Source organism: Rutilus rutilus, assembly GCF_951802725.1.
Source record: "Rutilus rutilus genome assembly, chromosome: 6".
Taxonomy (NCBI): Eukaryota; Metazoa; Chordata; class Actinopteri; order Cypriniformes; family Leuciscidae; genus Rutilus; species Rutilus rutilus.
In genome coordinates, this window is record NC_140214.1 from 24,550,909 (window position 1) to 24,839,266 (window position 288,358).

Here is a 288,358-nt window from a genome sequence, read left to right on the forward strand (position 1 = left end):
TAATATACATTGGTATTTTTTTGAGTATTTTTTCATACATTCATAATATATTATGAATGTATGAAACATGAGTGTCACACCAGCAGGTGTCACTGTTGCCTGCTACATTGTACATATGTAATAATCATGTGAGGAAATTTAAATAGAATCACAAAAACTTACATCATGTTTAGAGCATCTACATGAATCTCTGCTAAGTATTAATAGTGTGTCATAGATACAGATGGAGGGAGGGAGGGAAGGAGGGAGGGATAGATAGATTTTCTTCAAAGATTTTGCATATATACAAGTGAATAAAACAAAAAAGTGGAATAAAACAGCAGTTTGAAAACACTTTTATTCTACATGGAGTGGGCAGCCATGTGATCTCAGTTGTAAGCAGTACAAATTGGACACCTCTGCTGGCAAGTTATAATAATAAAAATAATCACATTTGTATTGATTGCTTGACAAACAAAAATGTCTGAGTGAGAAGAATGTCATCCTGATTAGTTTTTTTTTTTTTTGCCTAAACAGCAGTACGACTCCTATATCACTTGAATATCATAAATAATTTCTGTACTTTGAATAACCTTTTGTTGATCTGTAATTGGACACAGGGAAAGATCCACACAGAAGGTCATTCCTTTGTTTAGACAATGCAGACTGCCTGCTCCTGATTTTCTTATTGATGGCCTGAGATTCCTCTGTTCTACTGTTACAAAGCGATCCAGCGAGTAACCTTCTGTTTCATATGCATTTATAAAGGGTAATCCTAGTGAACGTCCTGAAAGGTCACATCTTAAACTGACTAGATTACAGTTCTGTATGAAAAAGAGCACTAGAAAGGTCATCACAAGCCAGCCATAACTCTTAACACACTTTCAATAGATTTTCACTTTGATTAATTTAACCATTATCTGTTTGCTACCGACAGCCAGTATGCATAAATATGCATTAACCCTGATGAATGCGCGGACGCAAGCACGAATGAAAGCCGTGACATAAATAAATTCACGTTTCTGTCATGACCTCTCATCACATTGATCCAAAATGTTATCTCGACGTAAATTGTTGGTGCGGAGGAAAGAAGTCAAACCCTGAGGGGGCTTAATGCGTTTACAATGGATGGAAGTCGTCTTGCTGGACGATTCAGGGACAAGATGTTACAAATGCTCAGGAGAGAAAATATTAAGATGAATGTTTCCTGGGACGCCACCTAGCAGATGCCAATAGCGAGAAGGAGAACCATGCATCCTGATCCCAATTGAGCCTGGTGGCACTGTCCCGTCCCTGGAGTGAGTCAGGGCTCCGTACTCGGCCCTGCTTCATCACTGCCAGTCTCTAATCAGATCAACACTAACCTCCCCCTCAACAACAGCCTCCATACATCAGTTCCTTTCACATGGCATTTCCGTCCATTTGCTTCATTAGTGTGGCCAGTGCAGACAGTCTCTGTTCGGAGCATTTCTGGCTGAACCACACTGAGGTGAATGGGTGCATTATGCCCTATTAGGTCCTGTGGTCTAGAAATCACCAACAGGCTTTTGCTGACTTGATTTTTGATGGAGTGCTATTGCTCATGTGTAGGCCTTGGCTGTACAAAGATGCTATGAGCAAACACTTCGAGGCAGTTTCAATAAACAGTATTTCAGCACAAATAAAAAAAAGAAACCTAAATTGATTCACTAGTCACCCGCAATCCGGTTTAAGCAGCAGCTAAATGTGCAGAAACAGTGAGTATCTACTGAATAATGAGTGTTCACGAAAAAGAAGAGGAAAAATCATGTAAAAATCTAGTTTAAAACACATTTTAACCAGCACATTTTATAGTTTAAGGCAGGTGCACAGACCCAAAATAATAATAATAAAAAGTATTTTGTTTAGTCAGTTTCTTAACTACCCTCAAAGGTATTAACATTTATGCATTTGGCAGATGCTTTTATTCAAAGAAATGTACACTGCGAAAATGTTAACATTTTCATCGGTTCGTGCATTGAACTGATTTTTGCTGCGAATTGAACCCATGATCTTGGTATTGCTAGTGCATGGTCTAGAGTTTGAGCTTCAGGAAAGCACACGAACCAAACAATAAAAAAGTATTAATGAGAACCGAAGTATTAATATGCAGTTAATTTTTGTTAATGTTAATCTTTTTTATTGAATTATTTATTATTTAATTGTATTGAACCCAGTTATGTGTATTACCCAGAATTTTTACACATAATTTTAATACATATAATATTTAACATAAAAAGGTTTTCTTTAAAGAATGCAATCTTATCTTTTAATGGGTATTTTTATTATGGTATAAAAATGTATAATCTATAACTCAGAAATTAAAAACTTGCTCATGATAGAAAAGGCATATTCAAGTCATTGTATTAATGAACTGCATTTTTAAAACACAAATAGGCTACCTGACACGTAAATCCATGGATAAATCTGTTAATTTTAAGATGGCTGCTGGTGAAATCGACAGAGGCTACACATGTCATGAGCTCCAGAGATCAATGCTAAAGATAAGGCACAAAAGATGAAAAGATGATTGTCACTATGAATTGGTGGGGGTGGGGGGGGGAATTCTCTCCCAGAATCCTTTTCTTCTCATCTCCGTCCTCCCACCTCCCTCCGCCAGCCATCTCTGTCTCTTTTCTCTCTCGCACAGATCTCTCAGTTCATTTCCTGTGAACACATTCTCCTAATCCTCTGTGCGCGCGGCTCCTGCATGCTATCAGACAGTTCACGGGAGTCACATTCGCTCCAACACACACCGGCCAGGCCTCCTCTCCTCTGCCTGCCGTTACTATAGCAACCTGGCCAGAGCTGCGTTACAGTGGCTCCACTGCCGCTGCCAGTGCACTAAATGACTCCAATGTAGGCTACAATTTGAAATTGATCGAGTTCCCTGGCACTTTGATTTGCCAGGTCTAAATTACAGGCCGTCTTTGGCGGTAGAACCACACAGGTTAAAGAGCCCAGGCCTTAGATTGTGCACGGCCACTCGCCATTTATATCAGCCATGTGCACGCATGCTGGCGGATCCAATCTAGATCGACAGATAGGCTATGCAGTGAGCGCTTACATCTATCAAGGGCATTTTAAGTGGGAGAATAGCTGATTTTGAGTTTCTAATATTCATTTACAAGTCCCTCAGGATGTCGGCCCATAGTATCTAAAGCAGTCTTCCATTAATAGCTCACACAGAGATTTTTCTAAACCAACTAATGCCTCAAGTAATTACTGGATGTGTTTTTCCCTGAGTTGTTGGAAATTCTTTTCAGTGCTAATTATGCTCTTTTAGTTGGCCGGTTAATTAAGGGATACATTGAATAGTGGTCAATTCTCATATAGAGGTGTCATCGCAATAATGAGTTATTATCCCCGTATAGATTTACCTTGCAAATAAATTAGTTCCAGTTGAAGAGAGTGGGCGTTTTACATACCAATAATACTCGCATCAAATTGGCTCTGACAGCAGAACAAAAAAAAGTTCTGATATTCTCCTGGCAGAACAATGAAAACAGCTTAGCCTCTTTTGAAAGGTGCCCAGGATTAATTAATTGGTGTAACGAGAGCGTGTGGCATGATGTTTTCAGATGCTAAAAATGTCTTGATCAGGTCAGTTTTGTAATGTGATATGCTGTGAAATTAAACTGCATAAACACGTCTGTAATGTAAGTTTTACTAAGAAAGTTTAGGTTTATTGGTTATTCCAATAAACCACGAGCACAAGCAAAAGTAAAGCAAGAAATCCATCAAGCAATATGTTGCACACAGTGTCACCATACAATCCAACACTCTTAAAGTTGCTGCGAGCAATTTTTATTTTTTTTGGAAACAGCACGCAAAAAGTCCCTACTTCCTTACAGATATAACTGAAATAGGTGTCCTGATAAATCACACCTGTCTCTATGGCAGCCCTGGGCTCAAAGAGAGAAAAAATATTTTTTTTGTTTTGTCGGAAACATTGTCTGCCTGTCAATCCTTCTGTAAGTTTGTCTTTGCTGCCATGAGATTGGCTGACACTTTGTAGTTTTTTTTTTAGGGTATATGTGATTGAAGGGATAGCAGTGTCGTTCTTATTATGGGAAAATACCAAGCTCTGTGGCTGTACCATTGGAGAAAAAGCATAACGGTCAACTTGAATCACATGTGTCTACCAATCACATTATAGCCATGATATCATTGAATCCTACATTTCGCAAAATTATCTGTGACTTCTCCTATAAAACAGCTTTTTTTTTTATGTAAACTTTAAAAATAGATCAATCCAAAATGGATGTTTTCTGACAAAAGCAGTTTATTCAGTGCATTAAAAAGCCTTCCGCCTCATATCAGAAGATTCTTCACTTTTGCTGCCTTTAAGTGAACCAGGGAAATGCATTTACCTCTGAATTGGGCATTTGTTACCACATGGCATGCATTTAAGTCGGGAAACATGGAAGTAGCCTAAACAAAATAATTATATTGTAAACAGTAAACCCAAATATTCAAATTCAAAATGACTGAAATACAGCATGTAAAATAAAAGAACTTGCAAAATCACTGTTAATGCAAATGCAAATATAGAATGCAAAAAAGTGGTGTGTTTTTAATAAATTTGCCCATAAATGAAAATTCTGTCATCGTTTACTCGCCCTCATGTTGTTCCGAACCTGTATGAATCGAACCTTATTTTGAAGAATGTTTGTAAGCAAAAAACTAAACATTTGCACACAAAAAAAATCTATGGAAGTCAATTGGGCCCATCAACTGTTTGGTTACAAAATACCTTCTTTTGTGTTCAGCAGAAGAAAGAAATTCATACATGTTCGGAACAACTTGAGGGTGAGTAAATGATGACAGTATTTTCATTTTTGGGTGAACTATCGCTTTAAATCACTTTTGAATTTCACTTTTTACCAATTGTGTTCTGTTCCACCTTTTCCCCTGTCTGTCCTAAAAGAAAGTTAATTAGCACACCCTCTTCCTTTTACAGTTAATGCAAGGAACCGTGTGTGTGTGTGTGTGTGTGTGTGTGTGTGTGTGTGCGCGCAAAGGAAGGAAAGAGAGAGTATTTAAAAAATTGGAGTGTGGCAGTTCACCCTTACAAACTCTCCCATTATTTTCTGACCCCTCACCAGATCCAACACCCACTCCTTCCTTTTCATCCATCTCTTCTCTCATCTGCTCTCTCATGCACTTTGTTTCCAGGTTGCTTTTATTATCGGCAGGCAAGATAAATGTTTTCTGCCTTTGGAACATATGGGATCCCAGCTCAAGTCCAAATGTATGGATGACAGGAACTACATCGCTCTAAAAGCACACATGGCATGGGACCCGAAAACACAAATATCGGTGAGTGAGAAGGGATGGGAGGCTGGCGGGGGTGTTGAGTGGGAGGCATCATGGTAGCTCCACTCTTTAATGAGGCCTTTGTGAGCACACGGCAGTTTGGATGAATTTCATCACCTCCTTCCCTCAAAGGTATTGATTTAAACTCGGCCTGCAATTAGCATACACAAGGGAGCGATGCTAACAAAGACAGGCAGGATGTGAAAGCCAAAATAATGGTTGGCTACAAGCACACCAGTCATAATTTTTTACAGTCTATGCTTCTCTGCTTCGATCAGCTTGTTTGTACTGCTAAAAAGCTGATATATGTCTCTTTCTAGCACCACCTCTCAGTTTATGCTACATCATGTCGCGCTGTAATTTGCTGATAGTTACACATCATTACTTGCGATGGTAAATGTTCTGCTGCAAAACTTCCGAGCGATGGTAGGAAATGAATTTCTATAAAACATTTTAAGACATGTTTGTTGCATGTTCTGATAAAAATCCTTTTAAAAAAGTTTTTGGATGCATATTTGAAAAATAGATTACTGAAAGTCACTGTAAGTGTTTATATGTACAAATATATATAAAAAAATCAGTTCATTATAAGAAAAGGTCAACAAAAGATATCTGCTTACATGAAAAGTTTGGAAATGCTATAGGTTTCAAAGTGGGGTTTTGGATGACATCAGCTTAAATCCTTTCTTGACAAAAATGCATTAAAGTAACTTGCAATTATGACTGAAGATTAGCAATAATTATTTTCTTTTTGATTACATAACAATGGCAATACATGCGCGCCCCTTTGACAGCTTTTGGATAAAACTGATTTTTCAGGTTATTGGTGGTGGTTCAGCACATCTTTATAGCAGAAAATACGTTTTACATTTTTTTTTTTTTTTTTTTTAATATTTTCATACACTCCCAGAAAAAAAAGGTACAAAGCTGTCACTGGGTGGTTCCCTTTCAAAAGGTCCCAATATGTAGGCCTACCATTTAGGTACTAATATGTGCACTTTTGGTACCAATATGTACCTTTGGGTTACTAATATACCTTACAATTTGTATATATAATATACAAAGGTGCACCTTTTGAAAGGGTACCGCCATAGTGACAGCTTTTGTACCTTTTTTCTGAGAGTGTAGTTTGTGGTGTCCCTTTTCCATGCAAAGTAGTCGCAGGCTATCAAAAAAAAAATCTTATTTTACGAAATGCGTGATTGTATTTATATAGTGATTTGTATATTGCTTCATAGAGTTTTTGCTCATTTCTCATTTTGATACTACTGATACCACTGCAACCCCCCCCCCACACACACACACAAAAAAAACCTAATACTGGACTATCTATTGCAAACACGTAAACAGTCAGTAAAAATGAATAACAAAGAAGTGTATAATAAGCAACAGGACAAATAAATACAAAAACAGTTTGTTAACTTTGTCAGGTAGGGCTATGTATTCATGTGAGAAATACTACAACAGTTGAATAAGGGAATTCAAATGTAAAATAAAATACTGCATAAACTTTCACTTTAAAACCTAATACATGGATCTAACATACATATTGCCACAATATCCAGTGTATTGACATCATGCCCAGCCCTAATGCAAAGTCATTACAAAATGATAAGATTATAATGCAGATAGTATTTTGCTTAAACCATTTATAACCCTTTTCTGATAAAATAACAGAAAAGAAAGTCAAGTTAAGAATAATCGATGGTGTATGTACAGTGTACGCACTCAGTGAGTATTAGCTTCATGTCGGTTTCTAATTTCAATACATTATTTAGTAATTAATCAGACTTTGTGTGGCTTTTGTAGCAATAATAGCAATACTACAGGAATATGCGCACATAAATGAGTGCAGCTTTAAGATCACACAGCATTTTTTCGCTTACTTGTCAAACTTGTACTAGTTTACTCTGGTATAACCAGCCTATGTTTGGGCGCACAAACAAAATCAACCACAAAAACCTGCTTGCTGCTACAAGAACCCACATTAATCCTACAACACACACATTCCTTCGAAGAGCACTTGTATAATATTTTGTGTGCTGTTGCTAAACCAAAAAAAAAGAGATAAAAAACATCAAAAGTCTTTAAGTAAACAAAGTCTGGGACGCTAAAACAGTGCAAAGGGAATATGAACAGCTAATATGTCAGCTGGAGATGTGACAACGTTCAAAAATGTGCAGGGAAACACACTTTAGTCAGTCAGCAGCGGTGTGGATGAGTCACCTGAATGTAGTCAAGAGTTCTTATGCTCTCTCTTTATTTTGATGTGGAATTCCATTGTCTTCTCATGGGTACATGAGAACAAACAAATATTAATAAATAAATAAACCGCACACAATACAACAAACAACCCACAGCTATTTAGAAATGTGACAGAACAGCTGTGGCGCCTGCTTCGCCTGAGCGCCTCGGCCTGTTAATAAAATACGCCGGATAAATATTTAATCCCCAGTTGAAACGAAACAACCTGTGCTTTTTATTTGTCCTGCATCTGTGGATGAAATGCATGCCGGCGGAGTCAGAGGAGAACAGGTTTCACCGGGTGTTTGACAAAGAGTCTTCCCATGGGTAGGGAACAGCAAGGCTGATGTGCTTCCTTGAATTACACACTTCACAAGTCTCCGTCTCTCAATCAAGCACTGTTATCTCCGGCTGCTCCGACACTGATCATGCCCTTGTTTTTACACCCCATCTGCGGTGTTGGGACTCCGCGATCTTTTACCCGACAAGAACTCCTTATGTTGATGTTCCACCAGGAGGTGTCATTGATTTGTCTGAGCGAACGGGCAGGGATCAGCAACACGTGGTGCTCGGAAAGAGAGTTGTAAAGTTTTGACGCGTCTCGGGTCAGCAGGTTAAAAAGAGTGAGGGCAGTCTTAGGTTGGCATGTGGATCAGAGGCTGCTTGGAGTGTGGCGTCACTCATTAAAGCCGTTCCTCTAATGCAGTCCCCCATTCCAATTAACCACCGCCCCTGTTTAGAGCAATTAGCTAAGCTATTAGCACTCCACTCGTGACTGCAAGCATGGAAATGAGATGAGCGCCGCTGCATTATTTATGAGGCGAGAGCAGGAAAAGTGCCTCTAACGGGCCTTTGGCTCGCTCGCTCCTCTTGGCCCTCTCAGCAGTTCAGCTCTTCCACCCCATTGCCTCTGCTGGAATTTGAACCTCTTTAGCAATTCCACTTCATGGAAGACGGCTTCAGTCTTTCCAAACCCCTCTCATGTTTAATGTATCGCTCCATGCCACAGGCGCACACTAAACAATAAAACTGTGATCTTTAGAATCAAGAATGTAGCCAAATTCAGATTGGAGGATGAATGTAAAAGTTTAAGAATCTGCCACTGAAAAACCCATATTGAATAACCACTTAGCTGAATAATGTGTACCTCTCAATGTTACTCTTTCAGGTCAGAGACACTTTTCTACACAAATCACCTATATGAATGTCACATGATCCAAGGACATATAGGCAGGTACATCAAATTGGATTTTGGGGCCCATTTAGTTGTCACCCTCCTGGGAAAGCTGGAGTGCTATGTTAATAGTTATGATTAAAATATACCGGTATATAATATTAATAAATAACATTAATAAGTAAATTGCATACACATTTGTTTAAGTTGTCTTTCATAAGATAATGACATTAAAGCATTAAAGTAATGCTAAAATGAAATACAACAGATTAATTTATTTGGTGATTTGATTAATGAAATAAATGATTGTTATGTTTTATTGACTATTTAAGTATGTATTTAATTATTTATTTAACTATTTATTTCATGATTCAATTTTGAGTAATTTGGCCCTCCATGTTTAGTCACTTGTATCACAGCAAAGTGTGATGCATTTAAATTAAAAATACATCCCACGTTCAATGTGCTCTCGTACTTTTGAAATGAATGATTAAATGAATGAATGAATGAATGAATACATACATACATGCATACACATACATATTAAATGCATACATACATAAGAGATTTTCAATGCAAAGAGACTTTTGAACTAAACATTCTTACAAAATTGACTTAAACAGGTTATTAAGTGTTCAACTCAATCACTTTTGTTATATTAAAAATGGGTAGTTTAAGTTTAAGAATGTGTTTTTGAAAAACTGTATTTATTTACTAATTCTCACCTACATTCAAATAAATGCATGTAGGAATGAAGGAATGAAGGAAAAGGCCCAGATATTTTTCATTCTGCTTTTTATGTATCTATTTTTATTGTTGTGATTCAACCTCTTTTGGGGGCCCCCTATTGGTCAGGGGCCAATGTGTCTTGCATATACCCCAATATTTGCACCTCTGACTGTGATTGCACACTCAAAGTTGTGTTTTATTTATTTGTACTTTCACGGTAAGGCCATAGATCAGTGATTGTTGGACTTCAACTGCACGCTTGCTTACACTGCCAAGATATTTCAGAGCGATGCAAAGGAGCAGACTTTATATTCTCACACCCGCACACATGAAACTGCCCACTCATCACTGGCTCCCTGGCAGAAAACTATCAGCGGAGAGGTTTTCCAACAACTGCTCCTCATTGCACAAAGAAGTAATCTCCGCAAACATTCTCTGATTTTCATCGTGTGCGTTTGAAACACCCTTTGAGATCTTTTTCTCTTAAAAGCCATAACCTGCTGCACCACTGGTGGTTTGTACTGTAGAGTTTAGAGTTTGTGTTCTAAAGTCAAACGCAGAGCGCACCTGGTCAGGAAGCTCATCATTTCTTTCCCCTCATGTCAATCAGGCTAACGATCCCGTTATTCATGTGCCTTTCCAGCACCTCGCAACAGGGAGCGGTGGCGACTGTTTCTCGCCCTTGTGTTTGTTGAGTTTCCAAATATACCCATGCTGCCATGAAGGAGAGAAAGCGCAAAGAAAGAGAGAGAGAGAGAGAGCCTCCCCCGAAACATTTGGAGGTCCATCTGTGAGGAGAGTTAAAAAAAAAAAAAAAGAGAACAAAAGTGGTATGTACTCTCCGCTCGTCATTGGACCTATCAGAAATTTCCATTACAGAGAGCTGTATGACTTCCTTGACAGCTGGAGCCGTATCTAGCAAGCTCCACGTTTTTCCTCCCAACACACATTTTCCCATCTTCCTCTCTTTCTTTCTCTCTCCCGTACCCTCCCTTTTTTACAGCTTCATAAGGGAAAGCTGACTTTTTGATGCTGGACTTTGATTCTCTTTCAATCTCTCTCTCTCTCTCTCTCTCTCTCTCTCTGCTGGTTTTATCTTGCTCCCTGCAGGCGATGCGTTCCAGTCCACCATGCTCGGCAGGGGCTGCTGGAGCGCTGGGGTATTTGGAGAACATTAATGATTCTAAACAGCCAGAGGAGCTGCCAGGAGAGCCCGATGCTTTGCAGTCCATGGGTAGAAACCAATATATATGTGTGTGTATAAAAATACATAAAACCGTCTTGACAAGTCATCTGCTGCCCGGCCACAGAGCAGAGCGACCAGCTGTGTGGAGCCATGGGCTTTAAAAACAGGCTCACTCGCTTAACTGACTCCATTTGCTCTGATCAAAATGGTTTTACTTGGATGGCCACGTCTTTAAAACGAACCACAGGGCTTAGCCTGCGAAAGAAAGGCGCAAGTGCGTCGAAACCCTGTGGACACTGGGGATGACTGGATATTAATGAGAGTGCTATGTTCAGTGTTGTATGTGTTAATGATTCAAATGTGTTGGAATACAGGCATCAGTTATTCACACAGGATGCCACGTCTGTAACTGTAAGGGATCGTGTGGGTTTGTTTCTGTTTTTTTTTTGTTTTTTTTTGTCATTTAGTTCTGTGTTCTAGTTTTCAGTTTGTTGCGATGCTTTTTCATTGGTTATATTGCACACCTGCTGATCATTTCATTTATTAGTTTGGTCAGTGTATTTAAAGGGTTGAAAATTATCCCATAATTGACTCACCCTCAAGCCATTCTAGGTGTATACGACTTTCTTCTTTCAGCCAAACACAATCAGAGTTCCTGGCTCTTCCAAGCTTTATAATGGGAGTGAATGGTAACTTAGATTTTGAAGCCCAAAAAAACACATCCATCCATCATTAAAGTAATCCATATGGCTCCAGGGGATTAATAAAGGACTTCTGAAATGAAGCGATGGGTTTTTGTAAGAAAAATAGCCATATTTATAACTTTATAAACTATGACTTGCTTCCTGTAACGGCCGTACGTGAGTTGAGTTACGGTCGAAGAGTTAACTTTGACCTGACGCATGACCTTTTGACGAACGCGGAAGCGCAGAAGATAGAGCAAAACAAAATATTGGTCACAAATTAGAAGTCTTGAGTTTGAGTTTGTTGCCCAGCCCTATTTGTTTGAACCGCGAGACACGTCTACTTTCACCTAAGCTTATGCTACTCCTACATCCTACGTCATACGTCGGGTCAGAGGTCGCCCTTCGGCTGGAACTGGACTCTCATACACCTAGGATGGCTTGAGGGTGAGTAAATTATGGGATAATTTTCAATTTTGGGTGAACTAACCCTTTAAACTGTGTTTCTTTTAGTTCATTGTCTGTTATTGTCACATTTACGTTGTTAGTTTAGTTTGTTTTCTGTATCCTGAGTCTGCTTGCGATTAGATCTTGCATTCATCTTTATTTGCACCCAACTGTGACAACCTCTGGGCAAGGATACAACTATTTTTTTATATTATATATTTCATGAGCATGCAGGAAAAGAATGCAATGAGCAGCATGTGTCTAAACGGTTTTGTGAGGGAGATACTGAAGGGCATGCAGATCGCTGCAAAGTCTTGTCATGGAATACATTATCAGGCTTCAGACTACCCACACACAACTCTCACAAGAAACAAATTAGTCACCGAAAACTTTTCCCGAAATGAAAACTGATTCATGCGGTGAGATTTGCAGGCTAGATTGGACTTGGTAAACATTATGCAGTATGTTTGTTTTCTGGTCTTGCCTGATTACCCACGCTTGTCATAGTTTGCTTGTTAGCCTGTGATCGTTTTCTAAAAGTGACTAAATGCTTTGAGAAAATACTGCACAACTGATTTTTTTTCTGAGACCACGAGTGAAAATGCTATTAATGTAGTCCTTTTTTTAAATTACAAATTGTATTATTGGTGAAAAGTACAATTGATTTTCATAATGTTATATTTGGTTTGTCCATCTTTTGCCAGCATTATTTGAGAATGATTCACAGAGTATTTTGAGCTTCATTGGAAGAACATCTGACCTTTTGTACAAAGATTCTACTATGGGCATGAATACTGAAGAAATCTTATACATATTGTAGTATAAAAAAAGTTTTATTTTCTTTTTGTGCCCTGTACCCCAGTACTGATTAAAAAAGATGTTAGTAACCTAGAAATAGTGCAGAATCTGAAATATTGTTATAATATTACAAAATATTTATAATATAAATATATTAATCACTTATTTATTATCATATTTTACATCATAATGCTTCTTTGTTTAAAGTTCTTTCAAAATTCTAAACTTAATTTACATGTTTAAATAAGCTTTTAATATCATAAATGTTCAATTCCTTTTGGATGCCAGTATTTTTAAAAGTTTACCGGTTAAAATTTACCCTGCAAAGCCTTCGTTGGCTACCACTTTGTTTCTTTGTCTATAAATAGCTATTGGACTTCCCTGGGACAGTCAGACAGAGCCATTAAAACACAAATCAGTGAGCATGGAGACGGCTAATGATCGACCCAGCAGATCTATGAGCAGCAGGGGAAAATTCCTCATTATAAGCTATATGCTGTCTAACTGCTCCAACCTGAAGGCAACATTCTCCATATCCTTTACCATTTTGCCATGCTCACTGACCACTTGCAGTATATACAGATTTGGGTCTGATCAAAATGTTCTAAATTGTTCCCTCATTTAAAAGGATGGTTCACCCATAATAAATGTTCTGTCATTATTTATATGTCCTTACAACTCCTTATTCTGAAGCAATAGCTTTTTGTTTGACTAACAGTACAAAAATAAAGTTGTTCATTGATAATCTTCCCCTCCATTGAGCTGTTAACCGCTGCTAATGAGTCAATTGTGCATCAGTCCAAGGATTCATTCACGAAAAGGACATCACTACTTCTTTAATGGACGTGCCAAGGAAGGATATCACAACTTTCTGAAATTATCAATATTGAATGCTTCAAAGTATAACGCTTTCTTTTACACTGTCAGTGTTGCGGTAGCGTGCAAATAATCCAACAAGAGATGCGTAATGCAGATCAAACGAAGAAATACTATTTTTATTAAACACAGAGAACAATAGCATACACATAATAACAACATAACATTAACACACGACAATGACTTGATCATAGGGCTTAAAGTCCCTTTGTAGTCAAACATGTTATCCCTTAAAACTCATCTTTGATCACCAAAATTACATATTTAAACATTATTTCTTCATGCCTTAAAATAGCTTGAATGTAACTCTACACCATGGCCTCATTTAGTATACATGGTTCTATGAATATGCAAATTAGCCCCGCCTCCACTCACTCACACAAGCTCAGAGATCCACTGGTTGACGAGGTAGTTTGTGACGTCAGAAACACCAGTGATTTCAAACCGTGTTTTTGAGACTATCTTTGGTTCCCTGTAGATTTAAAGAGAAAATACTCAGCAGTGGTGCTGACTTATGTATTTGCACATGGTTTGTCTTAAAGAACAGCACTTAGACATATAAACAACATTAAAAGCTTGATTTTCACCACAGGGGGACTTTAACCTAGGATGATAATCAATGGAACAGGGAACAGATGAGGTTCCATCTCCATAGTAACAAATGAGAACTCGGGCAATGACAATGAAAACCATGAAAAAGAAGCTAAACAAGACAGTGAAAATAAACATGACCGTGACATCTACATGTTGTTCATTAATATTTGTCAGTACTTATTTGTGTAATTACAGTGTAAGGACACATTAAAATAAATTGTCAAAGAACTTGGAATATAGAGCAAAATTTTTACGATAACTGTCGTTTTTGTTGTTGTTTATGTATATTCTGTTTCTGATTAGTGTTCACTGTTTTTCCTGTGTTTTGCTTGAGTTCCCTTAGTTTCCCTGGTTGTTAATTAGTTCCTGCACCTGTTCTTTTTTACTTTGATTACTCTCCCTGTATATTTAAGCCCACAGTTCTTTCAGGTCAGTGTTAGGTCTCATCAGTGTTTAAGTGTAGTAGCTTAGTTTGGTCACACTTTAGATTAGGGTCCAATTCTCACTATTAACTATTAACCACAACTTTGTCTCAATAAACTCCTAAATTCTGCTTACTAATAGTTAATAAAGTAGTTGTTTAGTTTAAGTATTGCATTGGATTAAGGGATGTAGAATATGGTCATGAAGAATAAGGCATTAAAGGGATAGTTCACTTTGAAATAAAATTTTGGTATGTTTTAGCTTACCTCAAGGGCATCCAAGATGTAGGTGTCTTTTTTTCCGCAGAAGTTTCAATTTTGATATTTTTAGGTCAAACCGTTCTTGTCTGTCAGTCATTTCATGCAGGTCTATGGTCACTGTCTCAAAGAGCATGCACAAAGTCCAAATTAAAACAATTCCCCATCGTCCAAATTAAACAATTCCCCATCGTAAGTACACATTGATGGCCTAAGACACGAAACGAGCGGTTTGTGTGAGAAAACGAACAGTATTTATATCGTTGTTATCTCTTGAACACAGCTGCGTCCAAATGATCTGAGGGCGCGGGCGGGTATAGATATATACATAGATGTCGCCTTGGCTACTGCAGTTCATTGGAACGAAACCGTAGCCAAGCGACATCTAGTGTATACATCTATACCCGCCCGCGGGTGGTGTCGTAGATATGTCATATGTCGTAGATATGTCGTAGATATACACTAGATGTCGCCTTCGCTACTGCAGTTCATTGGAACGAAACCGTAGCCAAGGCGACATCTATGTATATATATATATACCCACCCGCGCCCTCAGATCATTTGGACGTGTGCTGTTTTCAAGAGGTAAAAACTATATAAATACTGGTCGTTTTCTCACACAAACCGCTCGTTTCGTGTCTTAGGCCATCAATGTGTACTTACGATGGGGAATTGTTTAATTTGGACGATGGGGAATTGTTTTAATTTGGACTTTGTGCATGCTCTTTGAGACAGTGACCATATACCTGCATGAAATGACTGACAGACAAGAACGGTTTGACCTAAAAATATCAAAATTGAAACTACTGCGGAAAAAAAGACACCTACATCTTGGATGCCCTTGAGGTAAGCTAAAACATACCAAAATTTATTTTCAAAGTGAACTATCCCTTTAATATGTGCTTTATAAGTACTAATAAACATCCAATATGAATGCTAATAAGCAACTAGTTAATAATGAGAATTTAACCCTAAACTAAAGTGTTACCCCGTAACGTGACAAATAGGCTACTATTCAGCAAGAATTCCTTCTGCTTTACTCTTTGAACACAGAAGAGAAACAGCATATCAGGGGCTTTGCGAAAAATGCCACACTACGTTTTTAATGCATGATATCTTGTTTGTGTTTTCTATTGCATAGATACAGGCTAAGAGTATATCAGCATGATAAATAATTAAGAATTCTAATTTGATGTGACAATAATTTGGTTTTGTTTACAATTTAGTTCTTTAAAATGCTTTGGTTTTACAAAGGGATCTCTCTCGGTGTGGATTCCCAAAACTGAGGGATAACATCTGAAATAAAGCTGTTTTTTTTATCATATAATACCTCTCACCAATGATTATCTAAAGAATGGCAGTAACATTCCTGGGTGTTTCAGTTCTTTACACAGTAATGAAAGCCACTTTGAGAAAGACACTTCCCCTCACACCTCCCTACAGGTTCGCCGGATAAGCTTCATGCTGATTATCTTGTCGGATCCTGTTCCTGTGCTAGGCGGCTTGATGCCAGCACAGTCAGACTAACCTGCTAACCTGCCCGACGACAGTACACACGACGAATGGCGTGCGGGGGAGCTGCTCGCTATTAATTAAGTCAAATGGTCGAATGTCAAAGCGGCAAAGGTCAGCACTAATGTCTGCGACCTGTCTCTGCTGCTCCATGCCAGAGACTGTCTCATGGCTGACCGTATCGACAGATACCTATTGCTTTATCTTTTGATTATGAGTCACCCTTTATTCTAACCCTACAGAATTGATTGTTTACAAGGCGTAATCTCCAGGGGAATAGGAAAGAGCAGAGAATAAAAATGAGCTTTGTAAAATATGGCTGTTCAGAACAGCTTGTGATGTAATCCAGGGTAATGTCTAACCACAAAGTGCCCTGACGTTTCCCTTTTTGCGACACAGTTTTGTCACATTTTCATCATCATCTTTTACCCTTTTATTTATTTTTTACTCTTTTAGAAAATTCCTAGCACATCATTCTTAAAGGGATAGTTCACCCAAAAGTTAAAAATCCTGCTATTATTTACAATCATCCTTACGGAGCCCCTAAAGGGACCTTTGCAAAAATAAAAATATACAGACTTTCAACATGCTCACGAGAAACGTATCTCGTGCTCACAAGAAACTATCGCATGCTTTTCTCGTGCACACGAAAATAGTTTCTCGTGAGCACGCGAAAGTTTCTCGTGAGCATGTGAAAGTCTGTATATATTTTTTTTTTTGCAAAGGTCCCTTTAGGGGCTCCGTACATCCTCATGTCCTTTCAAATGCGTTTGACTTTTATTTCTTCTAAGGGTAACAAAAGTAATTATGACTTCAATGGTGAAAAATGTCTCGGGTTACGACTGTAACCCTGGTTCCCTGAAGAGGGAACGAGACGCTGCGTCGAGACGCTGTGGGAACGCCTCTGCGTGATTGCGTTATAAAATACTTATGAAATCAGTCCACTGGTGTGACGGAATGTCATGTGACGTCATCGACCAAGAAACTATAAAGCATACCTGGAACAAACAGTCACTAGCTTCTGATAGGCTGAAGCAAGTCGCTCACAGGTATGCAGGGAGTATGGCAGGGCGATGCAGCGTCTTGTTCCCTCTTCAGGGAACCAGGGTTACAGTCGAAACCCGAGATTGGGGGAAATGCGTTCAGACGTGACCTCGGCCACGTCTGCACAACATTTTTTTCATAGGAGCTCCACCGCCTCGGGGATACACTGCCATAATTTCTAGCCGATTTATGTACCAAGAAAGTAGATGGTCCTGCCACAGACCTTGCGCCGAGCGACCACTCATGATCGCCCCCCAACCTGTGAAGGAAGCATCTGTCGTTAGCATTACACGACGACAAGAAGCTCCCAACACTGGGCCTTGGGTGAGGAACCAAGGTTTCTTCCACATGATTAAGGCACGTAGGCGTCACCGCATGACCTTGATCATGCGAAACAGATTTCCCCTCGGAGAAAACCCCTTGGTTCTGTGCCACCACTGCCGGGGCCTCATGTACAGGAGCCCAAAAGTTATTACGTTGGATGCAGCTGCCATGAAACATTCTCTGAAACTGTTTTCTCAGTGAGTGACTGGCCTAGCCAAACTTTCTCATGTGAGACAGAACGACATCTCGATGCCGAACTGCCACCTGCTCGGATTGAGCTATGATAAACCTAGGCTGAAGGGAAGAACCCGATATTGGTACACTTCGCCCCCGAAAGTGAACCTCCGGGACTTCCTGTGATGAGGATGGATGGCTACATGGAAGGACGCATCCTTCAAATCTTTTGTGACAAACCAGTCCTCAGACTGAATCTGTGACACAATCTGTTTGAATGTAAGCCTCCATCCTTCTTTGGAACAATGAAGTAACGGCTGTAAACCCCTGACTCCCTGCTGGGAGGAGGAACCCTTTCTATAGCCTCCTTTCGCAGAAGAGTCTGTACTTCTTGCTCCAAAACCAGAGCCTGCTCGGAGTCCACCACCGTAGGGTGGACCCCTAGAAATCTGGGTGGATGAGAACCACTGAATTCTGTACACTTTTCTATAGTGAGCAGGACCCAACGAGATATATGTGGCTTCCACGCTGCCAGAAAATCTACTAGGGGGACCAGTCCCTCGAGATAACGAGTGTCCTCAGATCTGTCTTATCCCAAGACGACTACGCCTGAGACTACTAAAGGAACCAGCCTCTCGAGACTGGCCTCTGGTATTGGTCGAACAGCCACTTTGGTGCCCTGTAACGGCGAAACGGCAGGGAACAACTGAACTGACTGTTCTACGACCCTCCTCGGAGGATCGCTGGGAAATGCAGGCACCTTGGCGCCCTGAAGCGGCGAACCGGCAGGGAACAACCAAACTGACTGCTTTACGACACTCCTCGGAGGATCATTCGGGAACGCTGACACCTTGGTGCCCTGAAGCAGCGAACCGGCAGGGAACAACCGAACTGGCAGCGCTGCGACCCTCCTTAGAGAGTCGCTTCCCAGAGGCGCTGAGGAGAAACGGGCACCGTATTTTGATGAGGTGGAAACTGTTTCTCCCCGGAGGAGACTGCCCTCAGAAGTCTGACGGCCTCAGCGTCAGGACTTCTTCTTAGTCGAAGCCTTCTTCGAGATAACAACTGTCCACAGATCTGTCTTATCCCAAGACGACTACAGTTGAGAGTACTAAAGGAACCAGCCTCTCGAGACTTGTCTCTAGTATAGCTACAGAAGCCAATCCAGCATCCTGAAACGGATGACCGGCAGGAAACAACCGAACTGACCCCTCTTAAGCCCTCCTTCTGCAAGTCAGACACTGAGGCTAGAACTCGCTGGAGGGCACTGAAGGGAGATGGGCACCATATAATGAGGTGTTAGATAAGATGAGTATATATTTAATTTTCTCAAAAATCAAATACAGCCAAATATCAACCAGAAAAGTAAACACGGTCTGGATGAAAAGCTGAATAGTATAATAATACAGACATCTAAGTCCTTAAAGATAAGATGAGTATTTAATTTTCTCAAAAATTAAATGCAGCCAAATATCAACCAGACAAGTAAGCACGGTCTGGATGAAAAAGCTGAATGGTATATTAATACAGACATTTACCTCCTCAAAGATAAAATTAGTACATATTTCATTTTCTCAAAAATTAAATGCAGCCAAATATCAACCAGACAAGTAGAAACGGTCTAGGTGAAAGGCTGAATATATACAGTAGGCTAGTATTAATATAGACTACAAATCAGAAGAGAATTTAACATTTAATTTTGTCAAAATTAAATACAGAAAATTTAATTCATGGTTTGAATGACAGGCTGAATATTCTGAATATTCATATTATAATCTCAAACAAAAAGAACCACAGCCTAAATAATAGTATGCAAACACTAGTTTGCACACAATCATAAGAGAAAGAGAGAAAGGGAATTCCCGTCTGCTCAGTTCCCTGCATACATTGCGGACCCATTATCTACACGTTGCCTCGGCAAACGCAATATGAGTCACTAGATTCTTATTGCAGAGATGCAGACCCAAAAGATATGTAGACCCATAATCTACGTGCCTCGGCAAACGCGAGATCTGAGCCACTAGATTCTTATTGCAAACCCGTAAGATACACGCTGCCTCGGCAGACGCGAGATCCGAGATCGAGTCACAGAGACTTTATTGCAGACCCGTAATCTACGCGCTGCCTCGGCAAACGCAAGATCCGAGCTAAAGAATCTTTATTGACTTCCTTCCCTCGAGAAGAAAGCCAACAGGAGCACATATGTTACACGTTGGGAAATTTATGAATGAACACTGTCAGCCCCCTTTTACTAGAGCTGACCATGCATGCTCCACTCCCAAACAAACAACACATTCGCGTGTGTCCCCACTCGTAATGAAGCGAGGGCAGGGAGGAACACAAAAAGATCCAAAAAGCTGTTTGCTCGCCATTATACTCCTGCCTAGATAGATATTTATGCTTGTGGACAAACAACAAAACACCGTGACGGGACGTCACATGACGTTCCGTCAAGCCATTGGACTGATTTCATAAGTGCTTCATGACGTAATCAAGCATAACAACTTGCATACACGTCCTGCTATAGATGGTAGGCTATTTCAGTGTCCTCAGTTGATTTTTAACAGTGGGCTATCAAAAATAAAGCATTAATTTCTGTGATTATTATTTTCTGTTTAATGCATTACAAATATTTTAAGCAATTAATGATTAAAGCCGCGGTCACATAGACTTTCGACACTGCATTTCTTCCGACACTGCAACGGTCGTGATATGTCGTCTGTGGATTATTTTTAAAATTATCCTGGAGAACATGATCATCAGATTTTGAACAAACTTGTGGAATCCATTCAGCTGTTGTTGCCATTCTGAAACTCTGAAATTTCTCAGGGTTTCAGAATGGTAAAACACTATAACTTTTTAAACAAATGATTATGCTGACTATATAATTATTATTGATCAAGAATCTGTGATTTGAATTCTGCTTAACCATTACATAACTGACAAAAGTACAAAGAAAATATTTCCAATGTTTTCACTGACCAACTTAATTGTATTTTGTAAATATAAACAAATTTAGATTGTAATGTTCTGTTTAGATAGTTCCTGTTCACATTGCCTTAAACTTTTATCACTGGCTCCAAGTGACCATACACAGCAGTAATTGCTCTTGCCAGAACCGGCAACAAATCAACAAGCAACCAGCAGCTGCTTCCAGGTCAATAATTTCCATTCAGGTCTAAATGAGCTTTTTCTTAACTTATCAGTATTCCTGTCCACCCAACCCCTCCCCACATCCTGGGGTCGATTGGCCAGTCAATCTCATGGGAAATCTGCATGTAATTGAGGGTTATGTAACATTTGCAGGACACCATAAAGCCTTATTTGATTCAGATCTTTTGGAGCTTTCTTTAAATGCCAGTGGGTGGCAGGGGCAGACATATGATGGCAGCAAGCTGGAGACGGGCAGAGCTGTTTGGTTCAGCTGCTTCATCACAGTCAAGTGCTATACAGCTTTGGCATATTGACAGTACTATTATGCATCAATGTGGTAAAAGATTACATTGTAAACTCAATTTACATTGCAATTACACTGATAAATAAAGTAATAAGCCACGAGAGGCTGTGCATTACAGTGATTTTACAAGACAAGATTGCAGCGAAAAGCAATGCAGAATAGGATTCTGATGTTTTCCAAAAGTCAAAAGAGTTCTACCAGAAAGACTCAGGAGAATAGATATAGTAACAAGCATGCATTTATTAGTGATCCAGCAAGCACAACGTGCAATAAGTATTTGGCGCAGGCCCCGTCCGTAACTCGCGATCCGAGGGTACGGATTCAGCATTTCCTGCCTGAAGATGAAGGCAGCGGCGCAGCCGACCCCCCGTGAGGTATTGGAAGGGACCATCCTGGTGGTGGTGGGGAGGTTGGAGGGGAAGGGACCATCCTGCGGTGATAGAGAAGATAGAGGGACCATCATGGTGGTGGTGGGGTGGATGGTGGTGAGTGGAAGCGTTCAGCATCTGCGAACTCAGACAAGTGTAAGTGCAGGTCCTTTATACTTCTAGTATTGAAACATGATTGGATAGATGAGAAGGTAATAAGTGACGCAACAATTAAGTCTTCCCGGCAGAACTTACGCTAAAGCTTACATTTCTTTCTTTTTTTTCATATACTTACATGCCTGAATCATTGTCAGTAATAAATAATTACCATTACAAATTTAATTGGTAACAATTTACAATAGGGTTCAGTAATGTATCTTTGGAAAATGCTGAAGTATTACATATTAGTGGTTTCCGCTGAGATTCCCAGTAACATACTAATGAGTGCTAATGATCACCTGTTAAACATTTACAATGCCTTATTCATTTGGTTCTGTAAAGCTTTACAAATGAAATCCCTGTCACAAGGTTTAATTCCAGCCTATACTGCACAGACCCCCACAGGGTCATTTTAAATTGCACTTGCATAAAACTAACTATTAATAGCATATTTGTTGTGAAAATCCCCAAACAAAGATCACCAACATAACAAAAAGTGGCTTTAGATGTCGATACATTGTTGGTTTTAGTTCCATATCATTGAACAAAGCCCGGTAACACTTTCTATGAAGCCCATGCTTATAATAAATTAGCTCCATTTATACTTATTTATAAATAAGTAAGTATTACTATTCCATAAATATATTTATAATGACTCATTAAGACCCACTGGCCACTGCATTATAGAACAGTTAGTTACATTAATATTATTTTTATAATTACTTAAAAGTCATGCATTTGCTTTTTCAATGTGCATGCTCATAATCCATTATACACTGATTTATAAGTATTAATTAGACAGTTGATTTCTATCTCACCTGGTGTAAATAAGGTTTATAGCAGGTGTTAACAGTGATTAACAACCATTAATAATGAAGGACGGGGTGAAGTGGGGATGCTATAAACCATTCATGCTTATTTGATTAGAGAGAATAATTACCCCGACCTGCTTTTGTCAATCACTGTGTCACACCCTCCACCACACAACACACCACAGCAGACCAATCATTTACGACTCTACATGCACCCCACAGGCACACCCACAGCCTAGCCCACCCCAGCCCAGAACGGGGGCAAGTACTACCGACTTCACCCCAGGGGGTGTGCACGTCAAAGCGGGAGCCAGCCCAGGCTGGTCAGCAGGTAAAGTGGTTGAATTTGATCAACAAAGGTCAGCAGCAAAGACATTGGTTAATAAAGTGAGATTAAATACATATTGGATATTTCTGTTATTCTGTTATAAAACTAGGCGGGGGTGGTAAAATCCTGATCATGTATTTTAATAATAAGATAATTTAACTTGTATATTTCGTATACCATCATATAGCCTAATGTGTTTCCCACAGTATTTTTCTAAAATAAATTCATTAATCTGGTGCACTTTGAGTCACCCGAATCTGCTGTTAAAAAATGTTTAAATAATCCACCCGCCAACCACCCGAACCTATGATATTCTTTGATTTAGATATCTGCATCTGATCATCACATTACAATTATTCAAATTATCAGTGTTAAGCATGATAATATGGTAAAATATCACTTTTTAAAGATGCCTCACCCGTGCACTTCTGGTTGCGGTCGCGTCAGATTCTGATGGGCACAGTCGCTGTCTTGCGTGTCTGGGCGTTGACCACGCTAAGTTTGTGGATGAATCATGTTCCCATTGCGGGAACATGACCATTGCGCTGTTGCGGTCTAGACTCAATGATCTCGTTAGAGGGAGAGTCCCTTCATCCACACCCCCCCCGATCTACGAGCTCCACAAGAGCTGGTACTTCGGCTGGTGGCCAGGGTGACCTGAGGGTGACGGTGTGGAACAAAGCGCCGACTCTTCCACACTCCACATCCCCCTCTCTCACAGCGCAACCCGAGAGCGTCCCAATTGAACGGCGCTCATCCCCATCTCTTTCGGCACTCCAGATGACGACACAATGTCGATCGCGACATCACAAGGTGGGCAGGAGTCATCGGGAGATGACGATTCGGCTGTGCTGCCGCCTTCGGGCGTGCCAGCATTGCCTGAGTCTGATCCCGAGCTGACGGCCATGCTTTCCCGGGCAGCCGCGGCCATTGGGCTCGAGTGGTCCCCGCCACCCAGCCCTGTGCGCTCGCGGCTGGACGATTGGTTTTTGGGTGCGGCCGCTGACCCCCGTCAGCGCCCAACCCCAATACCTTTCTTCCCGGATGTGCATGAGGAGGTCACAAGGTCCTGGAAGACTCCCCTGTCTCTGCGATCGCTCGTCGGCCTCCTCCGTCTTTCCTCCTCTTGATCAGGCAGCTGCCAAAGGGTACACTGGGGTTCCCCAGGTTGAACGCTCTGTTGCAACGCAACTGTGTCCGCAGAGTGCTTCTTCCCGCAGCGAACCAAAGCACCCCTCCAAGGCCTGTAGGTTCTCCTCCACTCTCGTGGCGAAGGCCTATAGAGCCGCGGGATAGGCGGCTGCCTCTCTGCATGCCATGGCCACTCTGCAGGTCTACCAGGCCCAGATGCTCAAGGACATGCACGAGGGGAGGACTGACCCAGGGCTCTTTGATGAGCTGCGTGCCGCCACCGACCTTGCTCTCCGAGTGACCGCACGCTCCCTGGGTCAGGTGATGTCCACATGTGTGGTCCAGGAGCGACACCTGTGGCTAAACCTGGCCGATATGCGGGAGACCGAGTGAACCCACAGAGTTTCCTCGACACCCCCATATCCCAGGCTGGCCTCTTTGGCGGAGCAGTAGAGGACTTTGCCCAGCAGTTCTCGACTGCCCAGAAGCAGACTGAGGCTCTAAAACATGTCCTGCCCCGACAGCCCGCTGCTGCCTCCACCCAGCCGTCGGCACAGGTGCCTCAGTCTGCTCGCCGCCGAGGGCACCCTCTCGCGGCTCCCGCCCCTCCCGCACGGCCCCAGCAGCAGCCTTCACCCGGGCCGCGTCGTGGAGGAAGCCGCAGGAAGGCGCTTGTCCCTTCAAAAAACAACAACAAAATAAACACACGTGTCCCGGACAAGCGTTAATGTCGACACATGCAGCATTTTCCAATATTGAGGGGGACACGTCCCCCCCGGTTCTTACTCCAATGATCCCAAAATATGAATTAGTACATGTTTACAATGATGTGCTAAACAAAGAGTAAAAAAATTACACTGTGTCAGTATTGTTTGTGCATGAATTATAACTTTTGGTTGTGATGTTACTGCACAACAGCTTTTGCCACCAATAGTTTTTGTTAAACATAATCGCTCTACCAAGGAGACAACAGTGTCAACAAAGAGCTTGAGATAAAAGACGAAACGTGAAACTGTAGCGTGACTTGAGACAGACAATCATACAACACAACCAATCAGAAAATTGCACTCCGACCGCAAGCATCTTCTGGACAAATTTTCATGACTTATTGAAAATTGCTTCACTAGATGGTATGTTTTTTACGGTTTCTTAGGGAATCTTGAGGTATTTTTCATATAATTTCAACTTTTAAACGTCCATAGTCAGTCTCTGCTCATCCTCGTTCGATGTGTAGCCTACTTGGTGCGACACCATAGAAATGGACATCAAAGAAACCGACACAATGTTGTTTTTTTATGTTTTTCCTTGGTGAAATTTGAGAGATTATGTCATGTAATATCCGTTTCCAAACTTCCTCAATCAGTCTCTCCTCATGTTTGATGATTATTGATTAATGCTACCTTCACCTGTTATCGGAAATTTCCTAGGCCTACTTCCCAGTCCTAAAGTCGTGAAACTCAGGTTTTAAAATTTTCTACGACTTGAGAGGGTGTTTATGTCAAATTCCTTACTCGTATTTATGATAATTCTGCACATAAAGGCAGCATTATTAGGCTAAGTTTCTTATTTACGAGTTGAGGAGTAATTTGATGTCAGGTGCGTTCAGATCACTTTCCTGGTGATGTACTTTTTCTACTAAAAATCTATCACAAAAAAAAAATCTATCACAAAATGTCGAGCAAACAATGTGCACCAGGTGTATTTTTGCTTTTTAATGTTTTTTATTCAATTTATAAAGGTGCTGTAAATGGAAAGTTTTATAGAGTGGTTCAGGTATGACACGTTGTAGGCCAACCGGCAGTTCCCATAGGCTTGTGTTAACCCCAGACCTTATTTTTGCAGTTTAAAAAAAAACATTGACTTCCCATTGACAATGGAACCGAAGTGCTAAAATGCTAACTCGTTTCCGCGTTTTGGCCTACAAAGTGATGTTATACCTGCACCACTCTGTTATGTCGTAATTATACATATTACGTACATGCAACTAGTTTTACTGTAAAAAAAAAATAAAAAAAATAACAGTTTCATTCCAACATTGCATCCGCCATGTTTTCTCACTGACCCAACTTCCTAAGAACATCCCAAGTTTCCCCATTTGTCATTCTGACTTTGTGGTGGCGTTCATGTGCATTTAACTATACGATCTTTCCGACATGACTTGATTGCACAGTACTTACATCACAAGCTGTACTTTGGTCCAATGAGATGTCAGTGTAGGCAGTTTTACCTAATGCAATGCCACGGAAATATGAACTACATGGCAGACAAAATTCTAGGGTTGCTCTGATCAGGATTTTTGCAGCTGATACCAATTAAAGATTTTTTTGTCATCATGATCGGCCGATACCGTTCCCCATCATGCAAGCTTTATACAAGTGATAATTAAGCTCTCTGTTTAATGTCAGTGTTTAATATCGTAATGTTGTTTTAATTGAGAATCAAATAAATAAGCACAACGAATATTCATTTTACAATGAACATTTTAATAGGCCTTTAAAAATAGAGCTTATGCAAAACACTATCCATATTAGGATACTCTGGCTTATTAAAAAGCCAACAAGACTTAATGTCAAACTGAACATAATTACAACCCATGAAGTGTAATTAAACATTGTCCTATATGTGACTGAGGACAAAAACAAATAGAAACACTGCAACTCCTAAATTAACAAAGTGAGTAGTATGATTCAAAAATGATCAGGAATATTATTCAGCAATTGCTGAGTATTTGTGCCCTTCCTGCGTCATACTTAAGTATGTAAGGTAGGATTCTCTTTATAAATTTGAGCTTTTCTGCATTTTGAGGAGATTTTGAGTCTATTCCTCTTTTCATTCAAAAAAAAATACAGCTGTATTGAATAGTCGCTCACCATCAACACTTGAGCGTTAAACTTTAAGCACTAGAAATAGAAATACAACATGAATAGCATAAAGTAATCAAATGTAAAAAAAAAAAAAAGAAGTGCATAATCTTTTCAAAAGTGATTTAGTTAAGAGCAATGAGAGACTGTTTGATTAACATGAATGCAAGAACGGCAGCAGTTTTATTTGCTTGCTTTCACTTTAAACTGAATGCAGTTTACGTTCACTTAAGACAGAAATAAGTGTGTGTAGTTGACCGTCCTATCCCAGTAAGTGAAGTACTCAATATGAGCAGCAGCTTTATGTGCGTGCGTTCCAGGTGTGTGGGACCCGTCTCTCAGACAGCGTGCACATATCCATTGAGCACTGTTTCGCTGCTTACTGTGTATGAGCGGTTTCAAATCACTTGTTCTTAAATCACAAGGCTTAAAAACGCATTATTTCTTGAGACCGTGTAATAACTCCACACTGGTGATGACATGACTGTGGCGCTTAAGTCTGACGTCATCAATTTGCAATCGGTTGGTGAGATCGACCTATTTTAGTGATTCCCCATGGAGTCATATAATGTGATTATCGGCCCATACCAATCTGCAGTTGATTGATCGGAGCATCCCTACACGTTTGTGGTTGGTGAGGAAAAGGATAAAGGGATAAAAATATCCCTATAAAAATATGAACAATATGGTATTCTTTTGTTTTATCGTTACAAAATCTCTCTAACTACTCGAGTTTCTCATTGCTTGTATATAACGGCTGCAGTGGCACTATGGTAAAATAAGAATGTTCAATAAAGTGTTATATTTATTATTACTAATTATAAAAAATTCCTGTAAATAAATGTAAACTATTTTTCAAAGTAATATAGTCCATTATCCTTTTGGTACTATCCATTATATAAATGCAAACAATACACCAGACTGGTTTAAATGATTATCATTTTCCAGAAAAGGTGTTTTGTATGTTTTTTAATGACATTGTCATAATCAAACACTCCATGAGTTGTTGATAATATAATATAGTGTCTGAGTATGTGTGAGGTAAAGGAACTGCAGCCAGCCACTCGGGGCCAAAAGCAACATGATCCCAATGTAATGAGAATGTGTCAACATCCCGTCAGCCTCGGTCCAACACACACATAGACACGCTTGCACATATACACGCGTAAAAAAATACACTCACTACCGTGTGTGTATCTCATGCTGGAGTGGACATCCAATCAAGAGCTCATATGTTTTGCATGATTTCATGCACAGTCCCCCTGTCAGGCAGGGATTCAACTGGAGTTGGCCTTCTCCGCTGCAAATCAAATGGCCTGTAAGACTGTTGACTGCTGAATGATGTGGAGATGTACTGCTGTGCTGTCATGCATGCTGAATGCCACTGTCTGATGCTGGCGGCGGCCTACCAGACACAATATCGAGATGAGAGATTTGCAAGATTACGGGGTCCTATTTGGTGAAAAGCCACTCAGTTCAGCATTACTGGATCAGATATAATTCAAACGTTTAGAATATGAGATCCGAATGTGTGAACTTCCATTTAATGGTGCGTTTTGCATGCAAAAATACTAATCACGGCTACATCAAAATGTCCTGATGAGTATTTTTATACAATAAAACTACATCTAGTTAACTACACGATATCAAGCCAGAACGACTTGCGCACATGCTTGAACCAGACCGGTCTTAGCAGATGCCACTCTGAGCACTCATAACTTGCAAACAATTTGCATAAGAGAGTAGCTAATTAGCATATTTGTGAGGGGGAGGGGTGGAGTGAAAGAGTTTCCTTCTGATTGCTTCTAATCTGACAGGATGGGCCAATCCCGTGATCCGCTGGTGCGTGGGTGTATGTTTTGCATCTCGGGCCACTGGCAGGTTCAGCCGTCTTGGCGAACCCTTATACTGTACTGCATATTATTAAACTGCTGACACCATTTACATTTTATCAGTTGTCTACTTTTAGTCCAGGATGCGCAAAACTGCACTATTGGAGAAGAATGCTGTAGCTGTGAATACAGGTATGATTTCCAGGCAATCCATTTCCCTTGCAGCACAATAAACGCTGAAGTTGGAAAACGTCGTTTTTAAAAATAGATACTGATACAATGTATATTCTCAGTTAAAGAAACCATGCCAAATCAACCCTCTGAAAGGAGCCAGGCGTTTAGGAACAGGGAGAATAAACATTCAGTATGTATCGCACTATTGATTCAAAAGATTTACGTTTCCTTAAACGAGAGCGAGTGAATTATAGGAAACGCTCGCCATGACCAAAACCACTCAGGAGAGGCTTGTTTGCAAAGCACATTCAGTTGAGATTCATGGCTGGATGCGTAATGTTGTAAGAGAGTAAAGGTTGTGAGTGAGCAGCTTTATGCTTCCTCGACAGATACTTATCCTTTAATTCAGCTTGCCACCGATTAGCCTACTTGAAAAAGAGCGATTATTGATAGTAGAGGTGTATTTGATTTACTAACTGATATCTTGACCCTCTGCAGTAAAGAACAGGGTCAATACAGAAGTGTGAAACACAGCAGCAGTATGTAATGCACATTTGCTGAGGAATTGTAAATCTGAGGTTCTGATGTTTTATAGCCTGAATGCAACTTTGCGAAAAGAAATGTTTATTCAGATTCATTTAATGTTTCTTAGGGATTTTCACAGGTGATATGATCATTTATGATTGTTGATTGCATCATTGGCTCAAGAATTTAAATACAAAATACAATCAATATAAGTAAAATTAATAAATAATATACAAATTTTATATATATACTGTATATATATATATATATATATATATATATTATATTTAAGTATTGTCAAAATTGTCAGTATATTGTTATATAGCGTATAGCATAACACAAAAGCAGCATATTTTAATATGATTTTCCTGTCAAGTAGCCAGAGAAACCACATATTCTGAGCATAATGGTAACGATGGCTACAGTAATAAAATCAACCCAAAGGAGTGGCTCTGAAATATGTGAACTACTGCTGGACAAACCAACAGAGGGCAGTATGTAGTTGCAAAATGGGGTCAATCACTTCTTTGCCTTTGTCTAAGCTAAAAGCAGGATGTGCTTCATTATCTGAAATGTTTTTTTTTTTTTTTTTTTTTATGAAGTGATGTATCTGGATTCTTTTTAAGAAATATGCTAACTTTGTACTCTGATGTTAGGATATAATTTTCCCATAAAATCTTTAGCATTTTTTAAATGTGTCTTGAATGTTAGAAAAACACAAATATTGCACAAGATTAAATAACATTTAAATATGTATAGTGGTGGTGGTGGTGGTGTGCCCTTTATAAAAATGATTTTGGTCACTATGCTCATTCTGCAATAATTGAATATGATAAATCTGATTCATGTTGTACATCTCTGGATTAAATAAGCAAATTACATATATCTTATGTTATATTATTTAGTTGATAAACAGTCATGACGAACTGACATATATGGAAAATGGAAAATGATATAGATCTTAAATTATAGAACATTTGCAAGGTTTTTCAGTGTCTAATATGTAGTAAGTTTCATTAAAATATGAACACAAAAACGTTTAATATGACATCTTTCTCATTTTTGCTTCACGTCTCTCTCTACAGCGAATGACTCTCACAGTGAACTGAAGGGTTTGTGAGAAGCGGTGAAGTCATGCATACAGATGGCAGTGCCGGTGTTGGTGGAAATGATGCTTCCTGAACTGTTGTAACGGCAGTCCCAGAGGACTGAGCCACAGTCCAATAAGATGTCATGACGACTAGACCGAGAGGAGTGCGCATCAGATCTCCCTCAATTAATCCACCATTAGATGCCTGAGATTCATGGCTCACTGCCTTTGCTTACTGCGTTGGAGCTCAAATCTAATTAGACCCTCTTTCTCTCTTTCTCTCTCGGCTTCTCTTTCTCCGTGTCCATCCCTCCTTAGATCGAAAGATAGACAGATATTTCCTCACTGAGCGCTGTGGTTGGGTATTTTAGGTGTTCCTCCCTCTCTCTCTCTCTCTCTCTCTCTCTCTCTCAGTATCTTATCCTTACAGCCACATACTCACTCTCAGTCTGTCCCTCTCTCTCTCTCCCACTCTTGCTTTCCCTCCCACTCTCTCTGTAACTCCTTCGCTCCTCTCATCCTCCTGTGACTTAGTTTGCTGTGCGCAACAACTGGCAGACCTCTCTCCTCTTCTCGGGCGAGGTGGCAAGCGTGTCCTCGGGCAGGCAGGGATTCGACTCCCTCAGGGGATCCTGCACGTTTGGGCACATGGTCTTACGGCGGCGACGGATCCACGGCACAACAACCTGAAAGAACGGAGGCACGGCAGCCTCAGCCTTCCCCGTCACTGCCGGCTCAAGGCAGCGGACGAATGGGCGGCTTTGTGCTCAGCGGGTGCCGCTCTGTAGAGATCTCTAGGGTAAGCCTGCTTCAGTGGAGTAAGGATTTGTGCCTGTTTTTTTTTTTTTTTCTGCCACTACTTTGCCTTTTGTTCCTTTTGTGACTCGTCACAATATCGTGGGGGAAAGAAAGATTTGTTGCCATGGGTATTGTGTGAGCTGATTGTCACTGTGCTGCAGATTTGTGTAATCGCGCTACTATCGGGGCGGTGGATATTTTTCTGCTGGATTTGTCAACTGTGTTTGCCGTATTAACATATTCATGGGATTCCTGCTCCTTCAATTAAATGGCAATCACTGGCAGGCAGCAGGAGCCCTGTGTCAGTGAGCCTCTGTAATGATGTGTGAGTGGAATGAAGAGGAGCTTCACGAGAGAAAAAAAAAAAAAGAAACGCTTTTTTGTCCCCTTCTGTCCACGTTTTGTCTTCTCTTTTCTTTCGTTTGTCCTCTTTGTCCACCTCACGTCATGTTTCGTTGTTTTGTTGTTCTCAAAATCTCCAAAATGGAGGGAAAAGTCACAAAAGGATTGGGACAGTCACTGTGACTTCTCGTTCGTGCACCTGCTGCAGGAAAACGCTTCTGGAGATGAGAGTGAAGACTATGTATTTTTGCTATTTAATTGTGCCTGGCCAGAGGAAGATGTTTTACCATGGGAACCTGGCTGTATGCATGCTTTGGGGGCACGGGAGGGTGGTCTTTTAGCTTTGACAGGGCTGTCCAAACAAGATAAGAAGAGAGTTTGTTTTTTGACAAGCCCGGTGTGCTGAACCAGTGGTTGTGCTGCTGTCACAATGTCTCCAATGTGTTGTTTCTCTACTACGTGTCTTGTTTTGTGTGAATTCTGAGCAAAATGTTGTAAGCATCAGTGGATGGGTGTGTCTGTGTGTTTCGAGCATGTTAAGATAGCCACGGTCCATGTTTACGCCATGTTTTTGAATGTATTATGTTGTATTGTTGGCTTTACACTCCAATTGTCATGGTGAATCACCATTGTTCAGTGCTCATTCTCTTAATATTTGCATTTAAATGCTTTTTTCCCCTAATGGCCTGTGATAAATGTTTCATGAAAGCTGTTGTAAACACATATACATCCTCAATGATACCTAGCACAGAGAATCTTTGGATTTTTTCTTTGTTTGTGTTAATTTGTGGTTCCACGTGAGTCAGAAGTGTGAATGAATGAATTCCACAAAGCTGGAAAAATACATGTTCTGATGTCCATCTTTTCCCACTTCCATTTGGGAGCTGCTGCACCCCTCAGAAAATGAAAGCCATAATAACAGTCATTGTTCCCCGTTTCTGACAGCCATCATTGCATTCCCTTTTTCCCCCCCAAACGATCTGTAATTTGCTTCCCGCTGCTAATGGATTTTCTGTATGACTCCTCTTTCTCTCTCTCTCTCTCTTGCTCCCTCCCTGAATGTGTGTGATGAGCATGTGAGACTTTGAAGGTGACAGTGTTTGACTGTTAATGTGGTGTGCAATAGCAATGTTAAACCTATGGTGGAGAATATATCAAGCCTGTGCATGTATCAACTTTTGTTTAATTCCTACCTTTTTAACATCATTCCCAGATTTGGCCTGGATGTTTGCGAGCGTTTCCGCCCCCAGTGGCCGGGCTGGACCGAGGACAGGACGTGAGGTCCGTGAGCACCCTCTCCCAGGTAAGATGATCCCCCTCACCATCTGTCTCTCCACATAACTAGTTAAACCCAGGAAGGGAAGCATTTTTTACATGCAATATCCTCCCTCTCCTGCTACAAATGCAAAGTGTGTTCATTTCTGTCTGCAGATGCAACCTTTGACGGGGGCCTTGGCTTGTGGTAAAGGGCATCTTCAATCAATTTCCCTAGAGAGAAAACTCTGCTTTGGCCTATGCCACTGTGGATGGCTGAAAGTCAGGCGAAGCCCCCTTTTTCTAAGGCTCTCTTCGGTGACGGGTATTCTTGGGTGGATAATACGGCTCTCGTTGTTATTGCTTAAGAATACGCGTAGTTGAGGAGAGTCATTGTCGACTGTCTTCGGGGAGATAACCTCCACTGGTCCGAAAAACCTTCTGGCTTTGCACTGTGGCCGTTTATGTAGCAACTAGACAGCTAATCATTTTCACTGTGGTTTGTTTGATTTCTGCAACAGGAGACAGACAGCTCCTGCTCTCAGTGTAGTGTCTCCACCTACATTGGCAAATCGCCGCTTTATGTGCTATCCAACGAGCGGCGTTTTGCATTTCACACAACTTGTTTATTTTTTATCCTCTGAGTGTGCGTGCGAGGGGAGGTTCATGGGGAACGGCGTTTATTTTTGCTCTCTTCGGGGAGTGTTTTAGTGTACACATGCCTGCTTGCCTGGCTGATAGGAATGCATTTACTGCTCTTTATTGTTAGTCCTGAGCACCAGCGGGAGCCCCGGACTGCATGGGGTGTTCACACAGATTGATTTTGAGATGGCATTAGTCGTACAGTTTTCGCCATTCAGCTGACAGCGATGAGAGGCAAAATGTCCACGGAATCGAAACAGGCTCTCCTATAAAAGGGGATGGGCTTCAAGTCTAATTACAAAACACAGCTAAGTAGAAGCAGCATAACAGATTACATGATCGTGTCTGCTGGGCTCATAGCATCAGCTGGTTCTGATTTTAGCACAGTTTCTCAGGACAAAAACAGATCAAATATCTTTTTTCTCCTTGATTAAAGACACACATACACAAAATGTTCTTTTCCAAACCACTAATTACTTTTTAATGATGCGCTTAAATGTCTGAGCTAGCTTGTGCTGGGGAAAGCCAATGAGGTCCATGGCATATAAAGATGGTCAGTGTTTGTTAAAGCAGTCATATCTATATCCCAGATCTTATCATAGGAATATGTTGTTTGTTTAATATTTAACCAAACAGCTTTAATTTAACTGAATGCATTTAAGATGAATGTGACATCTATTTTTAATGGCTTGTTTTTAAAAACATAGATTAAACTAAAGGACTGGCAATTTTAGATATTCTCTGCTCAGAAAAAAAACGTTTTTTATTTATGAGTAATATTGTGTGGGTTCATATTTAATTGATGTAAGGAACTGTTAAGAAACACTTGTTTTTAAATGCATAGCTTGCTTCTTTCATTCTCTGCTGTATAAAGGCCTGGAAGATATAGAGGCAAAATGTAAATTGGCTGCTACTTTAGTTATATTAGCCACAGAGTTTGTGAAAATAACTAGAGGCTTATTAGAAATGCTCATGGAAATTCCCCAGCCCCAGAAACAAAACATATTACTTATCTTATTATGTAATCTACTGATGTATTACTAATATTACATATCACAGGGTTGAAATGTGAATGAACTACTTGCATACTCAAGGTATATTATATTATTATTGTCATGATTGTAATGTCATTCTTTGTTACTGATGCACATTCAACATTGTTTTCAGTGTATTTGCATTTCACACAAAATTAAAATTTATTTAGTGATTTTACTCAACACTGAATGTGCATTTATCATTAAGTCATGGCAAATGTTGTATCCAATGACAATAAGAAGCCCTAAATAAACTCTCTATAAAACAGTCCGGAACATTGTTATGAATTTGTCATGGTTAGAGTGAGTTTACTCTTCCTTCCCCCTGTTTCCTCTCTCTGTGTTAATAGCTTTCATACACCTGTATCCGTGCAGGTGTTTTCCTCTTTATGATTACCTCTCCCACCCACAGAGCTAATTTCAGGCTTGAAAAAAAGAAAAGAAAAACACATGGAAATTTCACTAGTTTACTAAATAATGACTTTTTCTGGTGCTCTCTCTTTCTCTTGTGCAGACTGCCACATTAGTGGAGCTGTTTAAGTATTGTGTAGCAGGCAACCATTTCAAATCCATTTGAACTTTATTCAGCTTTGAGACGTTTATCATGATGCATTCCCCTCTTATGCTGCTATCAACAACAGCCAGGTACCCTCTGTCTCACTAAAATGACACTTTAAAAAACTAATCTATCTTTGGGTGTTTGTGACACACACCCTTAGTGAGAAAACTGGATCAAGTGCTCCATTTCACCAGCGTTTTGAGGAGAAAAGATTATGCTATGGGGACCAAAAAAACCCTGTTAAAATGCAACTCTTTGATGAAAATGCACTTTACAACCTATCCATATTTTTATGAGATGCATTGCCCACTTGATACTTGCGCTGGCAAATGCTGGTTTGCTTTAAAGCAATTGTTAGAAATAAGCTGACAGATATACTTGAATGCCAAATGCTACCCAGAATTCTGTGTAGACAAACGTGATCTAGACTAAACAGACATTAGCCCACACTCCAAAGACTCTGCATACTTGGCTGAGCTTGAAGCTGCGCTATCAGCTCACCCATATGATACGAGAATGCTGTTCATGTGTGCATGTCTCTGCTGAAAAATCGAGCATAAACCATCATGAATTCCATGTTGGTCCAGGCTGTTTTGAGTAAGAGCTGGTATAGTGGTTGTCTAGCTTGCTGGACCAGCATAGTCATGCTGTTCTCAAGCAAAACTGAGCTGGTGTAGCTGGTCCACCAGTACTCCTGCTTCCCATACTGGGGACCAGCAAACCAGCAACCCATGCTGGATCCAGCATGCAAAACATACTTTATACTGGTGACCAGCAATACTGGATTTTTCAGCAGGGGTGAGTGAGCGCTCTGTGTTTTTATCCCTTTTGAAGGCAGAAATGCTGAATTCCTTAAAAACTTGGGCGGTGCCGTCCCCAGACCTCTCTTCAGGAGACACTTGGCTTTTAGCTACATATCAGATGGGTTGACGGATCAGCTGTAGTTCTAGTTAAAGGGTCAAAAGAGGAGCAACTATCTGAAGTTGAAAGGGGGGTCTTACGATTGTTTGCTCAAGGCTATTAGTGCAACAAATGTGTTGTGGCTACTGAAAGCCCTCGATGAGGCCATTGCAGGCCTCATGGTCAAGTGGCTGCACTTAAAACATTTGAATACTCTGAAAGGGCCTCGAAATTGTGTTTCGACCATCTCTAGCTCTCTGTCTTCGCCTCGCTCGCTCTCCCTTCCCCCTCCCTCTTCACTCTCGTATAAGCTCTGACCTTTTGATACATAATCATCTCCTGGGGGCTGCACGCAGAGCCTTTGTTTACTCCATCATCAGGACCACCTTCAGACAAGACCCCCCTTCCTTTCGCAGCCCTCCTCTTCCCTCTCCATGCAGGTCATATCTTTAATTATTCTGTGATAATTAGTCCAGCAGGGCATTTTCATCTGCATTGATATATGTGCGGTTCAGGGTAGGACGCTCGCTTTGTGAGTTTAAGAGCGCACGGAGGTGATCGGTATGCATGCCATCTGCCCTCCAATTGCCTTCGACAATTTCGCTGAGGAATAAATGGAGGCCTATCGGCACAAAACAAAATAAGCAAATCAATTATCTGCACCGCTGCAGCTTTTTTACCGAGCACTACGCATTTCGCATATAGCGTGGGCTCTCCGTGAGAAACAATCTGTCGGTTCCTCGCAAGATCAACTCAAATGTTTTTTTATAATGCAGCACAACAATCGCTTTTAGGAAGTTCACACAGTTATTTGCTAATTAAATAGCCATGCGTCCAGTCGTGGCAACTGGTTTAACCATGTCGTGTCAAGGAAAATTGCAATTGAGACATCAGACAGAATCAACTGCTATTTCAGAGGTAGATTTTGAGTACTCTGTGCCTGATAAGTCAAAGTATGAAATAAAACCGTCTTGGAGAGGCAGTTCAGTCAGCCAGTTTTGTTTCATCCTCGGAAAGATTGACACCGACGGGAATTCCAGATCAACAGTTGCCAGTTTTGTGTGCTTAGAGCTGACACATTGACACACATAGCAGTGCATCTTTCTGTTAAACAAATGGCTCGTTGAGCCGCGGCTGACTCTGAGATCAAATAAAAGCTTGCCTAAATCCTCTCAAGGAGGACAAACTCTGTTTCTGTCAGCAAGACGAGCGACTGTTGTATTCGCTGCTAATCAACTTTCACACTTCAAGCTCACTTCAAGAGCTAAGCGTGCAGCATGCACCCGAGCCCATCCATCGCTCTGAAAACCACAAGAGCACGTGTGTTGCTATCACAACATTTTCGGGCTGGGGCCTGACCAGCTGTTGTGGGTCCAGATGTGCTCGTCTTGCTCTTTTCTCACCTGTGCTTTATCACTCTGACTGCCAGTGAAGAAAGTTTCACAGATTGGTGTCGAACAGAACGCTACGGCTTGGCTTGTGCGTAGATCAGTTTTCATGATACATCTAACTCTCACAGGATTGGCCAGAACCCTGCAGAGAGAGTCTGTGCTGCTACAGCCATCTGGCATGCGTTGGGTCAGCAATGCCTCCCTGCCCTCTGTTATGGCCTCTATCTCAATCCTGCCCAGAGTTGTTTAACAGATATTTACTGTCCGCTTGCCAATTGCTCATCTTCATCATTTCTTCCCCCTGTGCTATATAACAGGTTAGGACTGCTGGTTGCGCTTGGAAGACACTACGTTGTTTGAATTAGTTAGTTGATTTAGCTAATTTGTCATTTAGCTGACATTTCTTTCCACTGCGATGTACAGTGTGCTTAATACAGTCCCATTGGAGCAGCCAGGGGTTAAGTGTTTCACTCAAAGGTGCAATGGTGATTTTTATGACTGATATGATGCAGGATTTGAACAGTAGCGTTAGGATTAAAAGCTTCAAATGTACTGTAAAAGTACAAATAGTAAACCTTTTAGTTTAATTACTTTTCTCAGTAGTGAGATGGTAGCATTGCTAGTTTTAAAATCATGCATAGTTTGTCTGGCCAAATCATGTATTTCTTGTTGGATTCATCAGTGGTGAAAAGTACTACTAAGTACACAAAAGTCCTTGAGTTTAAGTACAGCTATCCTACTAAATTATTAGTCAAGTAAAAGTACTTATTTTACAGAAGTACAATGATAAATAAGCGCCTTTGTACTACTAAATTAACATATTTGAAGGAAAAATGTACGTATGTAAAAAAGAAACAACTAGCATTGTTCGTATATGAATCACATTGCCCATTTGCCAAACGGGTTGGCAAAATGAACTAAATCATTTCACAATTCAATCTGAATCATTCGCACAGTTCAGTAACGCACTGAATCTGCAGCTTTCTAAATGCGTAAATTTGCAGTGGTTTGGTTTACTTTTAAAGACTATCAAGAGTACCAGTACACACAAACTTTAAAACCACATTGTTTCCATGTGCAGGAATCCCTGTCAGTTTAGCTTGGAAAATATTTCTTTAAATTAGTTATTTTGCTAGGTTTTTTATTTATTTAACTATCCTGCCCAACACTGAGATTTGACCATACACTCTCAGAAAAAAAGGTGCAAAAGCTGTCACTGGGACAGTACCCTTCAAAAGGGTTCTAATATGTACCATTTAGGTACTAATATGTGCTCGTTTGGTACCAATATGTACCTTTGAGGGACTTATATGCACTCTTTAGGTACAAAGGTGTAGCTTTTGAAAAGGTACCGCCACAGTGACAGCTTTTGTGCCTTTTTTTCTGAGAGTGTATAACTCTTTCAATTAGACTTTTAATACTTTTTTAAGACAGATTTTCAACAAATAAGCAACACCATATGTTACACGTCACACCAGTTAATTAAGATTTCCATCGCAGCAGATATTTCATATCACTTCTAGACTTTATAGTGGAAAGTATCATGCTGCTCCTTGTCACATATACTTAAGCTGTTGCTCCAGCACTTGCTGATAGAAACCTGCAAGACCTCCAGTGAGTACGGGGATGAAGTGGAGAGGACTGCAAGGGCTGACGCTTTTCTTGTTAAAGTAACCCAAAGGTCATCCACAGCCCGATCCTTCCAATCCAGTTAGAGCTGCCGGCAAAGCTGTCCAACACCTTACTTTTTCTCAGTGCCCTGAAATCCTTGACTGGCAGTCAAAACAGCCCTGAGCAGAATCAGAGGTGTAGCTGACTGCCTCTCGCCTGCGCTTTGCAAACCATCCCTTCAAGTCGCCTTTAATCCTCTGCTAGCCCGGCTGGCCGTGGCACCTTTAATCCCGATGCGTTCTGACAGAACTGAGCCCAGGCCTGAAGTTTAGGCTTTGCTTGCTTAGGAGAAATAAGGTGATGGTGAGAAGCATTTCAGAGCTCAGCCAAAGTCTGGACGCATCCGATGACAAACAGACACGGCATGGATCTGCCTTATGGCTGACGGTTAGTGAGCCTGAACCCGCTCTGTTATCACTCAACACGCTTTTCTCTGCAGTCTTCCATCAGTGTCAGATGGAGGAAAGCAGAGATGACAACAAATAGTAGCTTCTAACCTCTGATGTTTAAAGAGATACAGCTGGTTAAAAATAGAACTTTGCCAAAAAATATCTAAACATTATTTAAAACAAGATCATTTTACTGGAGACTGTGTGAGATAATAAGATAGATAATATATCTTTTTATATCAATATATTATAGTTGTTATATTTATTCTTAAAAAAGAAAAAGATTGCCAATATGGAATGAAAAATAATCTTCATTCAAAATATATTATCTGAAAACTTCAATTTACTTGAAGCAAAATAATGAAATATTATGTTGTTTTTCTTATCAATTTTTTTCTATTATTGTTTTTGTATCACATTTTTTGTTTGTTTTTGTATTCACATTTTTTTGTATACATTTTTTGTATAAAAAATGTATCACGGTTTCTACAAAAAAATATTTATTTTTATTAAAAAAAAAAAAATATATATATATATATATAAAATATATAAAAGCAGCAATAACGGTTTTCTACATTGAGAAATGTTTCTTGAGTAGCAAATCAGTATATTAGAATGATTTCTAAAGGACCATGTGACACTGAAGACTGGAGTAATGATGCTGAAAATTCAGCTTTGATATCAGGAATAAATAGCTTTTTAAATTATATTAAAATAGTATATTTTAAATTATGTTCAGTCATGACAACTCTCAGAGTGGATAATTTCAACCAGCATTTTATTGGCATAACTTATGATTTTATTGGCACTAACTTATGGCATAAGCTTGATTTTGGCGGACGAGATCTGCTACGCTGCTGCAGAGCAAATACAAGAATTTGTTCAGCTTAGTTAAAATAACAAACAAAAAGGACAAGCTGCTGCAGAAAAATGGTAGAACCCTGTAGCAGGTGGCGCTGGGGAGGAAGAAGGATAATCGCGTAGCAGGGAGATCGCAGGCTAGGGCACGAGATATATGGTAATGTGGATTAGGAAGTACTGATTGGCTGATGCCACAGCGTCGGAAAAATAAACAATCAGAGCTCGGTTAGAGTTTCATGCCTGAACTATGTATATATAGAAATGTTCACAATATTATCATATTACAGGGGGGGTATCAAAAAATGCAGCTTTGGTGAGAATGATAGACTTCTTACAAAAACAGTTTTACCGAATTCAAACTTTTTAATGGTATTGTGGTTTTACTTAAAGGCAGGGTAGGTAGGATTTATTAAAAATTAAAGATCCAAATTTGTTAAAACTTTCTATATATATCAATACATAATTAAAATGTAAGAACTCTGAAAAAAAGAGTATAAAAATCAAGTGACTCTAGACCGTTTAATCTGTATTAAACACAGCTCATTATTTCGATTCGGGACGAATCAAAGGATTGGCTTAGGCGACTGTCACTCTCTCGCAACCATGGCAACCACCCTTTTGCCACACAGCACCTGCCCACTTGCGCGCGACCGTTTGATTTGAGGAGTGCGAGAGGCACGGAACCTGATCACACCTCCGTCCAGTAGATGGCGGTAATGCACTATGTTTGCAAGCTGCCAATAAAATCTATCGAAGAAGAAGAAGAAGGCACTGAACCTAGGAATACCAAAACAATGGCAGAGAAAGAGCAATCTAAATTTACAGTACCGGCATATAGTGAAGGCAAACCAGGCAAAAAAATGCCCCTTCCCCTCCGCTTGTCTCAGGTAAATAATGCGTCCTCTAGCTCAGCGGTCGGAGTCGCGCGTTCATGTGTTTTGGGGGCGTGGCTTTGGAAGAAGCACAGAAATGAGGGGGTGGAGTGAATGGAAATAATGAGATGTCTTTAAAACAGTCGTGAGAGGTCTACAGACACTCGATTTTGATACTTTCTTTTTCAGAGTACTTACATTTTAATTATGTATTGATATGTACATAAAGTTTAAACAATTTTGAAAAATAAAATTTTTAGACCATTTCTACCTACCCTGCCTTTAATTCAAATGTTTTTGCATAATCCACACATTTCAGATTTGAAATTGACCCGTTATATATAATCTTGGTTGTGATAGTTTGTGCATAGCCGTGAATTGTGAAGTGACTGGCTGTCTTCTCAGGCCTCGATGTTTTGAAATGATGTTCTTTTTCATGTCTCCACCAAAGATGAGCTGCTGGATTCAGGTCTCTGTGGAACACTGAAGGGAAAATGAAAGACTGTAAATGTTTAATGCTCCACCAAAAACAGAGAATAGGAAGTTAATACAAAATGTCATGCATTTCGAACCTCGACGTTTCATTCGATCTGAATTTTCACAGACCTGTCATTTATATGAATTACTGTATCAATTAATTGAAATGACTGGGAAGCTGTGTGGTTCCTCCTGGAACAATATTGCAGTATATTTCTCTGTTGTTTCATCATATCAGAAATAGTTATGGTTTTCAATATTCTTTTTGTTCTGGATGTCTGCCAAGTTCTACACAGGCAGTGTTGCCAGACGGCAGGCATTTTCAATCCAGAATGCTAAGACCTACTGTGGTTGGCAGAGAAGAAAAACATTCGAAGCTCGACATTTGTTAATGCTTTGTCCTAATCCAAGGAAGACATAAATGTAGAACAAAGAAATTCAACCGAAATGAATAGGAATTTTCTAATTCCGCCGTAAAGAATGCAGGAACTGTTGAGTGTGCAGGTGGAGTGAAGGAACAATCTCCTAAAATTACAGCAACAAAAGTCCAAGCTGCAAACTGATGAAAGAGCTGTAATTTTCCATGCATGCTGCAAATACGATATTTCCACGTTTTTCTCTTTTGAGAAACATCAAATGTTTTTTTGTGACAAACATTATTTACAGAGGTTTTCTGCAGAGCCCAACAAGAAAAAATGAAAGGAAAAGGGGGAAAAAAGAGAAAGTGAGAAAAAAGTCAGTTTTTTCTCTCCTCTGTCGCTGCCACTGTCACAGGAGGTAGCCTGTTAAACACAGGGAACTGTTTGGTGTGTTTCTCTGTCTCTGACTGCCACACAACGCTGTTTGTCGTTCCCTTTTGAACCGTTGCCTACCGGATCAAAGCATGCATGAAAGTGTGCAGGTTAGTTAAAACCAGAGATGTGTTGAACCACATTCCATATGCATGCACACACACACACACACACACACTCAGAGCTCAGTCACTAAGGATAGCTCCACTCTGATGATGAAGCAATGTGCTTGTGCTTGCAAATGAAAGGGACCTATTGATGCTGAAGAAATCGGCTATTTTTGAACCCCTGAAAAAATGGCTTAAATGTTATAATAACTGATAGATCTTATTATTGATAGACAAATTGATTGGCTTTTTTGAGATTATCTGTAAAATGCTTGGTTGTTATTTGTGTCATGTAACATTTCCGAAATCCACCGACAGTCTTGCCAATGGGAATAAACAGATATATGTTTTGTGTTCAAAATGTTCATTTGTTGTCATTGTATTTTACACTACAGTTCAAAAGTTTAGGGTCAGTGAGATTTATTTAATAGTTTTGATTATGCTCACCAAAGCTGCATTTATCTAATGAAAAATACAGTAAAAACTGTTAATTTAATATTGTGCAGTATTATTGCAATTTAAAATGCTGTTTTCTATTAATTTATTCCTGTGAAGGCAAAGCTGAATTTTTACAGCATCATTACGCCAGTCTTCAGTGTCACATGGTCCTTCACATATCACTCCAATATGATTTGCTGCTCAAGAAACATTTATTACTATTATCAATTTTGAAAATGTTGTGCTGATAAATATTTTTGACAGAATTTATCCGAAATAGAAATATTTTGTAATATTATAAATGTCTTTACTGAAACTTTTTGAATCGAGCTAGTTATGGCTGGTTATGTACTTGCTCAAACATTTATTTAGGACATTTTTTTACTCTAAAAAGTTATGGACTGCAGCTTTAAGTACTGAGTAATATTAAGCAACTACATTTACTTACTATAGGGTTAGGGTATGATTAGGATTTGGTTGAAGGTTAGTTGCATGTAATTATGCATAATTTGCTGTTACACTATGGTAAGTACATGTAACAACAAGGACACTGTAAAATAAAGTGTTACCCTTTGTTCTTTAATTGGTCACCCTAAACATTAGTAGGCAGGCCTGTATATCATCAAATAATTTATATCGGTCTACCCCTTATCCATAGTTTGATGATGTAACAGCAGAAGTCCTTTTTGTTCAGTACATAGAATGTATGATAACCTATACGTAACCTCTTCAAAACTGTTTAAAGGCTGTTAAATATACAGCCGGCTGTTTTGTTTTACAGCAGGGCAGTGAAATATCCCAGTGTACTGACAGCAGCTCCGTTCACAAACGACTAATCAAGCCGCCTTCCTTCGCTTTGAAAATGAAAAGACACTTATCTGATGTCAGGTTTGTTACTGCCCAAGGACGGAGATCATTTCTCTTTCAGCACACAAACGCTGGGTGACGAGAATCAATCAAACGCTGATTCACCGAATTGGCCAACACGGAGGAGAGGGAAAATTCACGGGAGCCAAGTGTGTCATCTGTTGCCAGAGTCTGTGTAAATGCGTGATGACAATGCTGTGGATTCTGGTCCCTGATAGCCTATATGCTAGAACACTGGTCTGCTGTACTACTACAGCTGCTTTATTATAATGATATTCTGACCCCTGCTGATTCTAGAGGATCCACAATCCCTCTGATCAGTAAGTTGCCCCAGGCTTATCAGCTCTCAGCATGAGGAGGCTGCTGTCCCAAACATAAATATTAGATTTGGAAAAAAATATATAGGGCGAATATGAATCTAAGCAAAAGCAAGTGCTGTTTGGGACCTTGTTTTGGTTTTTAAAGATTATTTCTGTGTTATTTGTGTTGTAACATTTAAATGAAAGATTTGTACTGAAAATTGCATTCAAAGAACACTAAACTCTGTATTTGTGTTCTGATGCTGTGATTATAATGAGTGGCAAAAAAAATAATCGACTTGAGAGAATGACTAACATTGTGTTGAAGGATTAATGAGTGATAAAAATAATTGTCTTGCCATAAAACAAAACATTTCGCTGAAGGCTACATAGACGCTGCAAAAAAACACTCGAGGTGCAAACACGCAGCACGCATGCACGCACACACACATACACCACTGAGAAGCTCAGCTCAGCTCCAGAGTTACATATTTGAAAAAGAAAGCTCCTCAGCAGTCGGCAGGTGTTTGAACATCAAGCCCTGCTCTGCTCACGTTTGGCCTGCTGCGCTGGGTTGGAGAGAAACCCGCTCTGAATGCAAAGACGAGAGTTGCAAGCAGGAAGGAGGAATACACACTAGTGAATGGAAGGTGAAGTGACCTATTTCTACGTGTGATGGCAGAGGTGTCTACATAAAAACACGAAAACAAAGCTTCTTGTCTTAAGGCTCAAGGGAATTTCAAGTCATTCTGTATGTTCATTCTGAATGTACTCGGCACAAATATGATGAAAAATACAATCTGCTGAAGTTGTACTTTTTATAATAAAGCAGAAATCTGTAAATGGCTTTGTGTGATGATTTACTGTGCTCTGACATTGTCACATTAAGCAAAAATTTGCACTGATTTAAAAAAAAAACAAAAAAAAACAGCATTTCCATTTTCGATTTTCTATGGCTGTTGAAGCTAAAATTTGTGTTAAAAAATGCCTCAACTATAACAAAATGAGAGTACAATACTTGAATATTGCATAATACCACAGCAGAGTAACTTGGAGTCATCAGACTTTGAACCTCATGGTTTACTGGGGAAAGAAAGGGGGAGGGGCCAGTGACGCAGATTGGATAAGCCACTCCCCTTACTGTGATACTGAGGCTCAAAATATTTAACCCCTCATTGCACTCTGAGACAGGCTGAATTAAATTTCCCAACGCCAAGTTATTTCTTTTTGAGTGTTCTGACCCCATAACGTATTTTCAAATTCATACCCAAGCCACACGAAGAAGTACATTTATATAAACTTGAAAATTACAACAAATTTCAGTTTAGATCAAAAAAAAAAAAAAAAAAAAAAAAAGCAATATAACAAAATAAAAGAGAGGAGTGTGCATCATGTCAGTATACTGGTCTGATGACTATATATTTAAATATGTATGTAAGCTTCATGGTTATTAATTACATGAATATACATAATTAAATTAACAATTAATATAAAATAATATAAAATGCATATGAATTCATAAAAAGTCATACAAATGTGAACATGAAAATATAAAACTATGCCAATATAAAATAGAGTTCAGATGCAAAAGCCTCTAAGTGCCATCTGAAATTGTGTATATTTTGTATATACAAGCTTGTATATTTAAGTTAATACAATTAATAGGTAATTTTCATTCCCATTTAAGTGAAATTACTGAACTTAAATATATGAGCTTGATAAAAATGATCATTTTAGAAGAAAATTTCAGATGGCACTTAGGCTTTTGCATCTGAACTCTTCATATATACATATAGCTATATATAATCGTCACCGTGTGCACGTGCAGCCGACCTTTGCCTTCAATGCAAACTTTGACCCTTTAAACTTCGTCTGTAGACGGAATAAACCATTTCGCCTAGAACTATTAACTGTTCGTGTCAATAAAAAAACAATAATCGGTTGAAAAGAGTTAATAGATGTTAGCACGGTTGGTTTGAGTATAGCACTTTATCATGTCTGCGTCAATACAAAAGGTTCACAGCTGCTGCTGATGTGCGATGTGTGCGGTGTCATAATGGACTAGTCGCGTGTTTTAAGCGCGCTCACTAAAGTTCTGAGCGCTTAGATAGATCTACTCGTGTCAAGCGCTGGAATTGGAGGTCGGATCATATAGGCTACTGTGCAGATCGGACATAATGGCTACAATGTTGAGCAAAGAATTACCGGATATCGAGGTAAAGCGACACGCAGAGTGTTACTGAGCTTTGTATTTTTCGGTAAGACGTTTTTACACACTTTGTTGCTAGCTGCATGGGCACGTGTCCATGTTTGAAAGTCAGGTAAGGTGATTTGTGTGGGAGACTGCGAGACAAAACTTTGAAAGTTGCACTGTTTGTGCAAAACACAGGCACATCGAGGATGAATTATAATAAATAAAAACATTGCTCACTTGATTTTAATAAAATAAAAATATGCACTTATATTATAGCCTACTTGTTCAGCATGGGTAATTTCAACCTAAAAATAAGGTGATTTCAAAGCAGCATATTGATGGTAATTGTGGTATTATTATTATAAATTATGATTTAGTTTATTGGTTTTCAGTTTCCTCACTTAAGTTACATGGAAAAAGCTACATATGAGGATTTTCGTCTCCAGTCTTTAATACTTAAAATTGAAGGACAGTTATCCCCCTAAATGTTTATTAAAAGGTGGAGATGAAAAAGGCTCAATGGATTTTTTTTTTTTTTTTTTTTTTATATGTCCTTGTGTGCTGCTAGGAAGAGGTTTCAGGACCTTGGACAGGGACCCACTCAGTAGCTGAGATCACAGTTAGCTGTTCAACACTGATGGAGCTTTAATTAGTAGCTTAATGAAAATGTACAGTTCCAATTTAAGGATCATTTCCTCCAGATAAACAAGTGTACAGCCACATATGTTACACATTTTCTTCTGATATGCAATGCACTTTAGAGACAACAAGCCCTTTGATTTGTGAGCGGTGCATGATGGCCTACATTGTATATGACTAGGATTATTTTTCCAAAGCGAGTTTACAGACATTGACATGTCAGGTGCTTTTAGTTCCTTTCTTTTTATATAAGAAACGACTATTGAAACATGTTTTGTTTCTATCAAGTGCACTTAAGCAAGCAGGTTGCTAATTTAGTGGTTAAATTAGTCTAGAAAAACAGAGGCATTAAATGTTCTTTTTTAAAAAGACTTCATGTCCCTGAATTAAAACCAATTAACTTAATCAAAACGTAATTGAATGTTTTAATTTTGTGCCTCTGAAATGGTGGAGTATTTTAATTTAGGCCCGACAGACCTTTACTCAACGTCAGTGCCTCTGGGTGCATCTCAATCAGCTCCTAGCTTCGAGCTCATGAATCAGTATATCATGGACACAAATCCTTGCACTGGTATAGACCCTGGCTCACTACACATTGGGACAGGTATTACTCAATTTCCGGCGACATGACTACGTACAACATCAACTTACAATGTTATAGAATATCACCGCTAGTATTAATCAAACACAGACAGGACCTATCTTTTACAAATATTTGTTTATGCTGTTTAAACACATTGTTCTGTTACATATCCTTAGAACATTTCAGCCAAATATCAATTATAAATGTTAACTAGATATGTTTTCTACCTGTCAAGTGATTTGTGTTTAGGCTGACATATAATACAAAAATGGTTTTGTATTGTGTGTCATTATATTTACTGAATTGACTCTTCGTGAATCAGAAATGTGACATAATTTACGTTTTTTGCGGTGCATTGTGGGATTTTTCAGGGAGCGAATATTCCAGTGCACTGAAAGCATGTTATGATTGGACCAGCCCTTAAAATGGCAGACTCTGATCAGTGCCCTGACTACTGAACTGGGGAGCTGATTGAGACGCACCCTCTGTATTTCCAATATTAGTTCCAGCTGTCCGTAGCATTTGCCATGTTTGATCTAGCATTAGCACATCTGATTTACATGAATCCTATCTGTTAGCGGTGAGCCTAAGAGAGCGTCTTGGTATGCACAGCACACGCCAGATGACATCTCTGCTCAGGTGAGATAAAGCTTTCTCTTTTAAGTTGAGCAGATATGGGCATTGACTTTCATAGAGAAAATAGAACTGTTACTGACGACTCTCATTAGCATTTCTATTCATGAGTGTTATGACTATGGCAACGTGACCTTGGCGTGCAGAGTGCACTTAAAACGTGCTCTAAACGACTCCTGTCTGCCACTGAAAATACCTCACTAAATGTCATAATAATGGCTGTCCATGGGGCAATTAAATTGGCCATTCATTTTGGCAGTGCTGTCAGACGTCTCATTTTAATATCCTGCTTTTCCGAGAGCGCTAAACGTGTGCCTTTGTGTGTGCTCACGGATTCATTAAAAAATCCTCCGGGATGGCCATCAGTGTTCGTTAAAAACCAGATTAATGTGGCCGCTTACACAAAGGGCTACGGCTTTTTATGGAAGGCCCCGAACCACGACAATGACCACTTCCTGATAACGAGTCAAGTACCATGATAGAAAATTGTCGACTTAAAAGCCAAAATTGCAATATGAATGTTATGAAAGCCCCATTAGCTGACAGACATCCATATCATGGATGTCAAAGTCAGATGCTGTACCTGCTGGAGCTTTTATTCACGCCTTAAAAGAGAAGTCTTGGGAAAATTGGGGAATATTTTATAATCCAGTAATAGTCTGCGATTACATGTGGTGCTTACCAAGATGCTGACCTCATGACATATGCTACTGATGTAAATGCTTATATAAATGGTTACAAAGTAGAGGGTTAAATCGTAGTTGATCCATACGGACCAGGGCCCATGATTCAGCGGATTAATTGCAAAGTTTAACTGTCATAGATTGAACGTTTATAATTTGCACGTGTTTTGTCTTGCCAATTCACACATTCACAAATTCAAGTTTAAAGGGATAGTTCACCCCAAAATGAACATTTTGTCATTACTTACTGACACTAAAGTTGTTCTAAACCTGTATGATTGAACACAAAATATATTTTAAAGAATGTTGGTAACCAGACCAGTTAACAGTAGCCATTGACTTCCATAGTAGGAAATAATATAATATGCCTTCCTAGTCAGTATGCAGGGGCAGAGGGTCAAAGTTGATCAATCAGCTTGGACATCTGCATTTTCCGGATCAGATTCAGGCTCAAATTAGGTATAAGGTAATAAGGTAGTACCCAACATTATCACCTGTCATTATTGCCTTGGGCGCTGATGTTCCAAATATGGTAAGGGATGTGACATTTCCATCACACGCTTAAAGGGATAGTTTACTTTGAAATAAAATGTTGGTATGTTTTAGCTTACCTCAAGGGCATCCAAGATGTAGGTGTCTTTTTTTCCACAGTAGTTTCAATTTTGATATTTTTAGGTCAAACCGTTCTTGTCTGTCAGTCATTTAATGCAGGTCTATGGTCACTGTCTCAAAGAGCATGCACAGAGTCCAAATTAAAACAATTCCCCGTCGTCCAAATTAAACAATTCCCCATCGTAAGTACACATTGATGGCCTAAGACACGAAACGAGCGGTTTGTGTGAGAAAACGAACAGTATTTATATCGTTTTTACCTCTTATACTCAGAAATCGGATGTGTATCATTATATTGGATCCTTGCATTCGGTCTTAAAGTGACAGCAGCCTATAAATACCTGCTTCTGTCTATGTCATAAATGTTAATCAAACAGTAAAACACAGTTTTAACAAAGATGAATCTATTTGATTTAGACAGTGAACACTTTAGTGTTACATTTAGGCCTAATTATTATATTTATGTACCTGAATACTACAGTTACTTACTTTATTTGTAACTTTGTTAGATTGTATTTATCCATGCTTGTAATTAGTGTATTTGTTCTTATTTTATTTTACTGACTGTACACTTGTCTCTAAAACAATGATTGAACTTTATTAATTAGGCTAATAGTTACACAGTAGTGGTGTGACAATGGTCCGATCCGTGACTCAAAAACATTAAAATCGTGAGTTTTGTGATCTGTTGAATAATACAAATGCAGTGTGATTGCACAAGGGAGATACACCACTCTTTCTCTATGAGCAAAACAAAATATTTTAAATAATTTTATGATATAATTTAAAAAATTTTAGCAGAATCCTTTTGTAGATCTGAAGATACCAGAATGCAACAAAATAAAAATATGCTGTTGCATAAAAAAATTAAGTGTTTGAAAGGACATTGATGAGCCAGCAACCCTTCAGCTTGGGTTATCATACTGTCATCCACTCAGCTGGTTCATGACCCTAAGTCAATGATTATCCTAGGCACAAGTGAGAGGTATTAAGAAATCTGTTCACAAACACCCTGTTCAGGCCCTTTGGACAGCATGACTGGCCTCTCCTCTGGAACGCAGGATTTTTAACTTGTTCCACCCTGTTACCTTTCCATTAGTTTGAAATAATAAACATTAATTCATAGATTTTCTCAGTTTGGTCCTAGTCTAGTCCAAGACCATCTCTTAAGAATTAGTCTAACTAGCACTTAGCCAACCAGTCTTATATTTCAGACCAATATTACTGACTGTAGTTATAATGACTAACTTGTAAGGCTAGTCTAATCAGTTTGTGCAACCGTTTAAGGGCTTTAAAGAGACAGTTCACCCAAAAATAAAAATTCTGTCGTTATTTTTCACCCTCATGTCGTTCCAAACCTGTATGACTTTTTTCCCCTCTGTGGAACACAAAATATTTTTTTTCTGTCCATATAATAATAGTCAATGGGGTCCAGTGTTGTCTTGGACCCCATTGATTTTCATTGTATGGACAAAAACATTCTTAAGTATGTCTTTAATGAATGTTTAATACCTTTTTAATCAAAATAATGTGAAGCATTTGTGAACATGGTTGGTCAAAAGAATATTAGCAGGCCTCTCATAGATGCCTAGCCGATGATCAGCCATGGTTTCTGCGTGAATAACCCCCCTTTTCAGTCTTTACATTGTCTGAAAATTGAATAGAAGCTTCAGGAGACCTTTAGCTGAGCTAGATGATGTTGATGCCAAATGATCCGTATTGCTCTCTATAATTATGTTACAGGACTAAATGATATTCTGGGCTTGTGCTGAACATTGCTGGGCTGCTGGAGCGCTGTGGCTTCATTGCAGCTATGGAGGATCAATTCCTGTATTGATTTCAGGCAAAAAGACTAGGCAAGAATCTCTGTAGATTGTGTTTAACTATTCCGCCTTAGGGAGGGAGGGGGTTGTGTTATGAAAGATGAAGTGTGCTTTGGAAAGGGGTCAAGTTGCCTACATTGAGATCATTGCATAAATGCTTTTAGTTATGAATTTGCATCCCTTTCTGCATCTGGATGATGTTTCATTAGTATTAATTGTAGTGGAGAACACACAAACTCATTTAGACAGAGACAAAAGCTTGCTTTTAGTGAACTCTATGTTCTGGGTTGCTGTGATTTTTTTTTTTTATTCAACATTTAAAAGTGCCATTTAAAAGTTCAACATTGAAACTCACATTAGGGATCAAAATCTAATTTAAAACTTTACATAAACAAGGTTTTAGGGCTTTAAAAAATGTTAAACAAAGAAATGTTATTAAATAAATAAGAATGAATAAAATAAGATATATTTAAGATTTCTAAGTCAAACAATAAAAAGCACATTTGTGACCATGCAAATCTTATATATGACAGATGTCAGTCATATATATATGACTGACATCAGATGACGTCATTCCCTGTCATTTGATCATATTCACTGTTCTTTTTCTGGATAGGGAGCAGATTTTGCTTACTTTGGCAGGAAAAAGCCAGTATTGATTTGTTGTCTCAGTGGATCTCTATGACCAGCAGAGAGTGATAAAGCCAGTCTCCAGAGCTCTCCCTGTGGAAATGAAAGCACATCACATGCAGCTCAAAATGCATTCTCTTTCTAGGCAAAGCCTGGCATGTTTTAATGAAATGTATGCACTTGCTCTTCAGTATGCGATTCTGCTGTGATTTCATTCTGTTGAATTTTTCAGCTTTTTTTTTTTTTTTTAACTCAATGCTGTGGTATTTTGAGAGGAGATGCCTACCTCACAGATGAAACTCGAACCTTGCTGACATTTTAAAACAGGCTTTATTTCAAGCGACAAAGCGATATAGCCTCTTGTGAACAGAGTTCAATCTCATGAAGGCTTACTGTATATATGGTAAAAGAAACCCATGAAATCTCACAATTACCTTACAACCTTTACAAGTGAATACACAAAAAGCAATAACTACGCATAGTAACCCTCTTTTTGGTCATAAACGTGGGCCCACACTTTCATTTCCATCTTTGTTCCACTAAAAGCCTATTTTGGCATGAAATAGACTGATTTCCATCTAGAGCTTGTTCAACTGTCACAGAGGGACTTTAGAAGAGATATTGATCTCTTCTTATATAGATCTTTTCTTCTTATAGATGTGTTTCCCCTTACACAATATTGATCTAATTGGCAAAGGTAAACAATGTTTTTCATTGCTTACAAGAAACAGCCTTCACTCCAAAAACATTGCCATCCTAAACATTCAAGGCATATTTCTGTACTGGCCTTTATTAAGTGTTCTTTATCATTAAAACGTGTTTGTTTATCCCTTTCGGCTCTGTATGGACTGTGTGCCACTTGCCGTCCGTTTTCAAATCTGTTCATCTGCAACTGGTCAAACAAGGCTTAACTCGCACATTATTACTTCTGCTTCTCAGACTGAGCCTATTATAGCAAATAAACAGTAGCTTGACTGACTCAGTTATCAGCAGTCCCAGCAAGGGAACAATACTGTGCAATCCTCATGTTTTTGTCATGTCTCTGAAATGAATGAAAACAAAGAATTTCCTTTAAACAATACTATTTAAGATTATAAATTCCATCTAGTTCAAGCTGTGCTAAAAATAGCCAAACTAATTGCTAACAAAGTCCCTTTCAAGGAGATTTTGTTCACTCGGCGGCCATATTTGCAACACCTCCAAGCAGCTATTTTGGGCATCCAAGACCAAGTCCTATCTATTTGAATAGGGTAATCCTGGAATCTCAAAAACTGCTTGCTGAGCTAACACTTAAATAACATATAATTTCAAATCAGCAACAACATCTGACATTATCTGACATCATAAATGTCATATTCATCATAGTGTTAAAAAAGCGTATTTTAGTCGAGCCAATGCGCATGTGCAGTCCTAAGCACGAATCTCAGGTTTCTATGGGAACTGGCGCTTCTAGAGGCAGCTGCGGTCGGATGTATCCCGCCATATGCGTTGCAGTTTCTCCCATTCATAAGTAATAGGAATGCACTGTCTGTGTATATCTATATTCCCAGCTAACAGGGAACATTTTCAGTACTTTGGCTAGCGTTTTGGCAAAGTTCTCTCATATTTAGTAGAAAACATTCATCCAGTAACATTAATAGATTGTTTTAAAGTTATATGATCTTTAATAATGTTCTCAAAACGTTAGCACAAAAGCATTCAAATCTGGATGTTTTGAACATTCAAAGAAAATTCAGAAATAACGTTTATGTTAGCTGGGTACAGACTATACTCTCCAAGCAAGTTTTTCTTTTGAAAGTGAAACTGATTTGTCAAACGTATTATTCAACGGTTCGGTATTTCCTAAGTATTCGCCGTTTTGCAAAAACAAGACTTCTGTATTAATATTATTGTAATATGGTTACAGTGTTAGTCTTGTCGCCAGGCCAGTTGTTTCGTACATTGTTACAGGTACGGTCACATACACTTCTCGTCTGGTGTGCAACTGGCTTAACAAAGTGCAGTAAACGCTAAACTATTTTGTGCTACAATGTGTTCATGATGACATAATATGATAACAAAGACTAGTTTGCAACATCAAGCAGCATAAATGAACTAAAACTACTGAAATGAACTAAAATAACGAGGCAATACCGGAAACAATACACATTCAAGTTCAAAATGGCCGCCCTACTCTTGCTTTAAAACAAAAATAGGAAAGAATACTACAAATTAAAAACTGAATAAATTCTGTGGGTGTAGTCTTTGCACTTCTTTGTTTTAGGAATTAGGTCTCCTCTGATGGAGTAGAATGGACTACACTGGATGCAAGCGACGCAACACGACTGAAGACAGTAGAAACCATCGTAATTAGTGATGCTGTCTACACTGGATGTGGCCTTTTATTACACCTTTATTAAAATGACTATCTTTTATTTGCAGAAGCTATTATTCAGGTAAAATTATAAAATAATGTTAACTTAAGTCAATATTAGATATTAGAGCCGTGTAATAAGCATTAGTCAGCCATTCATCATCCAGCATTGGTGTTTTGCCGTGGTTTATTTTGTGATAATGGCTGGCTCAATGTGTATATCCAATTGATGCTCCATGCTTGCTATAGTTGTTGCCCTATGTTTTGAGGTTTTAAAACAAAGTAGGAATACTTTCATGATCGATCATTGCTGTCATTTTCAAGTACTTGGGTGCCTTTGCTCATCCCTTCTTATAAAATTATATATAAGAATACAATTATTATTAAAAATAAAAATATGAAAGTTTCATGCAAGACCTACCTTTCCAGCTCAGTGCTCTATACCCCCAACAAAACCAAGAAGGATTTACACATTCTACATATTAATAGTGTTATCAATAATTTACCTCTCCATGCTTCTAAGAGTAAATGGAAACAGCCTTGAAGGACTGTTTCCTCCCTCTCACTACAGTATATTTGTTGTCAAACATGTTTCTTCACAAGTCATTCAGAAAGTTTTGTAGCGTAAAATGGCAAAAACAACATTGAAATTTGTTTAGGGAATGAATGGTGCATGACTGTAAACTGAATTAATTGGACAAATATTCACACAGATAACGCACAGTCACCACAGCGTCCAAGTGTCACGTCAGTGTCCTCTTTTTGGGTGAAGGTTTTTCTGACACCTGGCTTACGGGCTAGAATGCCAAAGTAGCTTATTTCAATTTGCTCCTGGCCTCCTGTTCTGGCCTTTGTCAGATAGTGTTTCAGCACAGTGAAATGACTGTGGACATGGTATTCTTTTACACTACGAAGAGCATGAAATTGGTATTAGTGTGATGGTAATGGTTGCTTTTCCCTCACTTGTTCTCCTCTCTCTCAGTAAACTGCCTGTTAATTGTGTTTGCCATTAAAAGATCCCACACTGGTGCCTGCCTTCAGCTCCTCGAGTGTGGTGGGGTGATTTGACTGGCAGGCGTGAAGGTGCCGTGCGGTGCGTATTTGAAATGAAGGTTGCTCCTGAATCAAATGATGATAGTCCCCATCATGGCTCTCATTTCACACTTTACTGTTTCAGTCGGACCCCTCTTTAAAGGCCCCGCTGCACTGGCGTTCTAATCAGTGTTGTCACAGATGGCTTTGAAGGACCTTGGCTTGAATGTGCTTTGTAGTTCATATCAATGATTTAAAATGCTGTCATGTTTGTGGAACACAACTGCATGATTATCTTTGCTTTTTCTTCATTCATGCTGTAAAACTAGTCATATTATTCAGTGTTGGAGAATGTTTCTTTAATATGTAATTTGTTGCAATATTGAGTTACTCTGGGGGAAAAGAAACACTTAACGTGTTTTGAAGAGTAACGTATTACAGTAAGTTACTTTTCCATTACATCTAACTAAATGAGAGTGGAGTTGCTTTGGAGATGTTCAGCTTGCAGGCATTTTTTATACTGGAAGTGCTTTTTTTGCAGTGTTTATCCCCCAAAATAATTTGCATACCATGATATATAGGGTATATCACACACACACACACACACACACACACACACACACACACACACACACACACACACACACACACACACACACACACACACACACACACACACACACATATATATATAAAAAAATGGGCATAACTATATTTACACAGAACTCACATGGAACAATGTACAATGTCGCTAAGGACAACTTTGATTCCAACATCAGGAGGGGGAAACATTTATGTGCACTTTCGTTTGTGAAAAATAACTTGGCTATTATGATGTAAATTATAAGTTACTTTACTAATAATATTCTGATAAAAAATCGGTAACACTTTGTTTTACAGTGTCCCTGATACACATTTTACATGTACAGTATAATAACAGTCAATTATGCATAGTTACATGCAACTAACCCTAAACCAAACCTTAACCCTAACCCTAATTAGATACTAAGTACATATAGTTAATTACTATTACTTAGTACTTAATTGTATAATTGCACTGCAACAAGGACACCTTAAAATAAAATGTAATCCAATAATCTAAGGAAAATAATGATCTGATTTTAACATGCATCAATTGTAATAGCATAATAACATAGAATGGTGCAATATTAATTGCATTCCAGAGACAGCAACTTAGAGTGTGTAGAACCATTACAGCAGTCACATGTTTACTTTAGCCTAAAGTTATTTTGTTCTGCATTCATTGAATTTCTTTTTACACATCATACCATAATGATCTTGCATTGATTGGTCCTTTGAATTTTTAACAAATTTCTTTATTTATAACTTTACTTCAGAGTATCCTCGCCTTGAACCCACGGGTGAAGACTTATGCAAATCTCCATTCCACTGCCTCTAAGAAGAATGAGAAGAAGCACTGGAAAAGAAACCCAGAGAGGAGCTGTGATGTGAGTATTGTTAAAATAAATAAATAAATTAAAAGACAATCTCTTCTAATGGGTTGTCTGAAATAACTCACTTTTCCAAAACCCACATATATTGACTGCCTTTGAGTTTTACATTAAATATAAACAGCCAATGGGAAGAAAAGCCCTTGTCATGGCATTTCAAACTTTCATTGTTTGTGAAATATTTACATGATGTTTGTCAGTACTTCTGAAAATTAGAGGTTAAAGAAAAATAACTATAAGCCATCGATATGTTAGGGCAGGTTTTCTGAATCTCCTGGAAGCTGTAGCCCTCATATCCTCTTCTGTGAGCAAACTTCGTCCCAGTTTACTGATGATAATGAGTACTCTGTGATGTAGTTTATGGTGTGGTGATTCAATGATTATGTCGGTGATGGCTGTGATGATATTACTCTGATGAGCAGTAATAGGGCCGAAGATTATAATTCTATAATTAGTTCCAGCAGCCTAGTTTGTCCAATTATTGTAGAGATTCAAATTTTGACTCTTTTTGCCCTTTTGCTTACAATTTGTCAGTGAGTAATTCTTTAGCACTCATCAGAAAACTGCAGCAAAAGCCTAAAGGAGACATTATGAAAATGCATCATAAGCAGATGCCCCCCTCCCCCCAAATCCCCCAAGTGGATTAAAAATTCCAAATTTCCTCTCAATTATTATCATATCCTGTGAGTCCTGTGAGTCGAGGCTCATAAGCATATTCAAATGTTCATTTTAAATGCTTTTTCACCATGTGGCAACTGTGTTGATGAAATACCAAATCTTGTTTCCAGAGCTTGCATATTAATTAGCTGTTAAATTATACTACCAATTCCCAGCACTAAGCATTTTGTCTAATTAATAATAATAAAGCCCCCAAGATGTTGGATTAGACTAATCCTTTGCAGGGGAAAATGCTACACATAATTTCAAGAGAAAATGTCAATGGTTATCCCAGTCCTAACAATGCCTCAGTGTAATTGGAAATGTAATTATGTTTCATTTTACCACACAGATGAGTTTTAATACCACACAGAAGCTTTGAGATTAGTCTCCTGTGACACAGGTTTGACCAAGGTCAAGTATTTTTGCATTTGAAATGACAACACCAAAAACACCTTTCTGACAACAGATACTTCTCATTCTTCATCATACTAACATGATGATATGGTTGTTTGATCTGTTGACTAGATTACACATCTAAGAGGAGACAGTTACATGTATCTTTACATATTATTTCCATATTTGAGAGGAACGATTTCTATTTTTCTCTACGCATCTTTTTTTTTTGTCTTCTATGTCCATCCTCTCTACTGTTATTTTTCATTGAACATTTTATATTTTAATCTTTCTAATGATGGTTTAAAAATTCCATGTTTCTTTGCTAATAGTCTGTTATTCTGTGAATTCTTGCTAACTATTGATGGGTGATAAATATCATCAACATTGTTATCGATAACAGTACTGATACCTCTATTAAATCGACAGTTTTGATACTTGATCTGAAAACCTGCAAAAAGTACTTGAAGATTGATCCACCCATCTCTATTGCTGACATGCAGTTGTATTATGGGCTTGTTAACATATGTTATGCTCGTGATGGAGCAGTGTCGGATCGATCGTGAAGGGAGTGAAAACATGCTTCTACTTTCAAAAACACGCGCCTCTCTCCAGGCAAAACCACACAACTATGCCTCTCCACACCGCTCAAATATTCTGATATCAAGTCAAAATTATATATAGTCAGATGTTTGAACGTGGTGAGGTTATTCTGTGAAATCTTTTGAGTGGTATCAATAATACCAGCAAATCCTTCTCGTGGCAATCAAGGCATCACATTGAGGCACCGTTTGAAAAATGTAAAATGTGCAATGTAAAACAGACTGTATTCTGGATTTATCTCTTCTGGATCTGTATCTTGGCAGTTGCCAGTGGAAGAAACAAATCCAGTGGAGGTTGAGGTTGAGGTTCATAAAAGAACTATATCAGAAACAGAATATCAGATGGCTCACTGGATTGGTTTCTTATTCACCACCCATCTGTGTTATAATAAAATGTAGTAACTCTCTCTCATGGCATAAATTAACTTAGTCTGTGAAATCGGGTTAGCCTCAATCTCAATCGTGTTGTGATTTTATTTTCTTGGCGCCTCAGCCGTATATATGTGCGGTGGAATTTTCTGGCTGCTCATCCCTTTGAATTTCATTAAATAGCTTAAGTCAGTTGTCACAATGGCTTCTGTGAAACTGTATTAGCTTATGGAATAAAGAAAACAGCTTAAGCAGCTTGAACTTTGCTTCCTAAAAAGGGAGGGGTGGGGGAATCCTCTTTAATGTTTCACTGATAATGTCAGCCATGTCATGTTATAGTGTTAAATGGCACCAATTAATCCTTCCGTTTTAAAGTAGAAACTCATAAATCTTTAAAAGCAGGATAATCTCTGAACAGTCTACTCAACGGCGTAATCCTACAGTGTGGTCATATTTAAATCTACAGCATACAGAATCTTTGTGATTTAAGGATAGTTATATTTCTCCCCTTATAACAGCAGTGGTCAATATAATCAGAATATTTGGCACGTTTCATAAATAAGTAATAATTCAGGGTGCAAATTACATGGAGATTTTGGTCTGGCCCTCTATTTAATGAAGTCAAAACAAAAGCTTGATCTTAAAACACTAGGCAGTTTTAATTCTTCATATTATTTTAGAGACACTTCAGAGCCAGAATGCTTATTTTAAACTGCCGCAAAACGGATAGAAGCTTGTGTGCTTTCCCAAAATATTATATATGTTATTATGGTCACACTTTATAGTTTCATTTGTTCAAATAAGTTAACTACATTATTTAACATGAACTGGCCACAAATACTTATTGCTGTTGTTGTAGATTATTGCTGCTGCAGATCAAGTACAGGAACTTGCGACTGCTAATACAAACACTGATATATGCTGCTGTGGCATTTAAGACATACTGCTGCTGCACAAATAGCATATATAAAATTACCCGTAGCAGGTTTATACAGGTGGAGCTGGGGAAGGGGGAGGGTTTCAGAGGAACTCTGAAAGTGCTCTGCAAACTGCTATAGCAAACTCTAACCAGCTATTTAAATGTTGAGCAGCAAGCTCATTGGCTGCAGATGCAGATCAGCTTTCACCATGTAGAAGATCTAGAGCCATCTAGAGTTTCATGACAGAACTATTTTACCCAAAAATGAAAATTCTGTCATCATTTGCTCACCCTCATATCGTTCCAAGTTCCAAACCGGTATGATTTTCTTTCTTCTGTGGAACATAGAAGATTTCTTCCAAAACTGTCTGGTTTCTTCAGCATTCTTCAAAATACCTTCTATTGTGTTCCACAGAAGAAAGTAAGTCTTACAGGTGTTGTAATGATGACAATTTTTAATTTATGATAACCTAAACAAAGGGCAAAACAATCATAAATCGTTTCGTATTTATTGTATGAAAAGTGTTTATTCGCAGATGTCCCTCATTCTTAAAATGAAATTAGCCTTAGCATTAAAAAGTACATATAGAGTTACTTTAATAATGTGAACCTCAATGTAATAAATCCACTGTATGATTGACACACTGACATAAATGTAGACGTTTTCATGTTCAAAACGCTTTGTCCCAACAATGTCTCTGTGTGTTTTTCACTCCCACAGTCTTGTGTGAATTTGGAGAACAACTTCGATGACATCAAGCACACGACTTTGAGCGAGCGTGGGGCACTTCGGGAAGCGCTGAGGTAAGCAGGTCTCCATGGCAACAGTCACAGTCAATGCAAAGAGAAGTTTCGGGTGGGCAGCCGAAGGAACGTGTGTGCATGTGTGTGCCGTTTCGCGGGGTGAGGACAAGTATAGCGTCGTAAGTCATTCTTCATTATTGAGAGAATAGAGGGGTGTACACGCAGCACTTGGCTCTGCTTTTCTCAGGGATTAATTTGTCGGAGGGAAGCCTCCCTCTGGGCTCTGCCTTGACTCTTCAACCCTGCAGTAGATGCTAAGGCTCAGTGCACAGTGAAAAATGTAAATGTAAATTTGTTAGTTGACCTCTGGTGTAGCTTTCAGATTGCAGTCTTAAAAACAATGCAAATGAAAAAGATTTAAGCCTTATAAATAATCTTGATCTAAAATATATTAAGTATGACATTAATTTTTGCACCCATGTTAACAGGTTGCAGCAAAAATAGCATGTAGCATGTTGTGTAGCAGAAGCTGCAAGTAGTGTTTAGGCACTGAGCCTATTTTTTGCTCTAGATATCTGTTTGTCAATATAAAGAATTAACTATTCATTTTTCATATAGACATATTTTGGGTTTGTTACGAATAAATTGCAATGATTAAGTTATATATAATCTACAATTTGGCCTTGGGTTTCATTCTGTGTAAATTAATTACTGTGTAATGTGATCTCCTGTAATTAGATTTCATGATGGTATAGTTTGTAATAATTCTTAAAAGCTCACTCCCAACAAACGTTTTATAAATTATGGTTGATATTAAAGGAAAAATATAAAGGAAGCACTGAATGTGACAACCCATATCACTTTATTTTCTGCATAGAGCCTATAGGTCTGAGTGATATAACGAATATTTACAATTCAGATTCAACTTTATTGTCACTGTGCAGAGTAAAAGTACAGAGCCAATGAAACACAGTTAGCATCTGACCAGAATATATATATATGTGTATATATAAAATAACATATTATAGGAGAGCAAAATATAGGATACAGGTGCAGAGATCAGCTCAATGCAGTTGTGCAAGTGCAATATATTACATAATGCAGTACAAGGTGCAAATATAAAGTATAAACACAGAGTGTGCGTTATTGAGAATGAGGTCTGTGTATATGTAAATGGCCAGTGACCACATCTGTGCAAAATGGCATCATGAGGTAGAAAAGTGCAAAAGTAAGAGGCATAATAGGAAACATTTGTAAGGTTGCAGTATGGAGGCATGTTAATGTACAATGCAGACTTTTTATATACTTTTTATATTATGAATATAATATATATGTCATGATTTTAAAGACAATATCAAATTTAGCAAGTGCTTTTTATTTGTCATTAGATTACTTATGCAACCCTTCATTGTCTTGCAACTCTCATTTAACTATATTTGTGTCATTAAAAAAGCTTCACAAAGCATTTAATGTTTTTATTATATTAACTAGTTTCTGAAAAAAAAAATTGCTCTTTAGTATGTTATTGCGTATAAATGAAAATGATTAAATATTGTCTGTTTTATTACTCATTTCATGGTTTTTACTGTGGTTTAGTAATGAATTTTCTTTGAATCTTTAATTGAAAAACACCTTTTTTAAAGCACTTCACAACAAATACAAAAATATTGGGATCTTCTGTTTATTTAATCTTTTAAATTTAGGATATACACTACAGTTCAAAAGTTTGGGGTCAGTAGCATTTTTGATAAGTCTCTTATACTCACCAAGGCTGCATTTATTTGTTTAAGATTATTGCAATGTAAAATAACTGGTTTCTATTTGAATATATTTTAAAATGTAAATTGTGATGGCAAAGGTGACTTTTCAGCAATCATTACTCCAGTTACAATATTACAACATTTCTTATTATTAAATAATGTTGAAAACATTATTAAAACTGCTTAATATTTTTTGTATAAACCATGATACATTTTCTTTCAAGGATTTTTGATAAATAGAAAGTTCAAAAGAAAAGCATTTAATTGAAGTTTTCTTTGTAATAATTTACTTTACTGTCACCTGTGATCAATTCAATGCATCCTTGCTGATTAAATGTATTAATTTCTTCATTTCATCTTACTGATCCTAAACTTTTGAACAGTTGAGTTAGTGTATTTTGATAGAGCCCCCAATAGAGCCACAGTTCGATTAGATGTGAAACACGAGTCTGCTGTTGCAGTTATGCTGATGTGACACTTATGTACTGGTTATGTGTGTGGTGTAAAACAGGACTTAGTTCAGAAACTTAGTTGTTTTTATCAAAATGATGGTGCTAAAAGCAGAATGTGTTGACTTTAGATGAGCCTTTCTCAGTCAACCAAAGGATACTAGCACTGACGACACAACCGGTAAAGACAGTCAGATCATTTACCTTGTATCAGTTCTGATCACATCTGTTTTTTGGACATATGTCTTCCCAGCACAATGACCTATTCAAAACTATACTGAAATAGCACCACATAATGACTTAATTTGAATAATATGTCTTAATTCTGCATGACATCGAATATGCATGAGCACAGCATTACATCTGCTGATCACGAATAAAAAACAAAACCCAAAACGACAGCGAAAACCCAGAGTTGGGAGAAGAAAGAGAGCTAGAGCGAAATTGGAGACATTAATACACACTTTTGTCCTGCAGAGGTTTGATTTTAATCCTTCTCTAAATGAGACACCCCTGCAGTGACTGTCTGCAGATTTGATGAAAGATTTAGGTTTTAGAACTGCTAATAATGCTGGACATGAAAGTCTGAGCGGCACGCACTGTTCTGGTGCTCATCACAGGAGGCGGCTGGCTTATTTGGCCTGTTTGTTGGGCGCGGAGGATGCCCCAGGTCTGGATCCCCAGTGTCACGAAACAGCCAGGAAGTTGACTCCTCATTAACGACCACAGATTGGTTCACAGAGTGAGGCGAAAGTTACTGAAATACTACTTTCATACCTCAACTCTTATCAAAGATGCTGCATTTTAGCTCAAATAACTGTATTTTGATGAGTTATCTTCATGCCAGTGAAATCGAGCACTCCAAGCACTCGCAGCATGAATTCACTTTGATTTCAGAATAAATCAGATAATGACTAAGGAAAATTGTGACGTTTCATCCAGAGGTATTTCTTGATGATTATGTGGTAAGACAGTTTAGCTGTCATGTTGAATTGTCTATAGGGCCTATTTTAATATGGTAAGACATTTCTATTAAAACTCTAGTTTTAAAAAGCTAGTTCTTGACACGTTCCTGACATATTCAGTTAATAATGATCAATTCTTATTTGACTCGCATGAGGCAGTTGTTTTTAGGGAATCAAACACATACAGCTTACAACTCTGAGACTTAACCAAGTACACTTTTGTTCATATGACTACATGTAGTTAAAGATACACATGATGTGTTTTGTCAGAGATATTTTATAAAAATGACTGAAATACACCACCATTTCAAAAGATGGTAAGATTTGGGGTTGGTAAGATTTCTTTAAGATTTTGAAGGAAGTCTCTACCAAGGCTGCATTTATTTGATTAAAAAATATAATAAAAACTAATATTGTGAAATATTATCGTAATTTAAAAATAACAGCGGCATTCTGGCGTTCCATGGCTCATGCGCGACAGTAACTGCTACTTCATGACTTTCTACTGTAACCGTCTACTACGGGAGGGCAGCTGATTTGCCGTAGTCGTTAATACATGACATATTAGATAAGTAATTATTTTCATGTACGTTTTGTGTATTTAGTTGGTTTGTTTTTATGTAAAATAAAATTTAGATTAGTAATTTTTTAAACAAGTAAATATTTTATGGTTGTGACATTTTAATTGTATCTGTATAAAATGTAATGCCAAAAGCAACACTTCTCTCGCTCAAAACCCTTCTCTCTTTTTAAATGATTTTAAATGATAAATGAAAATGATAAATGAAAATTTGTTAAATGATTCAATGATCCATTATGCCATCCTCTTTATTGTTGCTTTATGATTTTTGCGGTTTACTTCCAGTGGCCGTTGCCGTTCCATCAGCAGCTGTTGCTTAAAGTCACTATTATTAATGTTGAAAACGGTTACTTAATACGTTTTTCGAAACTATGACACTTTTTCAGGATTCTATGATGAATAGAATGTTCAAAAGAACAGCATTTATTTTAAACAACTTTTAAAACTTATTGTCAGTTTTGTTCAATTTAAAGGGTTAGTTCACCCAAAAATGAAAATTCTGTCAGTAATTACTCACCCTCATGTTGTTCCAACTAGGGCTGTAGTACTCGAGTCCGGTCTTGGACTCGAGTCCGGACTCGAGACCGTTTTTCTATGGTCTCGGACTTGTCTCGGACTCGCTGGTATTCGGACTCGGAGTTGTCTCGGTCTCGGCCACTGGTCTTGCCAAATATGGCTTTTGGTCTCGACCGTCCAGGAGTCTTTATTATGTTCCCAGTAATCACACATACGTCGCCGCGATATTAAAACAAAATATTATTGGAGGGAAAGTGAAACACTGGCCACTTAATAACTATGGGCATTTCGGGTCTTTTTCGTGAGCCGGCTCGTTTCACTCAGCTCACTGCGGCTCTTTTTCGTGAACGGGCTCGTTTGATCAGCTCACTGAAAAGAGCCGGCTCTTTTGACTCACAAACGGCTCTTTAAAAAATAAATGTTTAAATAAACTCGCTGAAAGTCCACCGCTAGTGCAACGTGAATATTCACATTTTTGATTGTCCATAACACCCCGAAAAATAGTCTGCTTGCCTTGCACATCTAATTAATGGGCAAAGGTTTCCGACTTTTTTTCTTACCTTTTTCTTTGCCTATTCCACGAGTAGTATGAAGCTGCAGACTCGGAGCCTGCTGCATCTACAGTCCCGCACCCAGAGTCCCGCATTCTCAGACCCCTCGTTTTTCGAGACAGCGCCTCCTATCAAATTAGATCGGATAAACATGTGAAGAACTTAAGCCGAAACGTGAGTATCGTCAATTTTATTTAGCGAATCATAGGCTACCTCATTCGGTTTCTTTTTTAATCAAACTACTTTATAGCTCATCGATACACCAACATATGAATAGTCCATTTAATATTTGTAAAGTAGTTTGTAACAAAATTTGAGCCATTAATGTATGTTTTTTCGCCTTTTTTCCCAGAAAATATTTTGATAGCTTACGTTAGCCTTTAACCTTGGACTTACAAGCCATTGTAAAAATTTGATTAAAATTAGTTGACATTAAAGTAGACCAATTAAATACATTAAGTGTGTTAATATCAAAGAATGTCATCATTAATTATTTAATCAGATTCACCATTTTACCTTTTTTTTTAATTACCGGACCTTTTTTCCTAAAACTATTAAGTTGAATTAATTAATGCCGGAGTAATTATTTTACTTTATATAATTTATGTAGACTACTTAAATTAGTTATTATAAAACGTAGTATTAAAATGAATCAATATTAATTTAACTGATATGAAGTTGTTGCCGGCCATTTCCTCCGTGGCCCTACTTATCACCCTAGGTATGCTTGTAATTTGCATTTGCAGAAAAAATATTATTTATTATTACACAATATTTTTGACAATGGCATTCATCTTTTATTTTAGTGAAGTCGAGGAATTTGACAGAGCTATTGCAAAAAGAAGGAACATTCGCCTACCAGAAATTATTTTACCTTATGCATTTACATTTTACATTTATTCATTTAGCAGACGCTTTTATCCAAAGCGACTTATAAATGAGGAGGTTTTTTTTAATGCAACTGAAGACGAAAAGTAAAGTCACTAACACAATTCTTTCCTTTTTTCTTTCCTTTGTCCTGTTTACAGCAAGATGATGCTTAGGTGATCGTTAAATAAAGTACAGAATTGTTTATTATTGGTGTTTTGTCTATTCTTATTTGAGTTTTGCTTTGCATTCAAAATATAAAAAAACAGGTTTTGTAATGTTAGAATGGTATAATGTTAATTAGACCATTATTGAACTGAAAGAAAAATTGGAATTTGAATTAAAAAAAACATTGTAGCAATACAGTATAATATCACATAATATTTTTCAGAAGATATTCAATATGCAATTGCGACTTTATTTCTCAGAATTGCGACTTTATATCTCGCAATTCTGAGAAAAAGTCACAACTCTGACTTGATATATTGCAATTGTGAGAAAAAAAATCAGAATTGTGAGATAAAAAGTCGCAATTATTATTATTTATTTATTATTCAGTGGCGGAGTCAAGCTTCCATATAATTGTATCCCTTCCATCAGTAATTTTCTTTCAATTACACCCACGCTCAAAAAATAACTACTGGGTAATTTGTTAGTCAGAGAACACAATGAGTTTTTTTTGGCACATGCATTAAGCAGGGAACACAAATATTTATTTGGATAACTTTAAATAAAACGAGACCGTATTGCATCCTATTGTTTTCAATGGCATTTGGATAAGGGTGTTATACGATTTTCCGAACAGCAGGAGGCGCTGTCTCGAAAAATGAGGGGTCTGAGAATGCGGGACTCTGGGTGCGGGACTGTAGATGCAGGCTCCGAGTCTGCAGCTTCATAATGTTGTATTCCACGAGTGGTAACGTTAGGCTCCAATGACTGGCTGTTTTAAAATATAGCTAATATCGAAACAAAATAACCCAGCTCATAACTTGCAGGTTTGCTTAGTGGAAAACTTTTTTCATTTGATTGCTTCAGCCGCCACCCGCCTGAATTTAATTAAAATATTATTTTTCGTCACGTCATCCGCCCGATCCGCGGTTTATCCGCATCTCTTGTGTGTGTGTGTGTGTCTGTGAGTTGGCTCGGCCTTCCCTCATGCAGTTTAATTGGTTGACATCGCGTGTATGATTGACAGGAACAGAATGTGAGGCTGATCAGACAGTCGAAACGAATGTGTGTGCTCCTTTAGGCCTATATAATTTTTTTTTTTTTTTTTTTTTTTTGTTCTTTGAATTTGTCAATTATTTTAAATAAAATTAAAATTATTCATTATTTCATTATTACATAGTGATTTAATTTCTATAGGCTATAGCCTATATTTTTTTAGCAGACTTTTTTTTTTCCTGTCCTGGACTCGGTCTTGACTCGGACTCGAACCTTTTTGGACTCGGTCTTGACTCGGACTCGAACCTCTTTGGACTCGGTCTTGACTTGGACTCGACTAGTCCTGGTCTTGGACTTGTCTTGGACTCGACAAAGGTGGTCTTGACTACAGCCCTAGTTCCAACCCCGCAAGACCTTCGTTCATCTTCGGAACACAAATTAAGATATTTTGATGAAATCTGAGAGCTGGCTCACTCCTCCATAGACTTCTAGGTGACTGAAACTTGCTGGCCCAGAAAAGTTATTAAAGAGATCGTTAATATAGTCCAAGTGACTACAGTGGCTCAATCTTAAGTATATCAAGCGACGAGAATACTTTTTGTGCGCAAAAAACAACAAAAATAACGACTTTATTCCACTATTCATTTCCTTCTATCTGGGCCTCGAGTCTTTTCACGTAGTGTTTTTGCGCAGCGCGTCTGTGTTGCACGTCACCACGTAGGCTCACTATTGGCCGACGCTGGTCATGTGTGTGATGCGTGTGACGTACAACACAGAAGCGCTACGCAGTTATACTACGTGAACCAACTCGAGGCCCAGATAGAAGGAAATGAATAGTGGAATAAAGTCGTTATTTTTGTTTGTTTTTGCGCACAAAAAGTATTCTCGTCGCTTGATATACTTAAGATTGAGCCACTGTAGTCACTTGGACTATATTAACGATCTCTTTAATACATTTTCTGGGCCAGCAAGTTTCGGTCACCTAGAAGTCTATGGAGGAGTGAGCCAGCTCTCAGATTTCATCAAAAATATCTTAATTTGTGTTCCGAAGATGAACGAAGGTCTTACGGGGTTGGAACAACATGAGGGTGAGTAATTACTGACAGAATTTTCATTTTTGGGTGAACTAACCCTTTAATACATACTTGCTAAATAAAAGTATAAGAGCCAGATTTACTAAACAGGGCAAATTAGCGTGAAGGCACAATCCCATAAAAGCCTCAATGGGAGTGGAAAGTTCTGCACGTGATCTACTGACAACGGGCAAATTAAAGAACACAGATGCAGCCAGATAATTTCCATAATCACCAACGCAATCTACCAAGAGCAGCGCAAATTAGGGTCTGGTTTAAGACTTTTTTTGGCCTGTAAAATAATGATGCAAATACCAGTAAATTGACGAGCGCATAACTTAGTAAATCACTTTTTTTTTTTTTTATGTTATGCTTTATTGTCAACAGCAGGTAGCATGTACAGTGCCATATCTCATATAACAAAAAAATATTTCACATGCCTCAACAAGAAGGAACAAGGGAGAAAAATAAATAAATAAATAAATAATAATAATAATAATAAGTTTAAAGTAAATCACTTTTGCTACGTCCCAATTCGCATACTAGCCACTAGAATTAGTGTGTCCGAAATCGTAGTATGTTTAAATATTGAAGTATTCCAAAGATACCCGGATGATATACTTTTTCCGGTGCAGATCCGTGCACACTCTAATATTGCCCACAACCCATTGCGCGTTGGACAAGGATTCAGTTAGAATTACGAACACAATTAAAACGTAAATGCAATAGCACGTCAAAAAATAAATAAATACAAACATGCCAGATGCGCGAGACCGATGGTTAAGTAGAGAGGTTTAGATAAAGGGGTTTGAATGAATCATAATCAGTATCTAACCTGGCAAAAATATATTTATGCAATGTTATCAACAACATTATATTTCATTTGCAATAGCATTGAGGACTAAAGATACATTTGGTCATTAACCTTTAAATGCATCATTATGCAAACACATGAGGAGAGTCTCCGCATGAAAGACCCACGACTGGCAGCTCAACGTGCTACTACATTTCTCTCTGATACAGTAGGAAATTAAATTAAATTGAATGTGGACGATTTTAACTGTGAGACGATGATTGACGGTAGTTTATACAGTGACAGGATGCACGTAACTAAGCGACCGAGCGCTCCGTTAAAGACGTAATTATGACGGAGTAGTATGTTCCAAAGCTTGCCTACTATTCTGCTACACACTCAAAAGTATGGACTTTTTCTTCACAAAACAGTACATACTTTTAGGGAATAGTATAAGTAGGCGAATTGGGACGCAGCACTTGCATGATTCATTTAAATATTCTCCACTCATACATTTTGTGTCCGAAAGGAAAACTTCTACAAATGCATATGCAATAAGGTCAGCTGCAAAAATAACTGTCCACACCTTTTCAGCACAGATTTTTTACTGCGTGTCTTTAGTAAATCCTGACAGTAGTTTCTTAACGCCAAAAGTGGGTTTGCGCTGGCACAAGCTGTTAGTAAATCTGGCCCTTAAAATCTTACTGACCCCATACTTTCAAACGCTACTGTAAGAATTGTTATTATTATTAAAAGTTATTATTAAAAGTATCTTTATTAATGAAATTACATTAGAAATGTATTTATTATTGAAATGATATCATCATTTGGCAAAAGAATTGCATTTCTTTTCATTAATATTTATTCCTTAAAAGAACTTTTAAGTTTTGTTAGGGAACTGGAACAGAATCACTAAATCCTCTCTTAATGTTTTCCATCCCTAGTTATAAGAGTTTTCACTAGACTAGTACTAATGGTCTGAAAGGTGAATTTGGCTTTATATGATACATTCCTGCACGAAAGCGAGGATCTCAAAGCCGACAGCTGCCTTTAGTGTCTGTTGTCAAACCGATTTCACAGATGTCAGATGAATGAAGTCAAGTAACATGTTGCGTTGTTAAAATGATGAGCTCTAATGAGGAATAACTCCTCTTATTATTCTCTGCTCCACCACACCCCTGACAGAAGCCCCTTTTTCTTTTCCTTTTCCTGTATATTCTTTGACACAGGAGCCACAGTATATAAAGGTGGATTGATCATTAAAACCGTTCTCTCATCCCTGCTGTCCCACCACCTAGTCTGAAAGGAGGCCCCTTTGATTCAGAGCCAGGCTTAATTGGTCGTATCTAAAATGGTTTAAGTAATTAAGATGACAGAGCCGGTCTGCGAGAGGACACTTTCCTCATGTCCTATTGGAGATGTCTGGCACCTCTCTAGGGTCCTCATTATGATTAGGTCCCCACAAGTTACATGTCCTCACGAGTGAGGATTTTGATGGGTATCTCTCCAAGTTGACCTCCTACACACACATGATAAATTCTTCATCTCTATAGGAGAGCGTTTGGGATTAAGTTGGTAGTAGTGGGAGGCAGGAGGTGATTTGACAGTGTTCGCTAATGCCCACGTTGGTTTTGAAATGAGCTAACATTGTATCATGTTTTGTTGCACTGAGTAATGCATGAGCAAGTGTGCTAGAAAGAGACCACAATGAAAACCTGGGTTTTAAAATATAATTGAATCCTCAATTTACAAAACCTCAAAACTAATGTTAATTGATTAAATCCAAATTAATAAGAACTATTTCAGATTCTGCGCTTTTAGGTCACTAATCAAGTAAATTTGTGGCATTGCTCATGTATAGATGGATGTTCTTCCAAGATGCTCTTTGGATCATTTTTAAATCATACTGGAGATTCAGGTCTTCATCAGGGTTTAAAGGGGTCATAACATTATTTTTAATATGTTCCTTGAGGATCATTTTAATAAAGTTCAGTCATGACAGCTCTGTGGATAGGTTGTAAAACATTGTATTAATGTAAATGGATTATGGAATGTAAATAGGTTTGGTTTTGGCGAACTAGACCTGCTGGTGCTGCTGCTACTTGAGCTTTGGTTGCTGCTGTAGACCAAGTACCTCTTGAATCTGCTAAACGCTCAGAACATGAAATTAAAAGAAAAAATGCTGCTGTTGCTGCTAGAGAGGGGGAGACCCTAACCCCCGAATCCTAACCTCCAACCTGCCCCAGTGTAGCAGGTGGTGCTGGGGGAGGTGGAGGGCTAGCAAACGAATTTGCATAGCGAACAGAGATAGTGTATTCGTGTGGATGTGTCACGGTTATATAGGGAAATGGCACTGAATATGAGAAATTAATTGACAAACATTACATTGAACAATCCAATCAGAACGTGAATATGAGTTCAGAATTACAATATGAGTTTAATGACTGAACTTTTCATTTTTTTGCACGCACACAAAAAAAGAAACATATATGCAGAAAAATTATTTTCATCCTTATTCTGAGAATGTCTGAAATGATCCATTTTTTAAGGGTCGGCTCAATGTCAATATGAAATCAAAATTTTATTTTATATGGAATAGTATTTATTGTAAATGATTTATGCATGACCATCATTTTTTATAATGAGGAGGAAGTTTTGAGTTATGAAACTTGCAGGATGTTTTAATGGTACAAGGACCTCTTATATGTCAAAGGATCAAGGAAACTGTAAATGAAACTGTCAGAATCATACTAATTTAGAAAATAGAAGTATTTTCATTAGTGGTCCCGTGGACTATATTTCATTTGTTAAAATGTTTAGGATCAGTGGTGCAACTGTACCACAAGAACTCACTTGTTGTTGTTGTTGTTGTTGTTGTTGTTATGAAATTTGTTGTGTTCTGTTGATTCACAGTTTATTCCACAATTTAAATGAGTGAGAAATACATGTGTGTGTGTGCTGCTGAATCTATAATGGATGTGTAAGCTGTTGGCACCGGAATGAATCAGTTGTCAGTGTATTTCGCTGAAAAGCTTCCCATATCCCCCCCCCCCATCCTTTCAAATAAAATGTTTTACAATAACCATGTTTTTTTAATGAATTCTATACATGCATATTTTCCTCAGTTGGTCAGGTTTTTTTAATCATCCCTCAGGCAAATCCTGAGGGCATCCCTGTGAAGGATGACTGTACAAGTAAAGAGAATGCAAACTGAAGTGTTACAGGAAGCCCTCTGTTTTTATAGTAAGAGGGAAGAGTAGAGTAGGTCAGGCTTATGGGGTTGAAAGATAGCCTTTGTTTGTATGCAGTTACAGGTATAGGCAGTAGTGACCAGATTTCTGAAATGAAAACTGGAGACATTTATACTTCATCCATTATTATAGTATTGAAAATTGTTATGTTAAAGTATTAATTATAAAGGAGGACAGTTCAGGTTTTGTGTATTTTGACCTTTATAAATGTAATACTGTGATGAACCATGGTCATCGTATTTACATTTAAATTCAACCCAAACTTGAACATGAAAGACTGTTCAGAATAACACAAACTAATGCTCATTGACTGCCCATAACATAAGTAACTACAATGAACTGGTATCAAATGGATCTAAATTAAATCAGTAATAATGTTCATCATCTAAATAAGTGGGTTTGTCCAGTGCCTTAAATAGAAATTGTAAATTGCTCAGTTTAATTGCCGGCTGTTCAGTGAGTTTATTATTTTTTAACCTTAAAAAAAAAAAAAAAAAATCACCACTGTATTTATTTATTAATTATTTTTTTCTCAAGCATATGCAATAACTAGCACTTAATTATGGTTTTATTTCAGGAGTTGTATCTAAAATTAAAAACAGACATTTCTGACAACTACACTGTCTTGGTCAGAGATATCTGAAATAAAAACATTGTCATTGTCATTTTATGTATTTTGTATATTCCTTCCAGCTGTGCAGACAACTCTACTTAATCAGGTTAATTAGGATTATTGATGGGATTCTCTGTTGAGGATAATTAACTGCAAGAGATTCCCAAGTGCACTTCACTCCACATGAGCGGATGCCTAGAACATATATTTCCTCAACATCAGTCACATATGACCTCTGTCAAATGAAATGAGTGTACAACGCCTTGACACTGTAGTGACATGAGGTATTACCGCTGACACAGTGCTGGAGCGGAGTGCGTATTCCAGAGGTCATGTTTAGTCTGACCTCCCATTGCGGCTCATTTACCGGCTGGTGCTAAGACCAGGCAACACACGCAAATAAATAATGGAACAAGTGCTGAATTTAAGAGTGCAGGGGTCAGAGCTTTGCGCTTCTACTGCGTTCACACAACAGAAAAATTTCTAATTTCCATTGAAAAAAATGTGAATGTGCCTCCAGCGCAGCGCTGTGTGCAATGCTAAGGATATATGTACTGTAAATAAGCCAAGAAAACGGAATTGTGGCATTACTAGACACAAGCAAATATTTTAAGGCATAAATGTTGTGAGATAATGTCATAACTGATATAATTGAGAATCCCAGCGGCCTCCATTCTTAAATAATGGAAAACTCCCAGTAGCAACAACGCACAGCATCTATCAGAGATCTCAGTCACAGCCCACAGGGAGAGCTGACTCCGTTAATGATCATACTGGAATTATTCTGCCCTTGAAAGCGAACTTCAAATGCATATTTATTTGACTGAATTACATTTAAGGCCTAAGCTTTTCATTTCTCAAGCAGTACAGCATTGACTCTATGTTTGCCCTTGAAGTCCCATGCTACAGAATATGATAAAATGTATTGCTTTAAGTTTATTCCATGCTTTCGTTATGTCAATTAAGTATGATTTTGTGAGACATGAGACTTTGGAAATGTGCTTTTCTGTCTGCTAAATATAGTTGGAAAAGCAACAACATCTGAATGACGTTTGGTTCCAGGGCAGCAACACCACTGAACAGATTATTTTTAGAGAATCCAAAATACAGTGCAACCAGTGTTATTCCTAAAAAAAAAAAACTCTAACGCCCGTTTCACACATACTCCGTTTGCCGTGCGTATGCGGTGCATATTTTTATCCGTACCCATGTTAATAGGTTAGAGCTTTCACACTGCACGCGGATGCGGTCCGGCGATCCGTTCCAGGAGCGGTGCGAGTTTTTTTTTGCTGTGCTGCACACGCTGAATTAAAGTGACAGCGCATGGTTCGTGGTCAAAATGAACACAGATTGACATGAAAATATAATAATCTCACCATAAATGCATTTAATTAAATAAAATGTAGTAATCTCACCATAAATGTAATTTAATACTACTATTTTTCACAGTCATCTTTTTTACTTTAAGACCGGGGTAAAGCAAAGAAAACTACAATTTACCTCAACAAGGCGACATAATGAACAACACTCGTCTCATTCATGGAGGTGGAAAAACTATATAGAAGTAGCATTGAATAATACGTTGTTTAAATTGTGTTTAAACGTCTATTGAAGAGTGTATGTGTACAAAGAGAATCGCAATGCTGACAAAACTTTTTTTAAATAAAAATTGCTGATAACTTTTGGATTTGAAATACAAATAATGAGTAAATGTGTTTGTGGTACAGCCGCGGATCAGTTACGCACTGCAAACGCAGCATATGTGAAAGCACTATAGCGCGTGCTGCTCCTGCACCGCATACGCACTTCAAAAAGAGTATGTGTGAAACGGGCGTAAGAACAGATTATTTTAAATTAGTCAAAAGCAGCCAGTTTAGTTAATTTCCTAAGTTAATGAATCTAATGAGTCAACCGTTTTTAGTAAATTAAAAATGAATAGTTTAGCCATGAATTAGTGTTCTGATTGGTTGTTTCAATGTAACGTCCACAGCCAATAAATTTCACATATCCATTACTATTTTCCTTCATAACCACGATGCATCCAAACAAATACACTAACTCTGTGCCCTCCACCTCCCCAGCACCACCTGCCTAGATTTGTTATGGGGGGGTCTCCCTCTCTCTAGCAGCAGCAGCATGTTTCAATTGATTTTATGTTCTGAGTATTTATCAGAAGCAAGTCGTACTTGCTCTGCAGCAGCCATATCTTATGTAGCAGAAGCATAGCAGATCTAGTCCGCCAAGACCAAACCTATGTACATATCATTTTCATAAAATATTTTAGAAACTATCCCAAGAGTTGTCATGACTGAAATATAGAAAACGGATGAGACTTAAATCAGTGTAGTTACTACTGACTGGTTGTTCATATGACAAAATTGAGTGTTGTCAGTAGTACAGAATTTTATGAAAAAAATATATATTTTATTTTATTTTATATTGTTATTTATTGGCCAATTATTAGATCGGATTTATGCCACTTTTAAAAATACTGCATTTCTTTTAGTTCTTGCAAGGAATACATATTTGGAAAAAGAATGGTAAATGGAAGCATGAGCTGGAATCAGTAAAAGGAATCTTTTCAAAATGATTACCAATTCCCATCCCTTCGCTTAATCCACATTGATTGTCCGCAGATTTTAGCCAGAATTTTGATGTGATCCTTTTATTATGGATGTATGCAGCCCCTCTATTTCCCACTGACATTTGCCCGAATGTGTTTGCTCTCAATCAATCAGAAATGCTAAAAGAAAAGTGGCAGGTTACCATGAGCCAAAACATTTTAAAAGATGTATGTGAAACTGACCAAAAATCAGGTAACTGAACTATGATTATTGCACCCTTGTTGTATGTCTTGTCTAAACCATGATATTTTAGCTTTAGGTTTCAACTGGAATTTCACGCTCACAGGGACCTAGTCAAGCCTTACCTATATCCAGAGCCGTTCCACTCGTTCTCTCCGATGGAATGTGCTGCATGCATTTTGTTCCTCCTTGAATATTTAATTGGCTAGAGCCAAATTATCCCATGTATAATTTAAAGCAGGCATGTTGTTGTCTACCAAAATGGAGTTCCCTGGTCATTATGAAGTCAGCAGTATTTATAAGAGGTATCAGTCTTCACCACAGTCGGTGCAGAGACATGTCTAAGATAAAACAAGCATCAGCCATTTGTTCTCAGCTCTCCTTTTTCGAACCACACAAAGGGCAAACCATTATCTACTGCTGCACACCATCAGCAGTGCCAGTAGCTTATTTGACTTAAGGTTTTCTTGCTTTACCTATTAGAGTGTGTGTGTATAAATGTGTTTTTTTGTTTTTTTTATAACTGAAGATTTCAAAATATAAATGTATTGTTTTTCATAGATGCCTGAAATGTGCAGATGCTCCTTGTCAGAAAAGCTGCCCCACCAATTTGGATATCAAGTCTTTCATCACCAGCATTTCCAACAAGGTAACACCTATTACAACGCTTGAACTTGCTCGCTCAGCTGCTACGCCAAACAGAGTTTATTGATGGTGGCTTAAGTGATAATCTTATAATCCTTTGCGTATTATATTTCTCAGTTAGTTAAGCATAAGCACTTACATGGCTTTATTCGGCCAGGTAAAATCTCCAAAGCTCTGCTTGAGTCCATGTTTATCGTTGGCTCTATTGTGTGTCTTCTAGAACTACTATGGTGCTGCCAAGGCAATACTGTCCGATAACCCTCTGGGTTTGACCTGTGGCATGGTGTGTCCCACCTCTGATCTCTGTGTGGGGGGCTGTAACCTCTATGCCTCTGAGGAAGGCCCCATCAATATTGGTGGGCTGCAGCAGTTTGCAACTGAGGTAAGGAGCTCTTCTAGTGCAACAGCTAAAACTGCAGATTTTTTGCTGTTAGGTCAAAGGTCTGTTGTGGACTATAGGGGTGCAAATCATTTTCAGATAATCGTTCAACTGAACTCAAAGCTAAAAAAGTAATGCAGAAAAAATATTGTCTGGAAGTCCAAATCTTATTGTTTAGACTTTAATGGTGATTTAATGTAATTATTCCTTCAGTGCTCTCCTCTTTTCTTTCTGCTGTCATGTACTAAGTCTTGTACTTTCACTTCCTCACTCACATCCCTATAACAGTCGCCTGGCTCTTTTTAGTTCCTCTGAAAAAAGTCAGTGGAAAAGTATTTTTCTCTGTTGGAATGGACTTTTTTTTCAAAGGTATAAATCAAGAACAAGCTCCGGGAGAAAGAGAAAGTTAGCCTTTGCTCTCTTGTTTTTTCTTTAGTTCTTAATCTTTTTGAGGAAAAGTAGAACACAAGGACTTTTTTTTATGTAGCCTGCCTAGTATCCCACTACTTTGCACTGTCCTGTTTATTTAGCTTGTATGGGCTTATTTGTTGGTAATTACTTTTTGTATTTATTGTCTCTGCTATGATTGACTTAGCTGGGTCGTTATAAACACTGATTTTAAACATATACATAGTGTATTAAAGTACATATTTCAATGCATGTTATTGAATATGCCGATGTTAATGTATTTGGTCTTGGTGGACTAGATCTGCTATGCTGCTGTTGATTATTGCTGCTCTTGCTGGTGCAGTGCAAGTATGGGGGGGTTCAGAGGAATTTTGTTAGCGGACTGCAGGACTAGCTTATATCAAACAATGAACTGGACTATTTAAATGTTGAGCAGGCAATCTCATTGGCTGTAGGATCTGCAGAGGCTTGTGCATTTACATTTACATTTATTCATTTAGCTGACGCTTTTTTTTATCCAAAGCGACTTACAATTGCTATATATGTCAGAGGTCGCACGCCTCTGGAGCAACTAGGGGTTAAGTGTCTTGCTCAGGGACACATTGGTGTCTCACAGTGGATTCGAACCCGGGTCTCTCACACCAAAGGCATGTGTCTTATCCATTGCGCCACACCACCCCACGTTGTGCCATGCGGTAACGATGTGATTGCTTGTAGATTGTATGTAAAGTACCTATCATCCTGCGCCCTCTAGAGTTTCATGATATCATTCAAAATTTGGGGGTCTGTTCAAATTTTTTTTCATGTTTTTGAAAGAAGTCACTTATGCTCACCAAAGCTGCATTTTATATGATCAAAAATACTTGAAAAACAGTAATATTGTTAAATATTATTAACATTTAAAAACAGTTTTATATGTTAATATATTTTAAAGTGTAATTTATTAATGGGGATTAATTTCAATAGCCATTACTCCAGTCTTTTTTTGCTGCTCACCTAACATTTCTTATTAATTATTATAAATGTTAAAAGCATTTGTGCTGCTTTATATTTTTGTGGAAACCATGACACTTTTTTCAGAATTTTGTGATAAATAGAAAGTTCAAAAGAACAGCATGGAATTTATAGCATAAAGGTATTTACTGTGACTTTGTATCAATTAAATGCATCCTTGCTGAATTTTTATTATTATTCATTTCTTAAAATCTTGCTGACCTCAAACTTTTAACGGTTGCTTTGTCATGATCTATAGGGGCTGCTGTTAGCGTTGGTTGCAGAAGAGATGAAACAGGATCTAAGTGCAGTGTCTTTATTTAGAAATAAACTCAAATCACAGGAACAAAATCAGGAACAGAGCAACCAATGTAGTAATGACATAGAACTGATAATGAACTGAAAGAAACACAGGGCTTAAATAGACAGCAAACAAGAGAGGCTAATTAACTAAACACACCTGAACAAGACTGAACTAATTAACAACCTAGAGAAACAGACATGAACAGAACAGAACAGATCAAAAACAAACAAATAAACTTAAAGCGTGACAGCTGCATCCGAAACTGCATATTTCCCTACTATATAGTAGGCGATAAACAGTTTGTGACAAAAGAAGTATGTCCAAATTCACATACTCATAAAAGAGTAGGCAAAAAGTACCCGGATGACCTACTCAGGGCTCAATGCTAAGAATTTTTTCTACAGGCCAGGGGTGCGTTTCCCGTACAACTATATAGCTCGCTGCTTAACTACCATAGTACGATGCATCGATGGAGAAATCAACTAGCTAGTCACGACTGTTTCCCGAAACCGTATGTCACAAAGTATCGTTCAACCACGTTGGTTTATGACGTCTCGCACGTGGTGGACTAATAACTTATTTTAATTCATCTGTTTGAGATCGAATTAACGCTAGATTTTGTCATATAAGCTACAGACATGGCATCTGAACACCATTTCTAATTTTTCTCAGTTATTTTGCTTTATTACCAGACTCAATATTTGGCTCGTTGTTACATAGTAGAGCACGTTCGCACATGCGCAGTCTTCAAAAACGGTGCTTTAAATCTCTTGACAAACTAAAAGACGTAAATTACATTTGTATGTATTCTAAATAAATAACACGGGTTGTACTGAATGTCAGCTTGCTTATTTTGCTAAAGATAAGGATTTATTCAGTCTACATCTCATTTAATCTAGAAACTATGCTTCTAACCACAGCTCGAGAGCTGTCGTTCCAACCACACAAGTTTGCGATGCTGTTTGCGAACGTTCGTTGGAACGATGGTTTCGGGAAACACCAAATCGTTGAACTATGCTGATAACGACGGAACTTGCGACCATAGTTGGCTAACGATGCTTTCGGGAAACGCACCCCTGGTCAGGCCAGTGGTTCAAATTTTGACTTGCCCTGCCAAAATTTTCTCTGACCCCACCACAAAAAAAGTAATACATAAATAAAATAAAATAGGCCTAGTTATTGTTTAAGTTGTTTTTGATCCATGTAACCTTAATAAACAAGGTTATGACACCAAAAACTACTAGCCTAACTCATTTAAATGTTAAATATTGTTAAAATCAGTAATAAAATAAGACCAAATAATCAAATTACAAGCAATGCCACAAATAAATACAACAAATTCAACAAACATGAAATAAACAGTTCTTTTCAGGTTTTTCATGTAGGTCTAAACTAGATATTCAGGTTTTCTGTAATGTATCCGTTATTGCGTGTGTGAGATATTCAGGTACAGAAATCAACTGTAAAATATCACTGCATAGTCTTCACTGTATAAATATAGATGAACCCTTATTAAAGTTATTCAGTCAAGAGCAGTGAGCAATTTTTTCTGTCTTTAATTTGATTAACGTATAGAAACAGACAGTGGCAGGACTGCTGTCACTATTGAAAATAAGTACCTACTCAAGAGAGTGCGCGATTTCGGACGCAGCCTGTGTTTGTCTTTGGACTTTTGTGTCACTTCCTGTCTCATGTGCCATAGTTGACGTGTTGTAGTTTTTTCACCTTGATTTGTTCCTTGATTGTTTCCACAGGTGTTTCGTGTGTCCCTTGTTAGCCTCCTGTGTATTTATAGTGTATATATTTTGTCAGTCATTGTTTTGGCCTGTTGCTGTATGGTTAGGATTTCTTAGTTCTCTGGTTTCTTGGAATAGTTTATTATTTTAGTAGGGAAAATATGACGATAACAGGGTTAAAGCATAAACTTGTGAGACAAAAGTTGTTGTTTTTTTAAACTACATTACAAAAAAAAAAAAAAAAAAGGATTATACTGCATATTGTGTTTTCATCAAAATGTGGATATATTTGCTAATACAGCAAGAAAAAAAATAATGCAGACAGGCCAATTAAGCATATTTTTTGTAAGATAAATATAAATAATTTGAATACAACTTAACATTCTATTTGTATAATAAAATAATATTTTTAACAATGACAAAAAAAAAATCCCCATATGGTTAATGCTGGCATTCTTGCCCACAAAAGTTATGTCCACATATGGACGCTTTTCTGTAGAACGACCCAGTCTTATCTTCTCTTCAACTGACCTCAGCAAATCCCTCCATTTTCACATCCCCCCTCTTTGAAAAAAAATCATCCATAAGAGGTCCAGAGAGTCCTGCAGGAGAACGCCAACTGAACCATCCCGTCAGCTGCTCCTCTGTCACCTCTTACCGTAGAGATGACAGCTTCTCTCTTCTCAAATGTGAAAGGCCAGGGTTTTTTTTATCAGCCTGTTGATTAGATAAGCCCAAGACAGGGCCATCAGCGACCGTTCGCCTTCCCTCCTCTCCTCAGTAAGAGCTCGCCGACATACACAGACCAGTGCCTGCATTAGCGTAAAGCAGGAACTGTACAGTACATCACATACAGTAAATCACATTATACTGTATGCCCAGGGCGGCTTCTGGTAAACAGTCAGTTGAGATGAGATGATGCAAACTGGGCCTGAAAGGCTTTCTGGAGCTAAATAAGAGAGGAAAGGGAATAAGGTAATCACGGCGTAATGTTGTTTCATTGGGCTAGAGCGGATCCGTGCTTTTACTGTAAAAAGCTCTTGGCTAGGGAGATCAACTTTGAACTGTAATTTGCAGACTGATTAGAGTTTACAGTGCCTGGGAAATAGGATTTATGTGTAAATGTGTATTTTGCTCCAGTAGGAGAAAGAGCCAGAATAAAGGCGAGGTTTGTTTTAGGAGTTTCCTGTGCTCTCCTCAGGTGTTCAGCAATATGGGCATCCCTCAGATCAGGAATCCAGAGCTTCCCCCGGCGAAGGAAATGCCAGAGAGCTACCACACAAGGATCGCTCTCATTGGCTGCGGCCCTGCCAGCATCAGCTGCGCCTCCTTCCTTGCTCGGCTAGGCTACGACAACATCACCATCTTCGAGAAACAGAAATACATCGGTGGCCTCAGGTAAAGTGAATGCTTCTGATTTTCCATCTGCTAAACTAAAGGTTATGACGCACTACTACAAATATGAAGTTATGGATCCTCTTATCTACATTCTGAAAAGATCATGCTGGTCTTAGCTGGTGGAGAACTGCAGTCTTGCAGAATAAAACATAATCAATGTCCTGTCATAGTTATCTTGGATGTAGAAACAGCTGTCTAGGTTTTTGTTTACAAAAATACAGTAGGTCATTTAATTGTCAATCAAATAAACAAGCACAAAAATAAACAAGTAGATTCAGATCAACTGATCAACTTATTTGTATAACTAGTATGTTACTAGTATTAGGATATTATTTATATTATTAATAGTATATTAAGGATAGGCAAACCGGTTGTAAATACTACACATATGTAATTAAATGTAATAGTTTTTTTGTTTGTTATTATTACTCAGGCTTATTCATAGGCAATTTGTTTCTCAATATGAGATATTTGCACTAGCATTCAAAAGTTTGGGGTCAGAAAGATTCAAAAGAAATTAAAACATTTATTCAGTAAGAATTCAATTAATCAAAAGTGACAGTAAAACTTTTTTCATTTCAAATAAATGCTGTTCTTTTGAATGTTCTATTCATCATAGAATCCTGAAAAATATCATATTTTCTACAAACATATTTAAGCGGCAGAATTGTTTTCAACATTGATAGTTCCTTGAGCAGCAAATCAGCATATTAGAATGATTTCTGAAGGATCATGTGACACTGAAGACTGGAGTAATGATGCTGAAAATTCACCTTTGCCATCACAGGAATATATTACATTTTAAAATATATTAAAATAAATTAAATTGTTTTAAATCACAAAATTGCTGTTTTACTGTCTTTTTGATCAAATAAATGCAGCCTTGGTGAGCTTAAGAGACCGACACCATCATTTTTGAACAGTAGTGTATATCAACAAACAATACCGGACATTATTATTATTATTATTATATTTATAAATAACCTGTCTTTTCTTTTTGCGTGTGTGTGTGTGTGTTTTGGTAATATTACGTTCCTCCTGGAGCTTTAATGAGGGGAATACACACTTGAGTGCAGAGAGATCACATGTGCGGTTTGAACAGGTGCCTTTTTCTCCTAAAGGTTATTTACTGAAGAAGTCTGAATTATACACCACCTTGTAATCCCCGTTATTAATATTTTACTCACGCCCGATAGAGACTGAAATGCTGCCGAGCTTGTCATATTCGCCATACCTCTCACATGCATCATGGGGTGTTCATGCGGACATCGATTTGCACAGTGCCAAAGCAACTGGACATTATTCATTTTCAATGAGAGTTGGCACAAACATGATATAGAAAGACTGCTGTCAATTCGACAAAGTAAAACAGAGCTTAGTAGACTGATTGATCAGAGCATCCTTAGTGCCTAAATAAATATAATGCCACAAAGAAACAATTGTAAATATTAAAAGATGTTTTGTGTGTCTCTCTGTTTTTGTTCACAGCACTGCTGAAATTCCTCAGTTCCGTTTGCCCTACGAGGTGGTGCAGTTTGAGATTGATCTGATGAAGGATCTTGGCGTAAAGGTACCAGTGAGAGAGACATGGCAGGATGTCAAATCCTTCCAACCCATCAACAGCCAAATGTCACTGACATTAATAACCGTGCAGGGACAAAAGCAAGCTAACAAAACACAATTAAAAGCCACATTAGTGAGGCAAGTAGCAAAGACATCCATCTGTCCATTGCCTGAGAGCTGTGATGGTGAGAAATGGCAATCGATAGTCCTCATCCAGATCACCTGACCATGATTAATTTGATTTTAGTCTTGAGAGAGAGCTGGAGAGAGAGGGAGGGTGAGGGAAAGGGTTTCTCAAACTCAATGAAGGTTGGTTAAGGCTAGGTAAGGAGTACACTGACTCCCATGAGCTGACGTTTACATCAACACTTTATTCATTTTCAGCAAAGAAATTCTATCTTCATTGCCTCAATCATTTTAGAGCCTCTGATGAGGATTCCGACATATTCCACTATATACAAAACTTTAAATTCTTCAGTTCCCTTGACACTGAACAGACTTATAATCACATACTACCCAAGAAAGTTCACAACCCACAAGTCATCTTTACAATCGAGCACTGAAATGTACTAATATTACTATTAACTGCATAGGCTTAACAATATGCTACAATTATTGTGTATTTGATTTAGGGATGCATGACAAGTCACTACCATATCAGTTGATATTGGATATACCAACCCGATCTCACAGCAATTCGTACGTATTTTACGAGGTGGCTAATTCGTACGAATTCATACGACCTCAGTCGTATTTTACGAGTTGCCCAATTCGTATGAATTACCTACCCCTGACCCCGCCCCTAAACCTAGCCGTCTCTGGGGTTTAGACAAATCGTACGAATTGACGGATTTGTATGAATTAGCCACCTCGTACTTACTTGTACAAAATGAGATAGTGTTGGATATACACTACTGTTCAAAAGTTTGGGGTCAGTAAGAATTTGTTTTTCTTTCAAAGAAATTAATACTTTTATTTAGCAAGGATGCATTCAGTTGATCAAAAGTGACAGTAAAGACAATGCTTTATGTTATTTCTGTTTCAGATAAATGTTGTTCTTGTGAACTTTTTATTCATTAATTAAAGAATCATGGTAAAAAAAATAAAAAATAATGTATCACAGTTTTACGCCAAAATATTAAGTTTTTTAACAATGATAATTAATAAGAAATGTTTATTGAGCAGTAATTCAACATATTATAATTTCTGAAGGATCATGTGACACTGAAGACTGGAGAAATGATGCTGAAAATCAGCTCTGCCATCACAGGAATAAATTACATTTTAAAATATGTTAAAATAAAAACAGTTATTTTAAACTAATAATATTTCACAATATTACTGTTTTTACTGTATTTTTTTATCAAATAAATGCAGCCTTTGTGAGAATGAGACTTCTTTCAAAAACATTACAAAAATCTTACCGACCTCAAACTTTTTTGTGTGTATTTCTGCCAATATTGGAAATTTAATTGTGCTGCTCATTTTTAGCTTTTACATGTAAATTACCTTTACCTACCTAATGCTCAAAATGAATATCCATTTAATTATTTTTTTATATTTGCACATGAAACTATTGACTGTTGGCTTATTAGAATGGAAAATTATGTATTGCTACAGTATATTCCTTGTCCTTTACCTTGCATAGTTTATATGACTAGCTTCTACCAAGTTACAGATGAATATGCTGTACAATACTGTACAATCTGATTGGACTGTGCCTTTGATGTCAACAACAAAATATAGGGAAGTGTTATATCCGGTTCGACAAACCCAAGTGGATAAACCTGTATATTTTGCTTTCCTAACTATACATGATTATATTGTTAGCTACGTTTTAGTTTTTGCATTCAGCATTATTTTCCTCTGTAGTCTGTGACCCTTTAAGAATAGACCTGAGACCCACAGCTTGTGAATCATGGGTCTATTTGTCATTTGTACCCCAACACATAGCGGCACATGTGACCATAGAATCACTCTGTTTGCACTAATGTATCATAACTATACTGGTCTGTATACTGCTGTCACAAAGGTTGTGGGATGATTGATGTAATTATGTCCTGGAATTCACAGCAGCGTAGAATAATTGACGCTAACATCCTCTTTATGTGAATAATACAGACAGATGGAGACAGCTGAGACAGATGCAGTTTTTTTTTTTTTTTTCTGACAGGTTGTTCTTGATAAGGGGCTGGGGCAGAACGGGATGACTCTGACCTCGCTGAAGGAGGAGGGCTTCCAAGTGATCTTCGTTGGTATTGGTCAGTTCATCTCTAGAGTTACTTTTGCCTTCTTTGTGTGTGCTTTTTACTTTATTTTAACAAAACTATGCATCCATTTGTCATGTGCTTGCTGACACCCTGTGTTGATTAACTAATTAGTCTCTGCATAAAAAAATAGTGATCTCCTTCAGTGAAGGCCATTGAGGGAAGTTAAACTCATTTTCCCCCCTCAAGGGACACCCATAACCCCTGTCCTCATTTCCCTTGATATCTAACTGGCTTGTCTGTGTAATGCTCCCTGTTTCATTGTCTCTTTTTTCTGTCTGTCTTCTGTGTGTTGTGTTCTGTCTTTCTCTCCGTCTCCCCATCTGTTCTGTGTCCTTCACTCTGTCTTTCCCTCTGAACACACACACATCTGCCCTCCTTGTTAAATGCCACATTCATTTTTCCATCCAGACTTGATGTCCGTATTGAACCTTAAAGAGATCATTAAAAAATGAAAGAAGTGGTTCATAGTTTACCAAAAATATAACAATTCCGTTATTTACTTACCTTCACGTTGTCAAAACAGTGTAAGTTTGAGTTTCTTTCAACAGTTGAACGTGCATTAAATGGAAATTCATCTATTTTCTTAGTTTTTTTTATAGATCTTATTGTGAACGTTTCATGAATAAAACCTCATTTTGACAACTTGATCTTCCTGTGACGCATCAAACTCCTCTTTGGTGACACAGTATGCAGGACATAATTTCATCAATTGAAACCCTGCCCCTTTCTTGCAATCTACTGTAATCTTGCATTTAGATCTGCCCACATCCAATCAACAGCCAGTTGATTGAACCAAGTCCCCGCTTTAATTTTTTTCTTTTCGATTATTCGTTTCACTTAAATGTACATCACAATACGTAAGAAAAGATCTGTCGCTACTTCGATTACATTGCCACATTAAGAATGTCCAAGCCACCAACACACACACACACACACAAATCATAAAAATGCTTCATAATATGTCTAGATATGAAGCTGTTAGGATTGGAACAGATGTAAGTTTTGTACGTTTTTGTAACTTTTGACATTCACCCTAGAGCTCTTTGGAGTTCATGTGAGAAGTAACAAAATTGATTCATAAGGAATCGTTCTTTTCAGTCAGATCCACTTCACAAATCAAGTCGCACTGAAGGGAAGGTCATCCACAAATAACTACTTCACGAGTTCACACTTACAAATAAGTCAGATAGAATAAAAGCGTATTTGGCGTGCTGTCCGAGGAGAGGGCTCCGGGCTCGGTATTCGGCCCGAACCCAGAGTACTCCCCCCATATTCCTGGCTGTAAAAGAATGAGCCGAGAGTGAGGAGTCGGGGTGGTGGAGGGATGCTGAAAAACTGTCAAGGAATGTTAGGTGAGTTGACAGAGTGAATATATATATGCTTCTTCTCATGCTGGTATGGTAGACATAGTAATTGTTTGATGACAAGTAGATTGGATTGATTATTTGAACGTGCTCCTCCCGAACTTTGTTTATAAAACATCATTTAAATTTCAGTCTTTTCATCTCATAAATCTTTTGTATGACAGAAGGCATGGAATATATAGCTGGTGAATGATGCAATCAGCTTTTCGCTTCGGAGTTGAGCTTCTGACAAAGAAGGTCTACAGAAGAAACAAGTTTTTCCCTTCTCTTTTGGAGTGTTGGCGACACGGCACCGCAGCGACTTTCCTCAACCAGTCCAGCACATTCTAAAACAATAGCTGTTCTAACAGCTGGTATCGGTAGCGCACCGCGGGATTCCCCTTACCCGTTTGGTGACACGAGTGGGCGTTTTCCCTGCGTGCTTCAGCACAAACGAGAGAGCAGTTCTCTAAAAGAGCTTCACGGTGTGTGCGCGTTTGTACAAAAATGGCAAACACACCGTGTGTTTCTGGATGCGGTCGTTTCCTGACGACAGGTGATGGTCACGGACGCTGCATTGTATGCTTTGGCATTCGGCATGCAATGTCAGCGTTCGTGGATGAGTCATGTTCTCACTGCGGGAACATGACCATCTCGGAGCTCCGATTGCGGCTCTCACTCCTCAAAGGTATGGGAGCCCCCTCGCCTCTGCCTCGATCTAACCCTTCTTGGGGGACTACTTCGGCCTGTAGCTTGGGAGATCTAAGGGTGACAGTAAGGACCGGTTCCACCACCCCCGGGACCCCCTCACTCCCCTGTTCCGCAACCAGCTGGGCCGTCGGGAGAAACGGACTGGGCCACCTTTGAGGTCTGCACCAGTCGTATCCTTCGGCGCCCCGCCTGACGATCAGATATCGATCGCAGCATCGGAGGGCGAGCCCTCTCTCTCCGGGGATGATGACTCGGCTGTGCTGCCCCCTTCGGGTGTGGCAGTGTTGCCCAAGTCGGACCCAGAGATGATGGCTATGCTATCTCGGGCTGCCGAGAGTGTCGGGCTCGTGTGGAATCCTCCACCGTGTCCCGAACCCTCTCGGTTGGATGATTGGTTTCTCAGGGCAGCTCGCGCTGGTTCTCAGCGTCCTGCCCCAGTGCCATTCTTCCCTGAGGTGCATGAAGAGATCACTAGGTCATGGACGGCACCTTTTACTGCCAGAAGTGGTCCTAGGGTCCCCTCCCCCCTCACTACCCTCGATGGCGGGGCAGCCAAGGGTTATGTGCGTATCCCCCCCGTGGAGTGGGCAGTTGCCATGCAACTTTCCCGTAACTCCACACTAAGGGGGGGGGGACCGTGTCTCCCATCGGAGCCAGCGACCTCGTCCGCTTCTCACCGAGGGCGCCCTCCCGCATCCGCCTCCGCCTCCGCTCCTCCGCAGCAACCACCAGCAAAGCAGCGCAGAGGAGCCGGATGCGGCCGTCCAGGCCCCCGCCAAACCAGGAGGGAAGCGTAAGGGTAAGAGGCCCTGAGACGGGCGACCCAGAGGTGGAGAGGACTGCTCCTTGGGAGATGGCAACAGGACTACTCCCTACCCTGGAGGAGAACCAGCGGGAGAATCTTTTGTTCCAGTTTTCTTTTGTTCTGCCGCTGGACCAACAGCCAGCGGTACCGAAATTTTCAATAAAAGAGCAGTTTCTCTCCTCTCTGGGTCCCAAGAGGACTCAGGGAGCGGTTCATGGTACACTACCCAGACACACTCCCCTTCCTCTATCGCCAGAGGGCAGCATCGGACGGGTTCAGGACACATTAAAGCATCCTCACGTCCCATCTGCCCTACCACAGAACCAGGTAAGCGACTTACAGCACGCTCAGGCCCTGCCTTTGGCCGCCTCGACAGAAAGAGAGCCCCACGGGCCGGGTCCCTGTGTTCCACTTCGCTGCCCCACCCCAGGTATGCCTGTGGTTCCTTTGGTCCCGCTTGTACGGTCTCTGCGAGCCTGGCTAGTGCTCTCCAGGCCGTCTCGCTGGCTCATTCGGACCATCAGGCTCGGCTATGCGATTCAATTCGCCCAGTGTCCCCCCAGGTTCAGAGAGCGGAAATCGCGGTCCTACTGGCGAAGGATGCGATAGAGCCGGTTCCTCCAGCCGATATGAAGACAGGGTTCTACAGCCCTTACTTCATTGTACCCAAGAAAGGCGGTGGGTTACGGCCGATCTTAGACCTGCGAGTTTTGAATCGGGCCTTACACAAGCTACCGTTCAAAATGCTGACGCAGAAACGCATTTTCGAATGCATCCGTCCCCAAGATTGGTTTGCAGCGATCGACCTGAAGGACGCGTACTTCCATGTCTCCATCCTCCCACAACACAGAATATTTCTGCGTTTCGCGTTCGAGGATCGTGCATACCAGTACAAGGTCCTACCCTTTGGGCTGTCCCTGTCGCCTCGTGTCTTCACCAAGGTCACGAAGTCGGCCCTTGTTCCTCTGAGAGAGCAGGGCGTTTGCATCCTCAATTACCTCGACGACTGGCTCATACTAGCACAGTCCCGAGCTCAGTTGTGTGAACACAGGGACCTGGTGCTCAGTCATCTCAGCCAGCTGGGTCTTCAGGTCAACCGGGAAAAGAGCAAACTCTTGCCAGTGCAGAGGATCTCTTTTCTTGGTATGGAGTTGAACTCGGTCGAACAGACAGCGTGTCTCACAGACGAGCGTGTCCAGTCGGTGCTGAACTGCCTGAACACTTTCAAGGGCAGAACCGCGGTTCCACTGAAACATTTTCAGAGGCTCCTGGGGCATATGGCGGCCACAGCGGCAGTAGTACTGCTCGGTCTTCTCCATATGAGACCACTTCAGCACTGGCTCCATGGCTCAGTTCGGAGGTGGGCGTGGCAACGCGGCACCTACCGGGTCCAAGTTACTCCGGAGTGTCGCAAACACTTCAGCCTGTGGTCATTGTTTCTGCGGGCAGGAGTCGCTCTGAAACAAGTGTCCCGACATGCAGTGGTGTTCACAGATGCCTCTGCCACCGGCTGGGGTGCCACGTACAACAGGCATGCAGTCTCAGGGGTCTGGACGGGACCCCATCTGCATTGGCATGTCAACTGCCTAGAGTTGCTAGCAGTACGTCTTGCTCTGAGCCGCCTCAAATGGTGCCTACAGGGGAAAGACGTGCTGGTCCGCACGGACAACACTGCGACTGTTGCGTACATCAACCATCAAGGTGGTCTGCACTCTCGCCGCATGTCGCAACTCGCCCACCACCTCCTCCTCTGGAGTCAGAAGCATCTGTGGTCACTTCGTGCCATTCACATTCCTGGTGCACTCAACACCATAGCCGACGAGCTATCACATGCAGCACTTCCAGGAGAATGGAGACTCCATCCCCAGGCGGTTCAGCTGATTTGCCGTTGTTTCGGAGAGGCACAGGTAGACCTGTTTGCCTCCCCAGAGACCACCCACTGCCAGTGGTTCTATTCCCTGACCGAGGCAACTCTCGGCACGGACGCTCTGGCACACAGCTGGCCCCGGGGCCTGCGCAAATATGCGTTTCCCCCAGTGAGCCTTCTCGCACAGACATTGTGCAAGGTCAGGGAGGACGAGGAGCAGGTCCTGCTAGTAGCTCCATACTGGCCCAGCAGGACCTAGTTCCCAGAACTAATGCTCCTCGCGACAGCCCCTCCTTGGCCGATTCCTCTGAGGAAGGACCTGCTTTCTCAGAGAAGGGGCACCCTCTGGCACCCGCACCCAGACCTCTGGAAACTCTGGTTCTAGGTGACTTACCCCAAGAGGTACTTAACACCATAACTTCGGCCCGAGCCCCGTCTACGAGACGAGCTTATGCGCTGAAGTGGAACCTGTTTGTCGAGTGGTGTTCTTCTCACCAAGAAGACCCCCGGAAATGTTTGATCAGAGCCGTGCTTTCCTTCCTGCAGCAAGGGTTAGAGCAGAGGCTGTCCCCCTTCACCCTCAAAGTTTATGTTGCTGCAATATCTGCATACCATGACCTAGGGGTGTGCGATATGACAATTTTGATCGTGGACGATTAAAATGTCTCCACGATCTGCTTTTGAAGAAATATCATAGTATCGTGCATTCTATCAGTTGCTGTTCTGGCTCCTCTGTCCCAACATACTGAACAACGCAACGTATATTCACACGCAGCGGAACGGGACACTGCAGGTCACAAAAGTTCATAATTTGCATGTGCTTTAATGCCTTGTCGGTTAAAAAATTTATTCGCGTGCTGATGCGCTGTTCTAACGTGTGCGTTTCTCAGCGCGTACATGTGAAGCTCACATGCACTAAAAGCCTGTCTACCAGCGCCTGGATACTGGACTAAGTTATCTTTCGAGTCTTATTGTGCTAATACTGTCAAATACACACAAGGTTTACATAAACAAAGTCGGTTATGTCTAAAGTGAAAGCAAACTTGAGAAAATTGAGAGAAAATCTGCTTGTCAAATGCGTGTATATTAGACGCGTCACGCGCAGCTCTTAAAGAGACAGTAGTAATAGTAAACACACTGCCGCTTGTCCTTAAAGGGATAGTTCAATAAACTAATATAGTTTAATTATCTAATTATTTACGCAGTCTAATGTTGTTCCACACCTGTATTAATTTCCTTCTAATATTTTCTAATATTTTTCTAATATTAATATTTTGAAGAATGTGGCTGTTTGGTTACCCACATTCTTCCAAATAACTTTTATTTTCAACAGAAGAAAGAAACTTATTCGAGTTTAAACTTGAGAGAGTAAATTATGACAATTTGAATTTTTAGGAGAACTATCCCTTTAATGTTAATAAAACAACAAAATGCAAAGAGAAAATCACTCACTGCTCTTGACTGATAACTTTAATAGTAGCTTTAATAAGTATCAATGTATAATTTATACAGTGAAGTCTGTTTTGTTTTATTTTCATATTTGTTCATTTAATTACTTTATTCAATGCTACTGTTAAATACACCTACTGTAGCTGAAAACATAAAGCACTGTTTATTTAATTTGTATATTAAGTTGTGTATGTGTAATGTGTATCTTTGATCTTAATATTTAATAACAAAGAAAATAATGACAAATATTTTTATCTTCGCCCCTGTCTGCCATTCTTTTTTATTTTATATTTTGTCACCTAAGGCTTTGTTTTTAAAATATGGAAATTAGTTGTAATGCTCAGTCACAAAATAGTAAAACCAACATTAAAAAGAATCGTGATAAAATCGTGAATCGTGATTTTCCTGAAAAAAATCGTGATATGATATTTTTGCCATATCGCCCACCCCTACCATGACCCCATACTGGGTAAATCGGTTGGGAAGCATGACCTGGTCGTCAGGTTCCTTAGGGGGGCGAGAAGTTTAAATCCTCCTCAACCTCCCTCCATACCCTCTTGGGACCTTACGCTGGTACTAAGAGCACTTCAGCTCGTCCCATTTGAGCCTTTGCAGTCAGTTGACTTAAAGCTTCTAACTATGAAGACTCACGAATCGTGCCTGGAATTCGGGCCGGGTGACACCAACGTGGTATTGAGAGCCCGGCCTGGATATGTGCCCAAGGTTCCCACCACTCCTTTCAGGGACCAGGTGGGGAACCTGCAAGCGCTGCCCCCGGAGGAGGCAGACCCAGCCCAAGCTTTGCTTTGTCCTGTCTGAGCACTCAGAGTGTACATAGACCGGACACAAAGCTTCAGGACCTCAGACCAGCTCTTTGTCTGTTTCGGAGGCCAGCAGAAGGGGAAGGCTGTCTCCAAGCAGAGGATGGCCCACTGGATAGTGGATGCCATCACCTTGGCTTACCAAGCACAAGGTGTGCCCTGTCCTCTCAGGTTGCGAGCTCACTCTAGCAGAAGTGTTGCATCCTCCTGGGATCTGGCACAGGGCGCCTCGCTGACAGACATCTGTAGAGCTGCGGGCTGGGCGACACCCAACACGTTCACTAGGTTTTATAGCCTTCGTGTGGAGCCGGTCGCCTCCCGTGTTCTCGCCTCAAACGGTCAGAGACACGAGGGGGCCCCGGGTTAGTGTCGGCTTGCTGCGCCCACAAGTGCGCTAGAATTCTCCAGAGAGTCCTCTTAGCAGACCCTGTGAGTCCTCCAATCATCCCTATGGTGTCCGGACGTTGCGGAGCGTCCGGTGCCAGGCCTACGACTGATGTATCCTCAAGAGCCAGCTCTAGGCCTGGATGCCCATATGTGCGACCTTCAGCAGGTTTCCATATGCGTGTTCCACTGCAAGCTCTTAATGAAGCCAGTGTCTCCCCTGGCAGAGTCCGCCCTGCCGTCCCTGCCAGTGTTGTTATCTTCCGGATGGTGAGAGCCACTCAGGGACTCCATATTGCACAGCCCTAACAACGTTAGTCCATACGGTATCTTCCACTAGACCTCTAGTAGGATGTGGATTCCGCAGCGTTCCCTCCTTTGTAAAAGAAGGGGGGTACGCTTTCCCAGCATTATCCAATATTTGTCACTATAAAGGGGTTATTCGGAACAGTAGTGATGGACACTCTCTGGGTAAGCCCTGTCTCATCGCCAAGAAGGGTAAGAGGGTTTAGGAGGCTTGCCCGTGGCGCTTTGGTAGGGATCCAAAATCGTTGCTCACGACGAGACGTCAAGAGTGACCGAATGATAGGGAACGTCTCAGTTAAATATGTAACCCTTGTTCGCTGAGAGAGGGAACGGAGGCGTCTCGTCCTGTCGCCACGGGCGCTGTACCGTCGCTGGGGCCTGGGTCACCAACTCGGCTCAACTCCTCAGCGAAAAACTGATTGCATCATGCACCAGCTGCTCATTTATACCCGCGCTGACGAGGCAGAGCAGCTGAATGCAATGATTGCATGCCAATGTGAAATTGGCTCGTTTAGTTACACTCGAAGTAGATCGGTCCTCTGAGCGAGATCCCAAAATCGTCGGTCACGACGAGACGTCTCCGTTCCCTCTCTCAGGGAACGAGGGTTACATATGTAACCGAGACGTTTCTTTATGCAGAAAGAAATGTGTCCGTTGATTCATTTTGCCTTCTATTTTTATTAAAGTAAGGAAATATTGTGTGTGTTGATTTGATTTGAGAATTCAAACATTCCTCAAGGGTGACTGTGTACTTTGTGCTTCTTTCTTCTCCTTATAATTAAAAGGAATACATATAATTTTTTATGTTTGAATAAGGGCTACTTTTTGGTAGCTAAGCTTCATTGTTATTGAGACGGGCAAGTCTCAGAACTGCTCTGGGATTTCTTTTTCTCATAAAGCAACAGCAATAAGCTGGGAATCATAAAGGAAATGATTACATTTGCGCCTCTGTGATATTTTTTCACCACTTCTCTCATGTTGTCTCTAAAGTCAGCCTCTACAGTGATTGACATGCAAATGTGTACCTTTGGCTTTGAGAGAGAGAAATGGTTGAAAAACACAGATAAGGATGTTTCTTTTTGGCCTGTAAAAATAACCGACATGTTCCACACACACTGTTTTTTTGTTGTTGTCATTTTATCATGTGATTGCTATGTCGTACGCTTTCCGTCTCAGTAATGGCTATCATCAAAATATACATTTTTGGACCGTCGCCTTGAAAATATTGTTTTCTGTGTACACCCATCACAAAATCATTCACAATGGAGGAAATTAAGCCCGGAATGCTTTAAGGTTAGTAGCAGTCATGTGGGTTGATCTGAAGCAGTGAAAAAGATGAATGCAGCATCTAAACTAGACCATATGGGTAGGCAGATTGGTCTAGATGTTCGGTTCTAATGAATATGACTCTGAGGAGGTCTTACTAAGGTCAGTGTGTATATCATATTGTCACATTAGTTGAGTTTCTTAAAAAAGCTTCTGAAATGCAAGAGTTGCCTAATAAATGTAATATTTCTTAGATTATAAAAAATGTTGCAGAGGGGTTTTAATCTTTAAAGACTCAGGAACCACCTCATCCAGACTGTCAGCCAACCCTCAAAATAAAAAGACAGATTTTCTCATTAACACTTTACAATTACTTAATTGTAACTAACAATACTACCTGACGTAATGCTTAAAAGATAATTATTTTGACAGCTAGAAATAAGTTCATAGTTAGAAATGCTATGTACATGTACAAATGCTATATTTTTTAGGTACATATATTCTCTGTGGACTTCCTGGAGTGCCTTCGGGGACTCCTGGGGGAAAACTTTGGATTTAAAGCAATCACTGTCTGTGAAGGATAAAACTGTCTTTTTAACTGCTTTGCATCGTTTTACTGCATGTGTTATTTAAGCTGTTGAAGAAAGTGGTCCAAGAACTACTTTTCAACTAAAGTTGAACTGCAGATAGTATATTGGAGATCAATATGTTGTGTTTTACATTTATAGCAGTACTCCAAAAATTGAGCAGGTTACTTTTTATTGTAGTATATTACTTCTCAGTGTTGCTGTTAGTCACTGCCAGATCAAACTACAACATACACTTCGATTTATGTGCTTGCACTGATCCAAGAACAGTACAATCCAAAAAACATCGCAAATCATTACTTAAAAACTCAAAGCTTTTTTTCATTGGTCATTCTGTTAGTAGAGTTAGAAGAAGATCCCCCAAAAAAACACTGAACAGAACAGTGCTAACTTTACCTTATTTACAGGTTTAAATTAGTTTAATACCAATCAGCGCGCTTAGACAGCCTGCACTGTGCTTGCTGTGCAGCTGCACTGCGTTTTAAAATAAAGGCTTCAATATTCTCGAGAAAAGGAGTTTTCCCATAGAGTATAGCTACGCAATACTCGTTCCCTTATCTCTCAGGGAACCAAGGTTACGTTAGTAACCGAGTACATTTTGATTCCCAGATAAATCCAATTTAAACCTTTTTATTTCCTAAATAAACATTTTAATTGTTTATTTCCAGGTTTAAATTGGATTTATCTGGGAATCAAAACGTACTTGGGGAGTTGGGGATTGGGGAGTTTGAAAAAATACTAACAAAGGAACATTATGACTTCAAATGAAGCAGAAATATTTCAAATATTTCAGTTTTATGGTCATTATTCAAATAACCAAATTTATTTGTGAACTTTATAAACTTTGTACTGACGTTTTGTTTTTCCAATGAAGATGCTCATTAGATCATTCTCAAATAATGCATTTGAAGATTAATGTAGGTGTTATCAGATTTGAATAGAGATCAATGAGATTTAGATAAAACACCTTCAGGGTATGATTTCATTTATAGAACCATGTCTACTTCTGTACTAACCTTTGCTATAAAACCATTACCAGTCTGTTTATCACAATTTTTCTCTTCAGCTACTGCTTGCAGTTGCCTAATGCATTACAGTCATACAGGAGCAGACTATTTAATTTCTACATTGATTTGATCTAAAATATGTCAAATGCTGCTACGAAACAACTGCTCTTAGCAAAAATAAATTTTTAGACATCTTTTAGCTGCACAACTTTGTGTATTTAACCGTTATCCTTATGTTACCTTGTATGAAGCACTGATGTTGTTCAGAACAGACTTTAAATAGCCTATAATGATTGCAGAGAAGTACAGGCAACAGTATGTTTGTACCTGGAGCATCTGTTAACTTACAGTTACCTCCTGCAGTTTGTACATGTTAATCTGTTCTTTGATGCTTCGCTGTACAAACTTTTCGTCTGATGCTTGAAGGCACAAAATGGCTTTTCCTTCCCATCACACACGAGGCCTTGGTGTTCATCGCTCAAACCGTGATGATGGGCATAATGAGATAGAGATTGATAGCCTCCATCATGCAGTACATCCTTGGGGTGAGTGCCAGCTTAATAGACAGATTTGAAATGACAGGGGGTTAAGTATCCCTTAGAACCATTTCTGTTTGCCCTTTGTCTTATCAACATGTTTCTTAAGGAAGCTGTCTGCCATTCCTCTAGTTCATTATTTAACCCTACATGTCTGAGAAGGACATAATTCCAAACAAACTCTATTAGATCATTGATTTATATGCAGTTCCTGAAGTGTGATTATGCTCAATAGGTACAGTCACTCGTTATTGTTTGTAGTCACAATGTTGATATAAACTGAACAAATCATGACTTTGCTGAATTTGTAACATGGGTCGTTTGCCCTACTACAATATGCCAGATGCTCTATGAATATTAGTGGTTTCTCAGGTTTTTTTTTTATTTATTTATTTATTTATAGCATGTAAGAGTACTAATATAATATAATATAATATAATATATAATGTATTACTATAATGGACTGGTATGAGAATCTGGGATAGGCTCAAGCATCCCTGCAACCCTACAGTGGACAAATGGTTTGGAGAATAGATGGATGGAATTAATTACTGTAATATAACGGTAATATGTGGAAGAGTGTTGCTATTGTGTGACAATATTGTATTACAATAGGTAGCACTCCAAAGTTACTACCGAATCAAAACTAGTTAACATATCATTTATAATTGAAAGGGTTTAATACCAGTATTTGGTTATAGTTACACTTGAAATAGTTACAAAACAGATGAATGAGATGATAAAAACATATACTATTACTATTACTATTACTATTAATCAGAAGATTACAACTTCCCCCACCATACTAAAGGTGTGACAATTAATAGAACCCTGATGTATCTTGGCCTATAGGCCTTGATCACTATCAGCACCTTTTTGCCTTTAGGAATTCCAAATGGCCCTTGGAGGGGGTTGAAACAGTAAAGCAATGGTCTGTTGATTTTTATCCTTACACAGGGGAAAATGTAAACACATACCGGATAAATTAACAAAATGAACTTAGGGCTTAAATACAAAAGGAGCAGTTATCAAGGTAAAACAGAACAGGTGAGGGATAATTGGCGACGTCTGACAAAGCGGAGCCGGAGGGACAAGGGAGCTGGGTGGAGCCATAAGGACAATGGTCCCAGGTGGAGACGAGGGAGGGAGGAGCCAAGGTGGAGAGATGGGCTCTGCAGCTGGAGGCGAAGCCAGGGGATCCACTTGACTAGGCGGAGCTGGAGACCAGAAGACCAAAGGCAATTCCACATAGCATAGTGGAGTAAAACTAGAGAGGAGCTGACGGGAACCAGCGAAGGTGGGGTGGCTTTGGGTGGGATCTCTGGAGACAGAGGAAACTTAGAGCTGGGCGGAACCAGTGGAGACACCGGAGACTTGAAGCTGGGCGGGACCAGTGGGGATGGGAGAACCCAGGAAACATCCTCTTCCAATTCCTCAAAATAATATGCAAAGGCCAGCTGCAGCTCACTCTCAGCGAGTGGAGTGTGGGTGGGGCTTTCCTCCATGCCCTCAAACTCCACGAGCAGTCCAACAGCAATGCACAGTGTTGCTGTCTCACGCACCTAGTCAGACTTTCTGTGGGGCTCAGGCTCCGGGGCGATGGTTGGCTCAGTCCTCTTGTCTGGCTTGTTCATCACGGCAGGCTCAGGCTCTCCGTCTGCGGTGGGCTCTGGCGTTTGCTCCGTGTGTGGCGTGGGAGGTGGCTGGTTTGGCTCTGGGTCCAGAGTTGGGTTGATGATGTCCTCCACTAAGAAAATGGTGTAAGCCGATCTGTTGTTCAGCAGAACCCACTTCACAATCTCGAGGACCAACACCGGATAGGCGTGCCTTACACTGTTCATTTAGGCTTGTTTGAAAAAATACACTCAGGTGTGGTCAGGGAAGGTAGTAAGGCATGCCAGGTCTAGAATGTCACTGGTGCGATCCTCTATATTATTACCTTGCTCTAAACAGAACAGCTGAAACGACCTGTAAACCATTTGTATAATACTCAATTTGAGGGTCCAGTATTCTGTCACAAAGTGGCTGTAGAAGTGCGCACGAAGACTAGGGATCAAACAAAAACAGTCTTTATTAAATCCACAACAGAAAAAACTTGCAGGGGAAAACATAAACACATACAAATTAACAAAATTAACCAAGGGCTTAAGTACAAGGGGTAGTAATCAGAACAGGTGAGGGATTAATTAGCAACCAAGGAAACTAATTATGAACACAGGCAACCGGGAATGGAGCAAACAGTGAAAACCAAACCAAACCATAACATAAAAGAATATACATTACAAAGAGCAGGTAATAACCATGCATTTTTAATTCGGATAATCATTTTGTCAAGTTAAAAGTGACGTGAGGGTAGGTAGATTATGATAAATTCGATTGAAAGCAAATAATCTGCAGAAATGAAATTTAGACATGTTTAGAATAGACAAATAAGGCCACCGAATTTTATATATATATATATATATATATATATAAGGTTGCATTCAGAATCCACTTGGCTTAAACATTTTTAATTCACAATACATCCGATGTTATATGTATCTTTAATGAAGCATTAAAGCAAATGCAAACCTAATAGTGGTGCAAGTTAGGGGAAAATACTTTGTAAGGATGAATATAACTGCAGACTTACTTACAAGTTTACTTTTAGCAGTGCTTCAGCAACAAGTCTTTGTCACACATTGCCTCCAAATGTATTCATCTTGACACACAATTTATTAATTTGTCTCTTTTTTCATGATGCACAGGTCTTCCACAAGCAAACAGGGACAAGATCTTTGAAGACTTGACCATAGAACAGGGATTCTACACATCAAAGGATTTCCTTCCTTTGGTTGCAAAGGCCAGTAAAATAGGTACCAAAAGAGAAAATAATTTTTTAACATGAAAATTATGTGAAATTACTGTATATTGGCTACCTGTTGCCATCCTTTCACAGTAATTTGACTTATTTCCTGTGTTCTCTTTTAACAATATTACACTTACTGGGAGAAAATAAATGTGTTTATTACATGACTCTCCTGAATAATTTTCATTTGTGGGATTCAGTGGTCAAACTGTTAGTGTCATCTGGTATTTGATATTGGTTAAGTCTCTGTGCACTGAATTTGACTTTTTTGTCTTTTTCTTTGGCACGTGTTTTTTGCAGGCATGTGTAATTGCCGTTCGCAGCTGCCAAGGCTACATGGGAATGTGATAGTCCTAGGCGCAGGAGACACAGCGTTTGACTGTGCCACCTCTGCTCTCCGATGTGGAGCTCGACGAGTCTTTGTGGTCTTTAGAAAGGGCTTTACCAACATTCGCGCTGTTCCAGAAGAGGTAAAAAATTCAGTTCAGCAGCACCTGCAGCCAGTGATAAATTCCTATTGAAGGCACATCTGTATACCCCACGTCCTTAAGAACACATTTTCTCTTTTTGTCTTCGTAAATTACATTTTGTGTGGATTTTGACATGTTCTGACATGGGGGGGTTCACTAGAATTTTGGCAAACTCTCTCCATCTCTACTGCTGACTGAGATGAAAAGTAAATAGATAGACTGACAATTTACTGTGCACCTCTACAGAAAGAGATATTCTGTCTTTGTTTGAAATTATTATTTGCTTGTATTTTTATTACTTGTATTAATATTTTTCTTATTCTTTTTCTCAATTTATTTTGGTGCTGCTCGTGGGCACAAATAACCTTCACCTTCAAAATTATCTTGTGCTGCGCCTGACAGACTGTTGCATAAAACCCTACAAAAAATATTCCCAAATGGATGTGATGTATTCAATGGATTTTCACTTAAAAAATGAGTGAATTTATATTCATTATCCACATTTCTCCTAGAACTCAATTGAGAACATAGCCCAGTTTCGAAAGCCATTGTCTCATTATTACTGATATTTTGCAAAATTCTATCTGTAATGTGGAATAGTTACATTAAATATCAATCATTTCAAATGGAACCATATCAAAGTTAACACCGCTAGCCGTAGATTACACAACAGACAGTCAGAATAAAAGCGATAAAAGTCAGCAGAGAAAAATTGAATGGCCTTACTTAATGGAATAAGCTGACAGTAAAAAGATTCAAAATTAAATATCTTTGAGAACTGAACTGAAATCTAGTGCAGTGGTTCTCAACTCCAGTCCTCGGGACCCACTGCTCTGCACATTTTGTATGTTTCCCTTATTTAAACACACCTGAATCAGATCATCAGCTCATTAGGAGAGACTCCATGAACTGAACTGAGTGTGTCAGATAAGAGAGACATACAAAATGTGCAGAGCAGCGGGTCTTGAGGACTGGAGTTGAGAACCACTGATCTAGTGTAAAATCTGGAATGGTCTATGCTGGAGTTAAACGTGGATCTTTGTCTGTGAATGAGAGGTCTGAGATAAAAATAAACACGTGAAACCATGGTTGGATAGCACACAGGTCTATGTTAACGACACCTCCCAGCAAACACATTTACATTGTGGCAACGTCTGTGGCACGTTGCATTTCTGCTATGGCAACGTCGCTGTCTACGTGCTCGCAACATTGTAACAACGTAGAATTGTAAGACGTGACAGGGCTATAGCAACGTTGTTGCGCGACATTCAGCAACTGAGAGACGACGTTCTGACTATTTTTTGTTCGGTTTTATGCTAGAAAGGCCTATAGATATCCCCCATTTAGCATTTTATGTTTTGAGGTTAATTTTTAATTAGTCAGATGTTAGATAATTCTATACTTTTTAAATATTGTTTATCCTTATTATTAGTTAATGGGGCTATCAGTAAATTATCCTAATTATAATCAACACCTGCAAGTGTACACTTTGAAGAGTAAAAATGACAGAAGGTTACGTTAATTCAACTTTATTAAAACTGCATATGGTAACCAAATTGCTCTTCCAAAAGGCATACATTTATGAAAAAAGAAAAAAAAAACGAAATAAACAAATATACAAATTTATTTTAAGTATAATCAATAAAACATAAAAAGCAAAGGCAGATCAGATCATTTAATGAACAAAACGTCTCGGTTACTAACGTAACCTCGGTTCCCTGAGATGAGGGAACGAGTATTGCGTAAGGCCAAATCTTTAAAACGCAGTGCAGCTGCACAGCATACACAGATGAGCGGGGCACCCTTCAATGCAAACGGGGCACCCTTCAATGCTTCCAGGACCGTGGAGAGGTCCCAGATAGGCACAGAAGGGGGGTCGTGGAGCGTTTAGCCTCCTTGCCCCTTTAAGGAAGCGCACGATGAGGTCGTTCCTTCCTAGTGATTGTCCGGCCACAAGAGTGTGAGATGCTGTTATGGCCGCCACATATACTTTGAGCGTGGAGGGGGTGCGACCCACGTTCAAGAGCTCTTGCAAAAAAGCGAGTACACTTGGTACTCCGCATGAGTAGGGGTCCAGGCTCCGTACTGCGCACCAGCCAGAGAACACCACCTAGTTGAGGGCGCTCTCGCTTCAGTGATGGTTTTTAGCACCCTATCCGGGAGACACCCGGGTACCCGTTGAGGGGCCATACATGAAGGGCCCACAAGTCGGGACAGGGATGCTAGATTTTTCCGTTCGCCTGCGTGAGGAGATCTCTCCTCAGCAGAATTGGCGGGGCTGTTTCCAGCAGTTGTGTCAACTCAGAGAACCATAACTGGGTCTTCCAGAGAGGGGCTATTAGTAGCACTGCACACTTACTTTCCCTGATCCGTTTGATGACCTGTGGTAGCATCGTGACCGAAGGAAATGCATATAGCGGACGGCTCGGCCAGTCGTGGGCAAGCGCGTCCTTACTCTTTGAGAAAAATGTTCGGCAACGAGCGCGGTCTTCTGAGGCGAAGAGGTCGACCTCTGCCTCGCCGAAGATGCTCCATATCAGCTGAACCGTCTGAGGGTGAGGAGACCATTCCCCTGGGGGAACATTGTCTCTGGATAGCATATCCGCACACTGGTTCAGAATGCCTGGCACATGCCGCCCTCAGCAAGCGCAGGTTGTGCTGAGCCCATTGAATGAGACTCTTGACCATGGCGTGCAGGTTGTTTGACCTGAGACCACCCTGGCGATTTATGCAAGACACCACTGCCATGTTGTCCGTTCGGACCAGGACATGGTGGCCTTTTAGATATGGGAGAAAAGCTTTTAGTGATAGAGCGACCCCTCTCATCTCTAGACAGTTTATATGTAGGCACTTCTCCGGGCTTGACCATAGACCAGAGATGGGCCTGCCCTCGTAAAGGGCCCCCCAACTTAGGTTGGAGGCATCTGTCGAGATCATTTTTCTCTTTGAAACCACACCCATACTCACGGCAGACTGATACCAGTCAGCCGCTTTCCTGGGAATCAGGGCTTTGATGCAGCCATGGCTCGCTAGTAAGTGGCCAGATCACCACGCGTGAACTGGTACACAGGGTTTTAGCCAGCGCTGAAGAGGACGCATGTGCAGTAGTCTGAAATCTTTTGAGAGGCGTGCGGGCGCCCGCTTTAAAAGATGCCGCTAGGCGTTGAATGGTGAGCGCGTCTTCTGGTGTAAGGTGCGCTTTCATGTGATGTGGAAACTGTTTTTATGTGTAGGGGTGCGTACTTTACAGTGGGCACACAATCTACATTTATTATTTCTCCCGCGCTGGCTGGGGGGAGAGTTAATACCGTGTTGGCAGTGTTTATGTGTAGGGGTGCACACTTGAGAACACCTCCAGCGTGGGCTGAATGAAATCTGGGACCGGACCGCTTCATGATAGGGACCTGGCCGCCCAGCTGCTTTCATGCTCGTGTGCTATTGGCACTGTGGTTGTGTGCAGGGGTGCATACTTTATAGTGGGCACACAGCCTACATTTAGAACACCTCCAGCGTGAGCCAGAGGGGGAAAATGGTAGAAAGCGCTCTTTCTTCATTAGAGTTGCTGTTGGAACAGCGTATGTTTGCAGGGGAGCGTACATTACAAGTGGACTCTCTGGCGCAAAAGCCTTCTGGCGGGCTCTGACGTGCCAGGGCGATTCGTGCAGTTGCCGCAGCGCAGCCAATGACCGGGCTCGCCGCTCATCTGTGTATGCTGTGCAGCTGCACTGCGTTTTAAAGATTTGGCTTCAATATTCTCGAGAAAAGGAGTTATACGCAATACAAGAGACATCTCGAAAGGGAACCGGGTTCTGTACATGGCAGACAGGGGAGCATAGTCGAAAGCCGGGCGATAAAGGTCGGAAGCCGGAATCAGTCCAGGAAACATCCGCAAATCCAGAGGAGCAAAGAAACAAATGAGACTAAATGGCAGAGAAATCAAATGAAAACCTAAACAGTGCGAGCGAGGCTACGTTAGTCACATTAGAAAATTATTCTCATTCCACGAGAGGCATTTTAAAAGCACAACCTATGGCCCTGAACGGTGGTTTAATGTCAACATTGTGACAACACTGTAACAACCTTCACCACACAATGTAGTTATAGCAACCTTTTGGCCATGTTGTTAAAACGTTGTTAGAAGGTCGGGTACGTTGTGCCAACGTTCTGTGTTTGCTGGGCTTGTCTTTATTAGCATATAGAGGGCTAAAGTTTTTTTTAAACAGTTACCACATAAAAAATAAATAAAAATAAAAATCAGGTACAAACAACTAAAATTATATACAATAAACATATGTTCAGAATGGTTATACCTTAAAACATAAAACTGAATATACATCATGGTGTATTATAAGACATATAAATGCACTGTAATGCATTCAATGTACTTTTATGCATTTGGATATGTATAAAGTATTATGTAAATGTAAAGAACTACTATTGTAGTTAAATGGTGGTAGAAAAATGTGTGTGCAACGAAAAATTCTCAATACGTGTGTGCACTGTCATGACTTGAACAGAAGTAATTCTGTGGGTTCAAATGCAATATTGTCTTTCACTTTATTCTAAATAGATTATGAATAGTATTTTAATTAAAGTCTCACCTTTCTCCAGTTTATATTGTATACAATGTATATGTATATACTGTACCTGTTGTCTAGGTTAGGTAGTGTCAAACACAATAGGCTAGAGGATGAGGTATTTTTTATTGGTATTACCATTGGAAAGACTTTCCGATCTTAGGTAAAAAGCAGAGTTGAAAAAGAAAAAGTAAAAGAGAAAAAGTGAGAGTTTCTGTAAAGGTGACCATGTTGAGTTGTTATAATGGGCAGCAGTTTATATAATAAGATTTATTTTTCTGTGGAGCTTTTTAACAAAGTAATTAAGACATATTCTTTTCTCAATGACAACTGTTGCAATGCTGCCATGGCAACAGTGTCAAGAAAGTTAAACTTAGAAATGTGTAACTACAGAAACTATTAACTCTGCCTTAGCTGTGCGAACGCTCAAATAGGGGTGTGCTAAAGCACCGTGGCCGTAAATTATAATGGAGGAATTTTTATCAAAGGGGATAGTTTTACTTCTCCTCTCAGTTCTTGTACATTTAAGGAATTTAGCAGATGCTTTTATCTAGACTTATAAAAAGTGTTTTAGCTTGACGTATGGTACCATTGTAGGCATGCAGTTTAGAACATTATCTGCTAGGGAAAAAATTATTTGTATACACATACAAATGCTTACTGGTACAAATAAAGCTAATATAGATGCAATAAAACCTAGTGCAAATAAACAAGCCAATGCAAGGTTTCTTTTCAAAATAATACTAATCAGTTTGCAATGGAGTGAATTGCAGAATGGGGTTGACGGGGGGTTGACTTGCATGCAATGTACAAATGACAAGGTCTTGGCAAGGGTAGTTTTTAGATGGGATACACAGAAGCTTGTTTTTGATAAATATAACTTCAGAAGACAGCTGTTCATCTAGGTAGAAATGTTTGCCAGACATGAGTTGTTTTGTGAGGTACTTGGTTATCAGAGGATGGCAAAGTGAGAAATAATTGAATATCAGCTCAATAAGAATGACAGATAAAGACAGGAGAGGTGATGTTAACTACAAAACCATTTGGTGTACAGGGAGAACAGAATTGGTCTGAGTACAAAACCCTGTGGAACTCCAATGGGTGTGGAGATGAAGTTGATCCTTTCCATTATATCTTGTAGGTTCTTTTCTGAAGGTATGATGAAAACAATGTGAGGGCAGACCCTGTAATTCAATCACTGTGATTAGGGCTGTTTTTGTTGAGTGTGCCATCTTAAAACTAATTTTCATCAATGAAGTTGTTCTTGCAGGTGTAGCCTGAGATACACTTTAACAGAGCATGTGGTTTTTTATGTGGTTCTACAGTGGTTTCGCTACAGTGCTTTATTTTATTCATTTTATTTTTTCCCACTGCTGTTATCCTGCATTATCCTATCATAACAGACTTGTTACAAATTTTTGGGTCACTACCCATCAGTTGAGAACCACTGCTATTCACTGCTTAGGAAGGGCAGTAAAGATCCCCATAACCTGCCAGATGTCCATGGCTACAAGCCAATGTGAAGATGACCTGAAGTTGGGGGAGGTCAGGTCAAGGTGGAGGTGGAGGTGATGAATAGGAGTGTTAAGATGAAGAAAGGGTTCGAAGAGGGGGTCGAAAGTGCATGTGGAAGGGTTGTTATACTCTAACGCTTGTAAACCTTTATACTGAGTGTTTTATTGGAGTAGATTCTTAAGGCTAAATAAATGATGCACTGGTACAGATACCAGGAGATAGACTGGAAGGAGTAGGAGAAGCTAGTGGGTGATGTAGTAAGTGGAAGATACAGAAATGCTTTGTAGACACTTTTAGACTATTTTCCCTAGGAGGTTTGGGTCTCCAAAAAGTAAATGGCACAGTACAGTAAAATGGGTAATGCTGTCTGTAAGCAGGCTTAGGAAGATGTTCAGGTCTTCTGTGAAGTTTTCTAGGAGTCCTGGTTATAGCCAATACTTCAACTTCACTGTCATGACCACATTCTAAAGATGAATGTGTAAAGTTCTCTTCACTCTGTTTTAAAGCATTTCCATGTTAGCAATTAGGATTACATGCTTCTCATTCGATTTCTGTTTTTTTAAGATGGAGGTGGCCAAAGAGGAAAAGTGTGAGTTCCTGCCATTCCTGTCCCCTTGTGAGGTAATCAAGAAAGATGGGCACGTCGTAGGCCTGCGGTTCTGCCGCACAGAGCAGCAGGATGATGGCACCTGGATTGTGGATGAGGAGCAAATTGTCCACCTGAAAGCAGACTTCATCATCAGCGCCTTTGGCTCCATACTGAACGATCCAGCAGGTGAGCTATAGAAAGGACAATTGCTGTAGTTGGTTTTAATGAGCTTACAGTTATTTGGGTTTATTATTGTTTTCAACTCCTTTTTGAAGCTAAATATGTTGTATGTAGTAAGAAATAATAGTTTTATTTGTTTTCCAGACAAAGGCATTATTTAAAGGCATAACTGATTTGTTTACCAGAAAAAAATCATATTATTTTGTGCTGCACACTGGGCCAGTTAGAAACAGTTTATCATGTTCAAAAGAGCACATGTTGGTGTACCTGTGTTCCATGTATAAGATTTCCCCAGCGAGCCATCACAAAATCCAGACTGTTCTCTCGTCAATAAGCATTTAGCACCGCCCCACTTATCTTTCCTTAGCAGATTTTAGTAGTCACAGTGTGATAACCATCACTCTGAGGGAGAGGCAGGAGATAAGACCCTCAAAACGAGAGCCTTGTTTCATTATGGGAATCCTTTATCAATCCACCATTGCAAATACAACCTTATTTTAGTAGATTAGCCAAAAATTCACATTCACATATTATGTCTGGATCACAAATGTTGTGCTTTTTGACTATATATTTCATTTTATATATTTTTTCATAAGGTCTTATCTTTATCATTATCTATTTTATTTTATTTGTATTTTATTTATTTTATATTTATTATATAATAACAAATAAAAAAAAACTATTATAACATACATATCGGTTTTTTTTACAGTTGTTTCTTTTTTACAGTTGTTGTTTCTATAGTTTCTTTATAAATTATATAACATATACAGTATATAACATAATTTGAGCGAAAAGTTTAATTGAAAATTGACCATAAATTTCAGAATGTCTTAGTATCTGGTTTATCCCCCTTTTGCTTTACTGATCCAGAGACACATTATCAGTGTCACATATTTTCTTATTTGATGAGTGATCTATAAATAGTGCAAAATCTTAAGCATTTAATGTTAATTTGCTTTATATTTTTTAAGATCCTAAACCTGTTTATTTCCAGGTTTAAATTGGTTTTTAATCCCACATGTGGCCTCAGACTTTTGTACCCCGCTGTATATCATTGTGTTTATTTTTCGGCACACATTAATCCTGCTATTTTTCACCTCCTCATATTTTTTTTTCTTTACTTAGCGTTTTGTTGTCCCAATGTTGTTGCTCTCTGGCGAACCTGTCATCCATCCTAAACACTGTAATGTCTCTGAGCGGAGAGTCGTTTCATCACCGACTCGAAGCTCAGAGATAGCGAGCTTATAAATGCCACTCACTCCCTGCACCTTGCCCAAGATATGAATTACTTATCCACTTCAATGGCCGGTGGAGCCGACAGAAGAGGTTTGCATTGCAGCGTTAGAGAAAAGCTGAGATAGCAAGAAATTCACCCCCTGCAATCTTGGGTGGGCAAGCTGGTCTGTGATTAGGTCACCACTGGCCAGCGGGATGAGCAGCTGACTGGCTACTTTTACCACTGTGGACATGATGAAGCATGATGTTGTTTGTATTCAGGCCTCTAGATCTCAGAGCAAAGCAGTTTTGAGACATACAATTATGTAGTTCACCAAAAAACTAGATCCTGTCATATTTTTTTTCCCCTTATTCGTTACAAACCTTTATGATGTTGTGGAACTCAAAAGGTGAATTTTTGAAGAACCAAGACCAGTGTTGTTATCGGTAATTAAAGCTAATATTATTAAATGTGTTTTTTTTTGTTGTTGTTTTTTCGTTAATTGAAATAAAATAAAATACAAATATTTTATGAAAAAATGTAACTTAAACAAGCGAAAATTGGAAATGTTGCCTTTGCAACTAACATAAATAAAACAAGTTTAAGGCGAGACACTACAGGTGAATAGGGTAAAATTTTAAAATAATAGATATCACCATGAAACTTCCTCAGTTCATTACTTACACAAGTTCATAAAAAAAATGTTTTACAAGTTTTTGAAATTTGTATGTTTAATTATGCAAATTAGGTATTATCTCATTAAATATGTGCAATTTTGCATATTTTTTCAGTAGATATATCTGAAAATATGATAAAGCCAGAAGCAAAATTATTTTTTCATTTTGATTACACACAAGATGGAAAAAGATGTTCAGAGGGATTTCAGGATATATGCTTTCATTAACTAGGAAATCAAAATATACTGTCCATAGCCTTAAAATATCGATTTTCACAATTTTTTTTAAATTAAAATGTCACATAAATCAGGCCAGGAATGATTTATTAACAAATCCCTCTGAACAGATCTTCAGAATACTGCTAAGTGTATAACTGGAAAGTTTGGTGTACACAGGTGCTACATAGGCTGAGATGTTTCTACTGGAGAATGACAAAAAACGCAAAAAAATAATTTTGCGAAAATGGCAGTTAAAGATTTAATAGTTCTAAATGAGATTTCGTCGTTAGCTTTAAATCCCCCTTTGGACATTCACGATTGGTTACTGATAGAAAGGAAATGCCCATATTTGGTTTACATAGCGTTGTGCAGGAGACTCAGAGCTTTACAACGATCCCGGACATGACAGACTTCAGTGAACAGACGGAGCTCGGCATGTCGCGTTGGAATACTAACTTCCTGGTAAATTCGGGAGAAACTTACTGCCGCAAGTAAACAAAATGTAATAAAATAAACATCGTAATGTATATTTTCAGCGTTTTCTTTACAGCAGCTTGAAAGAATACACATTGAAGGAGTAAACTCGGCCAAAATCTCAAAACTGACCACTGCATGAAAAATCGATGTTTTTGCCTGCCGTGTCTCGCCTTAAGTTCAAGTACTAAAATGACTAAAACTGAAATAAATTAAAGCTAAATAGAAATATAAAAAGCATATTTTAAACTTACTAAAACTTAAAATAAAATATTAAAATAAAGCTCATTCAAAATATTAACAAATGGTATAGAAATATTACTAAAACAAAGTCATTATTCATTTATTATTTTTCCCCTCCAGTGAACTGTTAACTCAACTCAGGTTGTTGCATATGAGACCGCTTCAGTATTGGCTACAGACTCGAGTCCCGAGATGGGCATGGTGTAGTGGCACACATCGCATGATCATCAAGCTGATTTGTCATCGCTTATTGAGCCCTTGGACAGACCTTGCATTTCTACAGGCAGGGGCTCCCTTAGAAAAAGTGTCCACGCGTGTTGTTGTCCAAGACTGGCTGGGGTGCCTTGAGCAATGGTCACGCAGCATTGGGCTCCAGGATAGGACCTCAACTGCAGTGGAACATCAACTGCCTCGAGTTGCTGGCGATATTGCTGGCCCTGTGGAGGTTTTGACTATTGATCCAGGACAAGCATATGTTAGTCTGGACGAACTACACTGACAGCGGCAGTCTGAAGTCGCTGCGGGCCACTCATATCCTAGGCGAACTCAATAGCGCAGCAGACGAGCTCTCACAACAAGTGATAAGCGGTCCAGCTGATTTGGAGTAAATTCAGCGAAGCTCAGGTAGACCTGTTCGCTTTCCAGGAACTATTGCCTGCTGTGGTATTCCCTGACCAAGGCCCCCTCTGCATGGACGTGCTGGCACACAGCTGGCCCTGGGGCCTACGCAAATATGCGGTTCCCCCAGTGAGCCTGATTGCACAGACATTGTGCAAAGTCAGGGAGGACAGAGAATCTTGTTGGTTGCACCTTACTGGCCCTCGCAGACTTGGTTCTCGGAGCTCATGCTCCTTACGATAGTCGCTCCTTGGTGAAATCCCCTGAGGAAGGACCTCCTTTTTCAGGGATGGGGCACAATTTGACAACTACACCCACCCTCTTGAACCTCCACGTCTGGGCCTTGGACGGGACGTGGTAGACCTGGCAAATCACCAGCGGTGATAGATACTATCACTCAAGCCAGAGCCAGGAGTGCCGGGCTACGAGACGGCTATATGCTTTTAAGTGTAGTCTGTTCACAAACTGACAGAGAACCCACAGAGATTCGCACTTTGGTCAGTGCTTTCCTTCCTACCCTTCTACCTTGCAAGTGTATGTGGCTGCCGTACTGGCACATCATGAATCAGATTTTCTCAGATGCTGAAATCCTTCTAACCCATGCCTTATTCCTTCATTGGATCTCTTTCTGGTCTTACTGGTCTTACTTCCCCTAGGCAGAGTGCCTTCTCTTGCCGCCAGTTAATGTGCTTGTAGAAGTTCCTCCCTCTTCAGGGAGGACCTACCGCAGAGACTTCTTTCCATGTGTTGTACTTCCCGGTGGATAAGTCCATGTAATGAATTTTCCACATGTTAATGGTGCTGCCCCTTCCAGCGCTCTGCGTAAGCCACCTGAATATGGGACAGGGCTTTATGCAGAGAAGGTCGATCACTGCTGTTCCTTCTGACCCACTAAGTGAGACTATTGTATAACACTGGGAAAGCATGCCTTTTCCAAGCAGAAAGGAGCGCTACGGAGACCACATCCTACCCGTAGGGAGGTTTCATGTGAAAGTCACACATATGGACCGGCCATTAGGGCAGTGCTACATATGGAAGGTCTCTGGGGTAGCTCCGGCCTAGTTGGGGGGAGTCAATGCTGGCAAAGGGGGCTCTGCCAAGGGAAAGACAGGGGCTCGCCGACAGGGAAGACTGAAGTACTGTGGAAGAATACTAATATGGGATCGCTGTAGGGATCACAGCATATGGGCTCCTAGCCTAGCACAGGGATCAACCACTGGTGTTCTTACGAGTGTTAGGCCTGGTGTCAGATGTCTCCGCCACGTCTGTCTACCGCAGGGTATAGGAAGAACCCCAGCAGAGTTCGCTAGCTAGGGGACTCACCTAAGGAGCGAGATAGGTGCTCGTATCCAGTCTTACAATCTACACGAAGATTGTAAAATCTGGCAAACATGTTGGGTGTCGCCTAGCCCGCAGCTCTACATATACAAGCCAGCGAGGCGCCGTGTGCCAGCGCCCAGGAGGAAGCAACACTCCTTGTAGAGTGACCTCTCACCCCCAGGGGGCACGACTCACCCTGGGTTTGGTACGCCAAGATGATGGCATCCACTATCCAGTGGGCCAACCTCTGCTTAGAGACAGCCTTTCCCTTCTGCTGGCCTCCATAACAGACAAAGAGCTGGTCTGAGGTCCTGAAGCTCTGCGTTCGGTTCACATATAGGCGCAAAGTGCGAACGGGACAGAGCAAAGCAAGGGCTGAGTTTGCCTCCTCCGAGGGCAGCACTTGCAGGTTCACCACCTGGTCCCTGAAAGGAGTGGTGGGAACCTTGGGCACGTATCCGGGCCTGGGTCTCAGAGTTGGCCGGTCTGAATTCCAGGCACGATTTGTAGACAGAGAATGCCTGTAATAAATAATATAATAAATAATATAATACATAAATAAGTATATATATATATATATATATATATATATATATAAAGAACACCATGTCTGTTGTGCATTGTAGGCATATACTTGTAGGGCTGCATAAAATAATAATAACATTAATAATAATTTTTACTTTAGAGAAAACGTTAATTTTTTGGGTGGGGAGAAAGGCAGACGACCTATAACTATAAATCATTAAAAAAAGGAACACTTCAGTACACTACACTAGAGAAAAATATATGGATTATCATATGTTAACTTCAAAGAACTGAAACTTGCTACTGCCAATACATTCACATTGCTGTGAGCATGCAACTGCTGCTGCACATGTAACATATATGAAATTAACCCCCCAACAATGCAGGAGTCAAGACATGATAAAAGTGCAGAACTCTCCCCCACACAAACATCTTTTTGCCAATGTTTCACATTATTTTTTAGCAACAACAATAAATGAAAGTGGGCATAACGTAAGTTACAATTGTATTTTCTTCCCTATTGTGACATATATGCGAGTGAAACGGCTTCTCGAACAAGAAAAAATGTGGGGTGGGACTTGTCCATCAGGAATTGATTGGATGGTTTACTATTGCTCTGATGTCATGTGAGTAACAGGTTGTCCCTCGTGTCAGAAAACACATCATCAGAGAAGAGAAGAGATGTTGCTTTAAGAGGGAGGGAACGTTATTTTGATGAAAGATTACCAGGGCACATGAATTAAAAAAAATATATATATAATGATGTGCACAGATAAATCATTTATAATAAGCACTAATATTACATACAAAAATAAGAATGACTTTAATTCATATGTGTGCATTTTCAGTAATGCATCCTGTTCCCCCCCTTTCGTCCATCCAAAGTGGCTTTGTGTCCTCTAAGCTGTTGCATTTCTTTCTGTCAGCATCTCTCCTGCCTATGTTCTAATGGAGCTTAGCAATGAGCAGTTGTATGAGAAGTTTCTCTGGAGAGTACTACTGGATTCTGAGAGGAGGCCATTTCATTTAAAGGGAAGATCTCAGGAGTCTCTTAGATTTGTCACACTCCACAGCCCGCGCGTGTGTGCATGAGACAGAGGGGGATGGGGGAGGAGGGAAACAAACAGGAGGGTGTGAGGATGTTTTTTTTTTTTTTTTTGAAAGTGATGAGGCCGGCAGTCTTCATGATCACTGGAGCGTCAGGCGAGGAGAGCTGACGGAGGGACTAGGGGATTGGTCTTGAAAAAAATAAAAGGGAAAATATACTCAACAATAACAGCCACAGCAAAGCATCAACAGGGCCGTCAGGGTTACAAATTCCTCTGCTTGTCTCATGCAGGAATCCAGAGGGACTGTCATTTCTTCCTCCATCAAAGACATGTCTTCATTTTTCAGCTTAAACAATATCCAGCACTCACTAAGTGAACAGTTATGTGTCCTCAGTGGCACCAAAAAGTATTTGGACACTTATAGAGCCCAAACAATCAAAATCAAAGTTTTGTGGCTTTGAATCGACGTCTACTAGCTTTGAAAACATGGATATGCTTGTATGCAGAGTTATTTTCTTGGAAATAGACCAACATATTGATGACTCATCCTGCACAGATTTTTGTCCAATCAAATTATTTTTAGAATGAGAATGTCCCTCTCCCTAATATAGTGCAACAGTGACAGTCACCTTTTTTTAGTGACCTTGGTTCCGGAAGTATTTTTCCCATTAATTTTGCCCGTCGGGATTTTAAAATAAGTCTTTAATAAAGCATTGAACCAAAACCAACCAGCTACAAGGTGAATCGCAACATGACAAAGTTTGATTTAAAGAAATTAAGTAATTTAAAATCAAACAAAAACACAAAGGTACAACACAGCCCTGCCAACATTTCCATGTGGTACCCATTTGGGTCTTTGATGGACTGTCACTTGGGCCCTCCATGGGCAACCCAAATGGGGCCTAAAAACATGTCCATCGGCTCCACATAGGCCCCAAATATGTTAGCCCATAGGGGCCATGTTGGGTCCATAGTGGGCTCTAAGTGGGGCCCAGTGATACCCCTTTTCCACCAAGGCAGAGCTGGTGCTGGTTCGGAGCCAGAGCCTAGTTTCAAATCGGTTCTTTGTTTTTCCACCGCCAAAGCACCAGCTCCGAACCAGTAAAACTGGTTCTTAAGTAGCACCAAATCATTGCAGGGTCTAGAACGGAGCCAAGAAAGAACCGCTTGCGTCAGAGGCTGGGGGCGGGGTTACCGTGGCCAACAAGACTGAAGAGAAACTTGTGACCGCCATTTTCAAATAGCAGCTAATCGAGCTAACAGCAGCTAAACACGATGGACGCGATCTAAAATATAAATCTAAGGCTAAAGTCGGCATCTTATTGTTAAAAATAAATGTTATGTACATGCCGTTACTCTCGCTTGTAATCTCCGTCTGTACAAATAATGGCGAGCCGATCCGCCGTGTTTGGATGCCGATGTAGGTCCGCAAAGCCATGAACATCAATAGCAAAGCAACGTGCGCCATTGTTGATGATGTGTTTGTGTTTGGCGCCGCCGCGCTAACGTTGCTGAGAAAGATGAGACGTAGCTGTGACGTAAGACCTGGCTCTGCGTTGACTCTTTAGCCTGTGGAAAAGCAAACCGGTTCTTTGGAGGCTCGTCAGTCGAACCAACTCCGAACCGGCACTAGCTCTAGCTCCGAACCAGCACCTGGTTCTTGTTGGTGGAAAAGGGGTATTAGATGTTCATTATATGGGCCCACTTGGGTCCCAAATGGGTGATAATAGGGGCTTTCACACTGGGTAGTTCTAGGAACTCAGTTCTAGGAACTAGACACTAGGATAGTTCCCCGAGAACTAACTCCACTGCCCCCCGGGCCATTTTCTTGGTTGCATTCACACAGGAAGTAAAGCGGCCGACAGCGTCTTTAAGCGCGGCATTTACAAATGTCGTAAACCAGTGGATGGAGGATGCCGTGATTGGAGCTGCATTTTTGTGTGTTGTGGGTTTTGTGACGGAGATGGAATGTAAACGCATAATTTATGTGATTGAAAGAGCAAAAAGTGAGGCTAAGAGACGAAGGGGCAGATTTACTAAACAGGGCGAATTAGCATGAGAGCGCAATTTCAAAACAGCACCAATGGGAGAGGTACGTTCTGTGTGTGATCTACTGACGACGCGCAAATTAAAGAACACAGATGCAGTCAGTTTATTTCCATAATGACCAACGCAATCTACTAGGTAGCATCTGGTTTAAGACGTGCTAACCACTAAGGTGCAGTATATGTTGTCGTTTTTCATACTTGGAATGCTAAGGGAAAAAAAAAACATGAGGAAAAGAATGCAGCAACTGAAAAGAGCTCTTTGCCATAGATATTCTTGTTATAACATGTCACGTTAAAATACCAAGTGTTACGTTATTCTCATGATGTCTGAAAATAAAAACTGACAGCTCATTGAGTCAAACTGATGGATCAGCTTTATTTGTAGGGCAACCTTATGATTTGAAATGATTCGTCTTTTTGAACGGAAGTTCCCCAAACTGGAAGTACCACCCATAATTCAACACGCAGTAAGCTTGTCAGGAATAAGGTGGATAGTGATGTTTTAGACCCTAATCTGAAGCAGGAGCAAATTTAGTTCCCCTAAAAGGAGTTGCTAGAACTAAAATCGTTCCTAGTTCCTGCAGTGCGAAAGCCCCTAATAATGGGGCAAAGAAGGGCTCCACACAAAAAACCTTGTTGGCCCCACATGGACATGTTGGCTGGCAGTGTACTTAACTGCTTTAATGAGGGAAAGAACTACAATCCCACGAAGCATTGCAAAGCATTGACATAATCGACTTAAAATTAAAAGAAATATAAAACTGTTGATTTAAAACTGCAGTCCATAACTTTTTTGGGTTAAAAATTATCCAAAATAAATGTTTGAGCAAGTACATAACAAGCCAGTGTTCAAAACTATCTGCTTGCCTTAGCTCGATTCAAAACGGTAAGCCTGTAATAATGTTTTTAACTCCAGTGGTACTGGTGGATTTCTGTGGGAAAGTCAAGCATGTCTTTTTGCGTCATTACGTCACATCTGTACACATAAAGAAGGTGTCTTGGCTAGTAGGCTATATTGCGAGTGAGGATGTTGGAGATGGAGATTTACTGTATAGCCTTTTCTCACAGCACTTGATATAATTAAACTTATCAATTTGATGGCGAATCCAGAAAAGTTCAAACGACAATCACCAGTGACAACTGGAGATTCACCCGTTGTAAAATGCAAAATACAAAAGACTTCTGTGGCTATAGAAAAAAAGAGACTGCAAACTGGGCCCATGCGAAAAACAAGGATATATATCGGAAGGGCATTAAATGTAGTCACGCAATGCTGATGTTGTTAACATTAACAATTTGAGAACAAAGTATAATTTGCATGGTTTGATAATGATAAGCGATCGTTAGATTTAATCAGCGCGATTTACTGCAATGCTTTTTTTTCCCTTAGTTGGTCAGAACAAAAGTAGATGTTACTAACTTGATTCCGAATGACAGTATCCAACCCCGTGCGGTGACTGACATTCCGCACATTCTGTCCGCGCAGTGCCGAGGCACAACCTACGTAAAGTTGATAATTCCGCGAATAAATGCAATTGCAGATTTCGAACAGAGGTGGCGACAAAGAGGTAAAACTGCGGACTGCAGCTTTAAAGTTGTTGATTGTGTATATAAACAATAAGTTTATTGTAAAAATATGCATATATGTACACTAATATTTAAGTAGTTTTAGAGCGTAGGTGTTACTGTACATCATTCACAGTGCTTCATGGGAGTGGGTGGGCACTAAAGTGTTCTTTTGACGCAATTTGTTACAATTCTCCGATTAGTGGAACTTTCTCTGCAGAGTCATGGATAATGTTTTTTCACCAAGGTTTCTGCTGTCAAAAATATAAAAAAAAAACTCACAGCTTACATTAGGTTTGTCTTTAAAGGTTTATAAATTACCATTCAAATCCCCCTGTGGAGAAAATAAATTGGATTTTTTACTTCCGAAACTCCACTGTTGCACTCTGCTTCCTACAGCTGACTAGTGAATAGCAAATCATGGTTCATGCATGCATGCAACTAACCTATTGACTATTTAAAAAAAAAAAAAAAGGAATTATCAATATGAAACATGTCAACAAATAAATAAAATGCATTTGATATAAAATATTAGAACAAATTGGATTTATTTGAAAGACAACAGTTCCAATTTTTTGAGCAAAACATTTAAAGAAGTTTGCTATGTTTTTATTTTAATGATTCAATTAAACAAAGTATTATGACAGTTTATGGTTGTTAAACATAACTTAGTGGAACTATAGTATATGTTTACTCTGCAAGGTCACCTGTGTGACTGTGAAGAAAAATAACTACATACATCCATTAAAAAGACCTTTGATGTATCTGAAAGCTGAAATACATCGAACATAGGTTGGAAAGCAACAGCGCATCGTTTGAATGCTGTGTTTGTGTAACATTCAGTCTACCAAAGTGCCATCATCTGCTTCTTTTGTGAATACATGTCTATAAATGTTCTTGCTGAATGAAAGTAATGATTACTTTCAAAAATAATACAATCCTATTGACTAAACTTTTGAACTGTTGATCATTTATTTATTTATTTGAAATACCTTTCCTTGACATTGTATATGAAAACTCAATGAAAATGTATAGTTTACAACTCTCTAACCACTCTGATCTTTGCAACATTGTGTGCTGGAACAGTGAAGAAGGCCCTGGAACCAGTTAAGCTGAACGGATGGGGGACACCTAAGGTGAACTGCGAAACCATGCAGACCAGTGAACCCTGGGTGTTTGCCGGCGGAGACATCGCCGGCTTGGCCAACACCACCGTGGAGTCTGTCAACGATGGCAAACAAGCTTCCTGGCACATCCACAAGTACATCCAGGTGGGCTCTCCACTCAATAAGCCAATCCATCTCATTCTGCATTTGGACGTCTTACACAACATACTTAGTGTTTGGCCACAGTTGTGTAGCTCTGAGAGCCTGCTTCACATTATGTGTCAGTGCCAGCAATTTTCAGTATTAGCGTAGCACTCAAAGTTTTACGCTCACTGTTTTTATAGCGAGGGCATTATTCCATGGGGACTTTTTTTTTTCTCAGAGTGCTTTTTGGCTTCAACACTCAAACAGTAGAAGTTTCTTCATTCGTTTTCCTAGAAGACTATTTTCTGCGATTTTGCACACAGACCTAAGTAGCAGCATAAAGAGAAGGTTCATGCAGAGGTTAATCACTAATGTAACTGTGGCCAGAGGAAGTCACACTGAAGTGTTTGTTCGGCAAATCCCCTCCCCCTCTCCAAAACCATTCTGTAATTTTGGACTACAGAGAAAGAGCTGTTCAAATATTTGCTAATGGGTTCAGCGGTTCAAGATCACGTAAATCATTGGAAGATGAGATCACATTTTGTTGTGGGTGTTTTTGGTTTTAGGGCTTTGTATATGGATCTTCACTGGAATGAGATGTTTTCTGGCGTAGTGTACTTGTTTGTCTGGGTTTGTAGCTTTTTTGCTAGTAGGTAATACCGGAGGCAGTTGTAACACAATAAATTTCCTGTCACAAACAAACTAGAGTGATGACACTCAGTACAGGCTCAGCAAGTCTCTCTGCCTTAGTGACAACTTGTGAGAAATTGTCAACAACAACAAAAAATGTGGTGTGAAAGCTGAAATTGTTATTAATAATTAAAAACAATTTTATATTATTATATGTTACTATTATTATTAATAATAATAATAAATGTATGTTATTGAATGCAGTAACTGGCTGAAGGCTGTTTTTGACTCATTGCTGTATATATAAACAGAAGCATGCATTTCAACTCAAATATAATTTTAATTTAGAACATTCCTTTAAACACATAAATTCTAAAATAACCATATTAATGGGAAAACTGTTCAGTAGTATTACTAATTATTAAAGATGTGCTATTATTCCCTTAGGATGTCGATTTGTATTTATTTGTATTTTTTTTGTGTAATGCATGTGTTTATTTTTTGTGTGTGACAAGCACAAAAAGTAATGGTTTAAATGTGTGTGTTTTCTCTGCAGTCCCTTCATGGTAACACAGTAAGCACCACTCCTAAACTGCCCCTGTTCCACTGCGAGATCGATACAGTGGACATCAGCGTGGAGATGTGCGGGATTACGTTTCCTAACCCGTTTGGGCTGGCCAGCGCTCCACCCACAACCAGTGCAGCCATGATCCGCAGGGCCTTCGAGCAGGGCTGGGGCTTTGCCCTCACCAAGACCTTTGGCCTGGACAAGGTATATTTACAGAAAACAGAAAATCAACATGGAGAATGCCATAGGCTCCACATTCACTCGTGATAGGATTTGGGTGGTATGTTTGTGTGGGAAGCGCACACTGCATTGCAAAGTATCAGCAGAGCAGAGTCTTTTGTACAACATCATAGAAACTGAAACCTTGGCAAAAATCCCTGAAAGGTCATAAGCATATGAAAGCACCAGCACTGGGCACTGCTAACAATAATGCAAGTCTTTCCAGCTTGTGAAACAGCTCACTGACACACACTCATACACATATGCACACACTAACACCAGCCATAATGAGCCACATTCTGGTGGCTTAAAAAAAAACAAAAAACACTGGAAAACCAACAACCATGCATTAGGCAGCCATGCATCTGCCTTGTTAGCAGTGTAACATTTGTTCTTGACAGGAGGTGAAAAGAAAAAAAATGAATCAGGCATGAGTTGTTTATTGAACTCCGGCAGAAAATCTTTTTGTTTTAATTTACTTTCTAATTCAAGTGATGGGAAAATTAATCGGTAACATCTGTTTGTTCTGGGCTTACTGGCAGTCCTTGATTAGTGGAGCTAGAAATGGAAATAGAATTAATAAAGAAAAAAGAAAGAAGAAGAGAGGCAGAGAGGCAGAGTACAGGGTTTGAGTCCTATCAGACGTCACCATGGCAACGGCGAGGCGTCTGCGCAGCTTTTCGAACAGAGCGTCAATTTCATAAAGAATTTCTGAAAGCAAATGATAAAAATACTTTGTTACTTTTATATAGCGCTTTTTTTTTGGTACTGACTCAAAGCATTTTACATATGGGAGGGGAGAATCTCCTCAACCACCACTAATGTGCTGCATCTACCTGGATGATGTGACGACCAGAATGCCTACCACACACTAGCTTATTGGTGGACAGGAGACTGAAGGTGCGTCCCAATTCACGTACTTATGCACTATTCTGTGCTTTTTAGTATAAATAGTGCAAGTAGTGTGTTCACACAGACAATTCCTAATAGAAAAAGTAAACTTTAAATGAACGATGATGCACTTAATTAACCTGAAAAAAACGAAGTGTGGAATGTTGGGTACTTCATGTACTCAACTGTCACAGCTTTAATTACGCAACGGAAGGGGAGGGGCTATCAGACTCCGACGGTGAATGACAAAATAGCCATATAAAATTCATACATTACACGGATATACATAGTGCATAAGTACATAGTGTATAGTGTGTCATTTGGGACGCAACTAGAGTGATGAAGCCAATCAGTATACATGGGGATGATTAGGAGGCCATGATGATGGACAGAGGCCAATGGACAAATCCAGGAGTTACACCCCTTCTCTTTTTCAAAGGACATGGAATGTTTAATGACAACAGAGAGTCAGGAACTAAGTTTAACGTCTCATCCGAAGGACATACTTTTTTTGACAGTGTGGTGTCCCAATCACTACTGGGGTGTTAGGACCCACACAGACCACAGGGTGAGCACCCCCTGCTGGCTTCACTAGCACCTCTTCCAGCAGTTTTCCCAGGAGGTCTCCCATGATTTGCCATTTATGATTTTAAAGTCTCTGAACAAAGCAAATAAAATGGAATGATTTTTAAAAAAGTATTATGTTGGGTTGAATACCGTAAAGTTAATAAAGATTTAATATTTCATTCTATTGTATCTAGCCTTCGCGTTATTACAATCTGTGAACTTTTTTCTTAGAGAATCAATAAACAAATAGACATAAAAGCATAGGTGGATTGTCATGAACAAAAACTACTAAACAATTCTATATTGTTCAAAATTCACCCACTATTGGCTGGTATATCAAATGTACTGATCACCTAAACCCGCATTTTTGCCATGCTACTCTAAATTAAAACTCTTCCCAGTCTATTATAAAATCAGTACTTATGCTCTTCCTGGAATATGATCATTCTAGTTCAGCTGTTTTTCTGCAGAAGACTGAGAGTCATGTTACATCTAACACACCTCACTGGATACTGCGCCCATGTCAACAGCGAACCCTAGCTAATAATTCCTGGAATCTTACACTACTGCGGCGAGATGAGGCCATATTTCAGTAAATAGAACTCATATTGCTCTCCACGTGTTGGAATGACTGCACAGAAACACTCTCTCTCTTTCATTCTCTCTCACAGTCAGGATAAAGAAAACCCCTCAGTGTCAACATGTTCTCCGTGTCTCCGCGCAGTGCTGTCATTAGAACATAGGGGACTTTTTTTTAATATCCTGTTCTCCTGAGCCACTCTAAGATGCGACGTCCGTCGAGGCCGCGCTGCATCAATAGCATCCGGACAACCCAGCCATTGTCACGATAGATATGAAAATAGCCGCCTGTGTATATGTGCGCCGAATAACTAATTTACCTAGTGCTAACAGGAGCACCGAGCAAGCAGGCAGCACTTTCATTTAATTATAATTAATGAGATGCATTGCATATGTAAATGTTTTATTTTTCCCTTCTGTCTCAAGATGCGACTCCCTTGGGAATTGTCACCACAGTGACTTGGAATGAGCCTCGGGAATGGCTTTGCATGACAGTTAGTGGCACTTCTCTCTTATTCCTCGTCTCTGATGATCTAAGAGTCCAGTGGTCCTCAGATCCATACAAGAAGGTCGCGTGGTCAGATCGTAGCCATCAAATGGCAAACGAGACTTGTAGAGCTGATGGGTGTTGGGATCTCTGATTTATCAGAACCTCCAGGCCCAATTAGCCTTTTAAGTAATTTCTGTGTGAGAAACTTCGCACAGTGTCACGCTCTTCCTCCATGGTGCCATTGCAGGCAGGCAGCCAGGAAGTGGCATGTCAGAGTGCCGGAGGGCTAAGGGGCCATCACTCAGTCAGCGCTATGCTAATTGTACATGAGAATGAATGATGGCTGCTATTGTTCTTTTATGCGAGGTTGATTGCCTATTACTCGTGTTCTTGAGCTCACATGAGTGGTATCCTGAGCCGTCGGATCAGCTGGTTGGAGATGATGTTAATGCCGGCTGATTTTTTGATGGAGTTCATTATGCCCCTGCAGAGTCATGATGAATTTTAAAGTTAGCGAGAAAGGAGGTGAGCCAGATTTCCGTGTGCGGAAAAATACATCTCCCTCTCGCTGACACATTCATCATAACACTGTCTGGGCTGCTCCTGACAAAGCTCCGCAGCTATACCCACTTTCCCCACTACTGATTTAGCCGGTTGGTTATGGATCGGAGTGAAGTGCAGAGACAGAACTTGCTCGCTTCCTGCATGAGAAATAAGCCCATCCCCTGCTGTTTGAAGCACATTCAATCATTGTCGTAGCTCAGACAGGAGCTTATCATACCTAAGCTTTAAAATACACCACTCCAGGCTACGAGACTTAATATCTGCAGCATAAAACTGGGATGCTAGAGCAGATGAGATCCACATCTCCTAATTAGCCTCTAATTACATAGTGCTTTGTCCAATTAAGTTAGCGTTTATAACGGTGGATGTGAACACATTGTGTTCTTTATAGTCTGGTCTGATCCTCTTGGCAGATATTCTCATGTAAGGTTTCATAAAACTCAGTGGAATAAACTGTGTGAATACAGCATATTCACACAATCAGTGTTTGATATTGACAACTGTATTTATCAACTGGTATTTATTCATGTATTTTATTTATTCTATTTATTCACCGATGATGAATACTGATAAGAGTAATTACTAACAGGTTTGACTCAAAAGCTGTGTTCATACATTCAGTGTTTGGAATTGACAACCATATTTACTTACCGGTTTCACTCTCAAAAGCTACATTCTCACAATGTTGGGGATTGACAATCATATTTACTAACAGGTTTTACTCCCAAAATCTACTTTCATGCAGTGTTGGGGATTGGCAACCGTATTTATCAACCGGTTTTAGTCCCCCACCCCCAGCCAAAATCTACCTTTATGCAGAGTTTGGGATTGACAAACGTATTTACTAACAGTTTTGACTCTTTAATAGTCCTTTTCATACAACAGTTTACAAGAGTGTATTGAATACTGCCTGTATGATCAAATAACCAAAATGAAGCTACTCTTCTATTCTAACAATAGCCATAGATGGCAACTTTGATCAAATCAGAAGGTCTGATCACAGTTGACACAATGTTGTTTAATATACTTAATTTAATATACTTAATATACTAAGTGGGTATAGCAATTTTATTTAGACTGTCAGTATGCTTATAGAATGCAGTTATCAGTCTCTTTCATAACCAAACCTTATGTGAACCTAACAATACATAGCACTCCAACCAGGACTGACAACCATGTTCTGTTGATGTGTGAACATAGATATTATGACATAGACTACTTTGACATATGGCTATTATTGATGTCAGGTACTGAGTCTGACATTGGATGATGGGTTGATGGTGTCTGGCTCACTGTTCCAATTTCTCTCAAAGGTGTTTAGTAGGGTTCAACTGTCGGCTTTGAGCAGGTTTGTCCATGTTTTTTTTTTCACGCCAGAGCCAATAAAATATTTCTTTATGGCATGGCTGTGACCAAACAGAAAACTCACATTTCTCTAGAATTGTATGGTGCGCTCTTTAAGAGTTATAGGGCCGGGTATATCTTACACCCGGCGCAATGCAGCACCAAGCGCGATGCAAGTGTTTTTAGTTTCAGTCCGACGCAGTTATCATTTTCACGTCCTGCGCTACATTGTTTAAATAGCAAATGCATGGGCGTGCTGGTCTGAAAATGAGGTGTGTTCTGGCGCATTGTTGGCACGTTGCTATTTTGAGGCAACAGATATAGACTGCGCCATTGACCAAACCTGGTCTAAAGTCAATGGCGCAATATTTTTTTTGGTTATTTAAAGGAACACTGTGTAGCTTTTCAACCTTCATAATATATTTCCAAGACCCTTCTGATGGTACATCGACTTACAATAGGTTGAATGACACGTCTGCCATAGCCTGACGGGGTCTGTATCGCTTTTACTGGCACTATGTAACTTCGGGGTTCGGGTAGTAACCCGAGCACAAAAAGAAGTACAAAATTCGACTGCTTTACGGCATACGTCACTTCCCCCACCACTTCCTCAAATTTGGACATGAGCGTTTATATACTGTCTATGGATGTGAGAGGCCAACCAGCGTTTGTTTTCGGCTTTCGTGCGTATGTTTTTGTCATGGGGGCTGTTTACACCTGGCCACTTCATGCGTTTTCTCAGATCGGATAGCTATCCAATCGTGAAAACCCTCCGAAACGCATTCGAGACGGATTTGAATCCGATCGCTCAAACCACTTCAGGAGGAGGTCTGAGACGCATTCCAGACGAAACTGGACAAGTGTAAATGCATCTGGTTGTTGAAACCACATATGTAAATTGTACTCCTCCCAAAAATGCTAAAAATAAATAAATAAAAAAACGTGTGAGAGCGTGTTATAGGCTATATGTTATTGCCAGATATGACGACGCTACTGGAACACGCATCACCGCAGCTGAGCATCGATTCATCAAGCCAACGTGCAAACTATCGCAAATAGTAAAAAGTAAGTCGCAGACGCTTAACACACAATCGTCATCATTAAAAGTAAAGAAACGAAATGATCTTACCAGGGCTGTTGCTGCTCTCTCTTATTGCGGTCTTTGATTTCGAAATTTTAGCTGATGATCAATAAAATGCAGCTCATATCTGTTGCTTTCGGTGATGTGCACTCCATTAAATCTGCATATAGCGCGAGAATTGAAGATCGGATTTAAATCCGTTTCGCAAAAACACATTTATGTGACCAGGTGTAAATCGTTTTGATAAATCAGATAGCTATCCGATCTGAGAAAACGCATGAAGTGGCCAGTAAATAAATCTCTTATTTGTAAACTTGTTTGCATTCTATGTTGTAGCGCTTGCTTGTAGTATGTCTTTTTTTTTTTTTCATGCTGTTCATTCATCCATTGCTGATAATTAGACCAGTCCAATAATTTCCACATATGTCTAGCTAGCTTTCGATTATCAGAGCTGTTAACAGACTTGCTAACAAACACTCGTTTCCCTTACGTGTTTTTTGCATTATGTTTTATTGCCTAGCTTGCCTCACTAGTTTGCCAGCTGAACTCAGGTGTTGTGAGGTGTATTTATCACGTAGTCCTGAGGGATATCAGACGACGCTGTTGACGTTGATTCTTGCGATTATCATGAGAAAAGTTTTCAATATCTCACATAAATATCAGGACATAAATAAGCCTAACGTAGAGGTTGTAAATAAACGAGCACAATTTGCAAACTATTATGATAAATTGCAATAATCATGTCTTCGGAGTCTATGTGTGCCTGTTCCATGCCCGACGCAGGTACCGGTGTACAGGGTGGGAGGTAGGGGGGTGGAGGGGTATTTACGACAGTGGGTATTATTCCACAGTGACTCTAGGGGATGTTTGACAAAAACACAATTTCTCCACAGTGTCCCTTTAAAGAGCGCGTTAGTAATGTGCACCTATAGGCGGGTCCACAACGCGCGTAGATTCTGCTTATTAAACACACAGGGACGCACAGCAGCACACAAACATGCCAAATATTTAAAATAAAAGGATTACAATGTAAAGTATTATTATTGTGTACATAAAGATATGGTGGAATCCGGCTTGTCCCGTAGATGGTCTGTTTGCGCACTTTAACCTCGCGCACGAGCAGTTCCGTTTGCGCTCTGGAGACGGCTTTGGTCTTTCCACTATCAAATTCGGTCATTTAAATAGAGAATCTGCCATGGCGCGAGCGCAACTGGCATTTAAAGGGAATGGGAGATGAGACTCTGATTGGTTTAATGCATGTAAATCCCAAAACACACCCATTACAACCCATTTAGACCAAGCCGACCATTTTTCCCATCGTTAAACTTGCAAAAGTGGATTCGGACACGCCCTAAGTGAACTTGCGCCCTGCGCTTTAGACCATGCGCTTATATCGTTAAAATAGGGCCCATACTCTCTTATATACTCCATACTATATTATAGTTAGTAGAGTCTGAATAGAATACAGTATTCCCAACGCATTGAAAACGTTCTTGACAGGCTGTACCCCCTAGTTGAGCTCCAGGTATTGTTGCACAGTTAGGTTTGAAAGTCTTTGCTCTCTCTTCCTCTTCCACTCTGCTAAGACCCTTAAAAAAACACAGGCAGCCTACTCAGTCCCTCATGCCCATGTGGGCCAGCCGGAGCAGGCAGGAAATCAATGGTGGCTGGGGACAGACGGCTGCCGTCCCGCAATTAATGGCAATTTGTTATGTGCACGTATCTCTGCAGGGAGACATGGTGTGGGCGGAACTTTCCCGCACTGATTCAGGCACCTTGAGTACACAACTCCAGAGAAAGAGCTAGATAAAGAGTCTGTTCCCAGAGGTGAATTTAGATGGCTTTACATTGGTAAATGCTTGCATGAATATGAATGATTGTAATGAATTATTCAGATGTTTTGGCATGTTTTGTGCTGTTATTAACATACACTGAACCATTTTCAAAGGATTGTAAGGGAATATAGATCTTGCTAACGTCCTACATCTGACTAAGTGGCATTCTCATAACTGGATGATGGAAATGTTTAAAACTTTAAATATATATTATTTCAGTGCATGCATTCCCCGGGATCTGAACCCATGATCTTGCCGTTTGAGCTACAGGAATGCCTAAATATTGAATATCATAACATATATATTGAATATGCAAACAAAAGATGAGCTTCTCCATTTGAAGATGTGCACGTGCTCCAAAAAAAAAGCCCATAAATAAAAAATCCTTCACACTAGTCTGTAATATTTGTTGGTGAAAACAAAAATCGCATGACATAAAACATAGGGTTGAAAGTAGCTGTAGGGTTTTTTTGTTTCATTCGTTAATGCTGTACATGTATATCAATAAGCACTGTCCTCCTTAACATACTGCTGTTGTGTCCTTGAGTCTGCTCGTTAATTCACTATCGCCTCAGGCGTGCTGTATGATAGCTGTTCAGCCTATATCGTGTGCTTCAGATGCTGGAACGGTGTTCAACATTGCTGGATTGGTGTAACAGTGCCAAGGCCTTCATTAATTGACACAGCATGGACAGTAAAACATTTTCTTAAAAACTTCACACTGAGATGGCAGGTGTGTGCAAGAGCAAAACCTGCGTGGGGATGTTAACATGTTGCAGTTAATTTTATGTTTGTTAAATGCAGGTGTCGTGTGTGGGAAGTTTGAGTTTCTTGACAGAAGAGAAAGCTTTGTAGTGACTTTTTAATCAGTGTGTGTGGAGAGTGGGAGTTTTAAGCCTTAACTTTTTATTCCATACTTTGTTGCAAAGATATTTTTATAAGATGTAAATCACGTACACTCATTGTGTTATTAAGCACCACGTTTTTTTCCAAAGAGAGAGAAAAAAAAAGAAGAAAGTTATAAATTCATGTTTAATTGTAAAAAACAAACAAGCACGAAAGGTTTTCACTTTATTGCTTAAAGGGAAAAAAATGTAAGTTCTGTCAGAGTTTACTCACCCTAATGTCGTTTCTAACTTGTGTGATTTCCTTTCTTCCGTGTAACACTAAAGTTTTCTATAGACATGAGGGTAGGTAAAAGAAGACATCATTTTCATTTTTGTGTGAAGTATTACTCTAATAATAATAGCACAAATATTTATATATCCTTTGTGAAGTCAAGAGCTAAGTCTACAAAATACCTTTGCCCTGCTTTTTTCTGCTAAATGTTGGTTTTAAATAGGCCTTGGAAAATATTCCAGACAAGCAGCATTCATAATTTTCTTAGAGGCTTTTAATGGCTGAGATCTTTGCTTGTTGTTGTACCTTCTCATTATTGTGTCCTTAGCGCTGTTCAATGACTTCCTACATTAATGACACTCAGTTATACCATTGAAATCTGCTCTGAAACGTGTACTGAGTGTATATCTTTTCATTAGCGAGATGTGACACGCCATCTGTGATGTTCAAAAACCTACTGCCTGTACACCTTGCACAAAGCAATTCATATTCATGAAACCTCATGTGATTTTCTGGTAGTATATGAAGCGAAACCAATGTAATGCTTCTTGTATATGCACAATATAACATTTATAGAATTGTGTAACAGTACATAAGATGAGGGTCTGATTATAAAATCTGTTAATATCAAGAATTTGAGTGTGGCCATCTATGTTTTTTCAGCTTTTGTAACAGCTCCTTTGAATCCAGAAGGCACCGTCTATATGTGTCGATGTGAAGTTTCACAGGGACATTTATCCTCACCAAACAAGCTCAGATTCCCTTCACTTTACAGAACTGAAAGACCAGACTGCTGAACTCAGTGAAAAGCAGAGAGGAGACGCTCTGTAAAATGTGAATGTATCAATTAGTAAAGTGGCCATGACTGCTAAAAGTTTTGAAACATGGCCACAGCCAATATACTGCACATATGGATTTTTCCAATATAAAAAGGTATAGACTTAAAAGTAAAGGTCATTTTTTTAGACTTTTCAGAACATCCACGCTACATGAATGGTTAGATTTATGAAAACCTGCTTCGAATAACCACAAAAAAGTAAATAACATAGGCGAACAGGAAATTTAAAGCTTTATTTTGCCCCAATCATTCGCATTAAGGTCTGAAAACACGCACTGTGCTAGCAGTTGGAAAAGCAGTTATGTACGTCATTTCCATCAAGGCCATTTAGCTGTTTACTATACATCTAATCTGCTGTCAGCAACCACGGTGTCCAACATGTACTTCCAAGAATTCGCTTGCATAAACCTGCAGCCAGTGGTTGTGTAAAGTGTAATTGTTTTGCAGTCTCCAGTCACGGTCACTCGTCCCTTCATCATGCGGGCCCTATAGCGCAAACGCAAGGACGCAGCAAAATAGCAGCAGGAACAGGTTCCGTACCCTCTCTCGCAGCTCGTTCTGTGTCAACATAATGATGGCTATAGTCATAGAGATAATTGTGGCCGGACGCTTTCCTGTGTCAGCTTAAAACATAGCTGAACTGTTTAAATGGCAGACAGACTAATATTTAACCGGAGATTGTCTCTGAGGAGAGCGTGAAAGAGGAAGTGGGGGTTTGCAGCTCGTCGGGACAGCGTAACCGCGGCGTCTGTAATTACCCTGGATGTGCCTCCGGGCCGGCCTATCAGAGGGCTTCCTCCGACGCTCGAGTGTGGCGCATGGCATGACATTTGATCACTCTCTTATCATGCGTGTTCCTTTTGGGAGAGGTGCTGGCTTGAAAGGGGGGATTACTGGGCTGTGCCGGTGTGATAAACCCTCTCAGTTTGCTGAACGCCACACACGAGGCCACGACTAACCACTGACCTCATCTCATGCTAAAGAAGTGTGTGAATCCAACCCAGGCTAATGTTTGGCAGGTTAACACATGCTAATGGGCTCAGAAAACCAGAGGTTATTTACTTACCACTGGATATTCTTCACACACATTACCTTAAAGAGAGTACTCGCGCTGAAAGTGTAAATGTAGTTGGAAATGTGGGTAATGTGAGTATATGTATTTGGTAATCTCAGTGTCTCTCATTATCTCAAATACCTCCAGACAATTTGTCCACTTCTCCTTCATTCGCAATAACGATTACGCTGAGTTTCTAACCTAAGAAACGTATACCATTCTGTGGAGACACTCTTGGCATTAGCGTTGAAGGCAGATGTTGTGTTGAAACGGAAGCAAAACCAAAGGCAACAAAATCACTGGCAGGTTTAACGCGCTCACGTTTGGAGGCGTTTCATGAAGGCGTTGGTGATCGGAAGATGCTCTAGTTTCACAAAAAATCACATGTGGTTCATTGTAATAATAGTTTTTCTCTTGCTATCTTTCAAAAGGAAAACTGACATATGCCTGCTGTACTCTAAACACGGTAACAGATTGTGCTGTCGTTATTTTTAGTAGCTCACATGGAGACACAGGTTTTTTTAAATTAATTTTCTATTTTGTAGGTAAAAACAATACACCCAGTCAATTACAGGGGTCAACAGAAAATTTACAGGGGGAAAAAAGATTTTATTATTTTATTGAATTGAAATATTTGGTTATTAACATTGACTTGCAATGCTGGCGTGAATTTAAGGCGACTGTTATTTTAGAATGTACCACCTTATTATTCCCATGCCGACATGTCAAGCTTGTCACGTGACACACCGATGCCACAATAGACAATATGCCGTATTACTGATGTATCTTTTTTATTTCACTTTTCCTTTTCATTCAAAATTTTCTCAGACTAAATCGTAAAATATCTGATATTTCCGGATCAAAACACGGATAAAAAAAGTAGCAGAAACAAGAGCTAAAAGCATTGCTATGGAAACTTGTTTCCGACACGGAATAAAACCAATTAAAAGATAATTGCGACTTTTTATCTCACAATTCCGAGTTTACATCTCGCAGTTCTGACTTTTTCTCACAATTGTGAGATAAAAATTTGCAATTACCTTTTTCATTTTCTATTCAGTGGCGGAAACAAGCTTCATTGCTTATGCACGTTGTAGTCTTTGATTTGCTTTTTTTATGAAAATTACATGCAAGTGTTGATAAAAAAATATAAATTTTTTGTTTGTTTGTTTAAAAGCAGAGAGTCTGTTCTTTCTTTTGATATGTTGCATGTTCAGATATTCATACAGCAATATATTCCTGTGGCCATGACATTTTTGTAAAATGATCAAAAACGCTAGCGTTAACCACCTTTATAATGATCATGTTAAATGACCACCACCATGTTAGTTTGCGCTGGAATGCTGAAAATCAAAGAGCTTGTCATACCAAATTTTGGGGCCATCAAATTTGTTACCATAGTAGAATTTGCAGAATTCGATAGGTCACAGAATTTGGTGTTACACTGGAATTAAAACGCGTATATTCCTCCACTTTTCCCAAAATACATGAAAGTAAGTGGATGGTGAACTGGGAGAAGAATAGAGTAAACTTTACGGTTACCTACACAGTGTGTATCTGATCCAAATTAAACACGTCGTCAAATTATGTTTGAAAGGATTATTTTTGCCGCTTATATATAGAATATATAAAAAATATATAGCTGCCTTTTATATTTTTCTCTTTTTGTAAAGCACCTTGAAAAGCCACCTTTAAGTGTGCTACAGTATATACAAATAAAGTTATTATTATCATCATATTTAAGGTCATGGGAATCGAAGTAGTTGAGTGAATTTTATTTTCTTTGGTCATGTGTTATCTTGCCTCTGGTGCCACCTCAAAAATAAAAATAAAAATAAGATAATAATGCATGACGACGCCCCTAGTTATCTTAATTGTTTAAAATTGTGTGGCTCCTAATTAACACATGCAAATGAATTCTAATTGCTCTTCCTAATGGGCCATGCTCTTATTAGTTCATTTATCATAGTTTTCTCTTAATGGTGAAAAAAGGCTGAAATGTGTTTGATTTATGCTTGTATCATGAATATATAGCAAGCATTTGTGGAGTCTGACATTATGATGAAGAAAGTACAGATGTGTGTGTAAAGGTTTCAAAGGAAAAATGCATTCATGCTCCAAGTTTGATCACTTTCAGCCTAGCGAATGCAGTTTGTGTGCTCTCTCACTGCTAATTGCAGTTTAGTGAACAGTGACAAAGTTTCTCTCTCTTGCAGGATTTGGTGACCAATGTGTCACCTCGAATCGTGCGTGGGACCACCTCAGGGCACCTTTTCGGTCCTGGCCAGGGCTCGTTCCTCAACATCGAGCTCATTAGTGAAAAAACAGCCGCCTACTGGTGCAAGAGCGTGGCTGAACTCAAAGCTGACTTCCCCAAAAATGTGAGTTCACTTTCAGCTCAGCGTTTGACTTATCTTGTCTTTATCTCTTATTTCTCTTTCTCCTTTACTCTTATTCCTGCAGAGTTTTTTTTTTTTCCATAATGTGATTCATTACTTTGTTTCTCACTTTGTGAGTCTGGGGAGCCTGTCAGTGTTTTATCAACAGCCATAATTCTCTATAATAGAGGTGCCATCTTTTTCCCTCGTTTTCGGTCCCTCAGTAACTAGAGTCGCTTTTGCTCTGTGCATGTTAACTGCTTCACGAGTAATTGTGTAATAGAATCTCACTAATAGAAGATTTTCCAAAGCCTTCATTCTCTTCTTCTCCCCTCCTCTGTCGCTCCGCAGGCAGATGACAATGGCTTTTTGTAGTGTTCTTTTCATCGCAATCAGCCATCTCTTTTCTCTCTAATCATTTGCAATGAGACAGCCCGTTTGAGCACAAAATAACTTCCTCAACTTTTGTTGTCTGCCTGCTTCACTCAAGGGTGAGATTAATTTTGAATTACAAGGTGTAATTATGAGGCACAATGTCACTTTTCACACTAACCCCATGAATCCCTCCTTCACACAGATGTGTCCCTGTTTTTTTGTTGTTGTTTTTTTTCAGACTGGCTTTTACCTCACTGTCTACATAGGAACCTTATCTTCTTAGGCAACATCCAATCCTAAATTGAACTTTGAATTAGTGCTTTTTTTTTTTAGTTTGAAGTTAGCATGTTGTTGAAGTTAGCATTTTGTAGCATGGAAAAACCTAGTAAACAAAAATGCGTAGCACATAATTATATTTGGTCAAATAATTAGTTTTAGTCACATATGTTTTGGTATTGAATGAAATTTCATATAAACTGTGTGATTGATTGATTTGCCGACATTTACCGCAATTACGAGATTCAGACTCGCAAAAAGCACTCACATCCTTGTATTTTCCGCAACATTAATATGCAGAAACGCTCAAAACACTAGTGGCAGAGGCTTCAGCAGTAAAATGTAGTTATAATATTTCTGTTTAATAATGCTATTGTAAACTATTGTTAATGTTTTAATAATGCAAGATTAATCTGAAAATAAATGAGGGACATACAATACAATACAATTTAATGTAAGTAGCTAGCACAAAGTTATAACTAACGTCTAATGTCTGACTAAATTAGCATGTTGCTAGGCTAATGACATTTACTCTGGTAAACACTGCTACAATAATTGGCTTTTACAAATATTGTACTGCACAGGTTTCACCTTAAGGAGTTATACTTTTATCTAACCCCCAAAAAATTGTTTTGTTATTTGGTATAATCTAATAAAGTAAAGTTTATTCAGTCATAATAAAATATTTGTGACAATTGTCAAACCAGTTAATTTAGAAGGAGCCACATGAAGCAGTCCTTTTACAGTGTGGGTAAAATTATTCAGTTGTATTTACACTTAACTACTTTGTAAATGAAATGTACATTTATTTATGGTCAACATTACCCATCATCTTGGATTTGTGTTTTCACTTCTCGCCACAGTGCTTCCCAAGATTGCCTTCTCCACAAAGGATATATTAGAATTTGGCCAAAAAAAGAATCAGTATTAAAATGTCTACATTTAGCTATGCTCCCTTAAAATGCTTCCACTGTAGGCAGCACACTAGGTTTTGGAAAAGAGCATCTTTCTCTGCCTGTCACACATCTAGCAAGATAAACATAATATGCACACTGAATTGTTTAGTAAGACTCTCATTGATAATGCTCATTGATTTTGGGCAGATATCAGCTATTCAACATGCCCATTATCTCCATTTACTATTTACAATTTCCATTTTTCCCCAACGCTCCTCGCCACCACGTCGTGACCCGCGCGGGCCAGCACCGAACACACTCTAGGGGAATGCTGAAGTGTGTGTTCAGCGGAGCTCATCACAGCGTGTGACTGGTTCGTGGTCAGGGGTGATGGGCGCATGCCGCTGGATGAAATGAATACTCAGAGAAGCGTAATGAATAACAAAACCACCGCAATAATGTCAAATTATACTGGCTCACATATTTCAGCCCCACAAACACACTCTCTGTGAGCCCGCGAGGCTCGCGAGAGTCCTGTAACTGAGGAACAGACGTGGCTCGTAGAAAAAGATGCGACCCTGCCCCCTTCTCTTTTTTTAATTTCCTCACATCATCGCGTGATTGACAGTTTCCACAGCAATGGGGGTCCCTAGAGGGCCAGTGTTGCTAGTGTTGGCGGACGGGCTCGGTTACCTCAGCACAGTGTTATTAAAGCGATAACAGGGTGATTCCTGTGCTTCTCAGAGACGCAGCCTGTCTTGCTCACTCTCTCTCTCTGATTAGAAAGGAGTAGAGTATGGAAGCTTATTTCCGCCACCGAATAAAAAAATTTAAAAGGTGATTGCAAGTTTTTATCTCTCAATTCTTGACTTTTTTCCCCAGTTGTTTAGTTTATGCAGTATTTCACAATTCTGACTCTTTTTTTAATTCTTTGAATTGCAAGATATAAACTCAGAATTGCGAGTTGAGAAGAAAAGTCTGAACTGTGAGATATAAATTTCCACAAACTCTCAATTGTGAGAAAAAAGTCATAATTGTGAGATAAAAGGTCTTGATCTCAAAACAATGACTTTTGTGGCAAAAACAAGCTTCCATAGTAGAACAATGCCCTGCATGTACATTCACAGACTTGTTTCTTCTCAAGCTCGAGTTTCTGCTAAATGCAAGACAGCAAAAAGAGCCGACTTGATGTTATATCACAGATACATGTATGGAGACCCGGCCCTCAGTTATCCTCCTGACACCAATAAAGCATCGACGCTGCTTTTCTAGCCGTGGTCAGTATGTGCGGTTGAGCGGAGCTCCCAGAGGTGAGCGGATGAGAGGAGGTGGGGTTAAAGCCGCTACAGGTCCCCCAGGTCCCAGCAAGATCCAGGATGGATGGACTCATAAACTTCAACACATGCTTTGGCCGCCAAGCATTCCTCCCAGCACCCTCTGTGCCGATTTGTTTCCCTTAAAAGCGCCCGGCGAGGATGAGACACGTGGCGTATATCTCTCCGCTTTATGGTGCGATTACAGTGTCTCCGCATACAGAGAGAGTAATACAGCTAAATCCTGCCTTGCCACAGAGGAGCTGAATAATGCTGTCAGCGTGATGTTTTTATTGTTTTAATAATATGTGCATGCCACTGGGCATCTGCAAACGCACTGAATTATAAAGCTGCACAGTTTAAGGCAGGGTAATAGCTTTTGCTGTGAGCTGGGCTGTTAAAAAATGAAATGAATAAATGCGGATTAAAAAAACTGGCGGATTTTGTGCTAGCGCGTCAGGTGAAATCACACTTCATCAGTCATTTTCATTCTCCCTAAGTTTTTTTTTTCCTTTTCTTCTCTGTCTAGATTATCATTGCCAGTATTATGTGCAGTTACAACCAAGCTGACTGGACTGAGCTGGCAAAGATGGCTGAGGTAAGCCGCCATTCTCTTTGCGTGTGTTTGTCAAGTTTGCTCTGTTTGCTCCTTACACATCTCCCAACTTCTGAGAGTAATCAGGCTTATTGGAAGCATGAAAAGTAAATGTAACATGAATCCGTGAAATTAGTTAATGTTCTGAAGATCTTGTTCCTCAAGATATCCATTCCATTTACATGTTTGAAAGTCTGTTAATGTGAATTTTTTGTGAAGTCTGAATTATAATTTTTTTGCTCAGCATATCACAAAAAGAAGCATTTGTTTATCACACGCATTCTCAACACAGTGACAAACACAGTCGCATCCATATTCATAGTGTAAAGCCTCATTGGTTCTGTGGAAAGAGGCTTTTACATTAAATTTGCATTAGATACTGTATCATTGGATTTCAGCCTTTCGGGTGACAGAAGCCAACTGTGCTCACAAACTGTGAATGAGAAGTGGTAAAACTTTATAAAATGTATGTTTGCCATAGCTGGAACAAACCTGCTTCCTCTGTCATAACCAGACTGACCTTGACAGAGTAAGTGTGCTTTTATTCATCTAGTGGCTAAACAAAGGCTTGACTTAAAGGCATAGCTCAACCAAATATGAATATTTGTCATCATTTTCTCAGCTCATCTTGGCATGTCTTCCTTCTGTGAAACACAAAATGAGAAATGTTGAAGATTGTACTTTCATAAAAGTGATCCATACAGCAATATATAATATGGCATGACATGACATGTTTGGGCTCAGTATGACTCCAAGTCTTCAGTGTCACATGATCCTTCAGAAAGCATTCTAATATGCTGATTTGGTGCTCAAGAAACATTTATTATTATTATCAATGTTGAAAATGGATTTGCTGCTTAATATTTTTGTAGAAACCATGATACATTGTCTTTACTGTCATTTTTGATAAATGTAATGCATTATTTCAAAACAAATCGTACATAGAATAGAATAGAATAGAATAGAATAGAATAGAATAGAATAGAATAGATGGCATTGGCAACATTTTACAATAAGGTTCCAATAGGTAACATTAGTTAATTAATGCATAAACTGACAATGTTAAATCAATGTGAAATATATTTGGTACAGTATTTATTAATTTTTTTTTTTAATTTGTTAGATTAACAGAAACAACTTTTCATTTTAATAATGTGTTAGTAAATTAGGAAATTAACATTAACTAATATTAGTTTTTTTTTTTTTTCATTGTTACTTAATGTTATCTGATGTAGTTAACTAATGTTTACAAAAGCAACCATATTGTTAACCATATATTAAGGCCCTTTCATACCAAGAACCATAACTATAAAGATAACGATAAAGATATAGTTCTAAAAGTTGTTCTTAATGTAACAGAATAGCAGAGTTCACACCACAGCTATAACAATAACAGCACAGAGAAATCAGAGCGATTTTTTCCAGCTGATGAACGATAAAAACAGCCAATCAGAATCCATCATGCTTTAAAGAGCTTGAGCATTTAAAGTGACAGACAGCAAAATTGCAGCGCGCTTAGAATAAAGAACATACTGTCCGCTTGAGTGGATGCAAATATAGTTATCATTATAGTTATCTTTATGGTTTTCCACAGATAAAAAGAAATTATGTAGGTGAGTTTTTGAGTAAAGATGAGTAAATGATAAACCTATTTATATATATGAGTGAACTATCCCTTTAAACCTAACAGGTTTTGACAATCTGTTTCCTAACAAGACAAGAGTGAAGCACCAACAGGGAACCTAGAGTTTCTTGTTCGACATATACTTGAGGGTTTCTGTAGACTGGCTTTATTGCAGCCGACATATGTGTGTGTCCTCGCTGGAGCTGTTTCGTTCTGTATGTAAACGGACAGGACCCTGCCATCACTAACACTTACTGCTGCTGCTGCTCTAATTGAGGTGTTGTACGCTCTTGTACCTTCCAGTTTAACTCCTCGACGCCCTCACACACACACACACACACACACACACACACATACAAATACGCTCAACGATCCCACACACATGTGCGTTTACATTGAGAAAAACCCAGGAGAAAATTTGGCTCGTGCAAAGAGGAGGTTGGCGTGACGGTGAGCTTCAAAACAAATAAGGAAGACGTTTGTGAGGGAGTTTAGTGGGAAGTTTCATGTACAATCATGTAAGTCATCCTCTACTGTTCTATCATTATGACAATCTTCTTCCTCCTCACCAGTCCTGTGATATAATATACATTACAAAACAACCCACATGTTGGCCCTATTTACACATAGTATTATGATCTGTCTTGAATGTGATGTTATAAAAATACAGAATTCCGCAAAATAAAATGGTACAAACATCTTTCTTCATAAAAGGCAAAAGACTCCAATGAACCGATTCTATTAAAGGGATAGTTCACTTTGAAAATAAATTTTGGTATGTTTTAGCTTACCTCAAGGGCATCCAAGATGTAGGTGTCTTTTTTTCCGCAGTAGTTTCAATTTTGATATTTTTAGGTCAAACCGTTCTTGTCTGTCAGTCATTTCATGCAGGTCTATGGTCACTGTCTCAAAGAGCATGCACAAAGTCCAAATTAAAACAATTCCCCATCGTCCAAATTAAACAATTCCCCATCGTAAGTACACATTGATGGCCTAAGACACGAAACGAGCGGTTTGTGTGAGAAAACGACCAGTATTTATATAGTTTTTACCTCTTGAACACAGCCGCGTCCAAATGATCTGAGGGCGCGGGCGGGTATAGATATATACATAGATGTCGCCTTGGCTACGGTTTCGTTCCAATGAACTGCAGTAGCGAAGGCGACATCTAGTGTATACATCTATACCCGCCCGCGGGCGGGTATAGATGTATACACTAGATGTCGCTTGGCTACGGTTTCGTTCCAATGAACTGCAGTAGCCAAGGCGACGTCTAGTCTATATATCTATACCCGCCCACGCCGTCAGATCATTTGGACGCGGCTGTGTTCAAGAGATAACAACGATATAAATACTGTTCGTTTTCTCACACAAACCACTCGTTTCGTGTCTTAGGCCATCAATGTGTACTTACGATGGGGAATTGTTTAATTTGGACGATGGGGAATTGTTTTAATTTGGACTTTGTGCATGCTCTTTGAGACAGTGACCATAGACCTGCATTATATGACTGACAGACAAGAACGGTTTGACCTAAAAATATCAAAATTGAAACTTCTGCGGAAAAAAAGACACCTACATCTTGGATGCCCTTGAGGTAAGCTAAAACATACCAAAATTTTATTTCAAAGTGAACTATCCCTTTAAGTGAGTCAAGGATATACAGTGCGACCAGCGTTGTCTGATTCCCGAAATGAATGTCTGTTATGAACTGATTCTTTTCAATGAATCAAAAACATACTCTACAGCACAGCCGGTATAGTCTCGTTGCCGAAACGAACGCCTCTCTTATGAACCAGTTCTTTAAAAGCCATAACAGTAAAGATTTTTACATTGTTCAGAAAATATTCTATTTCACATAAATGCTGTTCCTTTGAACTCTCTATTTTCTAACTTTCAGCATTGATAATAGAGACTTGAGCAGCAAATCAGCATGATTTCTGAAGGATCATGTGACACTGAAGACTGCTGAAAATTCAGCTTTGACATCACAGGAATAAATGACATTTTAATATATATTAAAATAAAATATAATCTTACTGACCGGTAGTGTACATCACTTACTACATCAGATACTTTGTGTCATTGGGACCATCTGTACTGACCCCTTGTGACCACCAGAAACTGATCTTAAAACCAGGAGTAAACAGTGTATTTTGCTCTTATTTTCACTGAACTTTGGCTGTTTGGAATTAGGATCAGGATTTTGATGTGTCATTCTCGCCTTTACTAAACACGCTGTGCTTTTATGAAACTTTCAAAGACACCGAAGATATGAGAGCTGTCTTTTTCTGTGGTGACGAAGCCTAACTTTAGCTGAGAGAAGAGTTCGAGAAATTTCTTAATGCTGGTCTTTAATTCATTCATTAAAGAAGTGCACTGTGTTAAAGGGCCCAACAGAATTGTCTATCAAAGGTGCCTTGATGTAGCTATGAGCTGGATTGGGCCGGGCAGCACGGCTTTGATCACACTGGAGTGGTTAGTTCTTGTCAAAGTTAGTGTCAGGTCTGATCAGTGTTTGTGTTGAGGCCTCTGGCTGTCTAATGGAGCGTATCCAGACACCCTCCACTCACTCTGTCTCACACACACACACACACACACACAAACAAACAACATTTTTCAGAGTCCTGCAGGTAAGCCACAGCTTAAAGCCTGGTCCGTACGTGAAGACTGAAATCATCTGAGCTTACAAATAGAAACCTATAATAGATGCAAGTACTTATCTTCGTCTCGACGAGCGCAACAGTTGGCTTTTGTTTCCCGTTTAAGTTGGGAGCTTTGATGTGATGTACTTTTGACTATTTCTGGATAATAGTTTGAAGTTTTCTGTTGAATGTGGTACACAAAAGATCTTTCTCATTACACACATGCTCTTGTTTCTGACCATGGCATTGTTAGGATTCACAAATAGAATTACTTGAAATCTGTCCAAGGATGCAATCTTTCCCACAAAGTCCCAGGTGGAAAATGCAAAAAGGGGCCGTTGAATGTCATCTGTCCTTGGTTGTGAATCTCCTTGTTGAGTCCGCCAGCCTCTGGAAACACAGAACTGCACAAGAACTGTTCATCAGGGGCTTTATAAATTTGGTTTCTGTGGTCATGCAGCTGCATACAAATCTAAGATCAGCACGAGCAACGGCAAGCATCAGCTGGAGTGGCGAAGAGCTCAGGAGCGATGGAAATGCATTCTTCGATTAATCACTCACTCTTCACCATCTGGCAGTCTGACAAACAGATCTCGAGACTGACGGGAGAATCTGAATCTGACTGAGAGGGCAACTCACATTCCCAACCTTCCACACATATATGTTGCCAGCTGTAAAGTTTGACGGAGGAGGAATAAGAATAATCTAGGGCTGTTTTTTCATGGTTTAGGTTAGCTTTTTTCCTTCAGGGATGTTATAACACATTCACACGTATAAATGTGTACTCTATGTGTATTTTGTGTGCACATATGCACATTAATTGCATTCAATTGATCAAAAGGGACAGTATTGATCATCAACTGTGTATTCATCAAAGAATCCTGATTTTTTTTTTTTTTTTATATTAAACAACTGTATTCAACATTGATAAAAAAAAGAAAAAAAAAAGTTATTGAGCACCAAATCAGCATATTAGAATGATTTCTGAAGGATCATGAAAATTCAACATTTAAAAAATCTTACCACAAATCTTTGTTATATTGCTGTATGGACCACTTTTATGAAGTGTATATGGTGCTTTTGTGTAATTTTTGTAAATTCAGCTTTGCCATCACAATAATATTATATTTTAAAATATAAAAAACTTAAATTGTAATATTTCATAATATTAGTTTTTACTTATATTATTAATCAAAATTCAATATTCGCTCAACATCAGTACTGACCACAGTTATGTTCATGTGGATGCAGGAAGGAAACAGCCACTGAAAATTTTCAGCATTGACTGGAAACCCTTTCCAGAGAAGTGTTTTATTGCAGTACGGACCAACATCATATTATTCTCCATCATTTGTGGAATGAAATGTTCACAAAGCAGATGTCCTCAATTTTTTGGCCATATAATATAATTATGCAGCTTATATCTGCACACCTTGGAGTAGATTTGCACAATTCTGTCTTCTGCCTGTCTTGTCTGTCATTTTGTGTCTCTCAAACCCAGCCAAATCGCTCGCTCGCTCTCATTTACTATCCCTCTCTCTCTCTCTGTCTCTCTCTCTCTCTCCTCTCTAATGGCTGTCAGGCTTTCGGAAAGCCAAGGCTGTGTGTCTGAAGCAGCAGGTTTGTAGGGTGTGTAGAGGAGAAATGGTTCTGGCTCTCCCCATTTCAGTGCGGTTCAGAACGGCCGCCAGAGCGTAATTGCCTGTTGAATGCTTTCCCACTTCCAGCACCCTCGCTCACTCACCCGCTCCCCATCCACCTGTGCTGCCTTTTTTCTGCTTTCCTTTTTATAAGACGACTCTGTGGCAGCTTTGACATGTCAAAGAGTTATTCTGGGTCTATTTTAAGAACACCATTTTATGCTTTTTGAATGCTGGGAAGTGCTCAAGGTGTTTTTTTTCTTTTTGTTATAGATTTGTCTCTTTTTCTTTGTGCAGCTTCTAGGAGGCTCCCGCTGTTTTGCATACAGCTGCCCCAAAAAGTATTTGGACACTTTATATAGTATAGTATAGTATATATTAAAAATGTTTTTTTTATGATCATTTTATTTTTGTTAAAGAAGTTCCCAGATGCTTTTTACATCTTTATTTTGATCAATAGATATATTTTATCATTTTAAAATGGAAGAAAAAAGTTTTTTTGAAACATTTTGGTAGCGTTGTGCTGACTTAAAGGTAAACGTAACTTGGTTTGTTAACAAAGGACATTCATACACTGTATGTCATTTGTGACCTTATTATTGAAAGGTCTGTTAAAACATGTATAATGTGTCTTGATTGATTGGATTCCACTTACATTTACACTTGGCCACATAAATACAAAATGGATATAAATTCCATTTCCTGAGCTATATGGAAATATACCAAAGCTCTCTTCACACACTATGGCAGTTAGTGTTTGCGTTTTGTGATTGCTGCATCCACGATTGCATGAGTCTCATCCTGTAAGTGTCTTGACCCACCTCCCAGCTTGTTTGAGTGGTCGGATTGCTATCAGCCTCAAATGCATCTTGGAAGGGCATTTACAACTGGGCTGCGTCCAAAATTGCATACTCTCTTGAGTAGGTATTATTTTTTAACAAGTAACTACTTCACAACCGCTATGTTCTATATAGTATGAATGTGTGTAGTATGAATGTAATTCGGATGTACTACACTCACCATGCTTTCATTATCATGTGACCAGCATCAGTTACGTCGCTTCATGAATCCTCTCCCGTAGCCTCATGGTATAGTAAAGTGTCCATCTGTAGAAATCCATGAAGCAATCTTGTTTCCTTTGCATTAAATTGTGTCAGATTTCAAGTGTTTTCCTTGATTCTTCTGTACTCAACAGGACTCTAATGCAGATGCTCTGGAGCTGAACCTGTCCTGTCCTCATGGCATGGGAGAGAGAGGTATGGGACTGGCCTGTGGACAGGTAAGATTACACATACATAGCATAGCACCTCATTTCAGAAACAAAATTCTGTTTTTATTAACTCATGTTGTTCCAAACCTGTGTGATTTGCCTCTGGAAAACACATTTGTGACCCTGGATCACAAAACCATTCATAAGTAGCACGGGTATATTTGTAGCAAAAGCCAAAAATACATTGTATGGGTCAAAATTATCGATTTATGCCAAAAATCATTAGGATATTAAGTAAAGATCATGTTCCATGAAGATATTTTGTAAATTTCTGTGTGAATGCAGCACAATCACGAACATAAATGGACAACTTTAAAGGCGATTTTTTTTTAATGTTTCGATTTTTATGCACCCTCAGATTCCAGATGTTCAAATAGTTTTATCCCGGCCAAATATTGTCCTATATCCTAATAAACCATACATCAATGGAAAGCTTATTTATCCAGCTTTCAGATGATGTATAAGTCTCAATTTAAAAAAAAATTAATGATTTGGGATAATATTTATTATTATTATCATTATTAATAAACAATATTAAACTGCATAAGAAATATTTCTATTGTAATATTTTACTCTAAAATAAGAAATCTATTATTTAAGAAAAATTATGTAATTAACTGTAATTGTAAAATGACAATACTATTTATGATATTAATATACTACGCAGGACACACACACGCACGCACACGCACACACACACAGTACAGTATGTATATTTATTTAAATTATTTAAATTATATATATACATATATATGTAGATATATCATTTAAATCACAGCCTTTGCGATTTGTGAATCGCACTGTACCGCAATATTAATTTTCTTATGATTAATCGTTCTGCCCTAGTAGATCTGGTTCATAAAATTGGCCTGAATGATTAGCTCATGACTCGAAATGATAAAGTTCTTCCACTATAAAAAAAATATTTTAGAAAGATGTAAACAAAACAAATATGACTGGAGTTCGTTTTACAAGAAAATAAAATTTTAGACTTTCTACTTCAAAATTCCACATTTATTTCAGTGTTACTTGGCATTTCTTGTGCAATTATTTGTGAAATTTACAAGCAATTTGTAAAGAGTGATTATTATTTTTTCCAATGTAAATCCTCCACCTTTTTCTGTGTAAGGTAATTTTTTTCAGCTGATCTGGTAAATGGGTCAGTGAATAACAAATTTAAGTTTGTTCCTCACCAAAATCGTTTGACTTGGTATACAGCAGAAGATTCATAGGACCCACTTTTATATATGCTTTTGCATCCTCTTTGAGGTTTAAAAGCTTCATTTTCCCACTCATTAGAACTGCATGAACGTGAAAAACTTTTGTGTTCTAAGCAAGCGAGAAAAGTCATATTCAGTAAAGCTTTTATCACTTCTCCTGCGAAAACAAGGAGCGAGGAGATAGGAAATCACAGGCAGACGGGACGGAAGATGAATCTGGAAATGGCACGAGTTGGACTCAAACTCAGGTGACCTGCAGAAGAGCCACTTCGCATTGGTGATGGAGCATATGTGCACCACATCTCCGCTCCCAAGCTGTGTGTTTTTCAGCGGGGAGATCCTATAAGCCTCACAAGACATTCAAATGCAGAAGAAATGGACAGAGCGGGTCATAAGGAGGCATCTAATGGCACCTCATTCCTCTCCATCTCCCTTCAGCTTCGTTATGGTTGTGAGGAGAGCAAAAGCTGTTTCCCCCCTCAAACAGGACACAAAGCCATTGTGCTCCTGCAGAGACTCTAAACGAGCCCTGCGCTACCTCACACACACACACACACACACACAAACACACATATATGAAGCTAATCACAGCCTGCTGCCTCCTGGCAGCTAACCTCTGTGTGAACTAACGCAAGGCAATATCATTTAATCACACTGTTTGCCACACGCTCTCTCTCTCGTGCTCTCTCTATTGCTGGCTTTTTTCCGTCTGTCTGTCTCTCTCTGTCTTTGCTTCCTATTTATTTTTCCCTCTCTTGATCACCCCCATCTGTATGTTTCTGTCTCTCCTGCTTCTGCTGTGGGGAACAGGAGGAGGTCTCGTTGATTGTATGAGAATAAGTGGGAAATTGTGCACCGGTACAAAAATGTATGATTGCAGCCCCATACTGTTGGGTATTTAATCAGGGAGCATGGCCCTCTCTTTGAACCCTGGAGCGTACGGCACACTGGGCTAATGCAGCTCTATCTGGACACAGCACTGTCGGAGGGGAAACTCATTTACATTTTACAAAGACAGAAATCAACTCGCAAAGATGTAAATATGCTAATGCTAAACAGTTTCTCTCTCCGAACGCGGATGCTGGAGAACTTCAGGAATCTGAAGCGATGCATTGTTTCGGTTGAGGCGTAGCTGGATTTCTCTTTTTATCTGAATTACGTATTGTTCTGTACTAGACCAAATGTTTGTGCTACGGCTTTGAGTTACTGTGGTCGTCATGTGTTTATCACTGATTCTTCAGACACAGGACAAAATATATTCAAATTTACCTAGTTTTAAAAATGGTAACATTTCCACTGTGTGATCAATCAGAGATGATCACTAGAATGTTCTAACACATATGTACCATTTTATGTTAATTTGATTATATTTGATCAAAATTATGATAAAATATTAGTACATTATGACTCACATCCTCTAAAACCATGTGTCCTCACTTAATACTTTATATATTATATTAATTATATAATATAATATTATATTAATTTGATCTTTTAATAAGGTTACTTTATTCGGACAGAAGGAAGAGTTTAGAATTTAATAATATATATATTATTATATAATAGAAAAAGCGCCAACATGGATCTGGGAATCTGAAGGATCTGGAGAGATTCTGTATGGAGGAATGGTCTCTGATCTCATGTCAGGTGTTCTCCAAACTCATCAGGCATTATAGGAGAAGACTCAGAGCTGTTATCTTGGAAAAAGGAGGTTGCAAAAAGTATTAAATACTAAAAGGGGGAAAATAATTGTTCCCAACGTGTTTTGGAGAAAAACATTTATTTCATAATGTGATTTTCCCCCCACTTTCAATTATTTTACTTCAATGAAAGGTTAGATTTTTGCAATTTTTTTATAAAATATCAAAAGGATTAACAATGCAGATTTATTTTTTACAGCCATCTTTGATCATATTTACCAAGGGGGCAAATAATTCTGACAAGCACTGTAGATAGATAGATAGATAGATAGCCAGGCAGTCAGGCAGGCAGACAGATTTTTTTGATTGTGGGGATAATTGAAAACATCCTGTAGTTTCAATTCATTCAAGAGGTGAATGCTTGACTTGTCAATATTTATAATAAATAATTGTCACTTTTTTGCGCCTAACGGTGTTAACGATGTTGAGTTTATAGGCAAGGCAAAAACACATTTTTATGAGTCCGAAATAATTATTTTGATACACATACTTCCATTTCTTTAGTTTTGTAGCAGTGCTCAAGAATCAGTGATTTGACAATATCCACAGCTGAAGGAGCTGTCAGTGGTGCTGAAAACAGTCATACAATCTGCAGGAGAAAGTACTTTCCCTTCCTGCTTGATTTATATTTATAGATCCACCTTCAACATATGGACAACATATTGCGTCTGTGCCTTACTTTACACTGCCTGTGCCGTGTTTCAGATGTGTTTGAGTCCTGAGGTTCATATATTACCTCCGCAACATATTCATTGATCTTCCACTGCAACTTCAGTCATACCATGTGTGTTTGCCCATGTTTTAGAGTCGGGTGTGTGTGCGCGCAGTGAGTGATCCCAGGCTAGGATTCAATGCCCTCTCCGTGAGATTGATGCGTCTCATAAGTGTCCCGAGCCTCACCGGGACTAGTTCTTCCCGGATTTCGAGGAAAAGGGTTTCAGACACGTCTAGCCAGAGGTGCCTCTCTTCCTGCATTCAAAGCACCAGCGAAGCGCGAGCCCTGAGCTCGGAGCCTTGAAAGCCAAGCTTACAAACACTTGTCAGCCAGAGGCCTTTAATAAGCTGTCATAGGCCTTCCCAGTGCCGCTGAGCACCCCTCTGCGAGGACATTAAGTTCTTACAAGCAGCATCTGTTTCAGGGCCAGGCACCTGCCTCTGGCCCTAGCGCTCCGCTAATGCTTTTCTACCTTCCCTTGACCATGCTCCCTGCTGTTAGCCACTATGTTTTAGCCCCGCCACCGGTGACCTATGCACAGATGGACACGCACACACACTTGTTCTCGCAGACATCTGCTGGCCAGCCTCCATTATGCTTCTGGAAATCTTAATGTGCTCTCAATCTCCTCTGCGAGCCAGAAGGTGCTGTTTTTTCTCCTCGCTCAAGCATTTCATTCCTCAGGGCGCTCGGGTCCCTGGCGCTGCCATCCCTGATCACCCTGTTTCCGCACAGCTCTCTTTTCCCTCTCTTTTTGGGTTTTTCTGTCTTCTCTCTGTGGACCGTAGAACATTCTGGTTGCTACCCTCTGACAAGATTTAGTGTGTATGTGTGTGTGTGCGTGCATGTATGTGTGTGTGGTTTGCCAGCCTTGTTATAAATGCTTGCTGCCCACATCCCTCCCACGGCCCATACTGGTGGCTATTTTCCTCCAATGCACCACATATCATCCCCTCATGTTCCTCGGCACACTTGTTCAGATTAGGCCTGCACAATATATCGAAATAAAATGGCTATCGCGAGATGGCTTAGTGCAGACTGCGATTTAATTAAATAAATATATGTGCTACTGACAGTTATGGTGTTATTATTGAGAGATACCAGGGTCTGTGGTTCAACCATTGGAGAAAGCATAACAGCCAACCTGGATCACGCATGCTTTGATAACCAATCACATTACAGCCTTGCCGTTCATTTCTTTTTAGAGTTGTCAATCACTGTTTGCAGATACCATCAAAATGAATGAGAAACGAAGTAAACTGAGTCCTACCTGCCGCAAAATTGTATGTGACTTCTCTTAAAAAACAGCTCCACTTTTTTTGGGGAGTAAACTCTAAAAATAGATCAATCCAAAATGTATGTTTAATGGAAAACATGCTGAAGATTAGCCGATAGGCTGTCGATTCATTAAATGATAAGCTGTTTTCCCACTAAAGCAGTTTGTTCAGTGTAGTGAAGCCTCTCTCCATTGGCATCCATTCAACAACAACAACAAAAAACCTCCTTCTTTGTGTACTGAAGCGTTACTTTTTTTTTTTTTTTTTTTGCTAACCTTGGAGGCCTGCCTTAAAGCAGCTTTGCTACTGACTCTAGATTGGCATTGCTCATCCAAAGCATGCATCCATTTGTAACCTGACAAAATAAAAGTTTGATGATTTAACGTTTGAAAGAACTTGGAATTAAGATGTAAATATTAGTAATATTTAGTTAGTACGATAAAATGATTTTTATTAAACATTCGATTTTTTTATTTGAAAAATAAATATCGCATTGTGAGTTTTTTCCAATATCATTCAAGCGCTGTTCGCTTCTCACGCCATGTCAGCGTCCACCATCGGCTTGTCGTGTTCAGGCCGCAACATCTGGAGTCAGAAACTATAGCTGGAGGGTAAGATCCACAATAAAGTTTCTTGTGCAGAGCACGGCACAGAGGCTGCGTTTCAATCAAACGTGATGGGCTACAACAAGTTAGACAATAGGGCTTTTCCTCAAAAGCGCCTCATTTCTATCTCTTTGTTTGCTGCTTTGTGCTCATCCCTTTCCTTTCACTCACTCTGACACTTTTCCGCCAAAAAAGGAAAGAAAAAAACATAAGAAAGAGATGTTTTATGGGCCCACACATGCTATGAACAAACACGCTCATATTCAGAGGAAAACAGAAATGCCCCGAAGCATCGCATTTCCAACAGATGTCTGAGGAGCCGGAGCCTGGTACGACAGAGGCACATCACATTTCCATTTGGCACATCTCAGCCGTATCTCTGAGTTATGACAGTTTGCGCTACTCTCAAGATGCACGCCATTCAAATCTCATTCATTATGAATGCCGGTGATTGCCATCACGTTGCTCTCCAGAACCAAAGCACTAACAGAGGAGGAGATGCGGCTTCACTATAAAACACACTTTATTCTGCTCCAGATGTTGCTGGAGATGGGTTATTTTCCTTCGTTTAAAAGTCCTGAGGGACTCGAGCTGTATCCGATTCAGTGTTTTATTTCTGTATTTCTCGTACTTGCAGGACATTTTAGCTAAATTTGACTTTTTGCACTTAGTCTTGTCGCATAAAGGAGAACCAGTGTTCAAATTACAAGTGGTTTAGAGGAGGCCAAGACCCCCTATTTTCATTTATAATCACACCTAGTTATCTCTCCAATCAGGGTAGGAGGTGGCAACCCAACCGCACCTCGAAGTGTCATATAAATTTGTTTCTACAGCAGGTCGTAACCTCCAAAATGTCAGATTGAAATTGATTTAAAAGAAATATTAGAAACGTCAAAAATAACGTCAATGACAATAGCAAGGTGCAGTGCTACATGTCTATAGCAGATATATTTAGTAGGCTATAGCATGGGGTAAAACTGATCCTGGTTACACTTTTATTTCTGTGGTGAAATTGAAGAGACTAATGCATTATATACACTACCGTTCACTACCAGGCTTGGTAAGATTTAAAAAAATAAATAAATGTAATTAATTTTTTACAGCAAGGATGCATTAAATTGATCAAGAGTGACAGTTAAGACATTTATAATGATACTAAATATTTATATTTCAAATAAATGCTGTTCTTTTGAACTTTCTTTTCAAAGAATCCTCAAGAAAATTATTAAAGTTTGCTCAAAATTACTATGCAGCACAATATACCACTCTACAGATAAAGCGTTGTCGGGAAAATTCGTTTTGCGTACCTACCCCGAAGTGACAAAATAAAAGGAAAGACCAGTGCTTTGTTTAGGCCTGGTTTGTAGGGAATTACAAACCTGCGCACATATATTCAAACGCACATAACTATAGAACCAATTAATGCGCATGTGAACGCCATCAGTGTTTATCACAGGTTCGCATTTAAAGTCTGTGTAGAGAGAATGGTGTCGTCTTAGCGGCCCCTAATTTAATAACAAATGATCGTTGCGACGGAAGCGAATCAATCAAAACTAACTTTAGCTGGAAAATAACTTTATTAAAGAACCGCTATAAAGCCAAAACAATCTCTGTTACCTTAAATTATACGTCTATCTCTGTAAAGCTGCTTTGAAACAATCTACATTGTTAAAAGCGCTATATAAATGAAGATGACTTGACTTGACTTGAATATCAACTTTGATAATAATAAGAAATGTTTCTTGAGCAGTAAATCAGCATATTAGAATGATTTCTGAAGGATCATGTGACACTGAAGACAGGAGTAATGATACTGAAAATTCAGCTTTACATCACAGGAATAAATTACATGTAAAAATATATTAAAATAGAAATCAGTTATTTTAAATTGTAAGAATATCTCACAATATTACTGTTTTTACAGTATTTTTAAACAAATAAATGCACATTTTTGGTGAGCATAAGATATTTCTTTCAAAAATAAAACAAAACTGACCGACTTTAAACTTTTGAATGATGGTGTGCATACTGGATATAAAAGAATATAAGATATAGGGGTGATCGGGGTTACTTGTCTATTAAATGTTTGTAGAAAGTTATGTTACATAATGTTTATTCTAATTTAAGTTTTGTTTCAAACAAACATACAAAATACTGTATAACATTATACAGTACATGTATTCACTGTCACTTTTGAGCAATTTAATGCACACTTGCTGAATAAGTGTTAATTTCTTTGAAAAACAAATGACTGACCCCAAAACTTTGAACAGTAGTGTACATTCAACAAGTCAAGTCACCTTCATTTATATAGCACTTTATACAATACAGATTGTTTCAAAGCAACTTTACACTGAAGTAGCCTGCCTACTGTTTTTTGACAAACAGGTTGTGTGGTAATTTAATTGCCGTCTGAATCCAGTTTACAAGAAGAGATTAAAAATTCACTGTTTAAATGCTTTTTGATCACTGCTAGAGACACATTTGTGTAACTGGACTTGACTGCAATCATATCAGAAAGGTTGCACAAGCAATATACTTTGTTTTAATCTAAATATTATATCTCTATATATTATTTTTGTTGCTTACTGAATGACAAGGACATGAGAGACCTGAGCTGTTCTGGGAGAAGGCTGGGGGAAGGGAGCGGGAAAAGGCAGCCGCATAAGTAAAAAAGCAACATGAAGGCATCGATGTGTTTCAGACGACATGCTCAGACACAACAGCGTTTTCCTCCCTGGCCACATCTGAGAGAGTTTGTGAGGGGATCGCTAAAACATTTGGAGTCCTTGGTGTGTGTGTGTGTGTGTGTGGGCGAGCAGCAGAAAGAGAGAGACTGAATGTGAGTGAGGAAAAAAAAGAGAGATTGAGAGAAAACACATTTTGAACATTGCCTCTGTGGCCAGTGTTCGGCGAATATTTAGGGCAGCCTTGCTGTTTTAAAATGGACCAGCAGATGAATGTGAATGAATGAGATATGCACCTAAAATGTCCTAGTTTGTGCTCTTTGTCGTTTTGGGTTTGACAAGTCTCTGAGTCCCTGAATTAACAGCAGGAAGTTCCTGAATGTCCAGAATGAATGTCAAAACAAGTCTTGAATAGCATTTTCTTTCTGTGATCTACAGAAGCCTGTAATGAAATTTGACTCTTTATCCCCATCACTCTAGGACACCGAGCTGGTGAGGAACATCTGTCGCTGGGTCCGAAGGGCCACCACCATCCCCTTCTTCGCCAAGCTCACACCAAACGTCACCAACATTGTTGACATCGCCAGAGCTGCATATGAGGGTATGAGCAGCCTCACCTACACACACACTATATATATTTATACACACTACCGATCTGGGATGCGTTTCCCGTACAACTATATAGCTCGCTGCTTAACTACCATAGTACGATGCATCGATGGAGAAATCAACTAGCAAGTCACGACTGTTTCCCGAAACCGTATGTCACAAAGTATCGTTCAACCACGTTGGTTTATGACGTCTCGCACGTGGTGGACTAATAACTTATTTTAATTCATCTTTTTGAGATCGAATTAACGCTAGATTTTGTCATATAAGTTACAGACATGGAATCTGAACACCATTTCTAATTTTTCTCAGTTATTTTGCTTTATTACCAGATTCAATATTTGGCTCGTTCTTACATAGTAGCGCACGTTCGCACATGCGCAGTCTTCAAAAACGGTGCTTTAAATCTCTTGACAAACTAAAAGACGTAAATTACATTTGTATGTATTCTAAATAAATAACACGGGTTGTACTGAATGTCAGCTTGCTTATTTTGCTAAAGATAAGGATTTATTCAGTCTACATCTCATGTAAACTAGAAACTATGCTTCTAACCACAGCTCGAGAGCTGTCGTTCCAACCACACAAGTTTGCGATGCTGTTTGCGAACGTTCGTTGGAACGATGGTTTCGGGAAACACCAAATCGTTGAACTATGCTGATAACGACGGAACTTGCGACCATAGTTGGCTAACGATGCTTTCGAGAAACGCACCCCAGTTTGGGGTCTGACTTTTTTAAAGAAATATTTTATGCTCACCAAGGCTATATTTACAGTATGTGATCAGAAATACAGTAAAAATTGTAATATTGTGAAATTACATTTTAAAATAAAGTTTCTATTTGAATATATTTTAAAATTAGTAATTTAAAATCATTTATTTTTGTGATGGCTTCAGTGTCACATGATCCTTCAGAAATCATTCTAATATATTGATTTGATACTCAAGAAACATTTCTTATTATTATCAGTGTTTTGGAATTTTTGAATCAGTGTATTTTTTATGATACATTTTTTCAGGATTCTTTGATGAATAAAAAGTTCTAAAGATCAGCATTTATTTGAAATAGAAGTATTTACTGTTACTTTTGATCATCCATCCTTGCTGAATAATCGTTTTAAATTTATTTTGATTTGAGATGCACCGATATGAAAATTTTGGCCGATACTGATAACCGATAACCCTTTGTATTTGAAAGCCGATAACCGTTATATTGGCCGATAAATCTAAATCCAATTTTTTTTAATAATTTTTAAGAGCTTGATAAAAACAAACAAAAAAACTCTCACTTTTGACTCAAAATGACTCAAGCACACAATTATAATGTTCTCATTATAATTTTATGTAGCCTATATGACAGATTTGCGCTGCACTTAACATTATTTTTCTTTTTGAAGTGATTTCAGTCACATTTTAAGCAATTCAAAACCATCATGGTGACCTGCATCTGAACTGTCTCAGCTGAAGGAAATAATCCATTATTTATAGGCTTTAATATATCAGCCAAATTTTCTCACCGAGCAGATAACGATAACATTAAAAATGAATTCATATCGGCTGAGACCGATATGGTGGCCGATATATCGTGCATCCCTAATTTTAAAAGGATAGTTCACCCAAAAATGAAAATTCCGTCATCATTTACTCACCCTCAAGTTGTTTCAAACCTGTAAGAATTTCTTTTTTTTTTATATATATATATATATATATATATATATATATATATGATTTATTTATTGAATTTTTTACAACACCAAAGACAAACAATCAATCAAAAAAAAAAAATTAAATTAAAAAAAGCAAAAAAAAATAAAAAATAAAACATTAATACAAAAACACCAACACAAAATCCCTCACAGTACTAACAGGTTTAGTATAGTATATCATATATAACAGAGTTTTATGTCATAATACAGAAATAGGACAAGGTCAGCCTTAACTAGGTCCAGCAAGTAAAGTTGAGTAACCTCAAAACTTAGAAAATAATGTGTGCTGCTAACGATAATACCAGTTGAAAACTGAAAAACCACTGAAAGTGCAGGGTTGGGCGGTCAGTCAGACAGTTGAGACTGCATCCAGCTGCAGAGATTCTGTAAGAATTTCTTTTTTCTGCTGAACACAAAAGAAGATATTTAGAAAAATGTCTGTAACCAAACAGTTGATGGACCCCACTGACTTCCATAGTATTTTTTTTTCCTACTATGGAAGTCAGTGGGGTCCATCAACTGTTTGGTTACAGACATTTTTCTAAATATCTTCTTTTGTGTTCAGCAGAAAAAAGAAATTCTTACAGGTTTGAAACAACTTGAGGGTGAGTAAATGATGACAGAATTTTCATTTTTGGGTGAACTATCCCTTTAATGTATGGCCATAAAATGTGAAAAAAAAAAAAACTCTTCTGTTACATTATACAGTACATGTATTCACTGTCACTTTTGAGCAATTTAATGCACCCTTGCTGAATAAGTGTTAATTTCTTTGAAAAACGAATGACTGACCCCAAAACTTTGAACAGTAGTGTACATTCAACAAGTCAAGTCACCTTCATTTATATAGCACTTTATACAATACAGATTGTTTCAAAGCAACTTTACACTGAAGTAAATTCAGTGTTGATTCAGTTTTTTGTAGAGATCAATTATTAAATTAGTTAATTTCATCTATAAAGCAGTTGTGCAAAAAATGATGTCAAAGTCCAGCTCAGTTCAGTTCTCATACAACAGCGTCAGTGCAGTCAGATCAATAATATTGTTGAATATTAAGAAAAATGACCTAAAATGACCTAATAATCATGACATTATAATTAGGACATGCATAATTATTCTACTTTATTCTGAAATAGATGTTTATATATCCCATAGAATGTACAACGGTTGTATCTGTGTGTACAGACCTAAGTGGTAATCAGCATATTCTGAGTAAACGAAGACGTTATCCCTGATATTCACTTCTGCTTACTCATGCCGTTTATTACACTGCAATTAAAGTAATTTAACCCCATCATTCCTTCTCATTCATGTCCTTTACTAAAGAAGAATGAGAGGATGAAGGGGACATTGTACAGTGTAGGCCAGTAACCTTTTTAAATACAAGATTTTCTGTGTATTGATTTCCGTTCAATTTGTTCTTTTATAAATCTTGATTTGTTCCTGCGTAACATGGGATGAAATCCATACAAATTAGCATCAAAATCGAATCATCCGTGCATTTATAAATGAGACCCTGGTGAGGTGATGCTGATCTTTTTGACAGGGTTACCAAGAGCAGTGTATTCATATGTCGTACATTACTGAAACAGCTTCTTCAACACAGTGTGGCTGGTTCAGGCTTTTGTAAAAACCTCTGTGGTTGTTTGTAGGCGGGGCAGATGGAGTCACAGCCACCAACACCGTATCTGGACTGATGGCTCTCAAAGCCGACGCCACACCCTGGCCTGGGATTGGCAGAGGAGCGAGAACTACATACGGTGGCGTTTCTGGTAAGAGAGCGAGAGAGAGTGTGTGTGTGTGTGTGTGTGTGTGTGTGTGTGTGTGGGGTGTTGGCTGCAGAGATGTCTGGGCTTGCTCTGGTCAGGTCCTGCCTGCACAGACAGATGGACTAGATCAGGTGTGAAAGTACTGGGCATGCTCTCTGCTCTCTAAAAATGGATCTACAGTGTGGGAGGCTTATAGTAAAAATTACATGAATTCAACTTGAAGTTAATCAGTATTTTTAGCTTATTTTGCCAGTAGAAATATTTTTTAAAGATATCTTTAAAACAAGGTAGATTTACTTGAGAAGCATAATTACATATTATTCAATCAATTACATATTTATCAATTAAATATTAAATAATATTATTTTAAATGATATTTCAAAAATTATACATTACTGGTAAATAATTTTTTCTTGTTTTAAGCATAATTTCAACAAAATTGTGTGTGACTTATGCTTAAGGCGAGACACTACAGGTGAATAGGGTAAAATTTTTAACTAGTAGATATCACCATGAAACTTTCCCAGTTGATTACCTACATTAAGATGAGAAAAAAATGTATTACAAGTTTTCTGTAATTTAATGTTTAAATATGCAAATCAGGCAATATCTAATCAAATATGCACTAATTTGTATATATTTTAAAAAACGATATCTGAGTATTGGATAAAGCCAGATTAAAAATTATTTTTTCATTGTGTTCACATATTAGATGGGAAAAAAATTACAGAGGGATTTATGGATATCTACTTTTGTTATCCTGTAAATCAGAAAATACTGTCAATAGCCTTAAAAAAATGATTTTCGCCATGTTTTTTGGAATAAAATGTTATATAAATCAGGCTAGGAATAATATATTTACAAATCCCTCTGTAAATGTCTTCATAATATAACTAGGTACAAGTCTGGAAAGTTTGGTGTATATAGGTGCTACTGAAGTGGAGATTTCGGACTTGGAGTATGAGAGAAAAGTCTTTTGAGAAAACGGGCTTTAAAGATTTTTCATCAGCCAATGAGATTGCGCATTCAGCCCTTTTACTTTCACGATTGGTTGCTGATAAAAAGGAAATGACCATATTTGGATCTGACAGGATTGTACACAAGAGAGAGAGCTTCCTAACGGTGCTTCTGATGACAGGCTGACGGCAGAGATCGCGGAGCAGCATGGTGATTAAGAACGCGAACTTTTGTTGAATTTATGAGAAATCTACAGACGCAAACAGACAAAGTGTAATAAAATAAAGACCTAAATGTATATTTCGGACTTTTTTTCAACACAAGTCTGAAAGAAGACATGTTATTGAAGACAAATATCCCCAAATCTCAAACTTGACCAGTAAAAAAAAAACGATGTTTTTGCCTGCCGTGTCTCGCCTTAAAGCAAGAAACATATAAACAGTTTACCAATGGGGTAAGAAACATAGCTAAACTTATTTCAAGATTCAAAACATATTTTAATATGCCAATCGCTATTTTTGAATTAAATTTAATTAAATTAAATTAAAAAAAAGTATGAAAAATTCATTAAAAAAACTACAAATAATGCTGTTTTAATTGATAATAATATATTTTATACGTTACTGGTAAATAGTTTTTTTCTTGTTTTAAGCATAAATCCTCAAAAAATTAGTGAGACTTTAAACAAAAACATGATAATTACCAGTGGGGTAAGGAAAATTAACTTAATTTAAGATTCAATCAGGATTTAGACTTAAATATCCATAAAATACATTTATTTGAGAAGCAACATTCAATTAATCCTATCATAATCAATAATGCAATTATTTTTCATACATTATTGGTTAATTTTTATTTATTTTTTTATTTTTTTTAAGCATAAATCAAACTAAATTTAGTGAGGTTTAAAAAAAAAAAAAAAAAACCTTTTAATATCTTAACACAAGTAAATGGGCTGCGTTTCCCGAAACCTTCTTAACGCTATGTCGTTCTTAAGTTACACCTTAAGCTGTACCTTATCGATAATACGTGTTTCCCGAAACATTCTTAGTTAAGTGTACCTTCTGTAAGTCATACGTTCGGAAGGTTGGTCTGGACCTCTCTTAGCTTTACCTTATCACTGTTGCAGGTCTAGACGAATATAATTCTGATGTTTTAATACACCCAGACAGTGTTCAATTAGGCTAATTCAAGTGTTTCATGCAAAGAATAAAATTGTCAATCACACTGATTGTTGTTAGATTTTTAATTATATTATTATATATTATTAATTTAATTAAAGAGCGCTTTTAAAGGCCAGTGAAAGCATAGGCTACTGTCAGTTAAGTCCTATTCGGACGCTAATTGTTTCTCATGGGCTCGTACATTTACAGGGGTAAGCCGGTGATTTTAGTGCCGTCCGAATCCATAATATCAGTGTTTTTTCTCACCCAACCCGCGTAAAAATCCCTGGCCAAATTAGTAGCCAACCTACTGTTTTTTGACAAACAGGTCGTGTGGTAATTTAATTGCCGTCTGAATCCACGTTTTTAATCCAGTTTACAAGAAGAGATTTAAAATTCACAGTTTAAATCCTTTTTGATCACTGCTGAGCACCGTACGTAAGATGTGCACTTTTATTACTGAAATGCTGGAAAGTATTTACAAGAACAATATTTAATCGCAGCTCCACCTCAGCGAACAAAAATGGGAAAGAGAAGAAAGCACGTAGAAAATTTGAAATGGTTATTATGGCTGCAATATATGGTACAATTTTAAAATATGTAGACTAGGCTATTATAGGCTATTATAGTTTGGATTATTTTTTATAATATCCCATGAGTCCTAATAAATGCAATTTCAACTATTTCTGAAGTGCTTCTTTTATAAAGAACACCGCTTTCTCACATAATGCAGTGAAACAGCCCCTGCACGAGAGAATAACTGATTCTCAAGCCATCGATATCAACCAATTCAGCACCATCGCCACGGACAGCACCGGGTAACGTTGCACGTAAGAAGGAATATCTTAAGCAGCTTCCTAAGGTATGGTTCGGGGAACACGCCTAGCAATGGTAGACCTTTAGTTAAGTTATACCTTAAGAGTCTTCTTAGCGCTTTAAGAGACAGTGTTATCGGGAAACGCAGCCTTGATCTTTTAAGGATGTTTCGCACGATTTTTTGCACAATAGTGTAATATTATTGTACATATATCCCTACAAATGTGTGTACACTACAGTCAAGGTTATACAAACAATGTATGCATTTACAAATTGCTTTTATTAGTGTACGGAAAAAACATTCATTATGCATCTGTGCACTTATTACCACTAATAAAGACAACCTCTGTTATCACACATATAAAACAACATTTAACAGATTAAACAGCAGATGATTCACACACATTATGTGCTTTATAGTTTAAGCTGTGTAGAGTTCAGTGTGTTTAAGCTTCACCTCAGCACACCTCTCCCTTCTCCCTTCAGCTGAGCTGCCACAATGTCTGCAGAGGCAAGGACAGGGTCAGAAACACAGCCTGCATTAAAAATTAATACTCATACTATTGAGGCTCTATTTTATGCAAGCAAAACTGGATGGCTGTCATATTTTTCACTTTTAAAGTCTTATGGACCTCACCGTGCAGCTCTCCCATGGGACCCAGCCTTGCAGCAATGGTCTAAGACGCTACCCGAGACCAACCTATTGATCAGCGGGGCCCTAAAGGGCCCATGCGGCCCCACATATTTTATCTACTCCCAGTACAGTAGCTATCCTCAGACTTTTTGTTTCAGAAGCCCATATCCAGAGCACATAAAAGCATGTGCAGAGTATCCAGGGGCACATAAATGTGTGCCGCCCCGAGCTCTCGGTGGAACTGGCTTGATTCTCTAATGTATTCAGTAATTTAATGTTTAACTCGGCAGCAGTGGCCAGGTTTAAGGTGCTTTAATTTATGTGGCATCTTTTCTGACATGTTTTTTCACAACTTTTAAATCTGCAAGATTTTTGCATTTGCAACTAATGTTTAGTATAGAGACAGAGGGGGTAATTATAACCATTAGTTGATTAATAAATATTTGTTTAGTGCTGTTAGTTCCCCACCCACAATTGTTTTTATTCTCAGATTGGTTCAGATCAGGGGTTTTCCATTGATTCAATAATCAAAAGGTTTCCTCACATGCAAAGGTACCAAACAGTTTCATTCTCATATCGTACCAATCCCGTAAGACATTTGTTCATCTTCATAGTGTAATACACAATGCCTACACAACTACCACTTCCAAGCCCCAGAAAGGTAGTAAAAACATAATTTAAAGTAATCCGTGTGACTCCAGTGGTTTAGCCTCAATTTTATGAAGTTACACAAGTGCTTTGCTTGCCTTGCACAAAAGAAAAAACATAATTTTCCACTTTATTTATGCGCTTTCACACAACAGTGTCTGCTCTGGCGTCAACACAACACACGTGTTGTGGTGCTCTTGTGAACGCATTGGAGATTAATATTTTGTAAATAAAGTGGTACATTATGTTTTTGGAGTGTCATTGGAGGAACAGAAAGCTCTCAGATTTCATTAAAAATATCTTAATTTGTGTTCTTGGTAATTAATGACAGAATTAAACATTTTGAGTGAACTATGCCTTTAATTTTGTGGCAAGGTTCAATTATGGTGTGAACAATAAGTGCTTTCCTTTCACATTTTTCTGACTTTTTTTAAGATAGTATACAAATCTAATAATATGGTACTGGTTCAAGACGAGAAGGAGATGACAACATTTCACCAGATTTAGAATCAGAAACATATTAAAGGAAAAATTCTGTTATTATTTATTTAACCTGGTGTTGTTCCAAACCTAAGATTACTGTCCCTCCATTGAAAGTCCATTACGCTTTCAAGCTGCTCAATCGTACATGCAAGAACAAAGGACACTGGTTCTTGTGCGTTAAGCAAGCACTTTTGAGCTCCTGTTTACCATATTTGATGATCTCTATCTATGTGCATTGTTAAATATTCATATGTGAATAAAAGCCGAAATGAAATCAGTTTAGCATATAAACCGAGAGAAAACCGCTCGTTTCTTATGGATTTCTTTTATGATCTCTTTACACCAAATCTTTGATGCATCTAAAAGGGCTTTTAAGTCTCACGTTTCCATAAAAATATCGTTATTTGTGTTTTAAAGATGAGCAAAAGTCTTATGTGTTGAGGATGAGTAAATGATGACAGAATTTCATTTTTGGTTGAAATATCCCTTTAAAAATCTGTTGTTAACAACATAAAGAAACTTAAATGGCTTTCTTTAGTTCTCCTTCTACTGTTTCTTAAAAAGTTGTCCTGCCATTGTGTTTTTTATATATACATTATACATTTAATGCTGTCATAGTAACATATGATATAGTCTGTGATGGTAGTCGTGTGTGCATTGCTTCAGACGCAGCTACTGTATGTTTATGATTAAATGTAATGTATCTGCCAATACGGGGTACAGATCCAGGCCGCAGTTCCGGTAATTGCTGACCTCTAGTCTAGATCATATGGTCACTTTATTTTTCCTCTGGTTGTGCCTCCCACTGTGATTTCATTTAGCTGGCAGCGTGCTCCTCATTTGATGTGTGTTTTAATGATTGGTCATGCCGACCGACTAGTCTGCTGTCACAGATATATTATTGCATCTCTTTCATTGTGCATGGAAAACCATGTTCCCCAGACGCCCTGGCAGCATCGGCAGGCGTAATTAACAGAGAGCTGCACTGCACCGTCATCCCCGTCTCTTATTTGCTTTTGTTATCTGGCTGGGTGTTATATTCGGATGAAGATAGAAATCGTAGAGGATGCTAAGACCCCACGCTCTGTCTCGCACTGTGTTTGGAATTATTAATCAGAGATTCTGGCACTGGGAGCGGACGCCTCGCACTAACAGATGCCACCGATGGCCTCACTGAGCTGTCAATCACCTCAGCACGGGACCAGACTGAGGATGGCACTCGTCCGGAGCTGTGTTCGCTCACGTTGGAAGCTGTGATAGGACATTGCTTAGAGTAATGAGGTATTGATGAAAGATACAGAGCGCTACAGAGTCCAGGATAGTCTCTGTTCTAAGCACAGACTGTGCTCTCCATAAAGCACGAGTGTGATACCGCTGACCCTAGCAGCATACAGAAAAAAAGAAAAGGCCTAAGACATGTAGGTTCCTAACAGAAGCCTCAGTGACCGTGAGTACTTTCACAGAGCTAGCGTGTAAGTTACATTTTTCAAAGTTGTATGGGTATTGTATCAATTCCAAATTTAAAGAAAAGTACATTTTTCACATTTAATTGTACTTGGTATACTTCACAAATACGATACTAGTGGTGCCCATAACCTCATGTCTGAGTGACCAGCTTGAACCCGAGCAGGGAATCTGACTAGGGAAATCTTTCACCCTCACGCAAACTACATGCTAGAGTGCAGATTAGGGTTGCAAAATTCTGGGAATTTTCAAAGATGGAAACTTTCCATGGGAATTAATGGGAATTTAAGGGAATTAACAGGAATTTATGGGAATAAACGGGAATAAACTGGGAATTTTCAAAGTTGAAGGTTGGCTCTTATAGGGAACTTAAATATAGTTAAGGAAAGTATATTTTAGCATAATCTTGACTAAAACAAACAGATGCCATTCAAATACACTTGAATATCCATGCCATTCCTCAATCACATGCACATAGCACACTGCTTACTGCATGGCTATTGAGACCACACCCCCTACTGGCACTGTGCATGCCTCCATCACATGTACAGAAGCCCAAAGCACAAGACTATTGAAGGCACACATTTGAGCCTGTGGACTAAACAAAGTGAAGTAAGTTTTGATGATATTATGGGGAAATATATTTATTAAATGTTTAAATTGCAAATATCACATACAAATGTATTCATCTAGTAGATAGCAAGCTGATAAGTTAGATGCTAAATAAGCTAGCATAACTTTATTTACCACATAAGTAGGGCTGGGCGGTATGACGGTATATATCGTTACAGCGGAAGAAAATGTCAACCGTAACAGATTTTTTTATTCCGTGTATGCAACATGTAAATAAGTAGGCGTGGTTAACTCACGTGCAGTGTGCGTGAGACTGAGACACTGATATTTGTCAAAGAAACATGAAAGACCAAGAGGATCCACAAAAGGAATTACGTTTTCAAAATTAACGTGATATTTTCGGGGGGAAGGCGCAGAAGTCAACTAGAGCAGTGCAGCACACTGAAAGTATAGAGAGACGCACATGCTCGCAACGGGGCTTACTTGACAAGTTCATATATCAATATTCTAACGAATAGAAATAACCTTAAATAATGTATCTATCAGTCTCTTATGTGTACAGTTACTTTCAGAGTGGACGCGCAAGCGGTTGCTGTGGTAATGAATATTTCCAAAATTCCCCAGCTTAACTTCCCATGGAAATTTACCGGAAAGTTTCCGGAAATTTACCGGAAATTTTCCGCCCCTTTGCAACCCTAGTGCAGATAGCTATGGAAATGACTAGATTTTGATATATACTCTTTCCTTTTGAAGTCACTATGATATTTGATTGTATAGTGAATGAAACTTGAATATAGTTTATAATCTGACTACCCTCAGGTCGAGTTTTTCTTCAACATGGTTACGATCAGGCCTTCACATTTACTTTTTTGCTCACCAGCCACACTGGCTAGTGGTTTTATAAAGTTACTAGCCACTCACACAATTTTGGCATCGATACCATGGGGAAAAACTGCCATATAGATATTTTTTATATTATCATAATTTGGCCGCAGCCCGCAGGTATATTAGACTGCTGTCACGCACGGATCCATTATACTGTCACACATGGGTTTTCTTTCCCAACTGTTTGTATTCACTTAAAACATAACTGACTGTGTTTACGTGAATACTCACCAAGACTGACATGTTGACATTATTTTGTGTGTATTTGACTGTCTAAGCGCAATAAGCAGCAGCAAAAAAAAAAAAAAAAGTAGTATTGAGAGGAGGCTTCATGTGCGCGCACTTTGGGTGTGAGCACAAAATCTGCGGAACAAATGAAACGAGTGAGTGAGGGGAGGCAGGTTTGTGTGTCAACTCTGTCAGAGAGATGAGAGAGCGAGAAAGCGCAGCTGGTATCGTCTATCTATTCAGCAGAAAATTAGTATTGGAAGTATTTCAGAAATTTCAGTATCGATTTTATGTATCGAAAAAAATCGATATTTTTTGACAACACTACATTGCACTTATTATTTCAGGTGCCTTTTTAAAGACTACAAGTGAAAAATGTCGATATTATACAGTATATACATTGGCGGGTGTTGATGTCAAGCCCTGGATACGATTATAAAAATGATAATCGTATGCATTTCACTTATTGTTTAAGTAAAACTCACAGGAAAATGAGATTTGACTTGTTAGTTCAGTAAGACAAAAATGTAATTTAGAGTATACATTTATGCCATGATGACCATTGAAATTGTACTTGAGGGTTTAAATAAAATTATGCCGGCAACTTCACCGCAGGTACTGGTGACAAACAGGCGTGAGCGACCCTGTTTGACAAGGACATGTTGGGGTTGTCAGAGCAACAGGAGCTGTCAGCGCGGCTGGCGTGAAAAACAAGAACAAAGCCCAGGGAAGGACAGAGCCAGTGCCACAATAACATCACAACAATATCACAGGACTGAAGCTTTTCTTGAGTGGAAGTGTGCTGCCTGACAACATTATCGGTGTCGGCTGCCATAGGATGACAAGTGCTTTGATGGCTCTCAACCTCTGTTGCACAAGTCGTGTCCATATTAATGTGATTGTGACATCACTCAAAGTACAATAGCCCATCGCCGGATGAGCTGTAGCGTTTGGAACCATATGTCTTACTGGGACATTATTACCTTGAAACATATTTGACTCGCACTGACATTAAGGAATGATCTGTTCAGAGCTTCAGCCTCTCGACTTAAGCTGCAGTGAGCCGAACCCCGATCTCTAAATCACACCCAAATGGCTTTCGTTGCGAGCCGAGTAATGTCTTCTTATGATATTAGGTTGTCAGAACAGAGCAGAGATGACAAATTCTACCTGACGTGTCATCCATTCAGCCAACAGGTGGAAGAGCAGAAAAAAAAGTGAGGGCGGCAGGAAATGCCAGAGGCTTAGGAAAGCGCCCATATGTACATAATTAACCATGCGGCATGGGGATGCAAAAAAACATGTGCCGTGATTGAATTTATCTACCCAATCTGGGAATAGTGTGGATGATGAGGATCGTTTAGCACGCCAGAGTGGGGCTAAAAAAGAAAGCTGTCTCGAGCCATCAAACGGTGGAAGTGGAGTTCTGAGCCGCGCCGACGAAATGAATGTGGACAAACGTGCGGCTGTGATCAATGAATGGGAAAATGAGGTTAAATGTAATGTGATAAACACTTCCATCTGTCTGGCTGATCAGAAAGCTGCTCGGCTTTTATTAGGGAATCCTGCCATCCTCAGAGATGAAGACGGAAAGGCAGGGGGAGGGGAGGGTTGTGCTGCTGCATAGGTGAACTCAGACACCTGTAGACACAGTCGCTCTGATCCAAAACCTCACAAAAAAAGCCTCACTGTCTACCCTAAATGATGTGAAACCTCTTAGTGACTGTTATGAAATACTCTACATAGGCAGCAACTCTGCCACACAAACTCAGGAGACTTGGCTCACAATATGGTGCTGCTGAAACAAGCATTTTTGCACGTTTTTGGTTAAATGCCTGCAATAAAGTCTGTGGTTAAAATACACCAGTAATCTCATACTCATGTTTTTGAGTTTTTAATATTTTTTTGACTACAGAGGTTGTCAGGGACATTAAATGTCATCATCTTGAACAGGTGAACTCATCTACTCACTAATCTTCACAGACCCTAAGGGGCATTGTGATAGATTTTACCTGCAATCTCGTTTTTTTCTTTTTTCTTCTTCTTCTTCCCCATCACCATGTCCCCTTAGGGGCTCCTTACTAATCCACTTTTACAGCCTTGTTGTGTTCATACTCACACTTGTGCAAAATATTCAAACTGGGTATGTTTACACGACAACCATGCACTAAAAAAATAATCATTTTTAGCTGCATTCTGGGATCATAGAGATCTGAATAGAAATTGACTAAAACGAGGTGTCTTAGAAGGCAGCGTAATAATTAAGACGCTTACCTTCTGAACAGCCTTTGCATTAGGAGTGCACTTATGATTTTAAATGACGGTCTTAAAATGCTGCCTACATAGGAAATTCACTAGGTTTTGAAACAGAGCAAGAATGTGTCTATTGGTTAAGTTTTTAGTAAGTAGAATTTTTGTGTTTGAAGCAATATGTACATTCATTAAAAAAAATTTCATTCTGGGCAAAGCTGCATTTATTTGATCAAAAATACATTAAAACAGTAAGATTGTGAAATGTTTATTACAATTTAAAATAACCGTTTTGTCAAATTTGAAAGTTTAAAATAACTTTATTCCTGTGATGGCAAAGCTGAATTCACAAGGTCACATGATCTTTCAGAAATCCTTCTAATTTCTTTAATGTATGTATACAATGATGTATATCATTTTTATATGTCCTTGCTAAATAAAAGTGTGAATTTCTTTAAAAATAATTATCTCAATGACCCTGAACTTTTGAATGGTAGTGAGTGAATGAGACGTGCTCTGATCACATGTTGAATTTGTAATTATGTTCAAACTGATTTGATATAATTATTGTTTTACAATTAAAAATGTTTTTCTGTCCTTAATTTGGATAGGCAATGCAATTCGCCCCATAGCTCTGCGCGCGGTGTCAGCTATAGCAAGAGCACTTCCTGGCTTCCCAATCTTGGCTACCGGTGGCATTGACTCAGCAGAGTCTGGATTACAGTTTCTTCATACTGGAGCATCTGTCCTGCAGGTAACCACTTACATTCATCACCAACTACCATCAACTCCATTAGTGATTGTAAGACTGGAGCCGACAACCTTTTATTTATCAGACTTTAAACCACTAGGCTATGCCTCAGCCTGATAATGTCCTCATTTGTAGAACCGTGGCTTGGGTAAAAACACATTATTTTTGTTTTATACGATATGCACGCTTAACGCCTGAGTTTAAACATGTGCATTAAGTAGTCTGTTCTAATCAATCCTTAATAAGGAGTCTAGAAATGGCTACGCTCACACAGAGCTGCTACAGCCGAGGAGCAACAACAATCTCAAAGCAAATTGCAATTTACAACATGGCTCTGAACAAGTTGTTAGTGCAAATAAACCCATTATCTCAACATGATGCCACAGCCTCCGAAATCTCTTTTTAAATAAATAAATCAAAACACTCATTATGTGCTGAAATAACGTTTCACGAGTGGCTGGGAGTTCTGGGGGGGAAAAGACTGGAATTAAAACATTTTAATCACACCCACATGTAATAGCAGAGTGCTGGCTCGTAGTAACAGGAGTTGTAAACTAGCCAAGTCCTCACTACACTACAGTTGAATCGGTGTCACCAGCGGGTTACAGCAACACATCGTAGCTCCATTTCCTGCATGGATTAGATTAGTCCAGTGAGCTGCCCTGGTGAACAATGTTAAATTCTCTTAGACTCAAGAGGCTCCGCATATATGTCTCCATGGTACTCATGATGATCAAGCTTTTTCTCATTCATTTTTTTTTTTCTTCATAAAATATCCAGTTCACAATTTGATGATATTTGAAGACATACATCATATATATGTAATGTTCCAATGTGGCATGAATAATTCATTTAAGTTACTACTTCCGTTTTTACTCTGTCTTTCGTTTTTGTTCATAATTTGCTCTGGTGTTGTCAGGTTTGGTGTTCTGTTTGAGTTATATGTTGTGTTGATAACTTGGAGTGCATCTCTTCTCATAGTGCTGTGGTTTTGAGTATCACCATCATTGTGTTTTATGTGTGCAATAAATGAAGTTCATCTATACATATATTACTATAAACATAAATATATACTATATAACTGAGGTAATTATCTATAAGGATTCCGTAAACATTGCTGCAATTCTATTTGTTGTGGCATTGTTCGTAGAAATGTACAGTAATGTTTTTAATATGGCACTTTGAGGAGCACTTCAGCATGCTAGGGTGTATCTGCCTATTAACAACTGAAGAGAGAGTTGCTCTATGAGCGCTGCTTTCATCTGAAAGCCATTTTTTATCTAATTTATCTCAAAGCCACTTTACTGTTTTTTTTATCATTCAAAATAAAAAAGTAAATTACTAAAAAATGAGAAAATCAAAAATCATGTGGCCTAAAAACAACATATTAGTGTCTTTAAAAGCCCCGTAAAGTGCAGTTTGGTGCATTTTTGTCTGAATAGCAAGAGTGTACACTACCGTTCAAAAGTTGGGGTCAGTAAGATTTTCTTTTAAAGAAATTAATCATTTTGTTCAGCAAGGAGGCATTAAATGAACAGTAAAGTGACAATAAAAGACATGTACATTGATTTCTATTTCAACTTTCATCAGAGAATACTGAAAAAAATGTATTCCACAAAAATATAAAGCAGTACAACTGTTTTCAACATTATTAATAATAAAAAAAAAATCTTTAGCAGCAAATCAGCATATTAGAATGATTTCTGAAGAATCGTGTGACACTGAAGGCGGAGTAATGATGCTGAAAATTCAGCTTTGCCATCACAGGAATAAATTACATTTTAAAATATATTCAAATATTAGTTTAAACGGTAATATTATTACCGTTTTTACTTTATTTATAATCAAATACATTTTAATCAAACTTTTGAACAGTAGTGTACATATAAACACATTCACAAACATATATATGAAAGGAAACAGAGAACATGGACTGGGTAGACAGAAATAAGGCCATCCTTAAAAATATTCTTGTTTGCCGTAACCCGACCGACCCTGTCAATTTAGTACCGACCCAATTATTTAATTTTTTTTCCCTTTCAGTCCGACCGACTTGCCGGTTGTAAACTTGCGTTAAGACCGACCGATTTTTTTTTTTAACTCTTCAAACAACTAATACAAATGCAATAAAATAATATTAGTTATTAAGTATTGTGAATATAAATTGCCTAGACCTACATACAAACATAAGCTACGTTCTTTCTTTTAAATAAAAACCCGTGGCGCGTCATCTATGATTATGTTTACACCATTGGTTAACCGTTAACGCATGTCACACTACTGCCTGCAAGCTAAGTTTGCTTCGTTTCATTCACTGTCAATGGTTCGCGCTTGGTAATGATGGCTGCGGCTTTACTCTAAAGATTATTTCATTTTTATATGTTGTTGAATATGGTTTATTAAAAAATAAACATGCGAGAGCGTGTTATAGGCTATATGTCATGTTTTAGTCAGATATGACGACGCTACTGCAACGCATTGCCGCAGATGAGAAGCTGAGCATCAACGTGCAAACTATCGCAAATCAAAGTGAAAGTAAGTCGCTGACGCTTAACACACAGTCATCATCATTAAATGTAAAGAAACGAAATGATCTTACCAGGGCTGTTTCCGCTTTCTCTTATTGCGGGCTTTGATTCAGAAATTTTAGCTGATGATAAATAAAATAATGTCATAACTGTTGCTTTCGGTGACGTGCACTCCATTAAATCTACATATAGCGGTAATTGAAGATCGGATTTATATCCGCAAAAAAACAACACACATTTAGCCTATGTAACCAGGTGTAAATGGAATCGTTTTGATAAATCAGATTGCAATCTGATCTGAGAAAACGCATGAAGTGGCCTGGTGTAAACAACCCTTAGACATAGGTGAAAAATGTCACCTAATGTCACCCGACCCTGAATTTTTTTTTTTTTTAAATGAAAAAATATATACTTTTTTATATTATTTTTTTTATATATAAAAAAATATAGACCGACCTACCGACCCTTTTTTTCTTTTTTTTTGCTGTTACTGCAAACCAAAATATTTTTAAGGATGGCCTAAAATGAAATAAAATAATTTTGAAAATTTTGTGATTCCTCAGTCTAGTAAGAGTCAGCGTTCGTACAGCTGCTTTCTGAACTCTTTGTAAATGTTTGTTGGAGCTTTTATATGGGCCAGCCAAAACACTACTGCAATGGTGAAGTTTTGATGTGACAAAAGCATGAATGAGAATCTCACTGTCAATAGGGGAAAGAGATGTTGTGAAAGTGCTGTAAAAGTGATAATATGCTGTTTTACAAACATTGCAGTTTTTTTTTTTTTTACTTTAGAGACAATTAGTGTAGATATGGCACAGCACAGTAAAAACTATATTTACTTTTAAAGAGTCTTTAGATTCAGAAAGGGCTAATCTTCACTTATAACTTTTAAAGTATCTTTCTGTATGCAGTCCAGCAGTGTGTTAATTGTTTTGTGGGCATCTGGTGCAAGTAAAAAAAAAAAAATTGTAATCATCTGCATACTGATGAAGGATATCGATTCATTACACCAGCTAATGGGTGCATGTAATGTTTAAATAATAAAGGACTTAGAACTGAGCCATGGGGAACACCACAAAATATCTGAAGGTGTCTGTGCATCCAGTGCAACAGTTTTCCCTGTCACTTAAATAGGGGATAGTGTTGGACTGAAACAATCTTATGAACCAAAGTTTTAAAGATGCACTGAGATCTTAAAGATCTAGGATTGACATATAGACCTTATTACTTGCAGATCTGTTAAAAGCAATTTTAGGTCCATGGTAAGGCCAGACTAGAATGTCTCATTAGGATTAAATTATGTGGAAAAATCCTTGCTGGAGGAACTGATTAACAATGTTCAGGATGTCCAGTAATTAGGAGTTTAAAACTGTTTTTAGCAAGTTAGCATGTAATGGGTAAAAAAAAAAAAAAAGAGACCCTTAAAGAATTCATAAGTGATGTGACCTGGTTAGTATTAGTTTATTAAGGCTGATGAGTGGAAACATGGACATTTTACTTTTTACAACAGGAAATGGAGAGTTAGAAACCACTCCAAAAGGAATAGTGCCAGCTGTGGTTTGTCTGATGGCCTTGGATTTTATCAGTGAAGAACGATGCAAACTACTTTTCTGTTGGGAGACGTTTAGATGATATTTGAGGTGAGGGGTTAAACAGCCTCTCTATGGTGGAGAATATGAATCTTGAATAGTCTCTGTGTCTGTTTAACTTTAGACTGTCTGGCAGACTTTATCTCATTACTGAAGAGGTCATATCATGGGGAATAAAAATTTCCTTGATCTTTTGAGAGAGGGAAAAAATGGATTATGAACTTTCAAAATGAAACGACTCATTCTTCCACAATTTCCTGATGTCAGACAGACATATACACTACAGTTAAAACGTTTGGGGTCAGTGAGAATTTCTAATGTTTTTGAAAGGAATCTCTTATGTTTGTCAAGGCTATTCTAAAATACAGTAACAACAGTAATATTGTAAAATATTATGACAAAGCTGAATTTTCAGCATCATTCTTCAGTGTCACATGATCCTTCATAAATCATTCTAATACGATGGTTTTATGCTTAAGAAAGATTTCTTATTATTACAACAGTTGTGCTGCTTAATATTTTTGTGGAAATCATTATTGAAAAAATTCTGGATTCTCTGATGAATACAAATCTTTTGTGGATTCTCTCGCTGAATAAAAGTATTAACTTCTTTAAAAGATATCTGACCCCAAACTTTTCAATGCCTATTCAATGTTCAGAAACAGTGAACAGAATAGGTGCTATTATTCTTAAACGGTAGAGTTTGAGCTGTTTCTGGCTGTGTGTAGCTAAAAGGTTTGGCCATTTTTTGAATGTGAACGTGAATGAGATTTCAGAGCTTCAGCAGAGAGGAAGATTATCAATAAATAACTTAAATTACATGAAACTCCGTCCTATTGCTCTGAAACAACACAATCAGCTTTCTTTCTGTTTTGTTGCATTGAGCCATTGAATACACTCTGCTTTTAAGAAGACACACACTAAAAGATGATGTGGATAGCGTAATCACTGGTCTTTCACTAAGTCTTGGCCCTGAGGTCTGTCTATCTGTGCATATTTAACAGGTGTGCAGTGCTGTGCAGAACCAGGACTTCACAGTGATTGAGGACTACTGTTTAGGCCTGAAGGCGCTGCTGTATCTAAAAAGCATCGAGGAGCTGCACGATTGGGATGGCCAGTCTCCTCCCACCATACGCCACCAGAAGGGCAAACCCGTCCCCCGCGTGGAGGAGCTCGTCGGAAAGGTGAGCATCTCTGTGGCTGGTCGCCTAAGGCTCGTTTTAGAAAACAGAACTCTTTTCTGGTTAACCTTCAGTGATTTGTGTTACAATTAAACAGGCAAAATCCACCTGGTGTGGAGATAATGCTTTATTGAGTCATGAAGGATGTTTAAGGTTGTGGGTGTTAGTAACATAGCCATGAGGGTGATGCTAAAAGGATTGAGTGTAATTTACTTTCCTCTGCTTGGCGTGAAAGAAGCCCCAGGCTTCCTCGGGCCAGTTAGTGACCCCGTGACCGTTTGACCAGTGGTGGCCCTCAGCTATGCTGTGCTGTCAAATGTGGTGTGAAACCCATCTACTTTTGCACAAATCAAACAAATACTTCTGTGATCGATATCAACGAAGAGAGTTTTTATTTTATTTTGGGCTTTAGTTGTGAATTACATTACACACAGAGAGTATAACAATGTGAGGGTGTTGAAATATTAGATAATCAAAGCTGGTGTGTTTTTCGACTGGAATTACCATATATTTATTTTTAATGTCACTAAATTATTCGAATTGTGATTATGTTTGCCTCTCTCTCTTGGTCTCAGCCAAACTCAGCCCTCCATTGAAATTTCATAGTTGCACAAAAAGATATTTTCCCCATCACTACACCGTATTCACTCAGCCTAAAAACGAAAGCACACAAACATATGCAAATGTTTCTCTCTCCATAAACAGCTTTGTGCTTCTGTTAAAAGAGATGGAGGGGGGAAAACACTATGAACTGATAAGTGCTATTCTTCGACTACGACATGATTTAAAAAAAACATGAGGGGTGAAATATCTCTCGTTTCAACTAGAGCTCTGTCCAGAAACACAGAGTTTGAGCGGGAGAAAACAAGCACACAGTTTTTGGAGACAAGGAGTGGGAGGAGGGTGTTTAGACACTTTTATTTGCCTTTATTTAAAAACATTGAAAGATCATAATTTTGCAAAATCTGCTAGCCTGGGTGCCAGCCCGAACCCCGCCCACAACATTTTTTGGTCGGGAAGTTCGGTCTGGACTCGCTCCGTTGAGGAGCTATTATGCCCGAACAAAAATTGTTCGGACCAATCAAATTGTCAGGGCGGGCTTTATACGATGATGGACAGATGAGCAACGTAATCATCTACGTCACCAAAGAGCGCTTGATTTGAATTAGTTTACAACAAAGACGACTGCTTCTGGAGAATTGAGATTTCACGAGTTCACATTTACAAATAAGTCAGATAGAATAAATGCGTATAAGATTTCACACAAATAAGTCGATAGAATAAATGCGTATATGACGTGCTGTCCGAGGAGAGGGCTGTGGGCTCGGTAGCCATACTCCCCCGTATTCCTGGTTGTGAGAGAACAAGACAAGAGTGAGGATTCGGGGTGGTGGAGGGATGCTGGAAAACTGTCAAGGAGTGTTAGGTAAGTTGACAGAGTGAATATGCTTCCTCATGCTGATAGATAGGGTAACGTTAGACATGGTATTGTTTGATGACAAGTTGATATTAGATTGATTATTTGTACGTGTTCCTCTCGAACTTTGTTTATGAAACATCATGTGTAGATTCCGCCATCGCGTCTGTTATAGAAGATATCCACAGCGCATTCATTTTAAAAGAGGAACAGAGAGCCGCGACATTTTGTTGGTTGAAAATATGAATGAAGAAAATGCGTCATTTACTCCGTTGCTCTGATTGGTTGAAGGTCTATCCAATTGAGTGCAGAGGGTTTTTTTTTTCCTGGTTCGGTTGAGACACACCCCATAATCAAGTCTCTATGGAACAGTATCAGACTCACATTCTGACTAGAATCTGAGTATGACGACGTCAGGCTAAAAATCTGCAAAAACTATTTGTTAAATCATTTTTTTTTTTTTGTCTTGTTGTCCAGTAAAAATTTCTAAACATTCTTATGGATTAGGATGATAAACCTTGTAATTGTGAAAAATAGACAACGTAGCTAGAAGATAATGGTCTATTACATAATTTATGCAAAATATTACATATTATATTATATTATATTATATATTTAGATTTTAGACATTAAATCATTTTATTTATTCTGATCTGAAATATATATATATATATATATATATATATATATATATATATATATATATATATATATATATATATATATATATATATATATATATATATATATATATATATTAAGAAGTCTTTGTTTTGGCAGTTTGGCTTAAGTATATTTATCTTGTTTTAATGATGTTTAGATATTCTTAGCTGAATTTATAACCCAAGTACTGAGAGAGAACATGAAATGGAAAAATTCTACTCATTTCTTATGAATTGGTGTGTATGTGTGTTTTGTGTTATTTATAGTCATATTTGTGAGATACTTCTGTCTTTTTTATGGTCCAAATCATGCTGGTCACACAAGTTCTGGTTTGCTTTAGAGAGCTGTTACATATTTAATTTTAAGGAACTCTGTATTCCTTAAAGGGATAGTTCACTTTGAAATAAAATTTTGGTATGTTTTAGCTTACCTCAAGGGCATCCAAGATGTAGGTGTCTTTTTTTCCGCAGTAGTTTCAATTTTGATATTTTTAGGTCAAACCGTTCTTGTCTGTCAGTCATATAATGCAGGTCGATGGTCACTGTCTCAAAACACAAGCACAGAGTCCAAATTAAAACAATTCCCCATCGTCCAAATTAAACAATTCCCCATCATAAGTACACATTGATGGCCTAAGACACGAAACGAGCGGTTTGTGTGAGAAAACGAACAGTATTTATATCGTTGTTATTACTTGAACACAGCACACGTCCAAATGATCTGACGGCTAAAACATATCAAAAATTAATTTCAAAGTGAACTATCCCTTTAAGAAAATAAAAACAGCATGCAAGGCAGATTCCACAAAATCGCACGTCTATCTGAATGTTTGCTGTTGTTCAGAAATGGAGTGAGGACACTGGCAAAAGGTTTCCATTATCTGTACACCCTAATGAGAGGAGACACAAGAAGAGATGTGTGGTCCTGACTAATACATTATTTCTTTCTGTGCCAAAACGAAAGCAAATTCACTGCCTGAAGCCAATTAAAGTGCAGAGATCAATGCCCACCATGATACCAGCACTGAGCTCCTTACATTAAATTGAGTTTGGGGGATTAATGTTTTGTTTTTTTATTCAGTATTATTTAGTGCCATTACATAAGAGGATCCTGTAAATTGAAAACGTGCTATTGGATAAAAAAAATAAAAAAAGCCACACTTTAAATAATGAAGTTACACTGATTATAAGCTACTTTGTTTGGTGTTTAAATAAATAGCTTTGAGTTTTTTAAGAGCTTTTACCCTCATCGTCTATGAAGTTTCAAACTTATAAAGCCTGACGTGAAATAATAGTCAGAAAAAATGGAATTAAATGGAACAGTTTATTGAACATTTAAGACAAAATATATTTAAAAAAAAAGTTTGCATATGTGTTGTTTGTTGAGTATCATATTTGATACATCAGGCTTTTATGGCTCATAAATTGTGATGTAGGAAAATATGGAGCTCATACTCGAGGATGAAAATACACCTCGATTTCATTCAGAGGCCTAAAATTTGGAGCAGTTTCTGATATTTATGGCCAAAAACAAAGATCTGATAGCTTGTAATGTAAATCAGTGAGATCATTATAACAGTATGTATAGCAGAGTACTTACATAAAACTTTTATAAAAATGAGTTGTCACTCTATATTTCCCAGTATGTCTTAGTAAGATGATATTTAAATGCTTAGTTTTATTATCAAAGTTGTTTAGTTTAATTGTAGGGGGCAAAACATATAATGCAAAGCAATATAATGATGACTGAAAAAAATCAGCTCAAGTTGCTTCAGTCAATTGTAATTTTTTATCACTTATTCTTACATTTACTTTTCATAGCAAAAAAGGCGTGTCCCTTGACCTGACGGGGGACGTTTTTACGATTATACTAAAAAGACTTTAAATTTTACTAAAAAAGTATAAACTATCAATCAGAAAACAGAAGGCATGCAGTAGATTGTGTGCAACAGATTCTTCGCAAAGGTTCGATCTCATTGATCATTTAGAGGCCTTTGAAATTTACATACCAAATATGATACAGTAGGATTTATAAGTGTAAGCATTAGGGAGTCACATCTAGACAACAATAACGATTCAACTGATGTCCTACTGAAATATGCTTTCCGTAGCATAGGTCTGTTTAACTCTTAAAGTGTGATTAGCGGCCATTACAAGGCAAGGATAAAGCTTAACGCTTCTCTCGCCGAATCCCTCGGCAATCGGCGTAATGCTACAGAACATAGGAGGCCGGGCTTCCATTCTAATTCTCATATAATTTAAATCACTCAGCCCACACTGACATAATGTGCGCTCCTTCCTCCACTGCACTCTTGATTTATAATCCAGAGGGGAGATGGGAGAATTGACAAGCCCTGTGTTTTGGAAAGCTCTGCATCTAATTAGCAGAGGCTTTCTGGTTGCCCGGGACATGAGATTTGGCAGTGCGTGTAGCTCCTCTCATTAAAACAGCACTCCTCGTGGAGTGGACCAGCAAAAAAAAAAAAACTCCATCTCAATAGAAAGAAAGAAAAAGGCAAGATTCCTTTTCCACCAACATGTTTGAATAACTGTTATTTAGTGTGCTCGCTTTTATATGCAAGTATTCAACCTGTCTGTTTAGCAGACGCCCAAAGCAAATGGCATTTTCTTTTTCTTTCAGTGTTTCTTTGTGAAAGGAAAAACATTCTTTGTGAAAACTCCTATCATTATATTTCTTTTTCATTGTTAAGTGTATTGCTTTGTAGACTCTCCTTTGAATCCTTTGAATGATCTAAGAGTGAATTAGCATAAAGCAGATACGCCGTGACTCGTCGCTAAACAGAAAACACAGAGAAAGAGAGAGCGAGAGAGAGAGGAAGAGCTCATCTAATAGGACTGAATGGGTTGCTGTGAGTCGGGCAGACTGCAGTTTGTGTGTCTGGAAGACATGAAGTTATAATAGGCGTAGGGGATTTCAGCTGGTTTCCATTTAAATACCCGCTACTTACTCACAAGACTGCCGGAGGCAAAATGGTGGTCAGTTGCTTTGTGTGTGGTTTTGGGGAGATTTGAGAAGGACGTGTAAGCCAGTGAGGCGTGATCTAGTGTTGTTGGTTCTGTTTCATGGCACTTGTGTCTGTGTGGGCTGTGTATTAGAATAGATGTTTGTCCTGTTTAAAGTTCTTGTTTTGGAACAGCAGATTTGCTTTTTGTTTTTAGGCTAGAAAGAAAACTGAAATTGAGTATTTTATATAGTGTCATTGAAGAAATGGTGTTTAAAGCTGAATGGACAGCATCTGTGGCACGTTTGTAAAAGCATGTGAAAAACACTTTGACGGAAATACTCTTTGTAAATCTGTGGGGAAATTTTTTATACGGTTAACTCATGGACTTCCAACACGAGCTCAAATTTAGCCGATAAGCAAACATTTTTAATTGGCTATTCAATGTTAACCGACAGGCCTACGAGACCACCATTTTTTTTAGCTCCACGCTTCATACTTTTCCGATCAGTCAGATTGAGTGGACGACAGTGGTTTATGTGTTATAGCGCCCACTTTGTAACTATTGAACAAATCATGAATACTTTTCATGTCTGATGACCTTTTAAATGGCCGATATCAAATGAAAAAAAATAAAAATAGAAAAAAATCAATTGTTAGAAATGCTACAAGTAAATTTAGGCATCACAACATTATAATTTTTACAGTATAAAAATTATAGTATCAATTATTATACAGTATAAATTATTATTGGCGTTACCATAGTGTTAATAGGTTAATTTGAAAAAACTTTAGGATTTAAAGGGATACTCCACTTTTTTCGGAAATAAGCTCATTTTACAACTCCCCCAGAGTTAAACAGTTGAGTTTTACCGTTTTCGAATCCATTCAGCCGAACTCCGGGTCTGACGGTACCACTTTTAGCATAGCTTAGCACAGATCATTGATTCTGATGAGTCCAGTAGCATTTCTTTCAAAATGACCAAAGAGTTTCAATATTTTTCCTATTTAAAACTTGACTCTTCTGTAGTTAAACCGAGTACTAAGATCGACGGAAAATGAAAAGTTGCGATTTTCTAAGCCTATATGGCTAGGAACTACTCTCATTCCGGCGTAATAATCAAGGAACTGTGTGGCTGACTGTACCATGGGTGCAGCAGGCGTAATGATATGACGCTGCGCCTGAAAATAGTCCCCAGCTCGGTAACTTCTTCCAACGTGACCGGGACTAAGTTTGTCTAACCTATTAGACCTATTTTCAGGCGCTGCGTCATATCATTACGCCTGCTGCACCCATGGTACAGCCGCACAGTTCCTTGATTATTACGCCGGAATGAGAGTAGTTCCTAGCCATATAGGTTTAGAAAATCGCAACTTTTCATTTTCCGTCGATCTTAGTACACGGTTTAACTACAGAAGAGTCAAGTTTTAAATAGGAAAAATATTGAAACTCTTTGGTCATTTTGAAAGAAATGCTACTGGACTCGTCTGAATCAATGATCTATGCTAAGCTATGCTAAAAGTGGTACCGTCAGACCCGGAGTTCGGCTGAATGGATTCTAAAACGGTAAAACTCAACTGTTTAACTCTGGGGGAGATGTAAAATGAGCATATTTCCGAAAAAAGTGGAGTATCCCTTTAAAGGGGCCATATGATTATTTTGTTTAATGGGTGCAATAGAATAGGTTAACATGTTTTAATGTCCAATAAACATTTTGTTCACAAACTGTACAGTACATTATTGCAGTACCTCTATTCCCAGTCTGTCTGAAACGTGCCAGCGGGTTCAAGAAGCTGTCCTCTGTAAAATGCGCTGTGCACAAGCAAACTTTTGGGTTGTACTGCTCAGAAACAACTTTATAATTTTTTTTCAGAAGGCCAAACAAAGCGGTTTTGCTTTCGCATCCAAACACACAGCGCTTCCACGACGCTACAACGACACCACAATTCACTGAAGCCTCGCTTTCTTTATTTGCGGCGGGCATTATGCTAATATTTTACATTGTGACGTAGAATTTGAGAATGTAATATCTGGACTTCGATCGAAGCGTTTTAGGCAGGTCTGGGTCAGTGTTCCCTGTTAGATGGAATAAATCACTTTGTGGGAGACTATGAGCTCTGCAACTTTGAGGATCGTATACATCCACAAACAGATACATTACACACTAAACATTAAAAAGCATCATATGTAAAAGTAAAAATAGGGTATATGCACATGCACAATTAAAAAACCTGTAACGGCTGAAACAGATAAATGTAAAAACTCTTTAATATCGGCCGATAATCAATATGGTACCTATATGTTGCACTTTTAATGTAATATTATTTCATATGTGGCTTAGTGGTTGAGCTGTGGTGATCATTCAAGTTCAGCTTGTGTTCGTGATCTCCCCCATCATTTCCTGTCTGCTCTTGACTATCACTGTCAAAAAAAGCCAGAAAAGACCTAAAATAATAACTGTTTATTTGAATAGTTAACTGTCTCCACGTAAAAAATAAAGTAGCGTTCTTGCCATGTAATCAAGGTCTCACAAGCGAGCCAGTCATCTCTCTGTTTATTTTGACTAATGCACTGTTAATGACATATCTCTGTCTAGCCTGTGTGTTTTTGCGTGCATGAGAATAGGTCTGTGTGTGTAGTCAGTGTGTGTACGTTTATCTCCCCAGCCGCGACGGGTTCCTCAGACTGTCTGCTGCAGGGCTGGAGCGCTTGATTCATTAGACTGTCAGCCTGTGCCTGAGAGAGTAATGCTTTTATGCAGGATTAGAACAGGGCCACCAGTGTTAGCTCTACAGGGAAATAAATACATGGAGGATGAGCCTCCACCCCCCCACCCCAAGCTGGCCATTAGTCCTGCAGTCAACACCGCCACCGTAGATTTGTTTCTCTGATAGGTCCTGCTTTAGCAAAGGCCTTCGCTCTCTTTCGGGCAGCTACTTTAAAAAAAAAAACGAAAACCGAGAGACTTGTGAGAAGTTTGACGCGGGCATCTAATAATTGATCCTTTCCTGTCGTGTTTTGATTCTTTTGCTTTGCAGCGGAGACACTTCCATCTGGCCATGGTAGAAATGAAGGGTTGTGGATGACAGCTTTGTGGAGATTGTGTGACTGGGAAAATGCTAGACCAATTTAAATGTCCTCTCGTTGGGACGAATGGATTTGTGGCAGGCGTTGCAAGGAATACTTGTTGCGGGAAAGGTGTAATAGGGTATTGTTAAAATGCTTGAATAACTGAACCGTTCTTTTACAGAGAGGTCATGAAGAGAGATGCAAAACGAAACTGTCATTACGACAATTCAGTGTTTGCTCGAACGTTTCAAATTATAAATATGATAATTAGCCCCTTCAAAAAAACTCCAAAAAAAGACTTCTTCATGAAAGAGCATTTATAAAACTGAAAATATCAGTTATTGGAAGCGGTGCCCATCAGCAACCCATAAGTCCATTTCCCTCAAATTACCATTCATTACCATTTTAGTGTCAAACCATTAGTTTGACCAGCTAATCCGTGCAATTACCGGTAGTATTATACGATTTCCTAACAATTCATTGCAGATTCTCTTTATGGCTCCATTAAAAGGATGGCTAATTTTGTGGCAAACTTGATTTCTCGTCAGTGGAGCCGGCGTTTCCTGTCGAATGGCCTTTGTAGAAACGAAGCCTCAAGGCACTTTTATGGCCACCTCTCAGGCTCGGTGCATCGGTATGAGAGTGTGACTGTGAATACGAATCGCCTCTTTAGCCCTGCTGCTCTGGAGGGTCAGGCATGTGTGCAAGACTCAGAGGCAAAGATAGCACTACAACCACTTTTGTTCTAAATGGATGTGGGAAGTGATAGCAAGGATGTTTTAGCACACTTTCGATTAGATTGGTGTAAAAAGCTGAGGTTTATTTAAATATGGATATGAATTCACATGACGTCCATCTCAATCTTGTCTTGGTCTAATTTTCGAATAACTTTAATTAAAACGTCATTAGCATACATTATAGAATGCTGAACAGATCAGTAGTTCATGTACATCTATAGACAAATATAGAATTGAACAAATCAAAGTTTAATGATCTTTCAAACTACCTGAAAGTACATTAACTACTGATCTCTCAAATACTTTAAAGGGATAGTTCGCCCAAAAATGATATTTAAGCCATGATTTACTCACCCTCAAGCCGTTCGAGATGTATATGTCAATCTTTTTTCAGACGAACACATTTTCAGTTATTTTAGAAAATGTCTTAGATCTTTCAGTGGTTATAATGTGAAGGAATGGGGTCCAGCTGCTTCAAGACCGAAAATGTGCACGCATCCTTCACAAAAGTAATCCATCCGGCTTCAGGGGGATAAACGAAGGCCTTCCGAGGGTAATCCGTGCGGTTTTGTCGTAAAAATATACATATTTAAAACTTTATAAACGAAAATAACTGGCTTCCGGTGGCGGTCGGCGCGCGTTCATAGAGATGGAAGCGTCGTGACGTAGAACGAACGTGACAGCGCAGCCAGAGAGCAGAGCAAAACAAAACTCTACGTTCGTTCTACGTCACGACGCTTCCTACGCTACGTCCTACGTCATATGCCAGCATCCATCTCCATGAATGCGCATCGACCGCGACCGGAAGCCAGTTATTTTCGTTTATAAAGTTTTAAATATGTATATTTTTACGACAAAACCGCACGGATTACCCTCGGAAGGCCTTCGTTTATCCCCCTGGAGCCGGATGGATTACTTTTGTGAAGGATGCATGCTCATTTGCGGACTTCAACGAGCTGGACCCCATTGCTTCACATTCTAACCACTGAAAGATCTAAGACATTTTCTAAAATAACTGAAAATGTGTTCGTCTGAAAAAAGATTGACATATGCATCTCGAACGGCTTGAGGGTGAGTAAATCATGGGCTAAATATCATTTTTGGGCGAACTATTCCTTTAAGACTTCCTTTGATTTAATTGAACTTATTTCAACTGTCATCCTTCTCTCCAAAAGAGTCTGCCTAGCTTTGGACCATACTTACAGACGAAGACTCAAGCCTTGGTGAAGTACAAGAAAAGCCTAAAAGACGCCAGTGGCAATGTGATCATAGGCACCAGTGATGCTAGAGTTAACATCCCCAAAACACCTGTCCCCAGCGTGAAAGTAAGTATCAAATCACCATTTGCTATTTGAGGCATTACATTTTTCCAGTGATACATGGATAGTAGGGATGTCAGTCAATTACAAGTTGTATTCAGATTAATTGCATGATATGCTGATTATTCTATATATACACAAATATATTACTATTGATTACTGTTGTACGTATACACTGACATTAAAAAGAAGCATTTAATTGATCAAAAGTGACAGTAAAGACATTTCTAAATGTTACAATAAATGTCAGTTTCAAATTGTGAACTTATTCATCAAAAAAAGAAAAGAAAAAACTCTTACCGTATCCACAAAAATATTAAGCAGCACAAATGTTTTCAACATCGATAATACTAATAAATGTTTCTTGAGCATATTAGCATATTTGATTTCTGAAGGATCATGTGACACTGAAGACTGGAGTAATAAAGACAGGAATAAATTACATTTTACAATATATGAAAATAGAAAACAGTTACAAAAAACAGTTTTTAGGGCTGCACGTGAACGCGTGAACGCGGCTGAATCTGACTGCAGTAGATGTGAAAGATATTAATAAAAATGATGTTTATTTCAGCCAGCGCACATACCTGTATTTACATCCTGTTTTCAGTCGAAGTCCACAGTAGTCGATTGTCGAGTTCACGCGCGTGATCATAGGTACTAAACCTATGCGCGTGAACTCGACGATCGATTACTGTGGACTTCGACCGAAAACAGGATGTAAATACAGGTATGTGCGCTGGCTGAAATAAACATCATTTTTTATATATATCTTTCACATCTACTGCAGTCAGATTCACCCGCGTTCACTCCGAAGGAATCACTCACATGACCTGTGCACTTGTAATGACACATCAAGGATGTTAAGAGGCTAAAAGCAGGTTTAAAACTTGCCCTATTGAAGTCAACAGGGTGCAAATTTTTAAACGAGGATAACACGGTGTAGGCAACACCGATTTTTGTCGTTGTTCTCTGTACTGACAGCACTCCAAATGTACAAAAAAAAAAAGAGCTCAATGTTAAAATTGACCGGAGTTCTCCTTTAATTCTTTATTTTTGTATTACTTAATTGTAGTCATAAGTACACATGCATATGTCATATGACTGCTGCATCGTGTCCTGCTGTTTTTTCAGTATCAGCGCCACATTTTGTAACACATGTCATGTTTAAATTAAAAATGATGTACAGGTCAGGGGATATGATTAATTGCATTCTTTTTTTCAATCACCTTTTTAATAATTAATCACCCTACATTAACACGCTGATTTGACAGCTCTAATACATACAATACGTAAACGTACACAAATGCACACACCCAAAAATCCTGTCATTATTTACTCAACCTCATGTTATTCCAAACATGTGGATCATAAAGAAGATATTTTGCTGGGAAAAAAACAGTTTTGGTTACCATAGACTTCCAGCAGCCTGTCCTCCTGTAATCTGACGCTGTCTTTTGTAGCACACGCAGTGATGCTGCTCATAACATTAAAAGGCTTTATTCCTCGAGGTGATTGTGCTGTGAGGGATCTCCAGGAGGAAAGGAGATCACAACCTACCAGTCAGACATTAAAACCAATCCGCTCCTTCCAGCGCAGATTTAATTAAGCTAACTTAAGAACGGAATGGTGCCTTTCAAACTGTTTCTTTGAGACGCTACAGCTGTTTTTCTTGCCGTTTTAATCCCTTCCTTTCCTCCCTAAAGGACGTGATTGCCAGGGCGCTGAAGCATATTGGCGCCTACCAGGAGCTGGACAACACAGAACAAGTGCAGGCCCTCATCGATCCAGAGATGTGTATCAACTGTGGCAAGTGCTACATGACCTGCAATGACTCGGGCTACCAGGTACAGACGCACAGATCAGATAATTACTCATTATGGCACATGCTATTTACGGGAAAGCAATTACTACTGGATTTCATTTGCTGAAATATGGTAAGCTAGCAAATGTTTTCAGATTAAATGTTGTCTTTGGAGGTCACTCGATTGGAGAGTTCATTCACCGCCGTTGGCCCCGCATTTGGAAAACATAAAGGGCCAAATGCAGTCTGAAATTAATAAAGCCGGTGCGCAATGAAGGAGCCCAGCTAGTTCCCTTGAAGAACGGCACTGTTGTGCTCGTTGCTGTCATTGCTGTTGCTTTTTTTACCTCCATGAAAAGCTCTCCCAAGAGTGGGGAAATCCTCCTATGGAGAGTCGATAATTGCTCTAATGTAATAGCTTTTTTTTCCCTCCCCTTCCTCTTCTTTTGCAGGCTATTAAGTTTGACCCTGAGACCCATCTTCCTGTAATCATGGACAGCTGCACCGGCTGCACTCTCTGCCTGAGCGTGTGCCCCATCATCGACTGCATCAAAATGGTTACCAGGACAACGGCGTACGTGCCTAAGAGGGGCCTGCCTGTTAATCCCATTTACTAAAGCACACTGTCGCTTCACCTGACCGGAGAGAAAGAAAACCAAAGAGCGACATCTCATTCAAAGCATCGATTCCACTTATAATTGCTGTGTGAAAAATTACCTTTATTATGAAAACGAATAATTAGCCAGCAGAAATAATTGCTTTATATTCCCAAGCCAGTTATGCTAGAATAATTGTGCTGGCACAAAAGAGTTGCATAATTTCGAAACAACACAGTGCGTTTTTTTTTTGTCCCTTTCCCATAAGATACAACAATCAAAAGTGAAAGGGGGGGGATTGACTGAGAAAGATGGTTAAGTGCTTTTGTTATCTCTGATATAAATGACAATGAATAAATAAATGAATACTAAAGCAAGAGCATTAATTATTGACAGTATTGAAGTCTCATTTTCACAATAAACATTTTGAAACTCGGGAAAATGAAATATGTGACTGCTAACTGTGATTAATAATAATGAAACATCTAATTATTTATAAAGCAGATTTGCTGTTTAATATTTGTTAGTAATTAAATCACAAGACGTATTTATGTATAAATAGATTTCTAACGATCAGCTAATTATCTCCAAAAACATGCTTTTGAAATCATTTTCAAGTGTGAGCCATAATTAATTTGAATAAAGTTTAAACAGCTTCATTCGCAGTTTGTCAGATTGTTTAGGCTTCTTGAAGAGCAGCTTTAGGTTTAAACACAGACAGAACAAATCGTTCTAATGATGTTTAGAACGGTTCCTCTAATGTCCCAATTGATTTGTTTTGCAAAACAAAGCATTCATTGGAGCTGATATAAACCGTCTGAAAGATTTATGCTCAGTCTCTGTTGTGTTAATATGATCTTCCTATAATTGTTACATCTGCGAACAAGCATCCGACTGGGTGCAGTGGACAAGGCTGTAGACGGAGTTAATTAAAATGCTATCGTTTTCATCTCCGTGATGCAGACCGCTCCTTCTCTGAGTGGTTTGGCGTTTGAAATGCAGGAAAACGCTGCTTTTGAAAAACAGCAGCCAGACATGTCAGAGTTATTTCATCATTTGTTATTGCCGCACAATAACAAGGGATTAGAAAGAAAAGCGGGCCTCCGTAAATCTAAAGCTCCATTAATTTGGCTGAGACTTAACTTGCTTTGTAAAAATGTTTGCCTTTGAAAAATTAGCTACCATGCCAAGCACGATGAGAAGGTTCAGCAAATTTACTGAAGTCCCTTAAGCGCACTCATTATTAGCTACCAGAACAGCATTTGAAAAAAAACAAATCACAGATACTTTTTAAAGAACTTTAAGCCTGATATTAAATTGTTCTTTTTTAAATATAGAGACAAAATCCTTTATATCCGCACAGAATCAGGTCGATAACAAGTCAAAGTGACAAAGTGTTTTTCAGGAAGTTGTGTGCTGGAGAAGCAGCAGCTCTTCCCCTGCCTGTCATTCATACATCACCGTGCATCAACCTACTTCCTCCCTCTGATTGCAATTAAGAAATTATGCGTCTGGACCGTGGCCAGGCGTGCCAGGTTAAATTATTCATAAATGTTAATAAGACAAGCGAGAGCACTCCCTCTTTTTCCTCCTCCTGCTCCCCTTCCTGAGTGCCGTATTAGAAAAATAATATTGACCTTTCCGTCGTAACGCCTACATGTGACACAGGGAAGCTGCGGCTCTATCATAATGTCCATGTCTTTTCGAAAGGCACATGGAGACGGGCTCTTCCTCTCAGACGTATACAGAACTGTATGAGTTGGATGTACTCAATGCTCAGTTAGGTTGAGAAAAAGCTAATAAAAATGTTCTGCAATCTATAAATGTTTATTAAAAAACAATGATGTGATCATAATGTCATAATTTAACATAATTGCAGGGCTTCCTAATAGCACATTAGAGTATTCTTAAGGGAGTAATATACCTTATTCAGAGCAGCGTAATGACAGGTATGAAAGTTTTCAATGGCATCCGCTGTAAAAATCTGTACAAAGCTCCTAGATTACTTATAATTTTTCACAGCTTATATTGTCGGGAGTTTTTTGTCAACTGAAATTTCTTGGAAAGATAATTTTTCCAGTGTTTTATGAGCAGAACAATCCCAAAACTCATTAAATAACAGAACAGCCCATTGAAGAGATGCATGTCTGTCCCTCACAGCCTCGCTTTCATTCCCATTAAAAATCAAAGATGGCGCTGCTGTGAATAAGGTCTATTCACCCAAAAATCATTGTTTACTCAACCTCATGTTATTCTAAACCTGTGGAACACAAAAGAAGATTTTTTGAATAATGCTGGGAACCAAACAGTTTTGGTTACCATAGACTTCCATTGTATGAAAAAGCCCTCACATTTCTTAAAATATCTTCTTTTGTTCCACAGAAGAAAAAAAAAGAGAATCATACAAGTTTAAAATGACATGAAGGTGACTATTACAGTATTTATAATAAATGTTGCTTTTATATTTTCAGTTTTCGTTTTAATTTTAGTTTAAAGGTTTAGTTCACCCAAACAATGAATATTCTGTCATCATTTACTCATCCTCATCTCGTTCCAAAGACTTTCGTTCATCTTCGAAACACAAATGAAGATATTTTTAATTAAATCTGAGCATTTTCTCTCCCTCCATTGACCATCTATGCAACTACCACTACCACTCTTCAAAAAGTTCATAAAGAGATCTCAAAACTAATCCATATGAATTGAGACATGATCGCTTTGTATGATGAACAGATTGAATTTAGGCTTTTATTCACATATAATGGTTTGGAATGGCATGAGGCATAAGTTTTTGTTTTAAATATATATTCCTATATAGCTTTATATTTATAGCTATAGCGCTATATACTATCCCTATATGTCAGAAAATTATATTTTCCACGCAAAAGAACACTTCTATGTGACTCTTTAAACTTTCCTTTTTAATACAGTTGTTTTAACATAAAATAACATAAAATGTTTTGTTTTGAGTAAAAAAAAAAAAAATTGTATTAAAGCTACTTGTACTTCTCACAATCTGATTATTCCTGAATTGGAGAAAATGACAGAAATCTTGATTTATTTACGCACAAAAAAAATATTTTCTCCTCTAATAATACTCATTCGTTCTTTCTGGTGTTAACAAGGAATATCCATTTTCTTCTTAATATATAATTTTTTACATAAAACATTTTATTTTTTCCCACAAAGTAATTTTTTCATATAAAGACCTTTTTTTTGGTCCTACACTATGCCTTGTAAAAAGTAGAAATTTCATAAGCTAACCAGTAGAGGGTACCATGCTATGAACGTTACATATGAAAGCTAATACTGCTCTAAAATGCCTGCACTAGGGTTCACCTCAGTAACCCCACAACGTCTTATTATCAGACCCAATGGACCAAGATCACCAGAACATCTTCTACCTAAAGGGTATTTACGTGATGTTGTTCTGAGGCAATCCTCCAGCATTGCTCTGATATACAAGTATACTACTAACTTTTCACTTTGACTGCAATAGAATGAACATGTTTTCCTCTTATTCCCATGACGGCCCTATTGTCCACGGGTTTGACCTGTCCCTTGACAGATCTAATTTGACAGTTGCTACCTGCAAAGTTGTAGATGAGGATGTTCCAATAATCATTAAAGCTATTAGCATGGAGTGAATCACAGCCACTGGTGAGTGTTGTATAGACTCATGACCTCTGACCTGGGCTAATTGGCAGGAGGCTGGCAGAGAGCCTTTCATTTCTCTCCACTATGAAAGACTGAAGAGGTGAGAGAGACAACAGCACCGAGCCACGGCCGCCGATGATTCTGTTATTCACTGCAGGCCCGGAATGCACAGAGAAGAAACATAAGAAACAAAGGCCATCATTGGGTATTTACTTTGCTTTTTCATTTAGTATTGTCTTGTTTTTAAAAAGCAGTAATTTTTACAACTGTGGTATACAATTTTATTTTTAATTTTTTAATTTTATAGTTTATCACATCACAATTTTGTTTTAAACCGCGGTGAATAAATTATAAAAAAAAATGATTCGCTTTTTATATTTTAGGTTTTCATTTTACATTTCCATTAAAGTTTAAAATACATTTTTAAACAATTGTAATAACATTTGTATTTTAGAAATATTTTATATAGCTTAAATTCATTTAAAAAATATAAATTTAGTAGGCTACTGGAAAAATGTAAATGTTGCTTTGACAACTAACTGAAATAAGTATAAATAAATAAATATATTTTATTTTAGCTTTATTTCTGTTACTGTAAACAATTTACAAGTTTTGGTTAACAATACAAACACTGGTAAATTATGACAGAATTTAAATTTTTGGGTGAAGTCAGAATATATATATATATATGAAGAGTTCAGATGCAAAAGCCTCTAAGTGCCATCTGAAATTTTCTTCTAGAATGATAATTTTTATAAAGCTTGTATATTTAAGTTCAGTAATTTCACTTAAATGACAATTAATAGGTAATTTGCAGTGCCATTTAAGTGAAATTATTGACCTTAAATATACAAGCTTGATAAAAATGATCATTCTAGAAGAAAATTTCAGATGGCACTTAGAGGCTTTTGCATCTGAACTCTTCATATATATATATATATATATAAACAATTTCTCCATAAAACAACAGCACTGCTGCCATGGCCAGCAATGATTAATTGCTTGAATTAATTTCCTTTAATTATTGTTTAAAATTGTTTAATTTAAAATGTTTATTTTTAGAGCTGCAATATGTAACTTAATAAAAAAAAAGTTTATCACATGCACATTTGAATTGTTTGTGTAGATTTAAATACCTATCAATTCTCACAGCGGGGAAGGTATATTTAAAAACGAGAAAGCGGTGCACAGCAGGATTTTACACGACACGCGCACAGCTGCGCGAACACAAACAATCCTATCCAGGATGCAACAATGGCCCTTGTCAGTGTTTTCAATACTGTGGCTCCCTCCCAGTCATAAAGATATAAAGTCTTGTTTGCTGCTTTAATTCAATTGGACTGGTGGAGGTAGGATGTCTGTGGAACACTGGCCAATGCTAATCTCATTTGGTCAGCCATTACGCCGGAGTTCAGTCCTGGCCTGCTCTCTCCACGAATGCACCTTCCTGCCAAGCCTTGGCACACCCCCGTGAAAAAACACTGCGAGCCTGGCTCCATACCTTCAGAGCTCTCGTTTTCCTTCCCCCGGTGGTGAGATCTGCGCTGCAGGTCGTTCCTCAACGGAGGAGAGGAGTTAACCTTCCTGATGATGACACCTAAAGCTGCAGGCTGCCAGCGAAGTGTCTCTCCCTCCCGTCCTGACCCACGGACCGGCTGGTCCAGCTGCGTGTAGGCCTTCTCCACAGGTCTCCCTGCACAGATGAAAGCAGATGTTAAATGATGCTCCCCTGACAAATTCAATGATAGATGATAATGGGGGTGATTACTTTAAAAGGGGATAAAATGGTCTCTAAACTACAGCCTATCTGCAGCGGCGGCCGGGGCAAAGAAGCGAGCGAGCAGGCTTTCGTGCTTCCCTTTGAGCCTGGATTTCAGCAGATCAATTGGATTTTTGAGTTGGCCAAAGGAGATACGATCCGATGGCAATCCTCCCTCACCATCGATCTCTACTTTTACAATGGCTATGAAATAGCTTTTACAGCATTGTCAAAATGAGCCCCGAAATGAGGGATAGGGAGAATCATCGGTTGATCAGGTTAAAGTTGATTTTCTTTAGCAGTCAGCCACGACACCGAGCTATAGCGCTAAAAGTTTATTGTCAAAAGTAAGTAGGTCTTTAATCGAATCTGCATCGAGTCATGGAGTTTCTCCTTATTATTTTGTCATCAAACGTAAATGAAGCCTACACAGAGGAGGAGAAGCAAAACTTGGTTTGTGTGATATAGTGACACACAAAAGCCCAGTGCAGTGCACGACTTGCAGTTATTTTAACGCTCTGCCCTTCTTGAGAATCAGTGAGTCGAAATTATGTTCAATTTTCCATCTCGAGCATTATTGAGGTGCAAACAATCCCAGTTCAATTTTCAAGCATTAACGCCAATAACCCCCCTGCCTGTTCCTCCACAGTTTTGCAGCAGTTTACCAATCAGATTTTGAAGCCACTTGTTCATTTTAGAAGTTGAAGACAAAACAGGACTGTGCATGTAATTCTCTTTATGTATGTTTATGCATGATTGGATATGGATATTTCTTGTCCACTGACTGACTGTAAGATTGATTAATTCATTAATTTACCCATTCATTCCAAATGTTTTATTTCAGAATATCAGATTTTTACCAATAGCGGAAAACAATATCGCACAAAGACTTTCCGGACCCGACTAGACACATGTTCAGGTTGCTGTCCTGGGATGGACCATGTAAACTGAATCACAAAATTTCAGTGGCAGCAATGCTCATAATATAGTATATTAATTAAACATCAACTTTAAGTAAATTGTTATGGGTTACAAGTCTTAAATTACTTCATTAAAACCATATTTTTAGACTTTTGATTGTACTACAAACGTGGTGGGCCGTATGGTCGTTTGTGTTATTCATTCAACGTTGCACTTGCAGAACTTATATATGAATATAGCGTGTTTAAAATACACTACCATTCAAAGGTTTGGTGTAAGACTCTCTTATGGCTCACCAAGGCTGCAAATATGTGATAAAAAATACAGTAATATTGTGAATATATTACTATTTCAAAAACTGTAGCATCATTACTCCAATCTTCAGTGTCACACGATCCCTCAGAAATCATTCTAATAAGCTGATTTGCTGCTCAAGAAACATATCCTATCATTTGAAATAGATATATTTTCTTTAAAAGATCTTTACTGTCACTTTTGAGAAAAATCTTCCTCTATACCCAAAATTATAAATGGTAGTCTAATTAATAATAATTTAAAAAATGATATTGTCAGTAATCTGTCTAGTAAAATTTTGTATAAATGTAGATGTAAATAATGCTTCTGACCTTTTAAATATATTTCAAGTGTACACAGGTTGGACGTTATCCACAATGCAGATTAATGACAAAACAGGTTATTGTTTTCAAAGGGCATACTGCAAATCACATTAATGAATATCACAAACTTATGTGTCTGACACACACACTTTCTCTGTAGCTGACAAACTGTCCTATCAAGTTTTTCCTTAAATTATATGAATGGAGAAAACATTGCTTCTTTAGTTTTACAATTAGTAAACACTGAACACTGAATAAATACTTAAGAACATTTGACTTTTGGTTGATGTCAAATGTATCTCTAAATACAGAATCACCCATATGTCTTAAACATGTCTGTGGGCTATAGTTGCTAGTTACTGTTATTTCAGCTGTTAGTTTGTGGAACATGACAGATGTTCAGGTTATTCCCTTTAGCGTAACAATCCTTTCACAAGAACCAATTCCAGAACCGAAAAGTAAAATACAAAAATAAGATGATTTACGATGTCTGCTGTTCTGTGTACGCAGCATAACAATACTATTCACTGGCTGAATTTAAGCTGAAGTCACTTAGAATGAATAATACTCCACCAAAGCATTTCTCCATTTCTTCAAGCATCAGTGTAGGTGGGTTGAGATGTATATAATTTATATCATTTTTCACAGACTAAATCTGACAAACCTTCTCATAAATTAGTTTTAAAGTTATCCAAAGTTCAGCCTGCCCTACAAAGGCAGGCATCTGGCCAATCAAGCCGGTCTTTGTTTCAATATGCATAAAACGCTGCTTTGTCTCTGTGGTGTAATACAATGATCTGAAAAGGGAAATTTAACACATTTACAGTGAGCTCTCGTCCATTGTGAATGCTCTGCATCTTACAGCCAACCTCTTCTTAAGTCATTAAAAATAAATGCAAGAAGACCATCATGTCATTTGCATATAGATAAAAGCCCATTTGATTCGGGAAATCACTACCTCATTCCGTGATCTAGGTCTAAGAGAATAAACGTCCTGCACACACTTTCCCCGCTCCTTTTACATCTCTATGTCAGCGTGGGTAAAAAGATGTCATTTTGGAGGCCAGACGTTCACATTTCTGCTGAGGCCGTGCTAAGATGTGAATCTCCCGTAGGTGATAGTACCGACCGTGTTTCGTACTCGCTGACAGAGCTGTTCTGTCATAAACAAAACGTACTGCTGCCATGAAATGCTGACGTGAAGGCCTAAAACATCAGTGTTCACCTCAATGTCTAAACACAGAACATCTTTGTTGATCCAGGAACAACATTCCATTCAACCAATCAGATTTGTGGGTCAAGTTTAGGCTTACAACCAGGATTAGGTGCTTATCATTGTTATTCAACTGGCATTTCCCTCTGATTTTAGGGATAGGGTAGGGGTAGGGATAGGATCAAATTTTTGGACAGGAATGTTGTTCCAGGATCAACACAATATGTCTAACTGCAAAATCAGGACGTGCTGTCTAAACGATATGCTGTTGTAGCAACAGCATGCTAACAACAGCTATTCTAAAAGAGTTCACCCAAAAATGTAAATTCTGTCACCATTTATTTTTAACTTTCTTTCTTCCGTAGAACACGAAGGGATTTTTTTAATGTTCGCTAAGCAAACTTCGCTTTTGTTCCATGCAATTGACCTATGGCTAAGCCAGGCCCCCTCCACTCACTCGGACAAACAGTCAACATTCGGTAACAGGCGCTAGCTGTCACAGTAGGAGACAATTGATGATTTTTGGAGACAGAAAGATTATATATCATCTCGAAGTTACCAAAAGGGCCTTAACTATGCATTGGAGGGTTATATTAATAATTTTATTGTTGAGAAGGTCGATGAAAAGTTTCAGCTCCGGACAAAAGATTTACAGGTCACAGTGTAAACGTTATAGTTTGGTGCTATTTCGCTTTATACGCGGACATTCGCTTTGGACGCGCTAATGGATTCAAAATGTTCAAGCGTCGAACTAGGCGCGATACGCCCGAATTTGACGCTCTCTTCGCGTTTGGTGTGAACGCAGCATAATGAACAGGCTGCGATGTCAAGATTGCAATGCTGAAGTGTGTGTGTGTGTGTGTGTGTGTGTGTGTGTGTGTGTGTCAGAGAGAGAGAGGCGCGGGCGCGATCGAACAGCGGAAGCATAAAAACATAGGCCTACTCCATCATTTTGTTCAGCTAGAAGCTAGCCTAACGTTACGTTAAAGATAACGTTCAAATACGTTGGTGACTTACCTTAGAACAGATGTAGACATCCTTGTTTAATTTATCCACGTTTAGTTGGTGTTGTGGTCTAAGTTACCGCATAACTTAATCCAGAGCAGACACTTATCTTGGTTGAGATGTGGCTTGGGAAAGGGTTAAAAATACACACCGTACACATATAAAAACGAATGAAAACTGACTAACTGCAATGGATTTCAATGGACGTGGAAGCAGAGAATGTCCGAGTGTATTGGGTTAGCTATGCGCACTGTGATTGGCTCATCGCGTTTGGGGGCGTGGCTTAGCCATAGGTGATAAACGCAGGACAGGCGCTTTCGTAAAAGTAGTGATATGACCATAGATATAAAGGCTAGATGTCTCGTGCGCACTGCTGGCCAATGGAGGTCGACGTCTGCACGTGGCGGCCATCTTGCCACAGTGTACTCGCTCACTACTTCAATGGTGCATGTACTTTTAAATAACCATAACTTGCTCATTTTTCTACCGATTTTCAAACGGTTTGGTTTGTTATAAACGTCAGAGATGTAGTTATGACACTGCATACATACACTGCATACATATGAAAAATTATAACATGCATGTTCAAGCATTCGGAATTATAGCCACGTTAATAACGTTTGTAAGAAACCAACCCGTTTGTAAATCCGTCAAGATTTCAGCGAGATAAGAGGATTTGTGTGCGTGCTGATCATTCACCTTAATGCACAGAGCACTGTGACAAGATGGCCGAACGATGATGCCGGAAGTGACTGCGCCATAAGACATCTAGCGTTTATATATGATATCTATGGATATGACAGTCTTCTGAAGCTACACATTACGTGAACTCGGAAACCATCACTTCTATTCACAAACAAATAATTTAGACAATTTTGTGAAACAGATAAAGCGATTCAAAAGAATGATTCTTTGAAGAATAAAAACGGAAAAGCAGGGCAGCGGCATGCAAAAATGTGTTCTGTGTGAACGGCCTTTAAATTCATTCTGTTACAAAAAGCTAGACTTCAGAGTTATCACGAGTTTTGGTACTTTTTCAGCATCCCAGCTAACAAAAATATATTCCACGAATTTTTTGCTAACTTTCCCATTATGAAAACATTATTTTCAATGTTCTCTGAACATTCAAAACATCCATTTAAAAATATATATATTTTTAAAAACATTATGCAGACATACATTTTTAATAAAAAATATTGATTTATTTTTACGGACACTGCAACAGGATATGAGGTCACTCTCTGCAGCGTCTGTTTATAAACATCAACATATAAAAAATAATAAATTAAGTGAAACTATAGAATATACTCCACTTTACTGCAAAATTTGCATTCTTTTAATTCAGCCAAGAGGTCAAGCCGTGGTTTATCAATCTTCTAATTGGTCACATGTCTTCACAAATTTGAAGCTCAGAATTCATCAAACTTAAACTTTGGAACGCACCGAAAAATATGAAACTTCTTCGCATGAGCTTCTGTTTCAGGTCTCCAGCATTCGTATGGAAGTCAATGGAACAAAAAGCCCCAGACACAATTTCCTTATTTTGAAAATAGTGGCCAAGATATTCTTCAAAAATATTCACAATTTGTGTTTCATTGAAGAAAGCCAAACAGGTTTAGAACAATGTGAAATTTGACAGAATGTCCCTTCTTGCGTGAACAATCCCATTAAGAGCAGGAGCTGTAGGTTTTCTTCAAGGTTACTATATGCATCCTGAACTTCACAGCTGGTATATGCCCCAATTCACATTAGAGGATACAAACCTTGGAGAAAGAGCATGATTGTCAAACTGACACACATTACAGGAAGTGATTAAAGGGAAAATAGAGTAATATATGGAGATCGGCTGGAGATATATTTAATATATGGAGAACCATGGAGTCTGTTGACATTTGGGTCATAATTACGCTATGCTAATTAAATCTGCTGAGTGTCAGAGAGCTGTTTAATAATTCAAACCCAGTGCAACCTCTAATACCAATGCCAATTTCCCAAAGTAAAGACAGTGGAATGATCATACTTGTCTCTCCTAAATATTTAATCTCCTTGGGAAATCATTTTGACCTACAAAGACTAAGGAATGGCTAAACAATGACACTATTTCTGTACTTACAGTGAAGAAACGGCTCTGAACCAGACTGGGTGATATGTGATATGCGTTTTGTCACAGTACATCGGAAGACTCCTATTTAGCACTGCGTGCAGTCTCAATATAGCCTTCCACAATTATGCTACAATTCTATCAGTTGTTGGAGGAAAACAGATCAATTAAGTCAAATAATGCTAGGAGTTTTTCTGCCTTGTTGGTCTTTGAGCTGACCTGTATTGGGCTCTACAGCTTGTTTTCTATAAGAGAAAATTGTTCAAGGCAGTCTTTTCTCAGAGCGGAGAGAAACAGCAGTTCTTTTCTCCAGGCATGAACAGTATTAAAGGCAACGTGGAGAGTTACAGATGGCCTTGCAACAACACAATGAGCAGAGCTCAGGGGAGCTTTGACATCCAGAATATTCGCAACACAATAACAAGATCCCAAAGCTTTAGGAAAAAGCCTGAGCTGCAGAGCAGGCTGGTTAGGTTTAAATTAGCACCTTTTTTAAAAAATTAATTTAAATTAGAAAATGTTCCAGTATGATTTGGAGCAGAAGTTGCTACTGTGATGGTCAACAATATTGACACCTTTGCACTTTAACAAGTATAACTTTAAAAAAAGAAACGTTTAAATTAACATATTTAGTCTCTCCGGCCTTCGATTTTTAATATTACAAAATCGTAACTTTTTCATGTGAAGGCTTTTGAACTAGTAAATGAAAGCGAATGCCAAAATAAGGTGATTATTATGGGCCGCTTCAATTCAGTACAGCAATTTGTCTAAACCAGTGGTTTTCAACCACGGAGCGGGCATGCAGGGTAGCTTAGCTTAAATGTATTTTAATTTATAATTACAAAATATTAATTAAAATAAAAATTAAATTGCAAATCAAAATCAAGATGTAAACTGAAATCATATTTCCCCTACTGTTTCACAGACAGATTTTAGATTAAGCCAGTTCAATTAGGACATTTAAGTAGCTTTTATAAATGTGCCTTAGAAAAAAACATTACTTGTGTGCATCTTGAGACAAAACAATGACTAGTGATGGGGACGAGACCGCCTATGCAGAGTCCGAGTCAAGACCGAGTCTCTGAAGGGTCGAGTCCGAGTCGAGACCGAGTCCGTTGGTTTTCAAATTCAGTCGAGTCCGAGTCAAGACCGAGTCTTTGAGGAAGCAAGTCCGAGTCGAGACCGAGTCTTTAGGAGTCGAGAGTCGAGACCAAGACCATAAAAACATGTCAGTTTTCATATTCATGATTTAATATCACCCCAGTTAATAATCAACAGTTAGGCCTACAGACTAAGCTAGATTGGGAATTGTTTAGAGGAGCAGTCTTAACGTCTTAATATGGACTATGCTTTTACTATCATTAAAAAAATCCCTACATGCATCATCTTCTGCCTATTTTTCTAAACTGCTTCAACAGTGCTGCTCTGTCATCAACATGTTAAGCCCACCCTCACTTTTTTAATCATAGTTAGGACATGCAGGGCAAATGAACATTTTCTAGTGGTATGTATTCTAGTGGACTAGTGATGGGGACGAGACCGCCTATGCCAAGTCCGAGTCAAGACCGAGTCTTTGAAGTGTCGAGACCGAGTCTTTGAAGGAACAAGTCCGAGTCGAGTCCGAGAAAGCAGAAATCGGTCTCGAGACTGGTCTCGAGTACTACATCACTAACAATGACACCAACATATTTTAAGATATGTCAGTGCAAGTTGCTTTAAATTAAAACATCTCATACATGCATTTTAGTCTGAGACTACCTTAAGCCTTGTCTGTGAAACTGAGGGTATAACTCCTGTTTTTATTGAAGAACAACATGAATCGTGCTTAATTTAATACATCAATACTACCTAGTCTGAAACCAAGCAGCTTTGTCATAATTACAGCAAAAACACCAGAACTTGGTTTGAGCCTTTGAGTAAAAAAGGTTCAGAAACCACTGGTGTAGACAGACACACATTAGTTACTTTTCTAGTTTTGGCTCAATGTTTTTTAAGGCCAATGACGTTTGCCAAAAACACCGTGTTCTACATTGCAAAATCCAAAATATTCAGATTTCATGATGCTAGAAGCAACACAACCCCATAACGCTGAATCTCCTTCATGTTCGACTGTAGAAAAAGCATTGTACTCTGAAAGCTTTTTCTATAAAAAAGATGCCGTGCTCAACAAAAAAGAAACGCTCTCCCAGAAGGATTCTGACACTGCATTACGTTACTGTTTATACCAGTTCACAAAAACGGTGCAAGCTGCAATTTTTGTACCTTGCGCCTTAGTTTAAAACGGTGCCAGATGATCGTCCTTTCTCCAGCAGACAACCAATTGCTTCAACGCACAATCAGCTACACGTTGAAAGGCTGGATACTGCAAGCAACTTTCTTCCCGTTTAACTACATGCAAACACACGGTATCAATCTGAAACCCAAACACCCTGCTCTCAGAGATTATGAGTACACTGATATGCAGTTTAATTATGCAAAGTCAAAAGTGGACAGAGAGATTTGGAGATAAGCATGAGAAAATAGAGAATGATAGAGGACACGTGACGACTAAAGTCAAATAAAGTCGAAGATTACAGTTTTAACGTTTTACTTCCAGGGTGTATTGACTTCCAGTATTTTTATAATGAGGCAAGCTAGTTTTTTTTTCAACCGTTGACAGAGTGCATCAGAGAAAATGAGCAAAGTGAGATACAAAAGGACAGTAGAGGAAGAGAAAGAGACAGCAGAGAGGCAGAGGTGAATGTAGAGCGAGAAGAGTTTATTCAGCATGCTACAGGATAAAAGCACTACACCACACCACAGGGACCGTTAAGCACAAGCTTGGTAGAAAAATGAACTTTTAATTGTGCCGCATCTATACTGGACTTTACATTCCTAAAGATGTAAAAACTCAATTCATGTAGAAAATGTACACAACGCCCCCCTCCCCTTTCCACAACCTAAACCACAAAAAAACACAGCATTTTTCAGTAGAATTAGTGAGCGACTCTCACACAATTACAATCACAGACAATTAAGGGTCATTTGTATGAGTGATGTCTGCTGGAAAGTCAGATTTTTTTTTTTTTCTCCATTAATAAAAATATTCCAGAGGTTGAATAAACCATGTGTACAATGCAGAATAAAGTAAGACTAAAGGCACATTTACTTTGGTCCCAACAGTCCCTACATTAATGTGACATCACAACATCAAACATGGTCAATTTGACACATGCAACTGCTGAGATCCATCAGCACATGCTCTGATTTTCTTCTAAAAATGGGTAACAGAAGTCACTGAAGCAAAAGTGAGTGAGAAATATCAAAGCAGGTACTATACGTCACACACTATGCTTCCCCACTGTCATTGTTTTGTTTACCACAGGTTTCAATCACAAAAAGTACCTTGGGTGCCTGATCAAAGAAAAAGGGAAAAAAACAACAAATGCATAAGATAATTTACAACTTGGGAGTATATTCAATCAAATTAAATTAGGTTCAATTCAACAGACTATAAATTTAGCTTTTACCTTTGAATCAAAGCAAGCCGACTAGCTTTCAGAGCTAGAAAATTGTAAAAAAAAAAAAAAAAAATTTGACATGGTGAGGACTCGAGCTAAATAAACTATCACTTTCAAAAACCTTCAAAACAACAAAGCAAGGTGAATGTAAAGGTTAAAAAAAAAGGTTAAAAAAAAAAAAAAACACGCATAAAGTACCTCTGTAATCTGTAACGACAGGAGCAAAAAGATGACGCTATTTTGCTAAGGCACATTTTTGTCAATCCATCCTAAAATAGAATAACAGCTGGCCAAACAAACAATAGCAGGAGCAGATACAGAGCAAGTGTTCCTTTAACAGGCCATTCTCATTGAAGTTTTTGATATGGTGTTAAGGAATGACTGGTAAAACTGAATTCAACTTGAGGCTCCTGGGGGGGGCCAAAGGAAAGGTGACATAGCACCAGGGAACCCTCAGATGGTGGACTTCGAGAAGGACACCCTCAGGCGGTGACCGCGGCCCATGTCGTAGTTGTGAAGGTCGATGAGAGCCTGAATCGCCTCCTCCACCGTGGACATCTGCAGCAGAGCCATTTTGCGATCTCTAGAAGGAAAAAACAAACATGGTCGGTCAAAGCGATGACTATGCATGAGCAGCTGAGAAATGAAATGCAGAGTGTTCTTACTGGAAAAACTTGAACGCTTTCACTGTACCGCCGGAGTTTGAGAAGAGCAGTCGTAAATCCTCCTCTGTCACATTATCACTGGAGGGGAAACAAGCGGTTATTAGCATTTCCTCAGAGTAAATGGTAAAATGTTATTATGATGCATGAACCAATAAAAAGGGAAACAAATTTTCCTTAGTAGCCACATTTTAATCTCAGACTTGAACTGAAAAACACTGCAAGGGATTAATTGAAAAAGATGGTCAGCAGTTGGTCAAAGATTTATGATGCCAGAACAATACACAACTTGTATTAATAAAATGACAAAACCTACAGAAAAAAAAAAAAAAATCACCACTCCCATTCATTAGGAATGTACAAGTCTGCAAAGCCGCTTTACCGGCAGTTCTTCTTATGATTTTCAGTAATAGGAAGACAGTTCTCCTGCATACTCACGGTATGTTAGAGAGATGAAGTGTAGCTGAAGGGGGGAAGATGTTCTGGAAGTTCTTAGACCCAGGCTTCTTGAAGCGATGCAGTGGAGAGCTGGTGAAGTCCTTGGTCAGGCCCTGATCATCTAAACCCTCCCTAGGCAGCTGTACTGTCTGGTGCTTGGAGAGGGTCACACGAATGATCTTGCCATACATCTTCTGCCCATTCAGATGGCTCATGGCTAGATCACGAAGACACGGATGTGCGCCATGAAATAAGCACATTACACGGTGTTAATCACGAAAAAAACTGCGCATCAGCTTACCTAACTGGGCTTGGTTTCCATCAGACATCTGGATTAGAGCACTGTCCTTCTTATTGTACAGGATCTTCACGCGCTGCACATCACCGTAGACACCTTCGGTTAAGCGACAGGCAGATGGAAGAGGGAGGGAAGGAGGGAGGAGGAGAGGAGTGAACCAGGAAGGACAAGTTAGTGCTTCAGAAGCTCCGGTTCTGACATGAAAGGTGAAGATGATGGTACAAATCTTCCAAATTATCTACACCAAAGAGTCCAAAACAGTTTTTCTAACAGACACAACACATTTTGATACGCCCTCCAAAAACAAGCTCATGTGATATGGCAAAGTTAAAATCAAAAGCCTACATGCAAAATAATCAACCATGCATTAATATAAGCTGTACATGAAGAGAGACAGATAGAGCAAGATAGAGACAGAGGCTTCGAAAGCCAAGGATAAACAAAACAAAAAATATATATACTATTTCATTTGAAATTTGGCATAATAGAACTAAAATTAAACTGGAAAACTAGGAAACTGTTGATAGACTAGTGCCAGATTATTAACTAACCCTAAAATGATAAATGAAAGAGAAAAAACAACTGAAATGAAATTAACAATAGATAAACAAAAAGAGGTAGATTGCTAACGATAACATACCGAAGAGGGTAAACAGACTTTGGGGCGTAACCATCTTTAGAAGGAGAGAAGAGCAAGCAGCGTAAGACAGGAAGAGAGAAGAGTCGAGGTAGAGCAGAGATGAACAGATCATCCATAACGGAGGGTGGTTTCCCGTAGAATGGTGAGGTGGTCATGGAGCATGGGTCAAGGCAGTTAATTGGGACAAGTCGGTCCGAGGAGGAACATTTGTTTTGGTTCAGGCACAAAGCATGAATGGGTGGAGGGCGGGGAGACAGGATTGCAGGAGAGAAAGGGCCAACCAATAACAGAGGAGTCAGAAGAGGAGAGGAGAGGGAAAAGGAGGGGTTGGAAGCAGCGTGGGATAAAAGGGAGGAAAAAAAAAAAAACACAAAAGGAAAATAAGGTGGGGGGGGGGGGGGGGGGACAAAAATAATATACAGGTCAGTACATAGGAAATGCAGGAGTTTGGTCAGAAAATGGCAGGGTTCTCTTCTTTTTTTTTTTGCTTCCCCCCAACTATGTTTAACAGTGCCAAACGTAGTCACCCGAGACCGAACGTGGGCAGGGCACGCTTACTCAAGCTAACTGCTGCACAGAAACGCTGAGAGGAGGACAAAGCATGCAGAGCAAGTGGAAGGCTTTGGTATGAGAAAGCATTAGGAAACTATAACCAAACAAACAGCAGCCTATGGCTGTAAAGGGGGAGGGGCCATGCAGCGGGTAGGCATGAAAACCACCTTGCAGAGTTATGGCATCAATAGAGAGCACGTCATGTCGAAAACTCCACAAACCCACAAGTGTTTGGGAAAACAAAAACCATGATGGGGAAATTACTGAGACACTTCAAAAAAGACAGAAATAATAGTAAGAGAGAGAGAGAGTGTGAGAGAAATGAGAGAGGCGGGTGGGGCTACCACATTTCATACCAACTTTGAATAGCTTAGAGAGAGGCAGTGGAGCATCAGGAGAGGAAGAGAGAGATACAGCTTAGAGAGAAAAGACAGTTAGATATTACTTCCAGACAGAGCGCTCGTGAAAAGGTGCGAGGGAGAGAGAGAGAGAGAGAGAGGAGAGGGGGAGAGATAAAGAGAGGAGAGACAGTGATCAAAATTTGCACAGAGGAGAGACTGCAGAGAGACCCTCCATTTTGACGAAAACCTTACTGAGAATGCTTTCAGTATATTTCTGCAAGTATAAATTTCACAATAGAGAACAAAGAGCTACAGGTTTCAATTCATTTACTACTCACTATCAATTCTCAACTAACTGCAAATATACTGAAATAACATTGAACATAATATATGAAATACACTGAGGATGGAAATGAGACTCATGTCAAGACAAGTCACCTGCTTATTGTTTATTGTGTGTGACTGGACACATCATTCTGAACCTACTGCACATTAAAAAAAGTGACTTTGAAATCAGCTTCAAAACATCCAGCAAGAGAGCAAAGTCAACATGGGAATGTGATTACAGTGCTTTTGGGATAAAGGAAGCCCTGAAAATGTATTTAGTAGGACTGGGTATTGGCACTGATATTTTTTCATAAGGTGCACTGTGACAAACACACTACCGGCCAAACTCATTAACAATTAACATGTGCCTTGTTTATAGGAGACGTGACAAATGAAAGCTATTACATATGTTATACGTGTTAAATAGACCATATGCACCTGAGAAACAAGCACATAGCCATCTTTAAAAGTATGTGTTTGGACTTGCATTTATGAGGTAGCTCTGTATATTTCTGTGGCATCGCTGTCAGAGAGTAATTAGCTGGTGAAGTGGATTTACTTATTGTAGAGTTAACAAAAGTTATCATGAGCATTGTAATGTTTGAATCGGATGTCATAAGTGTCAGTAGATTTTAAAATGAGCAGTTCATTAATAAATCAGTAAGATCTTACCAGAAGACAGAACACAACGAGCACAGCGCTGAAATGGGGCAGGGCTACATAAGGTCTATATGTGCACTAACTTGGATGGGTTAAATGCAGAGGACAAATTCAGAGTATGAAATTTGTCAAGTCACATCTCTTTATTTCAGACTAGATGGAATCATAGTCTGAAGCTAAAAGAGTCTGTGTCTATCATACACTAAGATTTTTCTGTGAAATCTGACTGCCCAAAGTCTGCAGACTGGCACTAACTTTCCACAAATAACATCAATGCGCCTAGGCTGTAAATCGCACCAAAAAATCTAGGCAAAGTTTAGCGTGCTCCAGCCTTAATGGTATCATGTCTCTTCAGAAGAATTAGATTAAACTGCTCTGTTAATAGGGGTTATTTTTATTATCATTATTGTTTTATAATAGTTTTGGTTGCATTGACTTTCAATAGATAGACAAATGAAAAGAGCAGTGCCCGGTTGCATAAAGCACCTTAAGTGTAATTTTCCCTTAATTTGCCCTTATGTTTCCCTTAAACCTAAGGGTGTTGCAGAAAAAAAAAACGTGTTATTTAAGGGTTTCTTTAAGTGAAACGTCATAAACACTTAGAATTTTGGAAATTTGGAAATCGTAACCTTAAAGGGTTAGTTCACCCAAAAATTAAAATTCTGTCAGTAATTACTCACCCTCATGTTGTTCCAACCGCGGAAGACCTTCGTTCATCTTCGGAACACAAATTAAGCTATTTTTGATGAAATCTGAGCCATGTTTCACTCCTCCATAGGCTTCTATGTGACCGAAACTTGCTGGCCCAGAAAAGTTATTAAAGAGATCGTTAATATAGTCCAAGTGACTCCAGTGGCTCAATCTTAAATATATCAAGCGACGAGAATACTTTTTGTGCGCAAAAACAAACAAAAATAACGACTTTATTCCACTATTCATTTCCTTCTCTCTGGACCTCTAGTTGGTTCGCGTAGTGTTTTTGCGCAGCGCGTCTGTGTTACACGTCACCACGTAGGCTCACTATTGGCCGACGCTGGTCATGTGTGTGTTGCGTGATGACGTGCAACACAGACGCGCAGCGCAAAAACACTACGAGGCCCAGAGAGAAGGAAATGAAAAGTGGAATAAAGTCGTTATTTTTGTTTGTTTTTGCGCACAAAAAGTATTCTCGTCGCATGATAAACTTAATGTAGTGCCACTGTAGTTACTTGGACTATTTTAACGATGTTTTAATAACTATTCTGGGCCGGTGAGTTTCGGTCACACTGGAAGCCTATGGAGGAGTCAAAATTCTGTCAGATTTCATCAAAAATATCTTAATTTGTGTTCCGAAGATGAACGAAAGACTTACATGGTTGGAACAACATGAGGGTGAGTAATTACTGACAGAATTTTCATTTTTGGGTGAATCGCCCCTTAAGTATCTTACTTAAGGGAAAAACTTAAGGTGCTTTATGCAACCGGGCACAGGGCTCTAAACTGCGACTAAATAGATCAAGACAGTGACGCAACCACTAAACAACGCTGTGAGATCCAGTCCCAAAAGCCAGTTTTAGTTTTCCTACACTGTTCATAGGCTTTTTCATCTTGCATCAAAATCCTGTCTATTCATTGTATGCATTGGAAATATAGAGTTGGGTTCTGTTTTAATGTACCCCAAGTGTACTTAAAATAAAAAGAGTTTAATATACAGGTTTGTGGCTCTTCATTTCTTTTTATTAATTAACCACTTGTAAACTTATGTTCACTGTTCTTTTTTATAAATATAGGATTTTTATTAAATCTATATTCATTGAGTTGAATCAGAAATCAAATTTAGAATCGAAATCGAATCGGAACATCCTAATCGATAACCAGCCCTACTAATGTCTCTGTGATTTAAACTAGTTTAAAGCCAGATAAAACGGCGCTTACTTCCTCAACAACACTGATGTGGAAAACAGGAGATACACTGTACCACAACCTACAAATGACCAACATTTACCATGGATTTACTATAGTAGCACTAAGATGGTAAACATGGTATTGTGGCAGAAATATGGGATAATCATGACAAATTTTATTATAATATTATTATTATTATATTATTATAATGGTATATATATATATATATATATATATATATATATATATATATATATATTTTTTTTTTTTTTTTTTTTTTGTTATTAAGATATATCAATTGTTTGCATTTGTATTTATACTAAATGTGTTTAGGCTATTATATATAAAAACCATAGTTACTTTTTGCATGGCAGTAAGGTGCTATGCATGGTTTTACCTGTGGTTATCATCTACAAATGTATGATACCATAGAAGACCAATTTTAATCAGAGTTCTAACTCAGTCAGAATATTTAGATTTTACCCAATAAAAATGATGAACATTTTTACAGATGTTAATGTTTTTGCTAATGAAAATTGATTTACACCTGCTTCTCAAGCTACTGTCAACTAAAATTACTGTAAAATGTGCATTTCCAAGAAACAGTGATGCTGGTGCCACCATCTGTAGAACTTACAAATGTTAGTCTAGATCCCTGAGAGAGAATATTAAACATGTCTTCATTTGTGTTATGAAAAGTAACAAAAGTCTTATGGGTTTGGAATGGCATGATGGTGAGAAAATGGTGAAACTTTCCATTTTTTAGGTAAACTATCACTTTCATTTTCACATTTGTATATTTCATAATATTTTGGGCCATTACAGGTTAATGAAAGCGAATATAATGCAAAATTATGTAGCAAGATTTGGAATGATGAGTATATTAAAACACTGAAAGCACAAATGCGTGGGGTAGCTGTAGATGTTTAAAAAAGTGTCACTTAGGCACTGAAAATAAGCATGCACTGAAAGCATCTTGGGGTTTTAAAGAACTGATATCGGATCATTCAATTGAAAAACAAGATTAATATGAAAAATCTATATTTTCACCCAGCCCTAGTACTTACTGTAAAAATATGTTCAAATTAAACAACTTTGAAAATGCTTATGACATCACCAAGAATCCCTCTTTTTTATGTTGTGATCTTGCAACACAGCAACGTTTCAAGTATGTCAACACTGCTCTGCTGCTAAATGTCATGAAGGTGATGTTAAGGCCCCTTAAACTAAAAATGATCTTAAACAGATGAGGACTGAACATATACAACCTGAGACATACAGTGTACTGGTGACCTGACTGACACAATGAGAAGACTGTGAACAAAGAGAGTAGGGATATGATTGTGTGAGGGTGTTTTGTGGAGGTGTACTGACCTCATCGTTGAGGTTGCTGACCAGGAGTACTCCTCCAGGTGTCGAATGTCCGGACAGCGCCACCCTCCCTGCAGCTGCCGCCGCCGCCGCCGCTGCACTCAGAGGGCTGATGGCCCCTACAGAGAGAAAGAAGAAAAGAGGAGGGACCGTGTCAGACCACATAACCAAGAAGAGCCAACGGCTCAGCATCTCAGCCAGATCTGCCCTGTGGCCATGCATTCTAACTGTCTGCACCCAACGCACCAAGCACATCCAGTTACCCAGCCAACACCACACACCTCGGGCAAACCAACATCCCAGAGTCAATATCTGCCGCAAAGCAGATCGCTATCTGAACCGATTTCACACAGACTGGCGCTCTGGAGCAATATCCGAAAATGAAATTGCTTTTTGGGCCCCTTCTGCTTGCTGTAATTAGCCGCTCGATAGGCCGTACTCTGCTTTAGCTAAAGGGAACTTGTGTTTGGCAGTTTGGATTGCCAGTCTGTCTGAAATACGGGCCCCTAATTAGTGTGTGTCAATCTATTACGTCAGGCCCATAATGCAGAATGGAAGGGCTTATTGTTGCAGCTTCAGATTTATGCTTTGACAAATAGCGACACTGTTTATGAATACTGCATGTCAAGTCAGGACAAATGGTTGGGGTGGTTTCAACATGAAAGCCCTGCCAATTCTGACAGCACTGGAAAAGTCCCTGTCCTTCAGAGGGAAGAGCGCATTCAAGTAGGGTTAGAAAATCAAAAGGATAAATGAAAGTAAATGGAAGCATAGGTACCTAGAGAAGATGGAAACCCTCCACCACTAGAGTAGGAAGTTACCATTCCAGAGGGAGTACCTAAGGAGAACGTGTACAGTCAAAGTCTTACGGGATCAAACACAGACTGGGGGCCGTGGAAGCGGCAAAAACGTAAAGCAACGTGTTTGAATGGCACATCAATTAGACGGGATTGCATTTCAGGCACCATTGACCCATTTTCCACAAAGAACTAGAAAACTCTCATGATTCACAATAGAGGGGAAGCATTCACACCTCTACCCTGCTCTGAAACTAAAGCTATACAGACAGGAGATGATGATGCATGTCAGAGAATGACAGAGAAGATGGGTCTTAAAGGTGTGATTGAGCAAGGTTCGCGTTAGAGGCACACATGAGAGCCGTTTCTAACATACCGAGCAGGGAGGTGGAATCTTTGCTGAGAGCGGCGGCCACAGACGGGTCCACAGGTGGCTGGCCATCTCCTGCGGGCAGCTCGGGACGGGTATAATCCCGGCTTTTGTCGTTGTTGTATTTTACGTTCAGGTTGACCAGCTTGGAGAAGTCAATGCGCAAAGTGCAGCAGGAGTTGTATATGTTCTGGCCATCCAAAGACTTGAATGAAAGAGAGATGGAGGATGAGAGAGAGACAGTGCACCACGTTTGTTATTCTATGACAAGGGTGAAAAGGGATAAGAATAATTACATCCAGCGAATAATGTAGGGCCCTGGCTAAAAGTAATAAAAACGCTCCTCTACAAGTAATGACAATTGCAGTCATTTCATCACATAAATGAAAGAAAGGTACTAAACCAACATATGACTGGATCATAATTTGCCTGTGGCCATAACCATTACATTAAAAATCTCATAACAGTGCTTTGGCACATCATTACACATTTATGGAGTTTGCGGTGGTTTCAATCCTCCTTTTCGTCCACTCACCAGTTTGGCCTGCTGGGCATTTACGGGGTCACTGAACTGCAGAAGAGCCTGGAACTGATTATTTTTGGTGAATGTGATTATCTTCATGACGGTTCCAAACTTGGAGAAGATCTAAGAGAGATCAGGGCAAAGTCCTGTTAATTCAGAGGCATGAGAGTGTAAAAATACATTTGGCTTGTTTTTTAACTGCAGTTTATTCCAGATGGATGCCTGCTGTGGGCAGTGACCTGTTGGAGGACGTCCAGAGTGACTGGGTAGAACATGTTGTCGATGATTATTCGTAGTACTGGGCTGGGGGCAGGTGTTAACACACTCTCACCGGCCGTGTCGGAGCTTGGAGAGCCGCCCTCCTGGACCGCCGACACCGCCTGCAGCACGGCCTGAGCTCGCTTCAGAAGGAAAGCAAGGGAACAGATTAGGACAGGAGCAATGCCAGTAACACACTTCTGTTGCTGCCATATTTTAGTTAAAAAACATTCATACGAGGAGTGCGTTTTCTAACCTGGTTGAGCGCACTGTCAGTCTTGAGCTCTTTGTGGTTGGAGTACTGAATAAACACTGGGACATTACGCACTTGAGGTGTAACAGCTGTGTAGTAGTTCACCATGGTAACAGCTGCTTCCTCGGTTCCCAGCTCCAAAAATGCCTAATTGTGGGAAAGTGTTCAGGCATTTTCCTCAAATGGCTGAGCAGAAACTTTGTTCATTCAATTTAAAAGCAGATTCTAGCAAGCCATTTTAAGCACTAAACTGAATTTCATAAGATCTCTCAACAGGAGCTGGGTTTAATGTTCCTCACCACCACCACCACTCATCACATACCTGATTTTTGCCTTTAAGCATCAGGATATTAGTGACCTTTCCAAAGGGCAATCCCAGGGCGATGACCTCCGTCTCGGAAACCTCATTGGGGAGTTTCCGAATATGAATGACTCTAGACGGTGGGCTATCCATGCTGTCCTCCACCCTCAGTTTCTTGCTGTCACCTCCATTAGCTGTCAAAAAAATCAGAAATACAGCTGCACTCAAAAATCTGGCTTTTATTTGGTTTTATCAGGTTTATATTACATTTAATAAAAAAGACCATTTGAGCTATATATTATTTGCCAATAACTGGGGAAATTGTCAAAAATACAGACTATTTTATTATGGTATTTTCCATTTTCTGTTTGTATTTCATTAATAAGTGAAAATGTGGTAAACAGGTGACATCTGTATATCACTTAAAGTCTATTCACACAGGATTTGTTCTTGTATTTTGCTTGCACTCCTTATAATTGTTGATCTACGTATGTGTGTCAGGTGAAAGTTATTGGCCATTTTACTATCCCTTGCTGTTTTTTCAGCATCTCACACCATGAGCATCACGTTTTGAAGACAGCATGTCAAGTGAAAAGTAGTTTTAGAAGTACACTGCATCTCACGTTCATCTTAAGTTCTTGTGTTAATTTCTTTGCGTTCCATCTAATTATTTATAATAGAACACATCATGCATAAATGCCCCGTTCTGTCAGAGTTTTCACATACAAACACTTACTATAGTTGGCTAGTGAAATTAAAAAGGCTTGTTGTATTCTGAGTTGAGACCTATCTGATGTAGGGCTCTATGAAATCTGTTTTATTTTTTCCCCAAATTCCGGTTTATTTATATCCAAATTAAATTTTTTATGTTTACATTTTTCTGGCTTCCATTTTTTCATTTTAATAGTTAAATTGAAGTCCCCGTGAACCGGAAGTTACAAACGACTTTTCTCCAGTGCTGTGACGCATTTCCAAGTGAAACGGAATATTGAACAGAGGGCAGGGTTTTACGTTAGCTCTCCTCCTCTCCATCTCTGCTCATAGCAGACTAGCGGTTTGAGGGGAGTGGTTAAGCGTTTTCAACCCAAACCGTCAAACTGACGTCATCAGAAAAGGAACGCCATTCCAGACCGGTTAGTACGTTTTCAGATTTTGATTAAAGATTGCAAGTTCATGGCAAACAATTTTTTTCTGTGTATTAACTTGCACGGATTAATTGTTCACCACAAGACTAGTAATATGCGCTAACAAAGTAAATAGGGTCATTTCATGTCGACTTTAAATTTTGGTAATCAAAAAGCGTAACATTAATTACAATTAACAATTACAAGTTAATTACAAAATGTGTAATTAATTTAAATCACGAAACCTATACAATTTAACATCAATTTATTATAGGGTCCTATGAAATAAGTTACATTTATTTCTCAAATTATGTTTTATTTTTACCAAATTCTGTTCAAATTCAAGTTTTAATATAAAAAATAAAATAAAACTCTATTTTTTTCCCCCAGAAATTCTATGATTCCATCCACGTTTTCCTCATCGCGGAAATCATAGGGCCCCAAGTATGTCACGTGTATATATTTGTATGATGTTGCACAGAGTCATATTATAATTATATTTTATAATCATCATTATGATCATGATTTTATTTATTATAAAATGAAAATGTATCATTCCTCAGAAAAAAAAAAAAAAATTGTTAAGAGTTATGTGCATTATAAAGTCCAGAGGCGGGATTCACATTTAGAAAAGAAAAAGAAAACAGCAGTTTAACTTAAAAAAGTTAAGAATATTTTGTACTCCCAAAAAATACTTCTTTAAGGAGTAGTTCACTTTTATTAATAAACACCCTGACGCTTCCGAGCTTTATTATGGTAGTGGATTGCAACCAAGTACCAACAGATTGCAACTTTTAATAAATATTCTATAGTATACTACAGTAATTAACTTAGATCTTTTTTTTCAACCCATCAACATCCCTAACGGAGTTGGCCACTGTTGAAACGGCCTCTGCTGCTCTTTCCCACGAACGCCGCTTACATTGGGCCATGATACAGTTTATCCAACCTCCCAAGAGCCGCGTTTTCACTGTCGGGACCATAAGCGAGTGTGCTAGTGCGTGCCAGAGCCAGTCGCGTTTCCACTGTCACTTCCGGGGCTTGGTCGTGGCTCCTCAGGGCCAACGGCAAGGAGTTTTTGGCCCGTCGAATACCTTGGTCCAAAGCAGGCCAACTTAGGGAGTGGTTATGGACAAAAGCGAAGTTTATCTGAGTCAGGAGATGGTCAGCACCACTGCTCATTTCCCATGTTTTCATATCAGGCTACCAGCTAACCTCAACATTCAAGACATTTAAAAAAAAATTCAGCTCAAAACAAGTTTGAGATAACTTCCAATTGAGATCTGATGGGGATTCTGATCAAGTAGAAATATATTTATATGCGATGCTAAAGGCTTAGAATTTATCTTAAGAATTTTCTTAACTTCTCTTAAGAAGATTTTTACCAATCCGGCCCCAGATTCTAAGGCTTTAAATGACTCTGGAATGTAACAGAATAATTTTTTTATCAAGTGAGTGGTATTAGGTAATAGCCACACCAGTAGAAAGAGTTAAAACATATAAAAGTGCACTTTTCAGTTATCAGCAGATCAAGATCACATTTCCTGTGCTGATTTATGCCAGGTATATTATGTAAATATTTTATAAAAGCAATAAGCCCCATGAAGCCATGGTTTACACTAATTTTAGAACAGATTGGGGGGGTTAGTCATTCTAAAATAGCTGTAAACCATGGCTTTTTGCAGCTTATTGCTTTAAAATGGCACTACGTTCTAGACGAGTATAAGTAACCCCCAGTGTGTAGAAGTTTGTGAATGACGGGCATCTCAAATCTGTGGCGTTATAAAAATCATCTTTAAAAACCAGCCAAACATTTTTTTACACAATAGCTGATGTCCATTTACTTCTCTTACCAGTGACTGAAGAGTTTGGACTGTTGTACAGACTGCCAGACAGCAATTCATCTGAGCTTCTCTAGAAAGACACAGATGTACACTGCAAATTCAGTAAATCATTCAAAATGATTAAAATGTAGTATTAACTCATACAACTGTTATTTGTATCTACTGTTCACATTAGAGATCAACCCAAGATAATATGGGCCTCTGCGGGTTTACTCTCTCAGATTTGTTTTGATAAATTCAGTAAACTTGACAAGAAAGGCAAAAACCACTTACCTTCACACCAACTGCAACATCGCTTGCAATGCTGAAGGAAGAAAACAGAAAAAGTACGATAAATTTGGGCCGTTTGATCTGTTACAGTTTCACTAAATCAAACTGAACACAAGATACACAAGATAATGTCATTGGTACAGTCATTTCTCAATTGCAACTATTACAGTAACAGTACAACATAAAACAATTTTATGCGGACAGTAGTATTGGCAGCAGTTTGTTATAATAAGCCTAATAAAGCACACAGAAAAAAAAATTACTTGTGCATATTACAGAAATATTCATTAAAGACAAATTTATATTCAGCTCGCGGATGGAGCGAGTGACCGTTACATTCAAACAAAGGGAATAGGACGCGCCCGCACTCGCAACAGCAGTACCGTTAGCCGTGGAGCTAAACTACATGTCCCTGGTGATCATATAACACGAAACATTTTATAGACTGATATTAAATGACTCAGAATGTTGTTATTTGATTTTCTGTGCATACATATTGCATCTATTTAGCGATAAAATATGATCTGCGGAGCTAGCGCGCATTTGTTATTATTAGCCAATGTTGGCTGATGCATCACCAGTCTGCCTGAGCGGCCTTGTCAGAACGCAAAAGATTTCGAGGACCCTCGCTTCAAAATGATCTAAAGATACTCTGAAAATGGCATGTTTCACATAATCTGTAAACAACGCAGTCTTACCCGTCCATTGCAGGGAAAACGTTCTTCACGGTGTGATACTGATCGCAGGAACAGAGAGCCTTCGACACACGCTCGGAACTAGTATGCAAAATGGAGAAGAGTCTGTTATTCACGGAATCACCCGAGCACAGCCGAGACACCGCCGAGCAGACGCTCACAGCGATCTGGATAAAATTAAAAGTTTATCATCAAAACGACAAGAAAATCAAAAATATGAATGATAGGCCTATACGTATTTTTTTTTTTTTTTTTTTTTTTTAGTACAGACAGCTGCGTTATCATCATTAAACGGGGCTCCCATGGTTATGAAAAACCTGGAAATATGATATATATTTATTAAAATTGTTATTTCCAGGCTTTAAAATATGGAAATTTGGACATTTAATTAGTGAATGTATTTTTCTCTGATTCTGCTCTGAAAGCCTTTTTCTGTTGTTTCAGATAGCCTACTTTTCAGGTCTAATTTATTTATTAATAAAACATAGCCTATGTTTAAGCTATCTGCAAAACTTGCGTAGTTGGGTTGGATAATACTGGGTCATAAAATTCCGCGCTCTTCGGAAAAAAATGCGTATCTATCTTCTACTAGTGCAAAAAATGCCCGTGCAAAATCAGTTTTTGTGTGTGTTTTTAGTAATTGTTGGTTCTGTGTGTGCTCATTGTTACAATTACACAGCAAAAGTTCAGTGACATTTTTATTTGTGCATGGTAGAAAGCACACAGTGAACTCCGAGAAAACGCTATGCTTGAGCAAACAGTTTGTGAATAGGCAACTACAATGATACCCGTGAAAGAGACTGTGAACGCATTGAATAGGATATGTTTAGTTGGTGAATAGCATAGGCTACTATTACACAGTAGCGATAGCGTTAAGCGCACCAGAATGAAATATAATATTCAGAAGTAAACAGCATAGCTGACTTACAGATTCAGTTTAACGATATCTTTTGCATTTCTCATCCAAACAACGTCAAACTTGACACTGCACTTACTCGTGCCCGTAGCGAGACACCTGTCGAATTTGAAATCCATCGGATTAACGGTTCGAGAGATATGCGGTTAACAGACATACACACACACAGACAGACAGACAGACAGACAGACAGACGTTTCTGTAATTTATAGATAGATCTATCCGTCCGTCTGTCTGTCTGTCTGTCTGTCTGTCTGTCTGTGTGTGTGTGTGTGTGTGTCTGTTAACCGCAGATCTCTCGAACCGTTAGTCCGATGGATTTCAAATTCGACAGGTGTCTTGCCACGGGCACGAGTAAGTGCAGTGCTAAGTTTGATGTTGTTTGGATGAGAAATGCAAAATATATCGTTAAATATATCATTTTCATAAGGTTGTGGTTTAAAAATAAACATTCTGACATTAGAGGGTTGTATCAGCCAAAGAAGCCCCAAGAAGGTTGTGGTTTAAAAATAAACATTCTGATAAGCTACACTGTTTACTTCTGAATATTATATTTTATTCACGTTTTTATTCACGGCCATCATTTGTAGTAACCTATTCACAAACTGTTTGCTCAAGCATAGCATTTTTGTGTGTCTGTGTGTGTGTGTGTGTGTGTTATTCGCATATCTCTCGAACCGTTAGTCCTATGGATTTCAAACTTGACAGGTGTCTCGCTACGGGCACGAGTAAGTGCAGTGCCAAGTTTGACATTGTTTGGATTAGAAATGCAAAAGATATCGTTAAATATATCGGTAAAAGAAGCACTTAGAAGGTTGTGGTTTAAAAATAAACATTCTGATATAAACACTCTGTCAGCTACACTGTTTACTTCTGAATATTATATTTTATTCACAGCCATCATTTGTAGTACCTATTCACAAACTGTTTGCTCAAGCGTAGCATTTTTTCGGAGTTCACTGTGTAGCCTGCTCCCTGAAATCTGTATTGTAACAATGAGCACTCAAACACACCAAAGCAACAATTACTAAAAACACACACAAAAACTGATTTTGCACGGGCACTTTGCACTGCTCCCTGAATCGACGCGCTTATTCATTTGTGGATGTTAACTGAATCTGTAAGTCAGCTATGCTGTTTACTTCTGAATATTATATTTCATTCTGGTGCGCTTAACGTTATCGCTACTGTGTAATAGTAGCCTATGCTATTCACCAACTAAACATATCCTATTCAATGCGTTCACAGTCTCTTTCACGGGCACCAAACCAACAATTACTAAAAACACACACAAAAACTGATTTTGCACGGGCATTTTGTACTAGTCTATCTATAAATTACAGAAACGTCTGTCTGTCTGTATGTCTGCGTGTGTGTCTGTTATTCGCATATCTCTCGAACCGTTAGTCCGATGTATTTCAAACTTGACAGGTGTCTTGCTACGGGCACGAGTAAGTGCAGTGCCAAGGTTGACGTTGTTTGGATGAGAAATGCAAAATATATCGTTAAATATATCTGTAAAAGAAGCACTTAGAAGGTTGTGGTTTAAAAATAAACATTCTGACATAAACACTCTGTCAGCTACAATGTTTACTTCTTAATATTATATCTATCTATAAATTACCAGAACTTCTTTCCGTCTGTGTGTGTGTTATTCGCATATCTCTCGAACCGTTAGTCTGATGGATTTCAAACTTGACAGGTGTCTTGCTATGGGCACGAGTAAGTGCAGTGCCAAGTTTGACGTTGTTTGGATTAGAAATGCAAAAGATATCGTTAAATATATATAAGAACACACTGGCTGCTCTAGCCGCTGGCCCCTCCCCCTCTCACACACACACTGAGTGAGCACAGCCCAGGACCAGAGACAGAGAGGGTCGAAGAAAGCAGCGGAGCTTAAGTAGCGTTTTCTCTGAGTTCACTGTTCACTAAGTTCACTCCCTGAATCGTGTAGTTCAATTTTCCACATTTATTGTATGTCATTATGTCAGTATCAGTATTTGTTTTCTACCATGCACAAAGAAAAATGTCTCTGAACTTTTGCTGTGTAATTGTAATGAGCACTCAAACACACCAAACCAACAATTACTAAAAACAAACACAAAAACTGATTTTGCACGGGCACTTTGCACTGCTCCCTGAATCGACGCGCTTATTCATTTGTGGATGTTAACTGAATCTGTAAGTCAGCTATGCTGTTTACTTCTGAATATTATATTTCATTCCGGTACGCTTAACGTTATCGCTACTGTGTAATAGTAGCTTATGCTATTAACCAACAAAACATATCCTATTCAGTGGGTTCACAGTCTCTTTCACGGGCATCATTTGTAGTTGCCTATTCACAAACTGTTTGCTCAAGCGTAGCATTTTCTCGGAGTTCACTGTGTGCTTTCTACCATGCACAAATAAAAATGTCACTGAACTTTTGCTGTGTAATTGTAACAATGAGCACTCAAACACACCAAACCAACAATTACTAAAAGCACACACAAAAACTGATTTTGCACGGGTATTTTGCCCTAGTTCAACATAAAACTACGTGAGAACGGGTGATGTAGAAACTGGTATCGACTCGGCGTAGGCTATATGAAAAGTTTGTACATGGGTCTGACTCAATAATGCCTATTTTCATGTCCCCAACATTTTGTTTTAGTACCCTGGATAAAATATAAAACTCACTTAAATTATGTTAGTTGTTTTTAAAAATATATATATATAATTTATTTATGTTATATATAATTTATTTATGTAAATTTACAGTACAGTTCAAAAGTTTTTACTGGTTTTACTGTAATTTTATCAAATAAGAGCGTGAGACATTAAACATAGCCTATGTGTTACACAGTAAAAATCGTTGGGTTATTTTATTAACCTAACCGTTGGGTTACACATATTGGGTTACTATGTTGGGTTATTTTCCAAAAAATGTTGTGTCATTTTTTAAAATCGTTGGGTAATTTCTAGTAATAACCCGGCTGTTGGGTTAAATAGGGTTTCCGCAGCGACGGTTCAAATTTGAACGGCCCATTGACAGTAACAGAAAGTAGCTGCTGCTGCCTGATTATGAAAGGTATAGACATACAGTATTTTTATGTATTCACAAATCTTAACACATTAAAGTGTTAGTAATTATTCCGTCAGTAATTACTCACCCATATGTTGTTCCAACCCCGTAAGACTTTCGTTCATCTTCGGAACACAAATTATGATATTTTTGATGAAATCTGAGAGCTGACTCACTCCTCCAAAGGCTTCTATGTTTTTGAAACTTGCCAGCCCAGAAAGTTAGTAAAGACAATGTTTAAAATAGTCCAAGTGACTACAGTGGCTCAACCAGTTTATCATGTGACGAGAATACTTTTTGTGCGCAAAAAAACAACAAAAATAACGACTTTATTCAACTATTCATTTTCTTCTGTGTGGGCCTCTGACATGAGTTCACGTGTAACAGACAGTGCAGCACTTCTGGGTTGTATGTCAGAACGTAGGCTCACTATTGGCCAACACTGGTCATGAGTGTGATGCGTGTGATGCTGGCCAATAGTGAACATACGTTCTGACTGAACTGCGTTGTTACTCAAAAAGAATCGCTACTTTAAAAAAAAAGAATTGCTACTTTAAAAAAAAAGAATCGCTACTTTAAAAAAAAAGAATCGCTACTTTAAAAAAGAATCGCTACTTTTCTCATTGAATCGCTACTTTTTCAAAAGAGAATCGCTACTTTTCAAAAATGAATCGCTACTTTTTCAAAAAAAGAATTGCTTCTTTTTCAAAATGAATCGCTACTTAAAAAAAAAAAGAATAGCTACTTTAGTCAAAAAGAATCGCTACTTTTCAAAAATGAATTGCTAATTTTCAAAAAATGAATCGCTACTTTTTCAAAAAAATAATTGCTACTTTTTCAAAATGAATCACTACTTTTCAAAAATGAATCACTACTTTTCAAAAATGAATCGCTACTTTTCTCAAATTGAATCGCTACTTTTTCAAAAATGAATCGCTACTTTTTCAACATGAATCGCTACTTTTCTAAAAAAGAATTGCTACTTTTATGTGCACCACCCACTCCTTCGCATCCTTCCTCTGCCAGTACCATGGCCCGACCAGTGACATACAACGGTGAGGCGGAGGATTGCAGCGGCTTCCCTCTACAGTGTTCGCTGTATTTTGAAATGCAACCACAGCTTTTCTCCACCGAATGGGCGGCGATACGCCTTCATGATTTTCTTGCTATCTGGACACGCACTCCATTGGGCCCAATCCATCTGGTCACGACTTCATTGGCATCCTTCAGTACCTTCAAGGAAGTTTTCGTTCAAAACGCATCAGAATTATCCGTCCATGATCGGCTGTTCATCCTCCACCAAGGTAATACTTCTATAAATGCTTATGCTCTGCAGTTCCGCACGTTGGTGGCATCTAGCAGCTGGAATGAGACGGCCCTGTTGACAGCCTTTCGCCAGGGTCTGAACCCGGAAGTGTGCCACCAGATGGTAATTTATGACGACACCGTCCGTTTGGAGAGTTTCATTCAGAAAGCTGTGCGTATCTCTCAAGGTCTTTCAGCCCACTCATTGGATCAACCCGCTTCGCATCCTCCGCCCATCTCTCCATCTGTCGCCCTTCCAGCACCAGAACCCATGCAGGTAGACACTTACAATCTGTCCAACGGTGAGCATCAAAGAAGCCACCACCCAATACCAGCCGGGACAAAGCCCCTACAGAACCTACCACAGACGAAGGACCTCCTCCTCCAGATGTCGCTGACAAGGACCTAGTGTACCGAGTCCATACCGTCCTAGACTCACGGCGACGGGGCGGCCGGCCGGCCGCCTTGAGAACCTGATCGACTGGGAGGAATATGGTCCAGAAGGACGCTCATGGGTGTCTCATGGGTGACACTGCTTTATGTCAGATTCCTTACCAACCTACTCACCTGAGATCGTCTCGTCTGTATCCAGTCTTCTGTCCGTCATCCTGATCTAGATCGCCTGACTTCGTGTTCACTCATCACCTGCAGAGTGAATCCACTTCAGTCATCGCCAGCTAAGTCACCATCATCATTCTACAAGTCTCCATCCTATCACCATCATCTGGTTCCTGTTGTTCCACCACCACTCTGCTTTTAATAAACACTGTGTGCACCTGCGTTTGTGACAACTTAAAGTGTACCTAAAATATACTTGCAATAGTTTCACTTTAGCACAATCAAATATACTTAAGTATATCTTTAGTTAGACCTCAGCACTATTTATGGATAATTAAAGTACATTAAGTACAAAGTTAGTTGTTCCAATTTAGCAGACTTTAAGTATACCAATTTAGTATACTAAAAGTACAATTACAGGGTATTAATATTAAGTACATAAATATGTTAATGTATTAGTAGTATACTTAGCATAAAATAAATGTATTTCAAATGCATTTTGGTATATTTATTTTCCACTAGGGTATGTATATTGGATCCGTGCATTACTGTAGTTCTTAAAGTCAAAGCAGCCTAATAAGAATCAGTAGACTGTACGTTTTATTCACACAGTGAAGAAAATGCAGTTTTATTTTTTCATTTGACTATTAAATTTCATACTTGAATGCTGCTTTTAGGCATACCTACTTTAAAGCAGTTTATTTTATTTGCACCTTTCTTTTATTGTATTTGTCCTATATTGTTTGTTTGTTTGCTTTTTGTGTGCTGACGTTACCATTGCCTTCTGCTATAAAAAAAAGGAAAACAATTCAAATAAATGTTTTTTTTTTTTTTTTTTTTTTACAAAGGTATTGAATGTGTGATATAGTGCAATTATGGATGTAGTATTGCAACAAAATTTTAAAAACAATTGTGTAAATGATAAAAAAAAACGTACAGTTATGCTCATTTAACAGCATTTGTAGCAATGTCGTTTTACAAAATAATAATAATTAAGAACAATAATAATCCATAGAAACAAATATCTTGGTTAGTGAGGCACATAAGTGAATGGGATCAAATTGGGCCATAGGGTCAGCCATCAAACAGTGAACTGGAAGTAACAGTATGAACACAATGGGGTCTGAGACCACATTCCTAAGTGGACCAAATAAGGATCAGTTTTAACTGTTTAACTGTAAAGTACATTTAACTGTACTTTAGCTCTTTCCATTTTAAAAACATTTTATTCTAGCGTCATGCATCCTTTTTTATCAACACTTGAATATGGTTGAAGTTGCATTTAAAAAAAACAACAACAAAAAACATTTTTTCCAAAAAGCTTTTTTTATTGTCTATGACTACCCGGATTGGATTCAGAACAATGATCAAAACAAGCTTCACAGTCGTTTCCTCTTCGTGGGTCCGACATTTCATTCGGTAACGTTAGGCCATTTTGAACTTATATTAAAAAAACACACTCAGAATCTAAGTCAGTATGTAAAACTAATTCTAATTTAATAGGCTATACAATTAAAAGTGTAAACACAACTACAAGCCAAGTTTACTTAAAATACTTAATCATACTTTAAGTATTATCTCGATCAAAAGATTGAGTACAAGTATAGGTCAAATATACTTAGACCATTCTATCAGTATAAGTCAAGTATTTAAGTGCAATTTTAAGTATATTTCTGAGAAGTAGCTACATAAAAGGGCTGAAAGTATACTTTCTTATTTTTTGTTTAAAAGAAGTATACTAATAGCACACTTGAATAAACTTTTTTCGTAATGGCATTGTTGCAGAACTAAGATCTGACAATGTCTTTATGCAAGATTTTGTAGTTTTGGTAGATTATTATTTTAGTCTCATATCTGCTGCAGTTTGACAGGGCATTCTATTCTGCACTGTAAAAACAATATGTGTAATTTCTAAAGAAAAATGGCACAGTAGTGCATGAGACTTTTTATTTAAATATTTTTTACTTATTGTCATCAGTAATGTACATTATTCTAATGTACAATTTTTATTGCATTATTTTAGCGTCATGCGTGTTACACAGATGTTGTGTATGACTCTGTGAATACGTTCAAGTTGGTCATGTTTTATGAACAGGCCACTTACTCTGATTGATCATGTGGCTTTCTATCGTACCACCTGTATAACATTTGTGTTTATCAGAACATTTTAGGGTAAACGAGCAGATTTAAGTAGTTCAATCAGTAACTTATCCCATATTACTGGAAACATTGTTTTTTTTTTACCATAAATTTAACAGGATATTTTTTACATGTCTATGAAAAATAATTTTTGGTGCAGATGGACACTTCTATGGTAATAATATGAAACATTATAGTGGAATAAGTGTGGAAACCTTAGTGCTCAAAAATCAACTTGAGCGACCCTTTGTGTTTTGCTCAACAGTAGCAGCTCAGTGACCCTTTAAACGATGTTGCAGATTGCCGTAAGATCATCACACTTCACTGTTCTGAGAGCCCACAGGGAAAAAGCAATCATTCGCTGGACGGAGGGGGCCAGCCGGCTTCATCTGACCACCGATGAAAATATGTTTACTACACATTTCTGCACCAAATGTAACAGCTTGGCCTGAGCATCATTATATACCCTGTATTGATTTCCAATACGCAGCACATGTGACTGTTGCCTCTGGGGCCTTGGTCACCAAGTGAATTGGGAGCTTGCAGTCCTTTGTCACTGAATCAGATTATTGATGAGAGAAGTGGGCCTTCTGGCTATAGTGTTTCATGTAACCTTTACCTAACCCTCCTCTGCTTGTCCAACACCGGTTCGGCCGTCTGTGGAAAACTGCCAGTCCTAGCGGGTGTCCACTATTTCTGTGAACCCTGTAGAAACTAAGCAGAGCTAATGCTATTGGTAAGAGGTCACAGTGTGAATATACATGACTCTGTGGTTGCCGTTAGGTTTGCTGCAGGGCTCGACCTGCCATGTTTACCTGATATAGCGTTTCCTTAATTATTCAAACAGCGCTGTGCATCTCATTTAGCTTGAACTAAGGTGAACTGTTCAATACGGTGAACCCGCTGACCCCTCTGTAATCACTACAATCTGTTTGCCTCTGTTGATTAAAGCCTTTTACAACATTCTCAGAAAGCCTGTATGGACCCAGAGGATGGGGAAGGGTAATAACAACACAAACAGGACCATAAACAGGACCATTTTCAAGCCTGAGTCTTTGTGTAACTCCATTTTGTCGATATTAATTTCATATTAACAAAGAATGCTTTTTTACCCTCTTTAAATAGTTTATATCTTTGACTGTGACCTTGAATCTGACTTCCTTTTGTAATATAACTTTGTTCTCCCTTTATTCCTATTTGGATCCATTTGCCCATGCTTGTAATTCAAAACCACAGGTGAGCTGGTTAGGATTTGGTTAGTAGGCCTACATGTGCAGTTAGTCCACACGAAAATGAACACATAAAGAACACAAAAGAAGATTTTTTTTTTTTTTAAACAAAACTATACTTAGCACGATTTTCAATGAAAGGAATGAAAATAAAGCTGTGAGGGATAGAAGTAGTGTTCACTGGATTGTACTAGTTTAACAATGCCAGTATTCAGCTGATGAAAAATCTTTCCAAAAACCTTTCAGAAGACAAAAACTCTATAAAACATTTTTAAAAATATGGTGCGGGGTGAAAATCACATGTGATCTAGTAACTGGATCAAGTGCATGCCATTGAAAACTATAAGACTGTACTTGAACCAATCTATAGATGAAAGAAAGTCTTACAGGTGTAAGACTGAAAATACTGGTCGAGGCCCGGTCTATGGACCTCCCCCATGCGGCCTCACTTCCTCTCGGAAAACAACTAGGAACTCACACAAGAACATGGTTTAATGTGAATGTTTATCATTGACTGTTATGTTTTTGGTGTCATTTGAAATGTCTCAAAGTGAGTGGTACAGATATCTCATATCCAGATAGATAAAATAAAAGGTAATAAGGTTTATAGAAGTTTAGAGAAAACTGGTTCAGAGCCATTTGAGGGTGGTCTCCCTCATCCCCCATGTCACCTGCATTTGAGGGTGGTCGCCCCCATCCCCCATGTCACCTGGTCAAACAGGATAAAAGAAGGTGTTCGCCCTCTCTCTGGGCTCTTCTTTGCTGGACGTGAATGGAATAGGTGGTCTTTCTCTCTCTCTCTCTCTCTCTCTCTGGCAAAGATGTTATTAAAACCTTTCATTTATGGAGTCAGATGAAGTAACGAGTAAATACATATGATCAATGTATTACAAATTTAACCAACCAATACTTTGCATGAGTGAGGACAGAACACGTGATACCTTCCCCGTGTATTGGCGAACCGGCATTTGGACCAATATATCGGGCCTTACACAGGTTAGGAACAACATGAGGGTGAGAAATGACAGTGTTATTTTATTATAATTTATATTGCATTTATTTTTTTCTTAGTAATTTTAGTAATTCAACTTATTAATTTCAGTCATGATTATATATTATCAATAAGTTATGACAAAATATGGTTTTACATTAACTCATCAAAATAAGTAACTTATTTTTTAATAAGTCAGTTTAATGTACTTTAAGTTAAATTTACTTAAAGGCAACATTTCCAATGTTTTATAGTTTTAGTTGATGACATTTTTTTTTTTTTTTTTGTCAACTATTCCTTAAACTTCAACTTGAATGTTTTTACTGTTTGGAAACTTGACAAATCAATTTGTGATTACTTTTCACTTCTGAATCAAATTATATCAAGTCTGCAAATTACTTATAGATGTGAAAGCGAAATTGTTCCCTTTAAAGATTAAGTTAAAATCTGTGCCGTCATTCTTCTGTGGCCCATATTGAATAGGTTTTCATCAATGCTGGTTAAATTAATAAGTTCTTTATTCCAATCAGATGCTCCAGCGTCTTTTTGTTCTCTTCCTCTTTGTTGTGTTTGGGCCTGTGGTGTAGTATTGTGCTGCTTTATTGTTTGACCTGTGTGACCTCCAAGAAAATAACCCAACAACAGAGGTCTATCACCAGCACTGTGCTGATTTCGAGAAAGAGAAAAAGTGCACAGATGTTTATGGTCAACTTATTCTGATATGGACAGTCCCCTTTATTGTAAGAAAACATCAGTTGATGTGAAAAAAGAAAGTGCCATTATCAGGTGAATAACCAGTTATTACACTCACAGTCTTGTTGAGCCGAGTGGCCTTTGGGAGTGACGGTTTGGTGATTTCAGACGTGTCTGTTGAAATGTCAGGGCACTTCACATTTCCGCCCCGCTTCCTTTAGCAGGCCACCACCTCATCTTGCAGACAGGACAGTAGTGTTCAGATTTCCTCCGCTGGCCTGCCATGCACTGCTCTGCTATAATGGGCTGTGTCCACTGGGCTCCTGACCCTGCTTGATGGATGAGGTTTAACATACAGTAGAAGACAACAGATGAGGGATTTTGTTTTCATGCACAAGACAAATCGCCTACCTTAAGCTAATTGAGATACTATTTCTATATCCTCAGACAAATGAAGAGAAAGGCAGTGCTTGTATAGTTTGTTGTGCTCACTTACAAATGAAAGTAATTCTTGAGCTGTAATTGTTATATAGTCTAATGAAATGCTGCCGCACTTCCAGAAATCAATTCAATGTTCCAGGAATGAAAAGTCAGGTTTTAATCTAAAAGCTGTAGCTCAAACAGCATGGCACTATTGCAACACTATACATCAATGGCATTTACAATAATGTTCAAATTTTGGGGTCAATTCAATGTAACTTTTTTGAAGGAAATTAACACTAATATTCAGCAAGGATTGATTAATTTGATCAAAAGTGAGAGTAAATACTTTTACACTGTTACAAACAATTTATATTTCCAATAAATGCTGTTGTTTTAAACTTTCTATTCATCAAATAATCCTTAAAATGTACAAGTTTTCACAAAAACTGATGCAGCACAACTGTTTTCAACATTGATAAATGTTTCTTGAGCTCCAAATCAGCCTATTAAAGTGATTTCTGAAGGATCATATGACACTGAAGACTGGAGTAATGATGCTGAAATGGCTGCTCAAATAGTCAACAGTATATATATATGTATATATATATATATATATATATATATATATATGACAATGCAAGTCATTTTTTTGTGTTCTGTAGAACAAAGAAAGATACAGGTTTGGAACAACATAAAATAATTTTCGGTAGCACATTACAATAAGGTTTAATTAGTTAACACATTACTTAACATGAACTAATAATGAACTGCACTTCTAGCATTTATGAATATTTTTTTATGTAAATTTCAACATTTACTAAAACATTATTAAAATCAAAAGTTGTATTTGTTAACATTAGTTAATGGACTGTGAACTAACATGTATAAACAATGAACGACTGTATTTTTATTAACTAACATTAACAAAGATGAATAAATACTGTAACAAATGTTCATTCATGTTAATTAATACATTACCTATAATGTTAAAACCTTATTGTAAAGTGGTACCGTTGCTTTGAATAAAAGCATCTACCAAATGCCTAAATGTACACTGTAAAAAATATATGATAAATAAGTTATGACAACACGTTTTTAAAATTGCTTCAGCTCAAGTTAAGCAATTTTTTTTAGTAAGTAATACAAGATTCAGTTTAATGTAATTTACTGTGAGTTGATATGAATTAAACATCCAAGTTGATTGTACTTGAGTTGAAGGCAGCAATGTTTCATATATATATATTTAAAAATATAAGTTTTAAAAGTATTTACGTTTTAAAACATCATATTTCAGAAAGGAATCAAGCAATAATATACACAATAATTAAACAATAACACTCACACAAGGTTGAAGACATCTCACCAAAGAGAGTCCTGATCTCTTTCCAGCTCAAAAATATAAACATTTCAGAACCATTTATCTGTGAAGACCCACACACTGTCATACCATCATGATGACAGATAATAATTTATATGACTGATGTCTATTAAATATACATTATAAATCCCCAAAGTTTGCTATTCATGGTATATAAATATAGTCCAGGTTATGTTAGCCGTGTCTTTGTGGCCTCTGCACAAAATGACAAAATGATGGATTTTAACAATGTGTTCCACAAACACTTTCTTGCACATTTTTTAAAGTTAGGTGAGGCGTGTCTTGTCTCATAATTTACAACATGTAAACACGTCTTTATCTCCATGAGTGCGTGACACTGAGGCAGTTTCCATGGAGACATTCAGCTAAAAAAAAGGTTGTACAAACAAATCTCATTAACCTCTTCACCTCTGCCTACGTCTCTGGAGAATGGTTCTTCACGAACAGGAGCCTGGTTTCTTCATTCTGCCACACAAATTCATTTTAAGCACATTGTAACCTGACAAGGTGTCACAGAGGGCAAGTGCGGAGGGGCAGACGGCGTCACCGCACACACATGAACTGTGCTCAGCGGCATATGATGCTTAATGAACGTGGGCTCACATTAATGACTCCGCGTCTGTCCTTGTTTAAAAAAGGAGGCATATGTACCGAACAAGTTGCCGTCCACTGAAGCAGGTTATTTCAAGTCTTTGAATTAATGTTGGAATAAATGTTTGTAGCTTTTGACATTCTTTTCCTCAGAGCCTTAGACTACATTGTTATTTTACAGCGGGTGTAAGTGAGGCCCCTATGGGTATTATGAAAATGGGCCCTACCAGTGAAAAATAAAAATAATCCATAGAACCATAACATCGAAAATAGACACATAACATCGCAGCAATAATACTTCTCACAGAACAATACTAATGTATGTGTATGAAATACGACTTAACATAGGCTTCCAAATTTGTGGGTAAAAGTGTATGCTAAATGAATAAATGAAATGTTTCATATAAATTCTAGGATGTATAAAAAAAACATAACTAAATGAAGAAGTGACTATAAGATTGCACAAACAAAAAGTCAGCAGTCAATGAAACATGTACAGCAATGTGAAATAAATGATTTGTGTATACAGTATATAATATGCATTTAATATTAAAAAGTAGTAAACATTAATTGAAAAATACAAAGTAATAACTATGTACACAGACCTCAGAGCAGGACTTTGCAAAAAGGTTAAAAATTAATTGCTCTGCATTTTACTCACATATTTTCATAATGTGAGAAATGCTGTGTCTTCCAAGCAAATGTGCTTTAAACATTTAAAGGGATAGTTCAACAATTTTTATTTTTTAAATTCTGTTATCATTTACTCATATTGTCCAGGTGTTGTTTTAGTATTATTTGTATGCTGTTTATTATTTTTAAAATAGCTTTTATTTTCATATTTCATTTTAATTTTAGTTATATATTTCTATTTCACATTTATTTTTTATTAATTTTAGTATTTCAACAAACATTTTTATTTCAGTTAATGCAATATTTCTCATTTTCATTGTAAGTTCATATTTCCATATATAAGAAATATTGAATCTAATATTCATTCCAGCTACATTTCAATTAATGAAAATGATTAATAATAGTTTTATTTAACAATAACAACACTGGTCATTCCAATCCTGTACAACATTTTTTTTCTTCTGCGGAATACAAAAAAATATTTAGAAAAAATGTTTCAGATGTTTTTCTCCATATGAGGAAAGTCATGGGGTCCAAAACAACACTGAACCCCATTGACTTCCATTGCATGGACAATCAAAAAAATGCAATGTCTTCTATCTATTTAAGAATATGCACACCTCAGATTCAAGTCATAAAATCAGTTTCTTAATAAGTAGACCACAGCATGAATAAATTATACAGATTAAGACTTCTTACTATTTTCTGCATTTAATTATGCTGTTGTTGATGTATTTCTTGCTATTTATATCATGATGTGGCAACCGCTTATATCGCCTATAGGACGAGTCGGCCCTGTGTATAATTGCATGTCAGGCATACGGTAGCGCTGTAAGGTCAAGCCAACTCCACTGGTGTTAAATACTCATTAGAACCACAAGAGAGCGATTGCATCTCTGTTCACAACATAATGATTTCAACACACACATTCACAATACACCAGAGAAACAAAGATGCGTGTTGCGCTCCCTGAGAGTGCATGTGTAATGAGTAATATAAAAAAGCATTGATGTCTACTAGCATGCGCGCGCACACGTTTTGCACGTACATCTGTGGCCCCCACACCAAAAGGCAGGTCACTTTTACCCCCTGGGGGAAGCTGCTTGAACACTGCTTGTTATCCTGTTGTGGGAGACAGAGTGTGACAGCCCCTTAATCCAGCCAGCTTTGTGCCACTGCCCCCGACACCATGCTAAATTGTGTTTGCTTGAGGAAGCTCTCAGAAGCATCCAGCCCGCGCCACATCTGTGACCTCCCTGAAAAATATAGAGCAAATACCACAGAGACCATACTGATGGGAAGCTCTGCCATCTCGGACGCGACCGGAGGCTCTTTTGTCATAATTCGTCCATTGATAGCATATGACGTTCCATCTTCCACTCGAGAAGGCAAAGCGCTGAACTCAATTCCCCTTCCAAGAGCTCTTGCGACATGGATCTGAAGTTTCCGCCGTGTGATTCGGAGTGAGAGCACCTGCCATGGGAGGATGTGGGGTGGAACACAACATGGTGAAGCTGAGGAGCTGCCAATTAATTTGAGAAAACATAGTGATACTTAAAAAAATACTCTAATTTGTTACTGTTTATCTTATCTGGCTGCATCTGAAATGGCATTCCCTACTATATAGTAGGCAAAAAACAGTATGTGACAATAGAAGGATGTCCGAATTCACAGTACCAGGATGACCTACTACTTCCGGTGAGATTCTGAAGTGTGCATACGATGGACACATTACTATCCCATGAGGCCACGGGAGAGGATTCATCAATGGCAGTGAAGCGACATGATAATGACAACATGTGAATGTAGTGCATCCAGATTACATTCGCACTACACACATTCATACTATGGAACGTACATTTTTAGCGGTCGTAAAGTAATTACTATTCAAAATATGTGATTTTGGACACAGCCTATGTGTTCTTTGTCTGTTTGTTTCACTATTTTAGTTCAGTTACCTTTGTTTTCAGTTAGTTAGTTTCAGTTACCAACTGAGAGATTAATTTAATGACTCACTTATAAGACACTTACTTGTTTTGTTCTCATGAATTACTTGTAATTCATTTATATCTGAATTAATGTTATATATAAATCAGTTGAGTGAATGATTCATTGACTCATTAATAAAGACAGTCACTTGTCGCCACCTACTGGTGCAACTATGTAACTTGCAGAAAGAGTCACTGAAAAATCACCATCACTAACCCTTTGGGCCCTATTTTAACGATCTAAGCATCCACATCCATCTACGGGACAAGCCGGATTCCACCATATCTTCATGTACATAATAATAATCTTTTACATTGTAATCCTTTTATTTGAAATATTTGGCATGTTTGTGTGCTGCTGTGCATCCCTGTGTGTTTAATAAGCAGAGTGTACGCGCGTTGTGGACCCGCCTATAGGCGCACATTACTAACACGCTCTTTAAATAACAAAAAATATATATATTGTGCCATTGACTTTAGACCAGGTTTCAGTTGTTCAATGGTGCAGTCTTTTTCAGTTGCCTCAAAATAGCAACACGCCAACAATGTGCCTGAACACACCTCGTTTTCAGACCAGCACACTCATGGGCGCACAAATGGGCGCAAACACATTTGGGGCACTATCTTACACCCAGCGCAATGCAGCGCCAAGCACGACGCAAGTGTTTTTTGCTAGTTTCAGTCCAACGCAGTTAGCATTTTCACGTCCTGCGCCTAATTGTTTAAATAGCAAATGCATTTGCGCCCATTTGTGCGCCCATGGGCGTGCTGGTCTGAAAACGAGGTGTGTTCTTCTGGCGCATTGTTAGCACGTTGCTATTTTGAGGCAACAGAAATAGACTGCACCATTGACCAACTGAAACCTGGTCTAAAGTCAATGGCACAATATATATATATATATATATATACAGTACAGGTCAAAAGTTTGGAAACATTACTATTTTTAATGGTTTTGAAAGAAGTTTCTTCTGCTCATCAAGCCTGCATTTATTTGATCAAAAATACAGAAAAAAAAAGTAATATTGTGATATATTATTACAATTTAAAATAATTGGTTTTCAATTTATTACACTTTAAATTATCATTTATTTCTGTGATGCAAAGCTGAATTTTCAAGATCATTACTCCAGTCTATCACATGATCCTTTAGAAATCATTCTAATATGATGATTCATTATCAAAGTTTGAAACAGTTCTACTGCTTAATATTTTTTCATAACCTGTGATACTTTTTTAGGATACTTTGATGAATAAAAAAAGAAAAAGAAAAAAAAGAAAAAAAAGAAGCAAATAAAAAAAAAGGAAATCTTTTGTAACAACAATATACACTACTGGTCAGTAATTTGGGGTCAGTAATTATTTTTTTATTTTTTTATTTTTTTTTAAATAAATCAATACTTTTATTCAGCAAGCATGTGTTAAATTGATAAAAAGTGATAGTAAAGAAGATTTATATTATTAGAAAATATTTTTTTATTTTGAATAAATGCAGTTCTTTTTAAACTTTTATTCATCAAATATATTAGGCAGCAGAACTGTTTCCAACACTCATAATAAATCAGAATATTAGAATGATTTCTAAAGGATCATGTGATAGACTGGATGTCACATGTGACACTGAAGACTGGAGTAATGATGCTGAAAATTCAGCTTTGCATCACAGGAATAAATTATTTTTTAAAGTATATTCAAATAGAAAACTATTATTTTAAGTTGTAATAATATTTCACAATATTACTGTTTTTTTTCTGTATTTTTGATCAAATAAACGCAGCCTAGATAAGCATTAGAGACTTCTTTCAAAAATATAAAAAAACGTAATGTTTCCAAACTTTTGACCTGTAGCCTACTGTATATATATATTTTTTGTTATTTAAAGAGCGCGTTAGTAATGTGTGCCTATAGGCGGGTCCACAACGCGTGTACACTCTGCTTATTAAACACGGGACGCACAGCAGCACACAAACATGCCAAATATTTAAAATAAAAGGATTACAATTTAAAAGATTATTATTGTGTACATAAAGATATGGTGGAATCCGGCTTGTCCCGTAGATGGTCTGCTTGCGCACTTTAACCTCGCGCACGAGCAGTTCTGTTTCCGCTCTGGAGACGGCTTCGGTCTTTCCCGGGGGGGCAGGGTTTCATAAAATATTGAAGGGCGCCGCCATTGATTAGTGGACCTTCACCTGCTGTAAGCATTCCATTGACTGCCATTCATTTTGGCGTCACTTTGACAGCGAATAACTTTACATCTGAGGCGTTTAAAGAATCCATTTGTCCATTATTTATTTCTAAAGAAACACGACAATGTATAAAAGGCTCCATTACCTTGTATCTTACGTTATGGCCCCGTAGAAGCAGTTTTTGTAAAAATAGGCAAACGATTGCGTCATAACCACGCGACTCTCTGTCACACAGTAGAGAGATTACCGTATGGACAGGAGGAGAAGCTCGCGGGCAGTCGGGGGGACGTGGAGGCAAAATGACAAAATAATTCATCAGAATACTTAGCAAAAGTTACTCCTGCTCCTAGCTCATGGACACCTCCTACTCACACTCTCCATCTCTGCAAGTTTCGGAAGGGAATGATTCAGATTTCTCTTGGCACAGCTACTACAAGACAGACGGGTTGCTCACGTCACATCTACGTCGTCAAGCTCAGATTGAGTCTGCGCAGTACGTTCGACCATCAGGAAGTGAGAGCTTCTAATTGACTTCACTTTTCTCCGTTGAAACCTATGGGGTCGCTGTGTCCAGTTTATATACTGTCTATGGTCTTTCCACTATCAAATTCCTCCATGTAGGCTAAATGGCGAATCTGCCATGGCGCGAGCGCAACTGGCATTTAAAGGGAGTGGGAGATGAGACTCTGATTGGTTTAACGCACGTAGATCCCAAAACACACCCATTACTCATTAAAGAATAGGGACAACCCTTTTAGACCATGCGCTGGGTGCGCCGACCATTTTTCCGTCATTAAACTAGCAAAAGTGGATTCGGACACGCCCTAAGTGAACTTGCGCCCTGCGCTTTAGACCATGCGCTTAGATCGTTAAAATAGGGCCCTTGCTATTCAAACAACGTGGCGCAGGACGTGAAAATGCGTCGATATCTAGAAAACACACTTGCGTTGCGCCTGGCGCTGCATTGCGCCAAGTGTATGAATGTGCAAACAATGACAATCAAATTCAAGGACTGGATTTCTAAACACACACCAAAAAAAAAAAAAAAAAAACATTATATTATATTTAAATCAGTTAAAATAGAAAACCATCATTTAAATTGTGATAACATTTCACAATTTTACTGTTTTATTTCTGATCAACTGCAAGCTTGGTGGACATAAAAATCTTCTTCCAAAACATAAATCATAATGACCCCAATCTTTCGAATGGTTGTATAATATACGATTTTGGGCTTTTAACAGAAGAAACTTTTCTCATGGGCAAACCACTTTTCCTATTTCTATGGTACAAGTAGAAGTGAAAAAGGGTATCGCAGTGTGCGTTTGTGTTTTTATCACCTAAGAAAATTCTGCCTGCCTATATATCACTTATGCCAGAATTCACTACTGCAGCAAACACATTATAAATTGTGGCAATCAATTTTAATACTTTTCTCCTGCACCACTGGGTTGCTCCCTCAGGCTCTGGGCCCTGGGCTTAAGCTTCAGCATGAGGAGACAGTGTCGAAGAAATTATTACATATGCATCTGAGTACTGAACGATAAAGAGAGAAAGAGAATAGTACTGGTAAGTGGAAAAACATATACCGTGAGGGCTGGTTTCCTCCAGATCTAGCACAGCATCCACACAGCCACAGTCTTGGGAGAGAATCCAGACTCACAACACCTGCAACCGGCTGCACAAGCACCACGGGGTCTGCAGAGATGCAGCGAGACATCTGGGAACTAATGAAGCCACAGATGAGCTAAATGTTAATTAAAGTTTCAGTAATAAAAATCCATATGGTGGCCTACTGATTAGCACACTCAAGATACACTTGAAGAGTTTCATTATACCAGTGCAAGGATGTTACCGAGGTTTCTCTTTGCAAAAGCACGGGAGCCATCGGGGGAAAGTCTGATCCGAAGCTTAGTGCTTTATGCCGTGGAGGGGGCTTATACTGTATATATGCTCATAAAACTTTTTTATGTTCATATTTCTTCAAAAAAACATCAATGTACTTTAAGATAATAGCACTTATTCTTGCTGGGAACGCTGTGCAGAAATTATGTTCAGATTTTGGATTTGTGAAATAATTTTTCCAACCTCTATCAGCGCTTGACAAAAGTGTTTTTGAATATGGAAGCATACTATAGACAAAATATATCCAATCCTAAAGTGATTAAGGTTTGACTTGTTAGCAAATGGCTCCTGCTGATAGATGCCATAACTGTACTATTCTGGGGACGATAAGCATCTTTCTCCATTGACAACCATTCAAAAAGAAGTTGTGTATTTTGACAAAATAAAAAAGGTCCTCCATCTAGAAAACAGAGATCTATGCAATTTGTAATGTTGTTGAGTTCGTTTCAATTGTGGTCAGTGTGATATAATCACAGATTGCAGGAAAACATTATTTAAATGGGGAAAAGGAGTGCTGACGATTCATATTGAGATTCATTTCACCAGCTGATGCTGACTAGGCAGCAATTCTCACTAGAACCGCAGGTGTAATGCCATCCAGCCGTATTAAATTATTTCACTTTATGCCTTTGCACTCTGTTAAAACTATACTATCACAAAGGAGATTTTGGTAACGCTTTACAATCAGGTTTAATTTGTTAACATTAGAACTGACATGAACTAACAATAAGCAATCTTTCTACAGCATTTATTAACAGTTAGAAAATATCTCACATCCAATCAAACTTATATCAGCTTGGTATACTGTGAGCACTTACAAAGAAATCCATTCATTACAAGCAGCCTGACATGGGCAGATGGCAACTGGTTTAATCTTTTCACCCCAGAATCCTAGGCAGCCTCAGGTTTCCACAGAGGCAATCATACGCACTGAGGGATGGGATAATTGCCATTGATGGCAGCCAACCTTCCAGAGACAGGCCTCATAGTTTCACAAATAGCACAAACTGACTCGATGGTCAAGGGCTCAAGCCAAAGTTTCAGACAACAATCCAGCTGGCTGGCTGATGGAAGATAATTATAAAGTCTCTGTGAATGATGTCCACAGTCCAAAACATCCGGTTACCATTGGTATATACAGTGGCCGCAAAAATTATTTGGACATTTTTGGACTCTTAGCGCCACCCTTTAAAATGTATGAATCACATTGCATCAAAATATTAAACCAAGTGCACCTGCAAACAAATGATACTAGATATATTCTCAGACCTAAGAGTTTTAACCAGATGCTGTCAAGGTGACTTTTAGTGGATGTATGAATTAAATATGAATAATTCACTGACGTAACAATGCATATATTATTTTATCATTTTGTTTCTAACAAAATCTTTTCTTTTTTTTTTGTGAGAAATTTTGCTTGAAAAGTGTTTAGTGCTTTATTTTCAAAAAGCACACAATAAACACAGGCAATAACGCAAGCCACAGGAAGTGAGGAAAAAGAAAATCATAGTCCCCCAAAAAAGCAAATGATGCAGTTAAATACAATCATTATTTTTAACACATTAAACAGCCAACATTAATCATAGAAATTTTGTAATTTTTCCAGCCCCAATTATGTGCATTATGTTATATTATATCACATTATATTATATTATATTATATTATATTATATACGAATATTACTATACATTCAGTCTGCATCCAGTCAAGTGTCATAATGATGGTTGTGAGCAGCTAAATTGCTGCACACTAATAATTACAACTAAACTGAAAATTGGACCTAAGTGTCCTCAAGTGTTGTTCAAATGAAAGAAGATTCAGATGACAGCTGTTTATTCCTGTAAGTTATGGTCTCACATGGACCCCCAGAGAGCTGTCAGAAAAGAATGGTATCATTTCTCCTAACGGAGCAGAAATGACTCATTAAAAGCTGATGACATGATGGCGATGAGTGCAAGGCAGTGGTCCACTCTCTCCCAGAATGCCGAGCTGCAGTCATTAGCTGGGAGGTTGGGCAGGCTGAGGAATGAGGTCACTGTGTTCCAGGGTTGAGCAGAGCAGAAGGAGGAGAGCCACTCTGGCCAGGACCATAATGAGCACATTCAATGGTTTTGTGTGCAGCTTTTCACACTTTCTCTCTGTCTTTCTGAATTCTCACACACACCCAGCACCCACCCACACACATGCATTTATTTATTTATTTTACTGAGAAATGAGGGATCTAGAACTATTTTTCTGTTTAGGTATAAATAAATATATTTTTTCATAAATGGCATTTTATGCATTTTGCATGAATTTGCAAGCCAAGATATGAGTCCACATAGCAAAATTGTGAATCCTATGCTGCTCAGTGACATTTTTCGAAAGTCAAGGTTTGGCCTTTTTAAACTATAGGTCTGAAATAAATCGTACTGCACCAGATGACTAAAAATGTATGTTTTTATAAGAAGGCAGAACGCTTAGAGCTGTATTTACGCAGTGTTCACTGCTCCCTACATGCTGCAGGACAAACAGCAGAAGTTTATTTCACTGAAATTCATTCAGTTGAAATACAATTTCATCAAAATACACACACACACGCACACGTGCACACACACACACACACACACACGCACACGCACACGTATATATATATATATTCTATCGTACATTTTTAAGATTTTAAGCATGGTAATGGATATGACAATGTTAATCTATTACTGCACAGGAACTTGCAACTGCTAATACAAACACCAATATGCTGCTGTAGTATGTAAGACATACTGCTACTGCACAAACAGCATATATAATATTTCCTGGAGCATATTTATACAGGTGGAGCTGGGGAAGATGGAGGGTTTTGTAGTATCAGGTTAACTACTGAGGTAGGAACCTTGTCTGGTGGTTGTTTGAGGGGGGTTGAATAAAGCCGTGGGTTCAATGGACGTGCTGCTGTGGTCCTTGTGTTGAGCCTCCTATAAAGGTTATGGTGTACTGTACCTATAAACCACATAACATGGTGTTAGAAGCAAAAACTTTATCTTAACGGATGTCTACAAATAAGAGATAACACAGTCCGCCGGCAAGTTTTTTTTTCTCTCTCTCTTCGCCGATTACCGAAAGTTTGGGGCTAACGCTAATGCTAGCGAGCTCACAGACGGCGACATGAGTCAGTTTCAAGTTTCTCCACCAGACAAGTTCACATTCAAAGCCAAAGACTGGACTAAGTGGATTAAACGCTTCGACAGATTCCGCATCGCATCTGGATTGGAGACACAAGCGGACGAAAATCAAGTGAATGCACTGATTTACACAATGGGGGAGGAGGCAGAGGATATACTGGTTTCCCTGCACCTCAGCCCTGAGGAAGCAAGTGAGTACGACACAGTTAAGAGGAAGTTGGATGCTCACTTTGTAACATGCAGAAATGTGATCTTCGAGAGGGCAAAGTTTAACCAGAGGCAGCAAGAAATGGGTGAGTCGGCTGACAGCTTTCACACAGCGCTGCACTGCCTAGCGGAGCACTGCGGATACAAGGCTCTGCATGACGAAATGGTGAGAGATAGACTTCTTGTGGGTCTGAGAGATAAACGCTTGTCAGAACAGCTACAACTCGATCCTGAACTGACTCTAGAGAAAGCAATTAACAGAGCTCGACAAAGCGAGCAGGTAAAGAAGCAACAAGAAATGCTAAAAATGAACTTTAAAGCAGATATCTCCAACGCTCAGCTTGACAGCATGCACGGCCGGCAGCGCAGTAGCGCACGTTCAAAGCAACCTAAGCCGCAACACAAGCAAACAGATAAAACACAGAAGGAAAGACAGGCACAATGTAGAAGATGTGGTGATTCAAGGTGGCATAGCCTACAACAATGTCCAGCTAGGGAGGTAATATGCAATAACTGCAGAAAAAAGGGACATTACGCAAGAATGTGTGAAATGCATGTAGCTACAGTGGTTGAGGACACTGGTGAGGAAGTTACATTTCTGGGTTCACTGTCAGCGGATGCAAATGGCAGCCCATGGATGACAGACATACATGTGGAGAATCTCAATGCACGCTTTAAAATTGACACTGGCGCAGATGTCACCGCTATACCTGAAATGCTGTATAACCAGGGCCAGTTCAGCAGGCTGGAGAGGCCAACAAGGGTTCTGCTGGGGCCAGGAGGGACTCGTTTGAATGTGAAGGGCAAGTTCACAGCCACTCTCAGTAAGAACAGTAAAAGTACTAAAGAGGAAATATACGTTGTGGAGGGGCTGTGCACACCACTGCTAGGCGGGCTTGCTGCAGTGGCACTGCAGTTGGTCGCCAGAATAAATAACATTAGCCTGGACTCCAAAGAGACAGTAAAAAGGGAGTTCCCAAAGCTTTTCTGTGGATTAGGAAAAATGGAGGGCGAGTACAACATAGTACTGAAACCAGGCCTTTCTCCCTCTCAACTCCCAGGCGCATCTCCCTCCCACTCCTGCCAAAGGTTAGAGAGGAGCTGGACCGTATGGAGCAGCAGGGAGTTATCTCAAAGTTGGAGGGGCCCACTGAATGGTGTGCGCCTATGGTGGTGGTGCCGAAACGCACGGGCAAGGTGAGAATATGCACCGATCTCACAGAGCTGAACAAATCAGTTATGAGAGAGAAGCACCCCCTCCCCTCAGTTGAACACACTTTAGGACAGCTTGCTGGGGCCAAAGTGTTTTCAAAGCTAGACGCCAACGCAGGCTTTTGGCAGATTCCACTGTCCAAGGAGTCATCTCTGCTAACCAATTTCATAACTCCGTTCGGGCGGTATTGTTACAATCGCCTGTGCTTTGGGATCTCGTCAGCACCAGAACACTTCCAGAAGCGCATGTCACGCATCCTGGAGGGCCTGGTGGGTGTTCTGTGTCAGATGGATGATGTGCTCATTTGGGGAGCCACACAGACGGAGCATGATGAGAGACTGTGGAGAGTACTGTCACGACTGCAGGAGGCGGGAGTGACGCTCAACGACAAGTGTGAGTTTTCCAAGAACAGGATAAAGTTCTTGGGGCAGATCATTGAGGCATCAGGCGTCAGCGCTGATCCTGATAAAGTGAGCGCTGTAAAAGCCATGCCAGCACCCAGTAACGTCAGCGAGGTGAGACGCTTCCTGGGGATGACAAACCACCTGGGGAAGTTCCTGCCTCACTTGGCTGAGAGAACGCGACCACTCAGAGACCTGCTGAGAAAGTCCAGTATGTGGGCCTGGGGGCCGCAACAACAGCAGGCCTTCGATAACATCAAAGAAGAACTGACGACACCCCCAGGGCTTGCATTGTATGACCCTAACGCTGAAATGCTTGTCTCCGCTGACTCTTCCTCAAATGGGATGGGCGCCGTTCTTCTCCAGCGGCAAACAGACACAGAGTGGAAACCTGTGGCGTATGCCTCGAGAGCCCTCAGCAGCACTAAGCAGCGATACGCCCAGATTGAGAAGGAGGCGCTAGTATCAACATGGGCCTGCGAGAGGTTTGCAGAGTTCCTCATTGGGAAGAGTTTTCACATTGAAACCGACCACAAGCCCCTGATTCCTCTACTAGGCTCAAAGAGCTTAGATGAACTTCCTCCACGCATACAGCGTCTGTGCATACGACTAATGCGGTTTGCCTACACCATATCACGTGGCTGGCAAAGACATTGCAACTGCGGACTGTTCACATTGTAGAAGGATTGCAGGAGGAGGAAATTAACCTCTATGTTGACTCTGTCGTAGCGAATCTCCCAGCTACAGAAAAGAGGTTAAGAGAAATTCAGAGACACCAGGACGATGACCCCACACTCCAGCACTTGAAGAAATTCTGTGTCGAAGGATGGCCAGATAAATTCTCCATTAACAGAGTGTTCCAGCCATATCTGTCATTTTCAGGTGAGGTCACAATCCAAGATGGTCTACTATTGTATGGCAGCAGGATAGTCATCCCAGCGTCACTCAGCGTCACCCAAGCTGCACGAGGGCCATCTGGGAATAACAAAATGCAGAGAGCGAGCTAAGCATTCAGTGTGGTGGCCAGGGCTCAGCAGAGAGCTGGCAAACATGATAGAGAAATGTGATGTGTGCAGCCGGGAGAGAGTAAATCTCAAAGAAACAATGATGCCTACTGAGTTCCCGCCAAGACCATGGTCCACTGTAGGAGCAGATTTGTTCCAGATAGACAACAAACAATACCTGGTCATTGTGGACTATTTCTCCAGATATTTTGAAGTAGCCAAATTGACATCCACAACATCTGGAGCTGTGATTGATCACTTCAAGTCTATTTTTGCACGTCATGGTATACCTGAAGTGGTCTGCTCAGACAACGGCCCACAGTTTGCATCCGAGATCTTCAGACAGTTCGCACAGGATTGGGGCTTTAGTCATGTGACATCCAGTCCCCATTTCCCACAGAGCAACGGGGAGGCGGAGCGTGCTATGAGGACAATCAAAAGTCTCCTCAAGAAATCCAGCGACCCTTATCCCGCCCTGATGGCCTATCGGGCTGCTCCCCTGGTGAATGGATACAGTCCCACTGAGCTTCTGATGGGAAGGAAAATAAGAACGCCAGTTCCTGTCATTCCATCCAAGCTCAACCCAGGGTGCGCAGACATGGACAACCTGAAAAGGACAGAACAAAGGTATAGACAAAAACTGCGACAGAACTATGACCGAAGACACAGAGCACGCGACATGCCATACCTTCACCCCAGTGATCATGTGTGGGTCAAAGATACAGTGGAAAGAGGCACTGTGGTGTCTACTGTCGGCACGCCAAGGTCATACATCATTGAGACGCCCGGGGGCACTCTGCGAAGAAACAGATACCATCTTTCGCCAACCCCTGTGGCTCCTGGAAAACCTGCCAACTCAACTGAGCCAGCACCAGAGAGCACGGTTCCTGACGCCGCACACACTCCTGTCACACCAGGAGCACAGTGTGTAGCCAGTCAGCAGACTCCAGCGTGTGAGAGACGTTTCCCAGCCCGAATAAGGAATCCTCCATCTTACTTGAAAGACTTTGTTTGTTCTTAGGAATGGCACCTGAGTTATGGGGGAGGGCGGGGAGTAGTTGATTGTCGCCAATTTATGTTGTTGATTAAGTGTTTACAGAAGCACATGTTCAAAGTGCTTCATAGCCGAACAGTATAGCAAAAGTTGAGAACCATAATTGTGTGTTATTACTGTTTCTGATCTTGATCACATTTTAATGATGGAATGGGTTATATTTTGCAGTATAAGAAGTATTCGGAAGAGCCTTCTGTTACAGTTTAGAAATGCTCTTAATGTTTATTCCTGCATCTGCACAAAGATTATCCTTTGCTTAGAAAAGGGGGGTGTAGTATCAGGTTAACTACTGAGGTAGGAACCTTGTCTGGTGGTTGTTTGAGGGGGGTTGAATAAAGCCGTGGGTTCAATGGACGTGCTAATGTGGTCCTTGTGTTGAGCCTCCTATAAAGGTTATGGTGTACCTATAAACCACATAACAGGTTTCAGAGTAACTCTGAAAGCGCACTGCAAACTGCTATAGCAAACTCTAGCAAACCAGCTATTTAAAAGTTAATCAGCAAGCTCATTGGCTGCAGATGCATCATGATCCAATCAGCTTGTGTAAACGATGTAAATGTCATCAGGAGAGTTTCAGAGTTTCCTGAAAACTTCCTATGAAGTGATATAGTGATGAAAACAGTCCTTGTTCTCTTTGCATTGTGCAGTGCCCTTCAGACTAAACATATATCTGCCTTGTGTGATTTGGAATCTCTGTTTAGTCCACTTTACAGGGCACTATTGGATGATTGGAATGCACCACAGGAAATATCTATCTTGCACCAGCTTCAGATCCAGAGACCAACGAAAACACATGATTTCAGAAGTACCCTCAGGACTGAACATTCCTGCATTGAGCAATAAAGAAGCTTTTCATCTCACGCTGGAGCTGAAGCACAATTTTAAGTGTCCCACATACAAGTATTTTCAATAAACCTTTCTTTGCTGTCTAAAAACCTATTATCACACCACTGTGAAGAGTACTCAAGGCTGGCACCAAAAACCCATATCGCTATCCAAAACAAAAACATCTTTATTTGGAATTTTAAAAACTCATAAAAACAAAAAGGTTTATGAAATTGTCACTGTATTTTTTGGAGGAAAAATTGAGCACTTATCCAGACAGAATCAAGCAGCATTAACAAAACCCACTATACCTGTGGAGTTTGAGCAGACAAACCCTCATACCTGTCAGTGCAGCATTTCACAACTCCTGACTCCTGAAATCAAGCAATATTGCATATTAAACAGGGGATTGTGTTGGTACGCTTAACAGTTTGTTTATATTTTCAGACTTGTTGGAACAGGGCTGTCAATCAAAATACCAAAACATTTTACACATACTAAATGTGACCTGGACTTTTGGTTGAAATGATCTTCTAGGTTTTATGTCAGAAAATACTGCTTATGTTTTGTACCTGTGAATATGTTTGGAAATATTTTATATCCAATTGTGGGGCCTTTAAATCTACTTTCTGTTGTATAATCGAGTGGTTTATTTTGCAATAATGAGCGGCTGACTGTACATTATTCTGATACTCACTAGATGAATAAATACATAGACAGTTTACATTACATTACATAAGTTTAATCTTACCTGAATATTATCTTAAAGCTTTTGTAAAAAAAAAAAGAAAAAAAAAAAAGAAGCAGACCAATCAGAATCTAGTGTTCCAGAGAATCTTGTAATACTCAAATTTCATTAATTCATAGCTTTTTTTTGTGTGATTGCTTCTCACTTAGTATACAAGGAATGAAAATTGTATCTCCATCTGTTGTATAAATATTTTTCAAGGTTTGCATTTCTACATCAAAACACTTTATATGCTTCAAAGAAGAAAGTATGTGACCCAGTATTCCTTTTATATTGCGATTCCTGTGTGGAGAGATACATTACGAAGTTAAAAAAGGGGAATATCAACAAGAAATCCATAATAAACCATCCACCATATAAATATACAGTATATTTATATGTTATCCTTAACATCTATGAAAGAGACATAAGGGCCCTATTCAAACGCGAAACGCAAGTAACTTTGTGGGCGGATCTCGCAAATCTAAAATGGGTTGGTCTGAAGTAGCTACATTACTCATAGGTGTGGTTTGGGCGTAACGTGAAATAAACCAATCAGAGCGTCATCTCACATTCCCTTAAAGAGCAGGCTCGCTTGTTCCAAGGCGGATTGCTATTGTAACGGAGGATTTGCCAGGCGCATGCCAGGAGCGGTTCACATCCGAGGAGACCGACGTTCTCGTCAGGGCCGTAAAAGACAGAGAAGTGACATTGTATGGGGATGGGAGAAACCCACCCAAATTATCTTCGGTTAAACAGGCGTATAATAATTTTGGTAAATGTGTAAGCTAGATTTATGCCTATTTTTTCACATCTTCATGGACACCACAATGATTTCCCTCATGTGGAATATTTTTCCTTGTAATTATGTATGGTTTGCAAAAATGGAAACTGCTGCGTCTGTGTAGATGAGATAAGCAAAGTGTATGCGCGTTGTGTACACGCTAGGCTACATAATGGCTAAGCATGCGCCCTAAAAAATAGCATCTGAACGCACCACTGAAAACGCGCCACTGACTTTAGACTAGGTTTTTCCTGGTCTGTGGCAGAATTGTTTTCTGGAACTGCAAAATAGCACCAGGGAACGTTTGCGCCGGAACACGCCTCCTCTTTTCGCTGAACCGCCCCCGGGAGCATTCCCTAATTTACCAACGTACGTTTGTGGAGGGAAAAGTCCACTGTGCGTCGGGTGCAAAATAGGAATGATACATGCGTCGATGTACAAAGTCAACTGTGCTGGGTACAAGATAGGACCCTAAAGATTCAATCATTTAAATTTCAAGGTTGAAAACTGCTGAATTCACAAAAGTGTGGGGACATTTTCACCCGTCTCTTGAATTTAAATGAACCGATCTCGAACTTGATTGCAACATTACATTGCCTAATATAATTACACCTCTGGTAATAAGTTACATGACCAGTTGACCGGTATGAATGAGGAATTTGTTTGAATTCTTATTCATGTCTGATGAAGGCAAACAATTTTTAATTCAACAAATAACTACCTGATTAAAATCTACTAACACTGACAAGAGAAAAAAAAAATTTTAATTAGCAACTCAGAATGTTGTGATGATTAAAGCAATGATGCTGTGACCTGCTATTCCATTAATACCTCATGTTTGGATGGAAAAAGACACACACAAAAAAAACACAGGTTTAAGTGGATACACAGTCAGGGGAGCATTTCAAAATCATAATGCTTTGTCTGATATGAGTAATTACACAAGAGAGATAGCAATTAAAGAATGTTATCTCCCTTCTCTACTTTCCTTTTCTCTTCTTCAATCACTTTTAATTGAAGTCAAGAGGTTTGAGAAAAGAAGGTAGGGAGAATGAGGAGGAGGAGGCTAAGTGATTTGCAAAATGAGTTTTAATAAGATTAAAACAATTAAGAGTTCAATAACGGAATTGATCTCAAAGTGTATGGCTTTATTCTTTTTTTGCTTGCTTTCTTTGTTCTCTCTCAAATACAGAAATAGGCACTAAAGTCACTCTCTGACCTTATCATGCACTGCTGTTTTACCACTGTGAGATTATTGTTTGTATTTGTAGGCTTCTGTTTGGGAAAGTCTATGTGAAAAAAGAGTTATTCATAATGTGCCACACCAGGTCCATTTGGGAGCACAGAATGAGTTTTAAGCAAATCGAGTGTTATTTACTTGTCCTCTCGCTAGTATTGTGTTGAACCAGCGGATGGCACAGAGTGCAGTAAGTGTGCTGTTTAGCTCGTTATTTAATAGCTCTCCCAGGTGAGGAGGAATTAATGCAGATTTACGGACAGGGTTGGAAAGGCACACGGACAACCTCTGCTCTAGTAGCTGGAGTTTGGAGTTTTAGCGCCAGTCAGTTTTAGTGTGGAATTAATAACAGGGTGCCAATGCCAATCTAGTCAGTCTTTTACTTACAAATGTTAAAAACGCAGAAATGTAAAAACTAAAGTTTGCTAAAGAATGCTAAATCTATCTCAAACCAATAGAATCAATAAAATTACCACACAATGTAAATCTTAAATCCATGAAGTCATTAAAAAAATAACCCTTTTCACATTTACTGTGTAATTTGGGTCATCATTGAGTAATAGTTGGGTTACCATTTGCCCTAATAGAACAATAAAAAAAAAATCCAAATAATTTTTATGACTTTCCAAAAGAGCAAAAACAGATTGAGAGATTGATTACTTTGGTCAGAGAGAGAAAGATGTCAAATTTGCCATCATTCTCTCAGCTGTTGTAAAAACACTCACTCAGTAATTTAATTGAATGCCAAGGTAAGCAAACAGAAAGTATGTTAAAAGTGATATAAATGTATATATTACATTTTATAACATTTAAAATATAAAAAAGTTACATTTACGATGTTTTCTAAACATGTCATCACAGTCTGTGGAAAGGGTCCATTAATTAAACCTTATCTAAATTGTCATGTTTTGGAATCCTAACTCAAATATCTACATTCCCTAAATTTCTTTGGCATAAAAATCCATAAAATATCATTTTAAGTAGCTACTTAAACTCAAAATGAAGACTGTGGACGCAGCTAACAGGGAACGTTCTCAGAACTTTGCTATGTCCGGCTTATGTTCTGTTGTTGTTTTCTTATTTGGATTTTAGCTTTGTTCTGTTCTCTGTGTTGCTGGTTCCTGTTTTCATTTCCTGTCTTCCCTATAGTTGATCATGGCTGCATCTGAAATCTGACTTGTTGCCTCACTGCATTATCAGGCAATTACTCTGCAGGCAGCGTTTGCACACGGAGATACCTTACGAAACAGCATAACGGTTTAATGATTTACAGCAAAATAGAGCGAGCTTTGGTGAGAACTAAACAAATATTTAATTACTACAATAGTAAACTCTCACTAGAAATTACATCAAAAGTGGAAAACGTTGGTCAAAAACGTACATTTACAGGCAAATTGACCACCAACCATAACTTTCAAGTTTATTTTTTAGCTCAACTGTCAGAGAATGGAAAGCACAGGATTGTGGGATATCAAAGGCGGCGAAAGATATTGCCTTCAAAAATGTATCAGATGACAGTATCTCAGGAGGCAGTAAGTGAAGCTAACATTGGATTCAGATGTGCCTTGATGCCTTCCATCATCCTCCGAAGGCAGCATATAAGCTTAAGACGCAGACCTATACCTCTAAATGGGGCAATATCTGCGTCTCATTTCTCTGTCTTACCCCTTACTCTTACCCCTTCCCCTCGGTTTTGCGCGTTCATGTGAGGGAAAGTGGTGTCCCAATTCTCATTTTGATTAAGGGCTAGGGCCAAGGCGTAGGGCTACATAGCCCTTGAAACGAAGTTTGCGGAGGACCACACTTGAAAGAGAGGGGTAGGAATTTCCCATAAGCGAGTCGCACAAATGTAAGTATTTTCAGCAGTTTAATGACACTCGTGTTTTATGATACTTTTAATAAAATGTTCAAGCGGTTTTAATTGTAATGTTTTTGTTTTGAATCGCTAGTTAACCGCTAGCTAGCAGCTATTTGCCGTTTGCTAATGTTTTGCTTAGCTATGGTGTCGCCGGCGCCGCCGTTAAATACAATGAAACAATGTCTTTGACTGATGGCACACAAGCGTGCAAAGATAAAGAGAGACCAGGCAATCGATATCACAACCCGAGACGACGGCATCTTCGTTTGTTTATGTCAACGCGTATCGCCTCTGTTGACGTAGCCATAGATATCATATAAAGGCTAGATGTCTTAAGGCGGAGTCACTTCCAGCATCACCGGCGGCCATCTTAGGACAGGGCTCTGTGAATTAAGGTGAGTGAGCAGCACGCACACAAATCCTCTTATCTCGCTGAAATCTGGACGGATTTACAAACGGTTTGGTTTTTTTTTTTTTTTTTTTTATTATTTATTTGATTGGGACAGTGCAATTTAATGAACATAACATGGAGTACATGCATGTAAAAATGCCGGATTTTAGCCAAGGGCTAATTTCCATCCGTAGTCCCACGGGCTAGGATCACACAACTAACAAAAACAGTACAGAATAAAATTTACATCTACAGTCAATTCGTAAACTTGCTAAATCCTATATACAATATTCACACAAGACTACATTCAACTTCACAAACACTCATCCATATACACATCACAACATAAAAATAATTTTTTTAAAAGGATAAAACATACATACTAATGTGTGCAGCTTTGATTTGCCCATAGCCATTTTTTCAAGTGGACTTTAAACGAGCTATATGTATTACATTCTCTTAATGTTAGAGGAAGACTATTCCACAGGTTCCCACCCCGGACAGACAGGACCGTCTGACCGAAGGTGGTACGCCTGTGAGGTATAATCAAGTCTCCTCTAGAAGAGGCTCGTGTGGTCCTCAGAGAATTTTCTTTGGATTTAATAAAGTCCTTCAGAGGTGGCGGAGCGAGGGAGTGAAGGACCTTATATATCAGACAGGCCATTTTCAAATTAATCATATTTTGAAAATCTAATAATCTATGTTTTTTTAGCACTTGACAGTGGTGGTGGGATAGCGGTTTTTTATCTAATGTTTTTAATGCCTTTTTATACAGACTTTCTATGGTTTTAAGTGTTGTGGGGCAAGCAAGAGACCAGGTAGTCAAACAGTAATCAAAATGAGAAATAATCATCGAATAAAAATATGTTTTAGCAGCACCCATAGTTAGATTATTTCGAATGTGCCTAAAATTTTGAAGATTAAATTTGACCACCTTTACGACTTTTTTTACATGACTTTTGAAACAAAGTGTTGAATCAAGGACTACCCCAAGATATTTGAATTCTGAAACCAGGCGAAGTTCCTCTCCGTTCAGGAAGACATTTGATCTGCTTACTTCGACGTGACGTTTTGAGAAGTACATGCACACAGTTTTTCTGGTGTTCAACATGAGGCATGAATTCCTGAGCCAGTCCTGCACATAAGATAGTGCAGCTGTGAGATCAGCAGCTGCTTGTTGAATGGTTTTTGCTTGAGTGTAAATTACTGCGTCATCCGCATACATCTGCGAGAAGACGTTTGGACATGAGTTTGGTAGGTTATTGATGAAAAGAGAGAACAGAACCGGCCCAAGAACAGACCCCTGTGGGACACCAACTCCAGATTCTAAACAAGTAGATTTGACACCATCTACTACCACGTACTGTTTCCTGTGGGACAGATAGGATTTAAACCATAAAAGTGCTTGATCAGAGATGTTAAATTGAGTCAACCTGGAAATTAAAATCTGATGGTTAACAGAGTCAAAGGCTTTCTTCAAATCTAAGAAGACAGACTTCAAATCTTATTCATATGTATGCAGTATAATAGCTACATCTCTGACGTTTATAACAAACCAAACCGTTTGAAAATCGGTAGAAAATTGAGCAAGTTATGGTTATTTAAAAGTACATGCACCATGTTATGAGTGAGCGAGCACCCTGTCTTAAGATGGCCGCCGTGTGCGGATGTCGAGCTCCATTGGCCAGCAGCGCGGACGAGACATCTAGCCTTTATATGATATCTATGGACGTAGCAGCCAGCTAGCGGAAAGGAAAGATGATGCAAACGGTAATTGAGTGGTGTCTCATTTCTTAGAGAAACGTTCTTCCCCCTAGCCCCCTTCACTCGGTATCGAGGGGCAAGGGGAAGACGCAGACAAAGGGGTAGGGGAAGGGGAAGGGGAAGGGGAAGGGGAAGGGGAAGGGGAAGGGGAAGGGGTAAGACAGAGAAATGAGATTAGCCCTTAGAGGGGACAGCCATTTGTAGTGGTGTCCGAAACCATAATGGACATTATCGAGTGCACTCATTCAATCCCACAATGCACTGCAATAATGAGTATAGAACCGATGTACGCTCAACGGCTATAGAATATCCATAATGCAATGTGACGGTCGCGCCCAATGAATTCCCACGTCTCGCCAGAAGACGGCGCTCGCAGCTTAATCATCCATCCATCCATTTTCCAAACCGCTGGTCCAATGTGGCTACAGCGTAATATCATACAGGCATACATTCCTTTTTAATTGATTATTTAATTGTTTAATTAAGGTTTATACATGCTAGTTTCCATGACAGAGTTCAAGATCATTTTTTTCATTATACTGGAGCAGCCAGTTTGCTAAGTTTCAAACAATTATTAAACAGCAAACACAAACTAATGCAAAAGCGGCACCCCTTCCGACCGACACAGTGTCTGAATTCACTCACTGAAGTGAACTATTGGAGTAATGTAGGGAATAGTGATTGAAGATTTCAAACACAGCCGTGTAGTTTCCTAGCGAGTTCATTTACTTGTCGGTTATTGTCTATGTTAAGGTGCTCTACATTTATGTTCTTCCTGAGTTTTGTAAATAAAATAACATTTGCTGCCCTGGATCTAAGCCTCTGCTCTCTCTGTGCCTGTATACTGTGCCAGCCTAAGGTTCTTGCAAGGTTCTCTTAAAGTAATGAACAATGTTCTTCCAATAATGTTAACAGAATGTTCTTTCAAAGTTATCTGGTATTCAATAATGTTCTCAAAACATTAGCACAAAAACATTGTACAGTGTTCATGGAGCATTGTTATTTTTTACATAGTTTTTTCCTAAAAGGTTTTAGCTGGGCGGTCATCTAATGTGTTTTTTTAAATGTTCTCTGAACATTCTGAAACGTTCCCATAATGTTTGCAAAATTATAAGATGGATGTTCTCTTAGCATTTGCATTACAACTAAATTACAATTAAACATTCAGAGAACATTCAAAACTAACTTAATTATAACATTCTTAGAACATATTTTGTTAACTGGGGAAATGCTCAAACTACCCTATAGTAGGCGAAAAACATTTTGTGAATATAGTGTATCTAAGTTCATAGTATTCATAAACATTAGGGGACAGCGGGTGACAAAGTGCATCCGGTGAGATTCTGAAGTGTGCGTTCAATGGACACTTTACTATCCCACTGGAAAGGATTTGTGAATGGCAGCAGACACTGGTGGGTCTCACGACAACATGTCAAATGTAGTACATCTGGATTACATTCTCAGCATAATATAGAACATACTTTTGTTTAACGGTAGCGAAGTAATTATTTAGTGCCTACTCAGAGAGTATGTGATTATTCTAAATATTTCTAAATATCAGCAGCCTTTTAACATTTTAACACCAAAAGTCTGTTTTGGGGGGGGGGGGGGGGGGGGTAAATAGTAGGCTACATTTTAAAATTTGCTGAACATTTTTGATTGTGTCATCAGTTTTTAAGTACATGAAATATAAATAATCAAGTTGTCTAACAGTAGCCTATAGAAAAAGACTTGGTAAAATTGTGCCATAAGGTTATAAAATAACAAGCACATTTATACCATCAGGACTTCCAGAGTGTTGTGGACGACAGTGCTGGTGACACTGACAGAGCCCCAGTGCATTCCCCAAAACCACAGGAAAGGTCAAAGAGCTCATGCCACAGAGACACTGATCTAAGCTGAAGCCTCACAAGGTATACCGCAGGTGCACGTCGTTTCCGATTTTCCACTCAACACTAGCTTTATGTAGGTTGACCCACACAATAGTCCTTTTTTCTTTGTCTCGCTCCATCTCTCTTTAAGTAGAACTTTTGAAGGAAGTCCCAAGGTACTGGGAAGACATCAGTTTTCTAAATGTTCGATAATTTGAGAGCAGGTTGTCATTGGCAATTGAGCAAAGTGTTGTTTCAATGTTAAAAATCATTTCTGAGACAATTATTTATAAGTTTCTAGGGAGCATCTGACAGCGTTGAGGTTACATTTTCTCAGATATCTTGTCAAAATGTATTAAATGTCTCCCTGTGAAATCTCAGTAAAAATGTCTCCTATGCCCTCTCAGCTGAATTATTTCCTTTGAGGTAATTTTTATAAAATTTATTCACAAGATGAGGAACTATTTCTACATTTTACCATGAAGAAAATTAATGTAGGCAAAGCTTTTAAAAGACACTGAAAAAGTCACTACTAACTAGGCATCTGTTTGCTGGTTTTTTTAGATATACTATGTATATACATTATCAGGTAACACTTTACTTGAAGGGGTGTGCATAAGATTGACATGACACCTTCATAATCATGAATATGAAGGAGGGTTTATGCATGTTTATGACAACATTTTTTAATGCAAATATGCCATTGTTTGAGATGTCTTTGTTATGACAACTTGACATAAACCAATACATCATAACCTGTCATAAATGTGTCATAAACATGACATAGCAGATTAATTATCAAACTTAAGAAACTACTTAACTTTATGGGTTAACATTACGTTAAACTGGCATGTGGTTGGTTTTGACATTGGCTGTCATGAGGCCATTATAACTGTGTCATGAATATATTTCTGACCACTTTTTTTTCTCCAGTATTCCAGTATTAGTTATAAAATAATTTGACAGTATTAACACTTAATGCCATTTTAATGACAAATTAAATTCGTATCACTATAGCTGAGGTCAAGAAAAATATTCATGACACTGTTATAAAATAATTTGACAGAGTATTAACACTTAATGACATTTTAATGACAAATTCAATTTGTACCACTGGAAAAAAAAGTGGTCAGAAATATAATGTAATGTTAACCCATAAAGCTAAGTAGTTTCCTAAGTTTGATGATTAATCTGCTATGTCATGTTTATGACATATTTATGCCAGGTTATGTTGTCTTGGAAATGTCAAGTTGTCATGACAAAGACAATGATAGGTTATGATGTGTTGGTTTATGTCAAGTTGTCATAACAAAGACATAATTGAACGAATGACACTTAATGACAGTTGTTATAAACATGCATAAAACCTCCTTCATATTCATGACGTGTCATGTCAGTCTAAAGGCCTCATTATACTTCTGCGTCGGACATACGCCGGAGCCTATACGCCGTAGGCAACGTGTTGGTTTTAATTTATACTTCTGTGTCGTTGTCCGCGTTGACGCGCACCTGGGGAGCATGAAACCCCGAGGGAGGGGTTCTGGCAGACCAATCACAGCGCTTGTGTCCGCGTAGAATTGACGCGTTGTTACATTTTTGGAGAGGTGCACGTCAGGGTACGCCGAAGGGTACGCGCGCTACACACAGCCTACGACGTAGCTACGGCGGCAGTTCGACGCAGAAGTATAAAACAGGCTTTATGCACACCCCTTCAAGTAAAGTGTTACCCATTAGCTATATATTTCAGTCATGACAACTCTCGGAGTGAATTGTTTCAGCCAGTATTTATTGGCGTGGGTCATGCTTGATTTTGGAGGACGAGATCTGCTATGCTGCTGCTGGTGATCCAATACAAGAATTTGTTTAGCTTAGTCAAAAACAAAGGAAAGGCTGCTGCAATAAATGGTAGAACCCTGTATAGCAGATCTCTACAGGTGGTGCTGGGGAGGAGGAGGGATAACAGAAGCTTTCACATCGTGCAGGGTTCCAATCGCAGGCTATTGTACGATATATCTGGTTACGTGGATTTGGAAGTACTTCTGATTGGCTGGTACCACAAGGTTGGAAGAACCAATCAGCATTCGGTTAGAGTTTCATGCCTAAACTATGTATTTCTAGATTGCTCTGGATTTTTTTACACTGTTACTCTGAGGTGGAAATGCGGTTACAAGATGCAGTGTCACACAAAAGGGATGATACAAAGATAAACCAATAATATTTGTCAGGTCATGTGACCCCCAAAATGGCCGGCCAAATGTAAAATAAGCCAGCTTTTAGACTACATACATGGCTGAAATCTTGCAAGTGTACTTCATTACAGTGGCTGGAAAACATTGTTGAAATTCCTTTTTTTTTTATTATTCCATTTAGAGTGGCAACATACTTCACCTTTAAGAAAAACAAATAAATGTTTATTTTAATTAAATATGAAAAATATATATTTTAATATTAAATGCATGAATAATATTTTAAGAAATAACGTTTTTAATACAATTTAAAAATATGTAGAAAATATATTTATGGAAAAAGGGGACAGAATCAGACAAATTGTCACCATGAAATCAAAATGGACAATTCTTTTTATGGAATATTGAATTATTTATTATAAATGAATAATCAGTGCACATCATTCTTTTCTTTTTTTATTAATGTGCCCTCGTAATCTTTAATGAAAATAACTTTCCGTCCCAAAATACGGAAATCCCAAAATAACCCCTCATCTCTTTTCTTCTCTGATGATGTGTTTACTGGCGTGAGGGCGGGACAACCTGTCGCATGAGATCGACTAATAGCAAACCACTACCATCCAATCAATTCCCCATGGACAAAATCAAGACCCCTACAACTTGTTCAAGAAGCTGTTTCACAGATATACGTCACAATAGGGAAGAAAAGACTAAGACTTCCGTTTCATGCCAACTTCAAGACAAAAAGTATAGTCTCATTAAATATTTACAAGAAAAATAAAGGGGGAAGAATTAATTAATTTATGTCATGCATCGGTGGATTATTCTCATGCTTGATTTCTATTCCAACATCGACCAAAAAACGAATGGAAAAGCACCCCATGCAGGCAGATAAACGGATCGTATCAGTATTCTTCATTCTGACTCTGAGAGAGCTCATTGTCTTTTTGATCCTCAGATCAGCTCCCCTTTACTGGTGTGGAGTCAGTCAGAGTCTCACTATTGCTTTGGTTTAGGTCATAACTGTCTCCTGCCGACAGGACTGACAGCGGACCGAAATAGAAACCGGTCCTGGAGATTCTGCCGTCAATTGGGCAGAAAATAGGAGATGACAGTGGAGCCTGCCCTGCCTGCTGAAATAGATCGGCTCCCCGATGGCTTTAATGTCATTATTACCTCTCAAATGCACTGTGCAAAACGCATCAGCTGGCTTAGAAACGCCACAGCGCGTTACAGAGCAGGTAGTACATGCATACGGCAGCGTGATGGCTTTGACAGGCGAGTCCAGGGAGGCAGATGGCTCTGTGCTTGTTCTGGCCTTTGCTTGCTTTCTCTCTGGCTCTCTCACCTTAATGGACACAACCTTTACTCCTCCTAACTGTCTGGCTCCAGATTTGCCAAGGATATTCTGCAGATTGTAGACTGCTGAAAAAAGGGGGCCAGAAACACAGATCACTGTGAATTCACAGCCTCACAAAGATCAACCGGGTAAAAGTTGAAGTGGACTAAGGTCCTTGAGTCATATGATCATCTGGATGAAAACTTGTGTTCTGTTTAGATAGAAGGACTGTACTGTTTTTAAGTTTGATCTGCACCACCGTTCAAAATTTCGGCTTTTGTTTTTAAAAGAAGTTTCTTATGCTCAACAAGGCTGGATTTATTTGATAAAAACAAATAAAAAAAAGTAATATTGTGAAATATTATAACAACTTTAAATGTTTTCTATTGAATATATTTTTGTATTAATTTTGAATTTTGTATTTTGAATTAATTCCTGTGAAGCTGAATTTTCAGCATCCTTACTCTGATTTGCTCTGATCATTACTCTGATTACTCATATGCTGATTTGGTGATCAGGAAACATTTCTAATTATTATAAATGTTGAAAACAGTTGTGCTGTCTAATATTTTTTTCAGGATATTTTTAAAGGAAAAAAAGTTATATAGTAATATTTTGTTATATTATAAATGTCACTTTTGATCAGTTTAATGCATACTTGCCAAAAGTCATAATTTCTTTTAAAAAAAAAATACTGTTAAAGTCCCCCTGTGGTGAAAATCCTGCTTTTAATGTTGTTTATATATCTAGCCTATGTGGTGTTTTTAATATGCTTTAAGACAAATATTAAGTATTTCCTTAAAACTGCAGTGAGCCAATAGTCTCAAAATCGAGGTTTGAAATCGCTGGTGTTTCTGATGTCACAAACTACCTTGTAACCAATCATATTAATGTGTGGTCATCAACCAGTGGATCTCTGAGCTAGTGTGAGTGAGTAGAGGCGGGGCTAATTTGCATATTCATAGAACCACACGAGGCAAGGGTGTAGAGTTACATTCAAGCTATTTTAAGGCATGAATAATTTTTTTTCAAGGAAATTTTAGTGATCAAAGATGAGTTTTAAGGGATACAATTATTGACTACAGGGGGACACTTTATTTTGATGGTTCCTTTTGAACATTCTGTTGACTATAAGTAACGTTGTACCTACACATCAACTAACTCTCATTAGAGTATTAATAGACTGCTTAATATCTGCTAACTCTTTATTGTGATGGTCCTTCAACAGACATTCTGCTAACTATAAGTAACTTTGCAACTACATGTCAACTTATTCTAACCCTATCAGTCTACTAATACTCTAACATTCTAATGAGAGTTAGAAGACATGTTGGTGCAATGTTATATTATAGTCAAAAGAATGTGTTAAAGCTACCATCAAAATAAAGTGAAACCTCCTGGCCCCAAACTTTTCAATGGTAGTATACATGTAATATTAAATAAATACATAAATAAATGTATAAATCAGTTCTACCAGAAAGACTCGGGAGATAAATTGATATAACAAGCGTAAATTTATTAACAGCCCAGCAAGCATAAATTTATAAAGTTCTTTGGCGTAGGCCCCGTCCTTAGCGCGCAATGCGAGGGTATAGCGAAAGCTGCATATCCTGCCTGAAGACGAAGGCAGGGGCGCAGCCGACCCCCTGGAGGTAAAGGAAGGTACCATCTTGGTGGTGGTTGGGGAGGATGGAGGTAATTGGCAGCGTCAGCATCTGCGAACTCAGACAAATGTAAGTACCAATCTTTTATACTGTGAGTGTTAACACATGATTGGATAGAAGTGAGGTAATACATGACGCGCTGATTGAGTCTTCCTGGCAGAACTTACGCTAAAGCTTTCATTTCTTATACATTCATATGATTAGGCAAAGTCAACAAGTATTAACATTATACTGTTGCTATTCTTATAAAAATGGGTTGACCCCACTGATCTAAAATAAAGATTACTTATAGGCTTCTGTAATCCTGGCTTTGCCTCAGATCAAAGTGATATCACACAAGCTAAGGGGCCTTAAGTCTCAGCGAGAGGCTGATGGGCTCCTCAGGAGCTGTGAATGTGAAACTGGCAGGAGAGGAAGTCCATGGAGTGAGTTAGTGTGATACACTCTCTCCATCAAGGGGAAAAGAGCTTTTCGCAGAGGGGAGCTGGTGGGGGGTATCAAAAGAGTTGATGCATTGCAGATCTATCCAGTGCAAAAGACGTCCGATTCGTCTTAATCAAATGGATATGTTTGAAATTTTATTTGTGCCATTTTTTCTTGGTAATAAGCATTTAAGGCAACATATTGGGACATTAGGCTCAACCAATGCCATGAGTTTGATGACCGCTAGTGACACAGAGCGGTGATGAAACGAAAGTAGAGACAGATCTTTTCTTATATGGTTAAAACAACTTAAAAATTAAACATATGCATGGATGAATCATCAGATGCATGACTTTAACTTTTCACTTTAACATATGACTTTGCTTCTTTCTCACCGACTGTCTGACAACTGAAGAAAATTAAAATATTTTAATTAAAATATTAAATATGTTTGAATGTAATTAAAGGGTTAGTTCACCCAAAAATACTTAGGCCCGGTTTCACAGACAGGGCTTAGACTAAGCCAGGATTAGACCATAGATCAATTAGGACATTTAAGTAATTTTTATAAACATGCTTAGAAAAAAACATTACCGATGTGCATCTTAAAACTAAAAAGGCACTGATATATTTTTAAGATCAGTCAGTGCAAGTTTATTTCAGTGGAAACAGCTCAGACTTACATTTTAGTCTAGGACTAGTCTTAAGCCCTGTCTGTGAAACCAGGGGTTAATGTCTTTACTACCTTTCTGGGCCTTGAAAGTGGTAATTACGTTGCAGTCTATGGGGGGTCAGAAAGATCTCGGATTTCATCAAAAATATCTTCATTTGTGTTCTGAAGGTCTTACGGGTTTAGAATGACATTAGAGAGAGTAATTAAGGACAGAATTGTCATTTTTGGGTGAACTATTTCTTTAATCCAAAACGGTTCCATCATTTACAAGCAATAAAAATACTATGTGTCATACATATACCTCAGATTAATCAACATACCGGTATACACGCATTTAGAGTAGTTGAATGACAACAAAAGCTGATTTGAGTTGAGTAAGCTTCAAGTGTGAAAGCTTTTCATTCAGGGAGGGTCTTTCCACCTTGTGTGAAGCTTAGTGCTTTTAAAAAGCCTTAAATGTGGGATCATGCCTCCCTTGTCTATAGAATTATGTAAGAAGATAAACATATCCCCCTCTCGCTTGTAGGATTTTCGTGTTGGACTGGGAAGAATCTACTTAGAATTCATGCTGACTGCGAGTGTGGCGCTCCCCTAAATCCACTTTGACAATCCATGAAAATGTGATTTGCAGGCTAAGTCAAATCCTGAATTATTAGCTCGTCCAGTCTGGAATGATGAAGGGAGTGCAAATCATAAGATGAATAATTGATTTTTCTTTCTTTCTTTTTTTTGCTTTTAAGCTTGTGGAAAAAAAGTCAACATTTTTGGTGAATAATCAGTGTGGATAAACCCGGAGCACAATCTTTTATGGTAGCATTTGTGATAAATAAACGAGCGGGACAATAAACAAATGGAACACAAGGAGTTCAAGACCCGCTGGCCGTCGTCTGAACTCTAGAGGATGTGGCACGTGTGTTTCGGTTCCACGGCCCATCACATGTCAGCATCGGCTTACACTCTTTTCAGACAATGCCAGCTCTAGTTAAGAGTCTCACAGCGCGCAGACAAAATCTTTACTCCTTTCGTATTGTTTTTCCACGTCAACAGCTTTCTACTTGTCTCTCTCGCTCAGGTTGGATCTCTGGGTATGTCTAACAGTTCTGTCGGCTAAATGTGGATGCCAATCAAGCGGACACTCTCTGTGAGTGAGATGAGCAAAGCCAAAAAAATAAATAAAAAATGAGGGCATGGCCGCTGTTGTTTTTATAAACAAGATTTCATTAGGATTCAGGCTGTAAAATTGGGATGAAAGCAGAGTTTGCTGTAAGACCTTTTTCCACAACATATTGATCCGGTTTTATTGACCACATGACTCTCAGTGGTACTACATTTACACAGTTTTGTCACAATCAACTGTTTTGACTCTTATTGACACTATTTCTAGCAGCAAGTTTAGAGAGAGGCTAAACTGCGGAAAGAAAAAAAAGAGCCCTCCAATTCTCCACTTTCCTGAAAGCTTTATCTAATGATCTTTCTCTTCCAAACACACCACTCTCAATCAATATGTTTGTCTGAACTGACAAGAGAGAGCCCACACCAAGTGCTACAGTTTAGAGTCAAATGGCTCAAAGAGCTCTAGGTAGGTCTCTTTACCATGGCTAACACCTGGGCACACAACTATTCATTCCTTGAAGTCTATGGGCTCTTTTGCTCGCTGTGTCATCATCAGGTCAAGGCAGTTCTGCCCAGCGGTACACAATGTCAAAGAGCTGGCTGCGGTAGATGACATTGACCTTCTATTTCTGAATGATATGGACAAAACATGAGTACACCATTTCAAGCGCAATACTGCTCTGTCCTTTAGCAATGAAAGTTGTGACAGAACATATAAGAGGTCAGCTTGGCCTCATCTTAGTGGTTATCTAACAAAATGTCTGTATATCTGTACTATATCTACAGATAGTTGTGAGTAGAGGTTCGTATTGGGTATAGGATAAAATGGAGATGAAGGTACACCTTAAGAAAAAATTGCTTTTCACTACTCCCATAGTGTATGATTGCAGACAAATTTTTTTTTTATTGAACATTGATGGAGCAACAGATTTTGTGTAAAAGTAAATCATAAAAATGGTTTGTTTTGTTTAAAAATCTTATAAATGAGGTGGCAAAGGCTCACCAGCATGGGGCAAACGACTAAATAATTTAGTAATATGTTATGATTAATATCCAAGTTAATACTTATTCAAAACAATCACTTTAGCAAAGTTTGTACTATTTTCTGTTTATTTTGATGAATAAAATAATTTATTTTTGTTCAAAAAATATACTGTCATTAAAATATTTTCATTTTAAAAATACAGAGATGAAATTATTTTTAAAAGTATTTGAAAGTATTGAATGAGATCCCATAATAATTTAATTTAGCTTTACAGTAGTAACAATAAATATGATATTTTATTTTGTACAACAGTTCTTTCTGGTTCTCGAATCTGATTGGCTGAGAACCTTTTTCCAGCCATGCAATATTCCCCCAGTATCAGCAGAACAGTCAGAACTGCAATATATACATCATATACAGTATATTGCAGGAGGCTAAACATTATATAAAAATATCAAAGGATTCACAAACAGATACTGTTTTAATTGCTTTCTTATTGTGGGAATGAAAGGTAGTCTTGATATATATTTGCATTTCTTTTTCAAGAACCAAAAACAAAGGTTGGGTTTTATTGTACTTACATTTATGTATATGGAATTTAGCAAAAATTGTAATTAAATTTATAATATAGTATTATTTCCTTTTATTTGAGGGGATATTATTAAAGCCAAATATAAAGTTTTCTAAACACAAAGAAAAAGTGGGGTCAATGTTGTCAATTATAAATCTAGACAAATCTTTCCAAAATGTTCTTTAAGCGCAATGCCAAAATAAATGAAACAAGGTTTCAGCCAATGTATTGCAAAAAGAACAGTTCAGATCAATATCAATACCTTTTTACATTTAACAAGAAAATTATTTACCGGGTAGTACCTGTGTAAGATTTTGAAACTTATTTCCTTTATTTTATTTACCAATAAATATTTGTTTGGTAAAGTCCAGATGGCCTTCCATAACAAACCTTCAACCAGTCTATTCCAATAAACAATACAGTTTGGCCTGGTGACAATATCTTTTTGAAATAATGAACGAATAGTTTTATTAACATTTACGACTCCGAATGGTATCAAAATTTATCTTGCATCTAGATTTTTGGTCTTTCGAAATAACAATCCCCAAATATGTTACTGATTCCTTCACTGGGATATTAGCAATTTGTTGCAATTGACAGTCTTTTACAGATAACAGTTCACATTTGTTAATATTTAAATAAAGGCCGGAAGCTTTAGAAAAGGCATCTACTACTTTAAGAGCTGCTGGGACCAGATGTTGATCTTTCAGGAACAGTGCAGTATCATCTGCTAACTGGGATATGATAATATCCCAACCAGCAATAGATATTCCTTTTAATTGGCTTGATTTAATATAAATATTCATAAGCTGAGTGCAAAACAAGAAGAGATAAGGGGAGATGGGACAACCACATTTTAAATAAAATCTAGAGGATGAACCACATTTAAGTTTAATATAACAGTTTGCGTTCCTATACATTGTTTGTATAGCTTTACAGAAAAAGTCTCCAAAGCCAAATTTTTGTAAAGACCTAAAAATAAAAGCATGCGCCACCGTATCGAATGCTTTATAGAAATCTAAGAAAAGAATAAATCCATCATCAGTACTTAAATGTGAATAGTCCAACACGTCTAGGACTAATCTTATATTATTTGAAATATGTATTTTCTTTAGGAAGCCAGATTGAGCCTCATCTATAAGGGGGTCCTAGCCTGACGTCGTCATACTCAGATTCTAGTCAGAATGTGAGTCTGAAACTGTTCCATAGAGATTTGATTATGGGGTGTGTCTCAACCGAACCAGGAAAAAAAAAACCTCTGCACTCAATTGGATAGACCTACAACCAATCAGAGCAACGGAGTAAATGACGCATGTTCTTCATTCATATTTTCAACTCTGTTCCTCTTTTAAAATGAATGCGCTGTGGATATCTTCTATAACAGACGCGATGGCGGAATCTACACATGATGTTTCATAAACAAAGTTCGGGAGGAACACGTACAAATAATCAATCTAATATCAACTTGTCATCAAACAATACCATGTCTAACGTTACCCTATCTATCAGCATGAGGAAGCATATTCACTCTGTCAACTTACCTAACACTCCTTGACAGTTTTCCAGCATCCCTCCACCACCCCGAATCCTCACTCTTGTCTTGTTCTCTCACAACCAGGAATACGGGGGAGTATGGCTACCGAGCCCACAGCCCTCTCCTCGGACAGCACGTCATATACGCATTTATTCTATCGACTTATTTGTGTGAAATCTTATACGCATTTATTCTATCTGACTTATTTGTAAATGTGAACTCGTGAAATCTCAATTCTCCAGAAGCAGTCGTCTTTGTTGTAAACTAATTCAAATCAAGCGCTCTTTGGTGACGTGGATGATTACGTTACCATTGCTCATCTGTCCATCATCGTATAAAGCCCGCCCTGACAATTTGATTGGTCCGAACAATTTTTGTTCGGGCATAATAGCTCCTCAACGGAGCGAGTCCAGACCGAACTTCCCGACCAAAAAATGTTGTGGGCGGGGTTCGGGCTGGCACCCAGGCTAAGGGGGTCCATAACTGATTTGATTCTATTTGCAAAGACTAAGGCAAAGATCTTATAATCATTGTTTAAGAGAGAAATTGGTCTCCAATTATCTAACAGCAATGGGTATTTTTTTGGTTTTGGAATCAAAGCAATTAATCCTTGAGTTAAACTAGGTGGAAGACATTGATTTTCTATACTCTCTATATAAAACTTCTTTAAGAAAGGGGGCAATAAGATTAGAAAAGGTTTTATAAAAGTCGGCCATGGCCATCAACCCCAGGCGATTTGTTAACGTCTCGGTTACGTATGGTAACCCTCGTTCCCTGAAGGAGTGAACGGAGACGTTCGTCGTTTCCGACGAATAGGAATCTCACTAGAGAGGCCAATCTACTTCGAGTGAAACTAAACGAGCCAATGCACATTGGCGTGCAATAATTTGCATTAGCTGCTCAGCCACGCAGCACGGGTATATAATGAGCAGCAGGTGCGATTGCACTTCAGTTTTTTGCTGAGGAGCCAAGCCGATAAGCTGATGTGGCGACGGGACATACGTCTCCGTTCCCTCCCTCAGGGAACGAGGGTTACCATTCGTAACCGAGACGTTCCCTATCAGTCGGTCACTCTCCACGTACGTCATGACCTATATACGAATAGGAATCCTTACCAAAGCATCACAGCTGCTGACCCCATCCAGCGCCCTGTGCGAGCCTCTTGCCCCTTCTTGCCTGGAAGGACGATAGGAGAGGGCTTACACAGAGTGTATCTGTCACTGTTGTTCCGTGATAATCCATACAGTGAGATTATTGGATAACACTGGGAAAGCGTGCCCTTTCTGTTAGGAAGGAGAATGCTGCGGAAACCCACATTCTTCCCCGAAGGAGTTATGCAGAGATACTGGGTGACTGAGCCTAAGGGAAAGACACGGGCTTCCGTTTAGGAGCAGCCGTGGAAGAAATACACATATGGGATCCCCGCAGGGTTACACATATGGGACCCAGCCTAGACCCGGTTCTCAAGGATTCAACATATAAAGGCCTGGCGCCTGACGCTCCGCCATGTCCGGGCCGAGGGTGTTGAATGACTCAACAGGTTTTTCACTCTGGAGCAATAAGGATGCACAGTAGGGTGCAGCAAGCCGACAGAGCAGGGCCTCTCAGAGCTTCTACCCGTTTAGGGTGAGAACACGGGAGGAGACCGGCTCTACACGTAGACTGTAATATCTAGCTAACGTGTTAGGTGCGGGGAAGTAAAATTCTGGCAGTAAAAGGTGCCGTCCACGCCCCCGTGAGCTCCTCATGCATCTCCATGAAGAAAGGCACTGGGGTGGGTTGCTGAGAACCAGCGCACGCCACCCCGAGATACCAGTCATCCAGCCTTGAGGGCTCGAGACACGGTGGAGGGTTCCACATGAGCCCGATCCTGTTGGCGGCCTGGGAAAGCATGGCCATCATCTCCGGGTCTGACTCGGGCACTGCTGCCACACCCGAAGGGGGCAGCGGCGCCGAATCGCCATCCGCAGAGAAGTCTGACCCACCCTCCGATGCAGCAATCGACATCTGTTCATCGCGGGGAGCGCCGAAGGAAATGACTGGTACACACCTCGTGGATGGTCCAGCACATTCCGTCGGCGGCTCTACTGGCTGTGGAGCGTGGGAGGAATTAGAGTTCGACCGAAGCTCCGAGATGGTCATCTTCCCACAATGGCTACATGACTCTTCCACGAACGCTGCCTTAGCATGTTCAATGCCCAGACACACGATGCAAAGGTTGGATTTTGGTTGGAAATGAAAGTTGGGTTGACGTCAGAACCCAACTGTTGTTGGTTTTCTGACGTCAACACGATTTTTATTTTCAACCACAATACAATGCCTGCCCAACGTTGGAGATTAATGTCAATCTGACGTTGGATTCTGACATCAACCTGATTTTCATTTTCAACGTTGAGTTTTGGTCTTCTAAATGCGAATTTTGTCATTGTTTTGGAGCACACTAGCTTATAGATAACAGTAAGGCTAACATTCATACTAAAAGCCCAAAAACTCTAAATAGGGCACTATTTTAGGGAACAGCCATTTGGGTGTCCAAAACCATTGTGGACATTATTGAGTGCACTTATTCAATCTCACATTCCCACTACTGGAACTGTGTTCTAGAAATAAATTTGATATTGATATAAGGGTAGGTAGACAGGCAGGCATAGATTCAGAGGCATAAGGTACTGTAAGGATTACATACAACAATGCAACAATAATAAAACGATGCATTGACATTTACTTTTTACTTTTGATACTTAAGTACTTTTAAAAACGAGTACTTCTGTACTTTAACTTAAGTAAAAATCGGTCTTTACAACTTTTACTTGTAACTGAGTAATATTTGACTAGAAGTATCTGTACTTTCACTCAAGTAAGGAAGTTGTGTACTTTGTCCACCTCTGCAAGAGTTACATTTTTGTGTTTACAGAAATTCACTTTAAAAGAGTCCACCATAAGAAATAGGTTATTCAGTGAAGTAAAATGTGTGACAACTAGCCCCAGTCCCCTCTATTCAGAATGACCAAAACTTGGCTTTTTTTTTTTCTTTCTTTTTTTTACTTATGGCAAAACATGACAGTATATAACAAAAACATACAAAATAAAGATGAACCTATTGTTGAAATAATGTATGTTCATGAAGACAGATGCAACAGAGTCCTGTACAGTTCCTGACAAGCGGCTCCTCAAAGGTGTCTGACAATGAGCGTTTCTCACCATTTTTCACATCCATTTTTATTTCTTCTTCCCTCTCTGTCTCCTTTCCCCGCAAGCCTCCCACAGCTTGTTAAATCACAACATGTCACGCTGCTTGATTGCAACAGTCAAGATCTAACATATGCCACCTGTGGGTGTGCTTTAAAGCCTGTAAATTATATTAAACCTATAAAAAAAGATCAGCTATCACAGACCCGTGATGGACTGGAATAATTACAGCGGGTCTCACTTTGACTGTAAAGCTCACGCAAGACAAAGAGGTAGAAAGAACGAATGATCGAATAAAATCCTGTGTGTACCCCAAGGAGACAGCGTGTGTGATTCAGTGCTCCAGCCCCCCATCAGGAGACAGAAGCATCTCGTCATGCAACCATAAACAATGGCTATTATATTTCACACAAGCCATTATATCATAAAATATGTCTGAATACTGAAATGAATGTGTTGGACTTCCTAAACCGAACTCGGGTGTACATGCTCGGATGTCATTTCAGGCTAATTATGAGTAATTCATTTTAGGGGTGTGGTTTATTTAGATTAATCACACGGAATATGAGCAGGTATAGCATCTCTTGAATAAGCGCACACTGCGCACAGCGGTAATTTTAGTTACAAAACACGGCGCTCTCTGAGATGTGACTGTTCTAGTGGTGACATGATTTAAGGGTCAGCTCAGCTAATTAACTCTCAAGCCACAGATTTCATTACCCACAGTGCTCCTGGTCTGATCAGTGTCTCGCTCTCGCATCTAGGCTGGGTTGCGTTGTGTAGGTGTGCTGGTCAGTGGCTAATGAAAACATGATACAAGTATATCTGGCAGGCAACAGAGTGAGATGAACCTGTTCATGTTAAATGTGGCTCATCTCAAATTTCAGATTTTTAAACATTCACTCATCCTTAACCACCCCTGTTCTGAAATAAAGCTTATATACAGTATATATATATTATGTTTTTGATGATAGAAATTATTGTTTTTAGTTGCTAACATTAGTTATGTATAATGCTGCTTCTTTTTGCATTCTACAGGATGTTTTCAAACTGATTTTCAGCTCCATCTATAATATTATCACCACAATCAAAAAAATCTATCTATCTATCTATCTATAAAAAGCTGTCTAAAGGATTACCAGTGCTTGGAAGTAAAAGAAGAAAAAGAACATCTTTTCAAACAGACAAAGTCGACTCAGCTGACCACAAATTGGTGTTGTTGAAAGAAAGCTTGTATTGTTGTAGGTGCTTTTCAAAGAAAATGGGGGGAGAAGGCTGTGTGACAGTCATGGCCAGGTCAGACCGAAACACTTGCCATTTAGCTGATGCTTTCATCTGAAGTAACTTGCAGTACACTAATTGCAGGGACAGTCCCCTCGGAGGAACCTGGGGTTAAGTGCCTCGCTCAGAGGCACAACGGAGATACAGCAGGATTGTAATCTCAGTAATGGTTTTATTCCTAAATCACCCTTTTTTCAGACTAAACCTGGATATAGCAGGCCAAATCCTTAACCATGAGATCACTGCACTTGAGTTGCATTTTTAACCTCAAAAGCAGTTTGCCAAATCAATGCAGGTTGGGTTTTTGAAAAATACAGTTAATATCAACCAAAAAGACATGAAGATAAATGAGTTATCTACTATTTTACATAATAAAGACACTGGTCTTAAAATGCAAATGTGTCTTATCTCCCAGTATGACAAATCTCACAATTAATACATCTAATTTTCAGAAAATCCTTCAATCGCTGCGTCAGTATCCTTACTTGTTCTTAAGAATTTAAGTACGGCAAGTAAAATCTGTAAAACAATCAAACAAAAAGGATTTGTCACTACATCATGTGTACAAGAAGTCTTATTTGAGACAATTGCTGGCATAATTTACCTCGTTTATATGGTCCTTGAATAAACCAGTTAATCACTTAGGTTTTCTCTTTATAAAGGCGGAATTAAATCTAGGGGGATGTTTGTAGCTGATGATTAAAATTTAGGTATGCATCAGCGCTTTAGTCAAACATGTGGTTAACGCCTCCAGACGTCTGTGCTACCTGTTTTCAGATTCAAATTCGTCTCTCCCAGTCGGCCAAAAAAACTCCTGAGCACACCAGAAAGTGAAAGAGCATCATCTGGTCCTCACTTAGATCATCTGTTATTCAAATCTACATGTGCGCTCTGTCACCTACAGTACGAGCCAGATCCAGCATTAATGGACACTGCAGTCTGTTGTGGGATATTCAATATTCAAATGATACTGAGGTCATGGGGTCCAACTCATTATGAGTAATGAGAAAAGCATATTTGCATTGTGTGACGCCGTCAACGAAAGCGCTGCGTTTTGGGCCTGTCTGTAAAGGGCTGGACATAATGAACAGCTGTCAGGTATGTCTGTAATGGTATTGTTGCTGTACTTGCAGTGACATCACATAATTCAGTCATGGAAGTGAGTTCAAGCATCCAAGCCAAATGAAAAGTTGTATGAGAGAAAAGTTTTGAGAGCGTTATTTCATAAAAGGCGTTGTGGGAAAATATGAGAATGGTGTGTTTTTTTCTTTAATTTGCCACCTGTGAAATTTACTCTCAGTGAGTCACCTTCATGTGGTATTTGCATTTAATATATTACACTCTCTATGGAGAAAGTGGTCTTATTCAAAAAGTCAACAGTTTCTTTTCCCCAAAGGTTCAAATCTCAAATCGTAATGAACAGTTGACTGCAGCCTGCTATGCACAGTGGAGGACTCTTAAAACATAATGTCACTTTCCTTACTCCTAAAAAGATTTTGATTAGCTTTATATAATGTTAACATGTTTCCAAGTATTTAAAATTATAATAATAGGTTTTTAAATTTTAAATATAAAAAGCTACAGCTTTTACAACCGTTTAAATAGACTTTACAGAAAAGTGTAAATTCCACATGTCAGTTGCATCTGTGTTGGATGTGGCTTAATCTTGTCCAAGCCTCAAGTGAAGTGAAAACTGTTTATGATGATAATGAAACAATAATGATTTGAGGAGTTTGTTAGTGTTAATCATTTGCGGGGCAGGGCGTATTCCAGTCTGATGGGGCGTTAAATCCAACCCACAGAATTCTGCCAGATAGAAAGGAATCAAAGTCGTCGCATTCCCGCAATGACCCTGGCACAGGAACGAAAAGTAATTGTTTCTGATCACAGTATGCAGTTATTTAAGTTCTGCCTGCTATGCAATTTCAGCATGCTGACAAATTTGTGTGTATTTGAGCATCTCAAAGAGATGAGGTGACACATGTGAAAATGTGCCATTAAGCTGGCAGGTGGCTCAATTATCCTCTTCCCAGCAATTAGGCAGCACACATCGTCATCTTCAAGGGCATCGGCAAATATGTTTTCTCACTTGTTTTCCAGCAGGATGAGTCAGCCGCAGCCAGCATAATTTCCCCCAAATTGTTTCCAAGCCGGAGGATGACATTTTACAAAACTACAAACTTCCGGCGCTCACCCCTAACAACTTGTGGAGCGTGGATCGGCTTTTTGTTTACACCCTGCCAACAGAAAATATCGGACAAAACTGCCTATTTGCACTTGGCAGAAGGAAAACTTTCACACCATCCCCCGCACACCATGCAGAGCTAACAAACAGCACTTTAGGAGAATGCCGCACTAGTAAACTAAACCCGTCTGATTTAATGATGCTATTGTGAGACGCGTACGCCGACCTGTGCGTGGAGACGTGGAGGGGAAAGCTCTGTTTGGAAATGTGTCTGCTCTGCGCTCATCGATGATGATCAGTCTCATCAGAAGAACATGCATGAGAGAAGGTCAGGCTCAGTCATCATCACCGCTCACGAGTAGGAAATGCACATCGCTATAACCGCGCTCTTGCTGTGACCACAACCCTCTGAGGGTTAGTCCACCCAAAAATGACATTTCTGTCATTAATTACTCACCCTCATGTCGTTCCAAACCCGTAAGACCTTCGTTCATCTTCGGAACACAAATGAAGATATTTTTGATGAAATCAGAGAGCTTTCTGACCCCCCATCTCCCTTGGCAGCAACATTGTTACCAATTTGAAGGCCCAGAAAGGTAGTAAAGACATTGTTAAAATAGTCCATGAAAAAAAAACTAAAATAACGACTAGGGGTGTAAATATTATTTGATTCGTATCGATGCATCGATTATACAGCCGATGATTCGATGCATCCGCAAGAGTATCGATTAATGTGTTTATTTTGCCGCCTGTCTGTTCGCCTGTCTATTTTCAGTTATCCGCTCCGACATACAACCTACTCTTAAGCTGCGGGTGGCGCTAACCTCATTATTGTCTTCTACTTCACACCGCTTCACACGCGTTACTTACGTTTCACAGTCTATCTATGTTCACACACATTGTTGAGTCTGACTTTCAAGAGCGATGGAACCGTCAGAGCGAGCTGGCAATGAAAGTGAAATGTTACACACTCCAGTCGGCGTCAAGTCATGGGTGTGGAAGTATTTTGGCTTCATGAAAACAGATGGAGCAGTGGTAAGAGATGTTGCCATTTGTCTGATTTGTCTCCGTTTGCGGTGCGTATTTTTTTCCGTACCCATGTTAAAAGGGTTAGAGCTTTCACACTGCACGCGGTTGCGGCCCGTCGATCCGTTCCAGTTGCGGTGCGTATATACAGCAGTGCAGAGATCGTTTCCGCACCGAATCTATTTCTGCTGTGCTGCACGCGCTGAATTAAAGTGACAGCGCATGTTTCGTGGTCAAAATGTACACAGATTGACCTGAAAATGTAGTAATTTCACCATAAATTTATTTTATTTAATTCTACTATTTTTCACAGTCATCTTTTTTACTTTAAGACCGGAGTAAAGCAAGGAAAACTACAATTTACATCAACAAGGCGACATTATGAACAACACTTGTCACATTCGTGGAGAAAAGGCATGAGAGTCGGCTGTTTTTGTCAATTTTAAATTTTAAATTTAAATTTTTAAATGTTTGCGATTTTAATATAAATAGGCTACATGGTTAAATATTTGACCACTTGCTTGAGCAACTTAATATAAGTAGAAGTAATCCATGGAATAATAGCCCTACATTCTTTATATTGTGTTTAAACGTGCATACGTCCATTAAAGAGTGTATATGTGTACAAAGAGAATCGAGAACTTTTTTTTAAGAAAAGTTGCTACATAACTTCTGGATTTGAAATAAAAATAGTAAGTATGTGTTTGTGGTACAGCCGTGGATCAGTTATGCATTCTCAATGCATTATGTATTCTCAATAAAAGGCAAATTATTTATTATTTTTGTTGATTTATTTGAAACTTAATAGATATCATGTAAAAATATCTAGTATTGAATCGTATCGAATCGAATCGAATCGTATCGCGGGGAATTCTGAAGTATCGAAAATAATCGAATCGTTGGCTTAAGAAATCAGTATCGTATCGAATCGTCATGAAGGCTCCGATTTACACCCCTAATAACGACTCTAACGCTGTTTACCTGAGCGACATGACATGCGTGTGATGCTGACACTGGATCCGGCCCATACTGAGCCGGCATTCGGAAGTAGAACCCGGAAAGGCTGCAGTGTGTTTACAACATGAACAGCGTCAAGAGACTGAGGCCACATTTACACATAGCCGGGTATTTAGAGAAACGAATATTTCTCCCCCACCGTTTTCAAAAATAACATCGTGCACACAACATCGTTTTCAAAAAAGCTGTCGTTTACATCAACCCGCATAAATACGCCGTCGAGCAACATAATAATTATGCCAAACCTATGGGCGGCAGTGTAGGGAGAAGGGTAAAGCCATGCAAGCCAATCAGAATCCTCAAAATTGACAACAACGAATAGCACAAGCGACTTCTACAGTTCCTTTCAAAACAACAGACATGGCGCGAGATTCGTTTGTGTGGACAGACAGCGAAGCAAATGCAAACAGGCCAAAAACGTTTGCACAAAAGTAAAAATGAGTACCACCTTAACAGCATCCATGATCAAATAGTAGCCAAACAAACTCTAAACATAGGGCGCTCACATGACGTAAGCATTTTCTGGCGCATAATGTGACGTTTGAGAACCTAAAACCCCGTTTCTCCCAGTTGACACGGCAACACATAACCGGCGTTTTCAGAAATCTCCACTTTGGCCGGAGTTTTTAGAAATAATCGTTTTCTTGGATAAAAACGGCGTTTTCGTGTAAATGACAGGCCAAAACGCAGGGAAATATCTGCGTTTTCCCATCGTGTAAACGGGGCCTGACATGGAAGAGAAGAAATTGTTGAATAAAGTCGTTATTTTTTGGGGGGGGGGGTTGCACACAAAAAGTATTATTTTCGCTTCATAACATTAAGGTTGAACCGCTGTAGTCACATGGACTATTTTAACTACCTTTCTGGGCCTTGAAAGTGGTTATAATGTTGCAGTCTATGGTGGTGGGGGGTAAGAAAGCTCTCGGATTTCATGAAAAATATCTTCATTTGTGTCCGGAAGATGAACAAATGTCTTACGGATTTGGTACGACATGAGGGTGAGTAATTAATGACAGAAATTTTATTTTTGGGTGAACTAACCCTTTAAGTTGCCTTTCCACTGCACACGACAAATGACAGCCGATGGAGAGTTACACAGGGTCTTTGTAGGGTGCCTACCATCTGCAGATGCAGAATTTTCTGATTTGATTTGAGCTTTCAATGCCTAAACATTTTTAACTCGAGCGACTATACGAATTTGACAAGCCGAGATACATCTGATGTATTCCAAAGTATTCCAATCAGATCGGTGTGAGAATTATTAATACCTTTGGTTTAACTTTATCAGAAACACTTGATGCTTTTAAAAACTTAAAAAAATACATGGTTATTGATAAATGAGAACAATTATTAAAAAATATATATATTATCTGGCACCGTATTTCCACTCAACTTATTAGCAGCCATTTGTCCTATATGCATTGTTTGCATTCATTTATTCGTTCCACCATGGTGAAAGTACGGAGGATAAAGACTTTCGCATTCCTTTACTGGAGACGCTTAAAGAAATATTGCAAGCCAGTGCGGGCAAAACACTAAGCTCGAGTATGACCATTTAGTACAAGAGATGCACCTTAACGGAGAAGATTACTGACACAGTTTACTCATCTTGCGGCGCAAGATCATAATGAAAGTTCATTACAAGTCCCACTAGGGGACGAAATCCAACAGTGTCTAAATGTCCTGTGCAGTGGAAAGGCTGCTTTAAAGTTAATTCACACTGCGCCGACAGACGCTGATGACCAATGGCGACAATCACCAGATTACAACACGTCACTTCTCAGACACTTCCTTGACCTGACAAACATCAATGGAATGTTCGGTCAGCGAAACCAGGCACCGACCAATGCCGACAAGGGTAACACAGGTGTTTTTGCTCTAAATAGTTTGTCCACAAGGTGGCAACACCCAGGCCCATTGTTTCACAGTCGAAAACTAAACTGATGTGACAGAACAACAATAACAAACAACGGTAGTTTAAACGAGTACAATGACATTTTTTATCTGTGATGACTTCTGGAGAGAAATAGCGCACTGGACGAGGATTAAACTTTCTAGTGCACGTGTTAAGCGCCTGTGTTTGCGCACACTATCAAATCAGTATATTTTGAAAGACTGTGGGTTCGGCTATACTCATATAGCCTGGAAATCCAGACCTAAATCTAAAAGATTAATGGTCTGGCGTCGACTAATGAAAATCGGCCAGCTCGAGGGGCGGCACCAAGCGTGCGTTTGAAAATCTCACTGCACGCAATTGGATAACACTACGACCAATCACAACAAGTTATCGCTTAGCTTCCAGCGGAGCTAACTGGTAGATTAGACTCTTGCCGTATCCGGTCGGCAAAACGGCAAAAACGCCCTTCTTGCAAAGGAACGATTCGAGCGCCGTCTTCTGTTCCTGTTTTAGATAAAAAGTCTAACTCTTTCATTGTAGCGGCAATGTTTACTAATGACTTCGACGTTGCAGCGCTGTCGTCATCTCGCCCCTGGCCCGCCTATATCAGATAACCGATGTGATTGGTGCAGCTCAGATCGAGGGACATATTTAATGAGCATCATTACTCGACACCAGAGTAACTCGCTGAGCAAATTCAACTTGTGCTCTCGCGAGAACTCTGGATTACCAAGGTAATACTCATACGCAATACTCATACGCAAAAGGCCCCAATATACTTGAAGAACGAACTGGTGTGACGTCATTTCAAACAAAATCATGCCAAAACGAAGTTTGCTTTGGGAGCTCGGAACTGGAAAAGTTCACTCCGACTGCTAAACACCTTTGAATAACCATTGTTCCATGGCAATTACGTTATAGGTGGTTGTTGCTCTGGGGCTCTGCCTTATTTCACCTAAAGTCTCAATCAAGCGGAAGCCCCAAAGAACATGCACTTTTTTAACCTGGGCCTCTTCGGGAGCTCATCCTGGCTTTGACCTCCGCCGTAATGCCTATAATCACCCAGCAGACATGATGTGTAGAGAGCCACAGGCATCAGATGTGACCATCTGCACTGTCCAGCAGAGCATCCAGATCCTCATCAGTGTTAGAAGAAGGACACTCCTCTAAATGGCCGGATATTTGTGTGCAGCACAGTTGGACAGATGGAGGGTAAATAGTGTAGTAAATAGTAAATAGTTTCAGGTATATTATAGTATGAGACCATACACACCACCACAGCCTGTTTACTGACCATCTGATGCTTGTTACACTCAAAACATATCTGAAAGCCTGCAATTTCCATTTGATTGGCTAACTTATACACAGTTTCCAGAAGTCATGGTGCAAGTCTCATATGCTCATTAAGGCTGAATTTATTTGATTAATATTATGTAATTTTATTACAATTTGAAGAAAAGTTTTTATTTTAAAATAATAACAATTTTGATTTTAATTTTATTTAAATATAATGTCACATAATCCTTTAAAATTCATTATAATATGATGATTTGGTGCTCAAGAAACCTTTCTTATTATTATATTTAAATGTAGTTTCTTCACATCTAGACTATCATTTTGTTACCTTTTCTATGATAAACCAGCCCCTAAATGGCATGTAAAAAAAAGATAAAAAATAAAAAGTGTATTGGGGTCACAGTACATAATATAAATGGGAGAAATATCAAAGGTCTGGTCATATGTGAATGTGACTACAGGTGATGTCTTATTAAAGCTCTGTGAAGGAAATATCTTAATTCTTGCAGATTTAACAAGAAGTACAGGTGACCTTTGAACTGAAGAATTATTGACAGAAAGGCTATTCTGATCTCCAATGTGACCTTGAAAGAGGCTCTTAACCCCAGGATGCTCCACACGACTGCCACGCAATTAAAGTTGGTTTGAACAGAAAAAAACCCCCCTGCTAAAATACAAGTAAAGATCACAGACCTTTCAGTCAAACAAATTACAGTGCTTCAACAAGTCATGTCAGATTCACAATAAACTTGTACAGTGAAAACCTACCAAACAAGCAGTTTTCAATCAAATGAAATTTCGCCAGCCAGAGACAGAGGTTCTCTACTGACATTAGCCCTGTCAGGTCACTTGTCCTCAAGTCTACCTTCCAGGAAGAGGGAGAGATTTAAGGATTTAATTGAATTCCCTGCACACAGACATAGGTACGCCACCAGAGCCCAAAGGAGACGTTTGCTCGGGGCCCATCTGGAGTCTCCACTGCATGGCTTGTCAGGACTCTGTGATTTCCACACACGTCACTGCATTTGAGAAGGTTAGCAGTGAATCACAAGAGCAGGGAGACATGGAGAGAGAAGAAGCCGCAGACATAAGCACAAAAATCACATAACCTGACTGACACATGTTCAAACTGGCGGTCACAGGACTTGTGTATGGTCGCACACGTTTAAAGGCTTAGCAGGAATTTTATTTCATTAACTTCCGGAGTGTTAAACATAATCCAGCTGTCTGTCACCATGTCAAAAATGCCTGTTACACTGACTGAGACAAATCACGCTCGAGAGATCAGCGTGCGATCAACAGCACAACAGCGCCCTCTGCTGTTCAGGCACGCCTCACACAAGCTCACAACTATTAATTGACAATTTCCACCTGTATCACGGTCTTAGAGCAATATGAAAACGGTCTACAGCAAAAACACACAACAAAATAACATGTTATGAAATAATGATTTCTCTCGATACATTCAACATTTAAATATTTACCCAAATGTCTTAACCCAGCCCAAACTAATTACAATTGCCCAGACACCAGCTATTCTCATTACCCTGCGTTTAGCCTCCCTGTGTGCTCGCTCCACATCCGAGATTCTCATTTCTGTCTTCCTTTTTTTTTAACTTAATTAACAGCAGGTTTATCTCTCACCTAAAAAAAAAAACATCCTCAGTACTCCAGTTTAATTAAAAAGGGGGCTTGCATTCACGCGCCACATTATTCAGGAGTGTGTCTCTGCATGCAAACATGCCCGTGCATCTCAGCTATTATGATAATTGGGAATATGAGCTCAATAATGGAGAATCCACAGCTAAAGACAGATGTGCACCTCTGCAACCAGACGGGATCAGAGCATTTTACATGAGTCCAAAATGATTAACCACATAAGAATTTTACTAAGCCTCATATAATTAGTTGTCTTTTATAATGTCTACTTTATAGCTTACGGGTTATTTTTGTTAGGCTACGCAGTAGCCTACCGTTTCAATTCTGTTACTTGAAAAACGTATAATGCTATAAAAGGAGAACAACAAAAATATGCTCTGGTCAAGTTCAGGCACTTAAAATTACTGATTATAACTTAATTATGTACACAACTGTAAGAAAAGTACAAAGCTAAAATGAGTGTTCATTGAGGGGCTGGAAGTTAGCATAGAGAAGTTGATTTTGATATCTTCAAACTTCTTTTGAAAAATTGCTAATATACCACCACTTTCGGTTGATGTAACAGGGTGGAATAACAGCAGATATAACAAAACATCACTAAATGAATTGTCAGTACTCACTCATGTTTGTGCTGTTGTTTTCCTCCCCATCAAGACTGATGTCACTTCCTAGAGAATGACATCATTTAGGACCAGACTTTTGTTAAATATCTAGTACAACATAAAACAATGTTCCCAAGAAAACCTTTGTTTGGCAGGAAAAATGAAAGAAAACAAGGAAGAAACACCTGGAGTATTTAATTGTCAGTTTTTGGTGTTGAAAGTTTCATATGTAGCACCTGAGGACTTTTTTTTTTTTTTTTTATCACTACAAGTGATTTACCTAATTATAATAGGCTATTATTATGAAAGAAAACTATATTATTTCCATTCCTTTAAATTTTTTTATATTTGATCCAATATCCATTATTTTATCCTAATATTTTATCCGTAGTCAGTTGGATCCGGGCCGTATCCAGATCAGATGGTGGACCTGCACCTATAGTCACGACCAGAACTCAGCCCTGAATGTAAGCAGAGACCGTATCTACACAGGCAGATTGTCTCTGTCACGGATGGAGTATGGGTTCCTTTTTGCCCTCTGGCTTGCTTAAGGGACACTTAATATTCAACAATATTATTGATCTGACTGCACTGACACTATTTGATGAGAACTGAAGTGAGCTGGATGATGAAATCACTACCGCAGAGCTGCTTTATATAGTCGAATTGAACTAATTTAATAGTTGATGATCTTTATAACGGTACTGAATCAACACTGAACTGACTTCAGCTGAACAACAGCCGAAATGCATCCTTTTCTGTTATCACTGTAAAGCTGTTTTGAAACTATCTGTATTGTATAAAGCACTATTGGTGCTGCTACTATAAAAGGTGACTTGACAATAAATGAAAGCATGCTGTATGGTGAGGAGTGACCCTGCCTTATCTGTTGCTGTGATTACGTTTCTTTTGGAATTAAACTTGCATGATCCTTCAGACTGAGGCTAATCATAAGGTTTGGGTGACAACAGATCTGGCTGTCGAGGGCATTCTTGTGCCAGAGTCGCATCGACCTGGGTAGAGTTGGACACGGTGGGCCGCGGCGGTTTCGTCTCAGTCGTGCTTCTGCATTGATTTAGCCAATCTCCAGCAGTCGGATGGAATTCCAGATCGCCACTTTTAGTTGGATCAGGAAAAGCAAGGAACAAATGTCATAGATGTAGCGTTAATTTGCCAAACTAAAATGTCATTTGGGCAATAAATTTTAAGTTCAATCTAACCCTTGTACATTTTAATGGGCCGTAATTAAAATGTTCAACAGGTAGCAGGCGCACGGGGTCGCCGAGAGTGGCCTCATGGCCTAGTAAAGGTAGGAAATGCTTCTCCTCTGGATCAAAGCCCTGTTTTATACAAGTAAATGCCACTGAGTGGATGACATTTAACAAGCAGTGTTGTTTTGTAAGAACATGTCAGGGAAAAGGTCAGGCAAGGTGAATTTATAGTTCAGAGTGGATCATTGTAAAGGGCGAGGAGGTGATTTTCATTAAGCCTTGTTAATTATGTTTAAAAAAAGAAATTTCATGTCAATTGCTCCTGGACCCTCCTAGGCAGCAGCTGTCTGCACAATGTGCATAAGGTAAACATAATATGACAGCCAGCTATATACAACGTGTGTATGTGGGAGTATGAAACACAGAGCTAAAAACAGAATCGATTCCTACCTTTTGCCTAATTAAACTTGATGTTCAAAAACCAATCTCTTATAAAATAGAGAGCTTGTTATTTCTACCTGTAGAAAAATACTCATAAATTAAAAGAAGAGTCTTAATTTGTTTGACGTGCAAAAGCTGTCTGTAAGGTCAGTGAGTGTGCCAAATTCAATTTACAAGTTTAATTTAAAAAGCATCTTCACATCAACCGCTCAACAAAGATTTACTTTTGTTTTAATTGTTTTAAAGAAACACACTGAGTTCTGTTCTCATCATTAAGAGGAAAACTTTGTACAGTGTTTGTTCTTGAAGCGTGTAGCAGATAAGATCATTATGTTTTCCTTAAATAAACTGAAGCAGGAACTACGGCTTGTTTTTGCCCCCTAGAGCTTTAACTGTGTCATTACGATTCAAATCTCCGTCAGAAATCGCATATTCTCGCATATTTTGAATATGCAATTACTTCACAACTGCTGAAAAAGTATGTTCTATATAGTATGGGTGTGTGTAGTATGAATGTAATCTGGACGTACTACATTCGCTATGTTGTGTTGTCATTATCATGTGACCTACTGCACTGGCATTCAAAAATGCTCTCCTGTGGCCTCATGGGATAGTAAAATGTCCATCTTATGCACACTTCAGAATCTTGCCGGAAGTAGAAGTTCATCCGGCTTTTTGCCTTCTCTTTTATGAGTACTGTGAATTTGGACATTCTTCTATTGTCACATACTGTTTTTCACCTACTTTATAGTAGGGAAGTATGTGATTCCGGATGCAGCCCATGTCACTGCATTTGGGTACACTCCCACTTTGGGGACCAAAAGTTTGAGATGACATTGAAAATATGAGATTTAAAAATAATATAATAAAAACATTATGACTAATGAATTATAAATATTTAAGATTTGTTCGTCACTAATCAAATAAGTAAATTTGTGACGTTGATCATGTTACCCTTTGTACAGATGGTAAGTTGTTCTTCACTTGAAACTCTTTGTATCATCTGAAATCACACTGAGAACATGATCAGGTTTGACAGTAGGTGTGTTCGACTTGACTTCTGCGCAGAACCACTTCAAGTCAAACAAAGCACCTGCTACAAACTTCTAAAATGCATGCAGCTCGAGTGCTGTTGTTACTAAATTCATGCACATTTCTCAAATAAAAATGTTATATGAGATTCAACTCAAGATTTTTTAAGTCAGTTTAACCCTTTCATGTCATATCATTGTTAAACTTTCCAAGTATTGATTTTAGATTGGGAGGAAATTCTGATTAATCATCTGTCCACTAACTTGGAAAATGAAAAGTTGCGATTTTCTAAACCTATATGGCTAGGAACTACTCTCATTCCGGCGTAATAATCAAGGAACTGTGCGGCTGTACCATGGGTGCAGCAGGCGTAATGATATGACGCTGCGCCTGAAAATAGTCCCCAGCTCGGTAACTTCTTCCAACGTGACCGGGACTAAGTTTGTCTAACCTATTAGACCTATTTTCAGGCGCTGCGTCATATCATTACGCCTGCTGCACCCATGGTACAGCCGCAGAGTTCCTTGATTATTACGCCGGAATGAGAGTAGTTCCTAGCCATATAGGTTTAGAAAATCGCAACTTTTCATTTTCCGTCGATCTTAGTACACGGTTTAACTACAGAAGAGTCAAGTTTTAAATAGGAAAAATATTGAAACTCTTTGGTCATTTTGAAAGAAATGCTACTGGACTCGTCTGAATCAATGATCTATGCTAAGCTATGCTAAAAGTGGTACCGTCAGACCCGGAGTTCGGCTGAATGGATTCTAAAACGGTAAAACTCAACTGTTTAACTCTGGGGGAGATGTAAAATGAGCATATTTCCGAAAAAAGTGGAGTATCCCTTTAAAAAAATAATCTGATTACATAATGCATGTTACTTGAAATGTGTTACTTTACTCGTAACATCAAAAAAGTAATCCGATTACATAATGAATGTTACTTGTAATGTGTTACTTTACTTGTGACATTAAAAAAGTAATCCGATTACATAATGAATGTTACTTGTAATGTTACTTTACTCGTAACATTAAAAAAGTAATCTGATTAAATAATGCATGTTACTTGAAATGTGTTACTTTACTCGTAACATCAAAAAAGTTATCCGATTACATAATGAATGTTACTTGTAATGTGTTACTTTACTCGTAACATCAAAAAAGTAATCCGATTACATAATGAATGTTACTTGTAATGTTACTTTACTCGTAACATTAAAAAAGTAATCTGATTAAATAATGCATGTTACTTGAAATGTGTTACTTTACTCGTAACATCAAAAAAGTTATCCGATTACATAATGAATGTTACTTGTAATGTGTTACTTTACTTGTAACATTAAAAAAGTTATCCGATTACATAATGAATGTTACTTGTAATGTTACTTTACTCGTAACATTAAAAAAAGTAATCTGATTACATAATGCATGTTATTTGTAATGTTACTTTACTTGTAACATCAAAAAGTAATCTGATTATGTAATGTAACGTAACGCTTCTAATGTGTTACTCCCAACACTGCACATTTCAGATGAGATTTGAAAACACCTGATCGCTAAATTTTCCACAGTCTGAAAACATCAATAGATCAATGTAGATTTCAGTCTGTTTTTCAAGAGAAAAGAGCTAAATTTGTACATTTTGAACATAATCAAGTATAATCGACGTACTCTGGTAGACTGGAGGGATCATGAGCATTTTCTACAGAGTTGTACCTCCACCAGATCTTTGATCACATCCTCATGTTCTGATATCAAAAGACACGCTAAGTTTGAATCAGGTTTTTCATGCCATGAGAGTAAAAAAACTCTGACTGTGGTTATCATTATTCATGCATAAAAGGGTTAATATAATTTAAGTTTAAATGAATTATGTACATAAAACTTAAGGGATGACAACAGTAAATAGTTTTACCACCCTTTTTTATTTTGATTTTATTTTTATTTAGATAATGATCCACAAATAAATGTAAAGATATTAACAAAACTTAAACTTATTCACAGATAAATAGGCTAGAATGAGATACACAACATAAATGTTATACAAATTTACAATACAACTAAATAAAATGAGATTAGCAAATAAAAAAATATTTTTATTTTTTTGGATTGTGCTACAATTGGTCAGCGCAATGTAGCCATTATTCATGCATAAAAGGGTTAATATAATTTAAGTTTAAATGAATTATGTACATAAAACTTAAGGGATGACAACAGTAAATAGTTTTACCACCCTTTTTTATTTTGATGTTGTTTTGATCTTGTGTTTACACTTTCCTGCAATTTATGAACATTTTCACCAGTCCAATTCCATAAGGATACATGTCCTGTATTTCAGACCTGGGACTGACATACAGTTATAAACAGTTTAACTGGGAATATTATAAGACAGCATATTTTGCATTATAAGCTATTAAAGAAAATGACATGATGTGTTTTATTATGGGAATCCATCAGAGTTGTTGAGTGCGGCTCCACCCAGTGGAGAGAGTGTGTGTTACACAGCAGCTGTCCTGTCAGATGAGTGAGGGCACAAACTGGTCATAAAGCTCAGTTAGTCCAACAAGATCAAACTCCCTTTTGAGGTCATCAAGTGATAAAACGTCTTTCACTTCAAATGTAGACATCCTAAATAATGAAAAAGCCAGCTGTGAAATTTAAACAATGGCCAGTGAAGTATATATATAGTTAACAATATATCACACAAAAGTGTATGCATTGTATATGCTTACATTCTCCTCTCCTCTGGTTGTGGAATCTCACAAAGGACGCTCATCATCTTTTCCTTGCAGCGTTTCCCTGAAGAATCAACATCAACTTTTACAGTCTTCTGAAGGTGTATGTATTCCTATAGAGAGTCAGTTTAGAATATATATTCTTACGTCACAAGAATGCATACACAAATGACACAAACCAAATCCAATAAAAACTCTACAGTTAGTCAGGAATCAGGAAAGGAAAAGGCAGGAAAGTATATGCTTTAAAGATGTCCAGAGCATTTAATGATGGCTGTGGTATTAATGCATGTATAATATGTTATTGACTCAAATGTCTGGGAAAATGACAATAAATGTTCATACTATATGATTTTGGAGTCATACTTTAATATTTTCCTTTGTTCCTTGCAGCAGAATCAATATCGGTTTGCCCGTAAAGAGTCTTCCAGTGAGACACAGCTCTGAAGCCCATTTTTCAATCAGTTTGATGTATTTTGCTTTGGATCTCATGTGATCTAAATGTAGTATAGCGGTCCATGTTTCTTCAGTCGTTTCTGCTCTGACCTCTGCTGAATGGCAGCTTGACGTTTTGGTCAAGTCAGAGAAGTTTTCCTGAAGCCATAGCATTAAGCCATGGATCATGGGCTCTGGTGGAAGTGATCTTGCTGTGTCCAGTAATTGCTGTCTCAGGTCATGACACTCTTTCCTCGATAAGTGGCTGGAACTGATGCTGATATCTGGAGGAGTGTGGGGGTAGTTGGGAGAGATGTGGAAAATAAGGCCTAGCGGGGTTTTCTCGTTGTCCCTCTCCGTCAGTGTGTGTATGCGGTACACAATTCCCCTCTCAGCTGCATTTAAAAATGAAATTGCAACAGGAATACAATTATGTTGTATTCGTAGAATTTGTATGTTCGGATAAATAGATAATGATCCACAAATAAATGTAAAGATATTAACAAAACTTAAACTTATTCACAGATAAATAGGCTAGAATGAGATACACAACATAAATGTTATACAAATTTACAATACAACTAAATAAAATGAGATTAGCAAATAAAAAAATATTTTTATTTTTTTGGATTGTGCTACAATTGGTCAGCGCAATGTAGCCATTATCTGATTGGCTTGAATAGATGGTGGGCGGAGATAATTTAATTGTTATTTATTTATTTTATCTCATTTTATTTGTATTCTTTGTGAATTTAATTCATTTTTGTGAAACACATATAATTATGTATCTCATTCAATTTATTGGTGAATTTGTAAAATGTTTTAACATTTATTTTGTAGATCATGATCTATTTATCAAAAAGAAACAGTTCTATCTAATCATTTAGTTCATTTAACTTGATTCAAAATTCATGGTGCAAACTTATTAGGCCTATTTCCTATCAAAAGACTATAGTTACAACAGTTATTATTTGCTACTGTTAATGCATTATAATAATAAATGTGGATCTCTTTCAAACTGTATCAGAGCCTGGCTTTCTAAATCTTTCAGTATTATTTTAATAATTAATACATATTTTACCAAGTAACCACAGCTTTACTGCAAAAACAATATTAACACCCTGTAGTAACTATGGTATTTGGTGGAAACAGGGTTACCACCATGGTCATTACATTTTATGTTCAATAAAAAAAGAAAAAACAAGGGTAATTACAGTATTAGAATACTAAAATGCATTCAGAAGAACTCACGTGACTCTTCTAGCAGCTCGAATTCGCCCTGCTCGCAGTATATGGCGGATAAAACTGACATTTCATCAAACGCTTCTTTTGACATGTTTGCATTCGTGCGAAATGCCACATTATGAATTAACGTGTGTAGATTGCTAACGGTTACATATGACCGATTTGTTATTGATCTACACGGTCATATTCCGTGTAGAAACACTATAACAGAACACCAGTTCCGACTGACAACGCGTTATCATTTTCAACATAGATTGAAATATTAAAACTGTTAATAAATACTTGTTACTGAATCGTTTTATTGTATTGCCATCCCTAAAATGCTCAAATACAAATGATAATATGTAAAGAAAATGAAATTGCACACCAAAAACCAGTATGCCTATAAATTATGAGCTCTTGATTAGCAGCACCCAAACAAAGTTGTTTTTAACATCATGTTAGTAGCAGATAAAAAAACACAGCAAGAGAGCATTTTAATGAACATTATAATAGATTCCTTTGACAACTGACTTTATGGCAGAAATAAATACAATTGATGAGCAAGAAAACAGCAGTAAATGAAGAAAAACTAAAAAGTATGTATCAGAGTATTTACACAGTCGCTGGATTTAGTCACTCTGGATGGTTAACATTGTGGATATTTCTAAATAAAACAGGATATTTGCATGCCAGAATGCCTTCTTGAGACTACTAAAACTTTTGTTTTGCTCTTTAATTACAGTAACAAAGTACAATCAATGTACGCTACCATACATCTGCAACACCACACAGTGACACTGTAGCATTCTTCACACATATCATTGGACAAAGTCTTGAATATGCACATAACAAATCCATGAAAGGAAAATAAGAAGGTCAATCTGATTCGTTATGCAAAAAAAGAGATTGTTAATAAATATGAGTTCCTTTATATCCATTAGATAAGACAAGACTCAGTGTGGAGAATATTCATGTGGAGGTCCAACGCCACCAGGCCACTTTCATACGGTCCCAAACAGCTCCTAAGGAATCGAAGGCAGGACGCACGTCAAGGATAGTATGCTTAGACACCTGGCCTCCATCGTAGTAGTCTATCACATATCTGACATCTTTTCCACACCGGTCAATAATCCAGTCATGCCTGTCAAACGGTAGCTCATGCCTACAACACAGAGGACCAAAAGGACCTTATTATATCTGACAATGATTTTGAGAGAGAAAGCATTCAAGCAAAGACATCAAATAAATTTTATTAAAGCAGGGCTTTTCGAATCTTTTAGATGCCACAGACCCCCAAATATGATCATCTTTATCAGACGGATTTGCATCCTAAAATTTAAACGGCAGCTATATATTTTCATGTATAAAGTAAAAATAAAAAATTATAGTTTTTCTACTCCCTGTGTTAAGGGATACTATCACTTACCCCATCCAGTGGCGAAATCTGGCTCTGGGTGAAAAGTCTTTTGCTTTGCCACCAAACCTTAGAAGAGAAGGTCCACATGGGCATTCTCTGTGGAGAACAACAGCAGAACATCAGGAATCATCTACTCGGTGACATCTGAGGACACACAGCCGCCTTTAACGTGTCACCTACTTGGAATGAAGCTTTTCCCATCTCAGGATTTCCTGCCAGGCTTGCTCATTATTCTGGTTGTGAATCCTGATGATGTTTGTCATATCTTTATCTTTGATATCATCATTGTTCCAGCGCCATCTGGTGAAAGTTTGAGTCATAAGCAATGAAGGTGATGATGCTAATTAGATGTACTTTGCTTTTTCTCCATCAGGAACTCACCCTTTTCTCAGCATGGCATTCCAGAACATCTGCTCTGAGGGATAAACCCAGTTCTGCTCAGATCCACCACGAGGGATGGTAGATTCCTCTCTTTTAACAGACAGGGGAAACGGTTGATCAGGGGAAGGTTGCTGGTTAGGTGGTGGCATCTATAGAGAACAGAAAGGAAATAAGGCTGAATGGTAGAAAGGAGTCTCAGTACACCTAAACATCCAGGTAACCAATTTCAGAGGGGCAAAGTACCATGTTTGCTGGGTTAATGTCAGACATTGCGGGTTTAGCCCTGTCAGCAGCTCTCATAGGGCACTCTACAAATTCATAAGCCCTGGCCTGATGTGTTGGTACATCAGGAGCTTTCTCTAGCTGATCGCTAGCAGGAGCAGACACCTGATGCATTGGACATTCTGGCGGAGGAGTACCTGTTGGGATGTTAAGAATGAAAACTGAGGAGAACATCTTTTTTAGATGAAATCTGTATATTCTGTATATAAGGGCTGCAACAACTGATCAATAAAATCGATCATAATCGATTATGAAAATAATCTACAGCAAATTTAATTATTGATTTATTGTCTGTGCGCTGTGCATGGAAAAAAGGGTTAAAATTCAAACTACGTTCTAAACACACAAAACAAATGATTGTTTACCATTTTTTTAAAGTAGAAGTTAAAACTAAATTAACAATAATAATAACGTTCAAATGCGTTTTGTCATAAAAACGTATTATTAAAGTGACGTGACATAATTTATGGCACAGCCTAGAGCCTAGATACGTTTGCTATATTGTTTTCATTGCCTTCAACTTATTAATTACAATTATTATTTTTAAATAAGGAGTCTTTGTTATATTTTTTTCTTCCGATTAGTCGAGTATATAATGGACAAATTAATCAATTAAGAAAATCATTTTTAGTTGCTGCAGCCCTGCTGTACATGAAAAAAAAAACGGGATTTTTCTAGATAACTGATTATTATAATTATTGAAGTACTGGAGTATCCTTCTCACTTTTAATAACATCTTGATGCATCGGACAGCCCTTTGGTGGCACCATGATGCCCTCTGCCTTCACGGTGCCTGTAGGGCTGGACATAGTGTCTCCCATCAGCTTCACAGACAAAAAAGACAAAATAACACAGTAAGTTTTGAGTGGCTTTACATTTAGCATATTAGTATTACTACAGTTAGGCTATATATACAGTACATGCATGCATAAAATCATATTAAGCGCATAAAATACTTTAAATCTAACATCTGAACTCAACTATTGTGTTCTTGCATGATAAGTTACATGCAGGATTTTGTGAATCAAAATTTTTGTATTATCATTTTTATTAATATTATTATGATTGATGCAACATACAAGAAATAACAACATACAATACTAGCATTCCTACATATCAAGCCAAAGTACACTGGGGAGTATCTACATTAGAAATTAAGAAGAGATATAAAGTGTTTTTGCCTTATAGTTGTCAAACTGTAGGCTACATCTGATTGGCTGCTGTGTCACTATGAATAAACATTGGAAATCTGTACACACGTGTCTTCCTTTCTTTCTCTATCCCAGTCCGTGGACTTCAAGATCAAATGTTATTGATATCTGCAGAATTTACTACAAACTTATGCTTTTGGGAAGTTGTGCAACAAATGTTATACAAGACTCCTCACTTATAGAACATAAGTTACACAAGCATAAGATAAAAGTATGCACTATTCTGTCCAGATGGCGGTATTAAATGCTCGTATTGTTCAAATTGAAACTTTAAAACTACATGCGCAAGATATCTCTGATAAATGACTAACCGCTACATAACAGTAACACTTACCTGACACCTCTACTGTCAATGTCGTTGACCAGAAATATGCCTCATATCCCAAGATGCTCTGGGTAATCACGCCGTGTGTGTGGCACGCATGGGCATCCAGATGCATACTGCCCCCTAGAGGATTGGAGTTTGTATTTTTATTTTGTTTTTATGACGATCTAATTTAATTTAATTCAAAAAATTGAATTATTTTAAAATGGTAATAATCATTTTTATTATATTATTTTACTCACTGAATATTCTGAGCCATCAATTCCATCAATTGTTTCCTGCAGGACAGCATTTCAAAAGAGCATTTCATATTTTTTCATTTTTTATCCACAAGTTGTGGATCTCAGATTTAGTCAAATCCTATCACTAAGGGCCAGTTGTTCAAAGGTAAACTGATCGGATTTTGGTTATCGGATTGGATCAAATCTTATAAATGGGTTGTTCAAAAGGGAAAGAAGGAATCTGAAATCAGATTAGATCACGGAATCCAATCCTTTAATCTGGATCAAACCTTCAGTTTGTGTTGTTCAAAACTTGTCAGTAGGATTTGGATAACTTTGATCCAAAAAAACAGGATTATCCTGATCCCAACAGGGGGTAGGATTTCAAGGTGGATTCCAGGAAGAAAATGTAGTAAAACTTTAACATTGGTCAAAAATACAACATTTGTATCATGTAATATACACATTAGGCTACATATTAAGCCTTTCGGTAGCCTACTGTAAAGTAAAAAAGAGATTTTGGCGCCATTAAATAATCCCCAAACAGCTGTAAAAATCAAACAAAAATATTATATTTAATTCAAAGTGTTTTATCACTATTTCTAAACAACTTTGGCACAATCACAAGACATGAACCAGTCAAAAGCGAACACAAATTTTTTTTTGGTGAACGCTATACAAAACTTTTCTGAGAGAACGCAAAAGCATTGAAATATTTTTTTTTTTTCCCTATCTCATATTTTTTACATGACCATGTCCCTTTGGGGGTACCGTAGAGCACCAGTAATCCAGATTTGGTTATCGGAAAAAGTTTACATCCAGATCAGGATGATCCAATCCAATTTTGCTTTTAAAAACCGGAACAAAAGTAAGATGGATTACCTGATCCTGGATAGCAAAACATGGGATTTCCAAATCCAGATCATTCTGATCCAGATTAAACTTTTTAAACAACTGGCCCTAAAAAATTAATTCAGATAGTCTTTCTGGAGGTTATATCATTATGCCTGTGGAACAAGTGACTGATTGAGTGCTATAAGTGAACTATATAAGTAAACTGATTTGTTAAAAACACTAAGTTGTTTATGAACGAAACACATTACTTTTGCTAAAGTTTTAAAAGAGAGGAACTCAGTTGAACTAGTCAGTCCCAGTGGATGGAAGTGAACAAGAATTATTAGCTTACTTAAACGATATGAGATTTTGAGAGTAACAAGCAAAACACTATAGTGAGCAACGCTGCACGTTTCTAATTGTATTACATTTTGTAATAACTAACATAACAAAATTGGCTTAATGTACTCATGTGACCTCACACTGTAAAGTGTAAAACTGAGCAGTTTATTCATTGCCACACCACAGAAACACACATCCAGTCCATTACATGAGCATTTTTGACATCACAGTATTTGTAGAAATTCATTCCAGTTGAAATAGCTCATACTCATACCTTTTTCAAGAGTCATATCATTGCTGATGTTTAACCGCATAGGCCTACCTAACGGTGAACTAAATAATGATAAATAACCTGAAAAGCCTTATCTTATTGAAGCTTACATATTATAATTGTCATTATTCCAAATCCAACCGACAAGCCACATACTACAAAAAGCTTATACATGGCTGCATCACGAAACATATTGTGCCACCTGATATGTTTTCCATTCCAGACATACATAATACTCTCCATATATGCAATAATTATATGCAGACATGCATGGTTTCTCGAGTACAAATCCTGCGAAACCAGGAACTTCCACCTATACATTTAACCCACATTTCCACTATACATTCATAATGTCATTATATTTCTCTCTCTATATATAACCTTATCCATATTGTAGTCAAAAAGTTGTTTATCGTGGTCTACAGGCACACACTGAATCCTTGTGGAAGTTCAGATGTGCTGTCGCTTTGTTGATTGCATTCATAAAGGCAAGTTGGTTGATCTTAATAGCAGCTTTATAATAAATAGTGCAACCACAACTATAGTCCTGATTGTACATTTGATCAGACTCATGCCACTTAATCACCTGATTTTTTTAAACTGAAAGAGCGTTTGTGATTTAATTCCTCCAGTTGAGTCCATATTTGAAGATGACATCATAAGTCATTATTAATACAATGACTGACTTTCTAAGCTCTTGATTTGTCGGTTTGAAACTCAAATCTGCTGTCACGGCATTACAGCAGCAGGAAGTAATACAAACATATGCACTCCAGCATAGGTCATGATACAAGATGGACGGTTTGTGTGCTGATGTATTCAGTTTCTGTTTGTATCTCCATGTCATGTCAGTCTGTCTTTCTAGTTTCCATCTCAGTTCCTGCTTTTCTCGACCAGGCTGAGTGAAGGACTTTGAGACATCCACGGATGATTCTGCGCATCCACATGATGTTCATAACATCCAAAGACACGCTGGAAATAACCCAGGCACTGCGGCCTCCCAGAGGTAACTTGTAGAAGTCATCTGTGCCAAAGACCGAGTACATATGGCTGTAGTAGCCTGGAATGACTGCGATCCTCACCAAGAAGAATGCAAATGCCATGGCAACACCATTAACCAAACTCGGTTTGGAAAGTTTGTGGTAGCCCAGCATGTGAAAAAACCAACTGGAAGACATAAAAGAAAAAATGCAATTTAGAAAATTAGCTTCATTGTATGGTTTTACATCTATTTTTTACACATTACTCACCGCTGGTTGACAAAGGGGGTGGAGAATTCTGAGAGCAGACGGAAATTAGCAAAATAAGGCAATATCCCTTGACTCTACAGAAGAAGAAAAAGCACAAAATGACCTTGGAAATCCTGAGGAAGTTTGACCAGCTAGAAACCAGACCAGCTAGAAACACAACTTACCAGCACATAGTAATACGCGTAGAGAGCAGCAAAATGATGTATGACAAAGTATTTCTCTCCAATTGACTCCCATGAAGTAAACATGAGCAGGAGATCTGAAGAGGAACAGAGTGTTCTTTGTGAGAGTAACATCAAGTAAAAAATAGAAACATATTTCCCATACACCTTAAATACATTCATATAATATTAATCATTATTCCTAAAAATATATATTTTTCAAAGTAAAAAGTATTTTTTACAAATATAATGTAGGCTATTATTAATTAAGTGAAAAATATTTCAAAAAAGTAAAACATTTGTTAAAATAATATAAAAATATGAAAGTACTAAATACGTTTCTTTTCACTTTTTTCTTTATTATATCAAGACATTTTTTTTTTACTTAATGCCCCCCAAACTTTTCAAAATTGTTTTAATTCGGATTTTTTTTTTATTTGATGTTTTTAGCCTCCATTAAAAATGTATTAAATATTAAAAAGCAATTAAGCAGTTTTGTTAAACAATTTGTTTTTCTAAAAATAATAATAAAAGTTAATAAATTAAAATTCAGCAAATTGAACAATGCTTATCATAGAAGATATGTATTTAAATCATTAAGTAAATTAACTGCATTTTTTTCTTTCTATTTTTGCATAAATGAATATATATAGATATATTAATAGATATTAATCACATCATTAACCCTTCACTCACCAGAGATGAGGTAGCCTGAGGTAATGGCCACATTTAGTTTCACCAGTGTGGCATCTCCCCTGCAATCACAGATTATTAGAGGTTGGTGTATTTCACACTTTGAGTGTTCAAGCTCAGTTTGACATGTTGCATACGAAGTTGTGTCACCACATTTGTAATGGATTGCATCTATAAATCCTCACCAGACTGGGTCTTTCTGGATAGGTTCATCAAAGATATATATGTAGAGACAGAAAAGTCCCACAACCAGAGCGTGCACTGTTGAGACGGCCCTTTGAGAAAAAGAGAGACCTTCCAACTTTAGTCAAACTCGCTATATAAAAACACATGCTTTTAGAAGATAAAATCTGACACCTGGAGTTCCACTCCGTCCTTTGTGTAGGGCTGAGCCTGAGGAAGCCTTTGGAGAGATGCTGAGACACCCAAGGGCTACCTCTATGGAACAGCCACTGGAAGCCCAGGAAGCTC

General features: G+C 38.7%; 5 protein-coding genes across 7 annotated transcripts in view; 1 reads left to right on the forward strand and 4 right to left on the reverse strand.

Moving 5' to 3' along the window:
• Positions 1-46,291: 46,291 nt before the first annotated feature.
• On the forward strand, positions 46,292-184,162 carry dpydb (dihydropyrimidine dehydrogenase b). The gene is made up of 23 exons (XM_084411657.1): positions 46,292-46,426; positions 56,751-56,861; positions 60,529-60,611; positions 76,499-76,586; positions 76,803-76,964; positions 81,604-81,800; positions 83,289-83,370; positions 85,537-85,624; positions 99,463-99,570; positions 99,864-100,033; positions 106,690-106,900; positions 117,938-118,122; positions 119,288-119,503; positions 132,097-132,261; positions 135,648-135,716; positions 142,818-142,901; positions 151,577-151,697; positions 155,065-155,184; positions 165,894-166,036; positions 171,155-171,334; positions 181,356-181,505; positions 183,206-183,346; positions 183,756-184,162. Exons 1-23 carry the CDS (start codon positions 46,388-46,390, stop codon positions 183,918-183,920), a joined length of 3,078 nt encoding a protein of 1,025 aa, XP_084267783.1. The 5' UTR covers positions 46,292-46,387; the 3' UTR covers positions 183,921-184,162.
• Positions 184,163-197,991: 13,829 nt separating this feature from the next.
• ptbp2b (polypyrimidine tract binding protein 2b) lies at positions 197,992-212,413 on the reverse strand. Of its 2 annotated transcripts, XM_084412563.1 has the most exons (15): positions 212,284-212,350; positions 211,589-211,619; positions 211,325-211,385; positions 208,369-208,541; positions 208,050-208,193; positions 207,775-207,936; positions 207,548-207,658; positions 207,019-207,217; positions 206,624-206,683; positions 205,849-205,964; positions 200,711-200,744; positions 200,074-200,166; positions 199,773-199,989; positions 199,338-199,415; positions 197,992-199,255 (listed from the first exon to the last, which is right to left on the reverse strand). In XM_084412563.1, exons 1-15 carry the CDS (start codon positions 212,289-212,291, stop codon positions 199,126-199,128), a joined length of 1,617 nt encoding a protein of 538 aa, XP_084268689.1. In that variant the 5' UTR covers positions 212,292-212,350; the 3' UTR covers positions 197,992-199,125. The 2 variants fall into 2 exon arrangements, with proteins under 2 accessions (XP_084268689.1, XP_084268688.1); XM_084412562.1 differs by lacking the exon at positions 206,624-206,683 and having other exon boundaries at positions 212,284-212,413.
• A 65,602-nt stretch (positions 212,414-278,015) lies between these two features.
• On the reverse strand, positions 278,016-280,736 carry rwdd3 (RWD domain containing 3). Its single transcript, XM_084411444.1, has 4 exons — positions 280,524-280,736; positions 279,204-279,667; positions 278,835-278,950; positions 278,016-278,730 (listed from the first exon to the last, which is right to left on the reverse strand). Exons 1-4 carry the CDS (start codon positions 280,606-280,608, stop codon positions 278,619-278,621), a joined length of 777 nt encoding a protein of 258 aa, XP_084267570.1. The 5' UTR covers positions 280,609-280,736; the 3' UTR covers positions 278,016-278,618.
• A 52-nt stretch (positions 280,737-280,788) lies between these two features.
• hccsa.1 (holocytochrome c synthase a) lies at positions 280,789-284,239 on the reverse strand. Its single transcript, XM_084411443.1, has 7 exons — positions 284,125-284,239; positions 283,304-283,403; positions 282,541-282,716; positions 282,298-282,446; positions 282,097-282,216; positions 281,926-282,012; positions 280,789-281,661 (listed from the first exon to the last, which is right to left on the reverse strand). The coding sequence occupies exons 2-7, from the start codon at positions 283,398-283,400 to the stop codon at positions 281,469-281,471; spliced, it is 822 nt and encodes a 273-aa protein (XP_084267569.1). The 5' UTR covers positions 283,401-283,403; positions 284,125-284,239; the 3' UTR covers positions 280,789-281,468.
• A 1,416-nt stretch (positions 284,240-285,655) lies between these two features.
• Positions 285,656-288,358, reverse strand: part of LOC311291276 (TLC domain-containing protein 4-B) — a 3,952-nt gene continuing 1,249 nt past the window's right edge. For both annotated transcript variants that reach the window (XM_084410197.1, XM_084410196.1), the window contains exons 2-7: positions 288,245-288,358; positions 288,073-288,162; positions 287,891-287,949; positions 287,198-287,292; positions 287,034-287,107; positions 285,656-286,950 (exon numbers count right to left, since the gene is read on the reverse strand). The exon at positions 288,245-288,358 is cut by the window's right edge and continues 53 nt beyond it. In XM_084410197.1, coding sequence (XP_084266323.1) covers positions 286,632-286,950; positions 287,034-287,107; positions 287,198-287,292; positions 287,891-287,949; positions 288,073-288,162; positions 288,245-288,358 — 751 coding nt within the window. In that variant the 3' untranslated portion in view covers positions 285,656-286,631. The remainder of the gene's footprint in view (positions 286,951-287,033; positions 287,108-287,197; positions 287,293-287,890; positions 287,950-288,072; positions 288,163-288,244) is intronic.

Bases quoted from the DNA above. Each gene is read 5' to 3' on its own strand.
- rwdd3 (XM_084411444.1), bottom strand. From the start codon at position 280,608: ATGTCAAAAGAAGCGTTTGATGAAATGTCAGTTTTATCCGCCATATAC. The intron at 278,951-279,203 runs GTATGACTCCAA...GACTCTCTATAG, and splicing joins GAACAAAGGAAAATATTAAA to GAATACATACACCTTCAGAA. The intron at 278,731-278,834 runs GTAAGCATATAC...TTCATTATTTAG, and splicing joins CAACCAGAGGAGAGGAGAAT to GATGTCTACATTTGAAGTGA.
- ptbp2b (XM_084412563.1), bottom strand. The intron at 208,194-208,368 runs GTATGTGATGAG...TCCCACAATTAG, and splicing joins TGCTTAAAGGCAAAAATCAG to GCATTTTTGGAGCTGGGAAC. The intron at 207,218-207,547 runs GTGAGTGGACGA...CTTTCATTCAAG, and splicing joins ATGCCCAGCAGGCCAAACTG to TCTTTGGATGGCCAGAACAT.
- hccsa.1 (XM_084411443.1), bottom strand. From the start codon at position 283,400: ATGGGAGACACTATGTCCAGCCCTACAGGCACCGTGAAGGCAGAGGGC. The intron at 282,717-283,303 runs GTGAGAAGGATA...ACATCCCAACAG, and splicing joins GCATCAAGATGTTATTAAAA to GTACTCCTCCGCCAGAATGT. The intron at 281,662-281,925 runs GTAAGTGATAGT...TCTGTGTTGTAG, and splicing joins AGATTTCGCCACTGGATGGG to GCATGAGCTACCGTTTGACA.
- dpydb (XM_084411657.1), top strand. From the start codon at position 46,388: ATGGCTACAATGTTGAGCAAAGAATTACCGGATATCGAG. The intron at 106,901-117,937 runs GTGAGCTATAGA...GTGCTGGAACAG, and splicing joins CATACTGAACGATCCAGCAG to TGAAGAAGGCCCTGGAACCA. The intron at 118,123-119,287 runs GTGGGCTCTCCA...TTTTCTCTGCAG, and splicing joins ACATCCACAAGTACATCCAG to TCCCTTCATGGTAACACAGT.